General features: G+C 34.9%; 6 protein-coding genes and 2 long non-coding RNA genes across 18 annotated transcripts in view; 6 read left to right on the forward strand and 2 right to left on the reverse strand.

The window, feature by feature from the left end:
- LOC125654098 (S-adenosylmethionine sensor upstream of mTORC1-like) overlaps positions 1–20,678 on the forward strand; it is a 60,546-nt gene extending 39,868 nt beyond the window's left edge. For 2 of the 3 annotated variants that reach the window (XM_048883881.2, XM_048883882.2), the window contains exons 5-6: positions 8,423–8,537; positions 20,010–20,678. In XM_048883881.2, the coding sequence (XP_048739838.2) occupies positions 8,423–8,537; positions 20,010–20,552 (658 nt within the window). In that variant the 3' untranslated portion in view covers positions 20,553–20,678. Of the gene's footprint in view, positions 1–8,422; positions 8,538–14,049; positions 14,814–20,009 lie in introns of those variants that run through there. The other variant, XM_056142775.1, reaches the window with a different exon arrangement.
- Positions 20,679–38,075: 17,397 nt separating this feature from the next.
- On the reverse strand, positions 38,076–76,665 carry LOC125654636 (exoskeleton protein RP43-like). Its single transcript, XM_048884627.2, has 9 exons — positions 76,641–76,665; positions 62,047–62,144; positions 61,027–61,120; positions 57,021–57,127; positions 49,971–50,150; positions 43,851–43,947; positions 41,885–42,003; positions 38,748–38,900; positions 38,076–38,333 (listed from the first exon to the last, which is right to left on the reverse strand). The coding sequence occupies exons 2-9, from the start codon at positions 62,105–62,107 to the stop codon at positions 38,179–38,181; spliced, it is 966 nt and encodes a 321-aa protein (XP_048740584.2). The 5' UTR covers positions 62,108–62,144; positions 76,641–76,665; the 3' UTR covers positions 38,076–38,178.
- On the forward strand, positions 69,786–72,902 carry LOC125654106 (uncharacterized). Its single transcript, XR_007362191.2, has 3 exons — positions 69,786–69,982; positions 70,595–70,650; positions 72,675–72,902. It is a non-coding gene; the product is annotated as an uncharacterized LOC125654106 (long non-coding RNA).
- Positions 76,666–92,071: 15,406 nt separating the features above from the next.
- On the forward strand, positions 92,072–160,588 carry LOC125654091 (uncharacterized). 7 transcript variants are annotated; one of them, XR_008796402.1, is made up of 5 exons: positions 92,072–92,297; positions 114,622–114,677; positions 117,244–117,305; positions 117,576–117,623; positions 117,844–119,312. XR_008796402.1 is itself a non-coding variant. In XM_056142776.1 (4 exons), exons 2-4 carry the CDS (start codon positions 132,131–132,133, stop codon positions 159,678–159,680), a joined length of 2,193 nt encoding a protein of 730 aa, XP_055998751.1. In that variant the 5' UTR covers positions 92,078–92,297; positions 132,083–132,130; the 3' UTR covers positions 159,681–160,588. The 7 variants fall into 7 exon arrangements, 3 of the variants coding, with proteins under 3 accessions (XP_055998751.1, XP_055998753.1, XP_055998752.1); XR_008796400.1 differs by having other exon boundaries at positions 92,079–92,297; positions 117,576–117,649; XR_008796401.1 differs by lacking the exon at positions 92,072–92,297 and adding an exon at positions 107,316–107,586 and having other exon boundaries at positions 117,576–117,649.
- Positions 160,589–171,970: 11,382 nt separating this feature from the next.
- LOC130046323 (uncharacterized) lies at positions 171,971–201,119 on the forward strand. Its single transcript, XM_048883868.2, has 3 exons — positions 171,971–172,072; positions 198,300–200,277; positions 200,946–201,119. Exons 2-3 carry the CDS (start codon positions 198,309–198,311, stop codon positions 201,113–201,115), a joined length of 2,139 nt encoding a protein of 712 aa, XP_048739825.2. The 5' UTR covers positions 171,971–172,072; positions 198,300–198,308; the 3' UTR covers positions 201,116–201,119.
- A 3,925-nt stretch (positions 201,120–205,044) lies between these two features.
- Positions 205,045–213,581, forward strand: LOC125655037 (uncharacterized). Its single transcript, XM_048885158.2, has 4 exons — positions 205,045–205,183; positions 207,031–207,144; positions 208,331–210,303; positions 213,190–213,581. Exons 3-4 carry the CDS (start codon positions 208,338–208,340, stop codon positions 213,324–213,326), a joined length of 2,103 nt encoding a protein of 700 aa, XP_048741115.2. The 5' UTR covers positions 205,045–205,183; positions 207,031–207,144; positions 208,331–208,337; the 3' UTR covers positions 213,327–213,581.
- Positions 213,582–220,811: 7,230 nt separating this feature from the next.
- Positions 220,812–238,483, reverse strand: LOC125653373 (E3 ubiquitin-protein ligase TRIM71-like). The gene is made up of 2 exons (XM_056142779.1): positions 238,356–238,483; positions 220,812–223,333 (listed from the first exon to the last, which is right to left on the reverse strand). The coding sequence occupies exon 2, from the start codon at positions 223,320–223,322 to the stop codon at positions 221,661–221,663; it is 1,662 nt and encodes a 553-aa protein (XP_055998754.1). The 5' UTR covers positions 223,323–223,333; positions 238,356–238,483; the 3' UTR covers positions 220,812–221,660.
- Positions 237,953–261,775, forward strand: LOC130047517 (uncharacterized). Of its 3 annotated transcripts, XR_008796406.1 has the most exons (6): positions 237,953–238,442; positions 238,665–241,521; positions 242,752–243,111; positions 243,215–252,377; positions 257,144–257,214; positions 259,851–261,775. It is a non-coding gene; the product is annotated as an uncharacterized LOC130047517 (long non-coding RNA). The 3 variants fall into 3 exon arrangements; XR_008796405.1 differs by having other exon boundaries at positions 238,665–242,814; positions 252,165–252,377; XR_008796404.1 differs by lacking the exon at positions 242,752–243,111 and having other exon boundaries at positions 252,165–252,377.
- The last annotated feature ends 26,583 nt before the right edge of the window (positions 261,776–288,358 follow it).

A 288,358-nucleotide genomic window follows, 5' to 3' on the forward strand; every position in this document is an offset into this window, starting at 1 on the left:
CATGTAGATAAAAAAAACCTTTGAAATTTTCTCCTTTTAAGAAATAGCATGACTATGATTAGTGATATTAGAATAAAAAGACCCTCTGGTTGTTCAGATTCAAGTTTATTTAAATTCTGCCCACCACCCACTACCCCTGGTGATGGGATGCGACTTCGATAGGTAATCAAAGGTTTGCAATACATCCAGATCTTAAAAACATGTTGTTTGTTTAGCAGTCTCGTTTAAACTCAGCATTTCGCAAATTCTATGATCGTTATAATAACGATCTAATTTACAAGTACAACCTGTTATTAGGTCAAATGCTCTCTGACGTGTTTCATATCATTTGTAACAAATTGTACTCTTAGTATGCAATTTTGACTACGAATTATTTCGTTTACCTGATCAAGATAGAGCGCTGACAGCGGGTGCGACCGGTCGTCAGGGGATAGACACTTCGCCCCGTCTCTAGTGTGTCCCGGGGTCCGTGTTTGCCGTTCTCTTAATTTTATATTCTTATAGGAATTATGAGATAGATCACAGCTCTTCTTTTTTTTTTTTTTTTATATATATATATAAATTTTTCATCCTCTAAAGGGTAGGGTCTGGATCAGTCTTACCAACATGCAAGCTTCCTGAAGTAGTGTAGATTCAGTTTCTTTAAATCAACATCACGGGGATATGAGTAATACAGCTGTAGGCCATAATACACATTCAGAATTTTACATCAGAATGTATGGAGGAATATTTGATTGAAAAAAAAACCAACAACATAAAAACCATGAGGTTAAGGTGAGACTTAAATCGGGTAGAAAACCTCGCATGACGCACGATTATATAGAGCGCCCCATTGTTCTGTAGAATCAAGTTGAGATAAGTCGTGACTTGGTTTCGATTAGGAGTAGTGCTAATATGGGTTAAGTTTTTATTTCTTGGGAACAGAATGTGTAAGGAATCAGTCTTTTTTAATCTTCTAAAGAACTGAAGAACGAGGTTGATTCATGCAAGCTTTGTGCCCATTATGCCTTCTGTTATAATCCTATGATATAGCGGCAAAATTACGAGTAAGGGGTAAAATTTTGGATTTTCGTGTTGCTGCAGGAATACGAGGTAAAATTTTGGATTTTCGTGTCGCTGTAGGAATACGAGGTAAAATTTTGGATTTTCGTGTCGCTGTAGGAATACGAGGTAATATTTTGGATTTTCGTGTCGCTGTAGGAATACACATAGTGGTGAAGTCGGTTATAGCCAGATGTAGTGACGGAGTGTGGTTTGATTTTAATTATTTATGAAGGTGCATCAACAACGAATGTCAATTATTCAGTCTCCAGATGACAGACCCCATGGTAGAAGTATCCCCTGCTTAGTAACCTTATTAAGTACATATTCTGTTCGTCAGGTTAAGTACCCCCCCCCCCCCCCCCCCCGCGCTTAGTAACCTTATTAAGTACATATTCTGTTCGTCAGGTTAATTACCCCCCCCCCCCCACCTGCTTAAAGACCTTAATAGATACATATTCTGTTTCTGTTAGGTTAATTATGTATTATCCTGCGTAGTAACTGTTCTGTTTACGTCAGACTAAGTAATCTCCCCTGCTTAGTAACCATATTACGTACGTTCGTCAGGTTAATTGACTCTACATCGTCATAATGGCTTCCTTTTAAACATGGATGGACATATAAATATCAGCAATATCTGATTATTCATTTAAAATATTCTCGCCTCGCTAAGTAGGTCAGCAAGTTAACTGAACTGTAGATCGCGTGTTCGTGTACAGTAGGGGATTTGAATTTTTCTCAGATTGCTTTCTACTAAAACTGCATTTTTGACTAAATAAAGTAAATTTGAAAGTTTCCAATTTCAAAATATTGTTGTACATATCATCCACTTCCCATCCATATCAAATATATCTGGTGTAGCATACCTCCTTAAGTATGTAAGTATCATCCTGCGTAGTAACCTTATTAAGTACCTGTTCTGTTTATGTAGGTTAATAAGGTATAAGAATTGTTTCACTCTTTCGATAATTTGTTTGACGTGTTTTGGTAAATTGAAAAAATCCATGACATGTCCTTAATCATCAGCATATTACGAAGATGACGGTCCGTAAGTTTAATTGTTCTGTTTGTTATTATCATTCTTATGAAAGTTGAAGATAACAAATTTATAGTGATGAATCTCATACCTTCTATAAGCAATATAAATTTGAAAGTTGGGTAAACACGGACCCCTGGATATACCAGAAGTGGGGTCAGGTGCCTTGGGGGAGTAAGCATCCCCTGTCGATCGGTCACACCCGTCGTGAGCCCTATATCTTGATCAGGTAAACGGAGTTATCCATAGTCAAAATCAGTGTACCATTAGTTAGATTTTAAAATGACAGGCACTATGTACCCTGGTAGCGCAGAAGTAGCGCTCTCGCTTTTCACCGCTGTGACCCGAGTTCGATCCCCGTGATCGGCAGTGGTTGTATATGAGAGGGTATGGTGGTTGCCCGCTCGGACACGTGGGTTTCCTCCGGGTACTCCGGTTTCCTCCCACATAAATGACCCCCTAGCGCAAACATCCGTGCATCAAATGAACCCATTGGAAATAAGCTTTCGAGCTTTCATGGGTTATCCTTGGTATTTATGTACATGTATGTTTGTATGTATCTATATATACCGAATAAATATTTATTTTATTTATTTACCCCTTACCCCATCATCGGAAACCCACGGTTGGTCGCGTTTCTTTTACTTCCCATGGGACACAGCGCCGGTATTTTCGCTACAAGGTTTGTATCGGCTTCTTAATGCGGTTAGTCCCAATGAAAAAAAAACACAACCTTATTTCCGGTGTTCGGGAGCATAGAAAAACATGACTTTCGAAGCAAAGATATTGACAACTTACAAAACTTCCAGCGAGATACTTTACAATTATTTTTTTTTTAGTCAGTTTGTTTTGAAATTAATTTTATTCAAAATATAAATTCTGTAGAATCAAGTTGGGATAAGTCTTCCCTTGGTTTCGATTAGGAGTAGTGATAACATGGGTTCAGGTTTTTTTTCTTGGGAACAAATACTGTAAGGAATCGGTCTTTTTTTTATCTTCTAAAAAACTGCAGAACCAAGCTGATTCATGTGAACGTTTGCTCATTGGGCCTTCTGTTTTTAATCCCATGATGTAGCGGCAAAATTACGAGTAAGAGGTAAAATTTTGGATTTTCGTGTCGCTGTAGGAATACGAGGTAAAATTTTGGATTATCATGGCGCTGCAGGAATACGAGGTAAAATTTTGGATTTTCGTGTCGCTGTAGGAATACACATAGTGGATCTACTAGTGAAGTCGGTTATAGCCAGATGTAGTGGCGGGTTGTGGTTTCATTTATTTATGAAGATGCATCAACAACGCATGTCCATTATTCAGTCTCCAGATAGCATATCCTATGATAGAAGTCTCCCATGCTTATTAACCTTATTAAGTACCTATTCTGTTTGTCAGGTTAAGTACCCCCCCCCCCCCCCTACCTGCTTAGTAATCTTATTAAGTACCTATTCTGTTTATGTCAGGTCAGACTAAGTAATCTCCCCTGCTTAGTAACCTAATTAGATATATATTATGTTTATGTTAGGTTAATTAAGTATGTATTACCCTGCGTATTAGTTGCCCTGTTTATGTAGGTTAACTATGGATTAAGGGAAATGTCTGTGAATTGCTTCACTCTTTCGATAATTTATTTGACGTACTTTGGTAAAATGAAAAATATGGCATTTCCTTAATTATCAGCATATTACGAAGATGACGGTCCGCGAATTTAATTGCTTTCTTTATATCATTCTTATGAAAGGTAGCAGAGATAACGAACAGTGATCAATCTCATAACTTCTATAAGCAATATAAAATAGAGAGGTGGGTAAATACGGACCCCTGGATATACCAGAGGTGGGTTCAGGTGCCTAGGAGTAGTAAGCACCCCCCTGTCCATCGATCACACTCGCCGTGAACCCTACATCTTGATTAGGTAAACGGAGTTATCCATAGTCAAAATCAGTGTGCCATTAGTTAGACTTTAACTTGACAGGCGCTATGCACTCCATACCCCTATGTCCGACAGAAATGAAAGTAAATTGTGGATATATAGATAGAAAATGAAATAAATAATTATTTTGAATGCGCTTCATGAAGTATACCAGCGCGAAACTTGAATTTATTTTTTTTAGATATATAATCCTTAAAACTTTTCTCATCAAGAATCACTTATTAGATATTTTCATATACAAGAATTCCATTCTAGTGCCGATTCATATAATAGGAATTAAAGCAGGGCCACACTAAATTATATCAATATGCATACGTTCTGAATTCAGGTGAGTTTTTCTTATAGACTCGCAGGTAGGGTGGGGCTAAAATCAGGTATCTTCCTTCTCCAGAACAGTAAGACCACATTAGTCCTATTTATATCGAGACATTCCCATATTGTATGGATTCAAGTTTAATGGGACTATGTTAGGATCATATTGTTATGGGATTATATAGGGTAAAAATCTGGTTCTGAAGAACAGCGTGGCCAAGGTGATTCAGGTGAGCGGTGTGGTCCATGGGCCTCTTTAAAATGTTTAGAAGCGGAATATAGCCTATAATACATGTACATTGTATAAACAGTTGTTTGTACTTAAAACTCACGTGGTTTTTCTTCTGAATTGGGGGTTGTTGTTTTTAATGTTACGTAAAATAGCATATGCCATAGAAATATACAAGACCGTCTGCCTAGTGTCGTACACGTGTGGATAAACTAATCGGAATTTACACACCCACCACACACAAAGACAGTCTTTAAATTAAACAGTATGCTGAATGGATGAGTATTTCCACAGACTACGAATGATCGAGTTATGCTAATGTAATATATTTGTCAAATTTCTGTGCAACATGAAAAATAGCTAACCTGTCCTTTCATGCGCATGCATAATGTTACTATAGATATCCAAACCCGTTATGTGGAGACAGAAATGGATATATTGACGCAGTTGTGCTGCATCACGGTGGATTTATTGTGAAGAAGTATTTATGTACCCTCACTGCTGGATTTGTTTAGGCAATTCTCGATGGTAATATCACGGTCTGAGATGAACTTTTTTTTCTAAGAAATTGCTTTCTATTGATGTCTTTTGTTGTTCTTTCGGTTGCTAGGAAACTAATCTTTTGACAAGAAACATGAGAAATGGATTTGAAACTTAATTCGTAATTTGCAGAAAACAAACACTCTTACTGAGAGAGCGCCCTTGCGTATTGATTCCCTGTGTGTTTGTATTTGCTTCTGTTTACCCAGGATATTTGTATGTATAGGCGGTAAATCTCAGTGCTATTGATTCGGTCTTATCTTGTTTTTCAACACTTCCTAGTGTCAATAAAACAACCCGATTTGCTGTGATGCATCGGGAAAAAGAACGCCAAATATAAATATTGATGACGAGAACGTTTATATCATTTTTCAGGCTGATAAGACGAATTAAGTTCGATGCCATGACGATTCGTTTAAGAGCACGAGGTTTTTTTCCCATTTGCAGTGAAGTTGATATGTAAACCTGAAAGAGAATTTGGATTGAATTACACATTCATTTCCGCGCTAGAATATCGTCCCTGGATGTTCTAAACAATCATCGTATACATGTAATAAATTCCATTTCTCTATAGTTTTTTATATGAACATCGTATAAAACGTAATATATTTGTCTGATATATCGTATAGTGGGTGATGTTAACATTGTGAGTATTGAACACAATTACTAGTTACAGTATATAATTCCCTACGATTGTTATAAATGGCATTGTGTGTGCTTTCGCTAGGGCAATTTTTCTCTATCAAACCACATGTAACACTACATTTGCAATGTATCAACATTTTCAACAATACAATGCTTTCTTTGTTGTTTTATGGGGTGATGAAGGTTGTTAGCATTGCAGAAATAATTCATTGACCGCGTAAGCGGGTTATGATTTTTTTCCTGCAATGATTGCTACCTTTATCACCCGGTAAAACAGGAATTATTACGTGGGCAGGTCGTACCAAAAACCGATGACGCTCCATGTTTGGTAATTATTACGTGGGCAGGTCGTACCAAAAACCGATCGAACTAGTCGCGGTAGCTCAGTGGTAGAGCGTTCGCTTCGTAACCGGGATTTTGTGAGTTCGAGATCTCCACGTCAAACATTATAGGTAGTGATTGCTCCTTCGCCTAAAGTTCGGCATTTAGAAGTGAGAATTGCGGGTCTTTCTTATATGACCTTAAAAACGGAGGTCCCCTGTCGCGGCAGGCGTTAGAACGATGAAGAACCCTCACTGCCTCGGCCCCGAGCGCTAAACATAGGTCTAACTTTGTGGCGCTTCACCTACAGCTGGTGACGTCTCAATATGAGTAGAATAATTTTCGACGAGACGTAAAATAAACAAACAAGCACATCGAACTAGTTTGCAATAAACATGTATTCATTATCGCAGATGAAAGCAATGTCAATTTCAAAAGAAATATAACAAAAGATTGCGTGAATGGGCTTATGTTTGTAAAATTTAGACACTGTTTTAGGAAAATTTCACAATATTGCTCACTGCTGGTATGTAAGCCATATTGGTATATCAACAACTTCAAGCGTTTTATGGACTGACCTTTAACATTGAGTAATTATGGTATTGACCAATCAAGAAACTTGTCCTTTACCACCAATTTTGAATTTTTATCTCTTATTGGTAAATACATTATAAAGATGGATTACCAGTCCGACAGAATAAATTAAACGCCCCCCCCCCCCCCCCCATCTCTGATTCGGGGCTTAAAAATGTTTTCTTTGGGAGCGTAAAAGTACATGTATTACATTGAAGTGTCATTGTTTGAGGCGACTTGAAGAAAAACGTAACCCTACTAATTTGGTCTTTGTGTTCTACTGACGAATTGTTCGTTGGTTTTCCTGGTTTGGACAGTCAAAGCAGACATTCGGTCAGTCTAAATGATCGTCAGAAATATAAAGTTATTTCAAATAAATTACAGGGTTAATGGATATTTAAGAAATATATTACATTTTTTTTTTTTTTTGAAAACGCAAGAGGGTATGAACTGCGACACTTCACGCCTGCATACTTCATGAAGCGCGTTAACGTACTATATTCTCACCAAGATTCATACGCGTATTGTTCACAACAGCAATGTATTCATGATGAAGTGGCAGACATTACAATTTGTAAAAATATAAAAGGCAAAAACTCTGGAAATATAAATATCCAAGGGTGAAGAAGAAAGGATAAATGTGTGCTTTCACGTTTTCCTTTTTTATCATACAAAATGTCGAATCCGCCACAGCTGTATCGGACTGTTGGTTTGGCGTGGTAAGGTACAGCGTGTGCAATGTTTTCACCAAGGCTAGCGGTATGTCTCTTCATTTCTTTGGTAGGTACATGTAATGCCTCGGCACCGCCCTAAATTAGCCCATAATGGCCGATTGTAATGCACCATAAACCAGTAATTGATTAGAAGACACGCTAAAGTATGTAATGTGTTACCATGGTTGCTACAATAAAAATTTTCGAAAGCAATGTATATCTCCGTGCATTTCTGTATGTAAGCATACAAACCCTTAAAAACCCTTAAAAGGCTTATGACTGGAGATATTTCGAAAGCGTTGAATTGAACCCTGTTGGGAAACCCCTTGAATGATTGTATCGTTTAAAAGCGTTTGCTTTGTGTCCGGGGCTTTGATCGTGATTACTGTGAGAGGACCGAGCTATGTCCAGTCTTTGAATACTAATTTACTATATGTTGATCGCCGACCGTCGATTTAAAACCGTGTTCTGTTTTCTGCAGCGCAAAGAGAGAAAAATATATATAGAAAGTGCAATACCCTCTTTTGAATGTGTATTTGAATCAATACAATATATTGTTTATGTTAAACCATCGAATTAGGCGGGAGTTCGTGATTACAATGATTTTCAGGAGACGTAAGTGAACGGTAGATGTTTCCACGATAAATAACCCTCACTGCTACGACCTTGAGCGCCATGCTTTGGTCAACATCTGTGGCATTTTACCTACAGCTGGTGGTGTCTTTGAATGAGTGAACCATTGTCCAATCTGTCGTAAAGCAATGTACAAACAAACAAAGCAGAATATATTGCCATCTCTTTTTTATGCGAGAAATATCACATTCTTATTTTATTTCTTAAATGTTCACAATATGTATTGTTTATGGGTTTGGCTTTTTTAAAGATATAAAAACTGTTCTAATTTGTTTCTAAATTTTCAAGATGTAATTTCCATCAGTCGCGGGAGTTAATTTGGTGTACGCTTGCGACTAAACGGTCTAAAAGTGTCTGCTCCCGCAACACAATGCCAGACGTCACCATGCATTATCGTGATATACAGAAGACTGGTTGTTCTGAACGTGTATTATGGTTTATTGTCTTTTCAGAGCCCCGTCCGTACCGGAGAAACCACTTGTTCTGGACGTCGGGAGCTGTTATAATCCCTTTAAAGAAGTTAGCGAGTTTGAGGTCATTGGCATCGACCTTTATCCGGCGACCGAGGTAGGTATCATAGTATCATTCCACTGAAACAAGCAGACTAACTCTCTGCCAATGTTAGGTCCAGTTTCATTTTCTCCCCATGTAATTTCCTTCTCAACCGACGCAAACAAATCGGTGGACTATTTATCCCGAGGGGATTCGGGTTAGAATAGGTCCTCAGTACCCCTTGCTTGTCGTAAGAGGCGACTAATGGGGCGGTTCTTCGGATGAGACCGCAAAAACCGAGGCCCCGTGTCACAGCAGGTGTGGCACGATAAAGATCCCTCCCTGCTCAAAGGCCACAAGCGCCGAGCATAAGCCTAAATTTGCAGCCGTTCACCGGCATTGGCGACGTCTCCATATATGTGAAATATTCTCGAGAGGGACGTTAAACAATATTCACTCAATCAATCAATATTTTTCCCAATTTGTATACATACACCACACACCAGACGACCACAAATAGGAAACACCAGTCGCGGGGACTCGGTGGTTACTTTACAACATTCGCTCTGTGAACGTGAGGTTGGAATTCACTGACAACCCAATACAGCAACCTCAACAAGCAATTTGTTGAAGTTGTGAGTTTTCAGTTTCCTCGGGGCGTTCGTGAAAGTTTGGAGGTTGTGTCCTGACACAGGTATCAAGATCTTTATTCCACTACCGGCGGGGCCGAAGGTGACTACTAGTTTGGAGTCCGTCCGTCTGTGTCTCCGTCTGTAAGAACCTCGTTTATTCGGACTTTTCACTATGTTTTGATTTAGTAAGCTGAAATTCAGTATGCGGTTCACTTCTGTATGTTTACAGACCAAGTGAAAGTTTCGTCACAATTGAGTTATTTTTACGAGATTTCCGGACTTTTCTCTCTCCGTCTGTAAGAACCTCGTTTATTCGGACTTTTCACTATGTTTTGATTTAGTAAGCTGAAATTCAGTATGCGGTTCACTTCTGTATGTTTACAGACCAAGTGAAAGTTTCGTCACAATTGAGTTATTTTTACGAGATTTCCGGACTTTTCTCTACAACAACTTAACATAGGAACCTGAAATCCGATATGTGCTTATCCATTGAGTAGATACACATTAAGTTGACTTTCGTTACAGTTCAATTATTCCGATAAAAAATTGTAAAACTTGGTCTCATGGTTTATGGGATTAATCAGTTCTATGTATATTTTCATTGTGCGAGTATGTTTTCATTGTGTCAGTATGTTTTCATTGTGTGAGTATGTTTTCATTTGTCAGTATGTTTTCATTGTGTCAGTATGTTTTCATTGTGTAGGTATGTTTTCATTGTGTAGGTATGTTTTCATTGTGTCAGTATGTTTCTTTGCATATGTTTTCATTGTATATGTTTTCATTATGAGAGTGCATGTATGTTTTCTTTGTGTATGTTTTCATTATGTGAGTACATATATATATGCTTTCTTTGTGCGAGTATGTCTTGATTGTGTGAGTGCATGTATGTTTTCATTATGTGAGTACATATATATGCTTTCTTTGTGCGAGTACATGTATGTTTTTATTGAGTCGGTATATTTCTTTGTGTGAGTTTGTTTTCATTGTGTATGTGTATGTTTGCATTGTGTGGGATCTCTATAATTTATACAAATTTGTAATCGAGTCGTCAGATTCGCCGTATCGATTATAAGAGATCAAAATTACATTTCCTGGTATCAACTACATGTATATATAATACCCGCCCAACGAATTCTTAGCCGTATTGTTTTGAAAAAGTGAAGGTCACACGATTGGCAACTGTCAAAAGGTGCATGTCTTGATCCTGAAGCAAGCTCCTCACACGAATGATCATTAGGCAAGCTCATTATAATAATTATCATTCAGTAAACCATTGCATTTTATTATCATTAAGAAAGCGTTTTACATGGATCATCCTCACGCAGACTCGAGCACAGGGGTTTGTAATAAAATTACACAGTTGGACGTTAACTGAATAAACAGTATTCTTCCGTATGCTTGCAGGCGATGAGCAAAGGTCTTTTAACTCTATCCCAGGTTTTAAACTACAAAGTTCTTCGCCTTATTCGGACGGTTTCCAACGCTAATGTCATTGCACTTATCCCTTTTAATGGCTTACAGAAATTAAATTTAACTCGCCAAAAATATTTTTATGAAAATAAAAGATTGATCATCACTGTTAAAAGTTTCATTGAACCGATTTCAAAACGGGTTTTTTTCTGCGATAATCATTTTGTGCGACAACAGAGATCCTTTCTGGTAGCCATCTAGATACAAATTAGTCATGAAGTGCAGACTCTTTAAAAGCATTTCCTCTTGAAACACTGAAAAGGTGTCCTCAAAGTTATGCTCAAGTTTTTATTTTAGCAGTCTTCTTTTTAAGTGGACTATTATCTGTATATATTTCAGGACTGCATTGATTTTGTTTGTATGCACAAATCTGTGTACATGTAAATTCTTGTAGATAAACGAGATTGTGAAGCCTTTGAAGTTAAAATGTTAAATAGCCCCCTATTGCAAAATATTTGTTCTTATGAAATGTTACTCGCAAAAATGAATCTTTGAAGTACTTAAATAGAATTATTGAAGATTTTAATTCTTTTCTTTTCTGAAAAACCTCAAAAATTCCATTATTTTCTTTGAGATTGATTATTGCTATCACTGCACTTGCGGTTATTTTCGGTTCGCATTGGATGTGTCTTTATTCACATTTCTGTGAGTTTAATCTGTAAAGAAAATAATATCCCGTAATAAAAGCCTTCATTATATGCTCTAGAATGTCAACAAATCCGCAAACAATGCAAAGAGATATTAAAGAGTAATATAAATTAAGCCCGTCGGCAATCAATAATTATCAATATTTGAAGAAAAAAAACTTTTCATACAGGCACGAAATTTGAGACAGTTGAGTAAACATTGCGAGGGGGGAACTTTATTTATTTGTGTGGCGGACTAAAATCTTTGTCAACAAAAACGAAACACATCAGCCTCTCATATTCGTGATAGAGGTATATATTTGCTCTCGAGGCAAACAAAAAACGGGTATTTACAAGGACGCAGGACAACAGTGTTATCTGATCGCAAGTCTAAATAAATAATTGCAATTTATTTTCCCTTGAAGAGCGATTATTTTCGGCGAATATCGTGACTTTGAGTGAACACAAACGATTATACAATATCATTGAAAGAAAGGAACCTTGTCAATTAAAAGTATTACTTTTATAAATATCAAGTGCTCGCAGAATAACGGACTACTAGGCCAAATATTGCAAGGACTTGTTCAACCTCGTTCAGCTTCGGGGAGGTGGATATTTGTTTATTTCAGGGCTTCAATTATTTATTTTTTGATAAAGATTTATGTTTTAGAACTGTTTGTGTTTCATACTCAACAGTGTTTGTGTATAGAGAGGCCTTTGATATGTCGTTTGCCCGATCAATATCGGATTATTTATCTTGTGGAATAGACATGTAACAGCCTTTTTCCTGACAATAGTTTCACTTCGTTAGATGAGATGGTACTAAATTAAAATTCTCTATTTATTCTTTTGATGTAATATTATTCCGTTATGAGATAAGCGTCGAGTTTTGTATTGACCTTGCACATAAAAATTAAGGTAGCAATTTGATATCCTTCGGATTAAAGAGATTAGATTTTAAACTTAATCATACTGGCCTTTTGCAAGATGAAAAAGAAGACGAATTTAAATAGAAATACAGATTTCTGTTTTCATGGGGGTAAATGTGTGTCGTCTTTTTGATGTCTATCAGAATTTGATTAGCTCGTTCATCAAGTTAGTGTTTTGTCCTTGCACAACACGATGATGGTACGACTTAATGTGGGGGAGGGGGTGATTTCCGTTATCTCGGACCATCTTCAACCTCTGCATTTCATTGCCTGTTGTCCTACATAATAACATCATTACGTGTTTATTTAGATAATGCATGTTAAATATTTGGGATATGTTATACTATCGCTTAAGATTGGAATCAACTGGAAGATTAAGAAATTGAATGTCGGGTACATATTGAGAATTTGATTGATGTTAGGCCGCACAATATGTCTGTTATCTCCTCGGAGTTCCCAAGTTCTCCAAACTCATCGTGAATCAACAAATTGCCGTCTTTCTCAACAAAACAAAAAGTAAATCAATATTCTATTCTTAGACTAACTCTTTATTAGTTGACAGTTACCAATCATGATTTTGCTGTGTCATTTTCTGAAGTACATGTCTACACAATTACTAAAAACGGCGTCTCTCTCTCCCGCCCTCTCTCTCTCTCTCTCTCTCTCTCTCTCGTTTTTTTTATCTTTCAAGTCAAGATGATTTTTTTTGCTTGGTTGAAATAATGAAGTGACAATATTACAATTATACAGTTGACGTTAGATGTCAAACAATTTTGGTTATTTGAAAAAGAGGTGCTAATTTGATATGCGTCTCATTTCAGTGTAAGTTATATCCGTTTATTTTTGATTGATACACTATATACTGGTCAGATCCAACCACTTTTACGGAATGTGGATCCATTTGATGTGCAGAAATGTTCAGGTTTCTAGGGGGTTTTTTTGGGGGGGGGGGAGTTTTAGTTGTTTTTTTTTAGTTTTTTTGTTGTTGTTGTTTATTTTATTTTTTTTTGGTTTGTTTTTGGTGTTTTGGTCGAGCAAAGAAAGTTAGATTAAAAGAAGAAATGCGTTTCATTGCAGAACCGTATATATGTACATTATCCATTATTCATTCCGTACATAGATTTTGATTATAACAACTCATTGGGTTTTATTTTTTACTACTTTTATTCATTTACAGTGTATTTTATTTTATTATTTTTTTGTGCTTTGCATAGAATTTGCAGAAACTTCTTTGACAATTGTAGTATATTTTAAACTACTTAAAAAACATTTCAAGAAACATTATTTTTTAAATTACAGTGCATCGTGTATATTGCATGTCAAACAAAACACGTGAAGTTTTATCAAGGGAATATATAAACAAGAAAATGCTTTCGTTATTGTTTTATCATGTGGTACTAAATAACTGGATCGAACTAGTTTACAACAAACATGTATTCATTGTCGTAAATGAAAGCAATATCAGTTTCAAAAGAAATATAAAAAGAAAAGATCCGGTGAATGCATTTATTGAAATATGCAATCAATGTCAAATACATAAAGGAGCTATTAAACCTATGTATTCAATCTATGGAAGTGGACGTAAAAAAGACATACGGGAATTAACATTCGGTGGAAACATATTGTTCTAGGCTTTTTTCATGAAGATGATCCTGAAGTGTATTCATTTAATTTTGTGATTTCATGTATTGCTTTTAGAATCTACGAAAATAAAATGATGTTAAAACTTGAAAACAAAATTGAAAGGTGTGAAACATTTATCAATATACGTTAAATTAGACTGTTATAACATTAAAGAAATCAAAATTTGATATCCTAGATTACACAAATTATTTGAGAGACTTTCTTTGTTTTTTAATGCCTTATATTATAACACACATTTAAAGCAATAATCTGTGCTATGTATTTAATATTTGTTTTCTAACAATAGCATTCCACCAGTACTTGAGGGTGACCTGTTCCTCAGTACTTGTTGTTAGGGGAGTGGTGAACTGTTTGTGACTGTGTCTCCTCTACAACAGTATGGGTCAATCATTACTTTATATGTATTAATTGTAGATTATATAAATCTTACATGCTGATTTCCTTTTTAAACGACACCTGAATGGAATTTGCTTTGTCTTTTTATTATTATAATTATGGTCTAAAGCAATTAATGTGACAATGATTTCCACTGTATGACATTTTGATGGCCATGGAAAAAGATATATTTGATCTGTACGAAACTCACTGCAGGGTGGGACAAGCACCCTGTATGTGATCCAATCAGGGGGTATGGTGGAGAGACTATAGAATAAATATACCCCCTGCTGAAGTGAGTAGAGTACATGTTCTTAATAATTGCTCAGATATTTCATCATTTCATCTTTACCATTATATTATTTCATGCTACTTTTTCCAAATTGAAAAATATACATGTATATGCAATATAGTGATTCAGAGCATGTAAATGATTATGTGTAAGAGAAAAGCAATTTTATCAGCTATTCTATGTTTAATGTTATTTGATATATTTCTAAAATATGCATACATGTATAATTGACACATATCATATATGTATATACATGTATATCCAATCCAGGGAGCCCCTGGTATCCTAGGTGAGGATTATTTGGAGGTTTCTGCGGAGACTTTATCCCAAATATCAAATGTATGTCAACTTAAAAAAATAAAGGAAATTGATATTGCAAAAAACATACGGGAATTATTTAATTTACATGAACAAATTATAGAAGTTATCAAACCTACGTCAACAAATTATAGAAGTTATTAAACCTACGTGAATAAAATATAGACGTTATTAAACCTACGTGAATAAAATATAGACGTTATTAAACCTACGTGAACAAGCTACGGGAGTTATTATTCCTACGTGACTAAGCTGCGGGAGTTATTAGGTCACCTGAGTAAACTCGGGTGACTTATTGCACTTGGTTTGCGTTCTGCGTTAACAATTGAACATTTTTAACTTCTTAATAATTCCCATTGTAATTCTTTTCAAATTTGGTATGAAGCATCACTGGGACAAGGGGGACCTAGATTGTAAATTTCAGGACTCCTGCATCCCCGGAGCCTTTGAGGCAGGGCAAAAACTGCCCAATATTGACTAATTTTAAAAATTCTTTTTTTTTACAACCGCATATGTGCAAGAAAAACTAAATGCATAGTGATGTAGAGTAGGAAGACCTTTACCAAAAGTTTTAATTTCATGATCCCCGGAGTAGGAGTTCTGATCCCAGGGTGGGGCCTACCTTTGCACATGTATATAGTGCTTATGTGTAGAGAACTTAAATGACATCTTCTTTAGTGCTGTCCCGTGGGGATCCGGGTTAGAATAGGTTCTCAGTACCCCCTTGCTTGTCCTCAGAGGCGACGAAATGGGGCGGTCCTTCGGATAAGACCACAAAAACCGAGGTCCCGTGTCACAGCAGGTGTGGCACGATCAGTGGCGTAGCTTCCATTGAGGCAACCGAGGCAGCTGCCTCGGTAAAAAAAAAAAAAAAACACCTTTTACGTTGTTAAAATGTCGATAGTTTCTGGGGGGCTGCGCCCCCTAGACCCCCTGCCTCGGTAATATTCGAACCCAAGCTACGCCTGTGACGATAAAGATCCCTCCCTGCTCAATGGTCATAAGCGCCGAGCATAGGCCTAGATTTTGCAGTCCTTCACCGGCAGTGGTGACGTCTCCATATGAGTGAAATATTCCCTAGAGGGACGCTAAACAATATTCAATCAATCAACCAATCAATCTTTAGTGCTATTGATACTAAATTGAAACTAAATGGATATTTAGAAAGAACAGGTAGTCCTTTACCCAAATTTCAAATTTGATGATCCCAGGTTTAGGGGTTTTGGTATTAGAGTCGGGCCAAATTGGTCAGTTATTAAATGTGTGAAAATTGAACATTTTTAACTTCTTCTTAATAACTACCATTCCAATTCTTTTCATATGGTATGAAGCATCGTTTCGACAAGGAAGGCATAAATTGTAAATTTCAGGACTCCTGCAGCCTTGGGGCTTTATGGATGGGGCAAAAACTGTCAACACATCTTCTTTAATACTGTTGTTGAATATTATAATTTAGCTTAGATATTTTCCAATCTAATTAAAACCCGACTTCTTAGATCTGCGCCGTATACTCTGCGTAAGAAGATCTGGCATACATGTACATATGTAACTCGACTTAAGATCTGATTTTAGTTAGATTGAATATTTTCAGAACATTCAGAACAATTTTATTCTACATTTTTAGCTTTTGGAACTAGTGATACTTTTAATTAGTACTCAGGTGAACGATAGGGCCCGTGGACCTCTTGTTCAACCATACGTGAAGAACATACGTAGTTATTAAACGTTAGTACACAAACTACGGGAGTTATAAAATCTACGTGAAAGATGTTGGACGCAACAAATGAAGAAGGAGTTGACTGTGTTTATGTGGGGTTTCTATTTGATTAATCATTTTAACCGGTCATTAATACATGATTATTATTTGATTAATCATTAATTTTAACCGGAATACAGGAGTTGACTGTGTTTATGTGGGGTTTCTATTTGATTAATCATTTTAACCGGTCATTAATACATGATTATTATTTGATTAATCATTAATTTTAACCGGTCATTAATACAGGATTATTATTTGATTAATCATTAATTTTAACCGGTCATTAATACATGATTATTATTTGATTAATCATTAATTTTAACCGGTATACATGATTACTATTTGATTAAACATTGATTTTAACCGGTCATTCATACATGATTATTATTTGATTAATCTTTAATTTTAACTGTTCATTCATACATGATTCTTATTTGATTAATCATTAATTTTAACCGGAATACAGGATCCATTATTTGATTAAACATTAATTTTAACCGATCATTAATACATGATTATTATTTGATTAAACATTGATTTTAACCGGTCACTTATACATAATTATTATTTGATTAAACATCAATTTTAACCGGTCACTTATACATAATTATTATTTGATTAAACATTAATTTTAACTGGTCATTAATACATGATTATTATTTGATTAAACATTAATTTTAACTGGTCATTATAACATGATTAATATTTGATTAAACATTAATTTTAACTGGTCATTAATACATGATTATTATTTGATTAAACATTAAATTTAACCGGTCATTAATACATGATTATTATTTGATTAAACATTGATTTTAACTTGTCATTAATACATGATTATTATTTGATTAATCATTAGTTTTAACAGGTCATTAATACATGATTATTATTTGATTAATCATTAATTTTAACCGGTCATTAATACATGATTATTATTTGATTAAACATTAATTTTAACCGGTCATTAATACATGATTATTTTTTGATTAATCATTAATTTTAACCGGAATACAGGAGTTGACTGTGTTTATGTGGGGTTTCTATTTGATTAATCATTTTAACCGGTCATTAATACATGATTATTATTTAATTAAACACCAATTTTAACCGATCACTTATACATGATTATTATTTGATTAAACATTAATTTTAACCGGTCATTAATACATGATTATTATTTGATTAAACATTGATTTTGACCGGTCATTAATACATGATTATTATTTAATTAAACACCAATTTTAACCGGTCACTTATGCATGATCTATTATTTGATTAAACATTAATCTTAACCGGTCAATAATACAGGATCCATTATTTGATTAAACATTAGTTTTAACCGGTCCTTAATACATGGTCTATTATTAGATTAAACATTAATATTAACCGGTTATTGATACATGGTCTATCATTTGATCAAACAAGAATTAATGCACGAAATGCACCAACAAAAAGATGTTAATAAGGAATTTCAATAATTGAGAAATATCTTTCCATGGAATTTTGAAGTAAAGAATTTTAAATAATGCAAAAATAAAGGTGGTTTGGGGGATATTTTTAAGGTAAATATGGGTTTTTAGCAATACATGTATTAAAACATTTACAAATAGTTTTAAAAATTCCGTATAAAATGTTTCGGTACCCAATGTCCTTAAAGTCCCTGCAGGACTCGAACCCACGACCTACAGATCGACAGTCGGACGCGTTAACCTACTGGACTACCCAGCTATGCATTAGATTTAAAAAAGACAAGGAATAATTATATTTTCATTTTCGGTTTCGAAAGAAAGACAGTCATTATGACGATATATCATTTCTTTATTCCAAATTTAACCTCTTCTATAGAATCACTTGGCCAATTTCAACCAAACGTGTCACAAAGCATCATTGGGTAAAAGGGATTCCAGTTTGAATAAAGTGAAAAGACATGACTTCCTTCATGGGAAATGATTAAGAAATAGTGTAGGATTTTATAGAATCTCCCCGAGAGCTGCTAAAGCAGACAAGTCACGACCTGCCTGAAAGCTTTCTTATTTTATGAATTGAAGTAGAGCCCAGTGCCAGGGTGGCGTGACAGTTGAAGTTCAGCGTCTTATATGGGACAGTTCTTTTTATCCCCTCGCTACTCATTGCGGGGGGGGGGGGTCTAGTAACAGGACCTGTCGTGCGCGCGCCTGTGTGTAAAACACTGAGATTGGAGACAATCTACAGGCCACATTTTTTTTGCTCGATTAATTCGATTCTTCACATATAGCTTTATTATCAAGAGAGGACGATAATTATTGATAACTACAATGGTCAAGGTCACTAGGAGACTTCATAGGGGGAAAATGTAGACACTGTACAAGCCACATTTTTTGCTTGATTTATTTGATACTTCAAATAGCTTTGTTATCAAGAAAGGAAGAACCCTATTGATTTTGAAGTTAAAACGTCAAAGGCCAAGGTCACCACTGAACTTCATAGGAAAAACTTGTAGACATTCATTGAGGGTATACCCTGCCTTGCGGAGCTCTTATCTAAAACTTCCTCTTAAGGACAACAGAAGAACAATGTACTGGGTTAATTATTGTTCAGTAGAAATCTAACAATTTAGGGGGGGGGGGGGCTGTTAAAAATTATAGATTGTTTCCAATAGTAATAGTTTGTGAAAATGATATGCAAGCTCCCGAAGACACGTGATATTTAATATGGTTGAATAGGAGGACTTGGCTCATTACTGAGCGGCTGTTAAATAGCTGTATGGGCAAGGTGTTTCATGTGAGCGTTATGGTTTCTGGGTCTTTTGTATAATGAGTCATTGAAGCCATCATCAATAATATATATATATATATATATCAGGTAAAGAAGAATGTGTATAGAGTTATAAATTAACTTTCTAGTTTTGCCACTGCAGCATTGTGATTACAGTGCCAAATTAATTAAGCGCATCAGCCCATCTTGCCTCTGTGTGTCTAGATACTCTGTGTGATGTCGTCATCAACTTCAGATTAAATCTGGCGAAAACATCTTCAAAATAAACTGTCACATCTGTCTGTTTTCATCTTTGTGGGGATTTGACTGAACAGACAGATTACACCTCTATTTGTTTACTTCCTTCCTGCGATTTAGCGATACTGCCCAAGATTATACAACGATTAGATAAAGGAACATGGGGGGGGGGGGGGGGAATGCCTGGTCATTCACGGTTCTGGTGCTGTGGACTTGTATACTTCTACCACTGTAAGATTTTACAGTTTGTCTGTGATGCGTGCATGACTCACCCAGAAAAATTATTTTCCTGTCTCGTGAATTTGTCAATGGAAATATTTCCTTTCACTTTTCTTCCATTCCCTTTCATAGAATGAAATGATGCATGGTAACTGAACGAACGTGATAGAGAAGCCCTTATATTCAGCTTCAATTAGTATATTTGTGCGAAAATGATAAGTTGCGTGAAATATCGTTTTTATGCCAGTATGAACTATTCATTAATGTAACCATTTTTCTGAATGTTTTTCAGGATGTCTATCAGTGTGACTTTCTGACTCTGGAAATCCACGACGATGAGAAAAACACAGAAGTTATTCATTCCCTCTCATCACCGATTACTCGTCTGCCATCTTGTGGGTTCAACGTCATCATTTTCTGCCTTCTTCTAGAATATTTTCCAAGTCGTCATCAGAGATGGAAATGTTGCACTCAAGCTCACAAACTGTTGGCGCCACATGGCCTTCTCATAATCATATCTCCAGACTCCCACAAACAACATAGAAATTCGTCGATGATTCGGAATTGGACAGCAGCAATAACATCTCTGGGATTTTCAAAATGGAAATACGAAAAATTGCAACACATACATTGTATAGTGTTTCGGAAAACTAAATTAGAATGTAGTGCTAAAGATGAGATGGCTGATCTAATGGTTATACACCAGGATGCTCTAGAGGAGGGCTTAGAGGATGAAACCTGCACGAATAGGGATCCTGTAAGGGAGAGGAACGATGAAGAAATTAGACAAGCAATGTTCGCATTACCAGGTCGTTTTTCAGATTCGGAAGACTGACGCAAGTCTAAAAACAAACATATTTCTTCTTCCTCTGTAGAAATGAGTTTGACTAAAACTTGTGGATTGTATTTGATGAATTCGGTCAAATCTGCCAGCATTTTAAAAATAAGATGATGAAGAATTCTTGTTTGTACGTGTTGTATGTTCTGATTTAAGCAGAATTATTACGAAATACCACGCCGGATGCAACAGCTTGTGCACGTCTGCTGGCTGCAGGTCCGGAACTACTTTCATTATGTTTGTTTACCTAGTCCCTAGATGACCCCCTGACTTGATCAACATTTGTTTATGAATTTTGTGCCGCTAGCAGACTATTTATTTAAACGAATTCAAACTTGATAGCAGATGGCCGTATATAAACATTTTACACCGTGTTTCTCTTGGATACATAATGCGCCAGCAACACTCTAAATATCGACAATGTTTACCTAACAATACGCGAAAAGCGAGTCAACAAAAAAACTGAAATTGCACGATCTAGTTCCTTATTTTTTTGGTCTTAAGAAAACACCTAGCTAGTTTGCTTTTGGGATTAAATTATGCCCCACTCATTGCAAATCCTGCATGGTTTTTCCTTGTTGATTGGTTTTTGTTTGTGAGGTTTGTTGTTTAGCTGATAAGAGAATGTTTGTTGTCTGGGCGCGTGTTAATATACAATCTCCTTAAAGCATACTCGTACCCACAACCCGTGGTCCACTTTTAGTTTTGTTTCCCAAATAAAATAAAAGGAAAGTATGTTTTTAATTGAGATTGTTATATACTCGAAACCGAATTTAAATACACAAATTAAAATTGATACTACATGTAGTAGTTTAATTTGAAATATAATGTAGTAATGTAATAATTTAATATTATATATAAGATATTTTTGATCATTAATGTGCATTAGTGGTCCGTAACCCCCCCCCCCCCCCCCCCCCCCCCCCGCCATTATTTTCTACAATTGTCGATTTACTGAGCGTATGTGGAAATTTCTTTCTGTGTAAATCACACTTAGACATTATCTAAACTTTTATTGATTTTTTAAAATTCAGAAGTAGAAAATGTGAATACACACGCTCGAAAGCTGTTTTAATTACTGGTGAGTTAATGGCGGAAATGTCTTTACCATATCTGGACATCATATGTGAACTTGCTAATCTTGCGATTCTGAAACCTCTAACGAATGCCTTTATTTTACAAGTATAAATGTTGTCAGATTTGCATTCTAAGCAGTACAGTGTTAATACTTTATAACTGTATAAAGTTTTCTGTCGGGACTCTTAATTTGTGATATATTCAATAACTGTGGTACAGAGGTTAATTATAATCTGTTACACAAAGCTCTATCACAATTTGATGTGAAACAATAGATAATTATGATTATTTTCTTAAACGTTTATCATAAAGTGGCTAATCAATGCATGCTACATGTACGATTTCTATTCTCACAAAGGTCAAAGGGAGGTTATCCATTCAATAACATAGTATTGAGATATTATTCCAGTTCTAAATTTTACCCTCTGATTGATATTAGTCTATATTTAACATGCAGGTTTAGCGCACGATGTTTATTCAATTCTAAAATTAAACCTTGTGAACGATTCAAGTTTTTGTTTAATGACAATGATTTATTTGCACAATAACAATTACTGGCAAAGGCACATATAGATTATATCATAGAAACAATATTCAAAATACAATCAGTGATTTGAATGCATGAATATGGCACCAGACAAAGTCATATTATGATATACACTGCATATAAGGTGCACATGAGATGAAGAGATCATAATAGGTACCTTGTATATAGGAATATTATTTGGAGTCATAATACATCTATTTAAGAATAGTCATAGGACTTTCTCAAGATAAATTATGTAGACATATTGGAATCAGCTGCTTGAAGGAAATTTCTTTTATTAGACACATCTTCAATAAATTTAGACAGGCATTTCAATATACTATAGGACTTGGAATTCAATAATAACTTTCACCTAATATTGTCATCATTGATCAGCTTAATAGAAGCGAGGTCTTCGCGATATTTTTGTTCCATTTTTGTTGGGCATAGTCCAAGCGAGATAACTCTGTTAGAGGACCTATCACGTGATCCACCCGACGTAATAAATACCGGTACGATGCAATCTTGTCCAGTGTATCTTAAAAAATGTTAAAGCATTTCTGATTCTCAATATCAGGTATTTTTTATTATTATTTATTGATATCAAAAGCTCAAGTTCATGCACAACACACACTAAACTAATGAACATATAACGTCTACATACGTATATTTTGCTCTTTTGTAGGCGTTTGTAATTTTTTTTTTGGTAATGAAAAAAAATTCAAACAGGGGGGCGCGCCCCGGCGCTGGATCCGCCTTTGCTAAATTGAGTTCATGCACAACACACACTAAATTGAGTTCATGCACAACAAACACTAAATTGAGGAGACGATGCTCTCGTATTTCTTTTCCACACCTCGTACCTATAATTTGAAATCAACGTACTTAACATTTACAAAATTGGAGATTATCATTTATAAATCCAGATCATGTCTACCTCAAAATAAGTATTATTTATTTAACATATAACATTCCATAAGTGCGCACTTTCATTTGCGAATAAACAGTAGAAAAGGTATACAGAGAGTTATTTGTAGTCCTATACTTTTACTTTTTAATCGATTAGTTTCAACATTCATCATATTTAGTTTCAAAGGGGGTAGGTGAGGGTCTCGGTGAAAACTATGTGCATTGAATTTTTTGTCAGACATTGAACTTTGATTTCGTACCTTACAGAATTCAGGTTACGTTAAATTTTCTGTGTACAAAATAGGTGCATGCAATAAAATATGATGTCTTTATGATGAATATTTGCTAGAATCCATACGTTGTATTTAAGAACCTATTCAATATATATATATAATATATATACACAATATGTACAAGCATTTATCATGTCAAATAATAATACACCACACACATTCATGTGTGGATCAAAATAGCACAGTTGATGAGTACATATAATCTGTTGATCATTTGTCAGAGTTTAGTGGAAGAGAGGAAATTTAATTTCAATTTGGAAAAATATATATTGTGTGATGATGGGATTTGAACCGGCGACCTCTTGATTTGGGGTCGAGGTCGTTACCTCTTGACCATTTCATTTTAAGTGTTGGGACATATTGGGTGAAATTATGTAACACTAAATGATAAGCTTATGAGGTTTGGAAATATAGGATTTATTTGTAATCATTTCTTATTTTCATTATTTGTTGAAAATTAGTTGGGTTATGTTATTTAAAGAAAACCTTTGACATAAAACTAATTATTGATAAATATTTATAATGTCCTATGAAACAGTGCATTACATGCTGGTCATTTCTCGTGATATTTTTGTAGCCATTTGGTTGACAGGAACCTGGGTCTAAGTACATCTTACGATACAACATTATTCAGAAGGGAAGTGCCCATAGCTGTAGTCACCACGTTTGCCCCTTACTTAGGGGAACACTGTACATTTATACTTCATCACCATAGAATAAAGAACTATAACAATCTGGAGGTGTTACATTAGTAATCAGTGACTTATACTAATAAATGGAATACAACCCAATCATTATACACAAAGTGCTACTGTTCAATACTCAATAAACAATTACATGTAGATAGTAAAAATGTCAGATTATTTTATTAAGATTCATGAACCGTTACTATTTTCTTTTCTTCATAGATAGATATCTGATGTAAAATAAGTATATCCAGGACATGGTTTAGTAAATTGATGTTAATTCTTGGGTCTAATCTGCATTGATGCCCCTTTTAATGCAGTACGAGATTTCCAATGATTCCAGTACGGGTATTTCTGACCAGACACAGCAGACCCGGCGTACTTTCCGTTCAGGTTGGAGCCAGAACAGCGAAAGTACCACCAGGCTCCGTGCAAGTGTACCGCACAGTTAAAACTGTTCCATCCGTCATTATTATGATCATGTTTAGTGAACTTACGTCCATTTGGTTCTTCCAACTGTCTCCTATAACAGAGTATTGATGACTGTTATAAACATCAACTGTCTCCTACAACAGAGTATTGATAACTGTTATAAACATCAACTGTCCCCTACAACAGAGTATTGATAACTGTAATAAACATCAACTGTCTCCTACAACAGAGTATTGATAACTGTTATAAACATCAACTGTCTCCTACAACAGAGTATTTAACTGTTATAAACATCAACTGTCTCCTACAACAGAGTATTGATAACTGTTATAAACATCAACTGTCTCCTACAACAGAGTATTGATAACTGTTATAAACATTAACTGTCTCCTACAACAGAGTATTGATAACTGTTATAAACATCAACTGTCTCCTACAACAGAGTATTGATAACTGTTATAAACATCAACTGTCTCCTACAACAAAGTATTGATAACTTATAAACATCAACTGTCTCCTACAACAGAGTATTGATAACTGTTATAAACATCAACTGTCTCCTACAACAGAGTATTGATAACTGTTATAAACATTAACTGTCTAATACAACAGAGTATTGATAACTGTTATAAACATTAACTGTCTCCTACTACGGAGTATTGATAACTGTTATAAACATCAACTGTCTCCTACAACAGAGTATAGATAACTGTTATAAACATCAACTGTCTCCTACCACAGAATATTGATAACTGTTATAAACATCAACTGTCTTCTACAACATAGTATTGATAACTGTTATAAACATCAACTGTCTCCTACAACAGAGTATTGATAACTGTTATGAACATCAACTGTCTCCTACAACAGAGTATTGCTAACTGTTATAAACACTAACTGTCTCCTACAACAGAGTATTGCTAACTGTTATGAACATCAACTGTCTCCTACAACAGAGTATTGATAACTTATCAACATCAACTGTCTCCTACAACAGAGTATTGATAACTGTTATAAACATCAACTGTCTCCTACAACAGAGTATTGATAACTGTTATAAACATCAACTGTCTCCTACTACAGAGTATTGATGACTGTTATAAACATCAACTGTCTCCTACTACGGAGTATTGATAACTGTTATAAACATCAACTGTCTCCTACAACAGAGTATTGATAACTGTTATAAACATCAACTGTCTCCTACTACAGAGTATTGATGACTGTTATAAACATCAACTGTCTCCTACAACAGAGTATTGCTAACTGTTATAAACATCAACTGTCCCCTACAATAGAGTATTGATAACTGTAATAAACATCAACTGTCTCCTACAACAGAGTATTGATAACTGTTATAAACATTAACTGTCTAATACAACAGAGTACTGATAACTGTTATAAACATCAACTGTCTCCTACAACAGAGTATTTAACTGTTATAAACATCAACTGTCTCCTACTACGGAGTATTGATAACTGTTATAAACATCAACTGTCTCCTACAACAGAGTATTGATAACTGTTATAAACATCAACTGTCTCCTACTACAGAGTATTGATGACTGTTATAAACATCAACTGTCTCCTACAACAGAGTATTGCTAACTGTTATAAACATCAACTGTCCCCTACAACAGAGTATTGATAACTGTAATAAACATCAACTGTCTCCTACAACAGAGTATTGATAACTGTTATAAACATCAACTGTCTCCTACAACAAAGTATTGATAACTTATAAACATCAACTGTCTCCTACAACAGAGTATTGATAACTGTTATAAACATCAACTGTCTCCTACAACAGAGTATTGATAACTGTTATAAACATTAACTGTCTAATACAACAGAGTACTGATAACTGTTATAAACATCAACTGTCTCCTACTACGGAGTATTGATAACTGTTATAAACATCAACTGTCTCCTACCACAGAATATTGATAACTGTTATAAACATCAACTGTCTTCTACAACATAGTATTGACAACTGTTATAAACATCAACTGTCTCCTACAACAGAGTATTGATAACTATTATAAACATCAACTGTCTCCTACCACAGAATATTGATAACTGTTATAAACATCAACTGTCTCCTACAACAGAGTATTGATAACTGTTATAAACATCAACTGTCTCCTACAACATAGTATTGATAACTGTTATAAACATCAATTGTCTCATACAACAGAATATTAATGACTTATAAACATTAACTATCCCCTACAACAAAGTATTGATAACTGTTATTGTAATGGACATTCCAGAAACTTACCGGCTGTACGTAAGTGTTCTATATGTTAGAGTAAACGGAAATCACGATTGTCTGTTTTGATCGTGCAACACTGAACAGAAATAACAGCTGAAGCAATTTATATTAGAATATATCAGGCACATAATCGCGGTAAATATTACATTTAGTTGTCATATGTTTGCATATTTTTTGCCACATAATTTAAATTAGGTTTAAGTTGTCTATTTGTATATCCACACGTTTGTTTATGGGAAAAGAGTACCAATTCATTTCCCATAGACCTCAATGCTAACCTTTGGCCCTCTCACTAATTAACTATATCAATTTAAAAAAAATGACCGCAAACATTTCAAAGTTCATTCCAAGTGTTGATAAAAAACGACAAAAAATATATAGGGTCCTGTGCCTTTTATAGGCCATATTTGTACTTTTTACAACACATAGCAATCTGCAGTAAATTACACACTTCATTTTAAGCACACCCCTACCATGGTAATTTCCACAGTCATTTCTCGATTTTGTGCGATAAATTTTCATCCTAACAATTAATTTGAACCCCTATAATATTTCTTTCAATTCCAAATAATTTCACTCTTCATATTAGCCAATCACGCAACACCTAGACATTTATACCTCCGCTCACTCTTGGGGTAAACTGCGTCCGGGTTACGCATGCGGTGGTTTGGTACTCTCATTCCTTATGTGTGCGTGTCAAAGTATGGAAACGTGTTCCGGTAAAAATTACATCGCAATATTAAACTTTCTATAGAGTAAATTATCGAATACACTGTCCATCACAGTACTTATCATGCTTTATTTATTTCTTTGTAGTCAATCTTTTCTAACCTATACAATAAAAAACGATGGGAATGAATTGGCCTGTTTTGTGAGATGTATATACGGATGCTACAACATTGACATGATTGCACATTCAGCGGATCCCAGACTATAAGAAGTAAGTCATGTCAGTTCATGGTGAAGAAGAACAACGAAACAGAGGCATGTCTGAAAAGGGAAAACTGTATAAGTTAGAATTATATGAACAATCCTTCAAATCTCTGAAACACTCAGTCACCCAGATTAAGAGACTAATATTAGAAAATAAGACAGAGAATCAAGAAGAGATAAGAAAGAAGTATTCAAAGTGGCTTCAGAACTACGAACATTTTTTAGTGTTGTTTGAACAAATTGTCATAGGGTGTAAAGATCAACAAGAAAACGATGAACTGTTGAAGTGCCATTATGACTGTAACCGTCATGTATTTAAATTAAAACACACTGGTGGTTCGGGTTCTAAAGTTCTTTATTGTTATATCCTAATTCTGGAGGATGATCTAAAAAATATGTAAAATACATGTAATTAAATTCTCTCTCACTCTATCATTCACACTTTTAGTTATATTAGAATAATGATTACAAAATATTTATAAATTAATGTAATAGATAAATATTTACCAATAGAGTAAATTCAAACTCTTACCGTAAACTCGGAAGAACAGAAACTGTAGTAAAACTTAGTTTCTTTGATATGACAATACGTGAATAATAAGTCACTCAGTCCGGGTAGGAGTGTTGCTGGGTTAGTTTCTGGAGTTGTCGCGAATCTTGCTTATATAGCACCAAACCAGTAAAACAACTGTCAAGATACTCACAACCACACACAAACCATACTGACCTTTCACACTCCTCTCTCTGCCAATCAGCGTTCATCCCCATCAATATGAATGAAATGAAACGACTTACGATGAAATCAGTAACGTAATGAAATTATTAGTATGTTAAATATGAATTGTTTCATCCTGTGACATGACTATAATGTTTTTCTCATGAACTTCAAAAGAGAAGTAGAATAATTCTTTTTTCGTCAGGAAAGTGTGAAATATGAGATGCAGAATGAAAGAGAGACTCGCTCAGTCATAGATCCAGATCATCAGCATCTTCGAACATTTCCCTAGAAAAACTTAAGGAGGAACAAAGAATTGCAGAACTGGAGACCAGAAAGGCATCATTGAAAAAAGAAAGGAATTAGAAATCGCCAAGCTGGAGTTGAAACTTAAGGAAGAAGAGCTGAATTTGGATACAGATATAGCCATTTCAAATGCAAAATCAGAAGTTTTACAAAAATTCGAGTTGAATAGTGAACTAAATGACTTTGTTAAGAATGAACATGTTGAAGCAGAAGAATTAACTCCAAGACGATTCCTACCAAAACCATCACCCAGAATTGCATCAGCATATGACGAGGCAGAGATTGACTCAGAATTATCAATACAAGAGAGACAGCTTAATCCAAATGCGAAACCTTTTATACCAAAGGATACTGATGCTATGCAGTCTATAGTGCAGTATTTAATGAGACCCATTCCTGAAATTAAGAAGTTTGGAGGAAATCCTCTTGAATACAGACGCTTTATTAGACAGTTCCATAAAAAAGTTGTTGTGAATACGAAAGACGATAATGAGCGTTTGAATGACTTGGAACAGATGACAGATGGTGAAGCATACAGAGTTGTATACGGTTATAGTCACATGACAGATGACATATGGTGAAGCATACAGAGTTGTATACGGTTATAGTCACATGACAGATGACATATGGTGAAGCATACAGAGTTGTATACGGTTATAGTCACATGACAGGAACTAAGGGAAACCTACATATAAAACAGCAGATTGATGGATTGTCAAAGAATTTTATTTTTTTTTAAACTCAGCTGTATGCTAAACTCACTTTACATATTTTTACACATGCAATAGCACTACAAATGTGCGGTATCTCCATTTCCAAGAACGTTTACAATGCCTATAGTGCGAAACTACCCCTGCTATCTGTAAAAGGAAAATTGTTGCGCTTGGTCATCCGAATGAATATAAAGCAGAGAGTGAAATTAGAGTCTGGCGATAAGTTGAGAAAATTGTGATACCCTTTATACATGTACTAGTGACATTGATAGAAATCAGAATGATAGACTTGCTCTGAAATGTCTATGTTAAGACGTTTGGCAGCTGCTCTCCGTGATACCTTCGTTACACTGTTATAAAACATGAATATGAAAGAGAGCAAATACATGAAGTAAAGTACTCTGAAGTTGAAATAAAAGATATGTTCCTCATTGACATGGAAACGATTTGTGCTCCTTTGTAAGTTGACCTGTCTTTATATTCGTATGAAGCAGAGTTTGTAAGTTGACCTGTCTTTATATTCGTATGAAGCAGAGTTTGTAAGTTGACCGGTCTTTATATTCGTATGAAGCAGAGTTTATTAGTTGACCGGTCTTTATATTCGTATGAAGCAGAGTTTATTAGTTGACCGGTCTTTATATTCGTATGAAGCAGAGTTTATTAGTTGACCGGTCTTTATATTCGTATGAAGCAGAGTTTATTAGTTGACCGGTCTTTATATTCGTATGAAGCAGAGTTTATTAGTTGACCGGTCTTTATATTCGTATGAAGCAGAGTTTATTCGATAGCTAGTACATGAGAAGAAACAAATCTCTTGTTGTTGTCTTCAACTTCACATTTAGATATATCAAATATACGTTTCATCCATCAAGAATAATAATTTTCATCCATTTATCGATTCGATATATTCCTTATAAATCAATACACCACGAAGTCCTCCACATGTGCTTCTTACTTAGATATCTTATTGAAAATGGATATTGACGGTAGACTCGCAACTCAACTTATGTTAAACGGGATGATTTCAGGTTCTCCATCGTCAACTTCCTATATCTATGTAGCAATATTCGATTATTACATGCATATGGCGTTTTTCTCACATTATCACCAGTGTGAGATCGACTTTGCCCATGCGAGACAGCCATGTGAGATTTTTCTGTCTTACATTGTGTATTACTACGCCGCGAACGTCACTACTTTTAAAACGTAAACAAAAATCGTCTGCAAAAAATAAATAGGCCTAATAAATCATGGAGGGCGCAAATGGTACTAGTACTAGATTTAAACGTGTGGAAACATCTACTTTCATCGAGGTTAATGAAAATTCCAATACACTACGAAAAACAATGGGTCATTTGAACATTTTACGTGAGTATTTTGAACTGAAAGGGGAGTCAAGAGAAATTCATGATATTCCCCCCATTGAGCTGGACCCTCTGTTGGCAAACTTTATTGTGAGCGTTAGAACCAAATCGGGTGAAGAATATGAGCCCTCAACTCTAAGAGGGATGTTAGGGAGTTTTGAAAGGCACTTGAAACGTCACCTTTATCAATATTCATTAATTACTAGCTTCGAATTTGCTCAGTGCAGAAAAGCCCTCAAGGCAAAACAAAAAGATTTAAAAGCACAGGGACGTGGAAATAAACCTCGAAGATCTGACTCTTTAACACCTGACGAAATTGAAAAACTCTACACAACTGAACAATTAGGAAAAACTACACCAACATCTTTGATAAACACGTTGTGGTTTAACAACACATTGTATTTTGGCATGCGAGGGGGGACCGAACATCATAAAATGAAATGGGGTGGTGTTGTTTTAAAAAGAGATGAGGGATTTCAACTTGACTATCTAGAATATCATGAGAGGGCCACCAAGACTAGAACGGGTGTTGATGTCACTGATAGCCGAGCTTGCCCTCCTCGCATGTATGCAACCCCTGATGACCCTGAAAAATGTCCGGTATCTATCTACATTGTGTACAAATCTAAACGCCCCGAGGGATACTCCAAACAAGAAGACCCATTCTACATTTCCGTTGTAACTAACGAGAAACGCCCAAGGATGGAAGACCGATGGTTTATATCTAGTCCTATCGGCGTCAATAAACTCAATGACCTTATGAAAAGAATGTCAAAAAATGCTGGCCTACCTGATAATAAGAAAATCACCAACACAAGTGTCCGTAAAACCCTCGTCCAGAGAATGAGGGATTCGAATGTCCCTGACACATTGCAAGTGTATGTAACGGGCCACAAAAACATTCAATCGTTGAACAATTACCGCACAATAAATGATTCACAGAAATTCGCAATCAGCAACATTTTATCCAAATCCTCATCCAATACTTCTTCTCTGGTTCCAATCCCAAACTCTTCTACACAAAACAGCTCTCGTTTCGAAACAGCATCAGCAGCCAGGGCCCTACCTAGCTCCACAATATCCCAGCCAACCTTCGACTTGGGCACACCGTTTTCAGAAAATACCGCCATTCAAACTCAAACAAACCAGGTCGCACACCAATTTACATCAACGAGTGCTCAGCATTCCATGGGGTCGATATTTAGCGGTGGACAAATTTATGGCAATGTAACCATCAATATAACGAACAACACCTATCAATCCAGGAAACGAATCCGTGTGATTGAATCGGACTCAGACTAAAACATCTTGCATAAACAGACATGACTACGTCACACAAAGGAATGTGAATGACCTACATTATGTAGATCAATTTCTGACGTCAACATTCCATCCAAATTAAAAATTTCTGATCATGTCTGAAATTATTAAATGTATTCCAAACATTATTGTTCAACTGATTAAAATTTAAGTTATATTTTCCCTTAAAATTGTTACTATGGTTCACTTCTTGACTAGCACTATATGTAGGTCGCGGAATGATAAACTGAAGGGGAATTTGATCATGCCCGTGTTGACATTATTTAAATGATCTAGTCCTAAATTGAAATGATCTGAATAGATGGAAATAAAATTTCAAGTTTACACATTAGTGTAAACCATTTTCAAGTACGATTTATATGATGAAGTACTTAAATCTAAGATAGGATTTGAAATAAGAAATGTAATTTTTTTAATGCTGGTGAGAGGCGGTTAATTTGGGTCAAATAATGTGAGAAAAATAATCATTCATTATAAACTCGTGTGGGATAGTGAAATTCCACCTCGGGGCCAAGATTCACGGTCTAAGACTCGGCAAAGCCTCGTCCTAGACCGTGAATCTTGTCCCCTCGGTGGAATTTCACTATCCCACACTCGTAATAATGAATGATTCTATTAATATCTTTCAACTGATTCTATACGCAAGAGCTTGTTTTGCGTCTAATCAATCTTTAAATCGAGGTAGTCTACTGACAAACAAGTTGATGTCACAGTACTGTCAACAGTCGCGTTTAAAGTCTGCATTTCGTAAATGATCTATCATTGGCTTGAATGTTGTCTGACGTGTTTTATACCGATTGCTAGGTCGTTCTTGGCACTCTGATTTTTACTACAGATCACTCCATTTACCTCATGAAGACATATGGCTCGCGATGGGACGCTTACTTCTCCTAAGCACCTGATCCCATCTCTGATACGTCCAGGGGTTCGTGTTTGCCCAAATCTTTATTTTGTATTTCTTATAGAAGTTGTGACCCCTCTTTGTTATCTTCGCCTTTCATTAATATGCAATCTTGAACAATCAGTCTATATTGAAAGCAGATACACGAAGTAAAGATTGACATGGAGACTTAAACAATTAGTCTATATAGTGAGCAGACACACGAAGTATATTTTAAATGCAAACGTGAAAAAATATTCTATACTGAAATTGATATGATGTGATATTAGCGGTGTCCTACAGTGTATATAGACCTTGTTTGGACTCGCACGTCATCTATCTATATACGATAATACGAACGTCCAAAGACATCAAAACATATAATACTATCAAAATTGAGACTGAACAATTGATATATTGATTCAGGTAAACAGCGAGATAATAAGGGATCAAATGATTTTCAAAATATAGGACCATGCCTTCTTCCAAGAATATCAAAATATATGTTTAAACTGAAAACGTTGAAGATTTTGTATTGAAATTAAGACTGCCAACCCATGGTTCCTGTATTTATAAGGAAGGTTACAATAATTATACATGACAAATACTTTACAATATGACTTTCATTCTATCAGAAAGTTGTTGATTTGTTGAAATTGCGGCCGGATAGTTAGATACATATAAATTTGATTCCAGGATATGATTTAGGTTACAACCCACTTTCAAACTTTAGAACTACATATGTACTAAATGTTTACAAACTTTCTTTGGGGTTTTTTGTTTATAATTATACACTAAATACCATTCGACACGGATTTATATGTCTACTTTGTGTTCTCAATAACGACTTTTTAATTTTTTTCGTTTTCCCCCTGAAGTTATAAAGATACATGTGTCTGTAAACACGAGATGTGAAACTTGTTCTACATAGACGATTGTCTTGCGACTCCTTCGAACAACCCATCGCATATTATTCAGATCAGGCAAATATTTCTGGCATCAGAAATGAATCGTCTTTAGCATCACTAATTCGCATGGACAGACAAGAGTTACCCAAGTGACGCATCATTTTATTTCTCAATTTGATATTTTACCGCTGCAATCTGCGTCCTGACTACTCTTTTGCAGGTCAATGTAGACCAGGAAACTTTGTCACACATGGTAAAATGTTGCTACAGGAAGTCATTAATTTTGATTTCAATATTACAGAAACTAAGTATTGCAAATTAGTTAAATCAACAACAACAAAAATGTCTACAGTTTCTATAGTAGCTCTTTACACTAAATTTTTATTTAATGGCTCGTTAAACACCTCTTATGAAGTATGATTTCACCATTGAAAGAGTGATACAAGCTCTCAAGTATTTCATACGATTTTTTTGTGATTTATCCAGGAATAATAAAAAAGGTACTTTGTTTACAGTACAAATTTTGCTGTGATTTGATGCATAATATGATTTTCCAAGAAAACATGCCTAAACGACTCAGATAGACGTTCTATCTTTTTATATAGAAAAAATATCTATGAAAATTGAAAACGCTATTTGCAACTATTTTTTTAAATTTACGGATAAAATCGTCAAACAAATATGTCAATTAGAAAAAAAAAATATCAGAGAAATATATCTTAAAGAGAAATTGAAATGAAATGATAAATAAATACTACGACTTTTTCAAATTTGAATTAAGCTCGATCGAAATTTTAAAAAAGTAGTCATAGAGAACATTTAAACAGAAAACTACATTCCCTTGATGTAAAAAGGTTTACACATTACAGGGATTTATAAAGGAAACTAATTTCTTGATGAACAGTGCATACAATTAGCAACGATATGATTATTTTAGTAATTTCTATCAATTATGATCGGAATCGTTACTTTTTTCTCTCATATGAATGTAAAACTTATATTGTACCAATTTTGATACACCAGATGCGCATTTCGACAAATAGTGTCTCTTCAGTGATGCTCAACCGAAATGTTTGAAATCCGAAATAACAATAAATTTGTAAGAGCTATTTTTGGGAAACACAGAGTGCCAAAAAGTGGAGTTAAATTCGTCTAAGGATATATAGTGATTATATAATAGAATATAGTGATTATATCTGAAATAGTCATTTCGTTTCAATTTCTTTTTATGATATATTTCTTCCGTATATCTCTTTCCTAACTGATATGCTTTTTGAAGAATATTAACAAATAACGTTTTCAATTTCTATAAATATTTATTTCTAAAAAATGAGAACGTGTATGTCTGAATCTTTTAGGCATGCTTTATTAGTTATTCATATCATACACCAAATCACAGCGAAATTTGGACTCTAGAATGTCTTATTTGCAAACAAAACACCCTTTTTATCATTTCGTGCAAATTTACAACAACAAAAATCATATAAAATAATTGAGAGCTTATATCGCCCTTTCGATGGTGAAATCATACTTCATAAGAGGTGTTTTAACGAGCCATTAAATTAAAATTTTAGTGTATTAACAAAACACATGAGTATTCTGCTTCTGCAAACAGGAGACGGGAAACTTGTTTTACATACATCTAGACAGTTGTTTTCTCGACTCCTACAGACCACACATGATTCAAATCAAGCAGATTTTTTTGTATCAGAAATGAGTCTTGTTTAGCATCGCTAATATGGATATAAAAGTTGCCCAAGTGACTCATTTGATACCACTGGATGAAATCTGTGTCCTAAAAATGTTGTAGTTCCGATATCTCGTATTGTTATCAAAAGAAATATTTCACATATAATGATATTAGGCCTAATACATGCAGTTGCTATTAAATCGCGTAATGGACAACTTAACGGAGAACCGAACGGAACTGAGAATCCGAAAAACATAACTTCAAGTAATACAACATAGCCTAGATATTGTTTTTTGTAGGCATTTATTAATATGAATGCACAGTAATTCATATCAATGATAAAATATCACTTTCAATAATTTTACCCACGGTATTATGTTTTTATTGCTCTCACTTGTGTGCCTATATGATATAGAATTTGCAAATCGTACACCCGCGGACAGCCGACACGTTTGCAAAAAGGATATTCTCATTTGTCTTCATAAACTTTTGTGATCGAACAAAGTAGAAATTAACATGGTCAAAATGGATGAATAGAAATAGCACATACAACAACGTCATGAGGAAAAAGGGTCGGGGTTTTAGTAATTTTTTCTTCATTTCAACAGTTGTAAACTTAACCAGATTTGAATCACTGTGTATGTAGATCTATATGATTGTATTCTTTAATAACATTTTTTCCCAATTTTAAATAATACATATATCTACAAATATCAGTTTGCCTTTTGAAAGAAATATCGCGATATACGACACAGTGTTCGGTCGGTATTCATCTGAACAGTATTTTCCAGCAAGCAATTATTCACCAATGTCAGAAGTCCGTTTATGGATCGAATCGGCGTTATTCTTTTTCTTTCCCGTTTTTCTTTGTGGTGAGAGTTAAAAAAAAAAAAGCTTATTATCTACCTACATGTATATATGTCGCTGTTCGCTAACACCTCTGTCAATGCTGGGATTGCAAGATTCTTGTAAAACGTTAACCCAATCCTTAAATACATGACCAACGACATTTTACAAAATATAGATAGGAACTTTTCTTAAAATTCTGCATTGGTTAACGTAGGTAGCGGGTTTACATACATATTTCCACTCACAAATCCTTATTCCGGCACGTTTGGTCGCCAGGCAATGATATATACCTTGAGAGTTGACACGTTTTAGGTCATACCCGAGAGCAAATGGTCACCATCCGAGTCCCTATTTCCCAAACCCCAACTTTGGTCAAGTTTTGCAAAACAAATGTGTTTATCTATGTGTTCATGTGTGTATGCGTTGTTCGTTCATGAGCATGTTGTCTGTGTGTATTTGAGTGACGGTGTGTATACATGTGAATGTATGTGTTCATGTGTGTATGCGTTGTTCGTTCATGAGCATGTTGTCTGTGTGTATTTGAGTGACGGTGTGTATACATGTGAATGTATGTGTTCATGTGTGTATGCGTTGTTCGTTCATGAGCATGTTGTCTGTGTGTATTTGAGTGACGGTGTGTATACATGTGAATGTATGTGTTCATGTGTGTATGCGTTGTTCGTTCATGAGCATGTTGTCTGTGTGTATTTGAGTGACGGTGTGTATACATGTGAATGTATGTGTTCATGTGTGTATGCGTTGTTCGTTCATGAGCATGTTGTCTGTGTGTATTTGAGTGACGGTGTGTATACATGTGAATGTATGTGTTCATGTGTGTATGCGTTGTTCGTTCATGAGCATGTTGTCTGTGTGTATTTGAGTGACGGTGTGTATACATGTGTATGTATGTGTACATGTGTGTATGTATGTGAGTGCGTGTGTATGTGTGTCCATTCATATATTATGAAGTCTGTTTTGTATAACACAGGCATTAAAACATTTCTGTTACGCAATCCTTTGTCTTTTTAGGCTTTTATATAGTAGAAAGTACACTTGTAGTTAAAAGTGTCCAATAAGTTGTTTTCAAACATTTAACAGGAATGCACAAAATCGTCAGAAGGAAATCAAAACTTACTTGCTTTTAATCTATTTTCAACATGCCCATGTCCCAGGTTTAAATCACAACTCTGATTACATCAGCCCGCTTTTCTCTTAAATAGTCCCCTATTGTGACAGCTCCCAAGACCAGTTAACGTAAACCCGGGACAGGGGACATGTTGAAAATGCATTAAAAGCAAGTTATGTTTGATTTCCTTGCGACAGATTTGCGCATTACTGTTAAATGTTTGAAAACAAGTTGTCTATTGCGTTAACCCAGGCACATCGATATCTGAGTCGAAACGTCGGTCGAAGCATAAACCGTCACCGACTCAGGCATTTACATGTTTTCCAGAATCAAAATATGAATGCTTGCGAAGAGCAGTCGATGGCTATGCCTCTCGACTTCTCTAAAGAGAATAACCTCTGGTGTGTCCAGGGGTCTGTGTTTGCCCAATTATCTATTTTGTATTGCTTATTGGAGTTCTGAGATTGATCACTGTTCCTTATCTTCAACTTTCATTGTTTATGTAGTCTACGAACTCATTTATATCAGTAAGATAACTTTTATTTTCCTGACAGACATGATTCATGTGTTATGAGGTTTCTTGTGATTGTCCCTCACATCTTGTGTGGCGTCACGTGGTATCTAGGTAGTCTCACGAGTTTTGCGACCTCTTGCTAGCCGTCCTCTCATACCTGGAACTACATGGAAGGGACTCTTCTGTGTGTTTTTAAGGAACGGAGGTCTGCAGATACACGGCCGTTTTGTTTTCGGTGTTGTTGTCGCTACTTCTGGTAAGTCTGAAAAAGGTCGATCAAATTTCTCTCATGTATCTAATAGCCGACCATAATGTGATAAAACTCGGCAAGATGTTCTGATTGAGAAATATTTTATCTATCATTTTCTCCCATACCTTCGAAACTTTAAATATGGATTAGAAGCTTAGAGTCCAATAAAATATGCACTCACAAAAATTGCCCGTAACAAAAAGTTTGACAGAAACGTAGCTAAAATGCGAAATATGAAATTATTAAAAGTTGCAACAGTTGTTTGCCAGATACCCCAAAGTTGGTAATGACGTTTAGTATCATTGTGTACAAGGTATATTGTTCATTATCTTCACCTTTTTCAAGTTCATGTACATTGTACATACGTTGAGATGTATCGAAGCATGCGCATTCTGGGTTTAGGTCATGAGATTTTAAAAATCTTACCCACAGCTATGGCATTCGCATAAAACCCTGTCTTCACCTCTTGATTATCGCTGGAGAACTTTATAGTCAGATAGGAACCGGTGGAGGTGAAAGATAAAACGGGGGGTACGGCATCACAAGTTCTGGCCAGAGATGGTGAGGAAATAGAATCACCTGTCAATATCACGATAATCAGAATTTAACGTCACAATCTATCGATCTGTCCATTTGATTTTTTGATTGTATCTTGTTTAACATCCTTCTCGAGAATTTTTCACTCATATGGAGAGGTATCTGTCTATTTGAGATATAACATTATTCATCAATCATTCAAGTATGCTAGAGTTTCAGATACCCTCTAAACTGCCGCGGTGGCCTAGAGGTTAGAGCGTTCGAATCCCGCCCGCAACAGACCATAGTCGTTAAAACAGGTAGTGACAGTTCCTTCTCCAAACGCTCGGCACCAGGTGTGGATGTTACGGGTCCTCGGAGATGACCTTTAAAATGGATGCTTCGTGTCACAGTAGGAGTGGCACGCTAAAGAACCATCACTGCTGAATGGCCGTAAGTGCCGAGCAAAGGCCTAAATTTTAAGCCCTTCACCGGTCTTGGTGACGTGTCCATCTGAGTGAAAAATTATCGAGAGAGACGTTAAGCAAGAATCAATCAATCAATCAGACACCCTCTACTGTCTATGATAAAACATCATTTTTGAAAATTATGTGGATTGTGACTGCATGAAAAATGCAATGGATAAGCATGCAACTAAATATAAAAATTTGGAATTAGAAGTAATAATGATAATATAGTAAGATAATCAATAGTTACAGCTGCGATCATATCATGGTGTAGTCCTGCCCTTAATCATCGTATCGTATAGCACCAGATCAAACGTCTAAATTAAACTGATAAGTGCTTTTTATACCCTTCCAATCAGCCATTTGACATAATTTCCGAGATTCTGACATAATTTGATATGAGCAAACGCTTTACCTCATCATTACAGCAAAAAGATAGGTATAGCTATGTATTTGGGGTACATGTATGTGAAAGACATGAATCTTTTGGATATGACTTTATGGAAGAATAACACACAGCAAACTCTGATATCGGTAGCAAGTGGATATGTACAATGGTAATTTGAAAATGAAAAGTTTCGAATTTACCTTATTTAGTTAAGAATGCAGTTTTAGTAGAAAGTAATTAGAATTTTTTTCAAAAACACCTGCTGGACTTGAACCCGCGATCTACAGTTCAGCATTCGAGGCGTAAAGCTACTTAACTACCGAGCTAGACGTTGGATTTAAATTGTTGATATTTATATTTTCATTCCAGTTTCCAAAAGGAAGTCAGCCATTATGACGATTTAGTATCCCTCCTTATAACGGTGGCCCGTATCACGGTAGAGGTATCATGTTAAAGAACCCTCACTGCAACCAGCTTGAGTGCAACTGCATTAAGCAGATGACCACTCGAATGGTATTTTAATAGGATGTGAATTAATAAACAAACATAACATTTTATTCAGGTAAAAATAGTTTTAGATGTATTCACTAGTGTGTTTATCTATTCATATGTACCTCATATGTTGTTCATATAAACTTCGCATAGGATTCACAAGTATATCATAAGGTGTTCATATCGACCTCATACAATGTTCATAAATACCCCACAGGTCGCCGTAGCCCAGGGATAGAGCTACTGCGTTGTGCCGGGAAGTTGTGAGCTCTTGCCCCGTTCATATCATGACGGTGTCAATCCTAATATGTAAGCATACACTGTATAATGGAAACACGTGCCAACACCTGTAGCGACACGGGACATTCGGTGTTAAGGTCATATCTGAAAGACCCGTGATTCTCACTTCTGAATGTCAAGCGTTTGGCAAGGAACATTCACTACGTGCCTATTTTTATGTATTAGGTTTGACGCAGCCATAGCACAAACGGGGCTCGAATTCACGACCTTCCACTTAAAAGTATTTTGTGAATTAAGAGTTTCGGGAAGACATAGTGTGTGACTTGCTGTTGCTAAGGTAAATATGAAAACTGACGACGTGTAAATGTCAATAGTTAGTACGGTCAGATCCGTGTACATTCAAATTGTCAGCGGGTAGCAGAGCTGTGTATCGCCTGACAAGGAATATTCCTGATATCATAGGAAGTGGTGTTAATACCGAGCGAAGCTCGGACGGGCCGAAGGCCCATCCACGAAGCAAGGCTCTAAAGGTATATAAAAGAAAAAATGAGAAAATCAGCAAATGAATAGAGATAATCTCTACATACGTTCACTGAAAATTTTGTGATCCATATGGGCGCCGCCATATTGCTTTGTTAAATGGTTGCTTCAAGAGTTATTCGTGTTTTAATTTTGAATGCCAAATATACATGACTGACGTGTAATTTGTAATTCAAACGCCTAGTTTGTTAAAAATCAATGGTGTGATTATTATTGTTAGTTTTTATCCAATCATCAAATAGAAAAACAGTAATACGACTAAATAGATGAACGAGTTCATGAGTTTCTTCAAATAAGAATATATACGGTATACTTACGGTTACTTTTTTACCATTTTGAATTTATTGGTTAATTTTGTTTAGTTTTAACGGCCTTTTCAATTGCAAACGGGATGCATTGTTTCTAATTGTTTGCTTTGAAAGAGAAAAAAGTCGAGGGTAGAAATAGAAAGTTATATCATCATATATTATTAGAATTATATTATTATTTTTTCTATTGTAGTCAATAATTTCCTACATCTGAACATAAATGATGGGAAGGAATAGACGTTGTTTTTTTTTTTTTTTTTTTTTTTTTTTTTTTTTTTTTTTTTTTTTTTTTACAGGAAACAGTTTCATAGCACTACAAACATGATGAAAGTATCCAGGGAGCAGAATGTAGATGACTCCGTTTACCTGATCAGGATATAGGGCTCACGGCGGGTGTGACCGGTCAACAGGGGATGCTTACTCCTCCTAGGCACCTGCTCCCACCTCTAGTTTGTCCAGGGGTCCGTGTTTGCCCAACTATCTATTTTGTATTGCTTGTAGGAGTTATTAGATTGATCACTGTTCGTTATCTTCACCTTGCATTAAAACATTAATTACATATGGTGGCGCCACCTTACCTGTGTAGCGTCATGTTTACAAACATGTATTTACCGTCATGTATTTCTATATAATCCATACAACTTCCTCCAAATGATTCCAGTTCTGCGTACAGAAAATCAAGCCGAACTTTTCCAGGAGGGTAATGTATTGTGATAGTGCAGTCATAGTTACTAAAAAAAAAAACAAATCAGGACACCACAGACATCCGCAAAAATAATACATAAGCGTACCTCACATGCCAATCAAAAATTATTTGAGTTTTATACACCCCACCGTGCAAAGATGACGGTGGAAAATCCACGGAGATGCATCGTGTCCTCCGTGTTCCACGGTGTGTGTTATTTGCGAATACACATAGCTTCTAGGAGCTTTGTTGTGGCCACGGGCACCTTGCAGGAGGTGTGAAAATGTGCCACTGGCTAAATAATCATGATAACGATGGAATTTCAAGAAAAGAAAAAAAATCAATCATTTGATACCTTTTCCTCCCTTTTACCTACTGCTCCCCTTTTAGCTTATCTGCTTTTATATTTTCAAGAAGCAAAATTTTCTACATAAGAAGAAAACATCTTTCACTATCGCCTTCGACTCGACATATAGATATATTGACGACGTTTTATCTATTGACATTAACTATTTTAATTACTATCTACATTCGATATATCTCAGTCAACTCCAACAACTCAACCTTATGATAAACAGGATGACATCAGCTTCTGCATCGTCAGCTTCCCATGTTTATGTTGCAATATTCCATTATCACCTGCATTTGGTGTTTATATCTCTCAATTGATTCGATACGCAAGACATTCTTCTGCGTATAATCATTTTTAAATCGAGGCAGGTTACTGACAAGCAAGTTGACGTTACAGGGATTTCAATTGTTTTGTTTATAGATAGATATATAGATAGATATATGCATTGATACAATGATTGATAAAAAAAATTAAATATGTGCGCTAAGCAATGAGGAACTAAACCAAATAACAAAGTATATGAAAAAATATGCACAAATTGTCCTCAAAGAATGTATACTGGAAGTCTGCTTCGTATCCTTCTTTCATCTATAATCTAAATAACTACCAATGATCAATGTGTCAATTAATTTCATTCATACTCAATGTGTAATCATAGCTCAGGATTTTTTTTTTACATCCTTCACTATTTTGCCAACAACAAAGATCTTGATATTGCAAACTTTGACTGACGGTATTATATGTTAATGCAGTTTCTTAGATCCATTGGTGTCGGAAGAATTTGGATTGTCTCATTCCATTCCATCATACATCATTCCATTCCATCATATCTCATTCCATTCCATCATATCTCATTCCATTCCATCATATCTCATTCCATTCCATCATATTTCATTTCATTCCATCATATCTCATTCCATTCCATCATATCTCATTCCATTCCATCATATCTCATTCCATTCCATACAATTTTATTACACTTCATTTCAGTACATCCCAATTTATTACATTCCATTACTTTCCATTTCATTGCATTCCGCTACATTACATTACATTCAATTAATTTTCCTTTGTTACATTCTGTTACATTACATTACATTACTTTCCCTGTGAGCAAATATAAGCACTATCCATGTATGTTCAGTGATCATATGAACCCCAGCAAAACAAAATTAGGATTTTCCCGCCGATATAAGAATCACGTGACTACCTGTGTTTCCTGTTCCATGTAGAATTCTCAACTTACGTTTTGCGGGTAAAATAACTGTTGTCATTTGATTTTTATACAATGCTACATTCTCTCATCTCCCCCCAAAATACCAAATGAAACCCAAGTAGTGCACAGCATATACCCGACATAGATTGTTCGTTTATGCATGCATTTACGCCAGATATATCATCGCATACTGTATTTCGTAATATGGGCATTTGGAACAGTTGAAAATTGAAATAAGTGACACATGATAGCTATCTCATATTGATATCATAGATCATCAACACAGTAAATTAACATCGATTTATGCAGTAAGATTTCTACTCACAGATCATACGGTGCTGGAAATAGTGGTGATGTCACAGGGATTTCAGGTAAAACTGTCAACGAGATCGTCACGCTTTCCCCGGACATTTTACAATGCGCTGAGAATTACAATTATTACATACATGTGTACATGAACAAATGTGTAGAAAGAAAGAAGAGCAAGATAAACGACAAACAATCATGTCAATGAAAAAGTGAAGATTACGAACAGTGATCAATATAATACATCATATAACGATACAAGTAAGAATAAGGCCAGCACAGACACCTAGACATATCAGAAGTGGGATCAGGTGCCTAGGAGAAAGTAGTTTTTGTTGACTGCTCACACCCTCTATGAATTCCTATATCTTGATCAGATAAACGGAGTAATCCATAGTCAAAATACTGTGTAAATAACAACCTTACAATCTGTATGACACGCCTCAGACATCATTCAATCCATGACAGGTTGTATTGACTATATCAATTGATCATGTATGCGGAGTAATTCATAGCCAAAATCACTATGTGAAGAACAATTAATTATTGGTATGAAACATCAGATATCATTCAATGCGAAGATTATATTTGCAAATATACTGCAAAAACGACCATGGAATTTGCAAAATGCTGACTTTAAACGAGACTGTTGAATCCCTTGCAACACCCAACTTATTTGATAGTAGACTGCATCGGTTTAAAATTTTATCATACGCATATAACATGCATATGGTGTTTACAACTCTCAACTGATTCGATACGCAAGAGCTTCTTCTGTGTATGATCAGTTTTCAAAATCGAGTCAAGCAGATTAGTTTGTTTTATCATGAATAGACTGTCAATTTTGTATTAATGAGCACTCTACAAAATTACATACATGTATGACTTTTACCTCTTGAACTGGACTTCATTGCCAATTTAGTATAACTTTTTTCTTTCCATTATTCTTAATATTTTTTTTGCAGGGACGAAAAATAGAGAAAAAAAATGCATTAAGTTCTATTGATGCTCAGCGTAAAAGAACTGCTTTGAATATAGAGGAATTTCAAAACAACTATATGTTTTACAAATTCCGAACGTGCGTTGGTTTGTTGTATATTGTTTCACGTCTCGCTCGAGAATGTTTCACTCATATGGAGACGTTACCATTGCCGGTGAAGGGCTGCAAAAATAAACCTATGCCTGGCGCTTATTGCCTTTGAGCAGGGAGGGATCTTTATCGTGCCACACCTGCTGTGATTATGTGGTCTCCTCCGAAGGACTGCCCCATTTAATCACCTCTAACGAAAAGCTAGGGGTACTGAGGACCTATTCTAACTCTAATATCCATGGGATCGAAAGTTAGTTTGTTGTTATACATATTCCATTGGATGATTACTCTTCTTGATCCCAGCTCTGGTATGTCAAGGCGTCTGTGTTTACCCTTCTGCTAATTTGGTCTTCTTTATAGGATTTCTGAGATCATTCTTCGTAATCTTCACTTGTTCACCTATACACGTTATATAGAGGGTTAACAGTGGATGTGACCGTCAACCTGGGATACTTACTCCACCTACAAAAGTAGATAACTGATCCCACCTCTGGTACATGTATGCCCAGGGTCCGTGTTTGCCTTCTTTTAATTTTCATGTGATTCATGAGATTGCAATCTTCACTTTCTTTAAATTCAAATCCGTTTTAAAAATAATATACAACATCAGACTGGGAAATATGTTCGTGTTTACTGTTATTTGTGGTTTTCAGATTTGATTTTGTTGTGTAATCTGTGTTTTATATGCTTTTTCTCATTCAAATTAATGATATGCATCATCAACCGCTTCTGAGGAGTCTGCTTTATGTTTTATATAGTGCACAGACTGTGTTGGAGTATATAAACTGTGTTTTATGCAGTGTACAACTGTGTTGAAGTATATAAGCCGTGTTTTATTAGTGTACAAACTGTGTTGGAGTATATAAACCGTGTTTTATTAGTGTACAAACTGTGCTGGAGTATATAAACCGTGTTTCATGCAGTGTACAAACTGTGTTCTATTAGTGTACAAACTGTTTGATGTTGTGTACAAACTGTGTTGGAGTATATAAACCGTGTTTTATGCAGTGTACAAACTGTGTTTTATTAGTGTACAAACTGTTTGATGTAGTGTACAAACTGTGTTGGAGTATATAAACCGTGTTTTATGCAGTGTACAAACTGTGTTTTATTAGTGTACAAACTGTTTGATGTAGTGTACAAACTGTTTGGTAGAGTTTACTAACTATGTTTTATATAGGGTACAATTTTTCTGTCAGGATTTGTACAAACTGTGCTTCATGTAGAATGCAAACCGTTTTTGACGTAGTCTACAAGATATGGTTTATGTGGTGAGCAAACTATATTTGATGTAGTGAACAAACTGTTTCATTTAGTGCATTAAATGATAAATCCTAGGAATTTCATTGGATAACATCGTCTATTCTATAATTGATAGTGCCTGGTATCTATTATGCCGAGTGCGGGGACTATGAATGTTTGCTTTATAGAGTGAGTTATCTGGCAAAATGTCCCCCGATACAACTATAAGAACCTGTACGTTGTGACGTAATTTTTCATCGTGACATCATGTGGTGCGTTAACCGAGCTGCGTTCTTTTACTGAGTTATGAGATTGATCACTGTTCGTTTAAGGAAAATCAAATAACGTTAGAAACAACATTGGCATTAAGAATTTTAATAAATGTAAATTTCTTTAATCAAAATCAAGTATGTACATGTAATCAAAATACATCTACTTCTTATATGAATGGTATCAATATTAGTTGTACCGATTCAAATAGCATATGTACACCAAATGTCAAAATTAGTAACTCAGTAACTCAGTTCATAATATCAACAACAAATAAACTACTGGTATTCATCATGTCCATGTTTATGAGACAGCAATAATGGTTATTTAATACGTATTGTTACAGTTATGGTATTAATTATAAATGTTAGAAATAAATCAATATACAAAAATCTATATTTATTTTGTGTACCATTGAGTATTAAATGAATGACAAATAAAATGGCATAATTTGGCCATGAGAATCAATTGTACATAAATTGCAGAAAGAAACCATATTAATGGATACAGAATTTATCCTATAGAAATGATAGTACCTGGACTTATCATGTAATGCACTATTTCAATTAATGACTGTTTCGATGAGTACTATGTGTTGCTTTTGGAAAGCTAAATAGTACCCTCACTGTTCCCCAGGCACTACTGCTTTACAAAGCTTTACAAAGCACCAACATGAAAGCATAGTATTCACCTAAATAGCCAATACTAGGTAATTCGTGTACAAACAGTGGTGTATGGAGTATGAAGTAAACAATCTGTTTTATGTAGCGTATACACTCAATGAAGAGTACAAATTGTGCTTTGTGTATTGTACAACTTATGTTTATGTAGTATACAAACTATGTTTTAGGTAGTGTACAAACTGTGTTCAATGTATTGTACAAACTAAGTTTTATGTAGTGTATAAACTATGTTTGACGCCATATACAACTATGTTTCATGTCGTATAGCAACTATGCTTAATGTAGTGTTTTATGTAGAGTACAAACTGTGTTTTATGTAGTGTACAAACGCTGTTTTAAGTAAATTATATACTGTGTTTTATGTAGTGTACAAACGCTGTTTTAAGTAAATTATATACTGTGTTTTATGTAGTGTACAAACGCTGTTTTAAGTAGAGTATATACTGTGTTTTATGTAGTGTACAAACGCTGTTTTAAGTAGAGTATATACTGTGTTTTATGTAGTGTACAAACGCTGTTTTAAGTAGAGTATATACTGTGTTTTATGTAGTGTACAAACGCTGTTTTAAGTAGAGTATATACTGTGTTTTATGTAGTGTACAAACGCTGTTTTTGTAGTGTATGAACTATGTTATATCCAGTGTACAAGCTATGTTGTATGTAGTGTGCAATTGGTGTTGTATTTTGTGTAAAACTTGTAGTTTGTAAAGTGTATAAACTGTGGTTTGTAAAGTGTATAAACTGTGGTTTGTAAAGTGTATAAACTGTGGTTTGTAAAGTGCATAAATTGTAGTTTGTAGAGTGTATAAACTGTGGTTTGTAAAGTGTATAAACTGTGGTTTGTAAAGTGTATAAACTGTGGTTTGTAAAGTGTATAAACTGTGGTTTGTAAAATGTATAAACTGTGTTTTATGTAGTAAATACTCTATGTTTTATGTAGTGTACAAATTGTGTTTTTGTAGCATACAAACTGTATTTGATATAGTGTACTGTACAAACCGTGTTTGATGAAGACTACAAATTGTGTTTGATGCAGTATCCAAACTATATTTTATGTAGTGTATAAACTGTGTTTTACGTAGTGTACAAATTGTGTTTATGAAGTGTACAACCTATGTTGTGTTTGATGTAGAGTACACACTGTTTTTTATGCAGTGTAAAAGCTGTGTTTTATGTAGTGCACAGACTATGTTTGTTGTAGTGTATGAACTAAGTTTTATATAGTGTTCAAACTGTCTTTCATGAAGTATACAAACTGTTTAATGTAGTGTATAAACTATGCGTGATGTAGGGTACAAACCTTGTTTGATGTGGTGTACAACCTTTGTTTTATATAATGTACAAATTGTGTTTAATATAATGTACAAAGTATGTTTTATGTAGTGTACAGACTGTGTTTTATGTAGAGTACAAACTGTGTTTTATGTAGTGTAGAGATTCTGTTAATTGTACAGTTCAAAGTGATATTATGTTTGTCCCAACTAAATGTATTTATTAACGTATCTGTGATTTCCGTTTTCATACATTGACGTCTGACATTTCTGTGTTTATGTCTTATAAACGTTTGTTTTATATCTAATATATACTTGTATTTGAAACTATGCATAAATGTCAGCTCAAAGTTATGGAAAGCGTGAAAGAAGGATGAACATAACAAACAGTGATCTATCGAATAACTCCTATAAGCAATACAAAATAGATAGTTGGGCAAACACGGACCCCTGGACACACCAGAGGTGGGATCAGGTACCTAGGAGAAATAAGCACTCCTGTCGACCGGTTACACCCGACATGAACCCTATATCTTAATCGGATAAACGGAGTTATCCGTATTCGAAATCAGTGTGACAAGAACGGTCTAACAATCGATATGAAACATGTCATACTGCATTTGACCCAATGATAGGTTTTTTGTTTTCCCATATTCTGTACTGCTCGCTGACTAAAAACAAAGCTCTCTCTTATTCAGCTTTCTAATTATCTCTCATCGTGGAAAAATAAACATAAATAAATAATTGCATTTCTTACGAAGCATTTGATTTAACAAAATAGATTGAATGTAAAAGCTGAGATGATCAGGGGTAGTCCAAAGTCAAATCCGGTTATGTGTTGATTTATTCGCCTGCCGCAGCATTTACTCATAATAGACTTGACACGACCTTGTGGATACTGCTACTTAAAAGTAACCTAAATTAGGTATGTTATGTTTTATTATCAAGTTTCCTAGATACTGAATATGCAAGTCTGCAATGTCATGAATGCACTCAGGGAGGGGGAAGAAAAGAAAAACATTAATATAAATATAAGTATTTCAATAAAAACAGTATGTTTGTCCAATATCTTGATGAAAGATGAAGATAACGAACAGTGATCAATCTTATAACTCCTATAAGCAATATGATACGATTATTTACTGAGTTTAACATTATCTAAATGTTGCTATTTTTTCTATGTGTAAAAAAAAAAAATCTTAATATGATCATTTACTCTGGGTAAAAAAGTCTTAACATGATTACATGTATTAACTTTGTGTAATATGCATGCGATGATTTAATAGCGTTTTTACGAGATGGAAAAAAGTATTGTAATTCGGACCATACATCTTTAATATAATTATTTACTGAGAGTACTAAAATCTTATATGATTATCTAATAAAAGTAACAGCGCCTTAATATGATTGTTTACTGATTATAACATTATTCTATATGATTATTTACTGTGTATAACATCGGCTGATTTCAATTGTTTATTATGTGTAACAGAGTCTTTCAAATATAATTCACTGAGTGTAATTATTTACTGTGTGTAATATTGTCTTAATATAATAATTTACTGATTGTAACATTTTCTTACGATACTCCGTTCCAGCTATCACTGCGACCGTGAATCCCAATTCATCAGCGTTTGTTGTCGAATCTGTGATGAACTGTACAAATAAACTGTTTCCTGTGGTCGTTTCTTTCGGCTTTGTGGCACCGCAGGAACCGGAACAGCATACACTCCCGCCAAAAGACGACGATGAGCTGGTTGTACCTGAAACATTCGTCAACGAAAGGTGACAATAACTAACAGTTGGCAATCGCATAACTCCTATAAGCAATACAAAATAGAAAAATGGGAAAACACGGATTCTTGGATATACCAGATATGGAATAAGGTGCCTAGGAGGAGTCAGCATCCCTTGTCAACCATGCGCCCTATATATTGGTCAGGTAAACGGAGTTATCCATAGTCAAAATCTTTTTGCCAACAACGGCCCAACAACCGGTATACAACACGTCAGACAGCATATGACCCAGTTATAGGTTGTATTGGTAAACTAAATTCTTATAACGACCATATATAGCATTTACAAAACGCTGACTTAACGCGACTGTTGAAACCCCTGCATCATCAACGTGTTTGTCAATGGCTTGCCTCGATTTAAAAACTGATCATACGCAGTACAAGCTCTTTCGCATCGAATCAGTTGAGAGATATAAACACAATATGCAGGTGATAATGGAATATAGCTACATAGATATGGGAATTTGACGATGGAAAAACTAAAATTACCCCGTTTTTCATAGATTTGAGTTTGCCGTTAATATCTATTTTCAATAAAATATTTATTTTATTTGAACTTCATTTCAAAATTAAGGATGATATCTCCCTCATGAACAGCTCTGATCCTTGGACGACTTTGGCTACAATGATTGGTACTTTAGTTTTCCTTTTAGCTCTTACAAGTTTTTTGTCATTTCGAATTTCCAAAAGTTCGGCTTGAGCATTGCTGAAAAGACATTATTTGTGGAAATGCGCATCTGGTGCATCAAAATTGGCACCGTATAAGTTTTACATTTAAGTATGAATCAGAAGCAGACGATAACGTGGTGTATTTTATTTGAAGTTCATCGGAATATACTAGTATTGAATCGACATATGAATGAAAATGACTATTATTGATAAACAAAATGTCGTCGATACATCCAAATGTCGAATTGAAGGACACAATATATTTTCTTCTCACGTAGAAGTTTTTGAATAAATTCTTCTTCAGAAGAATATAAAACAGGTCAGCTAAAGGAGCACAATACGTGCCCATGGGAATTCCAACATACTGTGCCCGAAGTAATTGCAACAGATTGATGATCACCCAAGACTACGACGATATTGCCAATGAGGAACTCTAGCATATTGTTATTCCAAGTTCAGAATACTTGTATGTGGAATCAGAGTGGTGTTACTTAAAGTTTTGTTTTGGATCACTGATAACTATGTATGAACATTTCTGTTTTCCATTTTTGTTGACGAAATAACTGTTTATGATGTCCAAAAGTCTAGTCTTTAATTCATCGTGATGAATAGTCGTGTATAGTGTTGAAAAGAGATAGGTTTTGATGTTATTTGTTTGTTGGTTTTTTTTTTCAATTTGATAATATTTTATTATCACACAACAATATGAAAGAATATACATGTACGTACAGTAATAGCAAAATGATTGTTCTGACATATCATTTGATACATATATTCATAAGAAAATTCGAATTGTTATGCATATTATAGATTATCAGTTTTCAAGTTTTTTGTTGTGTGTGTGGGGTTTTTTTGTTCAAAGAAAAAGTTATATATTGATGGACATATACATTATGATATCGATATGCAAAACACATACATGTATACAGAATGGAAAATAGATATACACATATATTTCTGAATACTGCCATTAAGGGGTAACGCCTCATGTAGAATACAGTTCATTCACAACCCCCATGGCTGTACTACAGGAGGACAGGTATCCTCCTTGTAGGTGAAAGAAAACTATTTATAAGCATATTGACAATTCATAAAACAGTTTCACATTTAATTTAATTTCTAATTTCTTATAAATTTCAGAGTAATATAAAAGATTGTTTTTTACGTACATTTTAATCTCCATATCTGTTTCTGATCTCTGTTCAAATCTTAATTTCATTTTTATTTTGTATATGAGGAAAGCAATATTAGATAACAAAAGATTGAGAAGCTCTGCGTTTCGGTTTTCGACAACAAAAAAAACCCCAATAACAACATGTTTCCACTGAATGTTTAAATGGCATATATTTCGCGCGACTTTCCATATTTGTTTAACATTTTTACAATCAAATATTAAGTGTTTTTTATTTTCCGTCATTTTACAGTGATTGCATAAATTTGACACGTTTTTATTCCAGATGCTCACAGATTTATTATTGTTCAATGAATTATGTAGAAGTTTGAATTTGAATTCAGCTAGTTGTTTGTCTTTGCATTTTGATGTATATATTGATTTTCTGTGTTCTTTGAAGTCATTAAAAAGTTTTGTCAAAGTTTTCTCAAAATAGGGTTTAATGATTGTTTTAGAAATGAAAATTTTATATAACATTTTACAACTAAGTTGATCTAAAGATACTTTTTCATTGTTGCTTAATAAGAATTTGTCATTATTCGTTATATTGATAAACTTGTTTTTTGTGTGTGTCTAGCTTCTCTTCTACTTGTTTTAAAGTTCGTTTAAGTAGATTATACTCACAAAGCCAGTTAGATTTGTTTTGTATTACATCAGATAAATATTCTATGTCATGAAAATTTCCCTCTTGGTCAAATAGATCCTTTACGTACAGAATCCCACCTTTTTGTCCAATGAGTGTGAAATAAAGAATGTTTTTTTTGTTTGGAAATTTTCATTTAGCCAGATAGGTTGTGGTAGAGCCTTGTCTGCTGATGCATATATGTCTTCTTTAAGTTTGCATTCATTAAACGCACAGAAAACTTCACAGTAAAATGTTGGTAGTTTTTCAAACGTATTTTTAAGATCACATATATTTGTATTGCTAGTTTTCAAGAGATAGGTTAAGTCTATTGATTTTTTACTTATACATGATTCGAAAAAGGATTGTATTGTAGAATTATTTTTGGATAAGCGCTTTATCTACATAGCTTTTAACGATTTGAATTTACTTTCCACATCGACAATGCCTACTCCACCATCAACAATATTCCCAATCACTGTATTTCTTTTAATTCTATCGCGTTTCCCCCATAGAAAATAAAAAATTAATTTTTGAATATTCTTCAAAGTTTCTTCAGATGGGTAATTTAGAATCGTGACGCTATAATATAATTGAGTAAGTGCTAAATGTATTTATAATAGTACATTTTCCAAGGAGAATAAGTTTTCTGTTTTTCCACATTTAATCCCCCCCCCCTAATTTCTTAACCGTATCATTCCAGTTTTTCTCATAGCATTTTTCAATGTCATGACCTATATATATTCCAAGACATCGGACTGGGTCATTTGTAATTTTGACATCACATATAGTTTCATATCTACTTTTCAGGGGTCCAAGTAAAATCCCTTCTGTTTTCTCCATGTTTAATTGCATTCTTCAAGCCCGACTGGTTATTGATTAAGTCTATCGCATTTTCCATAAAATTTATATCTAATAATGGCAATGACGCATCATCTGCATGTTGTAGACGTTTTATTTCGTTGCCCATATTGTCGTTTTCGAAACTTTTTATATTTACAGCGGATTTAATTGTAAGTGACATTATTTCTACACTAAAAAGAAAAATTATTGCTGAAACTGGACATCCTTGTCTGATTCCATTTTTCATTAAGCATGTTTTAGAGATCCATCCATCATTTTTTATTCGAAAGATTAGATTTTCATATAGAATTTTAATCCATTTCAAAAACTGAGGACCAAAATTAAATTTCTCTAAAGTCTTGAATAAAAAGTTCCAATCTATAGAGTCAAACGCTTTTTGAAAGTCTAAAAATAAAAGAATACCTTCTTCATTATTAGATTCACAATATTCAAATATATCTAACAGAAGCCGTGCATTTGTGCCAATGAATTTACCTTTGATGTATGCCGTTTGATCTTTACTTATGAGTTTATCAATGATTCGTTGTAACCTTTTTGCGAAGATAAATGCGAGTATCTTATAATCGCAATTAGTCAAGTTTATAGGCCTATGATTACGTAAGTAAGTTTTTTCGCCTCTTTTTGTGGATCAATGATATTATTGATAATCTCTGTGTAAAAGTAACTTCGTTGTTTTCAAAAGTTTCTTTAAGCGAATTGTAATCATAATCTTTTATTTCATTCCAAAATATTTTAAACCATCTGATCCAGGAGACTTGTTATTTTTCATTTCTTTAATAGTTTGTTCACATTCACATTCAGTAAGCGTTGGGGATCCATCGCAGAGTTGTCTCTCTTGACTTGATAGCTCTATGCATTTCACATCGTTTAAGTACGCATCGATAAGATTTTCATTATTATTATTACTTGCATATAACGCTTCGTAGAATTCACACAATTTATTCATTATATCACCAGTTTTATTAACTGTTTCATTATTTCCTGTTTTTATTTTATGTATTATGTTTGATGATTGTGTTTGTCGTTCTAATCTTATGAAGGTTTAGATGTTATTGATTTAGGAAAAAATTGCAATTTCAAGTTTGCTAAAAGCTCTTTAGAAAAGTTTAGAATCCACATTTGATTTACACCACTTCTGGCAGATGTAGTGGCACAATACGATTGAAGTTTCTCCTTTAAAGTTATTGACATTTTGATGAGGAGTAAAGATAGGGGCTTCCCAGAACATTTACTCGATCCACCAATGCGTCTTTCTTTGTAAGGGTTTTTAGTTAAGTTTACGGATTCATTATAGGTCCGATAACTCATATTCACCCAAAAAATTGACTGGGATATTAAATGTGTCTGAAACTGAAGCATGGTTTTGAAAATTTTAATATTTTTGAAGGGTAGTTGGGGTATAAGTACGATTGCCGAAAGTGGAAATAATGTCAAGTTCGTTTAAAATACAGTTGTAATTATGAGTCTTAGACACCAAGACAATGTTGTTACAAGCTTTGTCAGCTGAAACCAAAACACATTCCTCCCGTAATTAATTCTTTTATTACTTCTGGTTTTCTAAACACAGAAGGGTAGATGTAATGGAATGGGATGTGATAAAATGAGAATATATGATAGGTACTATTGTTTTACTTCTGTCAATATTGTTAAATATGAGATATCGTCAATTTATCTAAAAATCGAGTTGAAAGCCATTGTACAAAATTTCTTATTAGAATTTTAAACTCAAAATTGTGTCATTGCAATAGAGAACTATATCACATGTTAACGAAGCACAGGTTCTCTCTTAAAGGCGTCTAATACAACATTATAATGTTCTTGATCCGTTCTGACAAGGTACAAAGGTATTTTCCATAATATCTAACCTATAATAAGGCGTAGGAGAAAAAAGGCAGCCGGGGCACGTACCCCCACTTTTCAAAATGGGGTGAACAATCTTGCCCCTCCACCACTTTTCATCTATTATCAGTAATGTAGTTATTAACATTTAAAAAATATTTTTAGTTTACTGATTTTTCAATGTATCCAAATTTTCACAACGTACAATTGAAGGCAAAGACTAAATAAGTGTCTGCCTGTGTTTTGAAAAAAAAATCGGCATTAGTTCGGTTATTCAGTGCAAGCATTATGCTTTAATGATACATGTACATGTACTAATTAAGTATCAAACTATGTCACCGAATTCTTGGTTTCATAACCGGGAGGTCGTGAGTTCAAGCCCCACTCGTGTCATGGCTGCATCAAACCTAAGACGTTAACATATGTAGTGATTGTTCCTTCGTCGAAGGAGGTTCTTTGGGATATGACCTTAACAACGGAGGCACCGTGTCACGGCAGGCATTGGAACGCTAAATAAAACCCACTGTTACGGCCCTGAGAGCTAACCATAGGTCTAAAGTTTTGGTATTGATGGAGACGTCTCAATATGAGTGACAAATTACCGAGGAAACGAAAAACAACCATTCAATGGATCTTCTATATTTGGCCATCTCTCCACTTTAGTCACATTGATACCATCTGATACAGGGTAATACCTGGGAAAGCTATATTACAAGTAGTTTCAATTCGAGTACTTTGGTATCTATTGATTTAGAACCACTCACTACACTTCCTCTCCAAGAACAAAGCTCCCCCTTTCCCTGCAACGCTGTATTTCTTTAAGTTGTATTGCATATTGTCAAAATAGTGAAGAATTGAAGATGAGAATGTTGTTTAAGGAACATCTTATTTTACATTTGATGTTGCCTGTTAAACATAGCTCATTTGATTACGTTGTCCTCGTCTTTCTGATAATCAAAATGAAAACTACATGTAATAAAATGCACGAAACGTACACAGCCGTTTAATCGATGATTGGATAGAGCTCCGTGGTAACACAGGGTCAAAATTGAACAATTTTATCATAACATAAAATTTTTTATCCCCCATTTGTAAACAAAGGTATACTTTATATTACTGTGTATAAACACCCTACCTGTCCTAATATTTCATTTGAAGGATATAAAATGTTTTGATTAGTTGTGTAAGTAGTAAATCTAGTAACATACGTATCTAGCTATTTCGACACGTAAAGATACATATATCGGGTGAACCCCATTGGTTTTTTATGTAGTAGTACTAAATGACTAGATTGTATGTTTGAATTAATAAAGTGAACCCATGTGTTGAAGGATAAAGGGTCCTTCATCGATAAGATTTTGAAGTTGAAAGGAAAGATATCTTAAAGTCTTACACTGACATTTATCTGCAAATATTGGACACATTGGGATGACGTTCTTTTCTTCTGTCTTCGTTTTTGGCTGTAGATTTAAAACAAAATAGATGTGAAGGCAACTCCACAAACTTTGAAAACCGAGGCCACCTGCCAGAACAGTGTCTCCCTCTAGTTGGATGCATATTTATTAAGTGATTTATCCCTCTCCACTTTATCTCTCTCTCTATGTGGGTGTGGGGGGTGGGTGTGTGCGTGAGTGCGTGCGTGTATCTGTGTCTGTGTGTGTAAAACACTTACCATCAAAAAACTTTAAGACATCCCCACAATGAACATAAATGTTGGTAACTTCAAATGTTATCCTGGAACTAGATTCTACTTGGAATAACCATTGACAAGTTGTGGTCCTGTAAAAAGTATTGATGAAAGGTGAATATAACGAACAATACATGTAATAATAACTTTTGTAAGAAATGCAAAATAGAGAGTTGGGCAAATACCGACCCTTGTATATTCCAGAGGTAGGATCAGGTGCCTAGAAGGAGTAAGCATCCCGTATCGTCCGGTCACACCCTCCGTTAGCCAGACATCGCTGTACCATAATACGTCCCGTCTAAAGACGGGTGTATAAAAACTGATCATGCGCAAAACAAGTTCTTGTGCATCGAATCAGCTGAGAGATATAAATACAATGTGCATTTTTCATTGATGATAATAATGATAATGATGTTGGAGTAGGTTGAGAATAATGATGACGATAATGATGATTCATTCATTTCTAATAAAACAAAACTCCGTAATCGGTTACAGAAGTCTAGTGGTTAGGATGCTCGCTTCCCATCCGGAAGCTCCAGAATTCGATTTCAAATTCTTGTAAATCTCAGACATTCACAAAATCAGTGACTGTTTCGTGACGAGGTGCGCATGTTACTAATCCGTTCTATTATGACCTTTAAAACGGAGGTCACGTGTCACGGTATATAGACAGGAAAATCCTTACTTCTACGGCCTTGAGCGCCACCCATAAGTCAAAATGAGTAAAAAAGTCTTAAATAGAACGTAAAGCAATATACAAATGTTCCTTCATCTATTTTGTTTTGTTTAGTGGCATCGCCAGCTGTAGGCGGAGTGCCACTCATTTAGTTTCAGGACCGTTTGTCAGTTAGAAATTTTGTTGAGAGGAACTGGCATTAAGTCCAAAAATGTAAATCTTAAACTTGGAGCAGAAAAGGAAATATGCGTTTAAATCTTTCCATTATTTTCCGATATCTCTGTGTTTTTGAAATATCCACTTGTATTTACAAAGTTACCTGTAAGTGTCCAATACATTGACAATTACCGTGAATTATTTTTTATAAAGGACAGATACTGTGTTGTAATTGTCAATTTACATGTATTGGACAGTGCTAAATAAACCCAATAACTTATTATATACCTAAATAGGAGAAACACAATACATTTGTCAAACAGAAACAATTCTAAAATAACGAATGATTACATAACAACAATAATTAAGAATACGAACCATTCAGAGACTTCCCTAACATTCCAGTAAAAAGTAGTTCTTTTATTTTTGGATACAATATACCATTGATTATTCAACCAATGAAAAAGTGTGTTACATTTGATATTAAATGATTTTATTTTGAATCGAAAAATAGAATATAGTAAATTACATTTGTTTTTTCAAATTCAAAATCAAACATACCTCCTTCTGACACTTGAGGAGTCGTTATAACTATTTTTATTTGAACATAAAACAGAGGCCCGTGCTCTATTGGCCGCGAAGATGTCAATATTTAACATTCTACGTTAGCGACAAGAGCTTACAAAATGATACCTGGACGTCCATTGTTGTAAATAACTAAACTATCACACCAAATCGTATGGTTAGGGACGTCATTTTTCCCGTTTATCATAAAACTAACTACAGTAATACGCCGGTTTCGAGATACGCCTGAGTTATTTCCCTTTGGAGAACTCTCGTACATAGTGAGGCGCGAAACAATTTGTTTACACGCGGGAATGGGACTAATATTCATCACTGCGTAAGTGAATGTATTCAGTAAGTTTCTCAAATGCTGTTTGATCACCCGAATTCGACTGATACACAAACTAAGTAAGTTATAAGTATTTAGGGAGTAATTAAATACATAGAATTCTTATCGTATAACGTTATTTCGTTGGTCATAAGTACCATATCTAAGATATTACTTGCAAATACGACATTGTTTTTATGCTTCCACTTTAGTAAAACATTTCTTTCGATAGTATTTTGTATTTCCCACATTTACATATCAAAAGATAAGCCGCTTTTAATACATTTCATCGTCTACCTCGATGACTGTAGGTCCACTCTGTCCCACTTAGTCATTCAAAGTACCACTAAATGCACCTCATACAAAGAAGAGTTCGTATCTCGAAACTGGCGTATTAAAACACCAAATCTGGCAACTAAAACATGTAAAACGTACTACACAATAACTGATCGGGCAACTTTAGATCGGGCTCGTAGTCAGTATTATTTTAAAAAAAAGATAATACTTTGAACGGTTAGTGATAGAAGTCAATTTTTTAACAATTAGTCGAAAGTGGGTAGATGCATAAGTTTTCACTGAATGACAAAAACATTATTACAACCGTCTCAAGTTTGAAATCTCCAGTTCACCTTTGCCCAATGATCTATTCACGTCGAAGGGATTTGCAAGTAAACCTTTCGATTTTTTATCAGACGTTATCAGAACCAGTTGTCGAATTGAACAAAATCAATATGGTAATTGTCAAAAATCAACACCAACAATACCATAACAATCAGTAGAAAATGAAACCTTCAGTACTTTCTCCGTCCAGTAGTAATATTTTCGAGGTTTTTGGAACTAATCGATTTTCAAGGAATAACTCGATCGTATATAAAATTAAATACTAGATTTTTCGATATCATCGGCAGTTGCTTCTTCAACAAAAATGGAAGACGGAAATATTCATATTTAGTGGTCAGACATTCAATAAATTGCTTTGTAACACACCACTCTGATTCTACGCACAAGTACTCTGACGCTGAAGCTAAAGGGATGCTGGGGTTCCTCATTGACATTTTCCTCGTAACCTTTGGTCATGTTTTCCAACAGTTTTTCGGAATTTCCACGGGAACGAATTGTGTTCCTCTCTTAGCTGACCTGTTTTTATATATAGGTAGAATTAATTCACAGATTTTTACATGAGAAAAATATCTAGTTGTGGTTCTCAACGCAACATCTAGATATATCGACGACGTTTAATCTATCAAAAATAATCATTTTCATCCATATCTCGATTCGATGTATCTTAGTGAACTCGAAAGAAAAGACAACACAGAGTATTCAACATTTGCTTCATACTAAGATATTTTATTGAACATAGACCTTAACTAACAACTTAACTGTATGACAGACGGGATGATTTCAGCTTCTCAATCATCAACTTCCATATTTATGTACATGAAATAGCAATATTCCATTACCACATGCATATGGTGTTTATATCTCTAAACTCATTCGATACGCAAGAGCTGCGTATGGTCAGTTTTAAATCGAACCAGGCTACAGAAAACAAGTATTGATGTCACCGGAGTTTCAACAATATCGTTTAAAGTCACAGTCTTGCAAACTATATGGTCGTTATAACGGTCCAGTCTGCCAATATAACATAAATGCTGTCTGATGTGTTTCATTCCAATCATGTGACTTCTTTATACTCTGATTTTAATTAGGGATTCCTTAATTTACCTGATCAAGATACAGGATTTACGGGGAGATAAGCTGTCGACAGAGTATGCTGTTAGTCCCCGAGGGTCTCTACAGCCCAGTAGCTAAGTACTTCGTTACTAGCTTGAAAATACGGATGTATATTTAATTGCTGTTATAAATTTAGAAATTCATTTCAAAATTAAGGATTATCTCCCTCATGCATAGCTCTTATCCTTGGACGAATTTGGCTCCACTTGTATGGCACGCTGTTTTTGGGCTATATTTAGATCTAAAACTTCATAGTTATTTCGGATTTCAAACTTTTCGGTTGAGCATCACTGAAGAGACATTATTTATCGAGATGCGCATCTGGTGCATCAAAATTGGTACCGTATAAGTTTTACCTTACTCCACCTAGGCACCCAATATCACATCTGGTATGTCCATAGGTCCGTATTAGCCGAACTCTTAATTTAGTATCCCTTGGGGGAGTTATGAGAACGATCACTGTTCATTATTTTCTCCTTTTCATGGATACTATTTACCATATGAACCGGAAGTTGATGTAGACGAATACTTACGCAGGATAGGACCCGGCTGGTTGAAACTTGTATACTCCGTACACCTGAGTTAAGGAAATAGTAGTCGTGGAAGCTGCACATGTTAGGAGTGTTTCTGGGAAACGGAAGTTGAATGTCAGAAAACATTATCAACTGACATTCGAACAAAAAGTGCAAAGTAATCAAGTTTGGTGGAACAGGGGAAAATACCTAAACAGTCACCTGACCGAAACTTGAATTTTCGCTGGGGTCATCAAAATGTCACGTAGTAATAAGTCAGGATACAACTAAGTTATTAAATATCTATTTCGATGTATCTTTATTTGGATTAGAATCCTTCTTTGCACCTGTTACTACCTTTCGTCCTAAAAAAAGATCAAGATGCAGCGGAATAAATTCGGCACTTTGTTTTTCTTGATAGTTCTTATAAGTTTTTTGTTATTTCGGATTTCCAATATTTCGGCTTAAGCATCACTGAAGAGACATTATTTGTTGAAATGTGCATCTGGTGCATTTTCATATCAAGTGATCAGTCATCCAAAATGACTTTGTTAAGCACCACTCTGATTCCACGCACAAGTATTCCGAAGATGAATTAGAAATAAGCTAGAGTTCCTCATTGACAATATTTTCGTGATCTATGGTGATCAGGTCTTCCAACAATCTGTTTGGAATTTCCATGGGCACGAATTGTTCTCCGTTGTTAGCTGACATGTTCCTATATTCATATGAAGCCGAATTTATTCACAAACTTCTACGTGAGAAGAAAAGATCTCTTGATGTGACCTTCAATTCAACATTTCGATATATGAACGACGTTTCGTCTGTTAACAATAATAACTTTCTTTCATTGGTCCGTATTTGCGGAACTATCAATTTTGTATTGCTTATAGGAGTTATGAGATTGATCACTGTTCGTTATTTTCACCTTTCATCAAAATTGGTACCGTATAAGTTTTACATATATAATAACTATTGTTAGTAAAGTCCTCTGTTTTCGTGAGTTAACTATTAGTAAGAAATTTCTGACGTCACACTCACCTGACTGTGCGTGAATTATCACCACGAAGGCCAGGAAACAGAGGACCACTGCGATTCTCATGCTGTACGTTGTTTTGCACTTCTCGCTGGGTTGAGTCCTACAGAAAGGTATGAATTCAAGAGTAAAAGAATGAAGAAATATGAACTGATTAGTATTCTTGGACACAATAGTCTTGTGTTAGAAACTTTCGGAAAATTTTATGCTTATGCATAACAATCGCAATATCCTTTTGAAACTGAAAAACCCTGCTACAAGTGTAAAATATCCAGGTTTTAATGGAACATTTAAATAGATGTAGTCAATTTTATACACGTTACAGATAGCTTCAAAACATTTTATTGGTGCTTCAAGGAAGTTTTTCTCTCTTTCTGAATATATTTCTCTCTCATTGAGTCTCTCTTTCTCTCTCTCTCTCTCTCTCTCTCTCTCTCTCTCTCTCTCTCTCTGTGCCTATAGAAGGAAACTAACATTGCATTACAAGGAGTTTGTTAGAAATCTTTCATTTATAACCATGGTATCTATAAATCTTTCCGATCATGCATGCTGCCATTATAATAACCTTTATCGTACAAATCACCGGTTAAACGTAACTCTTTTTATAAGAAAGGAGGAGTTTGAAATATTGGTGCATTATTGCATCGGGCATTTTCTACATTTTTCTAACAGTCAACGCCCTGCAAATTGATATAAAACACTTCAGACGGCATTTGAACCGATGACATGTTGTATTGGCAAACTAACTAGATCGCTGGAACGACCATAGTATTTAAAAAATGCTGACTTTAATCGAGACTGTTGAAACGAACTCAAACATCAACTTGTTTTTCAATAGCCTACCTTAATTCAAAAACTGATTACACGCAGAAGAAGGTCTTGAGTATCGAATCAATTGAGAAATATAAAAACCATTTGCAGGTGATAATGAAATATTGCAACATCAATATGGGAAGTTGACGATCGAGAAGCTTAGTCATCTCGTTTGTCATTAAGCTGAGTTGTTAGCTTGCCGTTAATATCTATTCCCAATAAAATATTTAAGTATGAGGCAGAGGTGGACGACTCTGATGTGTCTTTTATTTCGAGTTCACTGAGATATATTGAATCAACATATGAATGAAAATCATTATTGTTCAGAGATAAAACATCGCCGTAATATCTATATGTTGAGTTGAAGGCCACAGCAAGATTTTTTCCTTTTCATACAGAAGCTTTTGAATAAATACTGCCTATAAGAATATGGAAACCTGTCAGCTATCAAAGGAGCACAATTCCGGCCCATGGAAATTCCAACAAAATGTTGAAAGACCTGATCACCAAGTACTACGAAGATATCGTCTATGAGGAACTCCGAAATCTTTTTTAATATCAACTTCAGATTACTTGTGCGTAGAATCAGAGTGGTTTTTAACAAAGTATTTTTTTTGATATCTGATCACTAGATATGAATATTTCTTAAAAAAGCAACTATATATGACGTCAAATAATCTAGTCATTGATTTGTTGTGAGGAATGATCGTGTTTATAAAGTGTTGAAAAGTCGTACGTTTTGATGTTTATTTGAGAAAAGTTTTATGATTTCAAATCTACTAAAGGTTCTTTAGAATGTTTCAGAATCCACATTTGATTTACAACACTCATGGCATAAGTTCTGGCACAATACGTTTGAAGATTTTCATTCACAGGTGTTATCGTTTATGCAAGGAGTAAAGATATGGGCTTGATAGAACATTTACTCGATCAAACATGTATATACCGTATATAAGGGTTTTTTTTGATAAATTTAGGAATACAGTATAGGTGCAGTGACTTATATTCTGTTGTTCCATTGACTGGTATATTAAATGCTAAAAAAGATGCCAAAAAAAAAGTAAAAAGAAAAATTCTGGATACACAGACTGAAGTGATTCGACCTTTAAGGTATCAACAAGCCCACTGATTTCACTAGAATGGTCTAAGCCATTACCACATTCTAACCATAATCGACTCGTTTGATAATTTCCCTAATACTACAGCCATATTTTTCATTTCATTTCTAACTTTAATTCCAGTTTTCTAGCTTCACGTGCTAGTTTATTACATACTGGTTAACAGGACCGTGAACTAGTACAGTTTTTAACCGCTTTATATGCACTATACGTGCCAGAATTATCCGCTAATTGATTTGACCATCATCCGACATTACCAAGGCTCATTCGTCAGTTTTCTGTGATTCTATAATATATCATTTTACCGTCTACCTTACGGAAATATCCGATGATTATATGACTTTTAGACTGCCAGTTCTCGGTTTCAGGAGTTGGTACAAATTTGTTATTTTTCTCCTTTTTTTTAAATTTTTTTTTTTTATCAACTATCGTTATTGATTTAAATTTCTTATGGCTATCATTTTTTAGATGTCTTATTAATATCTTAATATCTTTGATATTGTCTTCTATTTTTCGTTTATTTTTATTGCACGGTAACAAGAGAATATCACCGGGAAGAGTTAACTTTTGCATTGATGAACATAATTAGTCCTACCTGAGATTGGTAAGGTGAAAGGTGAAGATAACGAACAGTGATCAATCTCATAACTCCAAAAAGCAATACAAAATAGAGAGTTGGGCAAACACGGATCTCTGGACACACCAGACGGGGGATCAGGTGAATAGGGGGAGTAAGCATCCCCTTTCGACCACTCAACCCGCCGTGAGCCCTATATCCTGATCAGGCAATCGCAGTTATCCGAAGTCAAAATCAGTGTGTCAAGAACGGCCTAACGGTCGGTATGAAACATGTCAGACAGCATTTGACCCAATGATAGGTTATTGGCAAACTAGATCGTTATAACGACCATAGAATTTCCGAAATGTGGACTTTGAACGAGACTGTTAAAACCCTTGCACCATCAACTTGTTCGTAGGTAGCCTGCCTCTATTTAAAAACTGATCATTCACAAAGCAAAATCTTGCGTATCAAATCAGTTGATAGATATAAACACAATATGCAGGTGATAATGGAGTATTGTGACATAAATATGGGAAGTTGACGATCGAGAAGCTGATATCATCTCGTTTATCATAAACCTGAGTTGTTTGTTTGTCATTAATATCTATTTTCAATGAAATATCAAACCATGAAGCAGGAATGGATGACCCTGATGTGTCTTTTATTTCGAGTGCCCGGGGATATACCGAATCGACATTTGAATGAAAATTACCATTGATAATAGATGGATCGTCGTCGATATATCTAAATGTCGCATTGAAGGCCACAGCAAGAGATTTTTTCGTTTTATGTAGAAGTGTTTTGAATAACTTCTGCACCATACGAATATAAAAACAGATCAGCTCATAATGGAGCACAATTCATGCACATGAAAATTCCAACAGAATGTTGGAAGACCTTATCATCAAAGACTACGAAGATATCGTCAATAAGGAACCCTGCCATATTTTCAAATTCCACGTCGGAGTACTTGTTCGTGAAATCAGAGTGGTGTTTAAGAAAGAGGCTTTTTAGATGACTGATCACTAGATATGAATATTTTCGTTTTCCTTTTTTGTTGAAGAAGCAAATGTTTATGATGTCATAAAGTCTAGTCTTTAATTGATCGTGGGGAATGATTGTGTTAAGTGTTGAAAAGTCATCCGTTTTGATGTTGCTGATCTGAGAAAAGTTTTGCGATTTCAACTTTACTAATAGGTCTTAAGAATGTTTTAGAATCGACATTCGCTTTCCACCATTTCTGGAATATGTAGTGGCACAGTACGTTTCAAGTTTCTCCTTCACAGATGTTAACGTTTTCGGGAGGAGCAAAGATAGAGGCTTGGTAGAGCACTTACTGGATCCAGCAATGCATCTTTGTTTGTAAGGGTTTTATAAAGTTTACTAATCCAGGATAAGTACGATAACTCATTTTCATCCGACCCATTGACTGGGATGTTAAATGTGTCTAAAACTGAAGCATGGTGTTAAAGAAGTTCATCGTTTGAAAGGGCAGTTGGATTACCAAAAGTGAAATTAATGCCAAGTTCGGTTAAAATACAATTGTAATACCGGTAATGAGCTTTACAAACAAAGACAATGTTGTTACAAGTTTAGTCAGCTGGAACCAAAACATATTCCTCATGTAACCTATCTAATTCTTTTATCACTTCTGGTTTACTAAACACAGCAGGATAGATGGTAAATGTACATACTTTTTGTATTGATGTATCTAATGCGGGATTTTGATATTCTTTTTGTGCTTTTAATCCATTCTGACAAAGTAGCAGTTTCTTCTTTTTCATATTTAACCTATCGTCTGGCATAATCGTCGACGGAAATCATAATAGAGATTAAGTTATATCACCAATTGAAGGAGGACCAAGGTTCTCTGTATTTATGACCTTTTAAAAAGTGATTTGAGGTCCTCATTTTCAACTATATCAACATCACCAATAATGACATGTCAAGCTGGACTATAGTTGAAAGAAGACGAAGAAGAAGAACACGTAGGTGGATTAAGCATAAGATGGCCTATATCTAGGCACTGTCTAGTTTGGATACAATCAAAATTAGGGCACCGCTAAACCGGTACATGATACGCCCGCATACATTATTGACCCAATAAATTAAACAAGTAAATCCATATCCATGGATAATGATTTGGATTGATATAAATTATGGATCATGCAGAAAAGGATTTCGTCGGAGTTACATTAACAATGTAATTTGCATTAAACAAATCTAAATATAAGGGTTGTAACTCCTTCCAAAATCGTGGGACACCATTCCCCTGGTAATATGCACATCTACATATTGTGATCTTCCTTTGCACTAATTATCATTGAAATTCCCTAACGGATTCAAGAGGAGTTGCGAATACAATGTAATTGCATAAAATAAATATACGTTTAATGGCCCTAACTCCTTCAAAAAGGGTGGTGCAGCATTCTTCTTGTAAATTGCACATGTCCACATTGTGATCGTTCTTTGTACCAAGTTTCATCAAAATCCCCCAAAGGGTTTAGGAAACGTAGCGAAGACAATGTTAAAGGGACATGCGGACAGATAGACAAACGGACGACATCGGTATAACATAATATGCTCGCATTTTTATGCGGTCGTATAAAAAGTGTAGATGCAATACACCCCTACTAACGTGTTCGGAACATATTCTTTATCGGTGTTCAGTAGAGCGTAAAATCAAAGACTATCGAATGAAATATAATCTCGCTGCTCCGAGACTCCAACGCGAGCTACCTGAGACCCGGTGAATTTTCTACCGGATATGGATTTGCTTTAAGGAATTCCAGTGTTAATATAAGTATCAATTAGAAATTATGGTATATTGTGCTTTATTTGTTTTTGCAATATATAGATCTACGTATCAATGTATTATTTTCCTAATGCCATCAGCTAATAAAGCTTAAATAAGAAATGGTAAGAAAGAGTTATCGTCCTTAGATTTGGACCTAGGCCAACTTTGAAAGAAGTCTTGGTTATCGTGAAAAAAAATATTGAGAGGACATCTTTCTATTTCAAATGCCATAATTAAATTTTGATGTTGCATAGGGATTGTGTTCAATTTATCAAACACTGAAATGTTGCATACAATTTACCATTTCCACGCAGAAAATATTATAGTCTGTTTCATGTTTGAGATATATACATGTATGTAACTGTGAATGTGCATGTTACAAGCAAAGAAAGATGCATTGCAAGTATCTTAAAACTTCTAAACTTAATATTTCTTTGATGGAAACATAATCATTTTCCTAATCTAGCAGTATAGATAAAGTGAATTTATTTTATGAAGAAAGTAAATTTTATTGATTGGATCTATTGTGGTGACCAGGGTGTGTGTATACTACCCATTCATAATTTTTTGATATGTAAAGATTTTGATAATTAAACTCATTGATGCATGCAGCACATCTAAGAAAATTAGAATGCATGAAAAGTATATGACATGTATTTGTATGATTATCATTTGGTACATATGTAAATGAAAAATTCCAACTTTTCCTTACATGATATGATTTAATAATAATACCATATTTATATAGCACCCTTTTCATACACTACATGTATGTACGCTCAAAGGTGACCAATTATGGATTGTTTTTAAGTGGAGGGAAAGCAACAATAAATGGAAATTAGAACATGACTAGATGTATACATGTATATATATAGTAACCATTGCCAAAGTATATAATGTACCAGTGATAATTTTAAAAGTTGATCACAAAACTGGAAAGGACATCAGGGGACAGTGCATTATATTTAACAGGACCCTCCCTGTATTTAATGCAGGGTTGTAATTGTCATTTTTAACATGTATATTAAATCTGGTAAAAAATGTGCATATTAGACACCAGTGGACAATGCATTAATTATTTATTAATTTTTTTATCAGATCATGCATCAATCTTCTTATATGTAGCAAAATATCGCAGTCTTTGATTTATATAAAATCATAGTAGAAAACATTTAAAATTTCTGAGTGGTGCAGGTCTCATACTCATTTACAGATTGGCAGTTTATAGCTCTGAGTTTCTGTAACCACACATATGTATTACTAATGTTTATTTATGCAAGCATTTATGATATATATTAATCATTAACACATATATTAATGTGACGGGACAATATACATGGATATACATCATAACTTTTTCCTTTATTGATACATTATAAGCAGTACATATTTTCATAAGTCATTTCTAAAAAAAAAAAAAAAAAAAAACAATTCTCCTTTTATGAATGAAATACCTACATGCATTTCTGATCTTTTTAATTAATTTAGATTTACTTATTCCAATTACAAACTTATAATTACAGAAACACACATGTAATAATATCAATAATCTTTTTCATATTTAGATTAGTCATGTATCTGTATGTTAGAGGACAATCTGTACAAAAATTTAAAATCTTAAATCAAATAATTGAATCACAATTAGGATTACATTGCACTACACTGTAATTAACTAAAATATACATCAACTATATTTTGTCTGTAAGAAACCTTTGCTGTTTCATTTTTAGTATTACATTTCACATCATAATTAAACAGTTATAAGTCTCAGAAATCAAAATTGAGCTGTGATCATCCAGAAGCTGTTCTAGAAATTTAGGAGAAGAAATTATTTTGCATGATCATATTACATGGATTTTTTTTTTTAAGTTTGGCCAAGTTAGGATCATAGTGTGCACTGAGTATTATTTAACCTAAAGTAAAGAATTTTGTAATTATAAGTTCCCTTTAATGAAAAGCTGACTGTGCAATGTTAATTATTTTACTTGTTTTAGTTTGTGCTATATATTTAACTGAATTGCCTTAAATTGTAAAAAAAAAAAATTGTGAATTAAATACAATTGTAACTGATCAAAATATTTATTATATTGCATGTTGATGGAGTTTTGAAAATTTAAAAGCATAAATTAAGGCATCAAATAAATATTGTGTTTCTGACCAAAAATTAAACACACTACCCTTAGTTTTTCAGATAAACATATATTGTTGAAGAGATCATAGGAGAAACATTGTTTGACATCTGTAATTCAATTTTATCTATAATAAGGAATTTTAATCAAACTAAATCTAAAAGTTTCATTGACAAGTGAAAATAAGTTCAATGATCAGAATATTAAAACTTAATTGTTTACAGTTAAAGAAAAAAGTTACGAATTATATGTTCCAATCTGAATTGAAATGAGACTGGTATATTCGACTCGTCTTCGGTACACCTCAAAACAAGGAAGTGTATCATAGAGAAGTGGGATTCTTTTTCTCTTGCCATTATTTTGACTTGCACAGCAATTTATATTTTTAGCCTAAATTTCAAATCATAATACATATTTGTGCATGTGTCTGCTTTCAGTGTACTTTTTGGGGACTTTGAGTGATTCACCACCCTTTGAACAAATGTATTTTGAGATCCTCAAAGGAATCCTAGATTTGTCAAGGTATCACATCTTCCTATAATTGAATGTAATGATTACGTTTTCAAGATTTTAAAGGAGATTAATTAATTCTGTCTACAAAGCGAGATCATTTTATCTGTCCTTAAATTTTTAACCAAGCTATACACTGCATGCAGATAATTTTGTTTCTTAAAAAATTGTTATAGTATTTAAACATCTTTTTATGCATGGTTGTATATACACATGTAACAGAACTTATGAAGTACATGTATATGTGTTCAGTGTTTTATTATGTAAAATCTACTTAGGGGTACAACTACATTTACAAATTATGTACATGCATACAAAGGCGCAAACACAATTTCTACCTCAAAACTTTCATCAGATACAAGTCAAAAAATTTAAGATTATAAGAATTAAGCTAATAATTATACATGTAGCAGATCTTAGAAATATTTTAGTGAAGAGATACATTATTGCTTATGCTATCACTTTGCCTGTATTTCTGTCTTGGTTGAGTATAATTAGTACACTTGCAGATGACACACACTGTTTCATGGAATACTGAATCTTAATTACTGACAAATCGTATAATTTCATAATATTACATTTTTTGTTACATACTAAATAAGTGCATGATTTTTTTCCTTTTAGAAGCCATGTTTTAATTGCTGCCCATCAAATAGTACTGTGTCTTGCATGTGTAAATTGTAAGTATTCAGTGTCTTAATATAAATCGTTAGTATTTTGAAGCATGATGTTACAGTTAGTTTATTATGTCTCCCCTCTTCCAGGGGGATCGAGACATTGTTTTTGTATTTTCTGTCTGTCCATCTGTCTGTCACAAATTCTTGTGAACGCTTCTCCTCCTACAGTATATGGCTTATCCGCTAGACTTGAAACTTTGTACAATGCTTCAATGCCATATGGAGATGTGCATATTGTTGGGACGGGAGGATCCAATTATTTTCCTAAAAGTTATAGTGGATCTAAGAGGGATGGAAGATGTTTAAATAGCTTGTGAATGCTTCTCCTCTGATATGGATTATCAGAGTTAGACTTAAACTTTTCACAATACTTCAATGTCATTTGCAGATTAACATATATTGTAGGGATAGGAAGATCCAATTGTTTTCTTAAAATCTTAGGGGTGGAGGGTATAAAATAATTTGTGAACACTTCTATATGGCTTATCGGAGTTCATAAATGCTTATATGCTTCTGCTCATGCTTTCTCCTCAATACCATAGAGTACAATAATTAAGGGGCAGTTTCATTTGGAGATCTTCAAATTTGGGGAGCTCAGGGAGACATTTGTATTTCCTAATAAACAATCTTTAGGTTCAAATTGTGATTATGGTATTTTTGTTTCTTTTCTATAAAATGTTAATTATATTAAATATCTATTTTGAAAAAAAATCATAAAATATATATGTAAAGTTATAATTAAAATTTTTCTTTCTGGTAAATTAGGCATAGTGTATATGCAGTGTAGGTAGAGATAAATCACATAGCAAAGAAAAATTCCAAATTGATTTAAGCTCACATGAGCTGAAAGCTTGAAAGAGCAATTCTGATCACTTTTTGCTGTCATCAGTCCATCTGTACAACCTTTTGAACTTCTTCTCCAAAACCATAGTGTTAATTTCAGCCTAACTTGCCACCCTTCACTGGGGAGATAATCACAAAATAGGGTGGGTTCATTAAAAGTCTTCTCAAAAACCACAGGGCCAGAAGAGCTGAAATTTACAATTTAGCAAGCTTCCTGGCATAGTGTAGATTCAAGTTTATTAAAATCATGACCCCCTAGGGATAGGATGGGGCCACAATAGGGGATCAAAGTTTTACATGCAAAGGTATAGGGAAAATCTTTTAAAAATCTTCTTCTCAAGAACCACTGGGCCAGGAAAGCACAAATTTACAAGAAAGCTTCCTGACATAGTGCAGATTCAAGTTTGATAACATCATGGCACCCGGGAGGTAGGATGGGGCAACAATTGGGGATCAAAGTTTTACATACAAATATATAGGGAAAATATAACATCTTCTCAAGAACCAATGGACCAGAAAGTAAGACAAAAGTTTATATTTACATGAAAGCTCCCTGACATAGTGCAGATTCAAATTTGTTAAAATCATAGCTCCCAGGGGTAGGATGGGGCCACAATAGGGGATAAAAATTTTACATACAAATATATAAGGAAAATCTTTTGATTTTTTTTTAAAGAATCACTGGGCCAGAAAGTCTTACATTTATGTCAAAGCTTGCTGACATAGTGCAGATTTAAGTTTGTTAAAATTATGCCCCCCCCCCCCCCCCCCAGGGGAAGGGTGTGGTCACAATAGGGGATCAAAGTTTAACATACAAAAATATAGGGAAAATCTTTTTCTCAAGAAGCCATTGGGACAACGAAATTTACATTCACATGAAAGCTTCCTGACATAGTGCAGATTCAATTTTGTAATAATCATAGTTACGGGGGTAAGTTGGGGCCACAATAAGGATCAAAGCTTTACATGCAAATATACAAGAACAATCTTTAAATATGGGCCAAGGTAACTCATGTGAGCAATGTGGTCCATGGGCCTCTTGTCTTTAATGCTATTGATACTAAATTGAAACAGAATAGATATCTAGAAGGAGTAATTAAGACAATCAATCAGTATTCATATTTCATACTGGAAAATAAAATTTAGATAAATTATATTGATCATTGTGAATTTTTTTTTTTCAGAGATTCATTTTGAGGAAATAGTTGGTGTGCAGTGCACATTCCTAAATGAATTCATCAGTTTACATTAAGGATCTACCTTCAAATCCTGTAATCTGGGATGCTCTAAAGTGCATGTCACAGACTAAAGTTATAAAAATAACTTCCAAGAATTTTTAAGAAATTGTTATAACTTTGAAATGTATGTATATACATGTATACTGATATTGAATTAAATTTTATAAAATTTCAGCATCTGATTTTATGTATATATAGACATATTGTAAAAATTTTCCACTCTAAAGATTTAATTTCTTTAATATTTAAGACTTAAAAAAAACCTTTGCAGATACAGTGGTGTAACATTGTCTTACTTTCTGATCAATACATATAGATAAGAAAACTATGTATATTTCAATAAATGTGGAAAATTTTCAACCATTGAATTTCCATTTATGAGTAGTAACTTGTACATAGTACTTTTTAACCAACTTTGATACTGTATAACTATAACTACCTGCTTGCATGCATTGTAGAGCACAACCGTAGTAATAATTCACATTTGCTGATGAATTGCTTTAGCATAAAGAGTAAAATTAGTACGTTAAGTTTTAAATTTATGAAAATGCATATTAGGTTTTTCACAGATATTTCTTAAGATATATAGAAAATATGTATATATTCATATAATTGTATAAATCCTGCTAATCTAGCTTATTCATAAGTGAGGTATATGGCACGCCATATTTATACAATGTATCTACCGGTATTCCTTTAAGGATTTCATATATAATTTATGAAATATCTTCTATTTCTGATACGATATATAATAAATCTTATAAGATATATATCTCATATAATATGTAGTTTATAAAATATTTAAGATATATATTATAAATTATGAAAGATATCTCCTAAGCTTTATAAGATATCTTGTATATCAAATGATATAATGTTTAACAGATATCTTATAAAACATAAAATATCTTAAATGTTTTATAAGATTTCTCACAAGCTTTATAAGTTATCTTACATATCTTATAAGATATCTCATAAACAATTTTTAAAAAAATATAGCTCAAACTTTGATATATCTTATAATATACATGAAAGATATCTTATATGTTTTATGATATATATCTTATAAAAGTAAATTCATATGATACATTATAAAGTTAACAAGATGTCTTATAAAATTTCGTTTTTGAGATATCTTATAAAATATCTTATTAAGTTTGAGATATCTTAAAAGACATAAGATATATGTTTTAGAAGATAACTTATAAAATATGTAACATTTTTTATCATCTTTTATCAGATATCCAATTGTAAAGGATACAATTAATATACATGTATTTCATAAACTTTAGAAGATATCTTGTAAGTTTAATAAGATATCTTATAAAATTTATGAGATATCTTTAAAGAGGAATAAATCTAAAAATAGCATGCTATAGAAGTGTAGTAATAGAATCTAACAATAACATCAATTTCATTTTTTCTGTGACGTTGATGATTAACTTATAATGTGATATATTATTTTGTGCAGTTTATATGAGTCGCAATTATACTATAAGAGAGGAATCGCACATTTTCTTCACCAATTCTATTTTCAATGCAAAATATTCTCTTTTTGTAACCAATGCTGAAGATAACTTGATTTGTTAAAAATCCTTGACAAGAGAAAAAAAAAATTGTTTTGTCCTGTGACTTGCCCACTCTACAAAATCCTAAATCGGGGAGGGGGAACTTTTCTCCTAAGTTCGAAAAAATTCATGATTTCTTAATTCGGAGGGGGGAGGGGGTGTTAAAAACTTACTACCAAAGATAATTTTTTTATACAAATTCTCCATGAATACATGCATATATGTTTGCAGTTCTGTCTTTACCCTAAATACCACTATAAATGAAAAATGGAAGAAAGCAGTCTCCCCAATTTCTTTATTTGCATATGTTATAAACAATGGAATTATTACCGTTGCCCCCCCCCCCCCCCCCCCCAAACAAAAGAAGAACCCCCCCCCTCATGACACGACAATAAGACTAAATATCAGTTAAACTACAATCTAAATCTTTAAATGACTTTAACTTCCCGAGCTTTTCACTATTTCACAATCATCGCTGGTATGACAGTACTTAATTGAATTTTTTAATTTGCATTGATGATACATGTTTATTACAGTATATAGAAAATGACTATAGCTTTGGCAGATTTATTTCCGGTTTCCTTCACTGCGGAATTTGACCTCACCTCTAACCTTTTAATGGGTAAAAAAAACCCACGTGGTGTAAATTTAAATAACAATAACATTAGTAGGGGTGCAATAGTAGAAGTATGTTTGTAGGAAATACAAGGAGTAGACTTGAACTTGGAATTAGTTGGAATTCACGATTGGCCTGTTTTACAACAAAAAATATTGCTTGATGTAATTTCGGAATATCATCCATGACCTGTGCTGGTTTACAGAGCTTGTGATTGGCATCATCCATAATCATAGAGTTCAGTCTATATTCAGGTACAGCAAAATATATGTATAGGTTAGCTTTGGCTTCTTCAAATAACGTATGTAAAACTCTCAATGGAACAGAATAAAGATTTGTGCGAATATAATACAGACCTCATATCTGTTGACTTAAGGTAAAAGTTAATAATAATAATAATAATAATTGGTTTTATATAGCACCTTACCCAGCGCATGCTGCTCAAAGCGCTTTACAATTATCAATGTACGTTATTACCCCGTCAGACCTTATACCAATCTAGAACTTTCTCAGCCTCCTAGAAAGCATACAGTGCACGTTGCCATTACAAGCGCTAGAGCACTAACATTCTAACAATATCTTCCACTGTCTATAGCCAAGTACCCCTTTTACACTTGGGTGGAGTGAGGAAATTCATGTAAAGTGCCTTTACCAAGGACACAACGTCAGCCCTACCGCGGCCACGACTCGAACCCACGACCTTCCGGTCGAGAGTCTGACGGCCTAACCACTCGGCCACCGACGATCAAACGTGACATCATTTATACCTGGTCTTTTATATGAATAATGCTCAAGACTGCGTTTCCGTCTTTGAGTATTTAGAAAGAGTCCTATCACATTCACGTTATTTCCTTTTGGACTAGTAAAACGTGTAAATCATATACATTATCATTGCATTCATATGGAAATGCAGTACTTAAGAGTCCTGATCCAGTGATCTTCTCGTTTGTCTACGAAAAGTGGTAGTTAATGTTGGTTTGTTTGTGTGATGGTAATTGTTTTTAAAAATCCTGACTTTCACAGACAAGATGGAGTGGTCCGGTGAATGAAAATGCTTGTAAAGAAGTTGGTTTCCACCATCATTTATTAAAAAATCTGTACTCCGATATTCTTTTAATAAGTGAACCCTTAGTTTCTCCCACATATAGTAAGCCACATAGGTTACACCCAATAGCGTAGACAACGTTAGAAGATTTACAAGTCAAATTAGCAAACGTTTTGGTACAGGAACTACGTCCAGTGAGATTACTACTAAATTAATTTCTAGTGATCAGTATATCACAAGTTTTATACTTTTTACAGAACATTTAGAGATCAAGCACATGGGATCAGAAAAGGAATCATCAAAATGTATCTTAAAGGAACAGAATAATCTTTAATTTGGGTATAAGAATTTTCGATTCTGTACCAAAGATGAAAATTTTGTAAATTTTTCGTATAACAAACCCCACTTCCACACGCTGATAGAAGCAATTTTTGGTGATGCATGAAAAGTTCGTATCACCTTTAATCGTAAAATCAAGGTAATTTTGCAATTACCTGCAGCATTATGAAAATAAGTTATTTTCAGAATTTGCAACCATGTCGATAAAATGAATTACATATACATTATAATTTGTGGGAGTTAATTATTTTGATTAGAATGTAACTCTCGTGAATTGTCACTTAACATCTTATAAATGTTTACACTACAAAAAGAATCGAGACATAAACAATATCAAAACTTACCCGCTGTCTTTCTGCTTATAACTGCAGATCCGCGGTGCATATCGCGACCGGATTATCGATCTCGTGTTTACAGGGTGTGTGTGATCTGCATAAATTTGCATCGCCCCCACCGTGCACGACTGTCTGTATGCTGTGTACATTGTACTTATGTGTTTGGGTTGTTATGTTAGTGGGTAAAGTTAATACTATTGAAACTCCAAATATACTGATACTAATGTTTGCTTCATTTCTACATTATGAGGATAGAAATTTAACATTTTATAAATCAATTTAACTCCTTCAATGCAATTCGCCTTATCGGCATGATCGGATTTAGGATTTCAATTTAGAGGGGCGTGGAAAAAAAATGTGAGAGACACGGATTTTGTTAATCATTTTCAGAACCCCAGTTCACCCTGACAGCGGCTCAGCGGGCAACGCCTACGAAACGCCCCCGTGATTAACATTTTTTTTAAATAGTGAAATCTAGTGTAAAACTAATTAAAATTTCCAGTTGTTATGTGTCAGAATCCCATTTTTTACCAGCAAAAATCAATAACAAAATCAATTTAGAAAACTGCAAAAGTTATATGCAATTATATTGAAAGAAAAATAAAACAACAACAAAATGCTAATTACGATAGGTATCCAGTAACAGTGATCGTTGCTGGTTTGAATACATCGTCGGTTACCCACAGGTGTGTCTAATCGATTCTCTTCATCATCATTTGAGGGAGAGTGTGTTTACTCAAAACCGAGGTTTGGGACGATGGTTTGAATGCCAAGCCGATTTTACACACAAGACGGTCACAAATCGGCAGTCAATTCCCATCAAAGTAAATTCTGTAGTTATGTGGTTTCCATGTTTAGCTAGCTTGATGATTGTGAATATAATGTTCCAGATGAGTCCTAATTCCGATGTTTTAAGTGCTTGTTTTACGAGTGCTTAATATCACAATATTCACGGTGTATTTATAGTAAAACTGAAGTTTCTGGAACATCCCAATACATACTGAGTATTTGAAATGCTTCTTACTGTTTTTGTTTTAGACATATTCTATTTTATATATAATGTACAAATGATTTAGTCACAAGTTCTAACAAATTATGTTTGCTTAAGGTACGATTTGACTTCGATCTACCCCCCCCCCCCCCCCCCAACTAGAAACAAGGGGGGGGGGTACATCTCAAAATTTACCAAGAGTACTACTTGACTTCTACACCTCAAAAACATAAGTCAGCTCGTACCCAGATTCTTGGGTACGAATTGACTCTTGGCTTTTGGGTACGAGTTGACTTAATGGGTTCAAGTTGACCTGGGTACGAGTCGGCCAGGGTACGAGTTGACGTGACTCCCTTATGAAGTATGATTTCACCATCGAAAAAGTGATACAAGCTCTCAAGTATTTTATATGATTTTTTGGGGGGTGATTTATCCCGGAATGATAAAAAAGTTACTTTGTTTGCAAATAAGATACTCTAGAGTCCAACTTTTGCTGTGATTTGATGCATAATATCAATATCTAAGGAAACATGCCTAAACGACTCAGATAGACATCTAATTTTTTAAATGAAAAAAATATTTATGAAAATTGAGTGTCACAACTCACATGTGTATTCCTTGTGACAAGACCCTCTATTGGTATTAACATTTTAGATCTCGTGACCCTGACTTTGGTGTTTGAACTACTTTTGAAAACCTTAAACCTTGCCTATCATCACGTCTGCTGCCATATCGGCTCAGCGGTGTTTCACAAAGACATTTTGTTTTTACAAGTGATTATAATTTGGTTCTGGTGTGTCTTTTGTTAGTTCTAAGTAATTAATCATCAATGCCTTTACAGTTTTGCCGATAATGATGGGGAAAACCCCACCTGACTATGATTTTTATTTTAATTTCTTTCATCTTGCACCAATAAAAGTTTTTACCTTAAATAAAGTTTTTATCTATATAATAGTGCACGATTACTTTTCAAAATGGATGAATGAGAAATGAATTAGCATACACTGGCAGTAACGATTTTTGTAGGAATATAAAATATGTCACTTGAAATTCCGAATGAGAATATGAAAATAAGTATTCGAATTCTCATTGAAACGGATCGCACAAGTGTCGGATTAGACATTCTAACGGTACATCCATCCATGTTCAGGGTTTATTTAAATGACATATTTGGCTTTATGCTGTTTAACGTCCCTCTTGAGAATTTTTCATATGGAGACGTCACCGTTGCCGGTGAAGGGCTGCAAAATGTTGGCCTATACGCTTGGCGCTTACGGCCTTTGAGCAAGGAGGGATCTTTATCGTGCCACACCTGCTGTGATACGGGACCTCGGTTTTTGCGGACTCATCCGAAGGACCGCCCCATTTAGTCGCTTTTCATGGGATAAATTAAATGAACATAACCAGGCTCAGGATATATTTACATGAACAGAACCATGTTCAGTTTAGCTTACACACTGGAGAACAAGAACTTCTAGTGGAGTTCTGTTTGGGACAACATGACAAAAGATTCTAGATTTTCTGTTGAAAATGCATGATTATGAATACTGGAAAGTATCAATTACTACCTATATATCTATTGCGGGTAGATAAATATAACTTGTTTTCATTGAACACGTGGCTGTCTATCTATAGTTTGTAAGAGTTACCTTACGTGCAGTATACACGTAAGATCAGTTGTGCAGAGCATGCCGGTCATTTGAGCCCAAGACTTGGCACTTTTCACACGCTTCATACACATGCCCCCTCTCCTTATGTATTGATATTACGATTTTATCATTTAAAAGTCTGGAATATTTATTAAAAAATATGTCTATCTTTGTAGATATCAAGTTATGTACAATGTATCAGAAAGCGAGACTGATATCCGTGCGGTCCATGTTCTGAACACAGTGTATGGATAAATGTGCAAGTCTGGGATCATTTGAATCAGGGTGGTAAATATTTTATATTCGTTTAAGACAAGGTCAAATTAAAAACATGAAGTGTTTGTTCAAAAGCATTGTCAGTCACACAATCTGTAAAATAAAATGTAAAATGAAAACAAGTACCTCACTAGGAATAGTCGTTTCTGTGTAATATCAGATTAGTAGAAATAGTCGTTTCTGTGTAATATCAGATTGGTAGAAATAGTGGTTTCTGTGTAATATCACATTAGTAGAAAAACCGTGGAATCATTATTGTTCGTGGCGCCTCAGTGTTCGTGGATTTCATCGATACATTTTACCCACGAATTTACGTTCCCACAAACCAGTGATTTTTTGCAATAGCTTCTATGGCAATATGATTTATATTTTTAAAATGACGTTGAACCTTGAAAGTCCATCCGCACGAACTAGTAAATATATGGCTACCCACGAACATTGGCCCCCCTCGAACATTAATGATTCCACGGTAGTAGATTCTGTGTAATATCAGATTAGTAGAAATAGTAACTGTTGATTCTGTGTAATATCAGATTAGTAGAAATAGTAACTGTTGATTCTGTGTAATATCAGATTAGTAGAAATAGTAACTGTTGTTTCTGTGTAATATCAGATTATTAGAAATAGTAACTGTTGATTCTGTGTAATATCAGATTAATAGAATTAGTAACTGTTGATTCTGTGTAATATCAGATTAGTAGAAATAGTAACTGGTGTTTCTGTGTAATGGCTGATCAACATCACAGTGGGAATTGAGAGTAATGGTGGCTGTATTTATCGTGACCTATGTCACGTGTGCCACAATTAAGATCAAGGAATGCGACGGTGACATTAGTTTTCAAAACATTCGTACATACTATGTATATATGTTCATGATCTTTTAAGTAGTAAAGATTTAATTCAAAGGAGCATTGCTACGTATTGGTGCAACCTAGTATATCATGTTTTCTAAATCTCTCAGAAACTTATTATCCCTCGGAATTTACAGTATGCTATTTACTGTGCGAAACACTCTGCCAACTTTATAAATATGATACATGGATGTACATGTACAATGTGAACTAATGACTACGATGAAGATTTCAAACAAATTCCAGTGTTCATTCTAGCAACAATATATAAAAAGTACATAGCGCGAGATACTACTATATGTACAGGAAATCTAAGGTACGTATTACATATCGCAAGTGCATCTATTTATAGAAAACCATTGGTACAAACTTTGTGAGTAACTATTTTTCTAAATATAAATATTATATATGAACCACTCCAAGCAAACATCCCCTTACGTGAACATTTTGCTTTCGAAAATAAGTATTTGATGTTAAATGAATGTATACACCACCGGGTATTCCTTGAGAATATTAAAGGTATTTTGTATTTCGTTCATATGTTATAGGTAATCACAGACAATAACTATATTTGAGCAATGATGTTGTTTTATTGCATTGATGTTAAGTCATTTTAAAGAAGCAGGACAGGGCTTGTCCTCGGCTTTTGTCTTCACAAGGTGCACACAGAATTTAGTCCTCACTACCTTCAGACTTCCCTGATGACTAGGACAATTTTTTGATTTATTGTTTGTGTGGTTGGTTATGAATAGATGTGGTTAAAAATAGTCATGATTCATTTAAGACCATTTGGCTGAAAATTACACTCAAGACGATGCACATATATATGATGTACATGTTTCCGTGATTAACTACACAAAATTTCAAGTAGTGATATCGTGTTCTTGCTTACAATTAGATATACAAGCATGATTTATGTGTAGAATATTCCTATTTACATTGCATGCATCTTTTCATATAAAAATTGCAATGTCATAAAAATGAAATCACATCTAGTCATTTATTAAGTTAACGTTTCCAGTTCTTCACATCTCAGTACATTCTTCTGAAAATTATATGCTATCACTGTTTCTGTTTTTACATAAAACAAATTATTATAAGGGGTGATATGAAAAGATTGATGCGTATTATTTTTTGACATGGAATACCATGCTTATTCACCCATAGTTTGTTAAAAACATAAAATCAGATAAAATACCCGCAGAAGTGCATACATGTACCTGTGATAAAACTGATAACGGACCGCGTCACTGAAACTGTTCACTGATCTGCAATGATTGACTTGTTCTCTTTATACATGGACGCGATTTGATAGCCTAAAGGCGAAGACTGTGTATTTGTCAACATTATTTTTATCGGGCATTCTGTGAGGTTTTTAAAGATATCGATGCAGGTTACCAGAACCATGTCGCCAAATCCCGTGCCCTTGTGCAGATGTTCATTACTTACACGAAATGAGGAATATTTAATCTACCACAGAGGAACCCCTCCCTCTCCTTTTAATTGTCACATGATCGTATAAGTCACGTGACCTGATGTTTACACATCCCGTATTTTCTGCAATAAAGTAAACCTTCATAACATAGCATTGGAATATAAAGTAATTAGAGGTAAAACATCGTCAGAATTACTTCTAAAAAGTAGGGAGATGTCAAAAAGACTTCTAGCATCAATATTTGACCCCAATCTAGAACATCGTCAAAATCGATGGTATTTTTCACAAACAACGATCTATATTTTAACAGCATCAAAATGAATTTTATCTTTTATTAAGATTAGTAGAGATGTATAGCTTCCTATCACGGATTCACATAAAATATCGGCAGATCTTCATCCAATATTATTATTGACTTTCTTATTTCAAAAGCCTATACACATTAGGAACAATTTCAGAGTCACGATATGATATTAAAATCACCGTAGTACATATTATATACAAAAAATTGGAGACTTATATTACATCAAACAGAAATAATTGATAATCATTTGACGAGCAGAACCTAACACTTGATAGCGGTAGTAGATGACGACAAAACATTGTCCACACGATACGATTGCATATACATGTTTTAAAGTATCATTTACCATTTGCGATTTAAATTTATGAAATAATATGCCATGATTTTAAAAATATTACCCAACATTGGAAAGTTTTAAATCCGGTTTTCTTAGTTTTTATACACCCGTCGAAGAAAGTATTATAGTATGGCGTAGTCCGTCTGTCCGTCCGGACCTTATGGGCGATAAACAGATCGAACTGTAAGCTCCAGGATTTTACAACTTAGTACATTTGATCACCATGATGAGAGGAAAATGCTTATTGTTTTTCAAGGTCAAAGGCCAAGGTCGTAGTATCACTTATTGGGAAAGCCTAGTAGGAAACCCTTGTGGGTAGGATACAAACCGAACCGTCAGCTCCAGGACATTACAACCTGGTATATTTGATCACCATAGTGAGAGGAAGATCCCTATTGTTTTTCAAGGTCAGAAGTCAAAGGTCAGGGCCATCGTATTACTTAGTAACAAAACCTTGTAGGCAGGATACAAACCGAATCGTAAGCTCCATAATATTGCAACTTTGTATATTTAATCACCATGGTAAGAGAAAGATGCCTATTGTTTTTCAAAATCAGAAGTCAAAGGTCAAGGTCGTAGTATTACTTCGTAGGAAAACATTGTAGGTAGGATACAAACCGAACCGTAAGCTCCAGAATATTGCAACTTAGTATATTCAATTACCATGATGAGAGGAAGATGCCTATTGTTCTTCGAGGTTATAGGTCAAATATTAAGGTCGCAGTATCACTTAGTAGGAAAACCTTGTAGGCAGTATACAAACCGAACTGTTGGGGCTAGGACCGTCAAACGTTGTAAGCGTACACTTTATGCCAAGTGGAGGATGCCCATACATCCATTACCTTGAAAGTTGCGAGTCACTGGACGACAAAACCAATCATGAAAAAAGTTAAGGTCACGAACACTGACCAATTTCATAATCTTACATGTATGTACAATACAAAATTGACAGTGTGGGAAACATGGACGCCTGGAAAAATCAGAAATGGGATCAGGTGCCTTCCAGAAGCGAACATCCCATGTCGACCGGTCACACCTGTCTTTAGCCTTTTATTTTTATCAAGTAAACGGAGTTATTCGTAGTCAAAGCCAGGGTGCCGTTTCATCAAACATCGTAAGTAGTTGCGTAAGCTTTGTTTGGCGTAACTTTCTGACTACACTTAATATTTTACGTACGCACGTTGCATCAAATGACGTAATTTTAGAATTTACGTAAGTTTTCTACTAACTAGTAGGAACGCTATGTCAGGTCAAACCCTTACGTAAGTACCTACGTCGGCGAAAATCCTGGGCGATTGTTAGTACATGTATATACAGTATACGGAATTTTTTCCGAAGAGCTTTGCGTCGTGATCGATTTTCTCGAGAGAGGATCCTTTAAGACGTTTGCAACGATAAATATGTAAGGGTTACTTCTCTTTGAAAACTAGTAACTGTCTTACAAGTGTCTATCTGTACATGAATGATGAAGTACAGTGCTATTCCCAAATCCCTGTGTAAGGTATTCCACTGTAAGGGGAACATTCACTTTGTTGTGATATCAATATACTTATAAATCACATCCCTGTGTAAGGTATTCCACTGTAAGGGGAACATTCACTTTATACTTATAAATCAACACTGTTTGCCAATAAACTCATAAACGGTTGCTCCAGTGTTACTGCTTGCACCTTTAATATTGTTTCATATATAAGGTGAACTCCGAAAGCTATAATCTAACTTGATTAGTAAATATCGTCAAATTAATTAATATCTTACTTTTGTTTTCGATAAACGACCCTGAAATAGCAAAAATGAAAGTAAAGTGGCGGATTCAAGTCAGTTTTTATTTAACGACAATTAAGATAAAACGATATGAAGTTAATCCGTTGTTTATCGATGCTTGATTTTCATCTTACAGAAGAATGTTTTGATAATTGTTGAATAAAGAGAACATGCCTGTTCGTTTCTTCCATCCGTGATTTTAGTCTTGAATCAACTTTATGGAAATTTCCCGAACGAAGCAAGGCAACGTCATACCAATCGTACATTCTCGAGCCTTTCCGGCAAGCCAAGAAGATGCGAATGGTTTACAACATAATCAGCATAAAATTGTGTAGGTGTCAGTGTTAGTTATACTTACATGTATGGTAGTTTTGACTAGGTCTATATTTAGCATTTTATAAAGATTTATAACTTATAATTATTTTACTGATATTTTCAATGTTCAATGATTATAGAAGTCACTGTAACTTCTTGTAATAATTTATTAATAGTTTTTTTTATATGTACAAACACATGGATAAGCACAGAAAATTTGTTTTTTGGTTGAACACGTTTTATGATGACACAGATCTTAAAAGTAAGTAATAAGTTGAAAACTGTTCAATATGTCAAATATCGAATGGTCCGTGACTGTTCGGGGAAGTTTGCGCCTTATAACCTTTTACCGAAATTGGGTTGGACAATGTCCAAGAAATCAGGCCACTGTTTACAATGTTGCAGTTTTTCTGTTTGTCATTCATATAGCGCATTCGTTTTCGATTATTGCGTTTGACGAGAAGAAACGGTGTGTATTCATAATTTTCCCCTTAAATTCTCGCACTGGACAAAAATTACCATTATAAATACATTCGCAATACTGGGTTTCGAATATTGAAATTATGAACGATCGTTCATTTTGTCGTTGGTCAACTATTCGGCATGATGGATTACGATTGCATTCGTAATTCAATTTTCAATACAAAAAGAGGTAATTCATGTTACATAAAGAACATTTAATTTGGAGCCCCAAGTCATTCCAAATAATCAAGTTTTATTCACTGTATATGATGTCAATGAATATAACTAATGTACTTAAAATCATTGAAATATTTTTCATAAATTCATTTGAATTAAAGATATCGTTCGTTCATTTAATTCAAACATGCAATAAAAAGTCATTCCTCTATTCAAAATTACCTAATTCTGATTTCCGCGCTTGCTCGGGCTTCATCTAATGTATTTATAAATATCTTCAAAACTACTGCACTGACTAGCAGAAGGATAATTCGCTCCTTCAAGTAGGACCCAGGGTTACCTCATTTTAGTATGACCCCAGGTCCCCCTATTTTCTACACGGTTTACTACGCTATCAAAATAGTCCCACATAAAAGTGACAAAACAATGCGGACAATGTATATTGCACACTACCAAAGCAAAATGAATATTGAGCAAGTCATTATTGATAATTTACGTGTCATCATTTCTTAGCAAAAAATAGCCTAATTTTGAAAATGATATTTCACTGCATCCCCCAGATCTTCCCAAATACGAGAATTTGATATGAACCTAGCTGGCCTATAATAAACACAAATTAGTGAAATTGAACTTCGAATATCATCCTTTTATCTATTTGTAATTTACTTAAAGATAATTACTAGATAATGTTACACCTAGAGGATGACCTCTAGTCACCTATTGATTTCAGACATGAAAATTATGTAACTGTGGATTATATTTTATGATGTTACAACAGTGTCAAGGTGAAGTGTTTAGCTCACCTGAGCCAAAGAATAAAATGAGCTTGATCAGCATGTGTCTATCCGTTTGTAAATCTTCTTATCTAATGGGCATATTTTAACTAAACCTAAGTGTTGTCCAAATTCGTGTTCAGAAGATCCATGGGTATTTTGTCTAAATTATGTTATGGTTTGATTTTGCAGTTGTGTATTAGAGTTGTTGTAAATAGAAAATATAACATATATAAGGCGTGTCTGTAAGATGTGTATAAGAGATAACGGGAAGTATGAATTTCGGACATAGCAGGAGATTGGTCATGTGGTCACTTTATCTGTTACCTAGCTATGTATTTGAAATAAAAATAGAAATATAAAAAAGGTCATCCATACACTGAGATGTCGGTTACCTCAGGACACCTTTCTATAAGTTTTCTCAATGGTGACCTGAGATACCCTTGCATGACCATTCATGAATGGGTAACCAGATGAAACCCTTATATGACATTTACATCAAAGGGTGACCAGAGGAAACCGTTATATGGCATTTACATCAATGTATGACCAGAGGTAACCCTTATATGACTATTACATTAATGGGTGACCTGAGGAAACCCTTTTATGACATTTACACCAATATGTGACCAGAGGTAACCTTATATGGCATTTACATCAATGGGTGACCAGAGGTAACTCTTATATGACCATTACATCAATAGGTGATCAGAGGGGAAATCTTGTATGACCACTACATCATAGGCTGACCAGAGGGAACCTTAAATGATGTTTACATCAATGGGTGACCAGAGGTAATCCTTATATTATCATAACATCAATGGATGACCAGAGAGAACCAATATGCGACCACTAAATCAATGGATGGCCAGAGGAAACCCTTAATTTACCTTTACATCAATGGGTGACCAGAGGTAATCCATATATTACCATTATATCAATGCATAACCAGAAGTAACCCTTATATGACCATTACATCAATGAGTGACCAGTGGTAACCATTATATGATCATTGTATTATAATGGTGACCACAGGTAACCTTTGTAGAACCATTAACCAACAGATTAATTGGGAAATATTCCCCTGCATCGATATGGTCCCACAAAAAAATATTTTTTAAGGTTTTATATGATGATGAAATTTATTCATCTGTAAGCATTGAAACAAAAAAAATCACTCCATCAGAAAAAGAAATATAGATTGATAATAATAATGATAGTAGTTAATAAACATAAGAAAAACACAGAAAAGTGGAAAGATCTAATAAAAGGATTCATAACAGAATGTAAATTGGAGCATGTCTACCTATCGAAAAATTTGTGCTTCGACAATGACAAAGTCATGCAGAAAGTAGGCATATTCACCCTTTTCTAACAGATAAGAGTTTTACTTGTATTTATATTTACGCACATTTATTTTGAGATATAAGAGCTACTTCCCGGTGTAATTACATTATGTATTTATAAAGACGTGATTTTTTTCAAATTTTTAAAAATATCAATAATTAAGCTCTTCCTAATAAAAAAAGTAGGTCTTCGTAACGGTTCGATACTTGACGAATTTCGGTGATAGGTGATATTCACGGTGTATCGAAGTCGTCGGTGTGCAAGATAATCCGTACAGGTATACCTTTTATGTTTATGTTTATCAAATAAAGAAAACATCTACATGTAGGTCTATATCAGGCACGCATCGAGGGGGGGGGGGAGTGAAGGGCGGTCACCCTGCGTTGCTCCTCCACTTTTTTAACAATACGAAGTTTTGCTATATTGCACTGTAAATGAATGAGAGGAAGTTATGAATAAAAACTATTTAGCGAAGTATGATCATGAGCATTAATGGTAGAAGACTCCCCCCCCCCCCCTCCCGAAAATATTTTGAGGCACTCATAATTGAAGATTATAGTACCCCTACGATTGGTGAAAATGAAACCTAAGAGAGAAAAAATTTAAGTAATCACTAAAAGATTCCAACAAAACCCACCCACTCCACCCCACCCCACCTCCGACTTAGGATTTGTTATAATATTATTCAAAAAGTCAACATCTAATTTATGTTCCGGTTGCAGACCCCCGTTTCATTTTGCAAAATGATGGTGCGTGCCTGTATATAATCCCAATTTATAGAATATGCACACATATTTAATTTTTCAAACACATTTATAGGTCTATATTAATTATCCCATTAAAGTATGAATATATCGTTAATATATATACAATGTAGCTGTATCTTGTCGACCTACATGCACTTAGATATGATAACCTTTGAAATAATAAAAGAACTACTTTCTGTAGGAGAAGAGATGTAAAATATATACATATAGATAAATATATTTTGTTTATGGAGAGATATATTTGATTTAGTATGCAATGCCCAAACAGTATGGTATAGTAAACTTCAACCACCTCTTCCATCATAACCATCTCTGTCTCCTCCCTTTTTCTTTTGTGCATTTTCTTTGTGTTCTTTTCATTCATTGTTTTGGTCCAGACAACAAGTGAAAAAAAGAAGAAAGAATGATGTACGCAAACTCAGGACGTGATAACTACGCACATAAGCATACATGTAGTTGAAGACTTAGTCGAGAAGTAGCGTACACATGTATTTATGTCGTTTCATGAAACGCGGTTCGCACTAAACTAAGCACGTAAGCATAGTTGAAAACTTATTATTATTATACTTAACTAGATTTGCGTAGTCAGCGTAAGACTTAGTTCAAAATTTACTCTTATTGATGAAACAGCGTTCTGGATGTAAATAACGGCTTAACAATTGGTATGAAACACGTCAGAAAGAATTTGAGCCAATAACAGGTTTATCTCATAATGCGTGCAGAAGGATAATTCGTACCCTCAAGTAGGACCCAGGATCACTGCATTTTAGTATGACCCTGGGTTACCCTATTTTTTACACAGTTGACTATGCTGTGAAAATAGTCCCACGTAAAAGTGAAAGTACAATGCAGACAATGTATTTTGCACACTACCAATGGTAAATGAATATTGAGCAAGTCATTATTGATCATTTATGTGTCATCATTTCTTAGCAAAAATAGCCTAATTTTTAAAATGATAATTCACTGTTATCTGTACCCCAATATTTTCCCAAATGCGAGAAAATGATATGAGCCTAGCTTATGTTAAATACAACGCTGTGAAAGTGAAATTGAACTTGGAATATTATGCTTTTATTTATTTACAAATAATTATAATATGATGTTACACCTGTGGATGCCCTCTGGTCACCTGTTGATTTCAGACATGGAAATTACGTTCCTATGGATTATATTTCATGATGCTACAACAGCGTCAAGATGAAATGTTTACTTAAACTGATCCAATGAATGAAATTAGCGTTTTTGATTATTAGTCTATCAGTTTGTAAATGTTCTTATCTACTGGGCATATTTTCACTAAGCCTTAAGTAAAGGTTGTCCAAAGTTATACCCAGATGGTCCATGGGTAATTTGTCTAAATTATGTTATGATTTGACTTTGAAGTTGTTCATTGGAATTGATATAAATAGAAAAATAAAGTGTCTATAAGATGTGTATAAGAAATAACGGGAAGTATGAATGTTGGACTGTTGATTGGGTATGTATACTAGCGGAAAAAAGAAACTGTGCATTATTTAATATATGAAAAAATAATAAAAAACTAACAATGAGCAAATCCTATTTTTTAATACTGTTAACAAATGTATCGTTACAAAATTTCATAATCCATTAATGTTAACGTCGAATAACGTCAATTTCAGCACACTCGAATGACACGTATTCGAACTTGAATTAAAAAAGTTAACAACGCGTGTGACCACCATTTGCATTAACGCATGGTTGACAACGGCGCCTCATTGATGCCACTAAAATGTTCAGAAATGCTTGAGGGATGTTGTTCCAGATGTTGGTTAAAGCTTGGCCTAAATCAGCCAATGTCACTGGCTGATTTGGTAAACGGCGTAGACGTAGTTCCATTTCATCCCAGACGTGCTCTATCGGCGATAAATCGGGGGAAACAGCTGGTCAAAGTAAGACTAAGACATCGACATTCTGTTGAACAAAATAGTCCCTGACTACACGTGCAACATGTGGCCTTGCGTTGTCTTGTTGCAGAGTGATGTGATTTTGCTGTCTCTGTATGAAGGGTATCACATGGCGCTGAATACTTTCGTCTCGATAGCGTATGCCGGTGATATTTCCATTGACAATTTGTAGAGGGGTCCTTCCACTTGCTGTTATTCCACCCCACACCATAACTCTACCTCCACCGAATTGTAGACGTTGCACAACACAAGCGTCCTGGTACCGCTCTCAAACGCGACGATACAATATGCAACGGCCGTTACTGCTATCCAAATGAAATCTGGATTCATCAGCGAACAGAACAGGCCCAGTCCTGTATTCTGAATCGCAGATGTCATCTGCACCACGCTAGTCTAGCGATACGATGACGTTTAAGTAGTATTGGACGCACCGCTGGACGTCTTGGTCTGATGTTGTGCTCGCGCAGACGATTATGCACAGTTCTTGGAATGATTGGTCGAAGTCCAGGAATGCTATGAGCAGTCAAACTTGCTGTCTGGAAACGATTTCTCAGGCGTGATATTCCTGTCGACGCGACGTCACACGAAGACGCCCAGAACATGGTCGATCCCGAATGTTACCAGATTGTTGGAAACGTCTTCATAATGACTGGATGGTGTTCCGATGAACTTCAAAGTGTCTTGCTACGATATTTGTGTCATTCCAGCTAGAAGCATCCCAACAGCACGATTACGTTGGTTTTCGCTGAGTCGTGACATGACAGAAGGGTAAATTTTGTCAAAACTAAAGTGCTTTCCTTAACGAATAGTGTCCAAACAAACCTTTTTTCAACCGCTAGTATATTTGAAAAAGGAGGAGCTATATAAACAAAGGTGCTCTAAGGTCATCCATACACTGATATTACCTCAGGGCACCTTTCTAACCACCTTTTCAATGGTGACCAGAGGTAGTCCTTTTGTGACAATTGCATCAATGGGTGACCAGAGAAAACCCATATATGACATTTACATCAAGGGGTGACCAGGGAAAATCCTTATATGACATTTACATCAATGGGTGACGAAAGGTAACCCTTATATGACATTTACATTATTGGGTGACCAGAGTTAACCCTTATATGACATTTACATCAATAGGTGACCAGAGGAAACCCTTATAAGACATTTACATCAATAAGGGACCAGAGGAAACCTTTATTTGACATTTACATCAAAGGATGACAAGATGTAATCCTTGTACGACATCATCAACAGGTGACCAGAGGAAATCTTTATATGAAATTTACACCAATGGGTGACCAGAGGAAACCCTTAAATGACATTTACATCAAAGGGTGACCAGAGACAAACTTATATGACATTTACATCAAAGGGTGACCAGAGACAAACTTATATGACATTTATATCAAAGGGTGACCAGAGGAAGTCCTTATATGACATTTACATCAATGGGTGACCAGAAGAAATCCTTATATGGTCGTTACATTAAAGGATGACCAAAGGTAAACTTATATGACATTTTCATCATTGTGACCAGAGGAAACCCCTATATGTCATTCACTCCAATGGGTGACCAGAAATAGCTCTTTTATGACGTTTACATCAATGGATGACCAGAGGAAACCCTTTAATGGCCAATACATCAATGGGTGATCAGTGGTAACCACTATATAATCATTATATCATAATGGTGACCAAGGGTAACCTACCTTTGTAGAACCATTAGTCAACAAGTTGAGAGCAATTCCCCTATATTGATATGGTCCCACTAGAGAATAGTTTTTTTAAAGGTTTTATATCATGATCAAATTTATTCATCTGTAAGCATTGAATAAAAAAAACCACTCTGTCAGGAAAAGAAATATATATTGATAATGATAGTAGTTATTAATAAACATAAGAAAAACAGGAAAGTGGAAAGACCCAATAAAAGGATTCATAACAGAATGTAAATTGGAGCACGTCTACCTGGGGGAAAATTTGTGCTTCGACAATGCCAAATCATGCAGAAAGTAACCACATTCTACCTTTTCTAACACATAAGAGTTATATTTCTATTCATTATTACGCGGAGTTATTTCGAAATATATGAACTACTTTTGAGTGACCCCGGGTACGAATTTAATATCCTTCTGCATAATGCGTACAATAGCATATGGAGTTTGGACTTCAAGTTTATTTGCTGTTGCAAAATAAACCTTCTATATGTGAACGAATTAAAACTACTTAATAGAAACATTTTAGTGGCAACATCGGTTTTTCATTGCAGTGACAACGGCAAACAAAAGTGGTAAGTTAACAGCTTTGAGCAAAATTTTACCGTAAGACTAAGCACTCTGATTTCATGCGATTGGAACCGATTGTTAAAAAACGAAATTCAAACCGTTGACGAAATTGTAGCATTTCGATCATTTTCTTTGAAATAGGAAAGAAACATAAAGTTTGCTCCAGAAACTATTGGAACTCTTCTTGGTTACAAATCTATTAGTAGTCACGACACATATTTATTTCGAAATCCTTGATGACGATTTTGTTGTTGTTACACGTATGTTATTATCATTGCGTTATTACTGTTTGTTTCACATTCAGGTTTAATGCCTTCTAAATCTCTGATAAATATACTAACCTTCTAAATCTCTGATAAATATACTAACCTTCTAAATCTCTGAAATATACACTTACCTAACCTTCTAATTCTCTGATATACATAGTCAAACTAACTTTCTAAATCTCTGATATACACAATAACCTTTTAAATATCGGATATACACACTAAACTTCTAAATCTGATATACACACTAATCTTCTAAATATCTTAAATATAAACACACCTTCCAAATCTCTGAAATACACAATAACCTTCTACATCTGATATGTGCACTAATCTTCTAAATCTCTGATATACACATTAATCTTCTAAATCTCTGATATACACACTAATCTTCTAAATCTCTGATATACACACTAACCTTCTAAATCTCTGATATACACATTAACCTTCTAAATCTCTGATATACACACTAACCTTCTAAATGCAAGGTGAAGATAACGAACAGTGATCAATCTCATAACTCCTACAAGCAATACAAAATAGATAGTTGGGCAAACACGGACCCCTGGACACACCAGAGGTGGGATCAGGTGCCTAGGAGGAGTAAGCATCCCCTGTACACACTAACCTTCTAAATATCTGATATACACACTAACCTTCTAAATCTCTGATATACATACTAACCTTCTAAATCTCTGATATACACACTAACCTTCTAAATCTCTGATAAACACACTAACTTTCTAAATATCTGATATACACACTGATCTTATAAATTTCTTATATACACACTAATCTTGTAAATCTCTGATATACACACTAATCTTCTAAATCTCTGATGTACACACTAACCTTCTAAATATCTGATATACATACTAACCTTCTAAATCTCTAATATACATACTAATCTTCTAAGTCTGTGATATACACACTAACCTTCTAAATCTCTGATATACACACTGACCTTATAAATTTCTGATATACACACTACCCTTCTAAATGCAAGGTGAAGATAACGAACAGTGATCAATCTCATAACTCCTACAAGCAATACAAAATAGATAGTTGGGCAAACACGGACCCCTGGACACCAGAGGTGGGATCAGGTGCCTAGGAGGAGTAAGCATCCCCTGTACACACTAACCTTCTAAATATCTGATATACACACTAACCTTCTAAATCTCTGATATACATACTAACCTTCTAAATCTCTGATATACACACTAACCTTCTAAATATCTGATATACATACTAATCTTCTAAGTCTGTGATATACACACTAACCTTCTAAATCTCTGATATACACACTGACCTTATAAATTTCTGATATACACACTACCCTTCTAAATGCAAGGTGAAGATAACGAACAGTGATCAATCTCATAACTCCTACAAGCAATACAAAATAGATAGTTGGGCAAACACGGACCCCTGGACACACCAGCGGTGGGATCAGATGCCTAGGAGGAGTAAGCATCCCCTGTACACACTAACCTTCTAAATATCTGATATACACACTAACCTTCTAAATCTCTGATATACATACTAACCTTCTAAATCTCTGATATACACTCTAACCTTCTAAATATCTGATATACACACTAAATTTCTAAATATCTGATATACACACTGATCTTATAAATTTCTTATATACACACTGATCTTGTAAATCTCTGATATACACACTAATCTTCTAAATCTCTGATATACACACTAACCTTCTAAATCTCTGATATACATACTAACCTTCTAAATCTCTGATATACATACTTATCTTCTAAGTCTGTGATATACACACTAACCTTCTAAATCTCTGATATACACACTGACCTTATAAATTTCTGATATACACACTACCCTTCTCAATGCAAGGTGAAGATAACGAACAGTGATCAATCTCATAACTCCTACAAGCAATACAAAATAGATAGTTGGGCAAACACGGACCCCTGGACACACCAGCGGTGGGATCAGGTACCTAGGAGGAGTAAGCATCCCCTGTACACACTAACCTTCTAAATCTCTAATATACACACTAACCTTCTAAATCTCTGATATACACACTAACATTCTAAATCTCTGACATACACACTAACATTCTAAATCTCTGATATATACATTAACCTTGTAGATCTCTGATATACACAATAAACTTGTAAATCTTTGGTATACACACTAGCCTTCTAAAGCTCTGATCTACACACTAACCTACTAAATCTCTGATATACACACTAACTTTCTAAATCTCTGATATACACACTAACCTTCTAAATTTCTGATATACACACTAACTTTCTAAATCTCTGATATACACACTAACCTTCTAAATTTCTGATATACACGCTAATCTCTGACATACACACTAACATTCTAAATCTCTGATATATACATTAACCTTGTAGATCTCTGATATACACAATAACCTTGTAAATCTTTGGTATACGCACTAGCCTTCTAAAGCTCTGATATACACACTAACCTACTAAATCTCTGATATACACACTAATATTCTAAATCTCTGATATACACACTAACTTTCTAAATCTCTGATATACACACCGACCTTCTAAATCTCTGATATACACACTAACCTTCTAAATCGCTGATATACACGCTAACCTTCTAAATCTCTGATATACACACTAACTTTCTAAATCTCTGATATACACACTAACCTTCTAAATCTCTGATATATACACTAACTGTCTAAATCTCTGATATACACACTAACTTTCTAAATCTCTGACATACATACTAACCTTGTAAATCTCTGATATACACTCTAACCTTCTAAATCTCTGACATACACACCAATCTTCTAAATCTGATATATACACTAACCTTCTAAATCTCTGAAACAAACAGTAACCTTCTAAATCTCTGATATACACAAAAATCTTCTAAATGTCTGATATACACACTAACCTTCTAATTCTCTGATATACACACTAATCTTCTAATTCTCTGATATACACACCGACCTACTAAATCTCTGATATACACACTAACTTTCTAAATCTCTGATATACACACTAACCTTCTAAATCTCTGATATACACACTAATCTTCTAATTCTCTGATATACACACTAACCTTCTGAATCTCTGATATACACACTAATCTTCTAATTCTCTGATATACACACTAATCTTCTAATTCTCTGATATACACACTAATCTTCTAATTCTCTGATATACACACTAATCTTCTAATTCTCTGATATACACACTAATCTTCTAAATATCCGATATACACACTAACCTCCTAAATCTGATATATACACTACCCTTCTAGATATCTGATTTGCACACTAAGATATGCTTTATTGATATTAGTTGTGGGTTATTGTATTTCTAAGAATGTAGGCACACTGACATATGATTTACTTATGTTAATTGTGGTTTATTGCATTTTTGGGAATGTATGTAGTTTTAAGATTTTGGAATTATAATTGTTTGCGACTCCCTACACTTCATTACTTCAATCCTTAATTAAGAATATGAAATATGTCTAGGTTTAAATACCTTTACTTTAAGTGATATACAGATGTACAAGTTTTGTTATATAGATGAGCCTCAAATATATATAAAAAAAATCATTTTAAGACATTTTGTTGAACGATAAAATCAGTCCTACAGAAAAACTCTTTATGGATTTAAATCTTTCCAGACAGACGTCAATGAAAAAGTGGATATGGCAAAGATAATCGTTCTTTAAATTCTAAAAAGTGCAGAATTGGGCAGACACAGACATATCAAATATTCTAAAATTTAAAGCAACTGAAAGACAAGACCCTAGTTAACTACCTGAACAGATTTCTAGATAGTGATAAAACTTCGTGTAGATTACATGCCCTTATCACATCAAGCCCACTTCACGCCCTCTAGTCCTTGACTCTCTGGCAACAGAACGTAAAACTTTTACGGTACCAATTTTGATGCACCAGATGCGCATTTCGACAAATAATGTCTCTTCAGTGATGCTCAACCGAAAAGTTTGAAATCCGAAATAACTATGAAGTTTTAGAGCTGAATATAGCCAAAAACAGCGTGCCAAAAAAGTGGAACCAAATTCGTCAAAGGATAAGGGCTCATAAATTCATGCAATATTCATTTATCTCAGCCAATGGAGTGTGTTGTTTATAATTAGGGTGTTGCAGGAGTCATGCATTTGTATTTTGTAAGGCTCTCAAGGAGATGATATGATGTTAAGAAGTCTGAGATCCCTTTTGTGTTGCGTTATTTTCACGTTCTATCTCCGCTATTGACTGTATAGAGAAGTAAGCCTATGAAGGGTCAAAATCGGCCCTGGCACAGAAATTAATGAAATTGGTGGAATATTGTGTTTAAGTATCATATTTTAAATATTAGAAGGGATTATTTCAAAATCCTTTGTAAATATGGCATTACAGTGGGTCAAATGTCAGTAAGTCAGTATGCAATTTTGTCAAAATATAACATGGGAGCTCCTCCATGTTTTCCATTCTTCATGTGCATCAAAATATTGACTTAATTAGATATATTTTCTTCTTATTAAAAAAAACTAGCAAATTATTGTTATTATCTAGATAAATATTAAAATTTGAACATGTTCCTCGTCAAATATCATGTCTGTAAAATACCGCAGTTAACCTTCTGGCTGCGACACTCCTGTTTGAATTACGTGACGTCACTGCGGGAACTTTTAACGTCACCAACAAGTTATTGATTGACGTTCACGTTACGTCACTGCAGGAACTTTTAACGTCACCAACAAGTTATTGATTGACGTTCACGTTACGTCACTGCGGTAAATTTTAACGTCACCAACAAGTTATTGATTGACGTTCACGTTACGTCACTGCGGGAACTTTTAACGTCACCAACAAGTTATTGATTGACGTTCACGTTACGTCACTGCGGGAACTTTTAACGTCACCAACAAGTTATTGATTGACGTTCCTGTGGCAATCTTAACACGTGCACGCTACCTCTTTATACTTTTGTAATTACTAAATTGACCTACAGTGTATAATGAACCATTACTGGAGTTACTTGTTGTATTTTATGTGACAACAGTTAAAAAAGTTATTAGAAATATCCATAAAATGACTATATTCATAGAAAAATCATATCAATTCAGAAAATGCGTTCACAACTCCCTTGTTAGAAAATATCAATAGCTAATGGATTTGTTCGTTTTATTTCGTCATTACTATGACATACATGTCACCAAATTGTAACGTGTATGATCGGGTTCTTACAATATGTATGGTTTTCTCTTACTCTATCTGAGCTAATGATTGGAATGATTATCAAGTCCGTTCTATCTGAGGGTAAATTACACCGTACTGAATTGTTCTCTTATCTAGAGACTGGGACTGGGTAAGGGCTACTTCTTGCGCCGTGTTTCTCCCACAGGTTCCTATTGATAGAGAAGAGCTGGATGTCTCAATCTTCTACAGATTTACTACACCCAGAACTTAACATCAATTCCCTAGGATTACTTGCCACTGAGCTAATAACTGTTTTGACTTTATTCTGCAGTTACCCTTAACTTCTTTTTTTTCTTATTCCCCCGCCGACGTCTTATGCTAGCTTCTGAATGACTGACATCCACAAAGCTTCGTTTTATATACTCTTTGGCTAGTCCATATCAAAGGTTGTCAGGTCATTTCACTATACGACGTCTTCATTGCGTTTTACACATATGCCCTTAACTATTACAAAATTAATCACAAATTTAGAATATATTTAAAACTCTAATAGAAATAGCTGAAAGCACTGTCGTACTCTACCAAAATAACCCAATAGGCAATGATATCGATTGGGTTCGAATAGCATTGATTGCTTGATTGTATATTGTTTAATGTCCATTTCTAGATGGTTCGAATAGTGAGCGGTATCATTGCCTGTGATTTACCCAAGGTTCATGGTATGTTATGTTTCTGTTATTATTTTTCTTATCAAAATTAAAGTACATGTCCATAGTTAGCATTTGTAAAAGCAAATCAGGGACAAAATGAACGATTGTTCATAATTTCAAAATTTGAAACTCAGTATTGTCAATGTGTTTATAATGCTAATTTTTGTCCGGTGCGACAATTTAAAGCCAAAATTATGAATACACGTCGTTTCTTCTCGCAATAATCGAAAACATAATGCACTACACTAGACATGAATGACAAACAGAAAAACTGCTATATTGTAAACAGTGGACATTATCAGGTAGTGTACAACCTAATTTCGGTAAAATGTTTTAACTTGTAAGGTGCAAACTTCCCAGAACATCTCCAGACCATTCAATACCTGACATATTGGACAGTTTTTGACTTACCAATTACTTTCAAGATCTGTGTCATCACAGAACATGTTCAACCAAAATAAAAACTTTCTTGTGTTTATCCATGTGTTTGAACATGTCAGTAACTGTTAATAAATTATTACAAAAAGTCGTAACACTGATTTCTATAATCACGGAAAGATTAAGAACATCGAAAATATCAGATGAATATCGTAATTAAAAATTTATCGATGTGTCAAATACATTGTAGTTGGTCTGGGGAGGGGGTGTCCTTAGTTAAGTGAGATGTATATATTTCATATAATTATAAATCTTCATCAAGTGATGGATATGGGGCTAGTCAAAACTTTTATAACCAACTCTGAACTCGCAACTTCTCGGCTTCGCGGGAAGGCGCGAGAATGTGCAATTGGTTGTAAGATGTTGTCACGTTCTGGTAGCCTCGTTCTGGGAATTTCCATACGGCTGATTGAAGATTAAAATCACGGATTGAAGAAACGAACAGGCTTTTTTATTATTCAACAATTATCAGAAATTATTTCTTCTGTAATGTCAAACTCAAGCATCAATAAACAAACGATCGACTTCATATCGTATTATCTTAAGTTGAAAAAGAGAGGGGAAAACTGGCTTAAATCAGCCAAAGCGTGTCCACCACTCTACTCTCATTTTTCTCTTTCAGGGTAGTTTATCGAAAACTAAAGTACATGTGTTTTTTAAATCAATTTTACGATATTTACTAATCAAGTAAGATTCTACTATAGCTTACGGATTTCACCTCATATATAAAGCAATATTAAAGGTGCAAGCAGTAACTCTAAAGCAAGCGTTTCGGAGTTTATGGGCAAAATTTGATAATCTATAAGTATAGATATTTTATTCATTAATAAGTGAATAGGATTGGGCATCAGGCATAGTCTATTTCAGCCCTCTCCCAAGCATTGTCAAGGGGGTGGGGGTGGGGGGGGGGGTGGACGAGGGTCTTGTAGCCTTTCCCCGTGCCCTGCCTATACCCTTCTCAACATTTAAAGACCTTCTTAGAGGCATCATAGAAATATGTCAGCGAGGGTGAAGATATCCACTTTATATATATACCAGATTTGTCAGTCATGTGACCGGTACAAGTCCGTTCGTCTAACGTTGAAAAAACGTTATATCAGTTTCTCATGCGTCCAACGTTCGTTCAACCCCTATTCCTCCGCCATTCAGACGATTATGTCCGTTAATCGACCGTTAATTACCCGGTATGTGTCCAGTAATCGTGCGGTTATTATGCATCGTATACGCTTCATAAGCCAATCACAGGAGCTCGGCCATTTCAAGTGATAGTCACTTATCTAGTTCAGACTTTCAGATCATCGGTGGTCTTAGTCTTACATTTTGTCTATGTGAAGCTGTGTATTTTGTTACAACAGTACCGTGCCATAAGTTTGAGAGAAATATAAATATCAAATACCCCTTAGTGATTAGTTATTTTAGACTCTTTCAGCCTTAAAGTTGGACAGTTGCGTCTGAGTTAATATATACATCATGCTGGGACTCCCCAGACGCGCGTGGTGCTATTTATAGACGCCTAACGAACAATGTATAATTTATGCATACCCACTGTATTTACTTTTTGAATAATCTTCTCGCTGTTTTCTTTTACATGCAAACGTTTTCAAGCATGTGATTAATGGCAAGTTAATAACTTTTAATGAAAGTACTGATAATCGCTAGGTTTGGCTAATAATGATGCTGTATGGATATATAAGTTATAAAAGTACTGATAATCGCTAGGTTTGGCTAATCATGATGCTGTATGGATATATAAGTTGTGATAGTACTTTTAACATACCTTTACATTTTGTTTATTCAAGTTCATTCATTCACTCAAACCACGTTATATATGGTACATGAGGTGCATTAGATGCAAGGTGAAGATAACGAACAGTGATCAATCTCATAACTCCTACAAGCAATACAAAATAGATAGTTGGGCAAACACGGACCCCTGGACACACCAGAGGTGGGATCAGGTGCCTAAGAGGAGTAAGCATCCCCTGTTGACCGGCCACACCCGCTGTGAGCCCCACATCCCGACCAGGCAAACGGAGCCATCTGCAGTCAAATCAGTGCGTCAAGAACAGCTTAACAATCGGTATGAAACACGTCAAACAGCATTTGACCCAATGCGAGATTGTATTGACGAACTAGATCGTTATAACGACCATAGAATTTGCGAAATGCTGACTTCAATCGAGACTGTTGAAATCCCTGTACCATCAACTTGTTTGTCAGTAGCTTACCTCGATTTAAAAACTGACTATACCCAGAACAAGCTCTTGCATATCGAATCAGTTGAGATATATAAACACCATATCCAGGTGATAATGAAATATTGCTACATAAATGTGGGAAGTTGACGATGGAGAAGCTGAACGTACATTTGAGTACGAATAAGGTCAGAGTATGTACAAATATATAATATAAATGTAATGAAAAAGTATTTACAAAATTTGTTAAGGAGAACATACTAACTCATAGATTTTTTAGATAAACATACAGAGTTTTTTAAGTGTTTAAATATTACTGGTTGACATAATTTCATGAAATTTAATAACATTACGTCTTGTGTAGTACCTATTGTAAAGGTATTCTTATCTAATATTTGACAAAGCACTGCATTCTAATATATATTGGAATTCGTCTGCAATTTTTTATTCATTACACAAAACACAAAATCTTTCATTATATGGAATACTAATCCATCTGCCAGTCCCTACTGGAAGGCGGTGATTTGTGGTGCGAAATTTAAGAAGACTAGTTCTGATTTTTTTTTGACAATTTTCCTAAATATTTTTCAGGTCCGAAGTCTATCTTAACGTAGTTCCACACTCCTGTGACGTCATAGGATTTTGCAAAAGTCAATGATTTAATGACAGGAAGATAAATTTTGTCGGAGCCTTTTTCAATAGTTATTGTAAAATATCTTATCAGCCATAAAATATTTCAAACGTCTTAGTTATATTTGAATAGTCATTAATATGTTTCAAAATATTGAATCCAAGAACAATAACTCTGTTTTCATTAAATTATTTATCAAGTCCATAATGCGATAGATTTCCTTTATTTTTGACAAACATTTTACCAAGGTGATAAGGAATCATTATCTGTGTCTTTTCATGAAATTACATGAAATTTTAACCCCGAGTGATTTTGAATAGCTCAACTGTATGGTACCAGACTTCGGTTTTTTTTTATGACAGTATACATACTCTGGAAGCTATAGATTTGAAATTATTAAGGAAGGTATGGATTTGTTTTCATAAATAACTATAACAGATGTACATCTACTGATATAAACAGAAAAAATGATATGTAAACCATGCTATTAAGGAAAATGCGTCCACATTTGTTTGTTTTCTTAACATTTTGGAGAATAACACTAATTCAATAATTTTGCACATATTATTCTAAAACTTGATGTCATGTTTCCCGATAAATGAATGCAATTCAAAATATATTTTGTAGTTTTTATTTTAAAATAACAACAAATAACTGTTTCCAATGCATTTCATTAAAACTACATAGGGGTACATGACTTCAGTAGTGTCTGTAATGAAAATTAATATGGAAATCCTTAACTGTTTTGCCTTTTTTCATTACGCTGAATGGTAATTTATTAATTCCAAACAAAAAATGCTACCTGAGCCCCCAAAAATCCGGGACTAAGGACCCACCTTAAAAGTTTTTATATTTTACTGTTAGATGAATTGAACATATCAAAATATCGAAATAAAGGACACCACAGAGTCGTCCACTTCTGCTTCATACTTAGATATTTTATTGAAAGTAGACATTAACGGCAAACTGACAACTCAACTCTATGACAAACGGGATGATTTCAGCTTCTCCATCGTCAACTTCCCACATTTATGTAGCAATATTCCATTATCACCTGCATACGGTGTTTATATATCTCAACTGATTCGATATGCAAGAGCTTGTTCTGGGTATAGTCAGTTTTTAAATCGAGGTAAGCTACTGACAAACAAGTTGATGGTACAGGGATTTCAACAGTCTCGATTGAAGTCAGCATTTCGCAAATTCTATGGTCGTTATAACGATCTAGTTCGTCAATACAACCTCGCATTGGGTCAAATGCTGTCTGACGTGTTTCATACCGATTGTTAAGCCGTTCTTGGCACACTGATTTGACTGCGGATAACTCCGTTTACCTGATCAGGATATGGGGCTCAGGGCGGGTGTGGCCGGTCAACAGGGGGTGCTTACTCCTCCTAGGCACCTGATCCCACCTCTGGTGTGTCCAGGGGTCCGTGTTTGCCCAACTATCTATTTTGTATTGCTTGTAGGAGTTATGAGATTGATCACTGTTCGTTATCTTCACCTTGCATCGCTCGACCATGTTTGAATAAATTGATCCTTACGTCTTTGTTTCACCGTATTTGTTATCCATTTTTCATTTACGTTCCCTTGTTGATATCATATATTTGAAAGTCCACACATGTTTAAAATTCTATGAATACATTCAAACCAGGGAGTTTTAACAGTACAGTTAATATATTGTGTATGCAAAAATTAATAAAGTACATTAACAGTTTTGAAGTCATAACCTATAATTTAGCCCAGTATGAATATGAAATCATTCTACTATATACACTGATATAAATTGAGAAACGACCTGTTTCACCATATACTATAAATTAGAACGTAGAGCTTTTCATCTGAAAAATGTGTGTGTTTCAGAAATGTTAAGTCAATGCCCTCTACAACTTGTAAATTTTCATACCCCCATATTTCACTTCTATAAATTAAAACAGGTAAAACTACTTTGTCAAACAGGTCAAATTGACAACTAATTGGTAAATCAAACAATCTAATTTTCCATATAATTCCATACATAGCTTTCTGGGCTTGTTCACATAAATGTTTCTTAGCTCTACAAAACGACCCTGATCTAGAAAAAATAATATCGAGATATTTGAATTCTTTTACATTCTCTATAACATCCCCATTGTAGTAAAATTGACTTTTCATCAATATATCCTTTCAAAATATCACAAATTTTGTTTTGTTGACCATAACATTCAATTTCCACTTAGTACAGTATATAAAAAATTCATTCAACGCACATTGTAAATCTCAGCAGATTCAGCCATTATAACTGTATCATCTGCATATAGCAGAATTAAAAGTTTCAAGTACAACTCTTCAATTGAATTAGTAACACTTTGTAGGCGTTTCTCTTGTAAAAAAAAAAATTATTCAAGATCGTTAATACACAAAGCAAACAGAAAAGGGGATAAATATTCGCCCGGTCTTACCCTAACATCACATGTGAAAAAATCAGTTGAATTGCCATTTATCTTAACCCTTTCTCTACCGGCACATTTTGGAGGTTTTTAAAGACTAAATGACAATATTTTTAAATCGAGTTACATCTGCATGTATCACGATTTTAGGTAGACATGCGACATAATTTTGTTACGAATTGGACAGGGAACCTTTTTACATATATTTTGTCATGTTAGTCCATGACCCCAAATAGTTCTACGGGGTCAAAGGTCATTTAAATGCACATTTTTGCAATTTTTTTTTCTCTGGAATATAAATATTACGACCCTTCTCACTAGATTCGAGTCAAAAATAGGAAATTCTAAATGTATGAGCTGATGTGTCTTTTAAAATACTACAAAAACATCACAATCAAATTAATCAATTTTATTGACAAACGAATATTTTTGGTTGCTAAGTAACAACACTCATGGTGTAATTTTGACCATAATTTGCCTTTCTACATCCATTCGACAATTCAAACATAATTACATTGCATGATGATTAGTAAATGTCACATTATTTTAGAAATACAAATGTATAATCTTTGACTAGATCTTAATCATTTAAAAGGTTTTTAACAAAAAATATAATGAAGAGAATTAAGGTCAAAGGTCATTAAATGGAAATTTCGTACTTCATATACATATTCATCATTTTCTAATAATATGACGTTTTGCCATTGTATCCCACTAAATAGTATAAATATTGCAACATTAAAACAAAGATCTTTCCTGTTAAAATCTAAAATGATCTATTTTTTTATATTCAAATATATTTGGTTGCTAAGCAACAACACCATTATGATATCAAATGCTATGCGAAAATAATGCCCATCTTTCCTCCCCAAGTTCATTGTACATGCATACAAATGTTCAAGTACTTACTTTCCATCACTAAATTTAAATGTACTTGCATTATATTTAATAAAAATTGTTCTTCTTATATTCAACCTCTTAAAACATATTTCTAGACATAATTTTTGATACTAGGTTGTTCCGATAGGGGCATGCGTTGACCAATATCTGTTTATCGACAGGAACTTCTCAACAGACATGTATAAGATAAAACCCAACAATCTGAAGGAAAAAAAATGATTTTTTTTATACTTAGCCCCAATATACTGATGTATTCTCAGAGCTTTTGAATACTCAGTTGGCTCTGTAAATGTTTTCTATAATTAAGGCCCTCTGAAAATTATGCGTTTAATTGCTTGTAAAATTTTATCCGGGGTAATTGTTATACACATTTAATAAATGCGTTAGATGCACAGCCAGATTAATTTTGGTAAAAGTAATCTTATAAAATGCATTTTATTATTCATTTTAAACTGGAAATCACTGTCACAATATCGGTACTTTAAAACTAGTAATACCTGTACAGTTCCTCTTCAGTGAGAGGGTTCGAACTTCCTCGGGAAGCATATGACAATCATTCCCCCTAGATATGACCATCTCAGTATAATGGTTGATGGCAACACAGATGGAGAAAACAAATCTTCTGTCAAAAACAGCTTCATAAAATCTGCAATTCTCTGAATAATCAGGTCCCATATCTGAAAAAAATCCAAATAAAATCAGTATTGGTCATCATACCTTATTTGTCAGCATTTAAAACACTTATCATACCTTATAATTAGAAACAGAAAATGATTTTCCGTGTTTTGTCTCTTTTTGTATGCATGTTATATCTAGTAATGCAACGATAAACAGTAAAATGGTACACGCATATCAGTGTACCATAATGCCATGATTCCATTTGCAAATGTATTATCTGGATTCATTTGATTGTTAACCAAATGTATACGGATTTAACCCTATATTCAACCTCAAAGAGTCATACCAACTGAATGCCAGGTTGTCACTCCGAATGAAATGCCACAGTTCTTTGATCAGGTGTCCCTGTGTCCTCCACATCAACATACTTCCAATGCATGTCTGGATTTGTCAGTAGACTGTCACTAGTGGAAGATACCTGGAAGCTTCCCACTAAATATTGGGATGTCAATAACGTTTTTAAAGATGAAAAAATACAATTAAGAATTATTGTTTTGTGTTTTAAAGCAGAATATAAGCTTTATGATAGTAAGGGACAGTTTCGCACGAAAGTACTGATCATATTTATTTAAAGATAGAGATGTCCTATATTTGAAGTGCTATTTGGGAAGGGATTACATACATATGTTAGAAATCAAATGAATGGAATATTTCATTATACTTTGCGAGTGTAGCAGAGTGCGTATTGAAAAAACAAACCCACTAAGCATCATGGAGGTGTTAGCATTATGCCCAACATATAAATGGGAGCAAATACTGAAGAAATTCAGGTTAAAATATACAGTGTCCAGCGAAAATATTGTGCACTGAGGGAAATTGAATGGTCAGATTTAAAGTAGAATTGAATTGGTTCTTCATTGTACAGTGTCTAAACCTCCTGGCATGGTACTCTGATGGAGTGTGGATTTAGTCGAAATTAGAGAAAATCTAAGCAAGAACTGGGCGCATGCCCATCAGCTCATAGCACACCAGCATGTATGGATCATATAATTAAATGCTTTTTCAATAGCCTGTCATAACCAGATTTTGATTGATGTTACCCCCCCCCCCCCCCCCTACACACACACGCGCACACACCTTTTGTCCCAAACACACATTTTGTTTTTATTTCTGTTACAATATGAAGAAAAACCTCAAATTACGGTAATAAATTCTATTATTATGAATGATAATACAATAATGCAATATATGCTTTCCTAACAGATTGTGTTTTCTTTTCATAGAAAGATAATTTTTTTTATAAACATAGAAAATCTTGGAAAATAGCCTCTGCACCAATGGTCATGAATGTCCAGTCTGATTAAAACCATCCCACCCTTTTCTCATCGTACACTAAATCCACCCTCTTCTTACACTCGCGCGTCAGGTGAGGAGATACCAAAAAGGGGGGGGGGGGTCAGAGTGATTAATGCCGGTCCAGGACAGATTAATTGATGTTAGATATGTTCAGCTCTTAATAAACATTTGGGTGTTATACACTTGGTTTAGATATCATAAAATATAAATATGTTCTTTCATGAAACGACAAATTATGGCATCAAATCACGGTTAATATATTAATCGTGAATTTTTCATAACATGACATAACGCGAACGTTTTTTTTTTTTTTCTAGTCGACCTATGTGGCTACATCAACTTACATGTTTATACTGAATGCATGATCGTTTGGGTCATCCTGCAACAGGATATCCAGGGTATCTTCAGACGGCAGGGTCTATAAGCCCGTGAACTGATACAATCGGAAGTTCCGTGAACTCAAACACACACAAATTGCATACGTCATACAATTTACTTTCGTTTTTACTAAAGGTCTAGTATTAACTCGTACCCGAGATGCATATTAAAAATCTTTTGTAAGTGGAGGTACAGAATCAACACTAATAAGGATTTTATTGAGTTCACTGGGTTCTAATTAGGATGTGATTGAGTTCATGGGCTTCTAATTAGGATATGGTCCACTTCACGGGCCTGTCTCTAACACTAAAAAGGATGTGATTGATTTCACGGGCCTGACTCTAACACTAATTAGGATATGATCCAGTTCACGGGCCTGATTCTAACATTAATTAGGATGTAATTGAGTTCACGGGCCTGATTCTAACACTAATCAGGATATGATGCAGTTTACGGGCCTGATTCTAACACTAATCAAAATGTGATCCAGTTCACGGGCCTGAGTCTAACACTAATTAGCATGTGATTGAGTTCACGGGCCTGATTCTAACACTAATTAGCATGTGATTGAGTTTACGGGCCTGATTCTAATACTAATTAGCATGTGACTGAGTGCACGGGCCTGCTTCTAACACTAATTAGGATATGATCCAGTTCACGGGCCTGATTCTAACGTTATTTAAAATGTGATTGAGTTTACGGGCCTGATTCTAATACTAATTAGCATGTGATTGAGTTCACGGGCCTGCTTCTAACACTAATTAGGATATGATCCAGTTCACGGGCCTGATTCTAACATTATTTAAAATGTGATCCAGTTCACGGTCCCGATTCTAACACTAATTAGCATGTGATTGAGTTCACGGGCCTGCTTCTAACACTAATTAGGATATGATCCAGTTCACGGGCCTGATTCTAACATTAATTAAAATGTGATCCAGTTCACGGTCCCGATTCTAACACTAACTAGCATGTGATTGAGTTCACGGGCCTGCTTCTAACACTAATTAGGTTATGATCCAGTTCACGGTCCTGATTCTAACACTAATCAAAATGTGATCCAGTTCACGGGCCTGAGTCTAACACTAATTAGCATGTGATTGAGTTCACGGGCCTGATTCTAACACTAATTAGCATGTGATTGAGTTTACGGGCCTGATTCTAATACTAATTAGCATGTGATTGAGTGCACGGGCCTGCTTCTAACACTAATTAGGATATGATCCAGTTCACGGGCCTGATTCTAACATTATTTAAAATGTGATTGAGTTTACGGGCCTGATTCTAATACTAATTAGCATGTGATTGAGTTCACGGACCTGCTTCTAACACTAATTAGGATATGATCCAGTTCACGGGCCTGATTCTAACATTATTTAAAATGTGATCCAGTTCACGGTCCCGATTCTAACACTAATTAGCATGTGATTGAGTTCACGGGCCTGCTTCTAACACTAATTAGGATATGATCCAGTTCACGGGCCTGATTCTAACATTAATTAAAATGTGATCCAGTTCACGGGCCTGATTCTAACACTAACTAACATGTGATTGAGTTCACGGGCCTGATTCTAACACTAATTAGGATATGATCCAGTTCACGGGCCTGATTCTAACACTAATCAAAATGTGATCCAGTTCACGGGCCTGATTCTAACACTAACTAGCATGTGATTGAGTTCACGGGCCTGATTCTAACACTAATTAGGATATGATCCAGTTCACGGGCCTGATTCTAAAACTAAGTAAAATGTGATTGAGTTCACGGGCCTGATTCTAAAACTAATCAGGATATGATCCAGTTCACGGGCCTGATTCTAACGTTATTTAAAATGTGATTGAGTTTATGGGCCTGATTCTAATACTAATTAGCATGTGATTGAGTTCACGGGCCTAATTCTAACACTAATTAGGATATGATCCAGTTCACGGGCCTGATTCTAACATTATTTAAAATGTGATCCAGTTCACGGTCCCGATTCTAACACTAATTAGCATGTGATTGAGTTCACGGGCCTGCTTCTAACACTAATTAGGATATGATCCAGTTCACGGGCCTGATTCTAACATTAATTAAAATGTGATCCAGTTCACGGTCCCGATTCTAACACTAATTAGCATGTGATTGAGTTCACGGGCCTGATTCTAACACTAATTAGGATATGATCCAGTTCACGGGCCTGATTCTAACACTAATCAAAATGTGATCCAGTTCACGGGCCTGATTCTAACACTAACTAGCATGTGGTTGACTTCACGGGCCTGATTCTAACACTAATTAAATGTGATTGAGTTCACGGGCCTAATTCTAAAACTAAGTAAAATGTAATTGAGTTCACGGGCCTGATTCTAAAACTAATCAGGATATGATCCAGTTCACGGGCTTGATTCTAACACTAATTAAAATGTGATCCAGTTCACAGGCCTGATTCTAACACTAACTAGCATGTGATTGAGTTCACGGGCCTGATTCTAACACTAATTAGCATGTGATTGAGTTCACGGGCCTAATTCTAACACTAAGTAAAATGTGATTGAGTTCACGGGCCTGATTCTAACACTAATTAGCATGTGATTGAGTTCACGGGCCTGATTCTAACACTAATTAGGATATGATCCAGTTCACGGGCCTGATTCTAACACTAATCAAAATGTGATCCAGTTCACGGGCCTGATTCTAACACTAACTAGCATGTGGTTGACTTCACGGGCCTGATTCTAACACTAATTAAATGTGATTGAGTTCACGGGCCTAATTCTAAAACTAAGTAAAATGTGATTGAGTTCACGGGCCTGATTCTAAAACTAATCAGGATATGATCCAGTTCACGGGCTTGATTCTAACACTAATTAAAATGTGATCCAGTTCACGGGCCTGATTCTAACACTAACTAGCATGTGATTGAGTTCACGGGCCTGATTCTAACACTAATTAGGATATGATCCAGTTCACGGGCCTGATTCTAACACTAATCAAAATGTGATCCAGTTCACGGGCCTGATTCTAACACTAACTAGCATGTGGTTGACTTCACGGGCCTGATTCTAACACTAATTAAATGTGATTGAGTTCACGGGCCTAATTCTAAAACTAAGTAAAATGTAATTGAGTTCACGGGCCTGATTCTAAAACTAATCAGGATATGATCCAGTTCACGGGCTTGATTCTAACACTAATTAAAATGTGATCCAGTTCACGGGCCTGATTCTAACACTAACTAGCATGTGATTGAGTTCACGGGCCTGATTCTAACACTAATTAGCATGTGATCCAGTTCACGGGCCTGATTCTAACACTAATCAAAATGTGATCCAGTTCACGGGCCTGATTCTAACACTAACTAGCATGTGGTTGACTTCACGGGCCTGATTCTAACACTAATTAAATGTGATTGAGTTCACGGGCCTAATTCTAAAACTAAGTAAAATGTAATTGAGTTCACGGGCCTGATTCTAAAACTAATCAGGATATGATCCAGTTCACGGGCTTGATTCTAACACTAATTAAAATGTGATCCAGTTCACGGGCCTGATTCTAACACTAACTAGCATGTGATTGAGTTCACGGGCCTGATTCTAACACTAATTAGCATGTGATTGAGTTCACGGGCCTAATTCTAACACTAAGTAAAATGTGATTGAGTTCACGGGCCTGATTCTAACACTAATTAGCATGTGATTGAGTTCACGGGCCTGATTCTAACACTAATTAGGATATGATCCAGTTCACGGGCCTGATTCTAACACTAATCAAAATGTGATCCAGTTCACGGGCCTGATTCTAACACTAACTAGCATGTGGTTGACTTCACGGGCCTGATTCTAACACTAATTAAATGTGATTGAGTTCACGGGCCTAATTCTAAAACTAAGTAAAATGTGATTGAGTTCACGGGCCTGATTCTAAAACTAATCAGGATATGATCCAGTTCACGGGCTTGATTCTAACACTAATTAAAATGTGATCCAGTTCACGGGCCTGATTCTAACACTAACTAGCATGTGATTGAGTTCACGGGCCTGATTCTAAAACTAATTAGCATGTGATTGAGTTCACGGGCCTAATTCTAACACTAAGTAAAATGTGATTGAGTTCACGGGCCTGATTCTAACACTAATTAGCATGTGATTGAGTTCACGGGCCTGCTTCTAACACTAATTAGGATATGATCCAGTTCACGGGCCTGATTCTAACATTAATTAAAATGTGATCCAGTTCACGGTCCCGATTCTAACACTAATTAGCATGTGATTGAGTTCACGGGCCTGATTCTAACACTAATTAGGATATGATCCAGTTCACGGTCCTGATTCTAACACTAATCAAAATGTGATCCAGTTCACGGGCCTGATTCTAACACTAACTAGCATGTGGTTGACTTCACGGGCCTGATTCTAACACTAATTAAATGTGATTGAGTTCACGGGCCTAATTCTAAAACTAAGTAAAATGTAATTGAGTTCACGGGCCTGATTCTAAAACTAATCAGGATATGATCCAGTTCACGGGCTTGATTCTAACACTAATTAAAATGTGATCCAGTTCACGGGCCTGATTCTAACACTAACTAGCATGTGATTGAGTTCACGGGCCTGATTCTAACACTAATTAGCATGTGATTGAGTTCACGGGCCTAATTCTAACACTAAGTAAAATGTGATTGAGTTCACGGGCCTGATTCTAACACTAATTAGCATGTGATTGAGTTCACGGGCCTGATTCTAACACTAATTAGGATATGATCCAGTTCACGGGCCTGATTCTAACACTAATCAAAATGTGATCCAGTTCACGGGCCTGATTCTAACACTAACTAGCATGTGGTTGACTTCACGGGCCTGATTCTAACACTAATTAAATGTGATTGAGTTCACGGGCCTAATTCTAAAACTAAGTAAAATGTGATTGAGTTCACGGGCCTGATTCTAAAACTAATCAGGATATGATCCAGTTCACGGGCTTGATTCTAACACTAATTAAAATGTGATCCAGTTCACGGGCCTGATTCTAACACTAACTAGCATGTGATTGAGTTCACGGGCCTGATTCTAAAACTAATTAGCATGTGATTGAGTTCACGGGCCTAATTCTAACACTAAGTAAAATGTGATTGAGTTCACGGGCCTGATTCTAACACTAATTAGCATGTGATTGAGTTCACGGGCCTGATTCTAATATTAATTAGGATATATGATCCAGTTCACGGGCCTGATTCTAACACTAATCAAAATGTGATCCAGTTCACGGGCCTGATTCTAACACTAACTAGCATGTGATTGAGTTCACGGGCCTGATTCTAACACTAATCAAAATGTGATCCAGTTCACGGGCCTGATTCTAACACTAACTAGCATGTGATTGAGTTCACGGGCCTGATTCTAACACTAATTAGGATATGATCCAGTTCACGAGCCTGATTCTAACACTAATTAGGATATGCTCCAGTTCAGGGGGCTGACTCTAACACTAATTAGGATGTGATAAAGATCACAGGCCTCTAATTAGAATTATAGCATTATTATTTATTTCCACAAATCACATTTTCATACAACTCTTTATAGTGAAATGTTACACACATCTATTTTGATTTAAATCGTATCATTGATTATTCATCTATAACTTAGACTTTTGAAATAGTTTATTATACCCCCCGCAACAAGTTGTGTGTGTGTGTGGGGGGGGGGGGGGGGTATACTGGAATCGGGTTGTCCGTCTGTCTGTCCGTCCGTCTGTAGACGCAATGGTTTCCGGGCTCTAAAGCATTATCCTTTCCACCTACCGTCACCATATCATATATATGGACTACCCATGGGATGAAGATGTTCCCTATCGATTTTGGGGTCAAAAGGTCAAAGGTCACGCGCACTGGACATCAAAGTAGCAATATGGTTTCCATTTAAATTCTTTAACGGCTTTTTTCATCGCATGGAGATGCTGTGTTCCTAGATACCTTTTGGATCATAATATTGAAGTTTTACCTATTTCCAACACCCTTTAGGAGATTGGGGTAAGCGAGGGGTATTCTTAGTGAGCATTGCTCACAGTACCTCTTGTTTTAACAGGTTGTTTTTTTACAATAACTATCGGAAAAGACTAACAAAATTTATGTTCCTATCATGCATAAATCTAGTAAATAAATCATTGATTTTGCAAAATCTGATGACATCATAGGAGGGTGGAATTACTTTAAGTTATGTTTAGTGCTGTGTGTATATAAACATGCACTCATATAATTATATCTTCCCTCTTCCAGGGGGAGACATATTGTATTTGTACTTTCTGTCCGTCCTTCCTTCTGTCACAAAATCTTGTGAACGCTTCTCCACCTATATGGCTTATCAGATAGACTTGAAACTTTGTACAATGCTTCATTGTCATTTGCAGATGTGAATATTGTTGGGACGGGAGGATCCAATTGTTTTCCTAAGAGTTATAGTGGATCTAAGAGGGGTGGAAGATGTAAAATAGCTTATGAACTCTTCTCCTCCCATATGGCTTATTGGATAAACTTGAAACTTTGTACAATGCTTAATTGTCATTTGTAGATGTGCATATTGTCGGAATGGGAGGATCCAAAGTTTTTCCTAAAAGATATAGTGGATCTAAAAGGGGTGGAGGATGTTAAAATACCTTGTGAACACTTCTCCTATATGGCTTATCTGATAGACTTGAGAATTTGTACAATGCTTCAATGCCATTTGTAGATGTGCAAGTTGTAGGGACAGGAGGATCCAATTGCTATCCTTAAAGTTAAAGTGGATCTGAGGGGTGTATGGTATAAAATAGTTTGTGAACGCTTCTCCTCCTATATGGCTTATCAGAGTTCATGTCTATCTTCCTGCCCATGCTTTCTCCTCCATACTATTCAATACATTAAGGGGGATGTTTCCTATATTTTACGAATGAATTGGTTGATTGACAACAAACTTGGTACACTTGTACAGCATATATAAGGAGTAGATGACCCCTATTGATTCTTAGGTCACATGGTCAGTCCACTCTTGACATAGGAAGGTATTGTCTGCTCAATATTTTGAATTGGTGTAACTACTATCAATTAAATGAGGCACGGGTATAACCCTTTCAATTTTGCAACTTGGGGGGCATATGTGTTTTAGAAACATCTCTTGTGTTGTATTATATGAATTACAGTTTTTAGTGTGCTCAGTTTAGAGAATAGCATAAAAGTATTTGATAATTAAATATCTTACAGATTGGCAGTTTACTCCATGCACCGACAGGAATGATAAACTGTGATATTCGTAAATGGTGAGCATTTATATTTTTAGCTCACCTGAGCCAAAGGCTCAAGTGAGCTTTTCTGATCAAAATTTGCCCGTTGTCTGTCGTCGTCGGGCGTCATAAACGTTTTACATTTTCGACTTCTTCTCAAGAACCGCTGGACCAATTTCAACCAAACTTCCCACAAAGCATCCTTGAGTGAAGGGCTTTCAAGTTTGTTCAAAAGAAGGGTCATGTCCCTTTCAAAGGGGAGATAATCACAAAAATGCAAAAATAGGGTGGGGTCATTAAAAAATCTTCTAGTCAAGAGCCACTCGGCCAGAAAAGCTGAAATTTACATGACAGCTTACTGGCATAGTACAAATTCACGTTTATTAAAATCATGGCCCCTGGGGGTTGGATGGGGCCACAATAGGGGATCAAAGTTTTTACATACAAATATATAAGGAAAATGTTTAAAAATCTTTTTCTCAAGAACCACTGAGCCAGAAAAGCTGATATTGACATGAAAGCTTCCTGACATATTTCAGATTTCAGTTTGTGAAAATTATGGCTCCCAGGGGTAGGATGGGGTCGCATGGGGGATCAAAGTTTTGCATACAAATATATAGGAAAAATCTTTAAATACATACATGTATGTATGAGCCAAAGTGACTCAGGTGAGCGATGTGGTCCTTGGGCCTCTTGTTTGTATGTGGATGTGGTAGACAATTTTTAGTTCATCCTAGCTCCTAATTATTCAAATCCATTGGCCAGGGGTTGTGGGGAAAACATGATTTACATCTACATCCTTACTTCTGAAAACAATGTCCACTTCAAAACCATGTATTAACAAGACAACAGTATTTTTCCAGTGAGGAAGAAGACCATGAAAGACACCACCAGTTTATAAAACAAGAGGCCCATGGGCCACATCGCTCACCTGTGTCACCTTGGTCCACATCAGAAGATTTTCCATATCTATTTGCATGTAAAACCGTAGTCCCTATTATGGCCCCAAACCTACCCCTGGAGGCCATGGTTTTTGCAAACTTGAATCTACACTATGTCAGAAAGCTTTCATGTAAATGTGAACTTCTTTGATCCAATGGTTCTTGAGAAGAAGATTTTTAAAGATTTTCCCTATATATTTGTATGTAAAACTTTGATCCCCTATTGTGGCCCCATTCTACTCCCGGGGGGCATGCTTTTAACAAACCTGAATTTGCACTATATCAGAAAGCTTTCATATAAATCTCAGCTTTTCTGCCTTAGTGGTTCTGGGAAGAAGATTTTTAAAGATTGTTCCTATAAATTTGTATGCAAAACTTTGATGCCCCCCTTGAGGCCCCATCCAATCCCCGGGGTCCATGATTTTAACAAACTTGAATCTGCACTATATCAAAAACAACAACAACAACAAAAAACCGAGAAAAAAAAAATAAAAAAGGAAAAAACTTTGACCCCCTATTGTGGCCCTATCCGATCCCCGGGGGCCATGATTTTAACAATTTAGAATCTGTACTATATCAGGAAGCTTTCATATAAATCTCAGCTTTTCTGGCTCAGTGGTTCTTGGGAAGAAGGTTTTTAAAGATTTTTCCTATATATTTGTATGTAAAACATTGACCCCCTATTGTGGCCCTATTCGACCCCCGGGGGCCATGATTTTAACAATTTTGAATTTACACTATATCAGGAAACTTTCATATAAATCTCAGCTCTTCTGGCTCAGTGGTTCTTGAGAAGAAGATTTTTAAAGATTTTCCCTATATATTTGTATGTAAAACGTTGACCCCCTATTGTGGCCCTATCCGACCCCCGGGGGCCATGATTTTAACAATTTTGAATTTACACTATATCAGGAAGCTTTCATATAAATCTTAGCTTTTCTGGCTCAGTGGTTCTTGAGAAGAAGATAGATTTTTAAAGATTTTCCCTATATATTTGTATGTAAAACTTTGATCCCCTATTGTGGCCCCATCCGACCCCCGGGGGCCATGATTTTAACAATTTAGAATCTGCACTACCTAATAAAGCTTATCTATAAATTTCATCTTTTCTGGCCCAGTGGTTCTTGAGAAGAAGATTTTTTAATGACCCTACCCTATTTTTACCTTTTCTTGATTATCTCCCCTTGGAAGGTGGCCTGGCCCTTTATTTTAACAATTTAGAATTCGCTTTACCTAAGGATGCTTTGTGCCAACTTTGGTTGAAATTGGCCCAGTGGTTGTTGAGAAGAAGTTGAAAATGTGAAAAGTTTACAGACGGACGGACAGACGGACGGACGGACGGACGCCGGAATACGTGTGATCAGAAAAGCTCACTTGAGCTTTCAGCTCAGGTGAGCTAAAAATCCGTTCAATAAATATATTAAACTTTACTGCTTTGGGGAAAGTATATTGATATATTGGTAAGAAAGTAATTTTCTAAAGAATCAGCAGCTCACAATTTGATTACTTTGATATGATAGGAATTAGTCAATATATATTTTGGGTATGGATCCAAAATACACATCTTTATGAAGTTGAATGAACATGTTTGCTCAATTTTTACACAAGTAGTGCATCACATAACATATTAAAGCTTTCTAATCCGACTCTTTTATTTTTAGGAACTGGGACACGTTCTAAATATACTCAGGGACAGAATGATGTGCAGCAAGGCTCGTCATGGGTAGAGATACTCCCATTTAATATTGATACTTTTCATATCCAAGCATGTATATGGCTAGGTTGTATAATGTTTGTTATAATTATCTAAATTATGTCCTTCCTTCCATCTATTGTTCTGTGTGTTGATTTCTCACCACTCTGCAAGAAAGGGCATCCATGTCTATTTCATAGACGATCCTACATGTAGTTGCAATTGAATCATAAATTATTCCCAAAGAGTTCATGATTTTATCATGTTTTAAATATAATATTTTTTCAATATCTATTTCAGATTTTACCAAATACAGAACACTGCAAGGCTTGCAAAATGAAGACCTCAGTAAAAAAATTTCTAAATTATCCACTGTAAGGCTGCTTACCAGTAATTCATATCTAGAACTTAAACATATCATCCTTGAAACAATAAAAACTAATTTAATATAGTATATTTATGTATGTTATGCTTTTTCAACCTTTAAATTTTTTAAAGACAGTATAGTTTATTATGATTGCACAATATTTAAAGTTTAAATTTTCATAGAATTTTGTTTGCTCTCCAGAATGGCAGCTCACTACCTGCCCCTTGTGATGTTAAAAGAGGCCGTTGTTCTCATTTGTTCCAAAACAGGAATGGCATATGAGGAGGCCAACAGAAGATGCACCTCCACTGACCTCCACTGAGTTTGCACTCACAAAACGAATAAATTATTATTATTTCTTTTGTTTGTAATTGTATATTGTCAACAAGGTCAAAGGCACTTGATCCGATGCCAAACGTTTGCATTTCTTTTGCTTTGTGGTAAATTTTCTTCAGCAACATTAACATTGTTTAAATTGTTTTCTTTGGAGAGTTTACATGTACACATGGATCATTTGTATATTAGAATTATAGCATTGTTTAATTCAACTCATTCTTATCATAGAGAGGTTATTATATACTGCAGGCAACGACTTGTAAAGGGTATACTGTTTTAACTCACATGCAAGGCAGTATTATGAAACTCTGTAGTTGATAAGGACATATATCACATATCGATATGCATATTTACAGGAAACTCTGATGTATTTTAAATCTGAACGTTAATTTAAAAGTGGGGAGAAATAGCATTGGATGAAAAAAGACACATATGAAGAAAATTATTCCATACGTAAATACTTTTTAGCTCACCTGAGCTGAAAGCTCAAGTGAGCTTTTCTGATCGCCTGTTGTTCATTGTCTGTCCGTGATTAAACATTTTATATTTTCTCCAGAAGCACTGGGCCAATAATAACCAAACTTAGCCAAAAGTATCCTTGGGTAAAGGGCTTTCGAGTTTGTTCAAATGAAGGGTCATGCCCTCTTCAAAGGGGAGATGACCACAAAAATAGGGTGGGTCATTTGATTTTTTTTATCAAGAACCATTGGGCCAGAAGAGCTGAAATGTACATGAAAGCTTCCTGACATAGTACAGATTCAAGTTTATTGAAATCATGGCCTCCTGGGGTTGTATGGGGCCACAATAGAGAATCAAAGTTTTACATACAATTATTCAGGAAAACTCTTTCAATATGAGCCAAGGTGGCTCAGGTGAGCGATGTGGCCCATGGGCCTCTTGTTCAACATATAGAATAAATAGTTATGTTGTATTTCCCATGGAACATTGAAACGTTTAATGCGTTTACCAATTAATCACTGAAAGAAAGATAAAATTGTTGTTTCATATGTTTTATGAAAACTTAAAGATGTTTCATTTCTTTTCATGAAAGACCCCTTAATTACCCAGTAATATATAATCAATTCTTAACAGATTATGTAAATTTGATTTATATTAAGGATGTTTGATCTGATTACCCATCATTATCAATCTGTCTAATATGGCCATCATGTGTTACTATTGCTACGCAATCTTGGAGCATGAGGTAGAATGCGAGCCAGCTCTTTCATAAGTACATGTATCTGGAAAATATTTCAATGTCAAAGGTTACAACAATGTGATAATTTAATCATTGTATGTCTAAGGTGTTGATAATAAAACTGTTATCTGTTCAACTTTTTCTTCTTAATTAAAATCAAGACTAAGTACCAGAGGAAATTGTGGAAAAAAATGTCTGTCAAATACGTCAAGCTCTTACATGTAGTAGTTGCAGATTCAGCTATTTATAGAGATACTGAGTTATGATGCACACAAAAATGGGTCTGGCACAAAAATGTTGATTTAGCTCAAGATGACTGGAAAAGTCTATAACACAGAGAGACTGGGTATTTATTCAATTGTGCATGATTGATTGAATGAATATTGTTAAACGTCCCTCTCGAGAATATTTCACTCACATTGAGACGTCACCACTGGCGGTGAAGGGCTGTAAAATTTAGGCCTATGCTCTGCGCTTATAGCCATTGAGCAGGGAGGAATCTTTATTGTCCCACACCTGCTGTGACACAGGACCTCTGTTTTTCCGGTCTCATCCGAAGGACCGCCCCATTTAATCGCCTCTTACGACAAGCAAGGGGGTACTGAGGATCTATTCTAACCCGAATCCCCACGAGACTATTCAATTGTGCCTGATGATTAAACTAATAATAAACATGTATGGAAAATTTATTATCAGTGAAATACGATACTGTTGTACAGAGACAAAGTTGCATTTTATAGGCTAAGACAGTGTAAGGCTCTACAGGAACTAGGTTAGACTCTACAGGGACTGGGTTATACTCTACAGGGACTAGGTTATGCTCTACAGGGACTAGGTTATGCTCTACAGGGACTAGGTTATGCTCTACAGGGACTGGGTTATACTCTACAGGGACTAGGTTATGCTCTACAGGGACTAGGTTATGCTCTACAGGGACTAGGTTATGCTCTACAGGGACTAGGTCATACTCTACAGGGACTAGGTTATGCTCTACAGGGACTGGGTTATACTCTACAGGGACTAGGTTATGCTCTACAGGGACTAGGTTATACTCTACAGGGACTAGGTTATACTCTACAGGGACTAGGTTATGCTCTACAGGGACTAGGTTATGCTCTACAGGGACTAGGTTATACTCTACAGGGAATAGGTTATACTCTACAGGGACTGGGTTATACTCTACAGGGAATAGGTTATACTCTACAGGGACTGGGTTATACTCTACAGGGACTAGGTTATACTTTACAGGGACTAGGTTATGCTCTACAGGGACTAGGTTATGCTCTACAGGGACTAAGCTATGCTCTACAAGGACTGGGTTAGGGTTTACAAGGATTGGATTAGATGCCTGTGAACTGGATCATATCCTAATTAGTATTACAGTCAGGCCCGTGAACTCAATCACATTTTTGATTAGTGTTAGAATCAGGCCCATGAACTGAATCATATCCTAATTAGTGTTAGAATCAGGCCCGTTAACTGGATCATATCCTAATTAGCGTTAGAGTTAGGCCCGGGAACTCAATCACATTTTATTTAGTGTTAGAATCAGGCCCGTGAGTTGGATCATATCCTAATTAGTGTTAGAATCAGGCCCGTGAACTGGATCATATCCTAATTAGCATTAGAATCAGGCCCGTGAACTGGATCATATCCTAATTAGTGTTAGAATCAGGCCCGTGAACTCAATCACATCCTAATTAGTGTTAAAGTCAGGCCCGTGAACTGGATCATATCCTAATTAGACGCTCGTGAACTGAATCACATCTTAATCAGTGTTAGAATTAGGCCCGTGAACTGGATCATATCCTAATTAGTGTTAGAATCAGGCCCGTGAACTCAATCACATCTTAATTAGTGTTAGAGTCAGGTCCGTGAACTGGATCATATCCTAATTAGAGACCTGTTAACTGAATCACATCTTAATTAGTGGTAGAATGAGGTCCGTGAACATGATCATATCCTAATTAGTGTTAGAATAAGGCCCGTGAACTGGATCATATCCTAATTAGTGTTAGAATCAGGACCGTGAACTGAATCACATCCTAATTAGTGTTAGAATCAGGCCCGTGAACTCAATCACATCCTAATTAGTGTTAGAGTCGGGTCCGTGAACTGGATCATATCCTAATTAGAGGCCCGTGAACTGAATCACATCTTAATCAGTGTTAGAATTAGGCCCGTGAACTGGATCATATCCTAATTAGTGTTAGAATCAGGCCCGTGAACTCAATCACATCCTAATTAGTGTTAGAGTCAGGCCCGTTAACTGGATCATATCCTAATTAGAGGCCCGTGAACTGAATCACATCTTAATCAGTGTTAGAATTAGGTCCGTGAACTGGATCATATCCTAATTAGTGTTAGAATCAGGCCCGTGAACTCAATCACATCCTAATTAGTGTTAGAGTCAGGCCCGTGAACTCAATCATATCCTAATTAGAGGCCCGTGAACTGAATCACATCTTAATTAGTGTTAGAATTAGGCCCGTGAACTGGATCATATCATAATTATAGTGTTAGAATTAGGCCCGTGAACTGGATCATATCCTAATTAGCGTTAGAATCAGGCCCGTGAACTCAATCACGTCCTAATTAGTGTTAGAATCAGGCCCGTGAACTCAATCACATCCCAATTAGTGTTAGAGTCAGGCCCATGAACTGGATCATATCCTAATTAGAGGCCCGTGAACTGAATCACATCTTAATCAGTGTTAGAATTAGGCCCGTGAACTGGATCATATCCTAATTAGTGTTAGAATCAGGCCCGTGAACTCAATCACATCCTAATTAGTGTTAGAGTCAGGCCCGTGAACTGGATCATATTCTAATTAGAGGCCCGTGAACTGAATCACATCTTAATCAGTGTTAGAATCAGGTCCGTGAACTGGATCATATCCTAATTAGTGTTAGAATCAGGCCCGTGAACTGAATCACATCCTAATTAGTGTTAGAATCAGGCCCGTGAACTCAATCACATCCCAATTAGTGTTAGAGTCAGGCCCATGAACTGGATCATATCCTAATTAGAGGCCCGTGAACTGAATCACATCTTAATCAGTGTTAGAGTCAGGCCCGTGAACTGGATCATATTCTAATTAATGTTAGAATGAGGCCCGTGAACTCAATCACATCCTAATTAGTGTTAGAGTCAGGCCCGTGAACTGGGTCATATCCTAATTAGAGGCCAGTGCACTGAATCACATCCTAATTAGTGTTAGAATCAGACCCGTGAACTCAATCACATCCTAATTAGTGTTAGAATTAGGCCCGTGAACTGGATCACATCCTAATTATAGGCCAGTGAACTGAATCACATCTTAATTAGTGTTAGAATCAGGTCCGTGAACTGGATCATATCCTAATTAGTGTTAGAATCAGGCCTGTGTACTCAATCACATCCTAATTAGTGTTAGAATTGGGTCCGTGAACTGGGTCACATCCTAATTAGTGTTAGAGTCAGGCCCGTGAACTGGGTCATATCCTAATTAGAGGCCAGTGAACTGAATCACATCTTAATTAGTGTTAGAATCAGGTCTGTGAACTGGATCATATCCTAATTAGTGTTAGAATCAGGCCCATGTACTCAATCACATCCTAATTAGTGTTAGAATCGGGTCCGTGAACTGGATCACATCCTAATTAGTGTTAGAATCAGGCCCGTGTACTCAATCACATGCTAATTAGTGTTAGAATCAGGCCCGTGAACTCAATCACATCCTAATTAGTGTTAGAGTCAGGCCCGTGAACTGGATCACATCCTAATTAGAGGCCCGTGAACTGAATCACATCTTAATTGGTGTTAGAGTCAGGCCTGTGAACTGAATCACATCCTAATTAGTGTTAGAAGCAATCCCGTGAACTCAATCACATCCTAATTAGTGTTAGAGTCAGGCCCGTGAACTGGATCATATCCTAATTAGAGGCCCGTGAACTGAATCTTATCCTAATTAGTATTAAAGTCAGGCCCGGAAACTGGATCACATTTTAATTCGTGTTAGAATCAGGCCCGTGAACAGAGTACAGCATCATATATAGGAAAACGAAAGTAGAAGGTATGACGTATGCAATTTGTGTGTGTTTGAGTGCACAGAGTTTCCGGTCGGATCAGTTCACGGGCTTATAGCCTTTCCCATCTTCAGACTTTTTCATCTGACATCAGGTCGTTTTCAAGATGTAAAATACATTACAAGCGTTTGTTGTGTTGTTGTTTTCGTTAAAACGGAAACACGTGTGTTGCCCGTGCACACTTTCATAAAACCCCGCGGCCGCGATCCGGATCACGGGGAAAATGTATTATATATACAATATGCAGATTGGTCTTTTTGTTTTCTTTGTTTGGCAGAAAAAATTATTTCTATTCCGAAAAAAATATTACATAACGTTTATATCTGAATTTGAAATACTTTTTATTCACTCTACCGATGTAACATTCTCATTAGGTGTTTTATAAAGTTACAAGTAGGTGGTGTAACTGTTATTTACCAATAATGGTTTTATACTTCTTCTTTTTTTTAAAGCAGAGAATATCTGGCTGATTATTTCATACATATATGTATATTGTTTTAGTGTATCAAAAAGTATTCATATTGCCAACAGAGGACAATACAAATAGTTTTTACTACTTTATTGTGCGATGCATGCGCGTCGATCGCTTTCAGTGCCGACATTTTGTCGCTAATTTTAAAGAAAACCGTGCAGCATGTCCCAATTTCATTTTATCGTAATATAAAAACTAACAAGAATTACAACACGAATAAGGGTCCATCAAAAAGAAAATTTCCTCTACTTTTACAGGCTGTATTTACTTTTCCCTATTTCCATATATAGATATTGGTAGAAATAAAATTGTAAAAAAGCGTACATGTGCAAAAAATAGCTATTTTCTCATAACTTTGCCAGGCATTAAAAATAATTTTTAAATGTTCTGAAAGCAGGGAATATATGCTTTTCAAAAATATTTTTAAAAAATAGTGCATTCATACGGGAGATTTAAAAAATCGTATCAAGGGGGAAAATGGCCTTGCGACAAAGCGTTGCGTCATATTTAGACGAAGCCATCTTTCGCTTTAAATGCTTTTATTAATTTAATGGCTTTATTTACTTAACTGATTTTTACATAGTTAAAAATTAGAGAAAATTTCCAAAGATATGATACATAGATCACATAACTTATGACCGTAGTTTGAAAGATTTAGAGGCACTCCTTTTGCGCTGTCCCGTTTTTACGCGCCACCGGTCAAATTGACCGGTACGGTAGAGAAGGGGTTAATCATTGATTTAATTCCTATATACATATTTCTGATATAAGTAAGACACTTTCCCGCAATACAGTTTGTATGTAGTTAACTTATCACACAGACCTTTTTTCCGCACAGTGTCAAATGCCTGCTTAAAATCAATAAATGCACAAAATAATTTTTTTTTTTTTTTTACTCATTAGAGTGTGTGACAAAAACTGTAAAGAAAGAATATGGTCTAATGTTGAATAGTTTTTCCTAAACCCAGCTTGATTTTCATTAATCAATATAATTTCCTCAGCGTATGCCTCCAGTTGACTATCTAAATTGCATGTGAAAAGTTTATCGAGACAACTCCACATAATAATAAGACGGTAACTTTCTGTTGATGTTGGGCCACCCTTATTTTTGTATATAGGTTTAACAACTCCAAGTACCCACTCATCTGGAACAAAGCCACTGTCAAAAACCGTATTAAAAAGTTTCTTATACACAGGTAAAAATATTGACAAAGTTGATGAGATATGTTCATTTAATACATTATCATAACCAGGTGTTTTACCATGCTTAAGTTTTCTAGCAGCCTTTTCTATTTCGTCGTCAGTAATAACAGTATTGACGAACTCATAAAAGGTATCTACTTTATCGTTTGGAACAAAATCAGAATTGTCAAAATCCCCCGTTAAATCGTCATTAGAATCATCTAAATTAAGATCCCCCATAAACTGAAACATTTCGTTAATATCGACGGTACATTTCTTATTTTTATATGATGAATTTAAGATTTTCCAATATTCTTTAGAGTTTCTAGAGGGCAATTCAGAAAGAAAGTTTACGTGTTATTTCAAACTTTAATTTTTTATACAACTATCCAATATACGTTTGCAGTTTTTACTCATTGTTTTAAGATTGTCTTTGTTTTCTATTGTCGTGTGCCTGTTATGAAGTCGTTTCGCTAAATGAAATTTTCTCCTTGCAGCTCTACATTCTCTATTGAATCAGCGTTTATTTTTCGCTGTTTGTACATTTTTTGTAACTCCAAATACTTCTCTGGCTGAGTTCATGTACACAATACATATATCATTTGCTACCTTTGTAATGTCTGCTTTACAAATACTAGACCTAGTGGATAATTCATTCTTATGTAACTTTCAATATTATTTAACGCCTGAAAGTCGATACTGTTACGAAAATCGTCTGCTTTGTATGTGCACCATGATTTCACACTTGACTGATTTTCACCTGTACTTTGACGTTCATTTTTTTTTTACAAGTGGTGAAATTCTGAACTGTAGAGATTCAAAAAGAAATAGGATTGTGAACATCTAAAGATAAAGCACAAAAATCTAAAATATTAAACTTCATTAACATATTAAACAATTCTCTGCTTGATAACACATAGTCCCCAGTGTTTCTACTTTTACAAGCTTCCACACCGTCATCATTAGCCATACAACTATTTACAATATATAGGTTATCATTCACACAAAAATCTATCCATTTATAACCAAAATTATTAGTTGAAGTATCCTGCACTGTTCTGACTGCGGGAATATTGATATTGTCAAAAAATGATAAAATATCATTATTTTCAGTTTCAACAGAAACACATTATATGACATTTGTTAAAAAAATCATCCACTTCAAGAAAATCATTTAATTTTCAATTCTCGATTTGAAATCTCCCATCAAACATACATATTTACACTCTCTACTTATCTTGATTCATTCATGTTCTATTTCAATATAACAATCAGGAGATGAGTATTTACTTCCTTCAGGGGGATGTATACAGCAATAAAATTAATATCTTCATGGATGTTAAACAATGATTTGTTCATTTTAAACCACGATACATATTTACAATTTGTGTTAATTACTGTAACATATTTCACAAGTGAATCTCTAAACAGCAAAGCAATGGCACCGGATCAAACTTTTGATAATCTACATCTATTCTTAAGAAAAACTGAAAAACAAGGTATCTGAAAAACATCCGTATCATCAGTTTTAGCTTCTGTCAAACATATAACATCAAATGAAGATAAAAACTCAACAAATCCATTATATTGTAGTCTTCTATTAACACCGCAGACATTTAAACACTAGAAATTGGGTTTATCATTCGGGTTTTCTGACGTCTGTTCTCCTGCGAGTCCCTAGTGCATTCGGTCGCGGGTGGAGTGCTGACGCTGTCTCTTTTGCGGCTGTCGGTCACGCCCAGACGCGCTCAGATCAGTCTGTTGATTCGGCCGATTTAACGTTGAGTTTCCCTGCTTGCTTCTCTCGGAGGCAGCGGGGCCACGTCCGTGGGCGGATCTATCGGATGCAAGGTGTTCTTCCCCGTCAATAAATAGGACATCTCGCACGTCTGTTGTCCTTCTTCGCTTGTCTCATAATAGGGTACAGTTTTTCCTCTTTTCCTCTATTTCGGGTGGAAACTGTTCATTCACCCATACTCTTGATCCTCACAGCTTTTGAGCAGCTCGCGTTCGATTGAATTCCCTGTCTTTGAAAGGTGTAAAATTAGCTACAATTTTTGGAGGATGTTCGTTACTGTAAACTCATTCAACCTCCCCATTCTGTGGACTCGTTCAAATTGTACTTCGTAATCAAGGTTACATTTTCGTTGAAGAGGCACGAATAGCTGTGCGTGGGAGGACCATACCTTCATCTAGCGCTTTGGTATAAATGAATCTATTGTGCCGGTTTAAGATGTACTATTTACCACTACGGTCAACCGTCCACCAAATGCACTCCACGGTGTATGAATTGCTGGAAGGAACACCACTACACTAAAGAATGCCTAAACAATAAGCGTTACAAAATTTGCAAATCCGAAGGTAACGGACCTGGAAACTTTGAATGTGAATACTACACTAAATCAGCACCCAATGTCATTCCTTTTGCTGGCCAAGACAACTGTTTGTCTAACTTTTTCCCGTGTGATTTGCAGTTATTTGGTGTAAACCACAAGTCTGCAGAACACGCCTTTCAATACGTGAAAGCGATGCTTAGCGGTGGTCTACAGAGAGCTTCAGCACAACAAGCCGCTAGATCTGCCCTAGATGCGAAAAAATTGGGAAACACGTCTTGCCGTCACCCATTTTTTCCTTAAACCAAATCCAGATTATGACAGAAATTATAGAGACCAAAGCTGAACAAGTTCCGGTTTTCGCCGATTCTCTCATTAACCAAAAAAAGAATCATGTGTTTTGTTGAGTCCACATATGATGAGTTCTGGGCTTCTGGGCTGGACAAGGATGTTACCATTCACACGTGTGTTGAAGCTTGACCATGCACCAACAAACTTGGCTGCATTCTTTCAGAAGTTGCCTCGCGTCTCCATCAACATCCAAATCGTCCTCAGTCTCTTCAAACTACCCCAATAGAGAAAAACAGATCTCAACAAATAAATCTCCCACAGAATACTCCTAGACACAGGGGCTAAGCCCGTTTTGGGCCCGAACTCTGTGATACCATAAATATAGAAAGGGGTCTAACTCTGACACAGATAAAAAACTAACCACTCGCTTCAAATGCCTAAAAAATCTTAAACTAGGTAAGCTATGCGTAATTTGTCGTTTTCCTTGCATAGATTAATGTTTTAACTACTTGCATGCCAAATTTCAAGGCACTGGTTCTTAAAATAACAAAGATATACGTCATCGTTCTCTCGATTTCACTTGTTTATTTTTACTAGGACATTTACCGGTCCAGGTCACGGAGTCGTTTCTCGCCTATGACAGCAGCGAAATTCAGACTAGTATGGAAGATTTCGGACCTGTCAATTAAAATTTCACATCAATTATACGCTACTTACTTCCTCATATTTTAATAATGTTCTTCGTGTAGACGTTACACGACTTATTTTTCCTTAGCAGCATCAACTGTTGACAAGATCTGCCATTTTAATGAATTCACTAAATACCCGAAATATCTAAAACTTTAAACAAGGGGGGTGGGGGTGGGGTGGGTAATAATAATCTAAATGAAATAGAATAAACAAAAACAAAAACAAAATAATAAAGCAAAGAAATAATGTTCAATTTCTTTCTCTAAGTGCAATATCACAAGAATAATGTTTTGATCAGTTTTAAGGTATTTGAGATTTTAAGTCTATCGGGTATTTAGTGTAATCATTAAAATGGCGGATCTTGTCAACAGTTGATGCCGCTGAGGAAAAATAAGTCATGTAACGTCTAAACAAAGAACATTATTAAAATATGATGAAGTAAGTAGCGTATAATTGATGTGAAATTTTAATTGACAGGTCCGAAATCTTCCATACTAGTCTGAATTTCGCTGCTGTCATAGGCGAGAAACGACTCCGTGACCTGGACCGGTAAATGTCCTAGTAAAAATAAACAAGTGAAATCGAGAGAACGATGACGTATATCTTTGTTATTTTAAGAACCAGTGCCTTGAAATATGGCATGCAAGTAGTTAAAACATTAATTTATGCAAGGAAAACGACAAATTACGCATAGCTTACCTAGTTTAAGATTTTTTAGGCATTTGAAGCGAGTGGTTAGTTTTTTTTATCTGTGTCAGAGTTAGACCGCTTTCTATATTTATGGTATCACAGAGTTCGGGCCCAAAACGGGCTTAGCCCCTGTGCTCCTAGAGATAGAACCAGATCTAAACAAGCGACTCTCACACAGACTACCCAAGAGAGAAAAACATATCTCAACAAGCGACTCTTACACAGATGAAGAGTGTCGTCTCGGGACCAAAACGACATCTCCCAAAGGAAATGCATTGGATTCTAAAAACAAGAGGCCCAAGGGCCTAGAATCACTCTTCTGATAAATTGTACAACCCCACCATTTCTATTCTTAGCCTCTTAGTATTCTAAATCTTTAGATAAATCCTAAGAATTCAAAAAAAGTAGGTCAATGTGACCTACTTTTTGGTTTACACATTTTGAGAACCCAAGAAATATCAATTGACAAAGTTTGATGATTTTAAGCCAATTAGTATCTGAATATTGAAATATAGCTGTCAAATTCCAATCGTAGGTCATGGTGACCTACTTTTTGGTCAGCGAACTCCGAACATGCAAGACCCATCAACTGACAAAGTTTGATGACTGTAGGTCAAATAGTATCTGAAATATATAAATATAGCCGTCAAATTCCAAAACTAGGTCAAGGTGACCTACTTTTTCGTCAACACCCTTCAAACATGCAAGACCCAACAACTGACAAAGTTTAATGACTCTAGGTCAAATAGTATCCGAATTATATAAATATAGCCGTCCAATTCCAAAAGTAGGTCAAGGTGACCTACTTTTTGGTCGACACCCTTTGAACATGCAAGACGCATCAACTGACAAAGTTTGATGACTGTAGGTCAAATAGTATCTGAAATATATAAATATAGCCGTCCAATTCCAAAAGTAGGTCAAGTTGACCTACTTTTTGGTCGAAACCCTTCGAACATGCAAGACCCATCAACTGACAAAGTTTGATGACTGTAGGTCAAATAGTATCTGAAATATATAAATATAGCCGTCCAATTCCAAAAGTAGGTCAAGGTGACCTACTTTTTGGTCGACACACTCCGTAGACTCAAGATGCATCAACTGTCAAAGTTTGATGACTGTAGGTCAAATAGTATCTGAAATATATAAATATAGCCGTCAAATTCCAAAACTAGGTCAAGGTGACCTACTTTTTCGTCAACACCCTTCAAACATGCAAGACCCAACAACTGACAAAGTTTGATGACTCTAGGTCAAATAGTATCCGAATTATATAAATATAGCCGTCCAATTCCAAAAGTAGGTCAAGGTGACCTACTTTTTGGTCGACACCCTTTGAACATGCAAGACGCATCAACTGACAAAGTTTGATGACTGTAGGTCAAATAGTATCTGAAATATATAGATATAGCCGTCCAATTCCAAAAGTAGGTTAAGTTGACCTACTTTTTGGTCGAAACCCTTCGTACATGCAAGACCCAACAACTGACAAAGTTTGATGACTGTAGGTCAAATAGTATCTGAAATATATAAATATAGCCGTCCAATTCCAAAAGTAGGTCAAAGTGACCTACTTTTTGGTCGAAACCCTTCGAACATGCAAGACCCATCAACTGACAAAGTTTGATGACTGTAGGTCAAATAGTATCTGAAATATATAAATATAGCCGTCAAATTCCAAAAGTAGGTCAAGGTGACCTACTTTTTGGTCGACACACTCCGTAGACTCAAGATGCATCAACTGTCAAAGTTTGATGATTGTAGGTCAATTAGTGACTGAAATATATAAATATAACTGTCAAATGCCAAAAGTAGGTCACAGTGACCTACTTTTTGGTCGATACACTCCGAAGACTCAAGATGCATCAACTGACAAAGTTTGATGATTGTAAGTCAAATAGTGTCTGAAATATAGTAAATTAGCTGTCAAATACCAAAAGTAGGTCACGGTGACCTACTTTTTGGTCGACACAAACCGAAGACTGAAGACACATCAACTGACAAAGTTTGATGATCCTAGGTTTTACAGTGCCCAAAATATGCATCTGAAATTGAAAATGTGAAATTTGAATATCTGCAAAATTCAAAAAGTAGGTCACTGTGACCTACTTTTTTATAAATATGTTTCAAGGCCTCAAGATGCATCAACTTACAAGATTTGATGATTCTAAACCTCTCGGTATTTGAAATAACAACTTAAAATATATCTATAAATGATAAGCCATAAAATTCAGAAAGTAGGTCACGGTGACCTATTTTTCAGTTGACGCATTTCAAGGTCCCATGATCCATCAACTGACAAGTTTTGATGATCATAGGCTTCAAAGTGTCCAAGATATGCATCAAAATTAATTTTAAAATAAATACCTGCAAAATTCAAAAAGTAGGTCACCGTGACCTACTTTTGAGACAACTTGAGACAAGGTCCTAAGATGCATCAACTGTCAAAATTTGATGATCCTAGTCCTTATAATGACTAAAATACAATGTATCAAAGATTTAAGGAAATATAAATTTAGGTCAACTTTGAAGTGACCTTGAGACCACGCCCTTTGCCCCAGGGTAATGCCTTGAACAATTTTTAATCTACAACATATCCTCATCCTTATGTGTAAGTTTGGTGATAATCTGCCCAGTGGTTCTTGAGAAGAAGATTTTTTAGCAACCACTACTTTTGTTTGTATTTTCCTGATTATCTCCCCTTATTAAAGGGTCACATCCCTCTATTTAGTATGTATGAAAGCCCTTGGGCCAATGATACCCTGTAACAAATTTGAAAAAAATTGGCCAAGGGGTTCTTGAGTTATAGCCCTTTTTCTAAAAAGTTTACGCACACCGCACAAATGGCCATAAAATATTTTTTCAGAGAGCTACAGTTCTGCAGCTACCATAGCATTAGCTTTCGGCTCAGAAGAGCTAATAAGAAAAGGGCTAATTTCACCCTAACCCTTTGTGCTCGCATAAGATCTAAACCCTTAATTAGGACTTCAAATGGACAATGTCTTTGTTTCTGTTTAAGGTAAATAGAAATGTTTTTCTTTAGTAGGATTTTTTGTTTGAAGCATGGGCAACATTAAATTTAAGTCTGTTAACGCAAGAGGTTTAAATACCAAAGAAAAGCGTTTAAAATATTATAATTGGTTAAAACATTCAAAAATCAATATTGCTTTTTTTTTACAGGAAACGCATTCCATTGAAGAAAACGAATTGTTGTATAATTTTCACGGTATGGAAAAGCTATACACTGCTTTTCTGATTCAACATTTAGCAGAGGTATTTCAATACTGACTAAAAATGGATTAGACATTAATAATCTGAATACTCATAGATCAAACGACGGACGAAAGTTATTAATCAACGTGAAATTGCACGACATAGAATTGACTTTAGTTAATATATATGCACCAAATAATGAATCATGTAGAATCCAATTTTTCAAAAGATTAAGAACTTTCATTAATAATTACTCGAACATTCATTTCCTCCAATATCATTATATGTGGAGACTTTAACTGTGAAATAGATAATTGTGCAGATAAAATCTCTAAAGTATTAAATGACATAATATTTCAGTTAAATCTTGTCGCTTTATGGACAAGCAAACACGATAAAACAGATGGTTTCACGTGGTGTAATGCTTCTGACAAACCCAAAATTAAAATCGATTTTGTATTCATTAGTAAAACTTTTCTAAATAAATGAAAATCTCCCATGTTACGGAAAATTCCAGGAATTCATTCTAATAGAACTAGAATGTCTGACCATAAAGCAATTAGATTTTATCTTAATATACACGATAACAAGAGAGGAACAGGCTACTGGAAATTAAATACTTCCTACTTAAAAAGTAGTGAATATAAAAACCAAATTGTAAATATTATACAAAATATAAAAAAAAACTCACAAGGAACAAAACACAAAAATGGGAAGATTTAAAGCATAAAATTAAGTTATTTTCTATACATTTTTCAATCAAATCGCAGAAAAATTTTAAGAATACAATTTCAAACATTGAAAAACAAATAAATGAAATAGAATATCTCCCACATCTCCAAATTGATATGAATAAAAGAAAGATTTGGAGTCGCAATTAAATGACTTGTATGGTTAAAAAGCAAAAGGAGCTCAAATTAGGTCACGCGCTAAGTGGATTGACAAGGGAGAAAAAAATGCTAAGTATTTTTTAAGTGTAGAAAAAAAAAGCATCAATCACAGAATGTTATTAATGAACTACAGAACAAACGAAAAGAAACTTTAACTATACTGATGAAGATATTTTGAGTAAATGTGTAATTTTTATGAAAATCTATATGATACTAAAAATATAAATTCTTCTGACATTCAGAGTTATTTAAATAATAGCAATATTAAATGTTTATCTGAGAATGCGAGAAATAATTGTGAGCAATTTCCAACTTTCTATGAATGTTGAGAAACTGTTATGAATATGAAACACAACAAATCGCCAGGTATAAACGGTTTACCAACTTAATTTTATCAATGCTTTTGGGATCAGTTATCGGAATTTTTGTTGTTGTTTTTTTTTTGGGGGGGGGGATGCTTAAAGAATTTTTTTATCAAATGAAATGTCTTTTTCCCAACGACTTGCTGTCATATCATTAATTCACAAAAAGGAGAGAAATTCCTATTAAAAAATTACAGACCCATTAGCCTTACAAATACATACCACAAGATATTTGCATTCATATTTGCTCGTCGTTTACAAAAAGTTATCGATGATTATATAAGTAACGAACAGACAGCATACATAAAAGGAAGATTTATAGGAAGCAACGCACGATTAATATTAAATATTTTTTATTACTGGGAAAACAATAATCAAGAGGACTTATTATTATTGCTCGACTTTGAAAAAGCATTCAATTCAATCGAGTGGAATTTTCTGTTCAAAACTCTAGAAACATTTAATTTTGGAATGAATTTTATTAAATGGATAAAAATACTTTATAAAAATCCTATCTTCCGTTTAAAAAATAATGGCTGGATCTCTAGAACATGTCAGATGCACAAGACTATCCAATTTCAGCGATTTTATACCTCTTTGTTGCAGAAATTCTATCAGATAAAATAAAATCTAATAATTCGATTCACGGTTTCAAAAATAAAAACTTAGAAACTGAAATTAAAAATATTAAACATGCATACGACATGACACTATATTGACGTGATACCGATTCTCTAAACCATGCAATGAACACCATTAAAAGTTTCTGTGAATTAACAGGGTCAAAAATAAAGTTCACAAAAACAGAATGTATTTTACTCAAAAACCTGAGAAACCAGCTTGAAACAGTAGAGGGAATAAAGGTAACTAAGAAAGCCGTAAATTGTTTAGGTATTTATATAGGTCAAGATAAGATTGAATGTTACAATAAAAACTGGATGAAAATATATCACGAAATTGAAATATTATTTGAATTATGGAAAAGAACTACAATTGTTTGACATATACTGTATCTATTTTGATTTCATGGTAAAATGATAACCATATCGTATACACATTGTATCTTATACATGTATTTCATTTGCTTTGTATATGTTTTGTCTTGTTTCATAAATAAAAATCTTGAAACTTAAAAGAAATATATTTTCGTTGAAGAAATTCCTGTAGAACCCCCTCTGTGTCCTCACGCTTATCCTCCGGTATTACAGAAAACACAAGGTTATCACGCATAGATGGCGCTTTGAGGTCGATGATGGAACTCTGTAATCTCGTTCTCCTCCCTGACAGTCCTCAGCTCTGCTGTCACTATCAAAATAAAATGTTCAATAATTTGCTGCAATTGCTACGTAAAGGAAAGAATAAAATATTGGAAGTTTGGAACACTTGTCTAAACAATTATAAATGCATGCTACATGAATTAGTATTTAAGATGGGGATTTCCTTATGAAATTAATATTTTTCATGAAATGGAAAAATGGAAATGTTTTATAGTAATCCATATTGTTGTTCGATTTAGTTTTATCCTTGTTGTAAAAATGATTTATAACGTAATGGGATTGTTAAATTAATTAAATGAACGCATTTTGCAGTAACATACATATTATGCATAAAACGTTTGCTGGAATACATTACAACCTCGATTTGATATGTGAAGAGTGCACCTTTTTATTAAATGACATCTAAGAATTTTTCCTTAACACAATGTTACCACACAATACAACTCAGAGAAACATTAAAAACCATTAAGCCAAAAAAAAAAAAAAAAAAAAAATTCATTCCTCTGAAATATGTCTCATCATTTCATCTCGATTAAATGTAACTGTATTTCTCGACAATCTCTAGAATGTTCTCAAATAATTCGAAAACAATTCTAAATCATTTGATAAATTCTCACATATCTGCCTCATAGTATTCCAATGTTCTCAAATGATGCCAAAGGTATTTTCATTCGCCTGATGAAATCGCAAAAGTATACCTCATTATCTAAATCAAATTTAAGTGTATACTCTCAATATATCTCACATTCTAAAGAAAATTATGTTAAGTAAGATTAATCTAACTTAGATTTTTACAGTAATGCATAAAGTATTTTTAAAAGCTTTTTATAACTTTTAATTTGTTAGTATCACACTTCTTAAAACATGTGAAAGTAATCTTCCTTTTCTCAAACGATGTCTTAGTTATGCTTAGAACTTGTATTATATAAATGTATCCAATTCAGGGTGTCCTAGGTGAGGAGTAAGCCCCTTTTTGTATCCACTGTATATTATAATTATTCATATATGTTATATAATATTACGTAACAATAACTCCTTTATATGACCTAGAAACCCATTATTTGAGGTAACCTGCCTCTAGTAACGTAGCACAGGGTAAACGATGAAATACACATGTACCTTGTGTAAAATTAAAATACCTTGAGCTTCATGTATGTTTTTTTTTTTCTTTCATTGAAATCAAATTTCTGAATTTAACAATATTATCGCAGCCAATACTTTTCCGTGTTTCTGATTATACACAATGATGTACTATATAACATTATTTTCTTTAATACATGTAATTATTGACACATGTATATGATTTTGTAATTACTGTGCTATAGATGTGTGCAATCCAGGGAGCCCTGACACTCTAGACGAGGATTAAACTGGGGTACTTGATAATTAAAGAAAGAAAATTAGGCTTAGATCTATATAATTTTGAATGCTTTTTCAAATGATTCCAAAATAATATTGTGATTTTCTTTAATTTTCATACAAAACTTCATTCTTCTCAATTTACTAGAACAAAGCAAAAATATCTAAATTTAGTATTGGTTTTGTAGGATATTTAAAATCACATATAAAGTTATCTCTAAATTAAAAGTTAAGGTCTAAATATGTTTGTTATTATAGTATGATACCGGTAAACCTGCTATATCTGCAGAACACACTTTGAACGAAAGAGTAATATACAACAACGTCCACAGGCCTCATCACTGTTTTCATTTTCTTATCAATACAATGAATACATGTATGATGTATGATAATGTGACATATCAACAGAAGTAGATTCATTTCATGCACAGACAACAGTTGATATTGTTAATCTGTCGTCAGTAGTCTATTTCATACAAATCACAGGTACAGGTAGAATACTCGATCTGATGGGGGGGGGGGGGGGGGGGGGGGGGGGAGCAGAAACAAAACGCGGAATGGAAAAAAGAACAGAACCAACAACCAAAAAAAAAACTAGATCGGGAAATTCAAAATAGATAATTCATATAATTTTCTTAACGAAATATAACTTAGCAGGTAGATTTTGTCTTTATACATGCATTAATGAATATCAATCCAACTTCATTTATATCAATGAAAATATAATATTTTATTCAATTATTTTACACGATGTATTAAAATTTCCTGTGTCACAACCCCAATTTTATAATATAGAGTGCATATATTCAGCAATTAGCGCATTCTATTTCAAATAGAAAGCATTGTAGGGCATCAAATACCACTGTATTAAAACAATTACAATTAAACAAATACCACTGTATTAAAACAATTACAATTAAACAAATACCACTGTATCAAAACAATTACAATTAAACAAATACCACTGTATTAAAACAATTACAATTAAACTTTTACGGTGAAAATATTACACTACCCTGTAAGTCTTCGTTTTAATGAGGAATATCTAGTACATGTACGTATATATAAGATAATACTTAATCACAGTCATTCTCCACATCATGCTTCAATCTATCTTCAGTAAAGAATGGAGGTCTGGGTAGTTAAACCTTATTCAAACTGGTCTCGTTTCATTAAGGACAGCAGACACGTTTCAAAAGGTCACTGTCGTCAAGGGGCTAAAGGATGCATATATTTTCTGTCTTTAATAAATTTCGCGATCCGACAAAGCTGATATTATTCTAGTCAAAATGGATGAATAGAAATGACAAATGCAACGAAGTCATCTGATTTTTTAAAAGACAAACTTGAAACATTGCGTTGTGTTCTACATGATTATATATATTTAAAGAAAATTTTCCCGATTTAAGTCATGAATATCTAACATTCTAATTTTTGGAAGAGATATACCGATATATGTCGCAGTGACCAGTTGGTATTCATTTGAACAAAATTTCAAAATTACTCACATCACTCAATTACTAGTATGAAATTTTCCTAGTCCGTTAATTGATCGGATCAATTTTTTTTCGCTTCTTATTTCTGTTCTTTTCTTTTTCAAGGAGGGTGGGTGGAGAGAAAAACTAATCATATGTAGGTAGCTGCCCGCTAATACCTCTGTCAACGCTGGGTTACAAGACTATTGTAAACATTGAACAAACAACCAATGATAATTTTACACAAGATTAATGAGGATTTAAAATGATATATGAAGCTATGATTTTTTTATCGGGCAAATATATTAATTTCATCAAAATCAAAATTTCGGGAATATCTTTACGAGGGGTAAAAGCCTCTCTTCAGATTTAATTCGCATTAACTTACGTTTAATGCGAATTTAAAAATTCTTCGTGTGAACGAGGCATTGGGTAAATGTTTGTATAAAAGTTAGATTAGAAACTGTTTTACAAGAATATTGTAATTGAGGCACTATGACAGCAATATCCATGGGCAGAGAATGGAAAGAATAAGTTATCAAATGGCGATAACATTTTCACAAGAAAAGAGAGAGAGAGAGAGAGAGAGAGAGAGAGAGAGAGAGAGCACAAACAACAGCTAAAGAATAGGAAAAAAAGAGGCCGTCATTGTAACTTTATCTTTTCAATGTTGTTTTCAGGGAAATGAAAACATCTTATTAAGTGGATGTGCTTGTAAATTTATTTCTAAAGGTGAATACCAGAGAAGAAATAATAAGATTTGAAAGGTTGTTTCTTTTTCGGTATCTTATTTTTTCATTTTCAATTTTCTTTACATTTGTGAAACAACACACTGTCACAATCCGTGAGAGAGAGGGTGTCAGAAAATGTCAACTCCGGAAAAAGGGATAGTAAACACAAGCACTTGCTTATCATTTTAAAATACGTTTTAGCAACACCTGGCAAACAGCCAAACCATGAAATCTCTTCCAACCCACGCGGATTTCATATCGTCCGCTGCGCTTTTCAAAATGTGTCACAAAACATTTGTTTGCTATTGTCGCACAAGAATATTTTATGTACTTTAAAGAAATATATGTTACTGCATCAGTATTTTGACAGAAGCGCAATTGCACGAGAAGGACATTTTTAATATCTACTCAGAGTTTTTGTTCCTTACACTATTTGTTCTGAATATTTTGTAAATTTGCCGTTGATTTGAAGACTTTTCAGTACCCTCCTAATAATCGCTGGTGCATGCGTGCCCAGGTATTAAAAATTAATTAATTCGCTTTAAAGTAATTATGGACAAAAACAATACACGAACAATGGATCTTGGCACACTGATTTTGACTACGGATAGCTTCGTTTACCTGATCAAGATATAGGGCTCACAGCGGGTGTGACCGGTCGACAGGGGATGCTTACCCCTCCTAGGCACCTGATCCGACCTTTAGTGTGTCCAGGGGTCCGTGTTTGCCCAACTTTCTATTTTGTATTGCTTACAGGAGTTATGACATTGATCATTGTTCGTTATCTTCACCTTTCATCATACAGCTTTAAGCAATGCCACGTTTAAGCAATGATTCGCAAAATCAAGCATTTGGTATGGTGCAAGCAGACGTTATTCAGTGGGAATGCGCACATACGCACTGCACGATTGACACGGAATTTTCTTCAAAAATATCCTTCACTGCCCCGCGCCATGTCGTCAGATCTTACCCCGATTGAACAGGCTAATCTAAGCACTAAAGTCTACAGGAACTGACAAGGTCATTGTTTGGAAGAATGACATCATATCCCTCCATTCGGACCATTTGTCAGTCAATGGAACGTCGCCTACCCCCCTTCATAAACGGTAACGGTGGACATAACTGGTATTAACGAACCAAAATAGAATTTTTTCTAACCCCTACTGCCTTTGATCTCGGAAAATAACGAGACTGTTTTAAATTGATGGATAGAAGATTTTATTTATCAGAATGATGGTATGTCTGATTAATGAAAAATAAAACCAAAAAAATACCCAGCTACGTTTTTAAACTCCTCAGTATATAGCTTGTACATTTCACTGGGCTTTTAAATTTGCAGAATAGGGGTACCCATGAAAATTGATCCTCCCCTGAATTTAATGAATACACAGTTGTAAATTTCACAGTAGTTGTAACCCTGTCTCTGATACGCAGGCTGTAGTATTAAACAATAAATAAATCAAGTTTCCCGGGCTCCACTCAACATCTCATGCATAATCTGACGTACAGTGTATTAGTATTCACAAAAATAATGCAGTCGAATCGCTCATGAATTCGCCATCCGATTCTCCAAGCTTCAAATGAATACGAGGAGAATACCGCTCGCGCCGGTAAGTGAGAAAGTTTCCCAATTTACTTTTGGAAGGTTGGTGGTCTCTTCCCAGGTACATTGTATCTGGGTTCTCTCTTCCACCAATAAAAAACTGGGAGCCACCAGATAACTAAAAAATTGTCGAGTGTAGCAAAAAACCCCAGAATAAAGTCCTGAACAATTAGCAAAGTGCGTGTGGTGGTCAGTTGAAATAGGTTTGAGTAAAGCTATTAGTCAAGAAAACCGCATTATATCTTGCGCTACAATAGTTATTTGTTCTAAATTTTAACTGATTTCCGAACTAGATATATTTACAAAATGGAATACACCTAATATTATGCGCATGTGGAACCCAGCTCTGATTGGTTGATTGAAATACATGACCTTCACCTACATTGCAGTTCAAGACCATGACATCCATTTTGTTTGATTGGTAAAATCAAGTTCCGTTGAGACCAAGTTTTCTGGTAAAAGTTACCGATATAAATAAAGAATTATAAACAAAATAAAAAACACTATAAAAGTTACCGATATAATTAAAGAATTATAAACAAAATAAAAAACACTATAAAAGTTACCGATATAATTAAAGAATTACAAACAAAATAAAAAAAACACTACCAAAATTAAAAAAAACACTATAAAAGTTACCGATATAATTAAAGAATTACAAACAAAATAAAAAAAACTATAAAAGTTACTAATATAATTAAAGAATTATAAACAAATTAAAAAACACTATAAAAGTTACCGATATAAATAAAGAATTATATAAAAAAATAAAAAACACTATAAAAGTTACCGATATAATTAAAGAATTACAAACAAAATAAAAAACACTATAAAAGTTACCGATATAAATAAAGAATTATAAAAAAAATAAAAAACACTATAAAAGTTACCGATATAATTAAAGAATTATAAAAAAAAAATAAAAAAACACTATAAAAGTTACCGATATAATTAAAGAATTACAAACAAAATAAAAAACACTATAAAAGTTACCGATATAATTAAAAAATTATAAACAAAATAAAAAACACTATAAAAGTTACCGATATAATTAAAAAATTATAAACAAAATAAAAAACATTATAAAAGTTACCGATATAAATAAAGAATTACAAACAAAATAAAAAAACCCATAAAAGTTACTAATATAATTAAAGAATTATAAACAAAATAAAAAACATTATAAAAGTTACCGATATAGATAAAGAATTACAAACAAAATAAAAAACACTATAAAAGTTACCGATATAAATAAAGAATAACAAATAAAATAAAAAAACACTATAAAAGTTACCGATATAGTTAAAGAATTACAAACAAAATAAAAAACATTATAAAAGTTACTGATATAATTAAAGAATTATAAACAAAATAAAAAACATTATAAAAGTTACCGATATAATTAAAGAATTATAAACAAAATAAAAAGCACTATAAAAGTTATTAAAGAATTAAAGAATTATAAACAAAATAAAAAGCACTATAAAAGTTACCGATATAATTAAAGAATTATAAACAAAATAAAAAGCACTATAAAAGTTACTAATATAATTAAAGAATTATAAACAAAATAAAAAGCACTATAAAAGTTATTAAAGAATTAAAGAATTATAAACAAAATAAAAAGCACTATAAAAGTTACCGATATAATTAAAGAATTATAAACAAAATAAAAAAAACTATAAAAGTTACTAATATAATTAAAGAATTATAAACAAAATAAAAAACACTATAAAAGTTACCGATATAAATAAAGAATTATATAAAAAAATAAAAAACACTATAAAAGTTACCGATATAATTAAAGAATTACAAACAAAATAAAAAACACTATAAAAGTTACCGATATAAATAAAGAATTATAAAAAAAAAATAAAAAACACTATAAAAGTTACCGATATAATTAAAGAATTATAAAAAAAAAATAAAAAAACACTATAAAAGTTACCGATATAATTAAAGAATTACAAACAAAATAAAAAACACTATAAAAGTTACCGATATAAATAAAGAATTACAAACAAAATAAAAAAACCCATAAAAGTTACTAATATAATTAAAGAATTATAAACAAAATAAAAAACATTATAAAAGTTACCGATATAGATAAAGAATTACAAACAAAATAAAAAACACTATAAAAGTTACCGATATGAATAAAGAATAACAAACAAAATAAAAAAACACTATAAAAGTTACCGATATAATTAAAAAATTATAAACAAAATAAAAAACACTATAAAAGTTACCGATATAATTAAAAAATTATAAACAAAATAAAAAACATTATAAAAGTTACCGATATAAATAAAGAATTACAAACAAAATAAAAAAAACCATAAAAGTTACTAATATAATTAAAAAATTATAAACAAAATAAAAAACATTATAAAAGTTACCGATATAGATAAAGAATTACAAACAAAATAAAAAACACTATAAAAGTTACCGATATAAATAAAGAATAACAAACAAAATAAAAAAACACTATAAAAGTTACCGATATAGTTAAAGAATTACAAACAAAATAAAAAACATTATAAAAGTTACTGATATAATTAAAGAATTATATACAAAATAAAAAACATTATAAAAGTTACCGATATAATTAAAGAATTATAAACAAAATAAAAAGCACTATAAAAGTTATTAAAGAATTAAAGAATTATAAACAAAATAAAAAGCACTATAAAAGTTACCGATATAATTAAAGAATTATAAACAAAATAAAAAGCACTATAAAAGTTACCGATATAATTAAAGAATTATAAACAAAATAAAAAGCACTATAAAAGTTATTAAAGAATTATAAACAAAATAAAAAAAAAACTACCAAAAATTAAAAAAAAAATCATCTAATGTGCAAAAACGAAAGCAAAAATGCCATTGAACCACGAAATAAACGGCAACAATCGAATTTCCTAACTGTCCGAAGTTATAACACCATGTGTCCGAAATAACAACACCAACGTCCGAAGTTACAACCTTCTGCCTAACTGTGTTTAAGTGTTAATATGTGGCATAAATGGCAGGAAAAAATCCTATGAAACCCGAGAGCACAATTTAGAATGTTCGTTGAATCAACCGATATACAATATGCCTAGGTTCAGTGGTTAGATGATGAGCATTTCCGAAATGCATCAAATACTGTCCGAATTATCAACACTCTCCCCGACAAACTTAGGACGAAAGGTGTCCGGACCGTAAATCTGTCGTAGGATTATAATCTGAACGTGAAAACCAACCTTAGAAATAAAATCTATGAAAAGCGTAACTGAATAACCCGGAAATGAACTAGGACGGTCTCCATGGATGCTGAAAGAGAAAAATTATAAGATCGAGAAAAAAATATATAAATCAAGAATCTCCGCCTGGCTGGGGCATCGTAGATTTTAAAATGGTGTCGAATGCGAGACTCGTAGCATTGTTATAGCCCTACTTACTTGAGATGGTAATACCATTAATGTTTCCTCGTGAGTACACGCGTTTCTTACTAAAACACATGAACTTGGTGAAACGCAAGGGAACCAAAAGAAAACAAAACAAGAGGCCCATGGGCCTAGAATCGCTCTTCTGATACATTGTAGAACAGGCAAAAATTCTCACTGACCAAGATTCATCAATTAACAAAGTTTGATGATGTTAAGTCAAATAGTACCTGAAAATTTAAATGTAACTGTCCAAAAGTAGGTCACGGTGACCTACTTTTGGTCGACACACTGAGGACTCAAGATGCATCAACTGACAAGTCAAATAGTCAAATAGTATTCAAATATAGCCGTCAAATTCCAAAAGAAGGCCACAGTGACCTACGTTTTGGTGGACACACTCCAAAGATTCAAGATGCATCAACTGACAAAGTTTGATAATTGAAGTCAAATAGTATCTGAAATATTCAGATATAAACGTCCAATTCCAAAAGTAGGTCATAGTGACCTACTTTCTGGTCGACACACTCTGAAGACTCAAGACCCATTAACTGACAAAGTTTGATGATTGTAAGTCAAATAGTATCTGAAATATTCAATATAGCCGTCAAAATCCAAACATAGGTCACGGTGACTTACTTTTTAGTCAACACACTCTGAAGACTCAACATGCATCAACTGACAAAGTTTGATAATTGTAAGTCAAATAGTATCTGAAATATTAAAATATAGCCGTCAAATTCCAAAAGTAGGTCACGGTGACCTACTTTTTGGTCAACAAACTATGAAGACTCACGATGCATTAACTGACAAAGTTTGATGATCCTAGCTTTCATAGTGTCCAAAATATGCATATAAAATTGAAAATGTGAAATTTGAATGTCTGCAAAATTCAAAAAGTAGGTCACTGTGACCTACTTTTTTATAAATATGTTTCAAGGCCTCTAGATGCATCAACTTACAAGGTTTGATGATTCTAAACCTCTAAGTATCTGAAATAACAATCTAAAATGTATTCATAAATGATTAGCCATAAAATTCAGAAAGTAGGTCATGGCGACATACCTTTTACATGACGAAGTTTAAGGTCCCATGATCCATCAACTGACAACTTTTGATGATCATAGGCTTAAAAGTGTCCAAGATATGCATCAAAATCCATTTAATAATAATTACCTGCAAAATTAAAAAAGTAGGTCGCCATGACCTACTTTTGAGACAGCATGATATTAGGTCCTAAGATGCATCAACTGACAAAATTTGATGATCCTATTCCTTATACTAAGCAAAATATGAAAGTTTTAACAAAACAAAATTTAAGGTCAACTTTGAAGTGACCTTGATACCACAGTCTTTGCCCCAGGATAATGCCTTGAACAATTTTTTATCTACATCCTATCCTCATCCTTATACATAAGTTTGGTGATAATTTGCCCAGTGGTTCTTGAGAAGATTTTTTAGCAAGGACTACTTTTGTTTGCATTTTCCTAATTATCTCCCCTTGTTAAAAGGTCACAACTCTAGGATACCCTGTGACAAATTTGGAAAAAATTGGCCAAGGGGTTCTTGAAATATAGCCCTTTTTCCAAAAAAGTTGATGCACACCGCACGCCAGACATATGGCCATATGATTATCTCTTTGAGCCTTTGGCTCAGAAGAGCTAAAAAACCACAAGCCATTTTAATGAATCAAAAACTGAATTCCTCGATAGAATATTGAAATGCGTTGATACAATATAATGAAGTGAAGAGGTTGCAACTCTCGCGTGAAAAGGTGTAAACGATCGCAGTAAATGGAATTGCAGGTCTGTGATCGGTGTGCCTATGGCCTAATGTATTGCCTCGCCTGATCTGTAAGATAGGTATCCCCGTCTATTAAGTTTCCAAAGGTCCGGTGTATGACACATGTATTACCTAAAGCCAGTGATCTTCTCCTGGGTCGAGGTTTCAGTGTTGTAGTAGGGTGTGAATGTACACAAGGGCGAGTTTACCTGACACCAGGCGTTCTACGCATGCCCGAGAGTGTCCTCTGCGTCCGGTGTGACAATCTCTAGCCAGAGTTGTCGTTCCGTGCTTTCACTTACACCTCTGTCAACGTCTCAAGGGTTTTACAAGATTTTTGTAAAATGGCACGTGTGCTCAAATAAAGTATGGTTTTGACTTCAGTTACAAAAATATACATAAATAAATAAATACTGAGCAGATGCCAAGTCTTTTTGTGACACAAGAAGCATTGGTTTTGGTTGAAACGTGGATATTGGGTTGTTCTATTGCACCAGGACTATACATAAGTACATGTACATGAAGAATATATAGTAATGGGAAAAAATCTACAAATAGTTTCTTGTCCAACATTTTCCCGATATTTTATAAAGTAGTTCTTAGTTTTATTACCCTTTTTAAAAAAAAGTGGATTTACCTGTGGAACAACTATGGGTGGAGATTGCCGGTGTGAGAGAAGCGGCTAGCGGTGTAAGTGTGGTGAGACGTGATTGCAGTATATTGTACTTAAAATATTGTAAGTCTTGTATGTATGACTGAATACAAATATAAACGTTTACCAGGATTGTCAGTTTATACGTACAATACTTCAGTACGCACAAGAAGTCTGTTAATAAAATTCGCAGAGAAATCGTCCCACGGACGCACAGACCGGAACGAAGCTTACACTTTCGCACATACTCTCTACCCTTGACCCGTGTGCACAAACAATAACACATCACACAAGCTATATTGATTGAAAAACATAATCCATGTGAAATGATGTGTCAACTACAAACGTCACGGAAACTTTAAAATTACAGGCAGATGCTCTATTATCAGCTGTGAGGATTGCCCACGCTACATTTTATTGAAGATCTTCAAAAAGACATTAAAAGTTTTATATCAGCGGTATAATAACAGACCTGTGTTAGCGTGGGTGATCCTGATCAGTTGATTGAAACGTGTCTACAAATGAGGTCGATTTTGTGAAGCAGACACGAATGAAATTAAGTACTTTTACACTAGAAGTTTCGCTAGAAAAACTTATGTAAATGTTATTTAATGACTGCCATTAAAATACTAATCTTAAAGCCATTACACAAATTTGAAATTATTTATTTTATATAATGATTTGTATTATACACATGGACACTGAAATTTAAAAAAAAAAAAAAAAAAACCCAAAAAAAAAACCCAACCAAAACGTTAATATATGTTTATTCTGACAAAAACAAGTATTGAAAAAATCGACTGTTTAACATCCAAGAATTCCACTTTTATATTCATAGGAGCGAGATTTTCACAGGAATTTCGAATTTGGATTTACAATGTATATTTGTTTTACGCAACAATTTGTCGCATCTTTCGGCATTGATTGATGGCAGACCTTGTTAGATTTCACCGGTAATTTATCTATACATCAGCAAGTTTCCAGCAGGATAGTTCCACGAAGGAGTAAAAATACCAGCGATGCCCCTTCGTCAAAAAAATTACTATTTCGCAAAACAACCGCAAAACCCGAATTCCCTAGGACTGTTGCCGGCCGCAAATAGCGTGGATAGCTTTAAAGACCCCGGCTATTACGATACGGGACAACTGTCCTGTTTACCGATCTCAACAGACCGTCGCATGGAAAAAAGAAAATGAACTTTTTACCCATGACCGACCCAGTCAGTCACCTGATTTAAACATCGGCAGCATTTACTTCAAGTTGCGATAGAAATTTGGGCACCCATCGATTTCGAGATCATAAAAAAACATTTATATCTAGATCTGGCATCAAGGCAAACGGGTACCCTTCTAAACACTTACATGTATAAGGTAAGACATATTTCCATTAATCATTTATGAAGAAAAATTAGCAAGCGAAACATTGGATGTGATGTTCTAGTACTGAGACGGCCTGTAAGTTGCGCACAGTATTAATACGAAGCTTCGCCGTTGATTTATGAATCGCTGTTCATGTTAATCACAAGTACATGTACTTGGAAATCCCACATTTCTGACAATGGGCATTTAACGTAGGTCGCGGGTTTGCTTATGTAATGCGAAAAAATATATATTGTGCGACTGCCCCCGCCGCTATTTAGTGAAATATGAGAATTGATTGTAAAAGACACCCCCTCCCCGGGATTTATTTAGAGGCAGACAGATTAGTAAATGATTTAAAAAAACCCAACCTCATACGTCCACAAATTAGAATTCTGAAGATGAGGCAAAACATAGTGGATGTTTGGGGTTTTATTTAGTTTGTCAAGTTCGTCTGAGAAGCTAACTTCCACTTTTTCTACCGACCCCCCCCCCCCCCCATACTTTGAAAAAATAAAACATGCCTGATTCATAGACTGTTAATTTCCAATAATATTATGCCGTCGATACAGTGGCTGCTACTTTGGCGAATTATTGTCGGGTACCGAACTTGTGGTGTATGATATGCAGCAATGACTTGTGGTGAGAAAGCAAACAATCTTCTAAATTCCTATATGATATGGCACACAAATATACATGCATGATTCTTATTAATTAGACGTACATTTTATAGCACTTGCTAAAGCACTTTTGTATTTTAATGGCATATGTGCAAACATTGTAAACCCAGCAGTCGGGGATATTTTTTAAATTTATATCTGTTATCTGGTAAATCTGCATGAAGTCATTAAATCAAGCTATCCATACATTGTATTTATTAGCTCACCTGAAAACTCAAGTCAGATTTTATGAAGTTAGTCCACTCACAATCCACTTTTCACATTTTTGAATATTCTCAGAAAGTTTGTGTCATATTTTCTCACATTATATCCAGTGCGAGATCGACATTACCCACACTCCCCGTCGAGGCCTCATCCATGTATGTTGGTCAAACTTCCGCAAGAGTTCGTTTGCACGCGTGCGCAGACACAGAAAACTAAGGGTAGTATGGTGTGTTGGTTTGTGTGCAAACGACCTCTGGCGGAAGTTTGCGATATTACCTACGTACGACAGGCACGTGTCTTACACTAATATGTTGTCGGTGCTACCGTTTGAGTAAGCGCAGCTATATTCATGTACACATATTTTGTAATGTTCATGCTTTGGTCAGGTTCAATTCAAACACTATCTACATGTATTTGCCAAATACTTTCTCCCAGGTTTTTATGTTAAATCGTTAAAACATAAAACATATACATGAATGTGATTGAAATATTTTTATACTGTATACATTTCTTTACTTTTGCCTTCACTGTGACTTGCTTAATCTTTGACGCGTGACTTGTTCTGAAATGCATGCTCTCGAATATATGAACTCCTTCTCTCGTGTGAAATAGGGGAAATCTTTGGGACAAGATCCGTTGTCAAGGATTCTGTAACACCTCGTACCAGAATTCTCAACTCGCACTTGTATTAATGAAGGCCTCTCTCAGTCACAATAAACCCTTAGATTTTGATGAAATCCCCGGGGTCTTGACGGGGCCTAGCTGCAGATCTGTAGCTCTCTGGGAAAATATTGGGACAGACAAGAGAGCTACAGATTCACCCTTTAGTATAATCAAAGTATCGAAAGTACTAAAAGCCGGGCTCATTTACAGAAGTGGGAGCAGGTCAGGAAATTTGAAATGTGTTGTAAATCTTGTCAACATCATAAATTTCATTTAAGATTTTGATATATTGTTGCCTGGTCATGTTCATTTTAAAAACTTGACCTTGATAGTTTTCACTTGACCTTAAACCAAATTGTGCGGAAGACAGAGTTTTTTTCCCTCTCACTACATGAATGTGAATTTAATGAACCAATGTCTTTGATAAAAGTTTTAGAAAATAGAATATTTTAGTCTCATTGCGTGTAATATGTGAATTTGATGAACCGATGTCTGTTGTAGTATTTTCAGTCTCTACAATTGACTGGAATGAATATTCCGGTCTCAATTTGATATGTCGGTGGCTTCTGAATCCTCTGTAAATCTATGTTATCCTTTGAATATGAGTAGATTTTTATCTACAGATGTCTTTCTACTGACATAGTTTTACTGCATTTACGTATTTCATCAAATACGAGGAAAAGATAATAGAAGTTGCACTGTGATATTTACAGTAAATTCTCATTGGCTTGTTTAAGACAATCAAACTGAATTTCTTGAGGTGACAAAGAAACTGCTAGTGTTCGTGGATGAACACAAATCTCAGATAAATTGTCTAATGGAATCAGTTGCCCGAGTCTCTCAGAAGCTGTGGTTTTATTATATCTTTTAAATCAGCATATTTGCAGCATTGTTACTCAAATAAGTGACATATAAGTATGTATATGTTTATTTTTCCCCAGTGATAGCGTGTGTATATTTTATGTATATATTTTATATTATGTTATCTATTTTTCTATTCTCTCATTTATCTGTCTGTGAATATGTTTTATACAGGACCACAATGTAAACTAGTCATTTGTACTAAGTGTGTTATCCTGTCTAGATAAAGAATTTATTATTATGTAAAGCACCAAGAACCCTGACCGCAAAGCACTAGAACAGGGATCAAAGAAATAAGAGTTTAAATCATGGAATACAATTCCCACTGCTGTTCCAACACAAATATAATCAGTGTGGAAGCAGTTTCATTACATGGGGTTACAAATGCAAACTCTGATATCGATATGGCCAACTGCTTGTACATTATGGGGAAATTGATCCACTTAATGTTGATTTTAATTGAAAATGTAGGGGAAAAAATTGTAACATTTCATATGACAAGGAATAGATGAGGGAAACAGAAATAATGTCTAACTAGCGCGATATCCTTTATTTCCGTATACAAACTTTCCCATGCGTGCAGAATGTTGTATGAAGCGTCTTTACAAAATGTACAAAACGATTTTTTTTCTTCCACAACAATCAATAGAAACACATCACAGTATCATATTAGCAGCACATCGTTTCCCTTTAAATGAATTAGAAAATAAGAAATACATATCCTTTCCCATTATGTTAGTTCTATTGAGAGGGCTTACATGTATAAAGGCAATCTGTCTGCTGCCTAATCCTATTTATGTATCTATTTTCTCTATATACATGAATAAGATACTGTTTAAATCAAATCACTGCATAAAACTCTTAAACCCAATGTTTTTTCCAAGTGTATTGAAAATCGTTAGTAATCAGTATCATTGTTCATGAATTCTATTCAATATTCCTTCTGGAAGTTTTTGTCCATATATACTCCATACATAGTCTTTCAATATTAATTCTTATTTTTCAGAATTATTATATTAAATAATTGTTTTTGTTAAATGATTGATCTCCATTAATTTGTACAAACAGGCAAACTATTTACAAAACTGAAAGATTAATCTTATCTTCAAATATAACATTGTAATGTTCCTTGCAAAAGTATTGAATAAAGCATAGATCAAGCATTTTATAAGGCCTATTTAAAAATCATCAAAAAAATCTCAGTTTGAAATGTAAAGTAAGAAATTGCAAAACTTTCAAACCATAATGTCAATATTGTGAAAGCCCTCTAAAGTCGATCACATGCAGGATAGAAAACAAAATAAGCACATGTATTATCAAAACAATCTATATACAATCGTTGTGCATACATTTATGGCATTTAATCCGGGTAAAAATTTGCCTGCAATGCCTTATTTTCACCACGACCCTTTATTGTTTACTGTTTCAATCTGAGTGAATAATCCTAATATTTACTTATTTTCTTGCTTCCTTTCTTTACATTTAACGCATCTCGTTTCACACCAATGGTCAATACACGTAAGTTAGCTGAACTTCTCATGACACATTCGCTTTCTCCAACCCAAGCTAGTTTGTTTACATTTTCATGTTCATAAAAAGAAACCAGAAAAAAAAGTCACACGAATCATAATTACAAACTGTTCCGTAAACGAAATTGGGCCTTTAACCCCGTAATATACACTGGTTATCCAGAAACAAAATTATTGTTTTTAGTTTTGATTTTTCTTTAAAAGGGACTGGTTCGCGATTTTTGATAAAAATATTTATCATTTTTTATGTTAAACATTAAAAATATAACTCATTTAATGTTGACAGCCAAAATTTTGACCTTCTGAATGCAAGAATTAAAGCAATATTTTAGCCTTGAATCTGTGTTATGTAAACAAAGACTCGAGTCATTTTATGTATACAAACAAGCAAGTGAAATATTGATTTTGTTTAAAAAAAAAAAAAAAAAAAAAAACCCTCTTAATTTTGCGTAGTCATACATTTTAACTTTTAGATGACACAATTTACCCCAAAAATGTTTGAAATGTGAAAGATAGAATAAACTTAGATCGATATACATTTCTTTTGAAGATTTTGTAAACAATAACATACCGCAATCTTTGTTTACAAAACAAATAACAAACTCTCTACAATGAGCTTTTGTGATAATGTATAACCTTAATTTTTATGTGAAATCTTTTAAACACATTAGGCAGTATATTTTGATCATTAAAAGTGAAAAAGAAAATTTTGGAGAAAATCGTGAATCAGTCCCTTTAAGTATGGCTATGACTTCACATATGATACATTTTCTTTGTTTGGGATTACCTTATCCATGTTGTATGTATTGTATCTTTCTATCTAAAACACCGTCGTCCTACAATGGAGCATACATAGGTATGTAGATAAAAGCTAGATGTCAATCTTGGTATTTCTTACATATGAAAGATAGTAATTTCAACGTTTGTTGTTGATTTTTTTTTTTTTTTTTTTTTTTTTGGGTTCAGAAAGAAGTTTTTAGTCATTTCTGTGTTTTATTGAAACTGGCCTGCTTCCTTGCGATGTGATGTGCTGCTTTTCATTTTACCGATGAAATAAATGAATTTCCCATACCGCTATCAATTTTGAAAGATGACCGAATACAAAAATAACTTTGTTCTATTTTCTAATACCTTTTAGGAATCCGTATTTTTTATTATGATAATCAAATATGAAAAGTGGAGATACCGTACAGGGATCAATCTCATAACTCCTATAAGCAATACAAAACAGAGAGTTGGGCTAACACGGACCCCTGGACACACCAGAGGTGGGATCAGGTGCCTAAGAGGAGTAAGCATCAATTAGTAATCACTTTCCTCGAGTCTATATATGCCAGAACCGAAATGCAAAATTACCGCTATCGCATTAAAAATAAATTAACATATTTTCTCACTATACTTGTGTCCAAACATACCTTCAAATATTCATTAAAGCCCCGTACAACTCACAGCTTCAAATGATTGCGTTTGTTCTTTATACGGGGTACCAGTTCATGGCAGCAAACGACAATTAAGAATCATAGTGGTTGGGTCCCGGTTTTAAATGTTGTATCAATTTCAACTTTTCTTTCGGTTTTAATGGATGCATCGGTATAATAAAACGGTTAAAGTATATTGAGGGAGTGGGCAAGACTTCAATTCCCCCAAAAGAAAGCCTATTTTTCCGCCTTGCTCTCGGGTAACTGGAATATCTTGCTAACTCTATCAATAATGTACGTTAACTAATGGCCAGTCTTCCTATTACATGTATAATGTAGAAGTCTTTATATTTACACCGTGACCCCCTGCTTCAGAGTCTGATCACTATAGAGATATTGAAATATACAGATTAATCTTTTTAAGAACCACAGGGGTACGATATAGAGTCCATTTCATAAGCAGGTCCTTGTACCAATATATAGATCCAAGTCACATGTATGTCACTCCATGTTCTCTGAAGACAAGGTGTACGCTTTGCTTTTAAAAGTTGAAATCGCAACTGAAGGTCTAACTAATAAATATCATTAGATCAACAATATCCTGCATTAATTACATTCAACAACTCCTTTTTCATCTCCCCCACCCCCTTCATGGTGGTTTTTTTTCTGAGGTCAAAAGCAAGGCTACGAGAGGATATTAGAGTTCTATCTAGAAAAGGGGGATGAAAATAACGAACAATAATCAATCTCATTATTCCTATAATTAATATACATTGCAAATGAACATTCTTTATAAACAACCACAATAGTACATGTATATTATTTATCAAATTAGTGTCCACACACCATAAGGTAGATTGAGGTTTTAAACACATTTCCTTAAAACTTAATGATATGCGCCATCCTAATTGTTTTTTTGTTTGTTTTTTTTTTATCAAACTACACGCAGAAATATCATAAATTAATTCATGAAAGGTGAAGATAACGAAGAGTGATCAATCTCATAACTCCTATAAACAATACAAAATCGATAATTGGACAAATACGGATCCCTGGATACACCAGAGGTGGGATCATGTGCCTAGAAGGAGTAAGCATCCCCTGTCGACCGGTCACACCCGCCGTGAGCCCTATATCCTGATCAGGTAAACGGAGTTATCCGTAGTCAAAATCAGTGTGCCAAGAACGGTCTAACAATCGGTATGAAACACACCAGACAGGATTTGACCCAATGATAGGTTGTATTGGCAAACTAGATCGTTATAACGACCATAAAAATTGCGAAATGCTGACTTTAATTGAGACTGTTGAAACCCCTGTACCATCAAATTGTTTTTCTGTAGCTTGCCTCGATTGAAAAACTGACCATACGTAGAACAAGCTCTTGCGTATAGAATCAGTTAAGAGTTATAAACACCATATGCAGGTGATATGGAATATTGCTACATAAATATGGGAAGTTGACGATGGAGAAGCTGAAATCATTCCGTTCGTCATATAGTTGAGTTTTCAGTTTGCCGTTAATGTCTACTTTTAAAAAAATATATAAGTATGAAGCAGAGGTGGACATCTCTGTGGTGTCTTTTATTTTGAGCTCACATGGATATATCGAATTGACATATGAATGAAAGTTATTATTAATAGACAAAACATCGTCGATATATCTAAATGTCGAATTGACAGCAAGATATTTTTTTCTTCTCACGAAAAATATTTTGAATAAATTCTGCTTCATATGAATACAAAAACAGGTCAGCTAACAAAGGTTCACAATTCGTGCACATGGCAATCCCAGCAGACTGTTGGAAGACCTGATCACCAAAGACCACAAAAATATTGTCAATGAGGAACTCTAGCATATATTTATTTCAACTTCAGAATACTTGTCCATATCATTAAATCACAACTTATCCAAAGTTGACCCTCAGGAGACTTTTAATTGTCTCATCTTGTAACATATCTCCACTCTAAGGTCCATTGTCTACATACAAAGACCGGTCAGGCACAAATAGTCTTCAGGCAAATCAAGGCTATTAATAAGTGGGCAGATTTAGCTAGTGATATTATGAAACTTTCCGGTCGTCTTCGTTAACATTTTCCTGTGAATATTAACGAGGAGATTACATGTGTATCGGACATAAAATCTGATTAGGTTAATTGTGGTCCACTCGGATTCAACATCTGCAACACAAATAGTATCCAGTCAATGTCCATTCATTTTGGTAAGTGCAGGTATGCCATGATTTCACAAAATTTATAGACAGGATAAACAAGTGCGAACCGATTAGTTATCATTTATTTTATGCAGTAATGTCCCACGAACAGACTGTTTTTAATCAGGTTGTTATGCACTGAAAATTTCAATTCAAACGTTTTTGTTTTGCTAAAAGTTGATCTTTTCTTCGGCAAGATTTTTAAGATTAGCAAATTTAAAGTTGTAGATATGCATTCTTACGTGCAGAAAGAATATTCTCACAATTTGTTTAACTCCATCTATCTTACTTATTACGATGCATAGATATCTGTTTATAAATTTACATTTTTAAAGATACACAGTGTACATGTATGCAGAGGATGTATATGTTTATCAGTATGTCAACATCAGTACATCGAGGAAGAACATTCTTAATGTGGAATCTGTTTAAAAAACTAAAAGTTGAACATTGTCGTTTATTTGATGGCATTTCATTTATCATCTTCATTTTTAGTACACAGATAGTCGTCATCGCAGAACTCTTTGATAATTCAATTTTCATTGCTATTGTGATACATTTATTTATTTACATAATATGCTAAACATAATCCCCGTGCGTAAAGACGTTTTCTGCTATTTTCAAGGGAACAAATGATGCACCGTCTTGTATAGAATTTAAAGATACACTAACAAACACTTGAATGTTACCTGTCGGCATAAGAACCTATCGATCGTTATTAACACTGAATAAATCATCGTTTGAATGACGTGAGGAATGTGGTGCCACTAGGTCAATGACTATGATAACTTATTGCATATTTTGTTATTATTTTCCATGGTTTCTTATACCTAGAAATTATTTGGGTATTTTACTGAGCGATAAATTCCCGCACTGTATGTAATACGCGTGAACTACTTTACTCAAACATTTGCTCCTCGTAGAAAAATGAACTGCTCTGAAGGAGCAAACTTCAACAGTATTGTACCATAACATATGCGAAAAGTGGTGTGCGTCAAATGTGGATTCTCAAAAATCCCCAAAACCAAAACCTGATAGTCAGAAAATTTCCCCCAAATCAACAGTATCAAAAAGTATATAACTTTTCAACGCTTTATACGACAATTTCTTACAATAAATTGAAAACTAGGCTTCATTTTTTGACAAAAATAGAACACGAAAATTATCATACCTTGTGATCAGTCACTCAAAAGATGACTTTGTTAAACACCACTCTGATTCTACGCACAAGTACTCTGACGTTGATATTCAAAAATGCTGGAGTTCCTCATTGACAATATTTTCTTAAGAGTTTGGTGATTAGGTCTATGCTCATCTATTGTCTTGCCCGTTTTTATATTCCTACAAGGCAGAATTTATTCAAAAGCTTCTACATGAGACGAAACAAATTTCTAGCCTTCATCTAACATTGATAACAATTTATTTACTAACATTTTTTTTTTTCATTTTCATTCGGATGTCGATTTGGTATATCTCAATGAACTCGAAATCAAAGACACCACAGAGTCTTCCATATCTGCTTCATATCTGGATATTTTATTGAACATAGATGGTAACAAGAAATTAACAACATGATGTCAAACTTGAGGTTCTCCATTGTCAGCTGGTTGCTTGATTTGTTGGCCGGTTGCTTGATTGTTTATTGCTTAACATCCTGATCAAGAATTTTTCACTGATATGGAGGCATCACCATTGTCGGTGAATGGTTGTAAACATTAACGGCCTTTGAGCGGTTAGGGATCTTTATCGTGCCACACCTGCTGTGAAAATGTAATCAATAAAATCAATATTTACAAAGTCTCGGGGATATGCCCGTCCTCTAAATTACGCTGAAGCTCGGTACGCTTTTCGGCAAAACGACCTTGGGCGGAAGTATTTCCTTGAGTTCAGTCAATAGCCTATGAATAGTATATGATTCTGGTTTCCGTAACTTCCGTTAGTTTATTGATTGTTTTATGTTCCGTCGAGAACTTTTCACTCACATTGAGACGTCAGAAGCTGTAGGTGAAGTACCACAAAGTTAAACATATGCTTAGCGCTAAGGACCGTATCAGTGATGATTCTTTAACATGCCAACACCTGACGCGACACGGGACTTCCGTTTTTAAGTTCATATACAAAAGACCCTTGACTCTTACTTCTAAATACCGAGCATTTGGCGAAGAAACAATTACTTTCTATGTTAACGTCTTAGGTTTGACGCGTCCATGACACGAGTGGGGTTCGAACTCACGACCTTCCGGTTACGAAGCGAACGAGCTATCACTGAGGAGAAATCATCTCCTGTCGACCGGTCACACCAGCCATGAGCCTTATATTTCGATAGGGTAAAAGGAGTAATCTGTAGTCAAATTCAGTGTGTAAAGAGCAGTCTCAATTGGTATGAAACATGTCAGACAGCAATTTCTCCAATGGCAGGCTGTATTTGTAAATAAGCTATATGGTCGTGAGAGAAGATGACTGACAAGGGATACTGTGGAAAATGAGTTTTATAATGAACGTACTATATGTGACAATTTATTAAAGAAATAATGAATTTCTATCATATTTTACAGTTGAGCGCAATGGTCACCACACAAATCCTAGTCCTGATGTTATCTGTGACGTCAGGATTCAGCTACACTTGCGAAAAGACAGCACGAGTCTGTGAAACGTCACTGGTTATTGAACATTACTTAACAATGACTAGTCCAGGAAACCGAGCAGTATATCCCAAACAGGGTAAACTATACAACTACAAAGTAACCAATTCTTCTCAGGCTCAACAGGTGCCCGTCAACGAGATCGTAACGGCAGACGGATGGGAATCAAAAAGACTAATAGTTGTAGCGAATCGAACACTCCCAGGCCCTGACATCATTGTATACGAAGGACAAACTGTCGTGATACATGTAAAGAATCATTTACACTCAGACTCCGTCACGGTTCACTGGCACGGTTTACACCAAGAAAATACCCCTTTTATGGATGGAGTCCCTTTTGTGTCCCAATGCCCCATTGAATCAGGACAAACATTCACATATAAGTTTAAGGCTTATCCTCCCGGTACTTTTTGGTATCACTCCCATGCAGGATCACAGCGCATCGAGGGTTTGTTGGGTGCGTTTGTTATCCGTAAAAATGAGCCTAATCCTCTTCCAGAACACATCATGCAAATTCAAGAATGGAATCATGACTGGGATGCTGACATGGGATATCAGTTAATGACCTACGGAATCATAGAAAACAGAACCAAATTTCAACCTTCGCAATCCATTGACGGTAGTTTCTTCAGTCTTTTTAAGGCACATGCAGGGCTGATCAATGGTAGAGGACGATACTATACAAATTTGAATGAGGGAATTCACAACGAGGCTCCACTAGAAGTTTTCCAGGTGACAGATGGTACCACTTATCGATTTCGTGTGATCGGTGTGGGGGCTCTTTATCCATTCAGAATTTCTGTTGATGACCACGCTATGACAATCATAGAGTCGGATGGATATCCTGTGCAGCCCACCTTTGTTGACTCTTTCGTTATTAACCCTGGCGAGCGATATGACTTTACAATAGTAGCCAACCAGTCGGTTGGAAATTATTGGATTCGTGGGAAAACGTTGGAGGTTACTCGAACAACAATCGCTGAAGCTATTTTAAGATATGACGGAGCGCCCAAGGAAGATCCCACAACAACTCAAAAAAATTGCACAGCAGAAAACAAATGCATTGTCTTAAATTGTCCTTTTACCTATTTTCCTGAAAACGAACACATGGAATGTGTTCGATTTGATCAGCTTCGTGCAGCAGCGTCGGACGATCCAGCTCCTTCAGTTATTGAAGGAAAATTTCAGGAATATTTTTTGAATTTTGCTTTTCCGGGCACTGATACCTTTCCTGGATCTGTCAATGGCAAGTCGTTAGAATTACCCACCGTATCTGGTCTAACACAACCACAAGAAATTAAATCTCAATGTGAACAGGCGGGGTGTGGAGAACAGACACTATGTAAGTGTACGCATTCCATTAATCTGCGTCATGGCGACACAATTCAGATGGTGTTCTTAAACATGGGTGTCGGCTTGGGATGGGCACACCCAGTACATATGCACGGACATTCTTTTTATGTTTTGAAAATGGGGTATTCAACATATGATGAAACTACTGGTAAAATTATATCACAAAATGCAGACGTTGATTGTAGAGGTGGTGTGCCTCAACAGAAAAGTTTCTGTAACGATGCCACCTGGAGGAATCAATCTTGGCTGAACGGAAACGTGCCTGGCTTAGAGCTTCAGAACCCACCTCGTAAGGATACAGTTATCGTCCCTAGCGGAGGTTATGTTGTGGTGAGAATCAAGGCCGATAACCCTGGATTGTGGATAATGCACTGTCATATTGAACTTCACTCTTCTGATGGGATGGCTATGCTTCTGAACGAATCTTTTCCACGTCTCCCCAAAAGTCCTTCAAATTTTCCAACTTGCGGAAATTTTGATTTATCCGATACCCTGGAAATTGATAAGAATGGCATTTCTAATCCAGAGATGCAAGAAGGTAAAGCATTAGCACTTCTATAAAAGAAAGTAATATAACTAAATACATTGACTTAGACTTGCAGTTAGATTAGCTTATATCTGTTTTAATGAAATACTCACGTTTTATGAAACATAGGCTATATAAAACTTGAAATTGTATCATTCTATTCACTTAAAGAGGGTGGGTGGGGGGGGGACTGAGACTAAGAAGCTTGATCAAGCATTCTTACCTTTATTCAACTTGAAATAATGCACAGACAGAACGTGTTCTCGGTATCATTATAACGGCATCATGTCCTGTGTGTGACTTTTCTTCATCAAGTGAATATAACGCACAGTGCATAGAAAAGGAATGTCATCATATAATGGAAATGCACATTCTTTTTTCTGTTTCAGATACAATCCTTATGGATAGGTTCTACGTAGTTGTTGGCATTCTGGCGGGAATTGTTCTCTTGCAGTTCCTGGTTATTATAGGCATGCACATCTCATCAAAAAGAAATAAATCCGGAGATGGAGACAAAAAACAACATTCAAATGGCGCCACAAATTCTGCTTTTAGTTAAAAGAGAGAGAAAGACAGCGAGTAAAAGCGAAAGAGGACGTTTTCAAAAAAAAAAAACAAAAAAAAAAACAACAGCAAAAAAACATTCATCCAGCGGGATTTGTTAAACAAGTAATGTTTTATGGATATGTGTCCTTAATATATTTTATATGTATTTTATGATGCAACTGCTTTTTGAGCTGGATTTTCATTTGATAGCGTACTAACGTTTGAAACGAGTGTACATTACGGGCATCATCATGAACAATATACCTCATAACTGTGCGTACCATACTCTTGTACACCTGTACATTATACCCCATAACTGTACGTGTCATAACTTTATGCACCAGACCACAAAAAGTAGATATAAAGTAGAACTCTTTCATATAACGGGAGATCATAGAGTACTCTTCCACGAATTACATATCCATGATACTGTACCATCTTTGTTATTTTTATTTCCTGCGATTGTCAAAATCTCGGGCCTCGCTGATGTCCATGGAAGTCTTTCCTGTGGGATGTCCGGGATTTAGAACTTGTAACGAAATATGTTTTATATTAGCATGTGCGTTTTAACAAAACCGAAATCCCTTCAATCCAAATTATGAATATCATGTAAGAGTATTTTCTTCAAAAGTATGTTTTCTTCATAATATGGCACTGTGTGTGCGTGTGTCTCATGCTATTATTTTTTCTTTTCTTTTATATCATGTATTCATATTTAGATGATAATTTTATTACTAATTAGGTGTGTCTTATGTTATGTTTTTCCCCTTTCCTTTTATATCACATTCATATTTAGATACTAATTTTAGATGTTAATTTTATGTTTGTGTATATGTTTTAATGCAGGACCACAATGGAAACTAGCTACATGTATATGCTAATTTGTGTTATCCGGGATAAATAAAGGCTATTATTATTATCGTTATTATTATTACCATAAGTATAGATAATCTTACTAAGATTAGGATTGGTGAATAGGAGCGTGGATCAGCTTTTCCTCACTATCTATATTACCCATACAGTGGCGTGGATAAGCTTTTCTCACTATCCATATTACCCATACAGTGGCGTGGATCAGCTTTTCCTCACTATCTATATTACCTATACAGTGGCATGGATCAGCTTTTTCTCACTGTCTATATTACCCATGCAGTGGCGTGGATCAGCTTTTTCTCACTGTCTATATTACCCATACAGTGGCGTGGATCAGCCTTTTCTCACTGTATATGTGTTATCTATCTAGAGGTGTGAATCAGGTTTTTATCACTGTTTATATCATTCATCTAGTGACGTGGATCAGCTTTTTTCTTACTGTCTATATTACTCATCCGGTGGCGTGGATCAACTTTTTCTCACTGTCTATATTATTTATATAGAGGTGTGGATCATCCTTTTCTCACACTCTATTATATTGCCCGTACGGTGGCGTGGATCAGCATCGTCACATTGTAGTATTACCTATCCTCGGGGATAATATCCATGATAAAAGTCACAGTGATATCCCCAGATAACAATGGATATCGGGTTGTTTAAGACTTTGTCTGTGCTACTGGCAAACACTGTAAGTCGTAAACCTCAGCATCTCTACTCGTAACTGAATGTTGATATCCCAAAGGTTTTGGAAGAAGAATCTCGCAGACACATTGCGTGCGTCAATTAAACAAGGGAAGCTCACTTTGCTGTCTAGAAATATTGATTTCGTCTAGGAGAACTGTTAGTCTTTAAATTGTAAGTGTCATGTAATGTAGAGGATTGTTGTCATTAATAACCATTGTGTGAATTGGAAATTCAAGAGCATACAAAAACTGATAAACGGGTAAGTTGTTATAAATCAGTAACAAGGTTTAAATTAAGATATACACATGCTCCGCTTTAGTGTTTATACCGCCTCTGATACATGCACTAGGTGTGTAGTTTGATAATGTCTTTTAAGTTTGTTTTACTACTACTTGTAATATTAGTGGTTTCGATTGTTTTTATATCTGTTGGCAGCTGTAGTAAATCACATTGTTATTTTCAACTATTTTAAAAATATTTTTGAAATTAAATGAAAAAATGCTGATGAAAATTGATATGCATGAGTAATCCATAATTAGTCACAGACCGATAGTTCTCATTTGAATATAATGTATTTTTCATGAACTGGTTCCCTATTGCAAGGGAATTCTACACAAAGATGTTTTGTAATTTATTATAAGAAAATTGTTTTCTAATTCACAATAAGAAAATTCTCAACATGTAGATGTTTTCTAATTTGGCACACTGATTTCGACGACGGATAACTCCGTTTACCTTATCAAGATATAGGGCTCACGGTGAGTGCGCCCGGTCGACAGGGGATGATTACTCCTCCTAGACACCTGATCCCACCTCTGGTATGTCCAGGGGTCCGTGTTTGCCCAACTATCTATTTTGTATTGCTTGTAGGAGTTATGAGATTGATCACTGTTCGTTATCTTCACCTTGCACTGAAGAGACATTATTTGTCGAAATGCGCATCTGGTGCATCAAAATTGGTACCGTATAAGTTTTACATTATGACCCCTGGGTCGAGGCCTCTGCTGGTGGACTGTTAGTCCCCGTGGGTCTCTACAGCCCAGTAGCTAAGTACATCGTTACTAGCCTGAAAATACGGATGTATATTTAATTGCTGTGATAAAGTTTAGAAATTCATTTCAAAATTAAGGAGTATCTTCCTCGTGCATAGCTCTTATCCTTAAACGAATTTGACTCCACTTTTTGGCACTCTGTTTTCCCCTAAAATAGCCCTAGCAAGTTTATTGTTATTTCGGATTTTAAATATTTCGGTTGAGCATCACTGAAGAAACATTATTTTTCGAAATTCGCATCTGGTGCATCAAAATTGGTACCGTATAAGTTTTAAATACTTTATATTAAAATTGGACTGTATTTCTAATGCACACTGCATGAAGTTACCGGTTTTCTTTCAAATTCAAAATGTTGATATGCATATGTACATTTAGTGTTTTTTTGTTTTTTTTGGAATAAATACAGCGAATGTTTTGGGGTTGTTTTTTTTTTGGGGGGGGGGGGTTATATATATATATATATATATTTGGTTGTATACGGGGGTGTAAACATGTTTACCAAAGCAAATTTAAATGAACTTTTTGGTAGATGCGATCTTTGTAATGAATTTTCTAATTTTGTGCCCAATTTAATAGCTTCTTTTCATTCCCCTTACAGATCATTCAATTCCGATTTAGGCCTATTGAACCACAAATGTCAATGAACCAATGCATATTGTTGTGGGCGGTTTTAATATATATATTGCAGTCTATATTCTGGGATAGCTAAACTATTTCGACAATGATTTGGGTATAATATACAGGCAGACTACTAATACCGATATGACCTTATTTTTAAAAAAAAACGGAGATCCTGAGTCGCGACAGGCGTTGGCACGTTGAACCCTCACTACTACGGCCCTGAGCGCTAAGCATAGGTCTAAATTTGTGATACTTCGCCAACAGCTGGTGATGTCTTCATATTAATTAATGTGAAGTTCTACAAGGGAAGAACAACAAAGATATTTAAAGAAACATTTATCTTTTTTTAATTGAGGGGTAGGTCGGGCGGGTACCTATTTTCAACAATATCATTCAGCTGGGTCAGTTAATAAAACAATGACGAATTTTTGTCACCTGAATAAATGTTTTGTTATTTCTATTCAAGATATAGTCCCTGGTATTTTTATATTTCGGGGGTGGATCCAGACATATCATTGTGTCATAAGAACTTTAAAGTATGGTGGCGTGAAGCTTCACAGTTCATATCCAAAAATGAAATCTATTTTCCTTATTTACAGTTTACTTTCTTTCTGTCGGACTTCCCAACCGTTGAATAGACGTAATATATCTACATGTATAAAGATTCATACGCCCATTGTGTACAACTGCATCGCATTCATGAGGAAATGGTTACAATTACAAATGGTAACGATGTAAAAGGCAGACAGATTGTAGATATTTAACGACGTGATGAATGGTTTAGGTTTACTTACTCTGTTGTGACTAGTTGTTTTCTGTTTTAGGCACTATCCCACTCTTTGTGTTTTGGATAGTGGTGGGAGTTTTAAGTGGCATCATTGTCCTCCTCCTCCTGGCCGTGTTCTTAGTGAGACGTTTTGTCCGCAAAAATGGGGAGTTCACAGTCGTGGAGACCAGCTGATGGGGGGCGGGGAGTTCACAGCCGTGGCGACCAGTTGATAAGGGACGGGGAGGGGGGGTCATACATATAGCCGTCGTGACCAGCTGATGGAGACGGGGATTTCACAGCCGTGATGATCAATTGATGGGGACAGGGGGTGGGGGGGGGGGGGTCACCGCCCTGGTGACCAGCTGCTGGAGACAGGGATTTCACAGCCGTGGCGATCAATTGATGGGGACGGAGGTTCACAGACGTGGCGACCAGCTGATGGGGTACGAGGATTTCAAAGCCGTGGCGATCAGTTGATGGGGACGGGGAGAGGTGGTGGGGTGGTGGTGGTCACAGCCGTGGCGATCAATTGATGGGTACGGGGGTTCACAGACGTGGCGACCAGCTGATGGGGTACGAGGATTTCAAAGCCGTGGCGATCAGTTGATGGGGACGAGGAGAGGTGGGGGGGGGGGGGGGTGGTCACAGCCGTGGCGATCAGTTGATGGGGACGGGGGATACGAGAAGCCTTCATGAAATATTCTATATATTTATTTTTATAATTTGATGTCAAACAATCTGTACATACACTGTAACAATCAGAGATATGTATGTCACTGCATTTTATCATTTGCATGTGATATTTAATATCCATTTACTATGTACAGATAATTCTGATATCTTTTTCTATATCCTTTCACCATCTATTCAGTTATATTCATCGTGAGTTGAACTCCAGATTTCATCCGAGACCGGGTCAGGCATTACACTTTCGATCATTCGCCCAAACATCCTCGGATGTTTAACACCAGAGGGCGCGTTACCCACGCTTCACTTACACACGGAACTCTGGGTAGAGTTTGACTTGACATTGCGAGACATCCGAAGAGTTTTGATTGAGCTCTATCGGCTTATTATTCGACGTCACAATGCAGAGAGCTCGCTATATTCACACATTAAGAGCAGGAACTCTCCATCTCGCTCCTTAATCTTGATATCCAGTGATATCAGTAATAATAATAATAGTCTTTATTTATCCAGGATGACACAAATTAGCATATATCTAGTTTTCATTGCGGTCCTGCATTAAAACATATACACAAACATAAACTTAACATCTAAAATTAGTATCTAAACATGAAAACGATATAAAAGGAAACAGAGAAAACCTAGCATAGCATCGGTCTAAATGTTCTATGAAATATATCTAAATTACATACTAAAATATATCTCATAAATAAGATGCGAGGACCCATCCCCACAACATCTACAAATAAAATTCTGACGAAATTAAATTCAGACAAATTCCCCACGCCTTGTATAGAATACAAAAGGTTAACAACAGACTCAACGTTTTAGAAAGAAATATGCATCTCGCTGTTAAAATATGCTGTCAAAAAAAAAACTTGGTACGTAAGTATGGAATCTTTTAAAAGGATTTCTTTACAATGTTTATAAATCCTGGCTCTTGTGTTTGATGCAATATTTATTTCGACTGTGTCTGTTCCTCTTGGTATTGTGATACGTGTAACAGTAAGCAACTCAACCATAGATTACAAGTATTAAAGTTACCTAATGTTTATTTTAAACCTAGCTCCAAGAGAGAGATTTTCCTGTAACATTTTAGACTTTCTGAATATGTAAAGTATGTGTAGACTTTCTGAATATGTAAAGTATGGTGACAGGCACACAATTAAGATTAAACCATCTTTATAATATTTCCATGGACAAGCACCAGCCTTACACTGTTGATATTATAACATTACTGAAAATGTTACAAAATTAAGGTCTGACCTCTCCAGACGTATGCGGACAACGGCCAAAACATCTTACAACACGACTTTAAACATTTGATTTGCCAATTTAGTTAACGCCATGGATGTAAGCAATGCATTTTGACTTCTGTTAATAGCTTTGCTGTCATCAACTACAACAACTCAACAATATATTTGTGTCCATTAATTGTGGCTTATAGTGAACTGAATAAAATTCAGGAATATAGTATTGTTTTGGTGTTTCTTAGCACGAATAATTGTGTAGCAGGAAGGGAGGAAAATGCCATTAACGGCCCAGACCGGGATTTGCGGTGCTCTACAAACTGATCTGGTCACCGGGAATAAAGCCTGTCTGACCGCTATAGTTTTTGGTTTAGGTTTTGTTTCTTATCATGTTGTTTTTATGAACGCCGATTGACTATAATTATTTGGATTTTTCTTTTCATTAAATGAATGTATATAATTGAATGATTGTATCAGTGTAAACAGGTTTTAATTTTTTTCTCCGTGATCAATCACATTGAAAGAATGGCTCATTGATTGATTGTATCTTGTTTAACGTCCCTCTCGAGAATATTTCACTCATATGGAGACGTCACCAATGCCGGTGAAGGGCTTCAAATTTAGGTCTATGCTCGGCACTTACATCCATTGAGCAGGGGAGGTTCTTTAGCGTGCCACACTGACACAGGATACCCGTTTTTAAGGTCATCTCCTAGGACTTTGCAGTCTAGATACATTATTGAAAGGCACACCCGTAGCCAGGGGGGGGTGGGGGGGGGGGGGGGGGGGTCGTGGGGTTTGTACGAAAACTACTAAACACTATTAAAGTCGGCATTTTGTTTGAATTGTGACTATTAAAGTCGGGATTTTTTATGAAAATCATGAAAATTCATAGTAAAAAAGGCATGATTCCAAAATTCAAATTAAGTGCCAGGAAATTGCTAGATTGCAGGATTTTGCACCAAATACCCCAGACCCCCTGCCGTAGTGGCACCTCGCGGTGCGAGGTGATAGACTCGCGTTGCGAGTCTATGTAACCCCCCCCCCCCCCCCCCCCTTGAAAAATCCTGCCTACGGGCCTGAAAGGGAATATAACAAATTATCACGCCGCGGACAAAAGTGTTGAAATCTAATTGGTGAGATCTTGTTCACATGACGCCGTGAAAAAAAACTGTATCATGCAAAAGAAATCTATATTGAGCGAGTAATTTATTGTCGGGTTCGACTTGCAGCCGGGAACGAATCTTTTATATAAAGACACTTGACTAAGTTGTATGATATAGACCCCCACATATACAGTTAGAGGTCTTCGACGTGATAAATTCGTTACACAGTTAGTTAGTGACCTGATACGGACAAATACATGGTGTGAAGCAGTATCGGGCTCGGTGAAGCCGAAATCGAGCCCGATACGGGTTTTCTTTTCACACCATGTATCTTTCCGTATCAGGTCACTAACTAACTGTGTAACTAATAATATGCACTAAGAGAAAAACGAGGCATCAATGAGAAATGCATTGTATGCTTAGTGCAGTATTCATCTGGACACTAATTTGACCGATATAAAGCATCAATCGCAAGAACTGTGATGGGGAAAAACATATATGCAAATCTAACACAAGATCTTTTCTTGAAAGAATGGGATTCATGGATACGCTTTAAAAGTTATTCTGCCAGACTATGTCGACGTTTTATTATATCATATAATCATAGGACAGGTTCATATGAAAATGGACTTTGTAATGGTACATGTACCCACCCCACCCTCCTTGTCCAATATCTTAGAATAAATTATCCATCGGCCAAACTTCATCATTTTTTAGACGTTTAATAGCATTACTTAACTCAATTATAGTGTTTTAGAACTTCATCTAAGCTCTTTTGAAAATTGCATCATTTAATTTGGATAGAAAACATCGAATTTTGAAATTTTCAAAATAGGTTTGATGGAGTTTTAAAAAAAAACAACTCACATGTAGTTTTATTAAACTAGTGTTAAAAAGGTAAAAAAAAAAAAAAAGAATGCGGTTTGACCAATGGCTATTTTATTTGAAAATACACCATGCATTTTTACTTTTAAACAAAGGTAAGGATAACGCGATGAACGTTTTATCTTATCATTCGATCCGGGTTAGAATAGGTCCTCGGCACCCCTTGCTTGTCGTTAGAGGCGACTAAATGGAGCGACCCTTCGGATGAAACCGCAAAAACCGAGGTATCGTGTCACAGCAGGTGTGGCACGATAACGATCCCTCCCTGCTCAATGACCATGGGCGCCGAGCATAGGTCTAAATTTTACAGCCCTTCGCCGGCAGTGGTGACGTCTCCATATGAGTGAAATATTTTCAAGAGGGACGGTAAACAATAATCAATCAATCAATTTATCATTCGGAACATCACTCGGCCTTTTCTGTAGAATCCACGGAAAAAGCCCAGTGGTGTTTTGTCCCGGTAATCTCGCACTTGCTCGCGAGACTTATTCATTTTCTTATCAATGACGCTTTTATGACTCATCAAAGCGCGATTACTCTGACGAGCCTGTCATATCTTAGCTTTGATGTATATACTCCCTACCCACATGTTGCGTATCAAAAAAATGTCCTTTGCCACTTAAGGCCGAAACAAATTACTCTAGATAAACTGTACATGTACATTAAATCATATTTCGCACTGAACACATTAAATTAAAGTAAGCCATCCAAAAACAATAATTTTCCGTTTGTCCTGAGGAAGTAACAGTGTCGACCGCATTTTATTCTTTATTAGGGCTTTCCACCTTTCTGTGGAAAGTCCTATTGATATTGTTCTGTTTATTATTTTCCTGCAGTCAAAACAATTTTTCGTCTTAAGACTTATCGAAAAACTTTATAGTCCATTATATAGTACTTCTTGAGAAACGAATACAGTTCACCCTGCGCAATTGAACTTTAACCCCTTACGGAGTTATTGGACCTTTCGCAGAAATCATTTTTATCGCTTCTACTTTTTAACCGTAAATGATAGGAGGATGAAACCTTTTCTAAAGCATAGAGGGTAATTAGTAGAAGCGAAGAATGTCAAATGAAGGGATTCGGTGTCCCCTAAAGGGAGTTAATGCCTCTTTATGTTTTGCGATTTATTCGTAAAACATGTCAAACTTGAGAACGGTTTGTCGTAGAGACATGGGACCAACTGGAATAGGATCGTTGAACTTTGACCTTGAAAATTTGGTCAAGGTCAAAGGTCAAGGTCATCATCGAAATTATTTTTTTTTTCATTTTCATAGTATTTTTAGGATTGAGAAGCTAACCGAAAGGAACCGAAAACCCCTAAACAAATTACTGCCCCTGAATGTCTTCATTAACATTTTTTAAGCTTATAGCTTTTACATTAATATAGATAGAGACATGGAATCACTTGCATGAAGACCGATGACCTTTGACCTTCAAAATGAGGTCAGGGTCAAAAATCAAGGTCATCGTGAAAATTATTATTTATTTTCAAGGTCTTTTTGAGTTTCTAACATCATCTTAAATATTTTTAAATATCTTTTTTAAATCATGGTAGCTGGAAAACCCTCTAATTGTTTGCGAACAATTAGGATTACTAGTTAAGGTCTTCCGTAGCAACGGAAGACCTTCTACTTATTGTGCTGGTTAAGATTATTCTTATTTATGTTTATCAGCTTCTATTACCCAAACTCTGCTCACCGTAGCTCGTTTTTGCTGTCATAAAAAATCTGAACAAAGAATGATTGAGATTGAAAATTTGTCATTTATTAAAGTGAAAAACAAAATTTGGAGGAAAATTGTAAAATCTTATGAACAATACCAAATTGACAGTGTGGAAAACACGGACGCCTGAAAATATCAGAAGTGGGATCAGGTACCTTCTAGATGCAAACATCCCATGTTGACAGGTCACATCTGTATTGATTCTATTATTTTGATCAAGTAAACGCAGTTATTCGTCGCCAAAACCAGGATGTAAAGCACATTGGTATGGAACACGTCAGACAGAATTTGAGCCAATGACAGGTTTATCTTATTATGCGTACAACAGCATAAAGTACGAAAACCGGATAGGCTCATTTTTGAAAAGTAAAAAAAAAATCTAACTCATTATAACGAGTTAGTATTTCGTTATTACGAGTTAATCATCTCGTTATAACGAGTTAGTATCTCGTTATAACGAGTTAATTATCTCGTTATAACGAGTTAGTATCTCGTTATAACGAGTTAATTATCTCGTTAGAACGAGATAATTAACTCGTTGTAACGAGTTAGTATCTCATTATAACGAGATAATTAACTCGTTATAACGAGATAATAAACTTGCAATAACAATATATATTATGGAAACTTTGTAGGTTCTTCTCAAGATTGTTCCTGAAATCTAGGATTAGTTTTTAAACAAGTCGTTCCAATAATACAATTACATGTACTTAAAGAAATAAAAAAGAACCATTAAGAGAATCTGAAAATGTGTTCTTAATCTAGATTTTTCAGAGTAAAAAACACATATCAACTTTGTAAATGTTGGTAAAAATGCGTGTATGGTGTAAAAGTAAATCACCACAGTACCCTGTATATTAATTTACCGATGTTTGTAAGTAAATATATTACTTATCAGTTATACCTTTTTATGGTGATATAACATAAATACATCCAATCTGCTGTTGGCTTGGGTCTATTAAAAGCATGAATTTAAAGTACATGTAGTATTGATTTTCTTTGCAAGACAGATATGTCCTGCTACCTGCTCTATCTTCATGAAAAGGTGAAGATAACGAACAGTGATCAATCTCATAACTCCTATAAGGAATACAAATTTTAAAAATGGGCAAACACGGACCCCTGCATACACCAGAGTTGGGATCAGGTGCCTAGGAGGAGTAAGCACCCTCTGCCGACCGGTCACATCCGCCAAGAGCACTATATCTTGATCAGGTAAACGGAGTAATCCGTAGTCAGAATCCACGCGTCAAGAATAACCTAACAATTGGTATGAAACACATCAGACAGCATTTGACCCATGAATGATTCTATTATTTATTGGTGGATTGATAATTCAAGCACGTAGAACTGTTTTCAAAGTGAGAGAAGTGGTAGGGGTAATCTTCTGAGAAGTTGACGTCACAATTGTCTTTACATGTAATTCTTGACGAGCAAAATTAAGTAAAAAAGAATGAAAATCCAAACTTTAAAATCCGGGATGGGGTGGGGGCAAGTGAAAGCACATCCACAATATTGTAATCAGAGGGGGTGGGGGGTGGGGGGGGGGTGGGGTTAGCGAGTATTCGTGATTGTTGTGACGTTAGTTCTTTGTCTTGACAGTACTTTATTTTTCATACTCTACTGAACATAGTCCAGTATTATTAAGAGCAGGCCAATATTATGAGAAGTACTGTTTTAGACAGAATAATATTTTAAGTAAGATACAAGACTCCGATGGTCTATTATGTCAGATACGGGACTGATCACTCGCCGCTACGCGGATCGTACCAGTCCCGTATCTGACATGATAGACCATCGGAGTCTTGTATCTCTTACAGATATAGGGTTCACGGCTGTGTGACCTTCAACGTTCGTTACCTCTACTTGTTTAAGCCCACATCCTTAACACTCGATATACTTTGAAAAAAGGAAATAAAAGGGAGAATAACCCAAACTATCTTACTTTGGATTGCAAAGAAAGTTTTTAATGTAGAAAATAACGATAAAGCAACGCTGTTAAAAAGGGGGAAGGGGACTTTAGTTCTTGTACTAACAAGCTTGCATAATATTTATAAATATATCTATATTCTCAAAAGAATCATCAGCATCTAGGCTGGCTGATTTTTGCTCAAATATGAAATTACCTCAAACATTTTGCCAAAGCATTGTTGTATTTACTCGACTTGTTATCAAATCGACACAATTTACGACAAATAAAATCTTGCACAATAGTCATTATGAAATAATCATATGCAATTCAAATAATTTCTAATCAGTTTGTCGAAATTTTGGAATGTACAGGCCCTCCATAAATACTAATTCGTTATAACCAGATATTTAACTCGTTATAACGAGATACTTAACTCGTTATAACGAGATAACTAACTCGTTATAACAAGATAACTAACTCGTTATAACGAGATAATTAATTCGTTATAACGAGATACTAACTCGTTATGACGAGATAATTAACTCGTTATAACGAGATACTTAACTCATTATAACGGGATACTAACTCGTTATAACGAGTTAATTAACTCGTTATAATAAGATATTAAATCGTTATTACGAGTTAAATTTTTTTTTTTTTTTACTTTTTCAAATATGAGACTATTCGGCTTTTGTAATAAAGAGTTTCGACTTCAGGTATATTTGCTGTTGCGAAATAAACATTCTATCTGTGACCGAATCAAGAAAACCACGTGATAGAAACGGTTTAGTGGCATTGTCGGTGCATACGTAATTAAGTGCGGTGACAAGGGCAAATACAAGTGGTAAGTTAACAGTTTTGAAGAACAAAATTTTATCGTAAGACTAAGCACACTGATTTCATGAGATTGGAAGCGATGGTTAGAAAAAAAAATCAAACCGTTAACGAAATTATAGTTTCGTTTTCTTTGAAATGGGAAAGAAATATAAAGTGTGCTCCAGAAATTAGCGGAAATGATCTCGGTTAAAAATTTATTTTTCATCACAACACATGTTTATTTCGAAATCCGCAATAATTTATTTTTTTGGTTGTTATTTTACATCACATTCTTTCGATGTGAATATACTGATATATGTTACTCGAGTCTAAAATGATATCAAATTTCGATCTTACATGAAAATATTTTTCATGAATATCGTAATTATGAGTTTTATTTCACTCTGTAAACTGCGCCTCGCTGACGTCACAAGAATTTTTGTAGGATCGGTTGATAAACATTACTGACAGAAACTCTCTTTCATGTTCGCTCATTTTTAAGTTAGTACATGGAAATCCTTCTAAATAGCTGATATGCAAACTAAGATATATGTTACTGATATTAGCTGTGGGTTATTGTATTTCTGGGAATGTATGAAGACTAACATATTATATTTTACTGATATCTGTTGCGGGTTATTGTATTTCTGGGGATGTTTACCGTTTTAAAGGGACTGATTCACGATTTTCCTCCAAATTTTGTCACATGTCATGAGAAAAGTTCATTATAAAAAGTGTATTTTGTAAACAAGGATTGAGATGTGTTATTGTGTGTTTTCAAATTAAATATATATTGATCCAAGTTTATTACATATAATATCACATTTCAAATATACTTTAGGTAAAATGTCATTTAAAAGTCACATTTGTGACTGTACAAAATAAAGATGTTTTAAATTACAAAAATATCATTTCACTGGTGTTTGTAAACATAATAGACTCGAGTCTTTGCTTACATAACACAGAGTTAAGGCTAAAATATTGTTCTTATTCTTGCATATCTTCACCTTTCATTCAGAAGGTCCAAATTTTTGTTGTCAACATTAAATGAGTCATGTTTTTTTTTATTTTAAACATAAAAAATGAAGTCTTTTTATGGGGAAAAAAACGTGAACCAATCCCTTTACAATTTTAGAATTATTATTGTTTGCGACCACTTATACTTCATGACTTCAATCCTTAATTAATAATAGTCGTTATGTTAACAAAGTTATGTGTGTGTAAATACCATTACCTGCGGTATGAAATATGTCTAGGTTAAAATTCTTTTACATATGTACAAGTTTTGAAATATAGATGGGCCTCAAATATAAAAAGAATCAATTCAAGACATTCTGTTGAACAATAAAATCAGTCCTACACATAAAAAGTTAATATAATCTCTCTCTCGATTTAAATCCAACCAAACAAACATCAATGGAAAAAAAATGAAGAAGACGAAAATAATCGTTCTTTTAAATCCTAAAAGTGCAAAATTGAGAATTGGACAAACACAGACATATCAAATATTCTAAAATGTAAAGCAACTGAAAGACAGGCACCTAGTGAACTTCCTTGTTAGGTAAGACTTGGTATAGATTACATGCCCTTATCACATCAAGCCCACTTCACTCCCTGTAATCTTTGACTGTCTGGCAACAGAAAGTCCCACAAATCCATGCAATATTTATTTATCTCAGCCAATGGAGTGGGTTGTTTATAATTAGGATATTTTAGGAGTCATGCATTGAAAGTATTTCGTAAGGCTCTCATGGAGGTAATATGATGTTGAGGAGTCAGATCTTTCTTGTGTTGTGTTATTTTCACATTGACTGTATCAAGCAGTAGGCCCATGAAGGTTCAAAATCGGCCCCGTCACAGTAATTAGTGACGTTGGTGGAATATAGTGTTTGAGTATCATACTTCAAATATCAAAAGGAATTATTCCAAAATCCTTTGTAAATATGGCATTACAGTGGGTCAAAATAAATGTCAGTATGTCAGAATGCAATTCTATAAAAAAAAAAAAAAAAAAAAAAAGAATAACATGAGAGCTCTTTCATGTTTTCCTCTTTTTCATGTACATATGCACATCAAAATATTGCCTTAATTAGATAGATTGTCTTCGATCTCGGGTCACAGCAGTGAGAAGCGAGAGCGCTACCTCTGCGCTACCCGGACACCGATTATAATTGTTACAATTTGAGTATGTTTCTCGTTAGATATCATATCTGTAAAATGCTGTTTTTCCCATAAAACACAAAATAAAACAAAACATTACCCAGAGTTGCGTTTTACAGCTCCCTCAGTATACAGATTGTACATTTCATTGTGCTTTTAAATTCGCAGAATAGGGGTACTCACGAAAATTGAAACCCCCTAAATTTAATGAATACACAGTAGTACAATTCACAGTAGTTGTAACCCTGTCATTGATACGCCGGATACAGTCTTCAGAAATAAATGAACCAAGTTTCTCGGGCTCCCCTCAACAAGTCATGCAAAATCTGACGTAGAGTATTCGCAAAAATAATGCAGTCGAATCGCTCATGAATTCGCCATCCGATTCTCCAAGCCTAAAATGAAAACAAGGAGAATATACAGTATAAAGTCCTGAACAAATAATAAAGTGTGTAGGGTGATCGATTGAAATGGGTATGAGAAAACCTGCAGGAAGACGTCTAAGCAAACTTAGGAAGAAAGATCTCCGGAACGTACATTTTATCCGTTGTAGGATTAAAATTAAAACGTGAAAACCAACCTTAGAAATAAAATCTATGAAAAGAGTAACTGAATTACCCAGAAATCAACGAGGACGGTCTCCATGGATGCTGAGAGAGAGAGAGAGAGAGAGAGAGAGAGAGAGAGAGATAGAGAGATAACGATCGAGATAAAAATTATAAATAAAGAATCTCCGCTTGGTTGGGGCATCGTAAATTTTAAAATGGTGAACTTGGTGAAACGCAAGGGAACTAAAACAAAATCAAAAACTGAATTCCTCGATAGGATATCGAACGGCGATAGTACAACATAATGAAGTGATGATCACATGTTATGAGACTGAGGATAATGCGACTCTCGAATAAAAAGATTTCAGTACATGAAATTACAGCTGTGATCTACTGCCGGTGTAGAGGCAAATTTTGACTCCTTCAGAATAATGACCGGGGGTGATTTTTCGACGTCGAAAAGTGACCCCCTAGCCGTAGAAAAATTGGATAATTTTGTAGAAAGAAGACCCAGGGGTCAATATTTTGCTTGTCATACCTGAAAAAATAATGACCCTCGTAGAAAAATGACCTCCTCCCTTTCTTAGCAGATTGATTCATTTTAAAGGGTTTTCAGGTCATTATTTACCCAGAGTTATCGTTCCTGCTGCTCCTCTTATCAAATTTATTCCATGTGTAAATTTTTTTTCACGGTTAATAAAATAAAAATAAGAACTAGTTCATTAAATTTGAGGAAAACCCACTGTAGGTTCCATGACCAATTACAACTGGAAAAAACCCGCATATTTCAGGGACGGATCCAGGGAATTTTCAAAAAGGGGTTCTACCATAAATTTTAGTTTTCAAAAGGGGAGTTCCATTCTCAAAATGTGTTATTTTTACCTCATTAAGCAACATTTTGTAACGATAGGCAGAGGTACAACCTATAAAACCTCCACACCTCCCTCTGAATCTACCAATGTATTTATGCTATCTATTTACATGAATAGATCTTGTGTAATCAAACACACACATAAAAAAGAGCTGCGTCTAAATACAATACTTCTTGTGTCACAGAGAGGCGTGAACTCTTCTTAAAACTGATGAATTGACATACATTTTTTGCAACTGAAGTCAATAGCTTATTTCATTTACGCATCATTATCGTTTTTCAAGAATTTTGAAAAATGAGTAAGTGTTGATAGAGGTATTAGTGAGTGTGCGCACGGTAACTTTGTGTAGACTATAGCATTTCACTGGATAATTTATGCCTATCAGGGGTGTAGGACAAGGGGACGGGGCACGTGTTCCCTCACTTTTGGAAGGTGGGGGGGGGGGCACAAGTGGGTTTGTAACCCCTCACTTTTTTAACACAAAATTAACATAGATTGATCAGATGAGAATATACCAGGGTTAAAAAAAATACTCAATTTTAATATGCAGGTTCTCAGCACTCAAAGCATTATTTCTTGCATGTACATAACCTATTCTCTCCGTTACCGAGTTACGTTTTAAACCGTCATAAAATTGTTAGTTACAAGAAAAATGTTCTCACGGTGAAAACAGTGATATCTCATTTATATTAGAAGGGGATCCCCCCATTGCAATGTTCAAAAGTGCAGTATGTCGTACACAGTACAGGGAAGTACCCCCCCCCCCCCCACTTAAGTAAGGCTTTTTTACAATCTGATTAGAATAAGATCCCCGATCCGCTCCTTTGTTTTCATATTGTCTCTACAACGTAAAAACAAAGGAGCAGATGGAGGATATCATTTTTATCAGATTGGGATTGTTAGTTAGTACCCACAAATAAAACAATTTTGAGTCATTACAGTCGGAAGACCCTCCAGAGGCCATGAATCTTGAATTCTTCAAAATTTTCTTCGGGAGACATGAAAATACATGAAGCTTGATTAATGAAGTCAGTAGGTAATGGCATACAAGCAAAGTATATAAAGTTATAAAGTGTAAAAAAAAAAAAAAAAAAAAAAAAAAGTGACAAGGGAAGTGTAAAGTCGCTCCCTCCACCTCCCATCCCCTCCTCCCCCATCCACGAAATAAGATTTTGGAGTGTCAGAAGGATATCCTACGTGTTTGTTTAAAATTATTTTTATTGCTTGTTTTAAGGGGGATTTCTTTGGTGCCCCTCATTATTTTAGCCCAGATACACCACTACCTATTGTGTTAAATTATCAAAACACCCAAAATAAAACGCCGCACTGTCATATCACAGTAAATGCAGAACACCTGCTATCACCGTGTAGAAACGCACTAGAGTAATAGAATCCTTCATTATTTACTCGTGTGGGATAGGGAAATTCCACCGAGGGGACAAGATTCGCAATCTAGGATGAGGCTTTGCCGAATCCTAGACAGCGAATCTTGTTCCCGAGGTGGACTTTCCCTATCCCACACGAGTAAATAATGAAGGATTATTTTTCTCACATTTTATCTACATTTTAGTGCACAAATTTAGGAGCTTTGAGAAAATTCTAAATTATCAAAATCTTCATTTGAACTTCGATGCAAAAACTAATTAGATAGGCAGAAAGATCGTACCCGAAAATGGTTTACAAGTGAAAACTAAAAAACCCAAGGCTGTCCAATAGAAAGCTATATACATTAAGATATAAAGATAACAATGTAAAATATTTTTACTTCACCGTGTAACGTAAATCTTCATCGTGTAAGGTAAATCATAGAAAATATATGACGAAACAATCAAATGACGTCGCAGCAGTGTGAGACAGAAAAATCTCACATGGCTGTCTCACATGGGTAAAGTCGATCTCACACTGGTGATGATGTGAGAATAAAGTGTATCACCTACTCTTTCTCTCTCTCTCTCTCTCTCTCTCTCTCTCTCTCTCTCTCTCTCTCTCTCTCTCTGGTCAGGGCAAAGGGAGTGGGCAAACCCCCCTTCCATCTTGCTAATTCCGCCAGGCTGTTTTTCGTCAGTTCTTTATCGATTTATATTTCTAACAAAATTATATAAATATATGTTAAATATATGCATGTAATTAGGGAGGCAGACATATACCTAAATCAAATTAGTACAGATCCTATACAAAAATATTCATAATTTTAATTGGACTAAATATCGTAACCTGCTTACGATTTCATCAGCTAATACCAGCGATATTTACTTTTGCATTGACATATATATACTAGGGTGTCTCATGTATAAAAAAGATATTTGGTATAATAAAGTGTCGAGTAGAGGCTTTGATTATGCATTTTAATTGAAAAACGTCTGTATATATTGTGTTCTTGATGTAAGGAAATTTTTATCCGACCTGATGCTTTACTGAATGATATTTGGATCAACAAAGAAAATAGCAAATGTACCCCCCCCCTTTTTTTTTGCAAGCAAAGCAAGGTGTTTCTACAAACTAAAAAGAATTTACAAGGGGGTCATTATTCTACGGGGGTCATTTTTCTAAACGTGAAATGGACTGATTTTTTGAAAAAGACCTTTTTTCTACGGGCAAAAGGGGTCATTATTCTACGTCGAATAATGACCGGGGGTCACTTTTCGACGTCGAAAAATGATCCCCGCTCATTATTCTATGGGAGTCAAAATTTGCCTCTACACCGGTAATGTATTGCCTCAGCTGGTCTGTAAAATAGGTATCCCCGTCTATCAAGTTTCCAAAGGTCCAGTGTACGACACATGTATTATCTAAAGCCAGTGATTTTCTTCTGGGTTGAGGGTTAAGTACTGTAGTAGGGTGTTGAATGTACTCAGAGGCGAGTTCCCCTGGCACCGGGAGTTCTACGCATGCCGAAGAATGTGGTCCTGTGTGAGAGAAGCGGATAGCGTTGTAGATGTGTTGAGAGGTGATTGCAATTATACTTAAAATATTGCAAGTCTTGTATGATTGACTGAATAGAAACATAAACGTTTACCTGCGTTGTCAATTTATACGTACAATATTTCACTGCCGCTACGAGCAGTCGATTCTGCACAAGGAATTTTCTATGTTTTTCTCTTCTTGGCGGGAAACTGTCAAGCGTCACAATCAAGTAGTCACGGTAAATCATATTCATATTAAGCAATAATTTGCAGTAGGTTAGGTGAGTTATTTACCGTGCTTCGGTCAGTATGCTTCCTCGGTCTAATCACAATTTTTTTTGCAACATTTTGAGAATTCGTGTTGAGGCTAATCAACGGAAAGTACAGTTAATACCCAACACTGAGCATATGGTATAATGCGAGATCATTGACGTTTGAAAGTTGATCGAGTTAAATAAATTTAATAGTATTTACGTATTTGAATACAAATCCATCATTTGTTGTGTATTGTGAAATATATCGGACACTTGTTTTTGTTATTTAACCCGCACCCTCCCCAGTACCATGAAGTCTGGCTCAAGACGGAGTCCCATTAGAGTAAACATCAACACCTGTTCCTATGAAGCGAGTTCTGTCAGGTGTTGGTCAAGTGTTGGCTGACCGAATATGGGATATTAGAAAACAAGGCAACATCACGTTAGAGGGCTTGAGAACCATTCCTAGACTAAAAATTACGCCGGAAATGTTGGATTGTGTTGAGTTTTGGTCGGCTGTCCATGTTGACCATGGGTGTGCTAAACAACTCCCTATAGATGCCATGTATGATTATTTAGCAGAATATGTATTAGACAGTTCAGCCCAAAATTATGAGAGTTTGGAGAACTTACATAAAATGGGATCTACCCATATGGAAAAGTCATCAACAAATTCCATTCAGCCTTTAGTTTTCCTTGTTAAGAGACGCCATTAGCTGAACGAAGAAGAATTCCATTATCACCTACACATCCGTGTACCCGGGACAATTACGAATGTAAGTGTGAACACGACCAATTGTTTTCCATGCAGTTGTCGCCAACTTTGGTACGGAGTCGAGCGACAGTCTCCGAAAACCAAGGGTGACAGGAAACAGAACCTGTTATCTTCCCAAAGCCTTGCGGTATGATGGAACCACTAACTGGGAAGCTTTTTGTTTGTTAAATTCAGTAGATATGCTGATGTGTCTCACTGGACGACTTAGGAAGGCAAAGACTTGTTATATTACCCAAGTCCATCGCAGAGGCCATAGATAAAATCAATTGGTACCAGCACACTACTACCGCCATCTATGGTAAACCACTTAGACGACGAGGGTATGTTACAGACGCGGATGATGATACTGAATATTTGAGATCTATTGAGCAGCAGCGAAAAATGACAAGGAGCAATACTCACCAAGTCAATCAGATCAGTTACAGTCAATGGGGGCACATATTAAGATTTTGGTAGACCATATGCAGATGTTTCAAACGTAATTAAGCAGGATGGAAACGAAACCGAAAACCAAGATCTCAAAATGTGAAGACCCGTACGTGCTTCACTTGTAACAAACCAGGTCATGTAGAAAACCCAAAAGGTCGACCTCACAACAGAACCGTGGTCAGAGTACAAATAGGGGTTCAGAGACAAACACTTTAAACGAGAATGGGCCGGGTCAACAGGCGTAACTCCGATCCGTATTAGTACAGAACGCTTAGAGAAAAACCATCCTGATTCGGACAAAACAACACCTATGGTAATGAAATTTACTTTAAAAAACCGCAGAGGACATAGAAGACCTAAAAGTAAGAAAAATTCAGCAGGACAGCAACGAAATACTGGGTGAATAGAGATATGTTCTTTATTGATACAGATGGAGTACTGCACAATATTCCAAAGAATGGTGGAGAACCAAGGCTGGTGATGCCAAAGACCTTAGTAGATGAAGTACTTGGACTATGCCATGACTTGCCAGTTATGGGACATCAAGGTGTGTTAAAAACAATCTTAAGAGTGAAAGAAAAGCTCTATTGGTATAACATGAATCCGTCAACCAGAAACTTTGTTCGAACGTTACATTTGCAGTAAACACAAAATGGCCAACAGAAAAGCAAAGCGTCCTATGACAAAATACCAGGGTGGAGTACTAATGGAGAGGGTTCACCTTGATTTCCTAGGTCCTTTACCCGAATCTACAGCCGGACACTCTAATATGTGGATCAATTTACAACTTGGTTGAATGAGTTCCATCACGATCACAAACAGATGAAGTCACAGCGATAGCAGTTGTGAATGAATTCTTCGTCAGATTTGGATTTCCTTTCAACATAATTTACTGATCAGGGAAGAAATTTCTAAAGCAGATTCTTCAATTCTATATGTGATATACTTCAAATTCTGACTACGGATAACTCCGTTTACCTGATCAAGATATAGGGCTCGCGGCGGGTGTGTCCGATCGACAGGGGATGCTTACTCCTCCTAGGCACCTGATCCGACCTCTGGTTTACCCAAGTTTATTTTGTATTGCTTATGAAAGGTAAAAATAACGAACAGTGATCAATCTCATAACTCCCATAAGCAATACAAAATAGAGAGGTGTGCAAACACGCAGATAGGTTAAAGGCTTCCATAGTCAAATGCACAATAATCATGGGATGAAATTGCACCTCAAATTCACAGGTACCATTACACTTGTTACGGTTAAACACCGAAATGATACTACCCATATGTTGATTGTGACTGAGCTACCGTAAATTCCCCTCATGGTAATTTCCCGTGACGTCACTTAAATAACATTTTATGTTTGGAAAACAGCAACAGGCCTTTCTTGTGAACAAAAGTTCAGGTTCATGCGGGTAACTTGCTGAATTTTATTGATATACATTGTACTCAGAAAAAAATAAAAATCCTTAACATGAAAACTGTTGGGAACAAATGCATACTCAAACTAACCATGCTTTTATTTAACAACATATCAACAGTCATCAGCGAATTATCGGGGTTGTCCACATTCTTATATATATCATACCTTTAATATACAAGACAGAAATGTTCCCCGCACTTTTCAAACGCATAAATATATCTAGATTATAAAGCAGAAAAATTCATATTGTTTTTTTTTTTATAGCAGATGAACCTGAACTTTGAAAAAACTTTTTTGAAACGGCGGCCATTTTGAAAATTTCGAAAGTTGATTGCACCCCTCCTCATGACCCCCTATCAGCTCACAAAGTTCGAAGTGGATCTGTTGAAACACTTTCATAAAATCGAACGGACAAATTTCTCTGGAAAGAAGACGAATAAAAAGATTAAGAAGAAGAAAATAAGAATAATAAGAAACGGAGCAAAAACAATATGTCTCCGGGGCAAAAACAATCAAAAAATCAAGGTTGTCGGATTTCAACCAAATTTTATTTCTAGGGTAATTTAGTGACCCCAAGTCCATTCCCAACATCCAAAAAAAAATTTGAGCCGCCATTTTCAAAATGGCCGCCATATACCAAAATATTTGAAAATGTTAAAATCTCTACAACATTTGATTTCTGGGGTAATTGGAGGGTCCACAGTTCATTTCTAGCATCAGTATTTCCTTCCAATCTATTTTCAAATGTTTCAAAATGGCCGCCATTGAAGAAAATGGCGGTCAAAAATCAAATCCGTCGGATTTCAACCAAACTTAGTTTCTAGGTTGTTTTTTTTTTAGGATCCTGAGTGCATATCTGGCATCAAAAAGCATTTCTGACATGAGGAGGTGTTCGGAGACATTTGTGTTAGCATCCCAACACAGTTATAGCTCGTTATTATTTTCTTCTTATTCTTATTATTCACTTCAAACTTTGTGAGCTGATAGGGGGTCACTAGGAGGGGTGCATTCAACTTTTGAAATTTTCAAAATGGCCGCTGTTTCAAGATGGCGGCGAAAAAACTTCAAAAACTAAAGGTTGTCGGATTTCAACCAAATTCTATTTCTAGGGTAATTTAATGACCCCAAGTCCATTTCCACCATCAAAATTTTTTTTTTGAGCCGCCATTTTCAAAATGGCCGCCATATACAGAAATATTTGAAAGTGTTAAAATCTCTACAACATTTGGGTTCTGGGGTAAATGGAGGGTCCACAATTCATTTTTAGCATCAGTATTTCCTTCCAATCAATTTTCAAATGTTTCAAAATGGCCGCCATTGAAGAAAATGGCGGCCAAAAATCAAGTCCGTCGGATTTCAACCAAATTCAGTTTTTAGGGTTTATGGAGAATCCTGAGTGCATATCTGGCATCAAAAAGCATTTCTGACATGGGGAGGTGTTCGGAGACATTTGTGTTGGCATCCCAACACAGTTATAGCTCGTTTCATTTAGTATTATTTTTTGCTATGTTCATTTCATTTAGTATTATTTTTTGCTATGTTCATTTCATTTAGTATTATTTTATGCCATGTTCATTTCATTTAGTATTATTTTATGCTATGTTCATTTCATTTTATGCATAATATTGTTCATTTATACGTTTTTATTTTCAAATCTAGTCAAATTTAAGCACAATCATTTTAACTAGAAATATATATAATTTGTATTAAGGTACAGGGGTACCTTCCTCTTTTTCAAAAGGGAGGGGGGTGTAGTAGTGTGTGAATGTACACAGGGGGGTGTCACATGGCACCAGACGTTCTACGCATGCCCGAGAGTGTCCTCTGCGTCCTGTGTGAGAGAGGTGATTGCAACTGTACTTAAAATATTGTAAGTCTTGTCTCTTTGACTGAATGCAAATATAAACGTTCCCCAGCGTTGTCAGTCAGTTAATAAGATTCGCTGAGAAATCGTTCCATGGACGCACAGATCGGAACAAAGCTTACACTTTCGCACACCAGGATATACATGTACTTTCTACCCTTGACCCTATTCTCTTTATACTCAGATGTGCCTGGATTTACGTACGCAATAAACAAGTTGTTTTCAAACATTTAACAGTAATGCACAAAACTGTCAAAAGGAAATCAACAGTTACTTTCTTTAAAGCCATTTACAACATGTCCCCAGTCCCGGGATTACGTTAACTGGTCGGGGGGAGGGGAGAGCACCAGTTAAGAATTGGCTGACGTAATCAGAGTGTGAGAAGTTGATGAAGGCTATGCCTCTCGACTTCTCTAAAGAGAATACCCTTGACCCGAGTGCACCAACATTAACACTTTGATGAACGTCATCCATTTGAACAAATCAATCCATGTGAAATAATATGTGTCAACTGCAAAGGTCACGGAAACTAAATTACAGGTAGATGTTCAATTACCAGCTGTGAGGAATGTCCACGCTACATTTTATTGAAGATCTTCAAAAAGACATTAAAAGTTTTATATCAGCGGTACATGTATAATAAGAGGCCTATGTTTGCATGGGTGGTCCTGATCAGCTGATTGAAAAGTGTCTTTTACACCAGAAATTTCGATAGAAAGACTGATGTAAATGTATTTAAGGAAAGTCCGTGCTTTTACGTATCCGGTTTTAAATTTTAAACACCGACTAGAAAGTTCCAGTTATAACTTCTTTGTCTGATGTTTGTAGTTTACGAGAACTGTACGAGTCAAATTTAGCATTCAAACGTGAATCGTAGATATAGTTACCATGAATTATTATAGTATCAAGTCCTCAATAGCTCCAATGGTACAAAGCAATGTAATATCTACATTGATCTCTAAAAGGCTCATAGCTTGCAATCTAAGCCTGAACAAGTTAAAAATCATACATAGGCGTGACCCTCACAGTGGAATTCAAACTGTTTTTAGTGAGTTTGTGTTTGGTTCAAAGAAACCCAGAATTATAAATCCTCAGAAAATCATCAGCAAAGTTGTTGAATATTTGAACTCTTCTTCACAAGTACTTTCAAGAAACAAAATTATTTGTACATGAGCTGTAGTTGCTAGAATCTACACATATGTTACACTATATTTATTTTTTCTATAAGTATGAGATAGCATGTAGGTATTTTTATGTATGATATGATTGATAGCCAAACAAAAAAAGAATAACACACACACCAAAAAAATTGTGAGAAAAGGAAGGGGTGGGAGAGCCCCCCCCCCCCTTTGTGTTCCAATTGTCTGGTAGGACAAAATTTTCAGTATGTTTTACATATATATATATATATTGTCATATTCTGTTAATCTTGATTTTAAGACTATATTTGCTGTTACAATTTACTCTTTTCAAAGTGTGCAAAGAATAATTGTAAAACTTAAATTTAAAAATGGGGGTTTACGTATTCAAGAGACCATTTTGCAAAATATCTCTGGTCAACTATGGTAAAATATGTTTTTTTGTTAACCTTAGATATAATTCTAAATATTTTTAAAGAAAAACTGGCATGTAAACAATTTAGATTTTGAGAATTTTTCAAAATTGCGATATTCTGTGATTTTTTTCTGAAGGATGTGAGCAGATTGAACAGCAATTGTGTATATTTTAAATTGAATATCTTTAAAAATTCTCTCGGTAAATGAATAGCTATTGGTTTTTATATATTATAGCTTAATATGATGTGCTTTGGTGCATATTTTTAGTAAAACATGAGATCATACATTCTTGTGTTTAAATTTGGCTTTTGCATTTGGAGGTATATGTGCTCTGTAGCACATAGTATAAACATAAACCCGCAAAGGTATGTCTAATATGGGTTTTTTAGTTAGTTTATGAGTTGTTAAAGTTATTTAAATGAAAAAAAAATTGATTGACAGAAATTTCTAATAGTATTTAAGGTAGATGACCGCCATTAAAATACTAATCTTCAAGCCATTGTGCAAATTGAAACTTTATTTTATATAATGATTTGTATTATACATGTGGTCGCTGAAATAAAAAAAAACCATGTTAATATATGTTTATTCTGACAAAAACAAACATTGAAAAAATCGACTACTTAACATCCGAGAATTCCACTTCCGTATTCATAGGAGCGAGATTTGCACTGGAATTTCCAATTCGGACTTATGTTTGTTTTACACAACTATGTATCACATCTTTCGACATTGATTTATAACAGACCTTGTTAGATTTAACCGGTAATTTATCTATACATCGGCAAGTTTCCAGCAGGATAGTTCCACGAAGGAGTAAAAATACCGGCGATGCTCCTTTGTCAAGAAAATTACTATTTCACAAAACAATCGGAAAACCCGAATTTCCTAGATCTGTTGCCTGCCACAAATAGCGTGGATGGTTCAACAAAACTGGCCTCAAGTCATATTTAGCGATGAAATGAACAAGGACAGAAATGTGTATGAATGAAAAAAAAAACCGATGGTCGCTCTCAAACAGCATGTCTGAGAACTGATGCACACTTAGTAAATTACAATACCCCCCCCCCCCCTCCAACTCTGATATTGGGTTTTTTTGTCGTATAATGGTGCCATATTGTAAATTTTGAATTTACCGGGTGGCAGTTAATTCAAATTTTACAATATAACAGGAGTGGGAATTTTGACGAAATTTGATGGAAACATAAATTTTAGAAGTATGTTTCTGTCTTGGATGACCACTTGTGGTCCCTTACTGCCAAAGAATTCAGTAAAATACCCCAGATATTGTTAGAGGAGACATGTAACTGTCCTTTATACCGATGTCGACAGACCGTTGCATGGATAAAAGACAATGAACGCTTTAGCTATGACGGACCCAGTCGCGGTCACCTGATTTAAACACATGAGAAAATATTTGGAAAACTATAAATACGTTGTTTAGCTTGAGAGCGCTGCTTACATTAAACATCGGCAGCATTTAATTCAAGTTACGATAGAACTTTGGGCATCCATCGATTTCGAGATCATAAAAAAAACATTCCTATCTAGATCAGTCATCAAGGCAAACGGGTACCCCTCTAAACACTAATAAGGTAAGACATATTTCCTTTAATTAATTAGGAAGAAAAATTAACAAACGAAACTTTGGATGTGATTTTCTTCTATTGAGACGGCCCGTATGTTGCGCACAATATTAATGCGAAGCTTCGACGTTAAATTATGAATCGGAGTCCATATCAATCACAAGTACTTGGAAATCCCACCTTTTTGACAATGGGCAGTTAACGTAGGTCGCGGGTTTGATTATGTAACGCAAATGAAATATATATTGTGCGGCTGTTCCCGCCGCTATTTAGGGAAATATGAGAATATATAGTAAAAGACTCCCTCCCCCGGGAATTTTTAGAGGCAGCAATAGTAGAAGATTAAAGCCCCCAACCCCATACGTCCACAAAATAGAATTTTGAAGATGAGGCAAAACAGTGGATGTTTGGGGTTTTATTTAGTTTGTCAAGTTCGACTGCGAGGCCAACTTCCACTTTTTCTATCCCCGTTACTTTGAAAAAATAAAGATACATGACTGATCCATAGACTAAAAATGCCCAATATGCCGTCGATACAATGGCTGTTACTTTGACGAATTATTGTCATGGGACCGAACTTGTGGTGTATGATATGCAGCAATGACTTGTGGTGAGAAAGCAAACAATCTTCTAAATTCCTATATGATAGGTACATAAATTTACATACATAATTCTTATTAATTAGACGTAGTACATTTTATAGCACTTGCTAAAGTACTTTTATATTTTAATGGCATATGTGCAAACATTGTAAACCCAGCAGTCGGGGAGATTTTTTAAATTTATGTCTCTTATCTGGTTAACTACCGCTTATATCCATACGATAGTATGGTGTAACAATATGGCGTTTGGTACCCTATTCGTTTAATATGTTCCTAACTTCTTTTTTTTTTTTTTTCTTTTTTTTTTTACATTTTGTACAAAATTGGAAGGGTCACTTGGATTAGCCAAGTGTCACTTAACACCCTTAACAGCACAGGTAAACAATACAAATTATAGGGCAACTTGTGTCTCACCTGGCCGGTTGGCCAAACAATTTTGTAAGACTTTCTTTGTAAAGGAAATGTTAAGATTTCTGCCAGGACTTTGAAAATTGACCGATATTCAGGGAGAACTGCTTTTCTGAGGGGCCGGTTTGGAGAAGTTTCACTGCAGATACAAAATATTAGATTAGAGGGGACAAGTGGGGTGAGGACATGTTCTCATTAATATTCTCTCAAAACCATTCTTTTCCCAATTCGAAAAACAGTATTAGATAGGTGCCCCTATAGCTATACCTATCACAGTACATTGTGAAAATGTCCGCACTGAACAGGTTTCATTGTCTAGAGAATGGTCTCGGTTATGTGTTTATCTGTTACGTAACACTTCCTGTCTGCTTCAACGCCCCAGACCTCGATCAGCGCACGCTCTACCCATGAAACTGCTAAGACAACATTAGATTAGCCACACGAACACCGCTTGGTATTCAATACAAATAAAGGATCAATCTAATTAAAATGAAATATTTAACCGTATCCAAATTGTCAAATTTTAATTACAATTTTGGGGGTTTTGAATATCTGAGAGGGGGGAGAGACATTGCATATTTAAAGGGAGGTAATATAATACCAAAAAGTAGATAACAAGTAAAACGCAGTTTTCGGGTATACGCCACCCCTGTCTTATATGTGTGGCCTTACTTTACAAAGTATGATGGATTTTGATTCAACATGCAATTAGAGAGTAATTTTGATGGTACTAACATTCATATGTACCGTAATAAAGGGAATTAGTAAGTTGTAAGCGAGGAAACCAATAAAAGGAATTAGTAAGTTGTAAGCGAGGAAACCAATAAAAGGAATTAGTAAGTTGTAAGCGAGGAAACCAGCACTTCACGGAGGAATTTAAAAAAACCCACCCCAGTTTAATTATTGGTAAAATTTGTTGGATATAGGTAATTGTAAGCTGATAAGTAGATCGCATGCCCTGGAGTAGAGATATTACAATTCTGACATCCTGTATGCGACGAATTGAACATATACACACAGGGTCTTCTCCCCTGTGTGTTGTTTTAAGAACACGTGTAGCACGAACCCAACAGGTATACATATAAACGATGGGGAAACAAATATCTTTCTTTTAGCATAACATAAAATTTACATTTTTTATTATTCCTAAAACATACAAAATAATATTTTGTTATTAATAAATAAAAACAGACAGAACACATTAATCTTGCACTCATATACGGTCATTTGTAGATCTATTTGTATTATATTTTCACTGTATTTTTTTTTAGGACACAGCTCATAGTCCAAGATAACTTATCATTATATGAAGCATAAAAATACTATTGAAAAACAATATTAAATGCTGGTTTTCTTGTTGTTGTTGTTTTTAGAATAAAAAAATTGGAGGTCTATTAAATATGCTAAATCCTAGTATATTTGATTTTAGTAGGTCCCTGATTTTATTTTTCATTTTTTCAAAAATGATGTATCCAATATACCGGTATGTAATGCGAGATAGCTATCCATAAGCAAGCCGTACTCATTTTCTGCCGACGAAAAAAATAGCTATTGTACAGGTAGTTTGTCTTAAAGGACACATCGCATGTTTTTAAACTTTTTAATTTTTTCAGCAAAATTAATTCATTTCATGCCTAAAACTACTTTACATGTGTTTTAAATGAAACAGTTTGCGTAGTTTTCGAGTTTTGAAGCGATGAAATTCAAATCTTGCGATATGCATATTTTCTTCGATATTTTACGCGCCATTATATGTGACGTCATATGTGACCTCGAGCGAGAAGATTTGAAAACAGTTGTTAGCCATTTCATAAACGGATTAGATTTAATTGACAAACAAACAATTATCACATTAACGGCTTGTAAATAACACTGCATTAGGGTGTTTTGTGCCGTTTAAGGGTGTACTTGCTGTCAGTAGAGAGGCTTTGGACTGTGTTTTTTTCAATTTTCGAAGGAAGGTATGAGGGACAAGACGTGAATATTTTTTGTCGGCACAACGACTTTGCCATAAAAAAACCAGTAGAATTTGTCCCTGTACTTTTTTAAACAAGCACTTGGACAAAGACGTAGATAAACTGCGAGAAAATGGTTCTATCGAAGCTACCCACTGTTACATATAGGCCTACGGCTTATGCTTTCCGTTCTGCTCTCAAATTCAATACACACTCGCACCAACTGACCTTCACCTTGTAACAACATATAGGCAGAACTTCGCTAGCAGTGTCTACCAACTGGTAGTTTTAAAAAAGAAATTTGAAGATAAAAGATAATTGAACTTTCAATTATAAATAATAAAATATGATATTTCCCAACTTTGAATTGAATTATAATGCTTTCATTTTTTTTTTTAAGGAACACGTACGTGTTAACAACAACACGTACAGCACGCCGCGCTCCCACTTCCTACGTAACAACGTGTAGATAACAAAAAAAAAAAATAATAATGATTAATAAAATTGCTTGAATAAAATAATTTAAAAGTATTGGGATTTTCACCATAAGTTTGATAATTTTTATTATTTTTTTCTTCTCGAAATGCACCCGTGACAGTAGGCCTAGTTGTCAATGATACATAATCGTATCATAATTTAGATCTATCTAACTTCTCCAAAATAAATTTAATAATAATTGCACTGTTTATTTTCAAAAAGCAACAACGCTAATTACAGTTGTTTACAGAAATGACATTACCATATTGTGTTTAGACAGTGATCCCATGTAGACATGCATTATTTACTCGCAGATTTCATACTCGCTTTCCTCGCTACATTTGGGCCGCTATTTGTATGCACTGGTGGATAAAAGATATAAGACTCGGGAAATTTGTTAACATCGAAATAAATGTTATCCATGGTAAATTTATTAGGCCCCTAAAACCCGAGTTTTTAAAAATATCTAACACTACTTTTACAACAAGTTGTTCGACGAAGGTCGCATATGACGTCACTGTACCACGTGACTATCTATCTAATTAACTAGGCTTTTTGAAATCGGGGCTTAGATTTAAGTCCGTATTGTGGCTAATTATCGCAATACTTCAGCGAACGAACTATTACAATTAATTTCTATAAGCATAAGGAAGACAAAATGCATATAATTTTGTATACTTTGAAAACACGATATGTGTCCTTTAACGGGTAAATAACGGTACTTCACACCGCAGCGTTTTAAATCTGCCCCGCGATGAAATCCCGCGGAGGGATAGCGCGGGAAGGATTAACATACCGCATGGGGAGCGCGATCTAATACGGGATCCGCGTTGGCCGTATTTTGGTCAAACTTCCGCAAGAGTTCGTTTGCACGCGTGTGCAGACACTATTAGTTACACAGTTAGTTAGTGACCTGATACGGAAAAATACATGGTGTGAAAAGAAAACCCGTATCGGGCGAGGCGAAGCCGAGCCCGATACGGGTTTTCTTTTCACACCATGTATTTTTCCGTATCAGGTCACTAACTAACTGTGTAACGAATTTATCACGTCGAAGACCTCTAACTGTATATGTGGGGGGTCTATATCATACAACTTAGTCAAATGTCTTTCCTTTTGACAAGGCTGCAAGTCGAACCCGACGATAAATAAAATTACTCGCCCAATACGGATTTTACTCGCATGATACGGTTTTTTTTCACGGCGTCATGTGACCAAGATCTGACCAATTAGATTTCAACAATTTTGTCTGAGGCGTGATAAAGAGGACTATGGGTAGTTGTGTGCACACAACCTCTGGCGGAAGTTTGCGATATTACCTACGTAAGACAGTCACGTGTCTTACACTAATATGTTGACGGTGCTACGGTTTGAGTGAGCGCAGCTATATGCATGTACACATATTTTGTGATGTTCATCCTTTGATCGGCTTGATTTCTGCCAAATACGCAGTTCATGAATGAAATTAGGCAGCAGATACAGCCCATTTTAGTTTTCTCCCAGGGTTTTATATTAAATCAAAAACATAAAACATACCATACATGAATGTGATTGAAATATTTTATACTACATGTATATACATTTTTTTACTGTTACCTTCATTGTGACTTGCTTAATCTTTGACGCATGACTTGTTCTGAACTGTATGCTCTCGAAGATATGAAATTTTTCTCTCGTGTGAAATAGGGGGAATCTTTGGGACAAGATTCGTTGTCTAGGATTCTGTAACACCTCGTACCAGAATGCGAATCTCGCCGCCTCGTTGGAATTTCCCAACCCACACTTGTATTAATGAAGGCCTCCATCAGTCACAATAAACCCTTACATTTTAATGAAATCCTAGGGGTCTTTCTGGAAAAATATTTGGACAGACCAGAGAGCTACATATCCACCCTTTTTTTATAATCAAAGTACCGAAAGTACTAAAATCCGGGCTCATTTACAGAACTGGAAGCAGGTCAGGAAATTTGAAATATGTTGTAAATCTTGTCAACATCATAAATTTCAGGTAAGATGCCTGGTCATGTTCATTTTGAAAACCTTACCGTTGAGAGTTTTCACTCGACTTTAAACCAAATGGTGCGGAAGACAGATTTTTTCCCTCTCACTACATGAATGTGAATTTAAAGAACCAATGTCTGTGATAAAGGTTTAAGAGAATGGAATATTTTAGTCTCATTGCGTGTAATATATGAATTTGATGAACCGATGTCTGTTGTAGTGTTTTCAGTCTCTGCAATTGACTGGAATGAGCATTCCGATGTCAATTTTATATATCAGGGGTTTTTGATACCTCTTTAAATTTATGTTGTCCTTTGAATATGAGTAGATTTTTATCTACAGATGTTTTTCTACTGACATAGTTTTACGTATTTCATCAAATACGAGGAAATGATAATAGAAGTTGCACTGTGATATTTACAGTAAATTCTCATTGGCTTGTTTAAGACAATCAAACTGAATTTCTTGAGGTGACAACGAAACTGCTAATGTTCGTGGATAAACACAAATCTCAGATAAATTGTCTAAAGCACTAAGAACGCCGACCGCAAACCACTAGCACGGATATAAAAGAAATAAGACTTTAAATTATGGAATACAATTCCAACTGCTGTTCCAACACAAATATAATCAGCTTGGAAGCAGTTTCATTACATAGAGTTGCAAATGCAATCTCTGATATCGATATGGCCAACTGCTTGTACATTATGGGGAAATTGATCCGCTCAATGTTGATTTTAATTGAAAATGTAGAAAATAAAATTGTAAAATTTCATATGACAAGGAATAGATGGGGGAAACAAAACGAACGTCTGACCAGCACGATCTCCTTTATTCCCTGTATAAATGATCCCCTACATGTAAAATTTTGTATTTAAGTGTCTTTACACAATGTACAAAAATATTTTTTTCTTCCACAACAGTCAATAGAAACACAGCACAATATCATATTAGCAGCACATCGTTTCCCTTTAAATGAATTAGAAAATATGAAATACATATCCTTTCCATTATGTTAGACCTATTGAGAAGGTTTACATGTATAAAGGCAATCTGTCTGTTGCCTAATCCTATTTATGTATATATTTTCTATATATACATGAATAAGATACTGTTTAAATCAAATCACTGCATAAAACTCTTAAACCCAATGCTCTTTCCAAGCATATTGAAAATTGTAAGTATTCAGTATCAATGTTCATGAATTCTATGCAATATCCCTTCGGCAAGTTTTTGTCCATATATACTCCATACATAGTCTTTCAATATTAATTCTTATTCTTCAGAATTATCAAAGAATTGTTTTGTTAAGTAATTGATTTCCATTAATTTGTACAAACAGGCAAACTATTTACAAAACTGAAAGATTAAGGTTATCTTCAAATATAACATTGTAATGTTCCTTGCAAAAGTATTGAAAAAAGCATAGATAAAGCATTTTATAAGGCCTATTTAAAAATCATTAAAAAAATCTCAGTTTGAAATGTAAGGTAAGAAATTGCAAAACTTCCAAAACCATAATGCCAATATTGTGAAAGCCCTCTAAAGTCGATCACATGCAGGATGTGAAAAAACATACATGTACTATCAAAACAACCTATATCACAATCGTTGTGCATACATTTATGGCAATTAATTCGGGTAAAACTTTGCCTGCAATGCCTGCATTGGTTGACTTATTTTCACCAGGACCCTTTCTTGTTTACTGTTTCAATCTGAGTGAAAAAGCCTAATATTTACTTCTTTCCTTCCTTCTTTTCTTTACATTTAACGGATCTCGTTTTACACCAATGGTCAATACAAATAAGTTAGCTAAACTTCTCATGACACATTCGCTTTCTCTAACCCACGCTAGTTTGTTTACATTTTGATGTTCATAAAAAGAAACCAGACAAAATATGTCACATGAATCATAACTATAAACTATAAAATATAATATACATTGGTTATCCAGAAACAAAAATATTGTTTATAGTTATTATTTTTCTTTAAGTATGGCTATGATTTCACACATGATATATTTTCTTTGTTTGGGATTACCTTATCCATAATAACAAGCATAATGTTGTAGTCATTGTATCTTTCTATCTAAAACACCGTCTTCCTACAATGGAACGTGCATAGGTATTTTGATCAAAGTTAAATTTCAATCTTGGTATTTCTTGCATATGAAAGATAGTTCTTTGAACGTTTTCTTTTTTTTTTTTTTTTTGGTTGTATTTATTTTTTTCAGAAAGAGGTTTTCAGCCATTTCTCTATTTTATTGAAACTGGCCTGATTCCTTGCGAAATGATATGCTACTTTTCATCTTACCGATAAAATAAATAAATTTCCCATACCGCTGTCGATGTTGAAAGATGACCGAATACAACAATAACTTGTGTTCTACTTTCCAATAGGGAATCACTATTTTTACTATGATTATAAAATATGTTAATTAGTAATCACTTTCCCTGGGTCTCTTTATGCCAGAAACGAAATGCAAAATTACCGCTATCGAATTAAAAAAAAAACCAATTAACATATTTTCTCACTATACTTGTGTCCAAACATACCTTCAAATATTCATCAAAGCCCCGTACGACTCGGAAACTCACAGCTTCAAATAATTTTGTTTGTTCTTCATACAGGGAACCAGTTCATGGCAACAAACGACAATTAACAATCATAGTGATTGGGTCCCGGTTTTAAACGTTGTATCAATTTCAACTTTTATTTCGGTTTTAATGGTTGTGTCGGTATAATAAAACGATTAAAGTATATTGAGGGAGTGGGCAAGATTTCAATTTCCCCAAAAGGAAACCTATTTTCCCGACTTGCTCTCGGGTAACTGGAATATCTTACTAACTCTCTCAATAATGTACTTTAACTATCGATCAGATTTCTTGTTACATGTATAATGTAGAATTCTCTTTATTTACACCGTGATCCTCTGCTTCGGAGTCTGATCACTATAGAGATATTGAAATATACAGATTAATCTTTTTAAGAACCACAGGGGTACGATATAGAGTCCATTTCATAAGCAGGCCCTTGTACCAATATATAGATCCAAGTCACATGTATGTCACTCCATGTTCTCTGAAGACAAGGTGTACGCTTTGCTTTTAAAAGTTGAAATCGCTACGGAAGGTCTAACTAATAAATATCATTAGATCAATAATATCCTGCACTAATTACATTCAACAAATCCTTTTTCATCTATTTTCTTTTCCTTGATGGTGGGTTTTTTTCTGAGGTCAAAAGCAAGGCTACGAGAGGATATTAGAGTTCAATATAGAAATGGGGGATGAAAATAACGAACAATGATATCATTATTCCTATGATTAATATACATTGCAAATAAACATTCTTTATAAACAACCACAAAAGTATATTATTTATCAAATTAGTTTCCACACACCATAAGGTAGATTGAGGTTTTAAACACATTTCCTTAAAACATAATGATATGCGCCATCCTAATTGTTTTTTACCAAACTACCTGTATAAATATCATAAATGAATTTATGAAAGGTGAAGATAACGAACAGTGATCAATCTCATTACGCTTATAAACAATACAAAATAGATAGTTGGGCAAACACGGATCCCTGGGTACACCAGAGGTGGGATGATGTGCCTAGGAGGAGTAAGCATCCCCTGTCGACCGGTCACACCCACCGTGAACCCTATATCCTGATCAGGCAAACGAGTTATCCGTAGTCAAAATCAGTGCCAAGAACGGTTTAACAATCGGTATGAAACACGTCAGACAGCATTTTACCCAATGATAGGTTGTATTGACAAACTAGATCGTTATTACGACCATAGAATTTGCGAAATGCTGACTTTAATCGAGACTGTTGAAACCCCTGTACCATCAAATTGTTTGTCAGTAGCTTGCCTCGATTGAAAAACTAACCATACGTAGAACAAGCTCTTGCGTACCGAATCAGTTAAGAGTTATAAACACCATATGCAGGTGATACTGGAATTTTGCTACATAAATATGGAAAGTTGACGATGGAGAAGCTGAAATCATCCCTTTTGTCATACAGTTGAGTTTTCAGTTTGCCGTTAATGTCTACTTTTAACAGAATATATAAGTATGAAGCAGAAGTTAACAACTCTCTGGTGTCTTTTATTTCGAGCTCACAAGGATATACCGAATCGACATATGAATGAAAGTTATTATTATTAATAGACAAAACATCGTCGATATATCTAAATGTCGAATTGACAGCAAGATATTTCTTCTTCTCACCAAGAATATTTTGAATAAATTCTGCTTCATATGAATATAAAAACAGGTCAGCTAACAAAGGTTCACAATTCGTGCACATGGGTATCCCAGCAGACTGTTGGAAGACCTGATCGCCAAAGACCACGAAGATATTGTCAATGAGGAACTCTAGCATATATTTATTTAAACTTCAGAGTACTTGTCTATATCAATAAATCACAACTTGTCAAAAGTTGACCATCGGGAGACTTTTAATTTTCTCATCTTTTAACATATCTACACTCTAAGTTGCATTGTCTACCTACAAAGATCGGTCATGCACAGATAGTCTTCAGGCAAATCAAGGCTATTAATAAGTGGGCAGATTTAGCTAGTGATATTATGAAATTTTCCGGTCGTCTTCGTTCGCATTTTCCTGCGAATATTCACGAGGCGATTACATGTGTATCGGACTTAAAATCCGTTTAGGTTTATTGTGGTCCACTCGGATTAAATATTTGCAACACAAATAGTATCCAGTCAATTGGTAAGTGCAGATATGACATTATTTCACATAATTTATAGACAAGATGAACAAGTGCGAACCGATTAATTACCACGGACTGACTGATTTCATTCAGGTTATGATGCACTGAGAATTTCAATTCAAACGTTTTTGTTTTGATACAAAGTTTGTTTTCTTCGGCAAGAGTTTTAAGATTAGTAAATTTAAAGTGGTAGATATGCATTCTTACGTGCAGAAAGGATATTCTCACAATTTCGTTTCATTCCATCTATCTTACTTATTACGATACATAGATATCTGTTTATTAATTTAAATTCTTAAAGATATACCGTGTACATGTATGCAGAGGATGTCTCTGTCGCTCCTTTATGTAACGTTGAAATGTAAATGTTTATCAGTGTATCAATATCAGTATGTCGAGGAAGAACATTCTTAATGTGGAATCTGTTTAGAAAATTAAAAACTAAAGTGAACATTGTCGTTTATTTGATGAATTTCATTTATTATCTTCACTTTTAGTACTTAGTCATATCTTTGATTATTAAATTACCATTGCTATTGTGATATATTTACTTATCTATTTACAAAATATGCTAAACATAATCTCCATGAGTAAAGAAGGTTTCTGCTATTTTCAAGGGACAAATGATGCACCGTCTTGTATAAAATTTAATGATATACTAACAAACACTTGACTGTTACCTGTTGCTATAAGAACCTATCGATCATTATTACCGACTACATCAATCATTGTTTGAATGACGAGAAGAATGTGGTGCCACTAGGTCAAAAAATATGATAACTTATTGCATACTTTGCTATTATTCCCCATAGTTTCTTAAATCGAGAAATTATTTGGGCATTTACTGAGCGATAAAAGTCCGCACTGTATGAAATACACGAGAACTACTTTAACTCAAACATTTGCTCCTCGCAGAAAAATGAACTTCAACCGCATTGCACCACAACATATGCGAAAAGTGGTGTGCATCAAATGTGGATTCTCAAAAATCCCCCAAACCAGAATTTGATAGTCACAAAATTTCCCCTAAATCAACAGTATCAAAAAGTATAGAACTTTCAACGCTATACACGACAATTTCTTAGAATAAATTGAAAACTAGGCTTAATTTTTTTGCTGTAGGTAAAGTACCACAAATTTAAACAAAACATATGTTTAGCGCTAAGGGCCGTATCAGTGATGATTCTTTAACGTGCCAACGCCTGCCGCGACACGGGATCTCCGTTTTTATGTTCATATTCGAAACACCTGTGACTCTCACTTCTAAATGCCGAGCGTTTGGCGAATGAGCAATCACTACCTATTTTAACGTCTTAGGTTTAACACGGCCATGACACGAGCAGGGTTTGAACTCACGACCTCCCGGTTACAAAGGGAACGAACTACCCCTGGGGAGGAGTAATCATCCCGTGTCGACCGATCACACCTGCCGTGAGCCCCATATCTCGATCGGGTAAACGGAGTAATATGTAGTCAAATTCAGTGTGTAAAGAACAATCTCAATTGGTGTGAAACATGTCAGACAGGAAATTTACCAATCACACGCTGTATTTGCAAATAAAATATATGGTCCCGAGAGAGCATAACTGACAACGGATGCTGCGGAAAATGAGTTTTATAATGAACGTACTATACGTGATAAGTGATTAAAGAAATAATGAATTCTCCCAATTTATATCATGTTTTACAGTTGAGCGCCATGGTCACCACACATATCCTAGTTCTGATGTTATCTGTGACGTCAGGATTCAGCTACACTTGCGAGAAGACAGCACGAGTATGTGAAACGTCACTGGTTATTGAACATTACTTAACAATGACTAGTCCAGGAAACCGAGCAGTATATCCCAAACAGGGTAAACTATACAACTACAAAGTAACCAATTCTTCTCAGGCTCAACAGGTGCCCGTCAACGAGATCGTAACGGCAGACGGATGGGAATCAAAAAGACTAATAGTTGTAGCGAATCGAACACTCCCAGGCCCTGACATCATTGTATACGAAGGACAAACTGTTGTGATACACGTAAAGAATCATTTACACTCAGACTCCGTCACGGTTCACTGGCACGGTTTACACCAAGCAGGTACCCCTTTTATGGATGGAGTCCCATTTGTGTCCCAATGTCCCATTGAATCAGGGCAATCATTTACATATAAGTTTAAGGCTTATCCACCGGGTACGTTTTGGTATCACTCCCATGCAGGATCTCAGCGTATCGAAGGTTTGTTGGGTGCGTTTGTTATCCGTAAAAATGAGCCTAATCCTCTTCCAGAGCACATCATGCAAATTCAAGAATGGAATCATGACTGGGATGCTGACTTGGGATATCAGTTAATGACCTACGGAATCATAGAAAACAGAACCAAATTTCAACCCTCGGAATCCCTTGACGGTAGTTTCTTCAGTCTTTTTAAGGCACATGCAGGGCTGATCAATGGTAGAGGACGATACTATACAAATTTGAAAGAGGGAATTCACAACGAGGCTCCACTAAAAGTTTTTCAGGTGACATATGGTACCACTTATCGATTTCGTGTGATCGGTGTAGGGGCTCTTTATCCATTCATAATTTCTGTTGATGACCATATCATGACAATCATAGAGTCGGATGGATATCCTGTGGAACCCACCATGGTTGACTTTTTCGTTATTAACCCTGGCGAGCGATATGATTTTACAATCCTAGCAAACCAGTCGGTTGGAAATTATTGGATTCGAGGGAAAACGTTGGAGGTTACTCGAACAACAGTCGCTGAAGCTATTTTAAGATATCACGGAGCGCCCGAGGAAGATCCCACGACAACTCCAAAACAATGCACATCAGAAAAGAAATGCATTGTCTTAAATTGTCCTTTTACCTATTTTCCTGAAAACGAACACATGGAATGTGTTCGATTCGATCAGCTTCGTGCAGCAGCGTTGGACGATCCAGCTCCTCCAGCTATTGAAGGAAAATTTCAGGAATATTTTTTGAATTTTGCTTTTCCGGGCACTGATACCTTTCCTGGATCTGTCAATGGCAAGTCATTAAAATTACCCACCGTGTCTGGTCTAACACAGCCACAAGAAATTAAATCTCAATGTGAACAGGCGGGATGTGGGGAACAGACATTATGTAAGTGTACCCATTCCATTAGTCTGCGTCATGGCGACACAATTCAGATGGTGTTCTTAAACATGGGTGTCGGCTTTGGATGGGCACATCCAGTACATATGCACGGACATTCTTTCTATGTTTTGAAAATGGGGTATCCGACATATAATGAAACTACTGGTAAAATTATATCACAAAATGTAGACGTTGATTGCAGAGGTGGTGTGCCTCAACAGAAAAGTTTCTGTAACGATGCCACCTGGAGCAATCGATCTTGGCTGAACGGAAACGTGCCTGGCTTAGAGCTTCAGAACCCACCTCGTAAGGATACAGTTATCGTCCCTAGCGGAGGTTATGTTGTGGTGAGAATCAAGGCTGATAACCCTGGATTGTGGATAATGCACTGCCATATTGAACTTCACTCTTCTGATGGGATGGCTATGCTTCTTAACGAATCTTTTCCACGTCTCCCCGAAAGTCCTTCAAATTTTCCAACTTGCGGAAATTTTGATTTATCCGATACCCTGGAAATTGATAAGAATGGCATTTCTAATCCAGAGATGCAAGAAGGTGAAGCATTAGCACTTTTATAAAAGAAAGTAATATAACTAAAGGCATTGACTGAGACTTGCAGTTAGATTAGCTTAAATCTGTTTTAATGAAGCACTCACGTTTTATGAAACATAGGCTATATAAACTTTCAATGCTCATTGAAAATTCTGCATGCAATGACCTTCAAAGAAACAACAGTATTTGAAAACCACGCAAGTACCTTAAGCTTAGATAAAAAAGAACTTTAGAGAGCAACTTATCTACGAAAGACCTGCAATTTCCCTGAATTTTAAACTTTTAATCTTAGTCATATGATTTTTGTGAGAAACCCAATAGCTCTATTAGAAAAAACACATAACATTCATGTTCTTGTTATATAAAGAGCCTGTGAAAATGCATATCAATGTGACATTTCATCATATGACAATACATCCTATTCCAACATATAAAACTTGAAATTTTATCATTCTATTGACTTAGGGAGGGGGAGGGGCCGAGAAGCTTGATCAAACATTCTTACCTTTATTCAGCTTGAAATAATGCAGTGACATAACGTGTTCTCAGTATCATTATAACGTCATCATGTCCTGTGGGTGACTTTTCTTCATCAAGTGAATATAACGCACAGTGCATAGAAAAGGAATGCCATCATATCATGGAAGTGTACATTCTTTTTTCTGTTTCAGATACAATCCCTATGGATAGGTTCTACGTAGTTGTTGGCATTCTGGCGGGAATTGTTCTCTTGCAGTTTCTGGTTATTATAAGCATGCGCATCTCATCTAAAAGGAATGAATCCGGAGATGGAGACAAAGAACAACATTCAAATGGCGCCACAAATTCTGCTTTTAGTTAAGAGAGAGAGAGAGAGAGAGAGAGAGAGAGAGAGAGTAAAAGCGAAAGATGACGTTTTAAAAAAAAATCATCCAGCAGGATTTGTTATACAAGTAATGTTTTATGGATGTGTGTCCTTGATACATTTGATATGTATTTTATGATGCATCTGCTTTTTTAGCTGGATTTTCATTTGGTAGCGTACTAACGTATGAAACAAGTGTACATTAGGAGCATCGTCATGAACATTATATGTCATAACTTTACGTGTCATAAACCTGTGAACTTGTACATCAAACGTCATAACCGTGCGTACCATACCCTTGTACACCTGTACATTATACGTCATAACTGTACCTGTCATAACTTTATGCACCAGACCACAAAAAGAAGATATAAAGTAGAACCCTTTCATATAACGGGAGATCATGGAGTACACTTCCACGAATTACATATCCATGATACTGTACCATCTTTGTTATTTTTATTTCTTGTGATTGTCTAAATCTCGGGCTTCACTGATGTCCATGGCAGTCTTTCCTGTGAGATGTCCGGGATCTAAAACTTGCAACGAAATATATTTTATATTAGCTTGTGCATTTTGACAAAACCGAAATCCCTTCAATTCAAATTGTGAATATCATGTAAGAGTATTTTCTTCAAAAGTATGTTTTCTTCATAATATGGCATTGTGTGTGCGTGTGTCTCATGCTATTATTTTTTTCTTTTCTTTTATATCATGTATTCATATTTAGATAATAATTTTATTACTAATTAGGTGTGTCTTATGCTATGTTTTTCCCCTTTCCTTTTATATCGTATTCATATTTAGATACTAATTTTAGATGTTAATTTTATGTTTGTGTATATGTTTTAATGCAGGACCACAATGGAAACTACCTACATGTCTATGATAATAAGTGTTATACGCGATAAATAAAGGCTATCATTATTATCATTATTATTATTATCTTAAGTATAGATAATGTTACTAAGATTAGGATTGGTGAATAGGAACGTGGATCAGCTTTTCCTCACAGTCTATATTACCCATACAGTGGCGTGGATCAGCTTTTCTTCACTGTCTATATTACCCATGCACTGGCGTGGATCATCTTTTCCTCACTGTCTATATTAACCATGCAGTGGCGTGGATCAGCTTTTCCTCAATGTATATATTACCCATACAGTGGCGTGGATCAGCTTTTTCTCACTGTCTATATTATCCATACAGTGGCGTGGATCACCGTTTTCTCACTGTATATGTGTTATCTATCTAGAGGTGTGAATCAGGTTTTTATCACTGTTTATATCATTCATCTAGTGACGTGGATCAGCTTTTTTCTTACTGTCTATATTACTCATCCGGTGACGTGGATCAACTTTTTCTCACTGTCTATATTATTTATATAGAGGTGTGGATCATCCTTTTCTCACTGTCTATATTATTTATATAGAGGCGTGGATCATCCTTTTCTCACACTCTATATTGCCCGTACGGTGGCGTGGATCAACTTTTTCTCACTGTCTATATTATTTATATAGAGGCGTGGATCATCCTTTTCTCACACTCTATATTGCCCGTACGGTGGCGTGGATCAGCATCGTCACATTGTAGTATTACCTATCCTCGGAGATAATATCCATGATAAAAGTCACAGTGATATCCCCAGATAACAATGGATATCTGGTTGTTTAAGACTTTGTCTATGCTACTGGCAAACACTGTAAGTCGTAAACCTCAGCATCTCTACTCGTAGCTGAATATTGATCAAGATATCCCAAAGGTTTTGGAAGAAGAATCTCGCAGACACATTGCGTGCGTCAATTAAACAAGGGAAGCTCACTTTGCTGTCTAGAAATATTGATTTCGTCTAGGAGAACTGTTAGTCTTTAAATTGTAAGTGTCATGTAATGTAGAGGATTGTTGTCATTAATAACCATTGTGTGAATTGGAAATTCAAGAGCATAAAAAAACTGATAAACGGGTAAGTTGTTATAAATCAGTAACAAGGTTTAAATTCAGATATACACATGCTTGGCTTTAGTGTTTATACCGCCTCTGATGCATGCACTAGGTGTGTAGTTTGATAATGTCTTTTAAGTTTGTTTTACTACTACTTGTAATATTAGTGGTTTCGATTGTTTTTATATCTATTGGCAGCTGTAGTAAATCAAATTATTTTCAACTATTTTAAAAATATTTTTGAAATTTAATGAAAAAATGCTAATGAAAATTGATATGCATGAGTAATTCATAATTAGTCACGGATCGATAGTTCTCATTTGAATATAATGTATTTTTCATGAACTGGTTCCCTATTGCAAGGGAATTCTACACAAAGATGTTTTGTAATTTATTATAAGAGAATTGTTTTCTAATTCACAATAAGAAAATTCTCAACATGTAGATGTTTTGTAATTTGGTTCACTGATTTTGACTACGGATAACTCCGTTTACCTTATCAAGATATAGGGCTCACGGTGAGTGTGCCCGGTCGACAGGGGATGATTATTCCTCCTAGGCTCCTGATCCCACCTCTGGTTTGTCCAGGGTCCGTGTTTGCCCAACTATCTATTTTGTATTGCTTATAGGAGTTATGAGATTGATCACTGTTCGTTATCTTCGCCTTTCATAAGGCAATTCTTTTGTAATTCACAACAACGGAATTCTTTTGTAATTTACTGTCAGGATATTCTGTGCATTTATGTTTTATAATTTGCTATAAGGGAATCTTATACATGTAGATGTTTTATAATTTATTATAGAGAATTATATACATGTAGATGTTTTATAATTTACTATAAGGGAATTCTATACATGTAGATGTTTTGTAATTTACAATAGAAAATTATATACATGTAGATGTTTTATAATTTACTACAAGGGAATTCTATACATGTAGATGTTTTGTAATTTACTATAAGGGAATTCTATACATGTAGATGTTTTATAATTTACTACAAGGGAATTCTATACATGTAGATGTTTTATAATTTACTATAAGGGAATTCTATACATGTAGATGTTTTGTAATTTACTATACGGTGGTTATGAATCTGAACACGGCTGTATTGATAAACAGTGAACATTAGTTTGCTTGATTTATCTAACTTACACGCACAGTAAACATACATGTATGTTATGAATGCTGATGAGAGAGAGAGTTTTACTTATATACATTATTTGTTCTGCAAATGAACTTTTGTCATTTGATAAATATAACCAAAGCAGTATACAGATGACAATCTTACTCAGCAGAGAAAGTGAAAGTCAAAATACACAGGATTTAAACAGTCAGCCAGTGCGCTTCTCTTTGATATTTTACAGTCAAGATGTCAAAGAGGTATTGATCTGACAAATGAGGTTATTTTATGTATTGATCTGACAAATGAGGTTATTTTATGTATTGATCTGACAAATGAGGTTATTTTATGTATTGATCTGACAAATGAGGTTATTTTATGCATTAAATACATGTAATATCACCTGTCTATGCATTCCAGTCAATATTCCTCGACAACAATAACATTACTTTTAAGTTATTATGAAAGCTGTGCCATTCAATCAATGCATTCAAACACTAGCATATGTACATCAAAAGAAATATATGTATATGAATGTATTGATCCATAGCTAATAGATACAAAAACACATATACTGTATCATTTTATTTCTAATAATCATGACACATAAACATGAAACCACACGTGCACGTGTCACTAAATCGTGTGGAAATGAAGAAAATTGTGCAATGTTCTATATTGCATAATATATAAACTACCAATCCTAATTACATTTGTCACCACTTCTGGAAATCTCCATATTTCATCACTACACAAATTCACGTGCCTTTGTTGGTGACCAGGATTTGAAATATTACGTCAGGTAAAAAAAAGCATCCTGAACAAGAAGTTATACTAGAAACTAGAAAGCACAGCTTTACAATGCAGGAAACGAACAGGTTGTGTATCACTTCCGTTTTTAAAGTGAGAAAAGAAATTAAGATAAACTTGAACCCTATTCAGGCCGTAACAGGAATGTTGTTTGACGAGTCGAGAAGCTCTCGCATGTTAAACACACAAACAGGTAAACATTCATTTGATATTTCTAGGTGGTTTCTGAATAATTTATTAACTGTCGTACCTTACATTATTGTATTAAAACAATCTTTACATTTATTCTACACAAAATGTTTCAATCTGTTGGTAATATTGCTTTGCTTGTCAATGCGTCTTTAGAAGCGTGATTTAGCGTTCTCTCATTCCATTCACTTCTCGTTACAAGTACACGTAAAAAATTGACTATCGTGTAATATTTGATATATTTAATGTTCGTTAAGATGGAAGAGAGAATGGTATGACAATTTTACTGCCCCTTTGCTCTCTACGTCGTCTATTTATGTCCCTGAGGTCGTGGGACACATTCTTTTCTCTTAATCTGTCTAATGAGGCTACCTTGATCATAGTTTTTAAACAAGAAACGAGCATGTCTTTATATTTACAGAAATGAAACTGAAAGGGCAGGGTTATATGCATTTGCCATCGTTAAACATGCCTGCACTGAGTAGTTTTTCGTGTTTGCGGATAAATATGCCCACAGTAATATATAATATCATGCTGATTATTGCACTCATTGATATAATGATTGGCATCTTTTTGCAATCAATTGTCGAAACACCTATTCCAGTTGTAAATTTCAATGTTTATTCATGAAAGTATCGTAATGTCGACTCGAAAGCTAAGCAACACTTCATCTGAAGAGATTTTAGAACTGAAAAAAGCACGTGTCCTCAGTTTCGGTTTTCAGAGAGAGGTTTCATTTGTGGGTTTCCTTCAATGTGTAGACGTTAGAGAATTCTGACGTCGCGAAAATCGCAGGCATTTCAGAATGACCAACTCTGCTTTATTACATAAACATTCATAAACAAGAATGAAATTAATTACACTATACTAATTAGTTTTTCCATTAATCATAATACATTTTCACGCACAGAAACGTGATAAGCTTAGTTTTGTTTTCTACATGGTAAATTACATCATAGAAAAGATTACACAGTATGTTGTGTTGCCATTGCATCGCTTTATTCCCAGCATTTATAAGTAACACTATTAAACAGAATCACCTTTAAATTGGGACCGAAATACTCATTTTCTGCTCATGTCATTTTTTCAGATGTTTAAGCTAACGTGTTTAAACTAAACGATGTAATGTTATAGCTTACGGTATCATGTTATAGCTAAAAGTAATCATAGTATATCCTAAAGGTATCATGTTATTGCACAAATGGCGTCGGTGACCTAGTGGTTAGGCCGTCAGTCTCACGACCGAAAGGTCGTGGGTTCGAGTCCTGGCCGCGGCAGGGCGGACGTTGTGTCCTTGGGAAAGGCTCTTTACATGAATTTCCTCACTCCGACCAAGTGTAAAAGGGGTACCTGGCTATAGACAGTGAAAGATATTGTTAGAATGTTAGTGCTCTAGCGCTTGTAATGGCAACTTGCACTGCATGTTTCTTAGGAGGCTGAGGAAGTTCTATATTGATATAAGGTCTGCCGGGGTAATAATGTACATTGATTATTGTAAAGCGCTTTGAGCAGCATACGCTGGAAAAGGCGCTATATAAAACCAATAATTATTATTAATCTTATGTTATACATGTAGCTTAATCCACAATGTTATGCCTAAACGTATTGTGTTATAGGCTACGGTATTATTTGATGGCTAAAAGGTGTGATATCATAACGTACGATATCATGTTATAGCTAAATGGTGTCATGCTATAGCTAAAAGGTGTCATGTTATAGCTAAAAGGTGTCATGTTAGAGCTAAAGGGTGTCGTGTTAGAGCTTAAAGATATCATTCTATAACTCAATAACTGTGTGTTATAACTTACATGTAGATGTATTATAGGAAACTTACATGTAGATGTATTATAGGAAAACGATACTGTGGGAAGGAACGGACAATGACTCTATCTAAAATCCAACAAAGAGATATTCCAGTACTTCTAAGCTAATAAGATTTCGTCAAGTTGCTACCTGATTGTGTTGGTATCTCTATATAGAAGAAACGCGTGTTATTTTTTTTTTTAATATTAAGGTGTTAACAAATTAAAAGGATTTTCGATTTTGTCTTCAAAATAGCTTAAGGGGGGGGGGGGTTATTATCATTTTGTTTTATAAGATAGTACTGTAACTAATTTATTAATGTTTGCATTAATGCCAGTGTGACTTCTGTCGAACCTTTCATTCGTCCAGAAATATCCTCGATGTAAATATCCAACATATGTTAGGGCAGCAAGAACAATGTATGAAGTGAATTATTGAAAACCAACTTAAAGTATCTTGTTTTTTTTTTCCTTCAATTATCTTTCAGAAGGAAATAGAACTAATATAAGTTGGTTCGAGGCAACGAAATGACATCCATTCATAAAAACATCTGCATCAGTATTGATTTTGAAGTATGATCTTGTTTCAGTGCAAAACATGCTTTGAAAATTATCTTGAGCTATGAACAAATGCCTTAGAAGTTTAATTTGCATTTGATTAAAAGAGCAAATGTGGAACAATTGTGTTAATCATCATATTTTAGATAGATTCTTCCTGCCCTTGCATTAGCTACAGATCTTTAGCTCTCTGGAAACATATTGGGGCAGACCAGAAAGCTATAGATCTGCTTCTTATAAAAACCTTCAATTTACGACGCAGGGGGAAAATGCGCACCGTAGATGCTTTATATCGCTGTATTCTTGCATCGCCGTCTCAAAAATCTAATGTCAAAAAAGCCACAGGTGACCCGAAAACTCGCAGCTTCAATTGATTTCGTTTGTTTAAGTGGCCATGTTAGGTAACTAGTCAAATTGACCCTGGGGTTCGAATTGACTGGCTACCTAACATGGCTACTTTACAAACGACATCACTTGAAGCTGTAAGTTTTGGGGTAGCATGTGGCTTTAATAAATAGTTGAAGGTAATTATGGACACAAGTATAGCTGGGACATGTGTTAGTGATTTTTTTTAAATATTGGATATTTGAGAGGGCGATGTAAGTAAACAGCGTTATAAAGCCTCAATCATGCGCATTTTTTTCTGCAGCATAAATCGATGGTTTTCATAAAGATGGGTCTGTAGCTCTCTGGTCTATCCCAAAAATTTCCCCAGAGAGCTACAGATCTGCAGATAACATGGCAGAGTCAATTCACGTTTTCTAACGAAACTGAATGTCTTTTATTTTCAGCATAACAATGTGGATCTACGTGATTGACTTCTTAATCTTCACACTCTATATCACTTCTGTTAATAGTTACCAATGTGAACTAACGACGAAAATTTGTGAAACATCGCTCAATATAGAGCATTATTTAACGATGACTCACCCAGTAAACGCAACTGTTTACCCATACCAGGGCAAGTTGTACGATTACAGAGTTACTGATCCAACTAGTGCCACACCACTTCCAGTCGAGGAAGTTATTTCAGCAGATGGGTGGGAAACAAAACGACTGGTCGTTGTAGCAAATCGAACCCTTCCGGGACCCGATATCATCGTTTATGAGGGCCAGACTGTGGTTATCCATGTCAAAAACAGTTTAGCGTCAGACTCTGTTTCCATTCATTGGCATGGGTTGCATCAGGCGGGTTCTCCATTTATGGACGGCGTCCCTTTTATCTCTCAGTGCCCAATAGCAGCCGGACAAACGTTTACGTATAGATTCACAGCGTACCCACCAGGCACGTTTTGGTATCACTCTCACGTCGGCTCTCAGCGTGCCAAAGGTCTATTCGGTGCTTTCATAATCCTAAAGAATGAATCTACCGCCCTCCCAGAACACATTTTGCAGATTCAGGAATGGAATCACGACTGGGATGCGGATTACGGATTCGAGATGATGGTATACGGAATTGTAGAAAACAGAAAGCCATTCACACCATCGGAAACCGTAGATGGTTCTTTTTTCAGTCTTTTGAAGGCACATTCTGGATTATTCAACGGCAGAGGTAGATATTACTATAATTACGGAAATGGAACTCATAACGAGGCTCCATTAGAGGTATTCAACGTAAAGAAAGGGTCTTCGTATAGATTCCGCGTCATCGCAGTGGGAGCTCTTTATCCATTCCGGATTTCTGTAGATGACCACGTTATTACAGTCATCGAGTCAGACGGGTACCCAGTGCAACCTGTAACTGTGGAATCTTTCATTATAAGTCCAGGTGAACGGTTTGACTTTACTTTAATAGCCAATCAATCTATCGGAAATTATTGGATCCGAGGAAGGACTCTGGAAACTAACAGGGTCACCTTAGCCGAAGCAATACTACGATACGACGATGCGCCGGCGAACGATCCTACAACCAAAAGAAAAGAATGCAAAGTGGACGACAAGTGCACAGTTTTGAACTGCCCATTCCAACTGTTCCCAGAAAAAGACAATACTGACTGCATTTTATTTGATCAGTTAAAGTCAAGAGCAGTAAACGACCCAGCACCTCAAGTTATCAATGGAAGATTTAAAGAATATTTCTTGAATTTTGTTTCTGAGGGAATGGTGAATGGTAAGACCTTCAAGTTCCCTTCAGTTGCTGGAATAGCACAGCCTAAAGAGATCACATCACAATGTGACGAAACCAAATGCGAAAACAAGAGGATGTGTATGTGCACGTATTCAATCAATTTAAACAAAGGCGACACTGTACAAATAGTTCTCTCTAACGTCGGCGTGGATGCCGGGATGTCTCACCCAATACATATGCATGGACATTCATTTTATGTTTTAAAAACAGGACTCGGGAAGCATAACGAAACCACTGGACAATTCCTCTCTCAGAATGAAGATATCGCGTGCAAAGGTAGTTTACCCAGAGAGCAAAACGACTGCAATGAGGTCCGTTGGACAAATAACACTTGGTTGAATGGAAACGTCCCTGGCTTAGAGTTGCAAAATCCCCCACGAAAGGATACCATTAATATTCCAAACGGAGGTTATGTGGTGATCAGAATCAAGGCCGATAATCCGGGACTCTGGTTTCTACACTGCCATATTGAATTCCACGCTACACATGGCATGGGACTCGTGCTGAACGAATCTTTTCCCAATGTACCACGAGTTCCCCCCGGATTCCCAACGTGCAGAGATTTCAGGCGGGAATCCTCTGAAGGCTTTGAAGAAGAGTTTGAAATTTTCACAACTGAGGCAAACAAAGCTACAGGTATCCCATGTTATTTTGCAGATAGTAAATTTTACTGATAATCTGCTCTATACATATCTAAACCATGATCAAATTATTGGGGTTTTTTTTTCTTCTTTTACAAACACTTAGAACAATTTTCATAAATGTCTGTATATGTATAATGTCAAAAAAATGAATGCAAAAATCGGCACAGTTGTTAAAAAATTAAAAAATATCAAATCAAAAATGATCACATATTAATCAACGATCAGTTTCAGTTCGTATTTTCGCTAACGGCTCTTCGGGCAGTTTATCTTGAATGTATTTATATATATGAAGGGAAATAACTAAATTACAATTTCATTAAATAGAATACACTTCTCAAACTCAAACAATACTCGCAGTAATCAGCATTTGATTTTTTTCCCTCTCATTTGGCTTACATTAATAGAAAACTCTTTTTCTCTCCTCTTTGAAAATAAAACAATATACACACAGTCCCCGTGGGTCTCTACAGCCCAGTAGCTAAGTACATCGTTACTAGGCTGAAAATACGGATGTATATTTAATTGTTGTGATAAAGTTTAGAAATTCATTTCAAAATTAAGGAGTATCTCCCTCGTGCATAGCTCTTATCCTTAGACGAATTTGACTCCACTTTTTGGCACTTTGTTTTTCCCATCCTCATGTGACTTATCAATATTAATGGTTAAAAGTGGAAACACTGTATCAATTTCCACTCAATATAGTTTAATTTAATTAATAACCAAAGAAAATATATATGTTGCCACCTTTTTAAAAATGTCAGACATACAAAAACAGAAGTATACATCAACATCAGAAAATCACACATTCTCGTTAAACAGAATAATAAAAATAAATAAAAACTTGTTGAAATGACAAAATTTAAATATCAACAGTTTTTAAAAAAACTGATAATTCATGTATAGATTAATTGTGGATATTAGGTAAACCAATATATAATAGACACACAGTAGAGGAAATTCCAGTATAGGAGTTATTGCCCTTGACAAAATTATTTTAATCATAAATAATTGATTATCTATGGAAAATATAAACTTTTTCAGTATTAATAATTTACCAAATTTCTTATTATATCCAGTGAATAAAATTCCTCGGAAAGATATATTTCTATCATGCGCAAAGTTTAATTTATTAAGATTTTTGCAAAAACTTATGACATCACATGAGGATCAATCAACCTTAAATAGCTCTAGCTTATTGTTATTTCCTATTTCAAACATTTCGGTTGAGCATCAATGAAGAGACATTATTTGTCAAAATGCGCATTTGGTGCATCACAATTGGTACCGTAGAAGTTTTACATTATGACCCCTGAATCGAGGCCTCTGTTGGTGAACTGTTAGTCCCCGGGAGGTCTTCACAGCCCAGTAGCTAAGTACATCGTTACTAGCTTGAAAATATGGATGTATATTTAATTGCTGTGATAAAGTGTAGAAATTCATTTCAAAATTAAGGATTATCACCCTCGTGTATAGCTCTTATCCTTAGACGAATTTGACTCCTCTTCTTGACACTCTGTTTTCCCCTAAAATAGCTCTAGCAAGTTCATTGTTATTTCGGATTTCAAACATTTCGGTTGAGCATCACTGAAGAGACATTATTTGTCGAAATGCGCATCTGGTGCATCAAAATTGGTACCGTAGAAGTTTTAAATACTGTATATTTGGACAATACTTATTCCTAATGCACACTGCATGAAGTTACCGGTTTTCTTTCAAAATGTTTTTATGCATATGTACATTTAGTGGTATATTGATACTACATGTAAATTGTGAAAACCTCGCGTTATTCTTCTTTTTTTTTTTAAATAAATACAGCGAATGTTTGGTGGTTTTTTGTTTGTTTTTTTTTGAATTTTTTTTTGGGGGGAGGGGGGGTTGGGTTGGGGGGTTGGGGGGGGGGGGGTTGTATATGGGGTTGTAAACATGTTTACCAAAGCAAATGTAAATGAACTTTTTGGTTGATGCGATCTTCGTAATGAATTTTCTAATCTTGCGCCCAATTTAATAGCTTCTTTTCATTCCCCTTATAGATCATTCAATTCAGATTTAGGCTTATTGAACCACAAATGTCAATGAACCAATGCACATTCTCGTGGGCTGTTTTAGTATCTATATTGCAGTCTATATTCTGGGGTAGCTAAACTACATGTATTTTGACAATGATTTGAGTATATACAGGCAGACAATTATTACCAATATGACCTTATTAAAAAAAAAACGGATGTCCCGAGTCGCGGCAGGCATTGCCACGTTATTAAGAACCCTCACTACTACGGCCTTGAGCGCAAAGCATAGGTACTTAACCTACAGCCGGTGACGTCTTCATATTAATGTGAAGTTCTACAAGGGACGAACAAAAAAGTTATACCGAAACATATTATTTATCTTTTTTTAATTGAGGGGCGGGTCGGGCGGGTACCTATTTTCAACAATATCATTCAGCTGGGTCAGTTAATAAAACAATGACGAATTTTTGTCACCTGAATAAATGTTTTGTTTTGTGTTTTGTTATTTCTATTCAAGATAGAGTCTAGGGTTTTTTTTTTATATTTCGGGGTTGGGTCCAGACATTTCAATGTGCTATAAAAACTTTAAAGTATGGTGGCGTGAAGCTTCACAGTTCATATCCCAAAATGAAATCTATTTTCCTTATTTACAGTTTACTTTCTTTCTGTCGGACTTCCCAACCGTTGAATAGACGCAATATATCTATAAAAATTAATACGCGCATTGTTTACAACTGCATCGCATTCATGAGGAAATGGTTACAATTACAAATGGTAACGATGTAAAAGGCAGACAGATTGTAGATATTTAACGACGTGATGAATGGTTTAGGTTTACTTACTCTGTTGTGACTAGTTGTTTTCTGTTTTAGGTACTATTCCACTCTTTGTGTTTTGGATAGTGGTGGGCGTTTTAAGTGGCATCATTATCATCCTCCTCCTGGCCGTGTTCTTAGTGAGACGTTCTGTCCGCAAAAAGGGGGAGTTCACAGCCGTGGCGACCAGCTGATGGGAACGAGGGTCATACATGTAGCCGTGGCGACCAGTTGAGGGAGACGGGGATTTCAAAGCCGTGGCGATCAGTTGATGGGGACGGTGGGGGAGGGGGGGGTGTCACATCCGTGGCGACCAGTTGATGGGAACGGCGGATACGAGAAGACTTCATGAAATATTTTATGTATTTATTCTTATAATTTGATGTCACACAATCTGTACATACACTGTAACAATCAGATATATGTATATCACTGCATTTTATCATTTACATGTGCTATTTAATATTCATTTATACCAGTGGCGTAGCTGCCATTGAGGCAACCGAGGAAGCTGCCTCGGTAAAAAAAAAAAAAAGAAAAAAAAAAAAAAAAATCTTTTACGTTGTTAAAGGTAATATTCGAACCCAAGCTATGCCTATGTATACCGTCTAAGTGCATATAATTCTGACATTTTTTTTCTATATCATTTCACCATCTATTCAGTTATCTTCATCGTGAATTGAACTCCGGATTTCATCCAAGACCGGGTCAGGAATTACACGTTCGATCATTCACCCAAATGGGACTCCTCGGATGTTTCACACATTTGACATCATTCTCTCACCAGAGGGCGCGTTACCCAAGCTTCACTTACACACGGAACTCTGGGTAGAGTTTGACTTGACATTGCGAGACATCCAAAGAGTTTTGATTGAGCTCTATCGGCTTTTTACTCGACGTCACAATGCAGAGAGCTCGCTATATTCACACATTAAGAGTAGGAAGTCTCCATCTCGCTCCTTAATCTTGATATCCAGTGATATCAGTAATAATAATAATAATAGAATTTATTTATCCAGGATAACACAAATTAGCATATATCTAGTTTCCATTTTGATCCTGCATTCAAACATATACACAACCATAAAATTAACATCTAAAATTAGTATCTACACATGAATACGAGATAAAAGGAAACAGAGAAAACCTAGCATAGCACCGGTCTAAATGTTCTATAAAATATATCTAAATTACATACTAAATGTTCTATAAAATATATCTAAATTACATACTAAATGTTCTATAAAATATATCTAAATTACATACTAAATGTTCTATAAAATATATCTAAATTACATACTAAATGTTCTATAAAATATATCTAAATTACATACTATATGTTCTATAAAATATATCTAAATTACATACTAAATGTTCTATAAAATATATCTAAATTACATACTAAATGTTCTATAAAATATATCTAAATTACATACTAAATGTTCTATAAAATATATCTAAATTACATACTAAATGTTCTATGAAATATATCTAAATTACATACTAAATGTTCTATAAAATATATCTAAATTACATACTAAAATATATCTCATAAATAAGATGCGAGGACTCACCTCCACAACATCTACAAATAAAATTTGACGAAATTGAATTCAGACAAATTCCCCACGCCTTGTATAAAATACAAGAGGTTAACAACAGACTCAACGTTTTAGAAAGAAATATGCATCTCGTCTGATAAAATATACTGTCCAAAAAAAAAAACAACTTGGTACGTAAGTATGGAATCTTTGGAAAGGGTTATGAATCCCGGCTCTTGTGTTTTGCTTTGATGCAATATTATAGCTTGATATGTCTCAACTTTGATGTATATACCCCCTACGCACATGTTGCGTATCAAAAAATGTTCTTTGCCACCTAAGGCCGAATTTTTTTTTAGATAAACTGTACATTAAATCATATTTCGCACTGAACACATTAGATTAAAGGAAGCCATCCAAAATATAATTTTCCGTTTGTCCTGGGGAAGTACTAGTAACAGTGTCGACCGCATTTTATTCAGTATGAACTCTTTGTTCATACTTCCGATGGGTGTTGCTAAAACGCGGAACGGAAGACGGACGGAATGGAAAACGGAAAATATGTTATGTAATAATGTTATGAGGAGGTCAGCATTTAGTGAAATCAAAAGGTTCATGATGAACAAGGGAAGCAGAAATTACAGAGAGAATAGGAAATCATCCTCAGAATACACAATTACCTATTAATACCTCATACTAATGCATTATTGTGAACTTAAAAATTGTGGCTTTAACGTATGAATGTACCAACAGACGATTGCTTAATATTTTGAATGGTAAGTTTTTAAAATATTAAGGAAGCGCCTGTTGGTACCATCCTTTTTCCCGGCTTTGTCATTTTCTCCCCCGAATTATAATTGAACCCCTATCAAATTCTATTACTTTATTCTGGCTGCAACCTTAAGAAAGATTTTATGAGTCTATCCAATGAAAAAAAAGTAAATCCCGCCCCCCTCCCCGAAAACAACATTGCAAAAGAAAAATTAATTTTTCCCTGTAGCCCTTTTAAATCGAACAGCACGTTGAATTTGAATTAAGTTCTACACCTGGTACAATATACATTTATGCATCACATCAAATGTTAAAGCGAACGACTCTGGTGTGGAAAAAAGGTTTGCCTCATTGGGATGAATTTATGTGGAAGTTCCTTCATTTACCGATATCCTGCAGATTAGTGTTGAATCTGAAGAGACACAGCGGGAAGGAAAGATTTAAACAGCACCAATGTAAACTAGGGTGAAGTTTACGACCCAGAGTAAGAGGAATTAACAGATTTATTTCATAATATATGATATAGCTAAAAGGCTAACACAGAATTCATGCTTGAATGGAATTAAAAGTCATCTCATTATCAATCTAAATGTTAAGATATACAAGTATTTAGTTTAGAAATGAACTGTCAGGGTGCTGTGGTCAAAAAATAATAAATCAACACAAAATTTTTCACTTGTTGACTTAATAAGATTATGAATTATCGTTGTTTTTGTACATATCACACCCTGTTGTAAGCACACACATACACATACACGGTATTATGTGTAAATACATGTACATGTGCGTTAATGACGTTTTGCCACCGGGGGGGGGGATATAATGCACGTAAGTTCTTTTTATTCTCTACCCATAGGTGTCTCTGCTCGCTAACACCTCTGTCAATGCCGAAATTTCAAAATTCTTTTAAAACGATTTGTAAATTCTTATACAAACGTTCAACTTAATTCGCTTATTAATGGTGCATACTTTTAGGATAAAGTTGTTTTATCGCCTGTAAACAATTTTCAAATTGTTGATTTTAATTAAAATGAATCATTCCCCCCCCCCCCCCCCCCCCCCCCCCCCCCCCCCCCCCCCCCCCCCCCCCCCCCGATTTTTGGTGTTATCTTATCTACATTAATCATTCTAATTCTTAATTCCGTTCGTTTTCGTTCCGCGTTTTAGCAACACCCTACTTCCGATATACATGTGTCTCAAGTACAAGTACATACATGGACGGGAACAGAAAGATTATTCACAGTTTTCACCTGGCAACCCATGCAGTTTAAGATAATAAGATCAATGCAAATTTAGACCGAATTTCCCTCCGAAAATCTTGTTTACAATCGAGGACGTGATATAATCGCTATTTGGTAGTATGATATTTAAATCCAAATATAGTATTATGGCACATATACCTTTCAGGATGAAATTCTGGGTTGTTGCTTTTTTTCTTCTTTTTTTTTCTCTTTTCTTTTCTTACTTTTAAGTACTAGAACCCAGGGGTTCCCCTGAAACCCCACCAGGGACCTACATGTAGACATACATGTCGAACTTTCGCTAGCTATTGCTATGTAGCCAGGTTTCCGAGAAGACGGACTGCTAATAGCCAGTTTTCCGGGGGGGAAATGGCTAGAAGAAAGGCAACTTCACAACACCGGCACAAAACAGATGTCCTTGTAAATGTTGGGTATTTTCCCTGTATTATTAAACGTTGGATGTTTTTCCTGTTTTATTAAATGTTGAATTTTTTTCCTGCAGGAACTTGTGTCCCATTACCGAAATCACCGAACCTTAAGAACAAACATCAGCAGGCTGCCGCAGTACAGGTAGCAAAGGATCTCAAATTTCTCTGTCCTCTCTGTCTGCGGTCACGGCGACCACGTCTGGAGACCATTCTGTCTCTCCTAGTGTCCCTTCAGAAACTCCCCGTTCGCCTGCCAGAGGCTGAGGCCTTGCAGTGCTTGACCGAGCGCGCTATGGTCTTAAGTTTCTTTGGGTTGATTTTCAAAAATTCAACACAGAATCCTTGTGCATGGATTGGGCAGAGGAAGACGCTCATCGATTTCTTGGGTTTGTGATTAAGGGCTTGAATTATTTTTATATTGAAAATATGACCGAAATGACTTTGGCACACGAGTAGAATTGAAATATAGTGAAATTATAAAATTCAAGGAGCGAACTATTTGCACACCCTTTGACTACCGAGTATTTCAAAATTTATAAGGAACCAATGGATTGAATTTTGAATTTCGGGAAAAACCTCTTGACCCCCCCCCCCCTTCCCGATATTAGGATTAAAGATTTTGGGTTTTATTATATTTTTTCAGACATTTGTGAAGATAACTTCAACTTGCCTCCCCTTTTTTGAAAACAATGTTAAATACCCGACTATATCTATATTACCATATGGTTTCATCGTGTTTTTGTTTCCAGGTGTCTGTTATTTATTTTTTGCAGATTACTCATCAAAGCTTTGGCATCAATCGTATCATAACTTGAATAGAATTATGCATCAAATACTGGATATAGGTCTGTACCCCCTCCCCATCCCTTCAATTTAACGAAATGTATATTCTAAAAAAAAAAGTGTTCTTCGTAAAATCGAAAAGAAACTGAACTTTGATATCATAAGAGATATGATATAACCTGTTAAAACTCAGCCCATAATAATGATTTGAGTACCTTAAGCTTTACAATACCCTATATTTGTTACTACTATTTTAAATGTATCTGAAGCTTAGGACCCCATCGGTAAGCACGTGCCCTACTTCCGGTGTATGGGCAGTAACTGCAAATACATATATGAAGGTCATTAACATCAAATACTCTTAATTACAATATCTTTTGCGAAGGGGTAACAAATTTTGACCTTTAGATTTATGCTCTAAAATGATGCAGAATTAAAGATAGTCAATACATTTTGAATCATACAATGTATGTTTTTATTCAACAAAACCTTTGGACTGAATTTCTAAATAACAATATTTATTACCTATGAATAAGCTTTTTGGTTCACCACGAGAAGGGGGGGGGGGGGGTTAAATCCATTAAAGACTCGAGTTTTATACCAAAGTTATACAGTTGTCTATATTTTTATCATCAAAATTAATATCAAATTAAAATTGATATGAATAAATCTGCAAATTGAAAAAATAAAATCGTCTTTAAGTAGGCGGTGAAACAATACTATTCACTGTGGTCCTTTCACAGCATGGAATTTTAATTTTTGATCATGATTTCTCAATTATGTCCAATACAGTGGGAAACTTTATACTATAGTGTTATGTAGGGAGGGACAATATATATCATAAATTTGAACATCAGAAAAAAATATACACGTTCCTAACATTTCAGAATTTTAATATTTGTACAACCAGAATAAGCCCAAATTTCTACATCCAATTTCTGTATATCATTCTCATAACGTCATCATGACATAGACATCATGACGTTATGATACTTTTCATGCTAAAACAAACCCAACAAATTTAAACAACTGTAAAACGAAAGCTAGAAAAGATATTGTTATGAAATAATTTGTTCTATAACCTACCAATCTTGGAGCAGCAGCTGTGAAAGTCTCATTCGTTTTTGGCGAAAGGGCAAATTTGCTCTAGTTCTTCGTTAATAAAGGTATCTATGATAAGAGACTCATGGGCCAAAAAGCTCACCTGAGTCGCTTTGGCGGTGTTGTATTACAGAAGACTTTAGCTGTCTTACTCCCATCACATATGCTGACCTCATTTTATGACCCAGACCTAGCCCCATGAAAGTCTTATTTTACCAAATATGAATCAACACAACATGGGGATACAATAACATAACTAACGAAGCGGGGAGGAGGGGGGGGGGGGGGTAAAATATTTTCAAGATCATATTCCCTATATTCGTGAATTATGCCAATTTTTACTTAAACTTATCCAAAAGGTCCATGAACAAAAGTCCACTGAATTCACAAAACTAATCGTTTGTCCTGAAGAAGGGACGGGTCGTTCCGAAAATTTAACAATCTGGTTGTTCGTGTCGTTGGTCATTTTAGTGCTTTGTATATATAATATAATATTATAAAAAATATGAAAAGAAAACACAGAAATCCTCCGTAAAGCTTTAGCGCTTTCATTATATCTTCAGATTATATATATAACTCAATAAAAAAGTAGGATATATATATATATATATTGAGTTGGGATGAGATTTCTGAGATATGTTTTGGTACAATAGACGTGTATTCGCTGTTCAAAGCTTTCGATTGATGGAATGTCCCTTGAAATTCTCGAAAATGGAGACCCAATGGAAGCATTCCTTAGATATATAAAAGACAGTGCAAATTGTTCTAAAATTTTGATGTTTAATATGTAAATTCAAAACACTAAACATTTGAATTAACCCTGAATATCTTGATTTTAAAAAAAGCCCATCAAATCCGATATGCTTCATAAAACTCAATAAATTTTTCTTTTAAAATTTCACTTGATTAACTAACTAACCTTGCAATGATACTTTAAGAATTGTAAGTGAGAATATGCATATGTTCAGGGTTGCACTTGAAACCACCCTGCTCAATGTATCTTTCAATGAATTAATTTAATGCACAAGCTATCAACAAGATAATGCAGATTTTTGAAAAAGTAGATGAAAATTGATACAGAGAAAGATTATTTTTCCTCTTTTTTCTCTCCCTTCTTTCTCTATCCTCTCCCCTTTTCTCTCTATCTCCTCCTTATCCTGTGGGGATCCGGGTTAGAATGGGTCCTCAGTACCCCTCGTTTGTCGTAAAAGGCGACTAAATGGTGCGGTCCTCCGGATGAGACCGTTTAAACCGCGGTCCCGTGTCACAGCAAATGTGGCACGATAGAGATTCCTCACTGCTCAAAGGCTATAAGCGCCAAGCATAGGCCTAAATTTTGCACTCCTTCACCGGCAATGACGACGTCTCCATATGCGTGAAATATTCTCGAGAGGGACGTTAAACATTATTCAATCAATCTATATCTCCTCCCTCTCTTTCTCTCAATTTCTCCATCTCTTTCTCTGCCTTTCTTCTATCCCCCTCCTTTTCTTTTTCTCCCTTTAACTCTTTTTCTCTCTCCCATCAATTATTCTCTTCTTTTACCCCCTTTCTCTCTCTCCTTTCCATATTTCTCTTTCCTCTTATTCTTTCCATCCATCTTTTCTCTCCACCTTTCTGTCTCTTCTATCCCTCCTTTTTCTCTCTCCTCTTTTTGTCCGTTCTCTCTCTCTCTCTCCTCTTTATCTCTCCCTACCTTCAATTCCCCCTTTTTTCTCCCTCTTTTTCTGTCCTTTCTCTCTCTCTCTCTCCATCTCTCCCTACCTTCTATCCCCCTTTTCTCTCCCTCCTTTTCTAGAACAAATTAAATAATCTTGAATTTACTTTCAATTGTATTACTGATTATGATTATCATAAATGCACATTTTTACAACAATCATTTGGAAATATAACTTATATCATATCATTTCACATTAAAACATTTATCATTGGAATTACATTGAAATAATGTTTCCTTCTTGAAGTTTAGAAATGCAATTTCATGATGTCCCATTACAAACAATGATATTGGAATTTCTTTTCAAATCAAATTCAGATATACAACTAGAATCAAATCATTATAGAATATACAAGAAGTGGTCTCCCTACACGAGACCCTCCAGCTAAACCTGATGATGTCACTACATGACTACAAAGTTCTAAAACAGGAAATAAAACAAGGAACAATCAAACATATCATGAGGCCCATGCTTCTCTTTAATCAATTTTACCCTTGTATTTTCAAATTTACAGATCAAGGAGGGCTGGTCTTTGCTGGTCTTCAACACACCGCCCAGGTTCATTTTCTACCACCACACTTCATTACACAGTGAATTGTAAAAAAACCAAGTCAAATTCACTATGATGATAGGGTAGATACTTTTTGATAGGATGCATACTTACATGGGCTACGTGACTATAATGACAATTTCACAAACATGTACCATTTGTGTAACAGTATGTGCATGTACTTCCCTGGACTGTAGGTAGACATATCCAGAATAAAACAAGATTGAATAGTCTTTTTTCAACACCTTGGATTAAAATCATCAATGTTCAAATTTACAAAAAGAAAGAAACAATGAATGAATATACTGTTGTGTAGATATCACTAAAACATGTATGTATCAAGAGCACTGTGTGAACTCTGTCATTATCTGATGTCTGTATGTGATATCATGTGTTTATTTCATGTACTGAATCACTTTCACTTCTCCTGATTCATATAACCCTACCCACAACCTCCCCTCACTGTCCACACTCAGTCCTACAGGTTTATCTAGTCCACAATTGTCCACACATCTCAGGAACTGTCCGTTCTGATCCAGGATGTGTAGACAGGCATTGTTGAAATCTGCCACAATGATCTGACTCATGGAGTCTGTCACTATATGTATAGGATCAAATGACTTCTTCCTCCTGGCTGGTGTACCGTCGTATCGGAATCGGACTCTTCCTGACTTGTCCACCACGACCACGGTGCCAGCATTACCATCAGAGGCCACGATGTCTCCATTGTTGTTCTCCACCACATACAGTGAGTATCCCCCTCTTTTATAGATTGGTTCTCCATCGTCATCTCTATCTATTTCCTGTTTCTCTGTGTGTCCCTGATAACGGACAATTTTATATTGGCTGTGATCAGTAGTAAACATACTGACCAGGATGTCACCTGACTTAGTACAGCATAGTTGACTTGGATGCCAGCCCCGTGGTGTGGTTATCAGTGTCTCTGTTCTCCCGTGTCTGACAATGTTCACAGTTCTATTTTGAACATCACTGTATACCAGTTCTCCCTGTCTGGTCACTGTGATGCCATCAGGCCAGTATTGACATGTGGTGGTGACAGTGTCCCGTACAGACCCGTGTATGTCAACACGTCTTATGGTTTTATCTGTACCACTAACCCAGGCTTCATCCACTCCCACACAGGCAACATTGTATAGAGGATTAACTCCAGTAGGAATGGTTGTAATTGATTTGGCTTGCTCTAACAGCTTTTGTAAAGATAAATAGGAGACTTCCTCTGTCAGACTGGACAGTGTTGTCTGTGTAAGGCTAGCCTTGTATTCTCCTAATTCCAGACTGAGTTCTCTGCCTTGGACTGTGTTGGTTTTGAGTGATGGCAGTTTGACATCAATATCAGTAGGCATGTTCCTGTATTCCTGGAGTTTGGATTTGTAGTTAGTGACTGCAGACACATTGTTTGACTTCAGAATTTCTTTGTTTTGCTGAACTGTTCGGGTCATGTCTGGAATTTGATTTTTTATTTTGGATTGGTGAGAGTTTAGAGCAGCCAGGAGATTCTCTTTTATGGACTTCATCAAAGCACCGAGATGATTGAAAATGGTGTCGACTTCTTGGTGCCAGGATTTTCTGTGCTTTTCTTTTTCTTTGTCCAGTTCATCAAATTCGGCCATTATAATGGATATTTTGCTTTCTGTTTCTTCATTTTTCTTCTTGTATTGCGGAATAATAGTGGATTCAATTGCTTTGGTTTCCTTTTCAATATCATTTTTCTTGCTGTTGAAGATATCAGACATATCTCCATATTTGTGTCCATTATGAGGACCAAGCATGCACTTCAGGCAAACTGGAACATCACATTGTTGGCAGTGAGCCTCACATCTCTGGTTTGAGTGAAATTCACACTCGGGAAAAACAAGTTGTATCTTTCTGTCTTTGAAATGAACGATGTCATGTGGTTGGTACTTGAGCTTGTCCACATGTTTACTAACACAGTCCACACACAAACTGAGTTGACAACTGTTACAGAACTGCTGGGTAGGCTTGATACAAAGGTCACAGGTGATGACCTCCTGTGCCTGGGGGTTGGGCGTGGCCATTATCTGTCTCACTGTAATAAAATAATCAATGATTATATTCATTCATGAAAATTAGGTAATAAAATTATTGAATAAATGTGATTGAAAAACAATATTTTGTGCTATGTATTACTTAGGCGTGGATCTAGAATTTTTAGAGGAGGGATGCAATCTGAGATGGTACCTTTAAAACCTAAAAACGGGAAATTATAGAGCACAAACTGGTACTGAATTCACATTTTTGTTAAAGATTGTTCGATCAGGGGTGGGGGGATGGGGTGGGGGGTGGTATTGCAGCCTCCATAACTCTTCTCATGTTATCTACAAGTAGGCAGAACAAATCATCCTATGACTGGCAGTATGAACATCATTATAAACCCCTGATCCTTCATTAGTTTAAACCAAATAGAAAATAAGCATCAATTTCATTTAATCACTCTTTCTATCTAATACATATACCCAGGTGCTTCCAGATCATTTTGCAAAGTAAGAGGCCCATGGGCATCAATGCTTGCCTGTGTGACATCGAATCTGTTGTTCTTCATCAGAAAATTTTTACAGAATTTTTTACTCTCTTTATTCCCACAGAAAATTTTGACCCCATATCATAACCCCACCCCTTACAACCCCACATGGTAATGACTTAACCAAATTTGACTCCACACAGCAGCATAGGAATGCTTATATATCCGTGTTATTAACGAGGTATTGCTGCTCTGTTCTAAAGGATGGGACTTTTCTGTGGCATCATAATATCATTTTATTTCTGATTCCTGCCCTAACTAGAATCAGACTGATTTTGTTTCGGGGGGGGGGGGGGGTCTACACAACTTGGGAATATCTCCAAATTGATAGAATAATGTGTGGCCCTGCGAGTCTTTAAAAGCCTCAAGGGCCAGGATTTGAACAAGCTTCAATCTGTACTACATTGGAATTCTTGCAGATACATACAAAAAATATATGTCTCATATCATAGCCATTGGTTCTTCTTAATAAGATTTTTTAATATTATAATGTGCATACATGCAAGAGAAGCACTTAATTTCAACAACACCCAGTACCTAAAAGTGTCAGATTCACAAAGTTAATGCAATAGGTCAATTATCAATACAAATATTATCTAAAGCACTAAACTGACCAACAGCATGAGCAGTTCCATTAATTGTCATATTTTTGGCACAATTATTACCTGTCCATTCCTCAGTACAAATGAAGAAAACTGTACATAAGCAAAATATGTATTAAAAAATATATAATAATAATAAATAAATAGGGCGTCACCAATAAAATTTCTTGTTCTTCGGACAAATGACCCCAAAATATTGGGGCAGCTAGGCGAGCTATTTACTATTTATAATATTAAAATTTATTTTCAACATGAATTTCAAGCGGTATCGTAATAGAGCAAAGCGAGGGATTATATTTTTTTCTTTCTTAAACTTTTGTATTTTAAAACAATGAAAATTATATTCAAAATCACCTGAACATGTAAAATAACCAATTTTCTATTTTTTTGAAAAAAGGGACATTAACTGTGAAAGTGATGGGAATTTTTTTTTTACTCAAAATTTCTCAATGGCATAGGAATATATAAAAATAACTAATAAAAACATTTATTTTGCACAAAAACAAGAGAAACTCTAATAAGACTACGTTAGATAACCGCTTTTGGTGTAAAGAAATGTGTATGGAAGAATAATTGCCTTGCAAGACATTAAATATTTAATCATAAAAAAGTATGTACATAATTCATGTGCCTGCTTTGGGGATAAAAAGTGTTTAAAATAATCAAATCATGCAGTTATTCCTGAAATATATAATATTGAGCAATTTTCATTAAATCAAATTTTTGGTGACAAAATGAAAGCAAATGCCCCTTTCAATACACATATTGATAATTCAGTACATGCAAAATTACAGACAGAGTTTCTGTAAGACATTTTGTTTATACCCCAAATGTGATAATATATTGCTAAGGCCAGAATTAAAAAGCAGTTTGTTTGCCATCGTGCAACCGACCCATTTTAATGACATAATTTCGGCCATGGTTTTTTTTTTCACTTGATTTTTCGACTTCTGTTTTTAGCTCACCTGAGCTGAAAGCTCAAGTGAGCTTTTCTGATCACCCGTATTCCGGCGTCCGTCCATCCGTCTGTAAACTTTTCACATTTTCAACTTCTTCTCAACAACCACTGGGCCAATTTCAACCAAAGTTGGCACAAAACATCCTTAGGTAAAGGGAATTCTAAATTGTTAAAATAAAGGGCCAGGCCACTTTCCAAGGGGAGATAATCAAGAAAAGGTAAAAATAGGGTAGGGTCATTAAAAAATCTTCTTCTCAAGAACCACTGGGCCAGAAAAGATGAAATTCATATGAAAGCTTCCTTATATAATGCAGATTCTAAATTGTTAAAATCATGGCCCCCGGGGGTCGGATGGGGCCACAATAGGGGATCAAAGTTTTACATACAAATATATAGGGAAAATCTTTAAAAATCTTCTTCTCAAGAACCACTGAGCCAGAAAAGCTGAGATTTATATGAAAGCTTCCTGATATAGTACAGATTCTAAATTGTTAAAATCATGGCCCCAGGGGGTTGGATGGGGCCACAATAGGGGGTCAAAGTTTTACATACAAATATATAGGAAAAATCTTCTTCCCAGAACCACTAAGCCAGAAAAGCTGAGATTTATATGAAAGCTTTCTGATATAGTGCAGATTCAGGTTTGTTAAAATCATGCCCCCCTGGGGTAGGATGGGTCCACAATAGGGGATCAAAGTTTTACATACAAATATATAGGGAAAATCTTTAAAAATCTTCTTCTCAAGAACCATTGGGCCAAAGAAGTTCACATTTACATGAAAGCTTTCTGACAATAGTGTAGATTCAAGTTTGCAAAAACCATGGCCTCCAGGGGAAGGTTTGGGGCCATAATAGGGACTACGGTTTTACATGCAAATAGATATGGAAAATCTTCTGATATGGACCAAGGTGACTCAGGTGAGCGATGTGGCCCATGGGCCTCTTGTTCTTTCAAGTTCCTATCCGTGTTTGGTTCATCTTTACAAGTCAACGGTTATTGATTCATTACCTCGCACCATGCTCGCATCAGTCACCATTCAAAACACGGGTTTGGGACAGGGGATGACGCAATAAGCTAAAATTAAATCATCCAATGAGATTCCTCGTTTAAGATGCAAGTTTGGAAAGAGCAAAAACAGAAAGTAAACAATGGTCTTCGTGGGGTATACTTTTCTTAACATCAAGAACATTGCGTGTTTTTATTTTGTAATAAGGTAACTAATCAATAGCCCTTGACTTGTGAAGATGCATTTTGTTTTGTTTTTAGTTTTTTTCCTTTGCGGCGTTTTGTAAATCGGCGCAATTTTAAGCGCTCAAATGATCGATTCGGCACATGGCATACTGGTAGAATTTTGTCTATCCGACAAGGCATCATTCGATAATTATGTACACAAACAACAACTGTGTCCGATGAAAATGTAAATGGGTACCCCGAATATTCGGAAATGCCCGCAATTTACCGAAATGCTCCCAGGAATTAGTTTTCGAAATACCACCTAAAAGTATCGAAATTCCCCTCTAATTATATACATTAATGCATATTAAGTTTATATATATTAATCTTTTATGATAATTAAAACGTTTCTAAATTTGTGATTGTAAATTTAGGGAATTCAATTGTGTTCATTTCTTGCATTCATGATGTTTCAAAGAAAGATAACTCTAGCAAAATTTATACATAACAACATATTTTTATTTTCCAATCAAGGGCCCTCAAGGGGTAGCATGAGATTTTTTCCCCTATACCATATTTGTTTGAATTGCAAAATATATATGAATGTTGATTTAATTCAACTTACAGCAATGCATATATATAATGAGGTTGCAGAACACATTCTTCTAAATGAAAGAAAAATAACATGAGTTGCCTTCCTTAGATTAACACAAATTTTAATAAAACAAGACTCTTTTTTAAATTAAAAAAATTATGTTATTTTTTCTTCAGGGACGGTATTTTACACATTGAATCAATCCCTAATCTTTCAATCTAACTTTAAAAAATTGATTCAAAGGGGAATTTTGTTAGTTCTAATGGGCATTTCGGTAATTCGAGGTACCGCGGAGCACGGATTTAATGTATCAGAAATCGTTTGACCAACATCATTGAACATGAAATTGTGTTGAGTTTATACGAATAATGTTTTAGAACAACAACAATGCTACCAAGTTTTAGTTGCATAATACATGCATGTTACATTGGCCATTGAGAGTAAAATCATGGCAACCAAGACTCTAGACAAATTTGAAAAAACAATGGACATATTCAAGACCTGGAAAACAAACACCCACAAAACAAGTAACATATCAGAATAACAAAATGCTATATGAGCCATACACAAACTACTACTCTCCATGAAGTTAAAATGGCACTTTTTAGAGAGGTTTCTGACAGTTCTGCAAGTAATTCACTGTTATAGGGTTAATTCATCAAAAAAACACAAAATATACAGAGTTTTGATATATTCAATATATTTTCAGCAAAAAAACAAAAAAAAAATCCCTACCGACCGACCCAATATTTTTTATGACCCTTAGGCTATGGCAAACCAACATTATTTTAAATGTGGCCTTAGTTTACGTGTTCAAAGCACTGTGTATAGAAGTTCATTATTTGATGAAGAAATGAATAACAAAATTCAGTGAATGCATTTAAAATGGTATTTGTACGTGTACATACATTTCAAGACTAAATATACTGTCATTTGCCCAGTTCCGGATCACATTTTCATTATCGATTGCTGGAGGTACCAGGAAGATAAATTAGGTTTCAATCTTCTTGTGAGAAGATCAGAAGTTTCTCAAATGAAAAATCATTTAAATTGTCTGAAAATTGCTGTAAATGTCACAGGTCTTTACATTTTCGATACCCAAGTTCATAGATCCGTTCCGAACCATTCCAAATCATGGAGATGTTTGAAACGACTGCATGCCGATTCGAACATTGACTGATCCGATCCTACATTCAATCGGTCTCATACTTTAAATCAGTATGTCTGTATATTTATTCCACTTAACATATACCTAGTTTTTGTAGAAATAAAAATAAATCAGACACTAGTTTAATTTGAACAATATTCAAAGCTTCACATTTAGACATAGCCAAAAGGCGGCATTCAAAACTCTCTTGATTAGCATTCATCATTATCTTTCTCTGAGGTTGTTCATAATATAACATTATATCTACACGGAAAAACAATTTCTCGCCATTTTCTTGTGGTTTTGGCAAGACTGGGAAACTTGGAATGAAAAAAAAAGTTTTAAAATTAAATATGCTAAAGTTGAATAAACTACAGTATACATTTTAAATATTAATTTAAAGAAGTATATCCATGCAGACACAATGCATAGTATATTAACAGTCTCAATTTTCTAATTAAAAATAAGGTTTGTTGAGTTTATAAAAAAAAAGAGTGCTTTTTTATATCTGACACTACTTCTATAAATCCAAGAGTGCCTTTAATATGAACTGAAATATTGCTCAAAGTTGAAAACTATGTTCAATATTACGCGTGTGACACGACTGATCCGAAATTGGTTCAACAGATAAAGAAATATTTATTGATGCTATTGCTGAAAGATGTATCAATTAAAAATAAACCTGGGTTGAATAAAAATTACATCAGTTTTGTATCCCTCAGTAATCATTTCAAACGTGATTTACCTTTCTGAGTAGAAATCATTTCAATACTTAGTACTTTTAGAAAATAATTACAAAGTGATCCGGAACTGGCAATGATCCGAGACTGGGCAAAAAGCTAATTTGTTTTTGTTAAAAACTGTCTTTCCAACTATCCACCACTAAAGTTCATGGTTGTGTTAGTAAGATCTACACCCCCGTTATATATGTAGTTGTCCTCAGCTCGAGTGTGCCTCGGAGTGTCTCCGCATGTTTTAAAAATATTCGATGTTGTTCAGGTTTTTGCTGACACAGTTAAAATACCATTATTTCCAAGCGCAGTCATGACTTTGTTAAAAACTAAAATAAAAAATGGAGCGGAAAATGAACGGAAAAATTCCAGAAGCGGGAAATTTAAATTAATATTATTTCTTACATTCTATTTAAATACAGACGTTCGGATCCGACGAACAAGAAATTATATTGGTGTTGCCTAAATTAAAATAAACAAAAGGCCCATGGGCCACATCGCTCACCTGAGTCACCTTGGCCCTTATCTGAAGACTTTCCATACATGTATATGTTTGTATGTAAAAGCGAAGTCCCTATTGTGGCCCAAACCTTCCCCTGGGGGCCATGACTTTTACAAACTTGAATCTGCACTATGTCAGAAAGCTTTCATGTAAATGTCAACTTCTTTGGCCCAATGGTTCTTGTGAAGAAGATTTTTAAAGTTTCTCCCTATATATTTCTATGTAAAACTTCAATCCCCTATTGTGGTTCCAACCTACCCTAGGGGTCATGATTTGAACAAACTTGAATCTGTACTATGTCAGGAAGCTTTCAAGTAAATTGTAGCTCTTCTGGCTCAGTGGTTCTTGAGAAGAAGATTTTTACAGATTTTCCCTATATTTGTCTATGTAAAACTTTGATCCCCAATTGTGGCTCCATCCTACCCCTGGGGGGCCATGATTTGAACAAACTTGAATCTGCACTATGTCAGGAAGCTTTCATGTAAATCACAGCTCTTCTGGCCCAGTGGTTCTTAAGATTTTTAAATGACCCTACCCAATTTTGGCATTTTTGTTATTATCTCCCCTTCATTTGAACAAACTTGAAAGCATTTCTCCCAATGCATCGTTGTGCCATGTTTCGTTGAAATTGACCCAGTGGTTCTGGAAATGAAGATGAAACTATGAAAAGTTTATGACGCCGACAACGACGCCAACAGACAACGGACAAATTTTGATCAGAAAAGCTTTGACTCAGGTGAGCTAGTTAAATAAATAAAATGCTAAAACTAAATCTATAACAGTATTACTTTACAAATTACAAGTTTATTGTTTTTGGGCTTGCTAACCAATGTTTTCTAGGGAGCAAATTAGGTCTGTTTGTCCAAAGGCGGGGGGCCTCGTCTGACTCGCACACACAATTTGAAGGGAATTGAATCTGCAGTACCTGAGAATATGATGAACAATGGCCTACAGTTTTCACAATGCTAAGCGAGTGATTTCCCCCGGATTACAGAGGGTCTACAGCAAATTGCAGTCCTCAGATGACGGTGTCATATAAGAAATTAACTGAAAATTTACAATTCTTTATTGCAATTAATTGCTAGTTAAGGAATTTTTCTAAGAATTGAGTGTTAATTATGACTTAAAAATAGTATAACTAAACAATATTTTAGTCACTTGAAATAATATTACATCTACTAGATTATGTGTCCCTTGGCTTGTGTGGTTTTCTCGCAAGCAATGTGGTCAGGATGTAACAAAGTATGTAAATATTAATTAGTCCTCGACTTCTTTGGATCAGAACCAGGGTGTCTTCAGTATATCAGCAATTCTTCATTTTTAATTTTTTTTAATATTTTCGACAACCAAAACACATGCAATAAGATAGGCCAAAAAACACACGTGCAACCAACGCCTACATGTACATCATCAATTTATCATTTCATACAGAACAAAACTACTTATTGCTAAATGTACACCAGGTGCCAATAAACGGAACATGTTAATGATTTGAATTGGTATCTGTAGTGTAATATTTCTGTTGAAATATTTTTCGCGTGTGATTCAATCTTTTAAAAGTTAAATTTTGTGTACATCAACTTACAACTCTTCATGCACTTGAATTACTCAAATGAGAACAAAAACAATTATCAGGCACATAGCAAGAATGGGTCCGCTCCCTCTTATTATCACATGCAAAGATGGATATGTTTACGTGCAGAGATCAATCTATAGATACCCCCCCCCCCCCCCTCTTAAAAAAATCATTGTGAATTGTTAATTTAGTGGAAATGTAAAATTTAACCGATGACTGGAACTGAAAGATGAATCCTTGTCAGATTCCCTCTTGAGCTTTGGATTTTTATTTACTTATTCTTTAAATTTATTTGTCAAGAATGAGCGTTGTAGCCCATTGGACTCGTTTGATACCCGTAACACAGAATTTTGTGTTATCTAAAGATCACAGAATTGCATGTGCTTGATATGAGCATCAGTAATTTACGTTTAAAAAACACCAAAATACATACAAATTCTCTACTTTTTCTCTATAAATATAAAAATTCTAGTAAATGGGATGGAATTTTAAAAAATCTATATAGGCCTATTTTGTTTACATTGCTATTTAAAAACCATTGTCAACTCATTACCAGCTCGCCAAAGCGCGATAATTCTGACAAGCTGGTAATGAGATGACAATGGTTTTATCGGGGTAAAAAAAAAATTCAATGTTACTCTGAACTTGTACATGCAATATTGAATATTGTTTTTTTAATCTGCACCTCCCTTGAAACAATGCATCCCTCCAAAATAAACTTCATTCAACAAATGATATTTTTGTCCATGATATTCTCAATATAGCCCACATGCCGTAGGGTGCTTACAGGGGGCGCACTTGTTTCATCGCCCGGCAATCCCTACCCAGAGTTATCATTCCTTACACTCACTTACACCTCTGTCAATGTCTCAAGGGTTTTACAAGATTTTTGTAAAATGGCACGTATGCTCAAATAAAGTATGGTTTTGACTTCAGTTACAAAAATACATGTAAATAAATAAATATTGAGCAGATGTCAAGTCTTTTTGTGACACAAGAAGCATTGATTTGGGTTGAAACGTGGATATTGGGTAGTTCTATTGCACCAGGCCTATACATAGGTACATGAAGAATATATAGTAATCTGGTAATGGGAAAAAATCTACAAATAGTTGCTTGTCTTACATTTTCCAGATATTTTATAAAATAGTTCTTAGTTTTATTAGCCGTAAAAAATGTGGATTTACATGTGGAATAACATTGCTTATTTTGAGACGTTAACAGAGGTGTAAGTGAGAGCAAGGAACGACAACTCTGGGTAGAGACTGATCGCCCGGATAAAGCCGGTTGATACTTCCGAAAGCGGGCAAGTAACTTGTTTCAAGTATTTATAAGCCGCCGGTCATCTGAAAAGTAGCCAGGATCGCCCGATAAATTCAGAGCGGGCACATGGAAAACAATATGGTGGAAAATATACATAAACATTTTCTTGCTCGTTATTTATCCATTTTTCATTCATTAAGGAGTTTAAATTTCAATTAGCATTAAGTAGTGAGTTAAGCGGTAAGTTTATTGACATTTTTGTTTCCGAATGCTGGATGATACGATCAACACCGCTTCTCTGTGGAAGTTACAGCCCAGTCTGCAATGTTTGTGAACAAAATGTTTGAAGATAAAACTGATTATCAATATTATGATTTTTAAACTTAGGTATCAGGGGACAGTTTCGCACTATAGGCCCGGTCAACTTTTTCAAAAAATGGAAATACCCCATATTTGAAGTGATATATGTGTAAAAATGTATACAATAATTTTAGGATGCATGTCAAATGTAGCTGAGTGCTTAGTAAAAATGTTGATATACAACATGTAGGTGTCACCATGATTCCTAGCATATAGATGGGTGCAAATACGAAAGTAAGACACGTGGTCAGTTGCTGAAGAAATTCTGGTGAAAACATGCAGGGTCTAGCAAAAGGTCCGTAGCTGTGAGGGAAGGTGGATGGCCCCATATGAGAGGTAGATTTTTGAGAAGGGCAGATAGGGTTCTTGATTGTGCACAGTGTCTAAATCCCCATGTTTGGTACTGTGATGGTGTGGGGGTGGTGCGGATTTGCCCAAATGAGGGAAAATCAAAGCAAAAAAGGGGAACCTGCTCAGAGCATGTTTTGTGCACCAGCACCAGTATTTATAGATTACTAGCTGCAATAATGTAGCCCTCTCTGATTTTTTTTTTTTTTTTTTTTTTTTTTTAGGGAGAGGGCTACAACTCCTTAGGATCTCCGTAATGGTGCAAATGCGGGAGTGATTCACTCCCGCAACATTTGCGCTCATTCTAAAAATTTCCTGACTTTCTTTACGTAAATAAAATGATATTCTATGTTTCTTAGTCAATATATAAATTTACAACCTGGAACTTTAGATTTGTGAGGCTCTATTCTACCGTTTTCAACAATTTCGACAAATTCCAATTCCTTGATTCATATTTGTGCGCCATGTTTGATGTACTGAAGTTTCAACTTCCGATTGCCAAGTCATTTGCATATGTCATATAAGGTAGTATTTACATCAATGGACAAGTATGGAGGCAAAAGCTATTTCGTCGGTATTGAAAAGGTTTGAATTAAATATCAAGTTAAAAACCGAACAGCAGAGTGTAAATTCTTTCTGCAACAATATGATTTTCCTTTCTTTGTCAAAGAGGCTCGAGTAACTACATTTTCGCGCTGATTGTCAATGTTTAGGCTTTCATTAGATCCACCTACGAGATCTCGCGATAACAAGCATGGCGGAGCAGACGAAGAATTTTGCATGCTGTACATTATATTTAATGAAAAACACCTTTATTAGACATGCCCGAGCACAAAGTTGGTACTCCATTTGGTGTAAACAACATTTGGGACTAATACACAGAGTTTATTATCGGTTATTCATAAAATTATTTTGCACCATTACGGAGATCCTATGGAATTGTAGCCCTATCCCGAAAACGTCAGAATAAAAAAAAATTGGATAGGGCTACATTATTGCAGCTAATAGATTACATGTAATTTAGGGCCATAATTTATTAATTACACTAATATGAAATACAAGCAGAGTTCTTGAAAAGTGTCGGTAATGTCGGATTATCCGATAAAAGTAGTAAATGTCCGACACGAGTTACTTAATTGTCGGTCCTGATGGCCGATAAAAGTTCGGGATCGAAGTCCGTTTTTTACCGGGGAAATTGGCGGCCATATGGCCCATAAATTTTCAAACCGATGCTAAATCCGGCAAGACATTGAAACGTAAATGCGAGGAATCTGTTGTGAGAACTACGAGGAGAAAAGAAACCGGGAATCTGGGAGACAATGGCTTTTGTTTGATGCGGTTTTACCTATGCTAGGTGACAGCATCTGCTCAAAGTCGCGAGACCAACTACATTTGGGCCAAAGTGAGAGAGTAATTTAAACGATTGCAGAGGAAGATGAGAAAGAAGTTGAGAGGAATAGACAGGATAGAGAGAAAAGTGGAGGGTGAGAGAGAAGTGGAGGATGAGAGAGAAATAGAGCAAATAAGTGACTCGGTGAATTGAAGAAGATTCAGAGTGTGAGGAAGATGAGAAAGGGTATGAAAGGAGAATTTATGAACGTATAGCTGAGATGGAGATTGAATACAATTGCATATGTAATTGATTATAAATAAAATTTATAAAAAAAACCTCAAAAGCAATGCATTTTTTTTTCTGGACTGACAAAATTTTGTTTGGGCTGACACTATTTCTAACAGTATCGGACCAAATGTCTGACACTTCAAAAGAAATTTCAAGAACTCTGTACAAGTATTGACATAAAAGGGAAATGTGATTTTTCATTAGTCTGTCATAATTTGACTTTGGTGTATACCCCCTATCCACATGTTTCAAAACCAAAGAAACTGTCCCCTGCCACCTTAAAGAGAATGGCATTTTTTGAAACCCATGGAATTCAGTCAATTTCATTAACATTATCAAGATAAATGTATTAGATATGTAATACAACCTTTTATTTCAATATATGTATCAGATTAGTGTCACAATGGTAGACAACAGTCAAGGGAGGTAAGCTATGCTTTAGTACTATGGAAAACCAGAATCTGATCAAGTATCATAGTGACATGTAAGTACATGTAAATCAGCTTAGTGGTTAAAATAATGTTATTTGGGGTACTTCATATACTGTGTATTCTTTTTACATAGATTACATGTAGTTTTACATGTTCTACATGTAATTAACAAATTGTACTGATTGACAGGTCTCAGGTACAGCAGATCACATTTTTTCTCAGCACCATGATACATATTTATGAAAAAATACTTGCAGATAGAGAAATAAGTCATTTTAGAGACATTTTGTACACAAAAAACACAGTTAACACCATTTTCTCATTTATGGGTGGTACTTGTAAACAAGCCACCTCCCCTTTGACATTTGGCTGAATTGCATGAATCTTTAGTTTTCACTATTAGGATGGCATAGAATAGAATGTAAGACGAGAACAGGTATTCAAAATCTTGTTGGGGAGTTGTTTACTTAATTAGAGCATATTTCAGGTCTATACATATTCAGTATGTAAAAAAGTAGACAGTGAAGTGGGAAATTTTCTTGATTTTAAGAGCAGTTATGTCCCTTTATCTCTCTCTAATCCATCATTTTCTACATAGGTTCTCATGATTACATGTTCAGCATGTAGCACCACATATAAGGTCACTTTTACCATAGATACCATATACTTGTAATATTATTTGTTAGGCACAGGGATCTTACTCGAACACTCTCATCACTCTAAAATGACAACATCATACACAGAAATGTAGGGTTTTTAAATAATTTTATTGCGTACACATTTAGGGCAGTCGACATGATGTATTGGTGTAGTTTCACTCAGAATAAGTCAGATTTGTCAAAAATGGGAGTTGACGTCAATGACATCAGATGTCAGAATTCTTAAATGTAGCAGGGGACAGTTTCGCACTATAGGCCCGGTCAACTTTTTCAAAAAATGGAAATACCCCATATTTGAAGTGATATTACATGTGTAAAAATGTATACAATAATTTTAGGATGCATGTCAAATGTAGCTGAGTGCTTAGTAAAAATGTTGATATACAACATGTAGGTGTCATCATGATTCCTAGCATATAGACGGGTGCAAATACGAAAGTAAGACACGTGGTCAGTTGCTGAAGAAATTCTGGTGAAAACATGGTGGGTCTAGCAAAAGGTCCGTAGCTGTGAGGGAAGGTGGATGGCCCCATATGAGAGGTAGATTTTTGAGAAGGGCAGATAGGGTTCTTGATTGTGCAGTGTCTAAATCCCCATGTTTGGTACTGTGATGGTGTGGGGGTGGTGCAGATTAGCCCAAATGAGGGAAAATCAAAGTGTAGCGGTCGGCCGGGTTCGATCACAGGTGGCCAGTTAGCTCAGTTGGTAGAGCACCTGACTAGAGATTCAGGGGGCCCGGGTTCGAATCCCGGTCTGGTCCGTTGCATTTTCTCCCTTCCCGTTACAGATTTGGTGCCGTTGACCACCCCTGGACTTGGAGGTGAAAGTCCTCCCAGGGGCAAATAAGAACTTGGGTTGTGTCTTCAGGGGCGAAGACATTTAAGGAGGGAGGAATGTAGCGGTCGGCCGGGTTCGATCACAGGTGGCCAGTTAGCTCAGTTGGTAGAGCACCTGACTAGAGATTCAGGGGGCCCGGGTTCGAATCCCGGTCTGGTCCGTTGCATTTTCTCCCTTCCCGTTACAAAAGCAAAAAAGGGGAACCTGCTCAGAGCATGTTTTGTGCACCAGCACCAGTATTTATATATTACATGTAATTTAGGGCCATAATTTATTAATTACACTAATATGAAATACAAGTATTGACATAAAAGGGAAATGTGATTTTACATTAGTCTGTCATAATCTGACTTTGGTGTATAATACACCCCCTATCCACATGTTTCAAAACCAAAGAAACTGTCCCCACTAACAAAACCCTATGCAACTTTTGCTCTTGCATAATGAGGTAAACATATTGCGTAAAATCCAAAGCCGGAACGGGATTTCACTAAATCCCGTATTATGATTGGATCGCTATATCTGTTCGCTTTCAACTAAATATAGAAAAGGGAAATACCCGGTGAACATGCGCAGGGTTGGAAATTGAATTTCCTGTCACGTAGCTAGTTCGTGAAGAAGAAATGGTGAAAATTCGGTAAATAGAAGCCGAAATATTAGTTTTTGAAGTAGTGGTGTGTTTAGGACTTAAAATGACATGCTAACTTTGAAAATTCATTAATAAAAAGCTGATTTATGTACAAGAAAGAGGTATTTTGGTATGAATAAAATGAATATTCTACTTTCGTTTCATTGTTGACATGTCGGGAGTCTTTATTCCGAATTTAGGGTCATGTTTACATAACCCAAGCGGTTGAGCAAGGTCTTGTCGGCCATTTTGTCAGCCATTTGTAAATCACTCAGCTCGCGCTCGTATTGCTGCATGCTGTGTTCAGAATTGTGCAATGTGAATATTGTGTATTTCTTTGTTTAGCCTGCACCTAGTTGTAATAAATATGGATGCACATTTTGGTAAATTTGGTGCACATTTGCAGGGTTTGTGAATTAAAGTGTAATAAAAAAAATCATATCCGTTGAAACCATACGAGGATGAAGTCTTGGAACTTTTCAGGATTGATATTTCAAATGATTTGACAAAGTTCCAAAATAAACAAAAGTTTTATTTAACCTATTTTATTTACCAAAGCGCCAAAGCAATCAATCAACAGTAACATTGCATTAACTATTTCCAACCCGGCTCAAGCGGTCAGCTAGCAGCTGATTGCATACTGTGTTGTCGTTATTGTGTTTGTAAACAAATACGTCATTTGGGGCATGCGCACAGGGGTAGAAATCAATACTTCCGGGAGTTGCATAGAATGTACTGAGCGGTTTTGTTAGTGGTCCCCTGCCACCTTACATGGGTTACATTTTATGAAATCTGTTATGCAGATGTTCTTTGAAAAATTCATAATTTTTGTTTTTACATTTTAATTTATTTTCGGCCGATTTCCCACTCGTTTCGCAAGACAAACCGGGTCAAAAAGTCACGTGATAAAAGTGAACCAGGTCGTCTCCCGGACTTCTGAAACAAGTGCTCAATGACATCTATAAATAGATTGAGAACAATATAGACAAGCACCCTAATTGCACAATATTTGTGCATTTCCTAGATACTGTGTAATAGAACAGAGACGGACGGATATTGATTTAATGATTATGAATAATTCAGACTTGAATGATTTACCTTTCAGTTTGGATGTCCATGAAAGACGAAATCCATTACACCCACCTCGCCTCGATATTCACCAGGCTGGGAAGTACTTTCGATTTGGTACGCACTCTTAACTGCGCAAGCTCCTCACATATACAAAGAGTTATTCCTCTTTGTACACCACCATGTGTATTTATTTTCATATGCATTTAGTCAAATTTTAATATTGGCTACTCCTCACCAATTTTTAAAGAAGTTTCAAACGTATAAATTTGATGTAAGAAATATATATACATTGTCACATATTGAAGGATTAATCTCCTCCTAAATTCCAATTTTCAGGCATATTGGGAAGTATATATATACTTCTTCTCCAGGTGACCCCAAGGGCGGATCCAGGAATTGCGGTTAGGGGGCGCAACTTTATGAGGCAGGGGGTCCAGGGCGAACCCTGGGGGCCCAGGGGTTTTACAGATTTTATAGGGCTTGAAATATGTCTCCTATGTAGTCGTTTTAAGGCTATTTTCTATCATTTTTTAATAAAGTTAGGCCTAAATGACGCAAATTTTAAGGGGTTTTGGAAAAAATGTAAGTTCTCCCAATAAAATTAATTCAATAAATAAAAAGATTTTGACATTAATTCTCCGAGAGTGGAAGAAATTATTGCTTCTTTTATCGTTTACATTTTTCTAAACTTACCTTAAATTAACAAAAATTACGGTGGGGGAGGACTGCGCCTGCTTCCTTACCCCCCCCCCCCCCTCGCTTTACTTCGAGAAACCATGCTACGTGCCTATCAGTAGCTACCTGGAGTATACAGTCCTACGGTACTCTTGTTTACTCCTAGCGAAACCTCGTCAGCTGTAGTAGGTACAGTAAGCGGAAGGTTTCATTATCTGTTTCGTATATTGTAGAACGCCCTGGGCAGTAGTACAAGAAACATTTCATTTTCTGTCAATCTGCATAACTCTGCACATGGGTGTATATCGAAACAGTTCGTGATCACGTGGGACACCAATGGTCCCTAATAATTGCAGTTGCTGGACATGCACGAGAGGAATGTTGAAACACATAAGATAAACACCTTCCAAAAGAGCACGGTTTTAGAATTGGTCCATTGAGCACGTATTGGTACATAGTTTGCATTATTCTCTTTAGAGAAGTCGAGAGGCATAGCCTTCCCTCGACTTCTCTAAAGAGAATAAGTTTGCATATGAACTTGCAGACTTGAATTTGCTTGTGGGTTTTCGCTAAATGCCAGAAAGATGACCGTTTTGATTGCTAGGAATTTTGTATGAAGGAAAGAAATGCACGGTCGTGCGAACATTCGTATCCGACGCAGAGATTATTGTGCGAGGTCATGACTCTGCCACGTACCATTTTCTTCCAGTTGAGTTTCGAAGGGGAGGATCCATATCCTCCATGAATGGGGAAATACGATTGGAGAGTGCTTTCAATGTCGGTAATAAAACCAGAATTAACATCCGAGAGACTGTAAAGATAGGAAAATAGTCTTGCGAGATATATTGACTTCGTTAATGTTTTTGGATTCAGACAACATAATCTTACAAAGAATACAAGTTTCCGCAGGTCAATTTCAGTACATATAGGTACAACATTAAAAAACGATTCGCACATATATCTAACCTGCATACTTTTGGCAAATTAAGGGATTATTTGCAATTAAAGTGCTGGAATATGTTAAGTCGAACTTTATCAACAGATGACATGTTGATCCAGAGTTTACATCGAAAAAGTACGGAAGCATATTAGGGCCGCAGCAGTATCTTTTTTTAGTTTGTTATAACAGATTAGTAATCTGGTATAACAGATGATTACTAATTTGTTATATAACAGATTAGTAATCTGTTATAACAAATTATCAATTTGTTATAACAAATTACTAATTACTAATTTGTTATAACAAATTATCAATTTGTTATAACATATTACTAATTTGTTATATAAAAGGATTCCAAAAATGGCGCCGTTCACGGGTGGACACGCTGAGTGAGAGGTGCGACCGGCCGGCCAAGTTAACGAGTTTGTGTGTGTCTACCGGACTATAAATTATTGTGAACATATCAACGATTGTTTGGAGCATTTGTAGTAGCAAATTCTGTGCATGGTACATTGGAGAAGTGATATTTTCTGTTGGAAGAAGAATTCGAAGCGAACGTTACTGGTGTGAGTACATCTCTAGCACTTGATATATCAGGGTATATGAATACACCAGACAAATATTTCAAAATGCCCACCGGAAGTGTAACCACTCGTAACAATGCTCCTCCAAAATCAGCTAACACACCAAAAAAAAAAAAAAAAGCAGTCTAAAGAAACCATTGTCTCAGAAAGCTCCCCAAAATTCACGCCCGCAGAAAAAACTACATGCACAATGGATTCAATACAAACACAACTCAGTGAGATCAACAACGAGCTAAAAAGAACTATCAAAGTAAATGACATCAAATCAATAATCAAAGGTGTAGTAGAAGAACTATTTCAAAATCACCAAGAAACAATTGAAAAGAAACTGTATGAAGAAGTGACGAAATTAAGAGAAGAGAATGAGGAATGAAAACAAGCGATTAGCTAGAGATATCGGAGATCACGATGAAGTTATCAACGATCTGTATAACAAGCTAGAGGAAAATGTAATGATGACAAAAACAGCAGTTTCAAAAGCAAATTATAATGAGCAATATTCTAGGAAAAATAATATCAAATTCCATGGATTTCATGAAAACGAAGGAGAAGATCTCCTCCAGGTCCTAAATGAAGTTCTGTTAGAAGTGGGGACGGAGATAGAGGAAAAGGATTTGGTAGCGATACATAGGATCCCGGGGCAAAAAGTTCATCTACGACCCATTCTCATCAAACTGCGTAACGCAGAAACAAAAGCCAGAGTGATGAGGAAAAGATCAAGTATCAAAGCGCTGAAGAACAAAGTCAAGGTGACAGATGATGTGACAAAAGACAACTCTGAACTGATTTCCAAACTCTTAAAGGGCGAAAGAATGAATTCAGCTTGGTACTTCAATGGATCGGTATATGGACAGTGCGGTAATCGCAGAATCAAGTTTGACTGATTTGACGATATCGATAAAAAGCTACGGAAAGAGTAAATCCATTCAGTGCCGGTTCTTTATTTACTTTGTGACATGCATTTCCGGTGATACTTTTCAACTGAACTCGTGAGGTAAAAACTGGCTAGCTTGGGAAACATTCAGGAATTAACATGACATTTATGTTTTTTTGTGTTTGTCTTTGTGTGAAAGATGTGTGCGTGTTTGTACTACTGGAAACTACATGTATGGTCAACAATATTCTTTCTTGTGTAGACACAATGTTTACAATACGCAAAAGGTTCATATTTATATATTTTAAATTTTATATACTACGTACATGCAAGACGTCAAATGAGCTTCAATATTGTGACATAATATGTTTTATGGCGTTACTGTATTTGAGGGCGAAGCAAAAAAGTTTTGGCATTATCTATATCCAAAACAGGACAAAAACAACCCGAAGTTAGCACGCGGACGGAGCTGTATCAAAGCATCCTAATTTTGGATATTTGATCCGCATATATATTGAACGCGGGAAATATAACGCAATCGATGTAAACAGTACATTGTGACGTCATATTCAGCATCGTTATTTAGCAAATTTACAAACATAGCGTTTGAACCACAACAAAAAATATGGCGTTAATCGTGGAGTGATTATATATGATTAGGAAAATAAGATTTACATGCTTTTACGGATTTTATGTAACATCTCAGAACGACGTGAACTAGGGTAGACGAGATCCAAAATGGAGGAATACATGTCCACGTGCTAATATTCGAATCGACGCCATTGGTACCAAACTTTTCAAGTTCCATAGGTATGGTTTAATTTTTCGTTATTTTCCTATATTTTCCTTTTAAACATGTATAAACGTGTTACCTATAGGGAGAGCTCCGCTCTCACGGCCCTTCGGGCTGTGAGAGGGCTTCGCCCTCTATAATTGTAGAGGTCTTGGTGGAATTGAAAAGAGAAGAGACGTACTTAATTACTTAAAACAAAAGAATTTGTCAATTTATTTTTTACAAGATACTCATTTTACTCTCGATGACTACAATCAAGTGAGATCTTTTTGGGGCTATGATGTTTACATGTCTCCCGGCCAACCAAATGCAAGAGGCACTGCAATTTTGTTCAATAACAATTTATATCATATACCTAGTAGTGTATCAGCCCTGATACACCTATCTTGGCTAGGGTGAGACAGCTGCAAGAAGGTAGGGCTGTCTCGCCCTAAGGGCGATGACGCCACGTAAACAAAGTTCTACAACTCTTACAAATTATATGAAATATTGAAAACGGGTGAGTTTGGTAAATCCGAAAAAATAAATAAAAATATTTCACTTATTTCCAATTTTAGTATCAACTAGCAAGCCCCTAGGAGCTGCTTAATAGAATATACATGTACATGGACAACACAACGGTAGGTATGACGAGTTTCTCAGCCAAGCAGTTCAGTTAATTCTAGACCACATGAGGGGATGTGGACCCATAATTAATCATCCAATTATCGTGACCAGCAATGGAATAAAGATACAAAATCCAGATTTTAGCATGTTTCACAATGTCAATAGTACTGGAAACGTAACCATTAAAGTAAACTCTCTGAAGGAATGAAATAGTCAAATATCGTTGTACAGTATACCATGTATTTATGTTTGGGTCAATGACCCCACCGACCCACCCACCCAATTTTAAAAAAAATGTTTATCAACTTGTTGTGTTTTAGGTATATGATATAAACAATATCACACTCTAATGTTGATCTCGGACCTGGGATTGCCCCTCGAGTGATCTCTGGCCAGGTCCGAGATCAACATTAGAGTGTGATATTCTATATTGAATACATGTTGTTAAATGAACATAAAGATAAAGAGGGTAATTTACTTGTTTTAGAGATTATTATTTTTAAAAAGTATGATATCTTATTAGTAAATGTATATGGGCCAAACAATGATGATCCACATTTCTTTCAATCTATATCAGACATCATCTCAAACTTTCAAGGTGAATTCATTATTATGGCCGGAGACTTTAATCTTGTTCAAGATGTAAATTTAGATTACTTTAACTACAATAATGTTAATAACAAAAAGGCAAGAGAAAAAGTTTTTAGTATGAAGGATATACACTGTTTGAAGGATCCTTGAAGAGTGAAATATGAACAAAGGAAAAGAAACACATGGTTTAAAACTAATCCTATCAAAAAGGCTAGACTTGATTTTTTCTTAGTATCAAATGAATTAATGGCTTTGCTAGACAAAATTGATATCAATCCAGGATATAAATCTGACCATTCGATGGTTTATATGGAAATTAAGTTAACTCAATTTGAAAAGGGTAAAGGCTTCTGGAAGTTTAATAGTTCACTACTCAAGGATCTGACCTATGTAAACAATATCAAAAGTATTATACATAAGGTCAAAGAACAATATGCCGTCTTGCCATATAATCCTGCTTACATACATATGATCAAGAACGATGAATTACAACTACTCATAGATGATCAGTTGTTTTTTGAACAACTCTTGCTGAGCATAAGAGGTGCTACTATTCGTTATTGTTTCATAAAAAAGAAATTAAAAAACGAAAAAATACATTCAATTGAAGAAGAAATAAAGCATTTAGAATTACTAAGGAACAATGATGACTCCACAGAAATTGTACAAAAATTAAATGCTGCTCAAATTTTTTTTAGAGGAACTCAGAAAAGACTATATTAAGGGCCTTTTTGTCAGAACAAAACTTAAATGGATTGAGCAGGGAGAAAAACCAACGAAATATTTCCTCAGCCTAGGAAAAAGAAATTATATAAATAAAACTGTAAACAAACTTATGTTGAGCAATGGTAATACTATTTCTTCACAGACAGATATTTTAGCATGAGAAATTCTACAAAAATCTTTATTCTAGTTATGATAAATTACAAGATGTAAACATTGATACCATTATTGATAAGAATGATGTTAGAATACTTGATGACAACATGTCAAAAACATTAGAGGGATATATAAACAATGAAGAAGCCCTTTTAGCACTTAAAAATATGTCTAATGGTAAAAGTCCTGGAAGTGACGGATTCACAGCAGAATTTTTCAATTTTTTTTGGAAAGATCTTGGATGTTTTTTAATTAGGTCAATAAACTTTGGATTTAATGTGGGAGAACTGTCTGTAACACAGAAACAAGACATTATATCTATATTACCAAAAGGATACAAACCCAGGGGATTATATACTTACAAATTGGCGACCGATATCACTTCTTAATGCAAGGTGAAGATAACGAACAGTGATCAATCTCATAACTCCTACAAGCAATACAAAATAGATAGTTGGGCAAACACGGACCCCTGGACACACCAGAGGTGGGATCAGGTGCCTAGGAGGAGTAAGCATCCCCTGTTGACCGGTCACACCCGCCGTAACGTACAAAATTGCTTCTGCATGTATAGCAAATAGAATAAAAAAAATTCTAGATTTTCTAATACATGACAATCAAAAGGGCTTCCTCAAAGATAGGTTTATTGGGGAAAATACGCGACTTATTTACGATGTGATAGATTCTGTACATGAAAAACACATCCCAGGTATGCTCTTACTTGTGGATTTTGAAAACACATTTGACTCTATATCATGGAAATTTACCTTAAATTTTTTTAATTTCGGTCATGATCTTATCAAATGGGTATCAGTGTTATACAATAAGGTCAAATTATGTGTTATTCAAAATGGTGTTTTTTCACATTTTTTTGAAATTGGCAGGGGTTGTCGTCAAGGTGATCCAATATCTCCTTATTTATTCAACCTTTGTGTCGAAATTTTAGGCCATATGATACGACAAAACAAAAACATCAGGGGCATTAAAATAAATGAAGAAAGAATTTGTTTAATACAATATGCAGATGACACAGTTTTATTTTTGGATGGATCAGAAAAAAGTCTAAAAAGTGCTCTTGATCTCCTCTTTCAATTTTCAAAATTTTCAGATTTAAAACCCAATATTTCCAAAACCAAATCAATTTGGATTGGTTCTAAGATTAATACTAAAGATACTTTTTGTAGTGATACTGGATTACAATGGACAACAGGACCATTCACAGTTTTAGGCATTACATATACTGTAAACCTTAAGAACATGGAAAAGCTTAATTTTGATAACAGGTTTACAGCTATCCAGAAAGAAATAACCCAATGGTCAAAAAGAAATATTTCTCCCATAGGAAAAATTACAGTGGTGAAAAGTTTGTTTCTATCAAAATTTACGCACTTGTTCATTTCGCTTCCCAAACCAAGTTTACAGTGGATAAAGCAACTTATAAAAGTTTTTTACAAATTTATATGGGGGAACAAAATGGAGAAAATTTCTAGAAAAACACTAGAATTAGATTTTGAAAATGGTGGGTGTAGAATGACCAATATAGAAACATTTATCAAGTCTCTCAAACTAACTTGGTTTAGGAGACTCGATCTTTACAACTAATTCTACATGTAGCTGGATAAGCTTATTTTCTGAAATTACTGGTTGTAACATTACAAAATTGTGTCATTTTGGACCTGTTTACTGTAAACAAAAAGCAAATTCCACTAGAACTCTTTTTGGAAAGAAACTTTATTTTACTTCGCAGAATTTTTGGAAAGTTTTGAAATGAATGATTTTCATATTTTTTTGGAACCCCTGTGGTATAATGATAAAATAAAGATTCAAAATAAATACATATTTTGCAAGCAATTATATGACAAGGGGTTTCATATAATATCTGATTTATTAGATAAGCATGGTAACTTTATCAGCTACCAGAGAATCACAAATGATTACTCAATTCAGATTCCATTTACTACATATGAGGGATTGAAACAAGCTATTATGCACTCATGGCCTAATATCAAACTGCTTATACATGATACAACTTTTCAACCATATCAACCCGAATTCATTAAAATTCTATGCAAATACAAAAAAGGTTCTAGGAATATTTATGACTATTTAATATCAATATCACAGCATCGACCTATTTGTGAAAACAAATGGGATAATGATTTAAATTTGCAATTAGATTTAAATTGGAAACATGTATATACAAACATCAAATCTGTAAACTATAGAATCATTCATAGAATATTGGGTACTAACAAACTCCTACATATATCAAAAATTAAAAACTTTCCACTTTGTTCAATATGTGCACTAGAACCAGAAACAATTAAGCATATCTTTTTTTTATTGTCCTTCTGTCTCTACACTATGGACAAAATTATCAGATTGGAATTTTCAAAAATCTGGTAAAAGAATGGGATTTAGTGTACAAACTGTTATTTTTGATTTTCCAGAAAAAGAACACATGGTTTTAAACTTTATAATCCTCTTAGTAAAGAGATACATATTCCAATATTCAAGAAAGAATGTCAATATTGTTTTTGATGATGTTTTGAAATGTTTATTTGATTACTACATTTTGGAAGAAAAACGTACAGAACAAATATTTTACAAAAAGAAATGGTGTAAATGGAAATGTCGATCTTTTCAATTAATGATAACAGCATTTCTTCTTTTTTTAACAATAAGTACTAAAATATACATGTAATTGTCTATATCGCTTTCTTTAATCTGTATGAGAGTGTGAGTAAAAGGTGTATATGTATTTGTTGAAAATGATAAAAACAATTTAAAAAAAAAATGTTATAACACATTAATAATCTGTTATAACAAATTAGTAATTTGTTAATAACAGATTATTAATCTGTTATAACAAATTACTAATTTGTTTTAACAAATTATCAATCTGTTATAACAAATTATTAATCTGTTATAACAAATTTAACAGATTATCAATATCAAGAATCGATTACAATATCAACGACAAGACAAGACATCATAATAGACAATCGTGAATTTTCTCTCCATAGTCTCCACATATCAAAGGTCTATGTCAAAAGACTAAAAAGCTATGGCCCGGACAAACTTAATATGAGAAACGGAAGAAGATGGAAGAATTCACACTAAAATAATGTCCCCTTTCTGGGAAGGGGAGGTATATTTATTCATAAATATTCTTAAAGAAAAAATGTGAAATACCACAGGTACAAAAACTTTTCAATCAAGAACATGCATACATTTTCAAAATGGGTTTCCTGCAAACTGAAAGTTATGTGCTCAATATATCAGGTCTAGCACCATGTATTAGAAGGCTTTTAAAGTTACAATTATAACTAAAGTGGCAATAAAGCAAAACAAGAGGTTCATGGGCCTTAAAGATGGCCTGAGTCTGAGCTAATCTGCAAAAGCTATAGATATAATATGAATAGAAATTACATATATGCATATGTAGCTTAGATATGCAACCAGGAAAATTAGTATCGATTTCATAGCCGTTTGCAGTAGTGATACTTTTAACTAATGCTCAGGTTACCAATAAAGCATGTGGTCCTCTTGTTAAATTAATGATTTTAATAGCAATTTAGTAACTTGAAATAACAAATTGATAATATGTTATAACAAATTAGCAATTTGAAATAACAAATTAATAATTTGTTATAACAGATTGATAATAAAATAATGAGTTACTCATCATCAGAGTTCTTTACACTTTGAAATTGCCGCGTAAAAAGAATCACACCGCGTAAAAAGAATCAGTAAAGCAAAGCCGTTATAAAATTTCTAAAATGGGAATTTTATTTTTCAACGGGTATTAGTTGAGAAATGCATTAAAAGATAATTACATGTATCAGAATATTCATGCTTCACCTTTACAGTTATGTATACTATATCGATAAAAGAAACACCCACACCTTCAAAATTTTCTCAGTATTAGAGACATTTAATCAATTACCTGAAGATCAGTAAATATAATTTTCCTTGCCAATTGATTTATGAAAAATATAACTTTTTCTGAAATGCAATAATTAAATATATGTATAATTCTATTAGAATTTACCATTTGTGTTAAAGTATGAAAGAAAAAGACGTATCTTTATAATTGTAATTGTAATTAAAAGATTTATATAGCGCCCTATCAACATTAGTTCTCTAAAGCGCTTTACAAATGTGAAAGAAAAGATAATATAAAATCGATGTGCACATACATGTGAATAAAATATTCATAGTGTCAGAATTAAAATGCATAAATATTATTATTAATATATAGCGATATGATATGATTACCCTAATAACATATGAAACAATTTAAAACAACCCTTAGGAATAATTAAATACATAACAAGGACATAGGCATAATAACAAACAGCAGGGTTTTTTTTTTTTGGGGGGGGGGGGTGTTTGTTTTTTGTTAACAGCACTGTAAGAGCTGTATGTAAGAGCACTAAGTATATAAAAATAATCACAAATTAAAAGCTAATTTAAAGAGATGCGTTTTGAGGTCCACTTTAAAATTAGACAATGAAGTACATTGTCTGAGTTTAAAAGGCAGAGAATTCCAGAGACTCGATGCAGCTTTGTCCAAACGTCGATCCCCATATGTTTTCGTACGTGTCCGAGGTACCTGGAGAAGATGCAGAGATTCGGATCTTAGTGATCGTGTGGGATTGTAAACTGTAAGGATATCCTTTATGTAAACTGGAGATAGGTTGTTGGGAGATTTGAAAGTATGAAGAAGTATCTTATATTGAATTCCGTATTCAACTGGGAACCAGTGAAGATCTATTAGAACAGGAGTAATATGGTCGGATTTTTTTTAGCGTGTTATTAATCTTACAGCTGTGTTTTGTGCCCTCTGAAGTTTGCTGGTGTGTTTAGAATGAACACCCAGTTTTCATTGCCTCTACATTACCGGACATTTGGTCCGTCACGATTCTAACTTTTACCGGACCGAGTCTATTTTTACCGGACTTGTCCGACGGTCCGACGAACCTTCGGAAACACTGTAAAGCAATGCATTTCCGTAATCTAATCTGGATGTAACTAGCGAGTTTACTAGAGTTTTACATGCTTCATCATTGATAAATGTTAAAAGTGTAAATAACACACACAAAATAAAACTAAAATGTGATAATATATTTATATATAATATTGGGGGCAGGGTTTGACACTAATTAGGCACGCCCGACCGACCGAGACTACTAAATGATAGGTCTGGTCGGGTAAAATGTTTATTTACTAGTCCGACTGGTCGTGTTAAAAATATGAACAAATTTAAGAAACTTTACTTTAAATCATAAGATATTTTATTCATAAAAAAAATAACTGTAAAGAGTTTGCGAGCAATTTTGAACCGCATGATGACATAATCTCTATCTTTAGTTCTAATAAGTCGCGGTCGTAAGTGATGTTCTACGACATCTACACATTGTTAATGTACATGTGTAAAGTTATGTTTTGGTTAAATAGAATTATTGAATTCATTTTCATTAAAAAAAAAACCCACCAAAACAGTTCATTTGAATTGAATATAAGAAAGTGTTTATTAAACATATGTGCGGGAATGTCTATATAATCAAATATGAAATCTCGTCCTCAATGAAAGCAAAAGATGTCTCAAGAAAGAAAAAAAAGGAAAACGTTGGGAAGAAACAAAGCAGCTAGGGCTTATGAAATAGAAATTTTAAAAAAAATATTGAGGTCAATTTATTCTAAATGGATTAAAGAATTTCCGTGCCGGTAAAAATTTAATGAAACTGAAAATAGGGTTGAAAGTAAAAGCATCAAATTGAATGACGAGATTAAAGATTTTTTTGAGACAATTAAATGCATTTTGGTTCAAACTTAACGTTTTTCATTTAAATTAAGTACATGTATTTAGATATGGAGAATCTTATAAGATTTTTTTCTGGAACGTTGGTCAGGGCTAGTGGATGTAAGGTCAGGTCTAGCAAAAATCATTTTAAATAGCCCGATCGGTCTAGTGCCCCAAAAAGTTAATGTCAAACCCTGGGGGGCGAATGTCTCAAGAGAAGGGGGCGACTTGTCCTGAGAGAGGGCGAGTTGTCCTAAGAGGGGGCGAGTTGTCCAGCATTCGAATTCTATTGGTATCAATTATATAGTAGGCCTAGTAAGAATACTATTCTACTTCTATTCAGTAGAAATAGAGCAACACATACAAGAATATTTAAGCTTACATTTATGTATAGTAGTCTGGTACCACTAAATATATTAAGTTGAGTGTTCATAATATGTTAAAAATTCAGATCATGATGTTTATTTACATGGCAGAGGGCATAAACATGCACCATACTTTTCATGAAGCACCAACACTCTTCATGAAGTATGCTGGCGTAAAGCCCAGCAGTTCAGGGTACCTGTAAAGTGCGAAACGAAACGAAATATACCGAAACGAAACGAAATCCACCGAAACGAAACGAAATATGTCGAAAGGAAACGAAATCCAACGAAACGAAACCTACCTAAGCGAAATGAAACAAATTGTATAACCGAACTCTTTTAATTATAATAATTAAAAATGGCATCTTAGGCCCCTGTGAAAGTTACCACATATCAATAAAATTCGCCTCCCCTTTGATGCTTAACTGATACAAAGTTTTAAAAGTTGGAAGGGTGGGGTGGGGGGTGAGTAAGCACAAAGTACATAAATAACTTGTGCAATTAGTTTCGGATCCATAAATTTCAGAACGGAGGGTTACAGTCTCACAGGTCAGAGGTTTGGGGAAACACACTAAACGAGGAGTGGGGTCACCGGCGTTGGATCCGCCTTTGGGCATATAAATACATGTTTCAGTATTTTTTGCTCTAAAGATAAATCTATGTATACATGTGGATATTGTGTATTTGTATGTAGTATATATCAAACGGTGGATTCTGAGTATGTCCTCCCGTTCTCTTTGTAATTTCTGCTTCCCATGTTCATAAGCCTTTTGATTTTACAAAATGCTGACCTCCTCCTGATATTATTGCATTAAAAAAATTCCGTTTTCCGTCCCGTTTTCAATTCCCCGTCTTAGCAACACCCCAAATGTATAGAGTTATCTTTAGACCCACTACATATCAATAATAATTTTTAATAATGCATGTATATATATATCTTACTGAATTGCATTCATATAATATGGTATACTATTCAATTTTTTTTCCATTATTGAAAGTACTCGCACCTCAGCAGTTAGAGATAAAATAAGAGGTTAAGAGCTCTTTCTGCTTTCAACTTTCTCAGACACAATTTTCTTCAAACAATGTATCTATATGCCCAAAAGCGGATCCAACGCCGGCGACCCCACCCCTTGTTTCGTGTGTTTCCCCAGACCTCTGAGACTGTAACCCTTCGTTCTGAAATTTATGGATCCGAAACTAATTGCACATGGTATTTAATCAACTTCGGATATGTACTTTGTGCTGACTCACCCCCTTCCAACTTTTAAAACTTTGTATCAGTCAAGCCGAAGGCCTACATCAAAGGGGAGGCGAATTTTATTGATATGTGGTAACTTTCACAGGGGCCTAAGATACCATTTTTAATTATTATAATTAAAAGAGATCGGTTATACAATCTGTTTCGTTTCGGTAGATTTTGTTTCGTTTCGGCGGATTTCATTTCGTTTCGTTTCGATTTCGTTTCGCACTTTACAGGTACCCAGCAGTTCATGCCCTTAAATACTTTAAAAAATTTAAATTATTTCTTAAATATGCATACATGTATTTGTACTTTAATAATCCATGTTTAGGAAATATTTTCATGTTATATATGTTAATCATATGTGTCACCATGCAATGTTAGATTGAAAAATAAAATAAATACATGTGTATATGCAAGCTAATGTTTCATTAGATTCTTTGCATTTGATTTTAATGTCAAGTTTCTTTTTCATAGTTGACGCAACAGATTATGAGATACAGATGAAACATGCAGGGAACCATGTAAATGATTCTTAAAGTGGCTACCCAGGTGCTGTTTAAGGAAGCTTGTAATAGGAGTGGAAAACCACCCAAAAACTATGTGTCTCAAAATGCCAGTAGAGACATAGAAAGAAGAGAGGAACTAGCTGGGATATCATTATCAAGAACCTAACCTCCTTGGAGTCAAGTATGTGACAAATTATTCATATAAATAATCATCCATGTCGCCATGAGATCGAAATTAACTTTTTAACCACAAGAAATTTTAGGTACTGTATTCTTTTCCTACTAGGCTCCAATTCGAAATTTAACCAACATTTTTCAATCGATTGCTTTTTTTCAGGAATTTAATAAACTAAGCACCCCTTTTATCAAAATAAATGAGAAGAAAGTGCAATATCAAAAACAAGATTGGAATTTCTTTCCTTAAACATTTTTAAATGAATTATCAGGCAATGTATCATTGGTGGGGGTCATAGGGAACATCTATGCAGCATGTACTCACTATCCAGAGGTCCTCCACCTACAATTTACAGCATTATGTGGCTTGAACCTTAAGACTGTTAGTGTGTATTTAATTCTCTCTCTCTCTCTATCTATCTATCTATCTATATATATATTTCTATTTACTCAATCCTGTGTGTAATCATGCTTAGCAACTATCCAGTATGTTTCTGTGTAACATATTCTCAGCCATGCGGATGTTTTTCGTTAGATGTCATTTTTCTCCCGACGAGTGAGGGGAAACTATCCCCTTACGAAACAGCCTGTAGAGAAATATAAATGTTATGTGATTGAACTCCATCTGATCATCAATTTATATATATATATATATATATATATATATATATATATAATCCAAATAGAAAGAGTTGATATCACACAGTCAAAATAATTAAATAAAAAAGCAGGAAAATATGCAGTTCCAAAATATATTCAAATCGCTAGTGCTTTCTGGATTTTAACATCCATCCTCAGGTGAATACAAATATTGAATACAAAGTTGTTTATCTTATATTGTTGTATATGTATATCTAAAACATTGGAGATTTCATCATGGCTCATCACAAATTAACCCTCTCTCTTCTATATTTACACGGGGGGGGGGGGGGGGGGGGGGATCTGGTATCCCAATAATCACTCCTTCAAATTTCTATTATGTCTCCTTTATTTTACTGACATAAGATTTTACGACCCCTCTCAATCGATCAGAGAAAGACCATAGTTTGTAAAAATACTTAGAATATCTGTTCGCACCAACAATATATTTGAAGGAACAATGCATTTTCTATCGTTTTTAAAACCACAGGAACTTTTCATCAATCACTCAGAATGGAAGACAGACTTACATTGGTCAGTTCAAGTTGCTCTTCAGTTAGGATGTGTGAGAGTAGTTTAAGCAAACATCCCCCCATTTAAGAAATTATGTCATTGTGCTTCTGCACAACTAATCATAATCTTACGTTCTAAGTTTTTGTAGTATGTACCTGGAATATGTCAATATAATTCCATTTTTCTCATTCATAAGAGATTTACCAGTTATCTAAATATTACGTATGCAACTAATCAGAATGAAATGCTTGACGTGTGCATGTGTAGGTATTCATATTGTAAATCAACAGCAAAAAATCATTTTATTTTAATTACCCTTTAATAAGAAAGTTGTGGTCATTTCAGTACCAAAAAATGAAAGAAAGCAATGCACGTTATGTGCATATGTCAATCTGTAATTCTGTTGATGTCATCCAACAGGTATTTGTATCATGTACATATGATTAGCATAATTAGTTTGAATTTCATGTTTGCATCATATATAAGAAAGCTGTGGAGATTTTGAAATTGTCTAATCAAAATTTAGCACCATTGTGCATGCACATGCTGGCTAGTAATTTTAACCATACCAATTTATAAGTGCCAAGACATACTAAAATCCTCAACTTCAGAAGAATTTAATGAAAAACATAAACATTATGGTCCTTGAAATATAGAAAAAATATAGAACCTTCAAAAGACAGGATATGCATATACTGAGTGTTGGCATTTTTGTATTACACCAATCTATATATACACATACTATCTACTATGCTGTGATATCAACTCATTCACTTTATTCATAAGAAAGTTACAGACATTTTAGTATTAAATCCAATCAAAATGAAATTTTGCATGCATGTGCAGATTGGTCATTTTGAACATGCAGATCAGTTAATAAATATCTTAAAAATATCTTAAAAATAAAAATCTTAAAAATTACAAGTCTTAATTAATCAATGCCTACAATATGAATATTAAACAATCTCAAAGAACAACAAAAAATTTAGACTGATTCCCAAGTTAGTGTACCAAAATCCAATGCATGCACATTCAGACTAAAATACTATCTTTCTGCACATCCAAATGATATACATGTACGTACAATCATCTTAAAAAGATTGCATATAAAGGATCTCTTGTATAGTATTAGTTATTGAGAACAGAGTATACCCTAAGTTCTGGGAACATAAATATAAGGAATCACTGTCTAGTTTGTCAGGGTATATGAGGTGATTAACAAATTAACATCAACTGAAAATATGAGAATTCATGCATAACAGCTTCACCGTTTATATAGTTTGCATGCATGTATCATGTTCATGCTTTTATGGGATCTTTGTGAATTATGTCAAGGATTTGGATGATTTGAATATATTATAAAAGTGGCAAGAATGAAAATAACATGTTCTGCCATATTTTTGTTTTCGACAGTTTATTTTATTTTTCAATGCGTTGTTTTACACCAGTTTTATAACGTATGCAATGCAGTGTACACCAGTTTTGGACAAATGAAATTGGCCTTTAGTTTGCTTCATCAATATACAGACTCTATTTCAATTGATTATATATTAATAGTGAGTCTCATGCCAGTATAAGGCAATATACATCTTTCTCACATAATCACTAGTGTGAGACCAACTCAACCCATGTGAGACAGCCATACAAGATTTTTCTGTCTTACACTGCTACGACATATCTTTGCTTGTGATGTACATATGTATGTCGTATATTTTCTGATTTACATTACACGATAAAGAAAAATAGTTTGTATTGTTTTCTTCAAATTTGAATTTGATATATATTATGTATAGCTTTTTTATGGACAACCTTGGGTTTTGTACTTTACACTTATATTGTAAACCATTTTCAGGTATGCTGAGATCTTCATACTGTGTAATTAATTTTTGCATATATTCAAAGAAGGATTTCAATAATTTTGAATTTTCTCAAAGCTCTTGAATTAAAGTACTGAATTGATAAAATGTGAGAAAAATAACACTTTATTATTTGCTCATGTGGGATAGGGAAATTCCACCTCTGGAACAAGATTCGCTGCTTAAGACTCAGCAAAGCCTCGTCCTAGACTGCAAATCTTGTCCCCTCGGTGGAATTTCCCTATCTCCCATTCATACGAATGAAGGATTCCATTTATCACACACATGCAATGCACACGTGATATCATGCCAATATACATATGCATTTATCACACATGTAGCAAGTTTCAATGTTAGAACACATCTGATACATGCAGTGAGTTTTATGTCAATATATATTTATCACACACATGCAGTGAGTTTCAGTGCCAGTACACATTTGCACACATGTAATGAGTTTCAGTGCCAGTACGCATTTATCACATGCATGTAGTGAGTTTAAATGCCAGTACACATCACACACATGTAGTGAGTTTCAATGTCAGTACAGATCAATACACATGTAGTGAGTTTCAATGCCAGTACAGATTTACCACACACATGTAGTGAGTTTCAATGTCAATACAGATTTATCACACACATGTGAGTTTCAATGTCAATACAGATTTATCACACACATATATTGAGTTTCAATGTCAATACAGATTTATCACACACATATATTGAGTTTCAATGTCAATACAGATTTATCACACACATATATTGAGTTTCAATGTTAATACAGATTTATCACACACATGTAGTGAGTTTCAATGTCAATACAGATTTATCACACACATGTAGTGAGTTTCATTGTCAATACAGATTTTTCACACACTTAAACTGTTAAGTGAGTTTCAATGTCAATACAAAGTGATCAATTCTTTTGAGAAGCCTGTAGTAACCAACCATGTTGATATCCAAGAACTTTTTAACATTGTTATCTCTTTCTAAAATATTCAAAGTTTATATTTGGATTTCAAAAATCTTTTGTCTCTCAATCAACACATTGAAATTTGGTTTAAAGCATGTTGAATTTAATTTCACAATCTTGATATGATTTAATTGTGATGATTTCAAAAATAACATTCCTACTCACCACCCTGCACCTCAGAAATTAAAATGTAACTTAGAAATAATGAATGCATTTAAAAAAAAGATTTAAAAACATTCAATATTTAAAATGATTGGACCAGTATTTCCTAATGTGAAATAATGTTAACGTGTACTGTGTTGTGCGGCGTGAAGACAAAATGTTAGGTAATAAAATAAGGTTATATTTAACAAGGAAAAAGTTTTTGAACAGGTATTGACCATATATTACACAGATAAGTTAAATAGGCAACTTAATAATTTTTAAATGATTAGGTCACTAAAGATCATTTTGGAAAGATCAAGGTCACTCAACATGTACCTTATATAGAAAAGAACCTTTATTTCAAAAGTTATATATCATTGTGCAAGTCATTTGTTACATGAAGTAGTTCAACTTCATTGGTTAGATGCAGTTTGGGGAAGTAATTACTAATATTCTTGTTATTGGATTTCACTCAAATAGAGACATCAACACTTGCCTGAGTCCCCACATACACAGGGTGGCAGTAACTTGTTTATGTGTTTGGAAAACGCGATATGTATATTACATATTTAAAGTTCATTTACATTTTGTTAATAGTAACTTACAGCAGTACAAAAATTTTAAAGCTTTATCTCTTCAATGTTGTAGACTATATTCAGAGGGAATGCAGATACTGAGGCACCCTAGCTCATCTAGGAAGTCGGGAAGAAAAAAGCGAGGTATTTGTATGTCATAATTTGTATTATATTTTGTTATTCCCAAGCAAATGAAGTTTAGGAGGGTATATTAAAATCGCCATGTCTGTCTGTTGGTCTGTCTGTCTGTCGATTTGTCTGTAGGCATAATTTTGGCTGTACTCATTTTAGGAGACTAGCTAATGGAATTTTCTTAAAATGTGTACACTCTCTCAAATCATAAAGACATATAAAAATCTGCACCTAGGGTTTTCATAATGATTGGACAAAGTTTACTTAATTTAGATCATTTTGTTGTTTCTTTGAAATTAGAAAAATTTTGAGCCTTGTTTGCTTTAACTTAAGGGTATGTCCTGACCTTAGCAGAGGGTCATTTGGACAAGATTACAGATATTTTTATGCCCCCTAGATCAAAGATCCGGGGGGGGGGGGGGGGGGGGGGGGGGATATTGTTTTTGTCCTGTCTGTCATTCTGTCTGAAACTTTAACCTTGCTAATAACCTTTGAACAGTAAGAGCTAGAGCTTTGATATTTCACATGAGTATTCCTTATGACAAGACCTTTCCATGGGTACTAAACCTTTTGACCTTGACATTTCACCTACTTTTTGAGAAAAAATTGACATTGGTCATAACTTCTAAATGGTAAATATTAGAGCTTTCATATTGTACATGAGCATTTCTTGTGACAAGATCTTTCTACTGGTACCAAGATATTTGTCCTTTTGACCTTGGCCATCTTCAGAATTGGCCATTATCGGGGGCATTTGTGTTTCACAAACACATCTTGTTTGTCCTTGCCATAAATTGCAAGATGAGATAAACAGGAGAATAATATACTAGGTGCAGAGGTTGCTTGTGTTCAAAGAATGTGCAACAACCAGCATCAGATGATAATCATTTGGACAAGCTAGGTCAAGGTTTCTGGGTGTGCAATGCAAAATTCTTCTCTATAATGTAATTTTATTATGAAATAATTTTAGAAAATTATACAAGATTAATTAAAATATGATCAAAGAAATGTCATGACCCTGAACACAAGTCATTCAGACAAGTTTAGGGGCACAGTTTAGGAGTTTCAGATTATGAAGTCTTAGAAATGTTAATATTCTAAGTTAGAGGTGCATGGAGAAGTCATACTTGACACAGAGGCTGCTTATAGCCAAGAAGTACCGTATATACTCGCCTATAAGTCGGATTTTTGGGAGTCAATTTTTGGTCCAAAACTCTATGTCCGACTTATAGGCGCGTCCTAAGAAGATTGGTATTTTTCTAGGCGGCGTAATGTAGTGTTTTTTAAACAACTTCGACGATTATCATGGACTACCACACAAATGATTATTGTTCACAAATATCTAGACATATTGTATTGTTTATGTATTTTAAAATTATGTATAAAGTACAAGTATTTACATATTTTTATCTTGTTAAAAATTATTTACATACCGGTAAACAACTAATCTATCGTTTATCGGTAAAATTGAATTACGAACCCGATTTAATATTGAAATATTCATATGTATACCGGCTGAAATATATTTCATAAAAGATTGAATATTGTTAACAGATAATTTAGATCATCAATCTTGACTCTTAAAAACTCTATAGTTGATACATTGAATTATACCGGAACCCCACAATAACCGCGAGGCGCGTGCCACTAAGTAAACACGGTGTCAGGTACTGGTAATTAGGAGACCATAATTGCGTAGGTAAACAAGGGATCATTGTCCATAATAGAGCAAGGGTTGCGTTTAAACCCCAAACAGATATGGCTTGGATATTGAGCACCTCATAATTATTAATTTCTCAAAATATTTTTTGAAACATAGCTAAAAACACTAGAGCATTAAATTGAAATTGTCAACCGATTCTGACAAAAATTTGTACCGACTTATAAGCGGGTCAATGGCAAATTCCTACAAAATAACCTTAAAAAATACAACCGACTTATAGGCGGACCGACTTATAGGCGAGTATATACGGTATGTCATAAACCTTATGCCCAGGTTATTTGTAGAGGGTCATGGTCACATGACTCAAAAGTCAAATGTTCTTTAGGCTGCATCAATTTAATGCTGGGATTTTGGACAGTCATATTTTTCTGTTACTCTACTCAAAGTTTACTCATAACCAGACTTTTGGACCAATGTCATTTTGGGAAGGTCAGGCTCACTCAGAATATACACCTTATATATAAGGAAAAGTGCCTTATTTCATTAGTTTTTAAACAAGTATGGATCATAAATCGTGCAGATAGGTAATAGGCAAATGGCTTTCAGACAAAGGTCACTCAAGGTCATTTTGTAAAGGTCAACATCACTCAACATATACCTTATATATGATAAAGAAACCTTCATTCCAACAATATATCAACATTTATTGAGCATTGTGTGAATCATTTGTTATTTGAAATAGTTCATTCAGGTGAGATGTATTTTGGGGAGCATACATCAGTTTTATCAACATTCTTATTTTATATTAAATATCTATTGGTAGTTTAATAAAGGTTTAGGATAGAACATTTAAAAAATATATTATTGATTTGAAATCATTTACTTTAAGTTATGGTAAATGATAGAGAAAATGAGTTGGACAATCTTTCAAGAAAATGTTGTACAACTGTTACAAGTGATATGTACTGTCCATTCTTTATTACAGCCAATGTTCAGTGCCACACTTGGACCACTGCAGAAAAGGCAGCTTTGTAAAGACAATTTGAGACTTTCATCAAACTAGGAAAAACTCTGGCTCAGGTTGACTGTCTAAAATCCATTTGGAAGGAGAAATCGCTGTCCAGTTTAACATGGTGTCGTGGAAAGTTTGCTGTTAAAAATATTACTTCCTGGCAGAGGTGTTACAAAGAGTTAATCCAATTTTTATGCCCCCTCCATTTGAAAGAGAGGGGACGTATATATTGTTTTACATGACTAATTCGGTCTGTAGAGCAAATCTTGTCTGCTCAATATCTAATGAATTCTTTTGCTTGACTGTTTCCAAACTTGGTACAATGATTGCCCCTAGATAGTGAATGAACCATATTAATTTACAGGTCACAGGGTCAAGGGTCAAACTGGACACAGTAAGATATTTTCTGTTCAATATCTTGAGAACGCTTTCCTGACAGACATCAAACTCGGTATACTGGTTTCTTTTAAGAAGTAGGTGGTTTCTTTTAAGAAGTAGATGGTTTCCTTTAAGAAGTATATGTCCCATAATGTCCCATATTCATTTTGAAGTCACAAGGACAAAGGTCAAACTGTACATAATAAAATATTGTCCACTGAATATTTAAAGAACCAACCCTTTACCTGACAGTTACTAAACTTGGTACAGCGGTTGCCCCTAGAGAGTAGATGACCCCTACTGATTTCCAGATCCCAAGGTTGAAGGTAAAATTGGACATAGTAAGATACCGTCTGTTCAATATTTGAGAACCATTCGCTTGACAGACATCAAACTTGGTTCACTAATTTTCCTTAAGAATTAGATACCCCATGGATTTTGAGGTCACAAGGTCAAGGGTCAAACTGGACATGACAAGATATTGTCTGCTCAATATATTGAGGACTCTTTGCTTGACAGATATCAAATCAGGTACACTGGTTCTACCTAAGGAGTAGATGACTCCATTTGATTTTGAAGTCACAAGGTCAATGGTCAAAATACTACGGACATAGGTATTGTCTACACAATATCTTGAGTTTGCGTTTCTTGACAGACATCAAACTTGGTACACTGACACATCATAAGTGTAGATATCTAGTATTCATTTTAAGGTCAATGGTCAAACTACTCTGGACATCAGATTTTGTCCATTCAGTATCTTGAGAACCCTTGTTTGACAAACATCAAACTTGGTAGTCTGGTGCCGCCTAAAGAATAGATGGCTCCCATTGGTTTTAAACTCTCAAGGTCAAAGGTCAGGACTCAAATAACTGGTTATTTGAAAATATCTGCTCAGTACCTTTAGAGATCACATATAATGGTTGCCTCTGACTAATAGATACATTGTAACTTTTGCTACAGACATTCTAAATGATCATTTTCAATATTGTAATATGGAGGGCATATATGTTTCTTAAATCTTTCTTGTAAATGGTTTTGATACTGGTTTTATATACAAGATGTATTATCAGCATTTGTCATTCATTGTACACCATACATTGGTTCATTCAAAATTGATAAATATATAATCAACAGCAGTACACATGAAATAATTCTCCATCTATATCTTGAATTGAACAAAAAGTTTAATGGTATTCCAAGGCCTTATATTCATGTGCGATTGAAAGACTGAATGAATATACTAAGATAATATAACAGTATTTAACTAAAACTAATTGCAGTTTAACACTAATGTACTTATAATGTAATTGATAGTACCACGCTCTTACTTGTAACTTGTTTTCATTTATATTCAATAGATATTTCAAGTTTGATAGCTAACTCAAATTTCAAATATGAATGAACATTAAGTGTCTGCTGTTTTAAGACTAAAGAGTAGCTTTATTTACATCATATGAGGTTTTTTGAGCTGAATTGATCAGCTTTGTATGCTTATGAAATAAATATGTACACCTATATTTTGCAGTTGATTGTACTTTGCTTTAAAGAGGTCTTAAAATTGGTGTAGTTTTCATTAGGTTTGGACTTCGCAAGTGACAAATTGGATTAGGAGTATTTTTACTCAGTGTCTTCTCAAATACTAATGAAAAATCAAGACAATTTAATAGAGTCTTATAAATTCAGTATCTCTTGATAGATTGCTGAAAGAGTAGTACGAAAGAAAAATCCTGAACTCTGAGCGATCAGATTCATGATGGATGCAGGGACATACAGTATTTTTAAAAGTCCTTGGTACAAGTTCTTCCTGTGACTTGAGCAGTGTCTGTATTCAGATATTTAAAAAAAAAGATCTTTAAAGCACTGTAGTACACTGTCATATAACCAGGAATATTTCCTGTATGGTCACCTTTAAATGGCCTTTGGGGTCGTATTTCAACATAAAGAACATCCAGGATACAGACGCCTTTGAATGCAACATTGGTTATATTACAAGTGTGACTGATAAGGAGCGCCAAATTAACAAAAACTCAGATAAAAAGATCAGTTCAATTATTACCCGTAATAATCAATTGACGTGTGCATCAAATCAATCATTGTTCTCATCAGTTGATTAGGTGTTCACATCAATTATTGCGCCCATATATTAAATAATGCGCGCTGCCCATCAATTCAATGTATGAGAGCAATAATGGGTTTGCTGCGCGCATTTATTTAACTGATGACTGCAATACTTCAGCGCGGCATGTGATTTTGAGCTCCGTATAATTGATTTAATAATCTCTTTAATTCAATTGAAAATATCTTAATTATTTACAACGATTTTTGTACAAGAATCTAATGAGCACATCAACTCTTATATAGAGAGAAACACTTCAATTAATATAATGAATTCAAGACAGATCTAATTAGATAGTTGTTGTATCTAGAAGAAGTATTGCATGCATCAATTGAATAAATATCAATTCAATTGAAGAGAGCAATAATTAAATTATTACACACAGTAATTGAATTGAAGCGCGCAGTAATTGAATTAAAGCTTTTTTTAATTAAATTGTGGAGGGCATCAATTCAATTGTTGATATCAGTAATTCATTTGAAGAGAACAACAATTCAACTATAGCCTAATCAACTCATCAAAGTATTCAATGCTATAAAGAATTCAATCAATGCGCGCAATAATTCAGAATTGTAGATTTTAGTAATTATCTGAACATGTTTCATTGAATTGTTGCAAGTATCAAATGAATTGATGATATCTTCAAATAATTAAACTTATCTTGAATTTAGCTTCTTAGACTGAAAACCTTTTTCAAATCTTTTTAACATTAATTTCTGTTACAGAAGAGTATATTTTAGTTCAACTGACAAAACACTAGACAGCCTCTCTCTCTCTCTCTCTCTCTCTCTCTCTCTCTCTGATATTTATATAAATTCCCCAAAAAGTTTTTTTTAAGAAGTGGTTGAAACACTTGAGTTCCCTTTTAATTCCTTCAATCAACCGCCAGACTAAATGTAGTGACTTTCATGTAATATATCAAGTTTATACACTCTGTAGTGAGTTTCCGGTGTGTGTTCACATGTGACATCGTGTCGTAGGTATCAGGTGAAAATTCAATTTTGTTAAAGACGGATTTTCTATATTTTAAGTATCAGAGCAATATAAACAATTTAATCAATGCGCGCTAGAAATTAGAATAGTAGATATTATTAATTATTTGAAGAGATCTTCAATTGAATTGTTGCGCGCATCAAATGAATTGATATTTTCAAATGCTTAAAGATGTCTTGAATTATTTGAGTTTACGTTGATTTGGTGATTCATAGACTGAACACCTTGTTTAGATCTGCTTAATATTAATTACCGGTATTATATAATGAGACTCCCCCCGGAAAATTGGCTATATATAGTAAGCCCCCCTCCCCCGGAGGAGTTTGGCAATATAGTTAGACCCCCCACACCCACACCCACCCCACACTTATCAATAGTGAGCCTCCCTCCTTCGTGATTGGTCTGGATTTCCATCGGAAGACTGGCTATGGCATTTAGTGAGTCACCCCCTTTGAAGGGTGGCTATATCCCCTAACCCTAGTAGTGAAACTTCCCTACAATACACATACGTGGTTGGTTGCAATTTCATTAATATCTTTGATATATTGATTAAAGGGGTAAATTCTTTTGGCAGTCGTTCAACTACTGAATTGAATGCTCAATGCGCTTATGAAGGATCATTTTTTAATAAGATGCATTTTGCTATATAGCCAAATTTATTTAGGGGTAATACTGATAGTTAGCCAGGTTTCCGGTGGATGTGGTAGGGTTGCTTTATAGCCAGAATTTCGGGGGGGGGGGGGGGGGTAAATAGCTTGGGGGGAAAGCTATTCTTGTACTCTGTACAAGGACACAATGCATGAGCAGACGAATACATTTACTGTATATGTACATTTTCAATATCCACTCTTCGTCTTTTCATCAGACCTTATTTTTATTTGATATTATTGTGTAACACAGGACATATTATAAAATCCAACTTATACTGTGACATAGAAAATGTTAAAAACGGATATTGAACCAGTATTCGTGATTCAATGAAAGGCTCTATATTGTCGAATGATAAATGAACCTTTTTCAAAATTTATGTCGGGGAAAAAAATAGGAGTTTTTCCTTACTTTTATACCAAACACATAAAAAAAAAAAAGTTTAATCTCAATTTAAAAGGACTTTCATACAATGATAGACGATTAATAAAATGGTAAATAGAAACGTTTTAAATTTTCAACCTAGGACGTAAATATCCATCTGGATCCTCCATTATCCTAAATTCTCTGAAAGTAATTACTAAATGGCTAGGCATGAAGCAGATTTTCCGGAGGGTGAACCTACCGAAGGGGGTATACGCTACAACACCAGGTGTCTCATCCCATGCCCCACCAGGGCTTAACCATGGACGCACTGAAGGCATAACGCCGGACTATTCAGACCCATTGCCTCTGAGGATTGGTACACGTCCTCCAACCCTTGCATCCACTCCTTGGTAGAACATCAAATACCTTTAATTAATATAACTTATGATCAAATATATAGGTTACAATGTGACACTTCAAACCGAGGCTCTTCGGATATGAAGTCATTGAAATATGAAAATATTCATTGCTAAACACAACCTCATGCACTGGCCGAGAAGCCATATCGTCTGATATATAAAAAAAAAACTAGTTCTTTTAAAGGTACCAACTTTCCGGATAATATTTTGTGATAAACTGAAGTAAAACAATGCATAAAAGACTGGGATTTTATTTCAATAAACACATGTAAATTATAGCGAACAGGACTATTCCGTATACCAAAGTAAAGACCCCCCCCCCCCTTTACTTTAGTATACGGAATAGTCCTGTTTGCTGTAAAGGGGGATACTGTAAAATAAAAATTGTTGGGTTTTGTTTTGTTTTTTTGAAAATGGTTGAAATGCTTGAGTTTCCTGTGCTCTCAATCAATCGCCAGACTAAATGTAGTGACTTTCGGGTAATATATCACGTTTAAACACTCTGTAGTGAGTTTCCCGTGTGTGTTCACATGAGTCATGTGACACCGTGTCGTAGGTATCCGGTGTAAATTCAATATTTTTAGAGACGGCTTTCCTATATTTCAAGTATCAGAACAATATACAGATGTCCCACATTACGTAAAAATGAATTTATATTCTGGTTAGCATAACTAGAACATAGTGTAGTGAGTTTCAGGTGTAAAGTCTTGTGTAGTGAGTTTCGGCATTATGCACGTGTGTGTGTGTGTGTGTGTGTGTGTGTGTTGATTTTACCCATCTCCCGAGGACCATGATGTGAAAAAACACCAATAGCCCGAGGACGTAAATTTCTTGCGAGGACTTTTTTCGCGTCCTCGGAAGAAAATTGTCGGGATTATCATAAAATGTCCATACCAATCATTTGGTGAAATTTGGTAAAAGTCCTCTGATGGTAGGTAAAATGTCATTGTGTGTTAGACAGTCACACAGTTTTATCTGTCTGCCATTAACACACATGCATATTCCCGACTCGCCCGTATGCGCGCGCATTCATATGGCGGAAATGATGGAAAACCTTCGAGCCGATATGTAAGTATTCACAGCTTCATTTAACGTTGTTATTATTAATGAAAAGATAATGTAAAATGTTTGAAGTAAAATTTATACATTTAAACAAGCAGTTTAATGATAATTTTATCAATCAGCTCGTTAAACTAACAGGACAGCGAAAAGGAAAAGGCGTGGTACTTATGTACACTGTGGATGGAAATGATAAATACACATAATACATATTGATATCTACATATCTATAACCCTCCTTTGAACGATGATATGAACGACTGTAACGTTACTCCCACGTTTTTATTTACATTGACTTCATGATGTGATCAAACTTGTCTTACGGTGTAGAGTGTAATGTTGTTCTAAACACACAAAATAACCATGTAGGCTAATAAATGACATTTGGTGATAATATTTAATTCTTTACCATTCTAGAAAAAAAAAATAACGGTAGATTTATGCTAATGTCCGACTTTAAATAAATAAATATTATTTGATTTGAGAGGAAATTCGAACCAAAAATATTGTCACAAACACTTAATCTTTTTTTTCATTTTAAATCATTGGATGTAATGGGGAAAATAAACCACACTTTTCCAAACGTATTTTTAAAATTCTAATCATTGACCTTATTAATTAATTTCAAGTGTAATAGTACATGCAGAATAAATAATGACAGAGACAAAAAAATCCTATCATTCTTTTCATAATAGTAATTAAAATATGGATAGAACTTGGAACATTTACAGAGGAAATTTGTGTAATAAATTTTGGTGATCATATTAAATTTATATCAAGCAATACTATCCCCAATTCGAGTTTTTAATAATTGATCACTGTTCCTTATCTTCACCTTTCTAGTTCTGTTTATTAAATATACCTTGGCCATTAATTCATGAAAATTCAAAGGCCACTCGCATGAAAAGTAATTCATTGACGTGAAAATCCTATTGGACTGAGTTTTGAATCAAAAACGAGAGAGAGAGAGAGAGAGAGAGAGAGAGAGAGAGAGGGTGATTCATACTAAATACAAAATAAATAATTCAAGGTGTTTTTGTTTTTTGGGTTTTTTTTAAGTGATAAATTTCAGTAAAGGGTGTTTATGATAATGATACCATTAATTAGGCATATTATAGGCTTTATCAGTAAAAAATTAAATTCGACTGTTCTTAGATGTTTACATCAGCTTTCATCCGTGATGTCTAAAACCAGGTCCGATATATCATATCATATATTTCTTTCATTCTGTCTTCACATATGTTTATGAATTAGGTAATCGGATTGGTTTATAATTACCATTTCATATCATGTCTATATTTATGCTGTCGATTTGGACAACCGCGTTAGGAACGTATTATTCAAATCGTCTGTGACTGCACGTAGCGTTGATTAGCTTACTCTCGAATTGTAAACTGGTCTTCAGTTAGGAGAACCAGATGACGGAAGACCATGATGTCCACTAGCTTTGATCAGTTTGGAACTTGTAATAAAACGGTGGTAGGTGTACTTTATTGACCACTAGTATATTTATGTGTGTCATATTTAGTTTTAGCAGCATTAACTTGAAACTTTCATTAGATGTGCATTATTGATAACGGGGCTGCATATGATATACCTTCGACGACGACTGGGGAAAGCTAGCCGGGCCGTGAGTAGTAGTCTTGTATAGTGCAGTGTAAGCAGGCCTAACAGGGTATTATAAACATAATTGTTATTTTATGGCTATTGTAAGTTTGTCATTTTAAGCCCTAACAGTCTTTGTCACTAAGTAGGTTCAATATTGGCATGATATAATTTTTTTTTTATGTTATTCATGAAATGTCATGTTTGACAGGTTGGGAGCACATCCCCTATAGCGAGATATTCTTGCTAAAACGCGATTATCAAGGTTGTCACTAGAAATTCTTGAAGACGAGCTTGAGCAGCTTGCGTCCCACAAAAAGTTGATGAGTCCCATGAATATTTAATGAGTCTTTTTGGTATATTAAGACAACTAAATGGAAGCAGTACAAAACATCAATTTTAAAGAATTATTTTTAAACATTTGTGACTTGGCCTCAGACATCTAATTGTCCACGCTAGCAGAATTATTTCCCCGAATCTCCTATCATCACAACAACCCTATTCTACAGGTTGGGAACACTTCCCCTACAGCGAGATATTCTCGCTAAAACGCGACTATCCCTCTCTAGCGAGATTAAATAAATCCCATAAAACCGAGAAAAACACCTGTGGAGTACATCTCTTCGTGTTTCACTTGAAAAGAAGAAAAAGTGGTAAAATGTGCGATACATCTGCAAATATATTAATCAAAACAAAAACATGATGTGTATTGGATTTCAGACTGCTTCCCTCTTACGTAACAACTTTTATATGCAATTTCTTGACTATAAGGGCTGTGTGGTGCACCAAAAATTTCGGTGCACCGCGATTCATACCATTCGATTTGATGCACCGATTACAAATTCTGGGTTTCGGTTCGGATCAGTTTAGATTTTACATACACCAAAACAACAAGAATGGCGTCCAAGTGATGTGCAAAACGTGGATTTTTATGCAACAGAGATTTAAATCACTACCGTGTTGATATTTAGCATTATCACTACTCGTATACCAACAGAATATGGTCCGTAAGATCATTAAAGTTTATCTTTACATGACATATAGCATTTCTGTCAGTGTAGGGGTAAAATCAACACCTTAGATAATGACACAGATGAAATGTTTTGACAGTTTATATGAGAGAGAAGTAAATCAATAAAGAAGATATTTTCAGACTCGATTGATAGAATTGATCAATTTTTACATATCAATGAAAACAATATCTTATACATTTTAGATTGGCTGTAGATTTGTTTAACAATCCAAAAATTATGCAGCACATTAATATAACAAATTCTAATTAATAGACTCATGACTGTCAATGTTTTCTTTTTTCTCTCAAAGTTATAAAATGCCGTTATAAATAGATATGATGTTTACAAATGATCACAATATAGTTATTATATACAACTTAAATAAAATTAAATCAAGTATGCTACTCATTAAAATTATTAATTTTTGTGCTCTCATTAGATATATTTGACCTAATATGAACCGAATCGTAATGCTCTGCATCGAAACCGAACCAAATCGAACTAACACTGAATCATCCCAGCCCTATTGACTATATTGTCAATTTCATAGAAACAATTCGCATCATGTTGAGTTTGTGTCGCACTTATTCAGCATTGCACAGGATTTGCCATTGTTTTCAATAAAGACGCGAAAACACCTGTTTATTGTAATGTTTACTTTCTCGCTAGAGAGGGATAATCTCGTTTTAGTGAGAATATCTCGCTACAGGGGAAGTGTTCCCAACCTGTTCAATATTGAACAGCATTTTAATCAAATTATTATTGTGATCAGAAATAGATGCATACTAGTTTTGCTTCGCCCCTTGGGCCCCCACCAGGGCTTTGCCCTTGACCCACCGGGGGCCTCAAGGCAACCCCCAGCCGGACTGATGGGGTATATTTTCAACCAGTCCGCAGAAAAATTTACCAGTCCAACAGAGTGTTCCAGAAATAATTAAACATATTTCGTTAATGTTATTATAATGAAATTTAACTCAATATGCCTCTGAGTCAGACAATATTGTAACACTTAAATGTGGGATTTATATTTACAAATCAGATTCGTCTGATATCTACATATCAAAGCATGCCAATTGTGTGTATAAAATTTCATAAGTATAATTTCCAAAATGATGCTTTAGAAAATTAACCAGTCCCATCGGACTGACTAAAACAAATGTCAGTCAGTCCGCCAGACTTTTAACCAGTCACAGACTGACAGGCATATGTTAATTTCGAGCCCTGGATTGGACCTTTCGTGTCATGTTTTGTATATACACACAGCACATGCCATCCCCTTTTCGCCGTCATCGAGCCATAGTCTCCCCTTCTTTCCACTTCGGTAAAAACAGACACTTTCTTTTCGTTTGTAGTAACCCTTGCGTAGTTCAACTTCTTCTGGTTTGTTTAATTACATTTTGGAATTTGATACCTCAGAAATGTTTTGCAAAGTGGCAAAATCTCAACCAGAAATTAAACTTTCTTTATATTAAGACTCGGATCGGTCGGAAAGAAAAAATGTTGATCAGACAATTACGGTCACCACGGAAATTTGGGGTGCCCACAAACAAAGTATAGTCGCCAGTGCGAGTGGGTGAGCAGTAATTTGAAACCCTGTTCCATGATTTTTTCTTTTTCCAAGGAAAATTCACAAATGATAAAAACTTGTGAGAACAAAGGAAAAAAGTCCAACAGGCAACGGACACGAATGAGTGATGAACATGTTAGGGATTGTTTCAAGATCTAAATTATAAATAGAAAACATTCTTTGCAATTTTTCTATTGCAACAGGGGTGTTGATCATGATCAGAACATTCTCCTGGGGAATCCTAAGTTTATCAGAATGTAGGTTAAAAACATTTAAATAATGAATATTAAAATCATAATAGAAATAAGGGAATAAAAAGAATTTTTGATAATAAACGTATGGTTTGCGTTTTTAAAATTAACAATACCATGAATTATTATGATTATAAACTGATGATGTGTGTTTGATTTGTTAAACTTGTTGGTAATGGATATTTTGATTTAATTGTTTGAGTTCAAACACAACTTAATTGTCAAGTGTGAAAATCAAGTTTAAAAAAGACTTGATCTCTCATATTTTCTAGTTAGTTTTTTATCCTGGTACTTAAAAATTGATTTGAATGTGATAAATGTTTCAACACTGTTAGAAAATAGTACATTTAGATCCAAGAAACAAACATTTTTATGAACATTCCAGCATCATTACTATTTTCACAGTTTAGTCATGAAATAGACAGCATATCCAGGGAAAATATATGAAAATTATGATGATTATAATGACCAGAACAGTCTTGATTCAATTCTACTTTCATATATTAGATACATAATAATAATAATAATGATTGGTTTTATATAGTGCCTTTTCCAGCATGTATTAAGAAATTCAAATTTCTATAGACCATTCAATAGATACAGGGATTTATTGATTGAAGTTCTTTTACTACCAGTAAAGGGTACCTTTCCCCCTTTGACAACAAATGAATATTTCCCCTTCCGGGATCTAAGCAAAAATCCTTCGATTGTAAAAACTACACAAAATTGTATTAAAATTTTAACAAAAATCAGTAAAATTATATTCTACATCATTTTCTTTAATTATCAAAGTTTTACAATATAGATAATAATCAGTAATCAATCAATTCATATGACTTTTTTTTAAATAGATATTATAATCTGAGGTTGCCCCCATTCTACCCCTCCCCTGAAAGTTGATAATTGCATTGACCATCCATAATAACGTTGATATATAGACCAGGATATCAAATCGACACACTTCAGGGTTTGACACTTAGGCACGTCCGACCGAATGAGTCTACTAAATCGATTTACTAGTCCGACTGGTCGTGTTGAAAAAATAAACAAGAAACTTTACTTTAAACCATAAGATATTTTATTCTTAACTAAAAAAGAACAACTGTAGACTTTGCGAGCAATTTTGAACTGCATGATGACACAATTTCTATTTTTAGTTCTAATCAATCAGTCGCAGTTAGAAGTGATGTTTTATGACATCTACTCAATGTTAATGTGTGCAAAGTTATGTTTTAGATGAATTCATTTTCATTTTGTTTAAAAAACCCAGTTTATTTGAATCAAATATAAGAAAGTATTTATCAAATTAATAAATTGCGTTGTAAACAGCCATTTTTCGGTGTTGACATGTGCGGGAATGTCTATATTCTAATACAACTTCTTGTTCTCAAGGAAAGATGTCCCAAGAGAAAAAAAGTAAAAGGTTGGGAAGAAACAAAGCAGGGCTTATGAAATAGAGATTAAAAAAACGGTTGAGGTCATTTTATTTTATATGGACTAGAGAATTTCCATACCGGGTAGAATTTAAAGAAACAGAAAATGTGTTTGAAAATGAGAACACTAAATTGAATGACGAGATAAAGCTCTTTTTTGAGACAATTAAGTACGTTTTAGTTCATGCAAACTTTAAATGAGTGTCATTTGAATTAAGTACATTTAAATATGGAAAAACTATCAGTTTTTGGAAAGTTGGTCGGGGCTGGTGGATGTAAGGTCAGGTCTAGCAAAAATAATTTGAAGTAGCCCGACTGGTCTAGTGCTAAAAAAAGTAAATGTCAAACCCTGCACTGAGCGAGAAAGACTGTAAATAAGTGTACCAAGGATGTTTATTCATAATCTGATGTCAGAGTGATCGCCAAAATCTTAAAAGACCATATTGCCAAAATTCCTAGATCTATACTCTTTTTTTAGCTCACCTGAGCTGAAGGCTTGATCCAGTGAGCTTTTCTAATAAAAATTTGTTCATTGTCTGTCGTCTGTGGCGTCGTAAACTTTTCACATTTTCATCTTCTTCTTAAGAACCACTGGGCCAATTTCAACCAAACTTGCCACAAAGCATCCTTGGGTGAAGGGCTTTCACGTTTGTGCAAATGAAGGGCCGTGCATGTCCATTTCAAAAGGGAGATATTCACAAAAATAGGGTGGGGTCATTTAAAAATCTTCTCAAGAGCCAGGGGGCCAGAAGAGCAGAAATTTTCATGAAAGCTTCCTGACATAGTGCAGATTTAAGTTTGTTCAAATCATGGTCCCCAGGGGTTGGATGGGACCACAATAGGGGACCAAAGTTTTACATACAAATATATAGGATAAATCTTTAAAGATCTTCTTCTCCAGAACCACTGAGCCAGAAAAGCTGAAATTTTCATGAAAGCTTCCTGACATAATGTAAATTCAAGTTTGTTCCAATCATGGCCCCCGGGGGTTGGATGGGGCCACAATAGGGGATCAAAGTTTTACATGCAAATATATACTTAAGAACCACTGAGCTAGAAAAGCTGAGATTTACATGAAAGCTTCCTGACATAATGCAAATTCAAGTTTGTTCAAATCATGCCCCCCCCCCCCCCCCCTTGGGGTTGGATGGGGCCACAATAGGGGATCAAAGTTTGACATGCAAATATAAAGGAAAAATCTTTAAATATGAACCAAGTGACTCAGGTGAGCAATGTGGCCCTTGGGCCTCTTTTTAATTCAGTTAAGGTGGGCAGATGTATGAAACGTATTCATGTTAGAAATGGACATGCATTGTCTACATCCTTCTCTTTGCTAGCCTGTTTTGCTTTTTGAAAATGTGAAAATATGCTAGAACTGGTGACAGTTTGCACTTTAACGATTCAACTGTTAATTCATTTTCACACTTTTCAAGTCTCTGGTTGAATTATCATGATTATGAATTAATATTTATTAGCGGGAAGGGGATGAAAATCCAACTAATTTAGAAATATTAGTACACATGCATTTGGTTTCTCAGATAGCTAGCTTCTTGACATAGTTGAAATAATTATCTTTGTTGATATCATCAGAAACATATGCTTTTAAAATCAAAAGTGAAATATTAGAAAGCTTCCTGAGAGATAAAATGCAAAGTTTTTTGACTCAGTTTTGATTTTTTACTAATTTAACACCAATCTCTAGATAAACTGAAGTTGCACTCTGCTCTTTAAAAAAGGACTGCAATACATGGACCAATTTAAGGCATGTGTTTCTAACAGAGACTCAATATTTTTAGGTGAAATAAAACTGTTTTAAAAGATTTTTTTTTTAAATCAATCTTGAAACATGCAAATTTTTCATTTTAAATCTTATTTCCTAGAGCTGTAATGATATGCTGAATGGATATACATGTACAATATTTATAGCTTTAACCTACCCCAGAATGAAGTGTCATCCTTGTTATAATTTGAACCTTAAAGTGACTGGTTCACAATTTTTGAAACAATTTTTATTTTAAGGTCACTTGAGTAAATTAAGGTGACCTATTGCAATACGCAATTTCCGAGTTGCCCAATAGTTCTTTCTCTTTGTGGACCTTTTACACACAGTGAAACGCAAAACATACTATGCTTATCGCTGCCTTCTTATATTGCCTTAAGGCCGATTATTAGACATCATGCAACCACCCAATCTGCAGGGAAACACAATATTATTAAGTTTATTGGTATTTAATAATAAATTAGCTCAAACAAAAATCGATAATCACCATTTTTCTTTGATTAAAATAACACTCGTACAGAGGATGAAATAAAAAATAATTTCATATTTAATCTAATGGCCTAGCTAATTCAAACAAATATTATTCTTGATATGGTCAGTTTAATGTATACCAACGGCTGATATAAACAAAATTTACACATTCATTACTTTTATTTGTATTGACATAGCTAGTCTATAATATATGTATACATCTTGTACCCATGCACCCAAGTGGATATCTTGGGAAGTTGCGTATTGGTTGTCTTCCATCTTATGCATCGTCCAATTGTTCTTGAATTTGGTATGGAGCATCTTTGGGACAAGGGGGACATAAATTATAAATTTCAGGACTCCTGCACCCCTGGGGCCTTAGGGGTGGGGCAAAATTGACCAATTTTCTAAAAATCTTCTATGGCACCGCACATGTGTAAAGAAAACTAAATGCATAGTGATGTAGAGCAGGAAGGCCTCAATCTACCAAAATTGTCAATTTCATGATCTGCGGGTTAGGAGCTCTGACACCAGGGTTGGGCCAAACTTAGTATATATAGTGTTTATGTGTAAAACACTTAAATGACATCTTCTTTAGTGCTATTGATACTAAATTGAAACTAAATGGATATTTAGAAAGATCAGGTATAGTCCTCTAGGGCTGAAACGATTCACCAAAGTATTGATACTGTTCAATATGAACGCTCAATTCAATGTTCAATTCATTGCCTCGATTTTTGGTTCGATATGTTTAATACAAACTGGTTCAGTGTCTGTGAAATACATAAGACTCGGCCTGTACTTGTTATTTTTCTGTGCATGAGAGAAAAATAGTGCCAACTAAAGTTCAGAACGTTGTTTGCCTTGAGATTGCATGGTGAAAATAAATTAATGAACTTTATCAGTTTAAACTACAGGTATCTTACCATTTGGCATTTTGAAAACATTTTCCTTTTAAAATCAAGATTTTGATTCTTGATAATTAATTTATACTTTGATGTTATTTTTGGTTTCTTCTGTAAGTTGTATCATATTGAAAATAAAGAATTGTGGCATAAGTATAATTGCAATATGTATCGTATTGTGAAGGGGATGTATCGTTTCAGCCCTATATAGTCCTCTGCCAAAATTGTAAATTCGATGATCCCAGGAGTCAGGGGTTCTGACCCCAGGGTTGGGCCAAACTTAGTATATATAGTATTTATGTATTAATTTGCTGACACTGTATAAAATCTAAATGCATACTTAGGAATAGCAGAAAAGGATGTACAAAGAATGCACAAGTACACAGCGGGGTTATTAGGTGTCCCGGGTAAAATAACAAGTAATAACAGCATATTCATATAAAAGTAAAATTCTTTCAAGCGTCGCATATTTTTAGTAAAAATCGTTTGTCAATACATAATCAAACAACCCGTATCGCATGGGGAAATCCTTTGCTTAACTATTACGTCGTCATACAAGTGACGTAGAGCTATTTTTATCTGCTAGACTTTTAGTTGTTTATCACCTCGGTACAGGTGAAAGATGCACTCAAATCATTTGCAGTTTGGGCTTGATATGTTGACATTGATATGGTAAATTTAAGGAGTGATACGGATCAGTATACAATATCGTCTCAAATATAGCAATTTCCATAATTTCAACTCAAATGTCGGGCATTTTCCACATTCACATCCAAATTGTATCTAAACGAGGCAAAATATTGTACCTTCCATATCAAAATCCTTAATCTGCAACTATAGTTACCTTGATCGAAATAAAATACCATCATCTTTCACCTGTACCAAGTCGATATGTACATGCGTTGGTTTTCTTTTTTCCAAATGACTTCGATACACATAGGGGGCAATATCAAGGTCACAAAGTGATGTATAGATTACTTTACAGTCTTTCGTACACATACTATATATAAAAATATGAGACATATATTATCGAAGAAAAGGGGAGGGGGATCATCAGACAAAGAGATTTAAACACATACAGCTTGAACACTAGATAACGGCAATAAATAGCGAGAAAATATTACATTTTCCCCGCGATACAATTATAGACCTGTACGTTGTGACGTACTTTTATATGGTGACGTCATATGTAGTATGCAGTGCACCGAGGTACATTTTGTGATGTTTGTTTTAACTTTACTTGGGACACCTTAACCCTGCTGCGTATACCAAATTGGGTGTGTTTTATCACATATGTATTGTTGTTTGTGTGAACCAAATAAGTTATGCATATTTTCAAAAGTATTGAAATTCCTTATGTTAGCACATACAACTTGATTGTGTGGAATAGACTTCGTGGGAGAGAGATTACTGTAACTTGTTTACGAATTGACTGGGAACCTGCTGAATAGCTGTCTTTTTCTATAAGGTGCAATGTGATTGGTGGATAGTTTTCATGAATACATGTATTTCAAACAAAAGGTCATGCGGACGTGACCCTCTATTCGGTTCTTCAAATTCTAAGGTAACAATCTACGTGAACGGATCAATATTAGGATATAATTTTAATCAGATTCAATATGGCACAGTACTTGAAAGGGGGGGGGAGGGCTCCGTGGCTGAGTGGTTAGAGCATTGCGCTCAAAATCACACGGCCTCTCACCTCTGTCGGCGCGGGTTCGAATCCCGCTCGCGCCGGTAAGTGAGAAAGTTTCCCAGTTTACTTTCGGAAGGTCGGTGGTCTCTTCCCAGGTACATTGCATCTGGGTTCTCTCTTCCACCAATAAAAACTGGGTGCCCCCATATAACTGAAAAATTATTGAGTGTGGCAGAAAACATCAAAACAAACAGTACTTGAAGGCATGCTAATTAAGTGTCTTGTTCTTTTCATTAAAGACATTTAATTGATAAAATTCCAATCTGTAGTGCTTTTGATGTTGATGTCATCGATGCAGACAAATGTCCCCTCTGTCAGATTTTTATGCACATTTATAACCATTTCTGCTGCAGTTCTTGCTGAGGACATCGTGAAAAAACAGTAAACAAATTAAAATTTTGTTATAGTTTGATAATTTTAGCTAGAACAGAGTTGGATCCCATTAGGATGAGTGCATGGGGTCTGCTCTGACTGCATATCGTGTACGTCTGCCTATCCTAGCACCATTTAGATTTTGTATCAACAGTTAAAATATGTTAGTGTTCATATCTCTGCGATGATTTGTTGGGGGTGTTTTTTTTTTTTTTCAAAACCATGATATTATTTTCCTATCAAACATATCCAATAGTATTATTCGTATGGCAACCCATTATGAATTTAGAAACCAAATATCTGGTACATGTATATAGATAATGTCATAAATGAGTCAACTTTTATGTTTTTTGCTCTATATATTTTATTGAAAAATACTGTATAGGGGGGAAATAAATCCCGGTGGAAATTTTCGCTATATTCGCAGTCTAGACAAATCCACGAATTTAAGAAACTGAATATTTTTATTTTCATAATTATTTAATACACAATGTGTTTGAAAAGGAGGAGGGGGAGTATAGGGATTCGAATCCGCGAATTTATGAACCTGTGATTGTGTCTTAAATGAAAAAAATTGCGAAAATTACAACCCATGAAACTATTCCCCTATACAATACCGATTGTTTCTCAAAAAACATCTGGATATAATCGTCAACCAGCAATATCTTACTCTAGTTGTACATGCATGTATTCAATGGGCCCATGTGTATCAACCTTGATACCTGTTAGGCCAAGTAAAATTAATTAGTAGATTATCATTCAAACTTCACAAAAAAATGGGGCGGGTGGGAGGATTTTATTTTTTATTTTTCGCCATGGTATTCTTGACCTCGAAAATGCCTTCTCTCATTGAGAAAAGGCTTTATAAATCATAATTACATGTTTATTTGGGTTTCTAAAAGGCAAAGTGAAACAAAGTACATTTACGATACCGGACCGGACATAAAAATATCCGGAAATCGTAATTTTGAAAAATAAAAAAAATCGGGGCGGGGCGATTTTCGAGGGGCGGGCGGGAATGATAATCTACTAATTAATTTTACTTGGCCTTATGTTATTTTAGCATATTGTAGCTAACTGTACTTCAGTGTATAATTGAAGGTTTCTTCATTGTCATGCTACATGTATGTCATCAGAAATGTTAGCATTATGTTATTCATTAAAACGTCATAGACGATCAGCATCGTAAATTATTGCATCATTATCGGAATAATTTGAATTAAAAAGGTCAATTATAATAGCGATATCTTTACAGATTTAATTCATAAACGTGATAAATGTCAACAAAACCAATAGTGAAAAGTACATTTTTTATTGTTATGGTGCCATAACACAGACGGCTGCATGTGCTAGCAAATTTTCAAAATGCGCTGTTACACAACCACCCATGATATGGCACCATGCATCGCTGTAAAAACGTTTTATCAGTATTCAAAACTTAATTGAGCTTTTAAAAATTATTAATGAATAATATTTTACAAACTATATCAGTTCATTTCATAAACAGTTTTGAATTCTACGACAAATATTGAAAAATGATCGTTATCCATGAGAGAAGCCATATTTGTAACGTTTTCTCCTGGCAACATGGCTATTGCTTCTGAATCATAATTTTAGATAGTACATGCCTTGAATTACAAATGTACCAACTTTGATGGTGTTTCCATTACTTGAAAAGTGATGGACATGCATACATGGGTATAACTGTGAATCTTTTCATTGCACGTGTAAAAGAAATACAAAGGCACAGTAGAGACACTTTAAATGCCAAATTATTTATTTTGATAAGTTCAAATGATTTATTTTTTGTGATATTCATACTCTAAAGGAGTAATAATGTTTTAATGCTGTAAACATGGTAATCTAAGTTATAATTTAATTATGCCCCAAAAATTGGAATGTTTTTGTGGCGTTTAAATTTTGGTGCAATCTTTGCTAGAGTAGTTTGTATAGAGTACTTTGGTTACCAGTCACAGAATTGATAAAATGCTTACAACATATTGAAATTTTACTTTATTTTGATTCTCAAGACTTTGGTCATCTCTTTGTGTTTCAGATCAAAATTACAAGGATTTATCCATAAAAGCATCAATGATGGAAACCCTTAAATCCATTCTCTTATAGTGTAGATACTAACGGACAAGGTATTCAGGTGTAAGTTCAGGTTAATTAAGATTATATAAATGTTTATACAGAATTTAGAGCAAATAGATTATGTAACTGAATTACTTTTGACTGCATGCTCAGTGAATTGTCAGTAATGTTGAATGTTTAGGTCACTTGAGTAAACTTTGGTGACCTATATTGCAGTTGGTTGTCGTGCGTCGTCTGCCATGCATTAACAATTGAACATTTTTAACTTCTTGATAACTACCAATCCAATTCTTTTCAAACTTGACATGTACCAATAAATGTGGATACCATGGATAGTGATCTTTGATCTTGAATTTTGAATCTTACATGTACATTTGTTTTACCATACAGTAACTAATCAAAGCTCATAAGATGGTGCTGTGTAAACCCTCCTTTGTTGGAAATCGTGGACGAGTCAACTCTGAGGTACTTGAGACCTTTGATTTTATGAAATGCTATGAAACTCGGTATATCAACAAATAGTAGTTAAGACAAGATATGGTTGTTTTCATTTGGGGACCGTACAAAAATCTTAATAACTTCCTCGTTTTTTTAACAAAATTATTTGAAATATTAAGTTTTATAGGTATATATTATGAGGTTGTGCAATATGGCATATATACAAACATTCTGAAAAACATACATGCACATGTGTTGCAATTTGATTTCCTGAATCTTAGAGGGTTTGGGGTTTTTTTTTGTTTTGTTTTTTCAACCAAATAAGACAAAATTTAGATTATGTCTTTAGTTATTGTAGTATTTACTTTCACATTATAGTTAACTTTGTAATGATATCTTAAATTGACATGATTGTTTATTTTACCCTAAAAAACTTTTCCAAAGCCAGTAAGTTAAAGGAGAGTCCCATAGACAGATGCTGAAAAGAGGACAGTTAAGTCAGAGTTGTGTCAATTCATCATATTCGGTGTAATGCTGGTTTCAACATTTTAATATTTACAACTGACCAGGTGTAAAGGTGCACATTTTCCATTTTTTGAATGGGAAAAGGAGTGGGTTCGATTCCCTCAGTCAGTATATACAATAAATTTTGAAATCATAGCATATATACCGAAAATCTATTTTTGTATTACATGTAACTAAATTTTGGGTCCTTGAATGAAAGGGGAGGGAGTAAATTCTTAATTGTTTGTGAACAGTCAGGTCTTTCCACTTTTTGTTAGTTTTTGGTGACCTTTTACCTTAATCAATTATTGAATGTAAACAAACCTTATAAATAAAAGAAAAGAGAAAAATTTAGAGTTAATTTGGGTATGATTAGTCAATAAAGCTGTTGTATAGTTTCATTTGGCAATATGAATTAGGGTAAAATTACAAGTAAAGTATTAAAGGACGGATAATGCAAGCATTAGATATCATGGAATTCAAATAGTTTCTATGTTATTTATTTCTGTATTGATAATTAAGGTAGTTATAATCTGCGTTGATGAAGTGTCTTGTGTAGAATTCAAACTGGTGAATATGAAATGTGGTAGAGTTTGGATTTCTTTGCATGCAGTTCTATTTTCATTTTCAAAAATGGTAATTTTATACAGAATGCTGCAGATTTATTTGTTGGCTTTGTTGAGTGTGTTTATGTATTGGGTGTCATTCATTGAGATGACTAGGATTTTAAAAGAGGATGTGCAAAATTTGACAGGCAGTGTGTTCAGGATGACAATTGTGTACAGTTTGCATAGATTGAACATCAGTAATTGGTTTGTACTCTGTTTAGGCAGCTGTTTGAAATCCTGGGTAAGCTTGACTGTGATAGATGCATAGAGAAAAAGAAAGAACTCTATAGGAGAACATGGAAGGATATCAAGAACTTGTTTCTCAATTCTATACAAAAATATCAATTAAAGGACTAAACGTTTAGGTTAGTGATGTTGGTAACCTAGACAATATGAAGGGAGATGTATGCATTTATGTTAATTTATATATATACATAACTTTTGATGTACACCAATAATTTCTCCAATACACAAAACTTCTTATGTGTACATTATGAATAAAATCTACCCTCATATTTTTGGCCCACATAGTTTCCTGCAAGAAGATGAAGAAATATCGGACATTTGTCATTATAATGTGCATTGTGTAAAAGATCAAGATACATAACAAATGTTTGTGATGGTATTGTTACTAAAAATAAAACCATATGCATATATGAATTGCAGATACATTAATATATGTCTAACTTAAAGAAATCTCAGAATGAACTTTTATGAAAATTCAACAAAATATCATCATTTTGTTTATACCATAATGAAAGGTGAAAATAACAAACAATACAAATTTTATGAATATTCAACTACATTTTTAAATGATTATATTCAAACAGAGATTGAAATTTGTCAAAATGAGGAAAATATATAAGATATATTGGTTTCAAATATTTTGGAGTACATGTACATGTACTAAGAAATAACATTGGACTGACATCATTGTTTATTAGCTCACCAAAGGCTTTTAATCTAAAATATTACTAACATTTAATAACATTTAATATTTGTCTTAGTTGTCAATTTCCTCCCAGATTTTATCTTTTTCTTAAGAATTAGATCTGTAAATGGTGAGGGAAAAGATATTGTCGAAATATTTTAGAAAAAATGTACACCATGATGATATATCAGGATTTAACTTTCGCTGGTTTCTTCATAATTGATATTTTTTTTATTTTAAGGAAAGAAAATGTAGATTTCAAATTTTTTAAAACGTAATATTAAAGCAAAATTAAAGATTTTGGCTTTTTCTTTTTAATTGCTAGAAAAAGAAATTTGACTTTCCCTTTGAATGTTTGATGAATCCTGCCATATATTTTTTATGCCCCCGAGATCGAAGATCGGGGAAGGGGGGGGGGGGGGGCATATTGTTTTTGTCCTGTCTGTCATTCTGTCTGAAACTTTAACCTTACTAATAACTTTTGAACAGTAAGTGATAAAGCTTTGATATTTCACATGAGTATTCTTTGTAACAAGACCTTTCCGTGGGTACCAACATTTTTTACCCTGTGACCTTGACCTTGGAGTTTGACCTACTTTTTGAAAACGTTAACTTTGCTAATAACTTTTGAACAGTAAGAGATAGAGCTTTGATTTTTCACATTAGTATTCCTTGTGACAAGACCTTTCCGTGAGTACCAACATTATTGACCCTGTGACCTTGACCTTGGAGTTTGACCTACTTTTTGAAAAATTTAACCTTGGTAATAACGTTTGAACACTAAGTGATAGAGCTTTGATATTTCACATGAGTATTCCTTGTGACAAGACCTTTCTGTTGGTTCTTAACCTTTTGACCTTGACATTTGACCTACTTTTTTTTTTTTTTTTTACATAGGTCATAACTTCTAAATGGTAAATAGTATAGCTTTCATATTGTATATTAGCATTTCTTGTGAAAAGATCTTTCTTCTTGTACCAATTTATTTGTCCTTTTGACCTTGGACATTATCGGGGGCATTTGTGTTTCACAAACACATCTTGTTATGCAAATACTTTAATTCCAGAACATTATATGCTTCCAGAATGTATCAAAAATTAATACTAATAATTAGATGTATTGATGTATCAAATTGAACCCCTCTGCATCACAAAATATCATTGCATTGTTACACCATCATTGAGGACCACTAAGACAATTTCAGTCAAACTTGGAACAGTAATGGTGGTCTCTTGAAAGAGAGTTTTTTTTAATAGGATGGGTGTCCTACAAAATTTATAAGAACTACAATGGGAATATTAGATATTGTATCTACATGTACATGGAAATGGAATTTGTTCATTTCTTAAAGTTTCTTCTTTATATCCCCTTAAAGTTTGAATAGTTTTTAAAAAAAAAAAATACTATAATTGTTTGTGGTCATTTTTTTTTTTACTTCACAAAATTTCTTTTTCTGAAACATTGAAAAAAGGAAACATTGTTCATATGTACATGTATTTAAGAATATGTATTGTTCAGGTGTTAAGGTGTACTGATTTTGGAATACAGTTATGCTTAATTACAGAATTAAGCACAGTTACCGACAGGATATATGCATACAGCTAAAACAAGTTTAGTTTGGAAAAAATAATATAACCTATAATATAACCTGTATGTGTATAAAAGATTTGAATTTATTATGATTAAGTAGTTTAAAACCATGTTGCATCAAACTGAAAAACAACCAAAATAAAATGTTATTGTCATATAAAAGATATGTGAAGAAGAAAAAAGCTCACAGGTTTCGAACCGACTACAACTCACAGGTTGACGAAAAAATAAAAGCCTTAACCATATATATTTACACGGTCATAGTACCTTAATTAATAGTTTACTCAAGAATATTTTTTTTCCTTATAAAAGTTTAACTTTCATATAGAATTAGTATAGAATGAAGATTTTCTTCATTCAAAAATCAATTTTCATGGCTATAGCGGACCCATCAGGGGCAGATCCAGGAATTGTGGCTACGGGGGCGCCACTTTATGAGGCTGGGGGCCGCCTTTAGGCCCCTAGTGGGCCTAGGGTGAAGCCCTGGTGGGGGCCCAGGGGGCGAAGCCCTCGGAAGCTCCTGGATTTTACAGATTTTATAGGGCTTGAAATGTCTTCCATTTAGTCATTTGTACTATTTTCTATCATTTTTTATAAGGTGAAATTAATAAAATGAGGCAAATATTAGGGGTTTTTGGAAAAAAAATTAAGTTAGCCCATCAAAATAATTCAAGAAATCAAAATATTTTATTTATTTCTCCGGGAGTGGAAGAAATTATTGCTTCTTGTATCGTTTAATACATTTTTCTAAACAAGATACCACGATTTACCTTAAATTTGAAAATTTGGGGGGGGGGGGGGGGGGGGGGGGGCTCCCCTTAAATCCGCCACTGCCCATTTTCCACTAAATATGTTTAACAATCGCCCTTTTCCGTAACCTTATACGTCCTCGTTCTTTTCCTTACCAAAATTGGACCAGATTTATTTTTCAAGAGGAAAATCTCAATAAGTCTGGTCCAATATATATATATATATATAATATATATATATATATATAATCCAAAATATAAGTAAATATCCACACAGGTAATAGTATAATAAAGAAAAATTAGAACGCCGAAAATAACTCAACCGGTTTCATTTTCAATTTTCAAGAGTTATGAAAATTGAAAATGAAACCGGTTGAGTTATTTTCGGCGTTCCAATTTTTCTTTATTATATATATATATATATATATATATATATATATATATATATATATATATGCTTCAGAGAAAGTTTAATGTACCCTATGTAGCCTCCGTTTTCAAAGCGCGAGGGCAACCGGAGATGTTGACGTCACTATGACCTAAAAATTTTTACAAGCAAATACACAAAGCTTATATAATTCATCTTGTTATGTCTGATCCTCAAATTCCTTAAGGGGGTGGGGGTAGAACTAATCAAAGATTTAAAAAGTTTCCAAACTTTTATTTCTGAAATCGTGAGGGGAAATATAGCGATCGTCGTTGAATTCAAAGTCCCAAGCAATACTACTATAAGATACATGTAGTTTGTGTGTGTGTGTGTGGAGGGGGTACCTAACTACATATACATGCACTTTCCCTTGCGTTTGTCAATTTGCTAATTTTGCCTGTAAAACTAATGGAAAATGAACATTACCAAAAAATGGGGGGGGGGGGGGGGTCAAACATTCCTCCTGGCACTCTTATTATGCAGTTGTGAAAGGAAAATGTTTGTTTTTAAAGAGGTCCCTACTATCACCGCAAATATATATTCTTGTTGCACATGACACAATGTACTGACCACCAGGTTTCTGTTCGTCGTTTTCCATCCACAGCATTTGACCGTCAAGGTAAAAAAATAATCGAAAACTAATTGCTCATCTAATAGGCACCACCAATCATCTCCCAAAAGATGATTTGGCAATGCATCAAATGAAAACCAGGACACTAACTATCATATTTCAAAAAGATGAATTAGTAACTGTTTGCAATGAAAGAGGATCTCGAGGAAGAAAAAAGTGTGGCAGAGGGACGGACTGACCATGTCATTAACAATATACCCGAACTTTCTTTTAAAAATGTGGATATAAAAAAGAAAATCAAAGAAAAAGAAAAGACTGAAGTTTAAGTGGAGGAACTGTTAAACCGACAGTAGGATCTATTCTGGCTTATTTATGCCATTTTACATTTCGTCTTATCGTTATTTCGAGATGAAAAGACGACAAAACAACGAAAAGACGACCCAAAAAAAGTCAAAAAGATGACAAAATACACGCGAAAAGACGATCAAACAAACAAACCATCGCAAATTAGCGAACAATTCAGTCGTGTTTTCCTTTGACGTTATGTCGTTATTTCGAGACAAGGGGACAAACGAAATGACAACAAAAACGAAGATAAAACACTAGTGTCAATGTAATAGGCATCCCACGATGGATGATGCTGACACAGCTGAAAATTATTATTGTTGATTTCGTAATAATATAAAAGGATTGTTTTTTCGTGTTTCGTGTTTTAATTGCTGTACTACTAGACATAGAAATAAATTACAGAGACACTGTGTCATAGTTTTTCCCTAAATGAAGAAATCAACTGCACAAAAGAAATACAACCAAAAAACTGGGTAATGTAGGTAACTGTAAAAACTAAATCATAGTTGATGTTGGTAACTTGAAAAATTGATGTACGTTACTGACAAGATTGAAATTCGTGTCTTCACAAATAGTTGAAACTGGTCAATATAACTGAGGAGTTTGCCAATCGACGATTCTCGCGAAAATATGTTTTGGAGGTATAATGAGTTGCATATTTACCCCCCCCCCCCCTCTATAATTATGCTTTTTATCGACCAAAAATCATGTTCAAATTTGAATTATTTTTTAATTAATTTTGTTTTTGATTTGCTTGTCAATAATTTTACGCATTTATTAAGTCATCTTCTCCGGTTGCTCTCCTTCCTTACATTGAAAAACGATGCCACGTGCTGTTATATGGGACTTCACCAAGTTATATGAAAGAGATGCTGTTAATTTTATATGTTGAAAAATTCAAATTCAGGTAAGTATTATTGACAATTGTAGACGAAAATTGTGAAGTATGTTCACATTACAAAGTCACAAGAAAAAGAGATGGAGAAAAAGGAACAATATTTAAATTTTGTTTCGTATAATCATAGAATTCGTGTATACATGTATCAATTCATTTATTCATATATCAAATAATGTATGCGTTCCATAGAATCAAGACTTTTTATTTTTTTTGGGTGTTTATGTGCTGCTTACAAAATGTTGATATCTCAATGTCAATGGGAATTTGAGAAATGTAAACAAATTAAGAGTTGAACATAACGAACAGTGATCAATCTCATAACTCCTATAAGCAATACAAAATAGAGAGGTGGGCAAACACGGACCCCTGGATCTACCAGAGGTGGGATCAGGTGTCTAGGAGGAGTAAACATCGCCTGTCCACGGCCAAACCCGCTGTGAGTCATATATCTTGATCAGACAAACGGATATATCCGTAGTCAAAATCAGTGTGCCAAGAACGGCCTAACAATCTGTATGAAACAAGTCAGACAGCATTTGACCCAATGATATGTTGTATTGACGAACTAGAGCGTGATCGTTATAACGACTATAGATTTTGTGAAATGCTGGCTTTAATACCACCTTCACACTCACGGATTTTTCTTACGAGTCCTTACGGATCTCCAACTCGTAGTCAATCGCAAGTATTCGTAAATCACTCGTTGGTATCCGTTAATAACTCGTCACAACTCGCACACACTCGTAAGGATTCGTGAAAGTAGGGGCAAATTTTTTGACATGTCAAAAAAAAAATTCACGATTGTCCACGGATTTTATTTTCCGTAAATAACCCGTAAATAACTTGTAACAATCCGTAAGTATCGTAAACTGGTCGCAAGAACACATAAACTGCTCGTAAGAATCCGTAAAACACTCGTAAAAAGTTTTTTACGAATCTTTGCGGTTAGTTTACGATATGTTACGGATAGTTTACGAGTTGTTTACGGAGTATTACGAATGCCTAAGTGATATTTACGATTTCATTCACGTCGGGTTACAATCGCTTTACGGATTGTTCAGAGTCATTACGAGCACTTTACGTATAGACACGATTACTTTACAAGTCATACTTAAACTTTACGATTAAGGAAAGGTATAAAAGACACAGAATCTAACAGTTTCTTTCAATTGTTATCAAGGCATCAAAGAATTTACACATCTTGCATACAATATACATACATACATGCTGTTACAAGCAATGTCAGTTATCGAATGATGATACAAAGCAGATTGCGAACACTTTTGAGTCAAAAACGTAAACAATCGTAACTAACTCCTAACTATTCGTAACATCACGTTATCAACACGTTAACAGGTCGTGATTACACGTAAAAGCTAAGCTAAATCGTAAATGTCCGTAATATACTCGTGCCAATCCCTAAAAAGCTCGTAAAATGTCGTAAATAGCTCGTATTTATCCGTATTCACTCGGAGTAAATCGTAAATGTGTGCCGTAAATGCATCGCAAGAACTCATAATAAACCGTAAATGTCCCGTAAATACTATTAAACCATTCTTAAACAGCTTTTTAAAGTGTCTAAATCGTAACAATCCGTGTACTTTTACGGATTTGTGGAATACGTAAGGATTCGTAAGAAAAATCCGCGAGTGTTAAGGTACCATAAACGAGGTATATGTAATAGACTATACATGTGTATTATCATTTTAATATTGTATTGGTGATTGGGGAAATACTTTTTACAAATTTGGGGGCTTACATCTTCGATGGCCTCGAGAATTTGAGCTTTTTATTCTTAGAGCCGTGTCTAGACGAAAGCAATGACTCAGAGAGAGAGAGAGAGAGAGAGAGAGAGAGAGAGAGAGATTATAATTACATGTACACGAATTTTATCCGTCCCGTATTCAAAATTACGAAATCGTTGTAAAACTACATTACGAACATCGAATACACATGGACATTAAAACTAAACAGTCTGTTAAGAATACTTAAAATTTGATTAAGTTAGATTCATGCATCTATGTACATCGCTGTTCATCCTATGTGGTCGAATTATGTGCACTTTGGTGTAGTAGAATAAATGGACATTGAAGTTTTTATACATTAAAATTCCTTGATTTACTTAATATCGAATCATTTTTTTTTTTATTTTACTTTAACCATTTGCTTATTTCACTTTAACTGTTCTTTTTCCTCGAATTTTTTTTCTTACATGGAAAAATCAAATTTGACAAATGAGATAAATTAT

This window comes from Ostrea edulis, chromosome 7 (genome assembly GCF_947568905.1).
Source record: "Ostrea edulis chromosome 7, xbOstEdul1.1, whole genome shotgun sequence".
Taxonomy (NCBI): domain Eukaryota; kingdom Metazoa; phylum Mollusca; class Bivalvia; order Ostreida; family Ostreidae; genus Ostrea; species Ostrea edulis.

Bases quoted from the DNA above. Each gene is read 5' to 3' on its own strand.
- LOC125654636 (XM_048884627.2), bottom strand. From the start codon at position 62,107: ATGAGAATCGCAGTGGTCCTCTGTTTCCTGGCCTTCGTGGTGATAATT. The intron at 61,121-62,046 runs GTGAGTGTGACG...TCCGTTTCCCAG, and splicing joins GATAATTCACGCACAGTCAG to AAACACTCCTAACATGTGCA. The intron at 57,128-61,026 runs GTAAGTATTCGT...TACTTTTTACAG, and splicing joins CCAGCCGGGTCCTATCCTGC to GACCACAACTTGTCAATGGT.
- LOC125654091 (XM_056142776.1), top strand. From the start codon at position 132,131: ATGGAAAAGCTATACACTGCTTTTCTGATTCAACATTTAGCAGAG. The intron at 132,176-157,155 runs GTATTTCAATAC...CATATTTTACAG, and splicing joins TGATTCAACATTTAGCAGAG to TTGAGCGCAATGGTCACCAC. The intron at 159,134-159,510 runs GTAAAGCATTAG...TTTCTGTTTCAG, and splicing joins TAATCCAGAGATGCAAGAAG to ATACAATCCTTATGGATAGG.
- LOC130046323 (XM_048883868.2), top strand. From the start codon at position 198,309: ATGGTCACCACACATATCCTAGTTCTGATGTTATCTGTGACGTCAGGA. The intron at 200,278-200,945 runs GTGAAGCATTAG...TTTCTGTTTCAG, and splicing joins TAATCCAGAGATGCAAGAAG to ATACAATCCCTATGGATAGG.
- LOC125655037 (XM_048885158.2), top strand. From the start codon at position 208,338: ATGTGGATCTACGTGATTGACTTCTTAATCTTCACACTCTATATCACT. The intron at 210,304-213,189 runs GTATCCCATGTT...TTTCTGTTTTAG, and splicing joins TGAGGCAAACAAAGCTACAG to GTACTATTCCACTCTTTGTG.
- LOC125653373 (XM_056142779.1), bottom strand. From the start codon at position 223,322: ATGGCCACGCCCAACCCCCAGGCACAGGAGGTCATCACCTGTGACCTT.